This window comes from Drosophila obscura, unplaced genomic scaffold (genome assembly GCF_018151105.1).
Source record: "Drosophila obscura isolate BZ-5 IFL unplaced genomic scaffold, ASM1815110v1 contig_186, whole genome shotgun sequence".
Taxonomy (NCBI): domain Eukaryota; kingdom Metazoa; phylum Arthropoda; class Insecta; order Diptera; family Drosophilidae; genus Drosophila; species Drosophila obscura.
The window spans coordinates 3,498,616-3,766,460 of NW_024542774.1; the positions used below are offsets into that span (position 1 = coordinate 3,498,616).

The 267,845-nt window shown below is 45.4% G+C and overlaps 49 protein-coding genes and 5 non-coding genes across 95 annotated transcripts in view; 29 read left to right on the plus strand and 25 right to left on the minus strand.

Moving 5' to 3' along the window:
* Positions 1-20,587: 20,587 nt before the first annotated feature.
* Positions 20,588-37,587, plus strand: LOC111078130 (protein apterous). Of its 2 annotated transcripts, none has more exons than XM_022372668.2 (8): positions 20,588-22,012; positions 25,665-25,876; positions 25,950-26,166; positions 26,547-26,686; positions 35,454-35,627; positions 35,698-35,954; positions 36,202-36,398; positions 36,480-37,587. In XM_022372668.2, exons 1-8 carry the CDS (start codon positions 21,974-21,976, stop codon positions 36,651-36,653), a joined length of 1,410 nt encoding a protein of 469 aa, XP_022228360.1. In that variant the 5' UTR covers positions 20,588-21,973; the 3' UTR covers positions 36,654-37,587. The 2 variants fall into 2 exon arrangements, with proteins under 2 accessions (XP_022228360.1, XP_022228361.1); XM_022372669.2 differs by having other exon boundaries at positions 25,668-25,876.
* A 406-nt stretch (positions 37,588-37,993) lies between these two features.
* LOC111078129 lies at positions 37,994-42,067 on the minus strand. 5 transcript variants are annotated; one of them, XM_022372667.2, is made up of 6 exons: positions 40,921-40,987; positions 40,797-40,818; positions 39,468-40,708; positions 39,306-39,402; positions 39,085-39,239; positions 37,994-39,026 (listed from the first exon to the last, which is right to left on the minus strand). In XM_022372667.2, the coding sequence occupies exons 1-6, from the start codon at positions 40,942-40,944 to the stop codon at positions 38,715-38,717; spliced, it is 1,851 nt and encodes a 616-aa protein (XP_022228359.2). In that variant the 5' UTR covers positions 40,945-40,987; the 3' UTR covers positions 37,994-38,714. The 5 variants fall into 5 exon arrangements, with proteins under 5 accessions (XP_022228359.2, XP_041448736.1, XP_041448735.1 ...); XM_041592802.1 differs by lacking the exons at positions 40,797-40,818; positions 40,921-40,987 and adding an exon at positions 41,954-42,067; XM_041592801.1 differs by lacking the exons at positions 40,797-40,818; positions 40,921-40,987 and adding an exon at positions 41,949-42,067.
* Positions 42,068-42,379: 312 nt separating this feature from the next.
* On the minus strand, positions 42,380-44,410 carry LOC111078157 (U3 small nucleolar RNA-interacting protein 2). The gene is made up of 5 exons (XM_022372701.2): positions 44,084-44,410; positions 43,201-44,033; positions 42,948-43,145; positions 42,754-42,890; positions 42,380-42,694 (listed from the first exon to the last, which is right to left on the minus strand). Exons 1-5 carry the CDS (start codon positions 44,135-44,137, stop codon positions 42,456-42,458), a joined length of 1,461 nt encoding a protein of 486 aa, XP_022228393.2. The 5' UTR covers positions 44,138-44,410; the 3' UTR covers positions 42,380-42,455.
* A 68-nt stretch (positions 44,411-44,478) lies between these two features.
* LOC111078155 lies at positions 44,479-55,132 on the minus strand. Of its 3 annotated transcripts, none has more exons than XM_041593261.1 (12): positions 54,986-55,132; positions 54,219-54,490; positions 52,935-53,060; positions 52,636-52,851; positions 52,278-52,574; positions 51,487-52,213; positions 49,087-49,678; positions 48,889-49,009; positions 48,732-48,825; positions 46,291-48,648; positions 45,748-46,221; positions 44,479-45,687 (listed from the first exon to the last, which is right to left on the minus strand). In XM_041593261.1, exons 2-12 carry the CDS (start codon positions 54,399-54,401, stop codon positions 44,906-44,908), a joined length of 5,970 nt encoding a protein of 1,989 aa, XP_041449195.1. In that variant the 5' UTR covers positions 54,402-54,490; positions 54,986-55,132; the 3' UTR covers positions 44,479-44,905. The 3 variants fall into 3 exon arrangements, with proteins under 3 accessions (XP_041449195.1, XP_041449197.1, XP_041449196.1); XM_041593263.1 differs by having other exon boundaries at positions 44,480-45,687; positions 49,087-49,330; XM_041593262.1 differs by having other exon boundaries at positions 44,480-45,687; positions 49,087-49,345.
* Positions 55,133-55,737: 605 nt separating this feature from the next.
* Positions 55,738-57,382, plus strand: LOC111078156 (WASH complex subunit 1). The gene has a single exon (XM_022372700.2). The coding sequence runs from the start codon at positions 55,766-55,768 to the stop codon at positions 57,230-57,232; it is 1,467 nt and encodes a 488-aa protein (XP_022228392.2). The 5' UTR covers positions 55,738-55,765; the 3' UTR covers positions 57,233-57,382.
* Positions 57,383-57,533: 151 nt separating this feature from the next.
* On the plus strand, positions 57,534-58,100 carry LOC111078148 (protein LTO1 homolog). The gene has a single exon (XM_022372692.2). It carries the CDS (start codon positions 57,684-57,686, stop codon positions 58,098-58,100), a length of 417 nt encoding a protein of 138 aa, XP_022228384.2. The 5' UTR covers positions 57,534-57,683.
* A 4-nt stretch (positions 58,101-58,104) lies between these two features.
* Positions 58,105-60,386, plus strand: LOC111078146 (methyltransferase-like protein 25). Its single transcript, XM_022372690.2, has 3 exons — positions 58,105-58,482; positions 58,559-58,756; positions 59,424-60,386. The coding sequence occupies exons 1-3, from the start codon at positions 58,105-58,107 to the stop codon at positions 60,330-60,332; spliced, it is 1,485 nt and encodes a 494-aa protein (XP_022228382.2). The 3' UTR covers positions 60,333-60,386.
* On the minus strand, positions 58,764-59,238 carry LOC111078149 (small nuclear ribonucleoprotein F). Its single transcript, XM_022372693.2, has one exon. It carries the CDS (start codon positions 59,122-59,124, stop codon positions 58,858-58,860), a length of 267 nt encoding a protein of 88 aa, XP_022228385.1. The 5' UTR covers positions 59,125-59,238; the 3' UTR covers positions 58,764-58,857.
* Positions 60,387-60,613: 227 nt separating the features above from the next.
* LOC111078147 (cytochrome P450 6g1) lies at positions 60,614-63,327 on the plus strand. Its single transcript, XM_022372691.2, has 4 exons — positions 60,614-60,951; positions 61,354-61,825; positions 61,883-62,683; positions 62,741-63,327. The coding sequence occupies exons 2-4, from the start codon at positions 61,361-61,363 to the stop codon at positions 63,047-63,049; spliced, it is 1,575 nt and encodes a 524-aa protein (XP_022228383.2). The 5' UTR covers positions 60,614-60,951; positions 61,354-61,360; the 3' UTR covers positions 63,050-63,327.
* Positions 63,328-63,445: 118 nt separating this feature from the next.
* On the minus strand, positions 63,446-65,637 carry LOC111078144 (probable cytochrome P450 6g2). The gene is given in 3 exon segments (XM_022372687.2): positions 63,446-64,020; positions 64,022-64,069; positions 64,132-65,637. Coding segments are annotated over 3 exon segments (1,560 nt in total). The 5' UTR covers positions 65,404-65,637; the 3' UTR covers positions 63,446-63,780.
* On the plus strand, positions 63,446-67,575 carry LOC111078145 (probable cytochrome P450 6t3). Of its 2 annotated transcripts, none has more exons than XM_041593032.1 (3): positions 63,446-65,554; positions 65,711-66,953; positions 67,020-67,575. In XM_041593032.1, exons 2-3 carry the CDS (start codon positions 65,727-65,729, stop codon positions 67,299-67,301), a joined length of 1,509 nt encoding a protein of 502 aa, XP_041448966.1. In that variant the 5' UTR covers positions 63,446-65,554; positions 65,711-65,726; the 3' UTR covers positions 67,302-67,575. The 2 variants fall into 2 exon arrangements, with proteins under 2 accessions (XP_041448966.1, XP_022228381.2); XM_022372689.2 differs by having other exon boundaries at positions 63,446-63,758.
* Positions 67,370-74,254, minus strand: LOC111078143 (proteasome-associated protein ECM29 homolog). The gene is made up of 9 exons (XM_022372686.2): positions 74,163-74,254; positions 73,899-74,029; positions 72,897-73,777; positions 72,336-72,824; positions 71,807-72,273; positions 71,383-71,745; positions 70,683-71,324; positions 69,266-70,512; positions 67,370-69,192 (listed from the first exon to the last, which is right to left on the minus strand). The coding sequence occupies exons 1-9, from the start codon at positions 74,188-74,190 to the stop codon at positions 67,750-67,752; spliced, it is 5,691 nt and encodes a 1,896-aa protein (XP_022228378.2). The 5' UTR covers positions 74,191-74,254; the 3' UTR covers positions 67,370-67,749.
* A 993-nt stretch (positions 74,255-75,247) lies between these two features.
* On the minus strand, positions 75,248-76,586 carry LOC111078133 (40S ribosomal protein S11). 3 transcript variants are annotated; one of them, XM_022372674.1, is made up of 5 exons: positions 76,542-76,586; positions 76,198-76,320; positions 75,944-76,069; positions 75,672-75,877; positions 75,248-75,448 (listed from the first exon to the last, which is right to left on the minus strand). In XM_022372674.1, exons 1-5 carry the CDS (start codon positions 76,551-76,553, stop codon positions 75,325-75,327), a joined length of 591 nt encoding a protein of 196 aa, XP_022228366.1. In that variant the 5' UTR covers positions 76,554-76,586; the 3' UTR covers positions 75,248-75,324. The 3 variants fall into 3 exon arrangements, with proteins under 3 accessions (XP_022228366.1, XP_041448839.1, XP_022228365.1); XM_041592905.1 differs by lacking the exon at positions 75,944-76,069; XM_022372673.2 differs by lacking the exon at positions 76,198-76,320 and having other exon boundaries at positions 76,542-76,568.
* A 21,218-nt stretch (positions 76,587-97,804) lies between these two features.
* Positions 97,805-104,129, minus strand: LOC111078135. 2 transcript variants are annotated; one of them, XM_022372678.2, is made up of 3 exons: positions 104,111-104,129; positions 98,600-99,198; positions 97,805-98,530 (listed from the first exon to the last, which is right to left on the minus strand). In XM_022372678.2, exons 2-3 carry the CDS (start codon positions 99,195-99,197, stop codon positions 97,998-98,000), a joined length of 1,131 nt encoding a protein of 376 aa, XP_022228370.2. In that variant the 5' UTR covers position 99,198; positions 104,111-104,129; the 3' UTR covers positions 97,805-97,997. The 2 variants fall into 2 exon arrangements, with proteins under 2 accessions (XP_022228370.2, XP_022228369.2); XM_022372677.2 differs by lacking the exon at positions 104,111-104,129 and adding an exon at positions 102,112-102,320.
* Positions 104,130-113,640: 9,511 nt separating this feature from the next.
* On the plus strand, positions 113,641-114,084 carry LOC111082161. The gene has a single exon (XM_022372694.2). It carries the CDS (start codon positions 113,686-113,688, stop codon positions 114,052-114,054), a length of 369 nt encoding a protein of 122 aa, XP_022228386.2. The 5' UTR covers positions 113,641-113,685; the 3' UTR covers positions 114,055-114,084.
* A 230-nt stretch (positions 114,085-114,314) lies between these two features.
* On the plus strand, positions 114,315-114,915 carry LOC111082160. Its single transcript, XM_022378343.2, has 3 exons — positions 114,315-114,422; positions 114,477-114,625; positions 114,680-114,915. The coding sequence occupies exons 1-3, from the start codon at positions 114,334-114,336 to the stop codon at positions 114,913-114,915; spliced, it is 474 nt and encodes a 157-aa protein (XP_022234035.2). The 5' UTR covers positions 114,315-114,333.
* A 789-nt stretch (positions 114,916-115,704) lies between these two features.
* On the plus strand, positions 115,705-116,494 carry LOC111078142 (uncharacterized protein DDB_G0271670). Its single transcript, XM_022372685.2, has 2 exons — positions 115,705-116,141; positions 116,197-116,494. Exons 1-2 carry the CDS (start codon positions 115,712-115,714, stop codon positions 116,397-116,399), a joined length of 633 nt encoding a protein of 210 aa, XP_022228377.2. The 5' UTR covers positions 115,705-115,711; the 3' UTR covers positions 116,400-116,494.
* A 302-nt stretch (positions 116,495-116,796) lies between these two features.
* LOC111078139 lies at positions 116,797-126,069 on the minus strand. The gene is made up of 4 exons (XM_022372681.2): positions 125,929-126,069; positions 124,581-124,727; positions 117,515-118,189; positions 116,797-117,409 (listed from the first exon to the last, which is right to left on the minus strand). Exons 3-4 carry the CDS (start codon positions 117,762-117,764, stop codon positions 117,327-117,329), a joined length of 333 nt encoding a protein of 110 aa, XP_022228373.1. The 5' UTR covers positions 117,765-118,189; positions 124,581-124,727; positions 125,929-126,069; the 3' UTR covers positions 116,797-117,326.
* Positions 126,070-127,427: 1,358 nt separating this feature from the next.
* LOC111078151 lies at positions 127,428-128,912 on the plus strand. Its single transcript, XM_022372695.2, has 4 exons — positions 127,428-127,536; positions 127,598-128,195; positions 128,274-128,423; positions 128,493-128,912. The coding sequence occupies exons 1-4, from the start codon at positions 127,533-127,535 to the stop codon at positions 128,824-128,826; spliced, it is 1,086 nt and encodes a 361-aa protein (XP_022228387.1). The 5' UTR covers positions 127,428-127,532; the 3' UTR covers positions 128,827-128,912.
* Positions 128,913-129,893: 981 nt separating this feature from the next.
* Positions 129,894-131,040, plus strand: LOC111078153 (V-type proton ATPase subunit D 1). Its single transcript, XM_041592923.1, has one exon. The coding sequence runs from the start codon at positions 129,976-129,978 to the stop codon at positions 131,017-131,019; it is 1,044 nt and encodes a 347-aa protein (XP_041448857.1). The 5' UTR covers positions 129,894-129,975; the 3' UTR covers positions 131,020-131,040.
* A 1,005-nt stretch (positions 131,041-132,045) lies between these two features.
* LOC111078131 (calmodulin) lies at positions 132,046-146,798 on the plus strand. Of its 2 annotated transcripts, XM_022372670.2 has the most exons (5): positions 132,046-132,144; positions 132,752-132,917; positions 137,220-137,394; positions 141,440-141,682; positions 146,012-146,798. In XM_022372670.2, the coding sequence occupies exons 2-5, from the start codon at positions 132,915-132,917 to the stop codon at positions 146,038-146,040; spliced, it is 450 nt and encodes a 149-aa protein (XP_022228362.2). In that variant the 5' UTR covers positions 132,046-132,144; positions 132,752-132,914; the 3' UTR covers positions 146,041-146,798. The 2 variants fall into 2 exon arrangements, with proteins under 2 accessions (XP_022228362.2, XP_022228364.2); XM_022372672.2 differs by lacking the exons at positions 132,046-132,144; positions 132,752-132,917 and adding an exon at positions 137,051-137,139.
* Positions 146,799-152,057: 5,259 nt separating this feature from the next.
* On the plus strand, positions 152,058-170,022 carry LOC111078872. Of its 9 annotated transcripts, none has more exons than XM_022373796.2 (9): positions 152,839-152,958; positions 165,523-165,694; positions 166,897-167,244; positions 168,007-168,134; positions 168,190-168,433; positions 168,504-168,618; positions 168,684-168,825; positions 168,915-168,988; positions 169,052-170,022. In XM_022373796.2, exons 1-9 carry the CDS (start codon positions 152,941-152,943, stop codon positions 169,248-169,250), a joined length of 1,440 nt encoding a protein of 479 aa, XP_022229488.2. In that variant the 5' UTR covers positions 152,839-152,940; the 3' UTR covers positions 169,251-170,022. The 9 variants fall into 9 exon arrangements, with proteins under 9 accessions (XP_022229486.2, XP_022229492.2, XP_022229494.2 ...); XM_022373798.2 differs by lacking the exon at positions 152,839-152,958 and adding an exon at positions 162,898-163,085; XM_022373794.2 differs by lacking the exon at positions 165,523-165,694 and having other exon boundaries at positions 152,058-152,958.
* A 479-nt stretch (positions 170,023-170,501) lies between these two features.
* Positions 170,502-174,171, minus strand: LOC111078869 (sodium-dependent nutrient amino acid transporter 1). 3 transcript variants are annotated; one of them, XM_041593021.1, is made up of 7 exons: positions 174,073-174,171; positions 172,930-173,009; positions 172,541-172,871; positions 172,267-172,489; positions 171,826-172,203; positions 171,018-171,756; positions 170,502-170,949 (listed from the first exon to the last, which is right to left on the minus strand). In XM_041593021.1, the coding sequence occupies exons 2-7, from the start codon at positions 172,984-172,986 to the stop codon at positions 170,806-170,808; spliced, it is 1,872 nt and encodes a 623-aa protein (XP_041448955.1). In that variant the 5' UTR covers positions 172,987-173,009; positions 174,073-174,171; the 3' UTR covers positions 170,502-170,805. The 3 variants fall into 3 exon arrangements, with proteins under 3 accessions (XP_041448955.1, XP_041448954.1, XP_022229482.2); XM_041593020.1 differs by having other exon boundaries at positions 172,930-173,080; XM_022373790.2 differs by lacking the exon at positions 174,073-174,171 and adding an exon at positions 173,191-173,343 and having other exon boundaries at positions 172,930-173,122.
* A 453-nt stretch (positions 174,172-174,624) lies between these two features.
* LOC111078870 (synaptonemal complex protein 1) lies at positions 174,625-177,140 on the minus strand. 2 transcript variants are annotated; one of them, XM_022373792.2, is made up of 9 exons: positions 177,014-177,140; positions 176,772-176,964; positions 176,538-176,709; positions 176,314-176,474; positions 175,851-176,239; positions 175,486-175,776; positions 175,199-175,424; positions 174,959-175,140; positions 174,625-174,895 (listed from the first exon to the last, which is right to left on the minus strand). In XM_022373792.2, exons 3-9 carry the CDS (start codon positions 176,599-176,601, stop codon positions 174,841-174,843), a joined length of 1,368 nt encoding a protein of 455 aa, XP_022229484.2. In that variant the 5' UTR covers positions 176,602-176,709; positions 176,772-176,964; positions 177,014-177,140; the 3' UTR covers positions 174,625-174,840. The 2 variants fall into 2 exon arrangements, with proteins under 2 accessions (XP_022229484.2, XP_022229485.2); XM_022373793.2 differs by having other exon boundaries at positions 174,625-175,140; positions 177,014-177,139.
* A 320-nt stretch (positions 177,141-177,460) lies between these two features.
* LOC111078885 (spondin-1) lies at positions 177,461-181,382 on the plus strand. The gene is made up of 7 exons (XM_022373819.2): positions 177,461-177,660; positions 178,332-178,521; positions 178,599-178,987; positions 179,053-179,514; positions 179,578-179,749; positions 179,813-179,934; positions 179,997-181,382. Exons 2-7 carry the CDS (start codon positions 178,341-178,343, stop codon positions 181,272-181,274), a joined length of 2,604 nt encoding a protein of 867 aa, XP_022229511.2. The 5' UTR covers positions 177,461-177,660; positions 178,332-178,340; the 3' UTR covers positions 181,275-181,382.
* A 690-nt stretch (positions 181,383-182,072) lies between these two features.
* LOC111078882 (spondin-1) lies at positions 182,073-185,582 on the plus strand. The gene is made up of 6 exons (XM_022373815.2): positions 182,073-182,263; positions 182,323-182,714; positions 182,787-182,999; positions 183,059-183,316; positions 183,384-183,549; positions 184,132-185,582. The coding sequence occupies exons 1-6, from the start codon at positions 182,074-182,076 to the stop codon at positions 185,475-185,477; spliced, it is 2,565 nt and encodes an 854-aa protein (XP_022229507.2). The 5' UTR covers position 182,073; the 3' UTR covers positions 185,478-185,582.
* A 228-nt stretch (positions 185,583-185,810) lies between these two features.
* LOC111078880 (spondin-1) lies at positions 185,811-188,963 on the plus strand. Its single transcript, XM_022373814.2, has 6 exons — positions 185,811-186,034; positions 186,300-186,697; positions 186,761-186,973; positions 187,034-187,288; positions 187,353-187,524; positions 187,584-188,963. The coding sequence occupies exons 1-6, from the start codon at positions 185,845-185,847 to the stop codon at positions 188,924-188,926; spliced, it is 2,571 nt and encodes an 856-aa protein (XP_022229506.2). The 5' UTR covers positions 185,811-185,844; the 3' UTR covers positions 188,927-188,963.
* Positions 188,964-189,110: 147 nt separating this feature from the next.
* LOC111078883 lies at positions 189,111-190,625 on the plus strand. Its single transcript, XM_022373816.2, has 2 exons — positions 189,111-189,530; positions 189,591-190,625. Exons 1-2 carry the CDS (start codon positions 189,205-189,207, stop codon positions 189,964-189,966), a joined length of 702 nt encoding a protein of 233 aa, XP_022229508.1. The 5' UTR covers positions 189,111-189,204; the 3' UTR covers positions 189,967-190,625.
* A 343-nt stretch (positions 190,626-190,968) lies between these two features.
* On the minus strand, positions 190,969-194,071 carry LOC111078854 (protein HID1). Its single transcript, XM_022373759.2, has 3 exons — positions 194,023-194,071; positions 192,613-193,948; positions 190,969-192,549 (listed from the first exon to the last, which is right to left on the minus strand). Exons 2-3 carry the CDS (start codon positions 193,853-193,855, stop codon positions 191,276-191,278), a joined length of 2,517 nt encoding a protein of 838 aa, XP_022229451.2. The 5' UTR covers positions 193,856-193,948; positions 194,023-194,071; the 3' UTR covers positions 190,969-191,275.
* Positions 194,024-201,712, plus strand: LOC111078853 (Golgi-specific brefeldin A-resistance guanine nucleotide exchange factor 1). 2 transcript variants are annotated; one of them, XM_022373756.2, is made up of 10 exons: positions 194,028-194,537; positions 194,607-194,805; positions 194,870-195,867; positions 195,940-196,920; positions 196,986-197,194; positions 197,260-197,486; positions 197,553-198,783; positions 198,849-199,915; positions 200,325-200,602; positions 200,670-201,712. In XM_022373756.2, exons 1-10 carry the CDS (start codon positions 194,436-194,438, stop codon positions 201,321-201,323), a joined length of 5,946 nt encoding a protein of 1,981 aa, XP_022229448.2. In that variant the 5' UTR covers positions 194,028-194,435; the 3' UTR covers positions 201,324-201,712. The 2 variants fall into 2 exon arrangements, with proteins under 2 accessions (XP_022229450.2, XP_022229448.2); XM_022373758.2 differs by lacking the exons at positions 200,325-200,602; positions 200,670-201,712 and adding an exon at positions 199,968-200,309 and having other exon boundaries at positions 194,024-194,537.
* A 122-nt stretch (positions 201,713-201,834) lies between these two features.
* Positions 201,835-201,906, minus strand: Trnah-gug. The gene has a single exon. It is a non-coding gene; the product is annotated as a tRNA-His (tRNA).
* A 291-nt stretch (positions 201,907-202,197) lies between these two features.
* Positions 202,198-202,269, minus strand: Trnah-gug. Its single transcript has one exon. It is a non-coding gene; the product is annotated as a tRNA-His (tRNA).
* Positions 202,270-203,324: 1,055 nt separating this feature from the next.
* Positions 203,325-203,396, minus strand: Trnah-gug. Its single transcript has one exon. It is a non-coding gene; the product is annotated as a tRNA-His (tRNA).
* A 784-nt stretch (positions 203,397-204,180) lies between these two features.
* Trnah-gug lies at positions 204,181-204,252 on the plus strand. The gene has a single exon. It is a non-coding gene; the product is annotated as a tRNA-His (tRNA).
* Positions 204,253-204,349: 97 nt separating this feature from the next.
* On the plus strand, positions 204,350-205,029 carry LOC111078857. The gene is made up of 2 exons (XM_022373765.2): positions 204,350-204,714; positions 204,783-205,029. The coding sequence occupies exons 1-2, from the start codon at positions 204,436-204,438 to the stop codon at positions 204,999-205,001; spliced, it is 498 nt and encodes a 165-aa protein (XP_022229457.1). The 5' UTR covers positions 204,350-204,435; the 3' UTR covers positions 205,002-205,029.
* A 58-nt stretch (positions 205,030-205,087) lies between these two features.
* On the plus strand, positions 205,088-206,818 carry LOC111078856 (sentrin-specific protease 8). 2 transcript variants are annotated; one of them, XM_022373764.2, is made up of 2 exons: positions 205,088-205,310; positions 205,923-206,818. In XM_022373764.2, exon 2 carries the CDS (start codon positions 206,014-206,016, stop codon positions 206,659-206,661), a length of 648 nt encoding a protein of 215 aa, XP_022229456.1. In that variant the 5' UTR covers positions 205,088-205,310; positions 205,923-206,013; the 3' UTR covers positions 206,662-206,818. The 2 variants fall into 2 exon arrangements, with proteins under 2 accessions (XP_022229456.1, XP_022229455.1); XM_022373763.2 differs by lacking the exon at positions 205,088-205,310 and adding an exon at positions 205,695-205,858.
* A 271-nt stretch (positions 206,819-207,089) lies between these two features.
* On the minus strand, positions 207,090-211,464 carry LOC111078855 (fatty-acid amide hydrolase 2-A). Of its 3 annotated transcripts, none has more exons than XM_022373760.2 (5): positions 211,302-211,464; positions 208,996-209,245; positions 208,712-208,931; positions 208,071-208,645; positions 207,090-208,007 (listed from the first exon to the last, which is right to left on the minus strand). In XM_022373760.2, the coding sequence occupies exons 2-5, from the start codon at positions 209,176-209,178 to the stop codon at positions 207,396-207,398; spliced, it is 1,590 nt and encodes a 529-aa protein (XP_022229452.2). In that variant the 5' UTR covers positions 209,179-209,245; positions 211,302-211,464; the 3' UTR covers positions 207,090-207,395. The 3 variants fall into 3 exon arrangements, with proteins under 3 accessions (XP_022229452.2, XP_022229454.2, XP_022229453.2); XM_022373762.2 differs by having other exon boundaries at positions 208,996-209,276; XM_022373761.2 differs by lacking the exon at positions 211,302-211,464 and adding an exon at positions 209,303-209,497.
* A 948-nt stretch (positions 211,465-212,412) lies between these two features.
* On the plus strand, positions 212,413-213,708 carry LOC111078878. The gene is made up of 4 exons (XM_022373812.2): positions 212,413-212,703; positions 212,770-212,935; positions 213,183-213,357; positions 213,417-213,708. The coding sequence occupies exons 1-4, from the start codon at positions 212,520-212,522 to the stop codon at positions 213,639-213,641; spliced, it is 750 nt and encodes a 249-aa protein (XP_022229504.2). The 5' UTR covers positions 212,413-212,519; the 3' UTR covers positions 213,642-213,708.
* Positions 213,709-213,726: 18 nt separating this feature from the next.
* Positions 213,727-215,254, minus strand: LOC111078877 (putative nuclease HARBI1). The gene is made up of 4 exons (XM_022373811.2): positions 214,969-215,254; positions 214,746-214,909; positions 214,420-214,690; positions 213,727-214,360 (listed from the first exon to the last, which is right to left on the minus strand). Exons 1-4 carry the CDS (start codon positions 215,116-215,118, stop codon positions 213,734-213,736), a joined length of 1,212 nt encoding a protein of 403 aa, XP_022229503.2. The 5' UTR covers positions 215,119-215,254; the 3' UTR covers positions 213,727-213,733.
* A 1,071-nt stretch (positions 215,255-216,325) lies between these two features.
* LOC111078876 (cytochrome b5 reductase 4) lies at positions 216,326-218,826 on the plus strand. The gene is made up of 2 exons (XM_022373810.2): positions 216,326-217,730; positions 217,788-218,826. Exons 1-2 carry the CDS (start codon positions 216,418-216,420, stop codon positions 218,083-218,085), a joined length of 1,611 nt encoding a protein of 536 aa, XP_022229502.2. The 5' UTR covers positions 216,326-216,417; the 3' UTR covers positions 218,086-218,826.
* Positions 218,327-222,237, minus strand: LOC111078874 (succinate dehydrogenase [ubiquinone] flavoprotein subunit, mitochondrial). Of its 3 annotated transcripts, none has more exons than XM_022373809.2 (5): positions 222,133-222,237; positions 221,940-222,038; positions 219,160-220,754; positions 218,941-219,091; positions 218,327-218,879 (listed from the first exon to the last, which is right to left on the minus strand). In XM_022373809.2, exons 2-5 carry the CDS (start codon positions 221,994-221,996, stop codon positions 218,700-218,702), a joined length of 1,983 nt encoding a protein of 660 aa, XP_022229501.2. In that variant the 5' UTR covers positions 221,997-222,038; positions 222,133-222,237; the 3' UTR covers positions 218,327-218,699. The 3 variants fall into 3 exon arrangements, with proteins under 3 accessions (XP_022229501.2, XP_022229499.2, XP_022229500.2); XM_022373807.2 differs by having other exon boundaries at positions 219,160-220,757; XM_022373808.2 differs by lacking the exon at positions 222,133-222,237 and having other exon boundaries at positions 219,160-220,757; positions 221,940-222,113.
* A 196-nt stretch (positions 222,238-222,433) lies between these two features.
* LOC111078879 (protein CTLA-2-alpha) lies at positions 222,434-223,032 on the minus strand. The gene is made up of 2 exons (XM_022373813.2): positions 222,844-223,032; positions 222,434-222,763 (listed from the first exon to the last, which is right to left on the minus strand). The coding sequence occupies exons 1-2, from the start codon at positions 222,880-222,882 to the stop codon at positions 222,563-222,565; spliced, it is 240 nt and encodes a 79-aa protein (XP_022229505.1). The 5' UTR covers positions 222,883-223,032; the 3' UTR covers positions 222,434-222,562.
* A 1,176-nt stretch (positions 223,033-224,208) lies between these two features.
* LOC111078873 (protein hu-li tai shao) lies at positions 224,209-251,716 on the minus strand. Of its 10 annotated transcripts, none has more exons than XM_041593004.1 (13): positions 250,592-250,917; positions 245,878-245,921; positions 239,003-239,140; positions 238,460-238,940; positions 237,674-238,397; positions 237,490-237,613; positions 236,176-236,286; positions 235,791-236,085; positions 235,617-235,715; positions 235,471-235,542; positions 233,054-233,122; positions 225,189-225,256; positions 224,209-225,058 (listed from the first exon to the last, which is right to left on the minus strand). In XM_041593004.1, the coding sequence occupies exons 3-13, from the start codon at positions 239,093-239,095 to the stop codon at positions 224,951-224,953; spliced, it is 2,244 nt and encodes a 747-aa protein (XP_041448938.1). In that variant the 5' UTR covers positions 239,096-239,140; positions 245,878-245,921; positions 250,592-250,917; the 3' UTR covers positions 224,209-224,950. The 10 variants fall into 10 exon arrangements, with proteins under 10 accessions (XP_041448938.1, XP_041448937.1, XP_041448940.1 ...); XM_041593003.1 differs by having other exon boundaries at positions 224,209-225,064; positions 250,592-250,916; XM_041593006.1 differs by lacking the exon at positions 233,054-233,122 and having other exon boundaries at positions 250,592-250,916.
* Positions 242,029-242,110, plus strand: Trnas-cga. The gene has a single exon. It is a non-coding gene; the product is annotated as a tRNA-Ser (tRNA).
* Positions 251,717-252,586: 870 nt separating the features above from the next.
* On the plus strand, positions 252,587-253,802 carry LOC111078866 (transmembrane protein 177). 2 transcript variants are annotated; one of them, XM_022373787.2, is made up of 4 exons: positions 252,587-252,838; positions 252,893-253,349; positions 253,411-253,682; positions 253,719-253,802. In XM_022373787.2, exons 1-4 carry the CDS (start codon positions 252,666-252,668, stop codon positions 253,753-253,755), a joined length of 939 nt encoding a protein of 312 aa, XP_022229479.1. In that variant the 5' UTR covers positions 252,587-252,665; the 3' UTR covers positions 253,756-253,802. The 2 variants fall into 2 exon arrangements, with proteins under 2 accessions (XP_022229479.1, XP_022229478.1); XM_022373786.2 differs by having other exon boundaries at positions 252,588-252,838; positions 253,411-253,779.
* On the minus strand, positions 253,787-255,863 carry LOC111078860. The gene has a single exon (XM_022373778.2). It carries the CDS (start codon positions 255,758-255,760, stop codon positions 253,955-253,957), a length of 1,806 nt encoding a protein of 601 aa, XP_022229470.2. The 5' UTR covers positions 255,761-255,863; the 3' UTR covers positions 253,787-253,954.
* A 3-nt stretch (positions 255,864-255,866) lies between these two features.
* LOC111078865 (probable cytosolic iron-sulfur protein assembly protein Ciao1) lies at positions 255,867-257,112 on the plus strand. Its single transcript, XM_022373785.2, has one exon. The coding sequence runs from the start codon at positions 256,011-256,013 to the stop codon at positions 257,016-257,018; it is 1,008 nt and encodes a 335-aa protein (XP_022229477.2). The 5' UTR covers positions 255,867-256,010; the 3' UTR covers positions 257,019-257,112.
* Positions 257,074-258,488, minus strand: LOC111078867 (DNA excision repair protein ERCC-1). 2 transcript variants are annotated; one of them, XM_041592928.1, is made up of 3 exons: positions 258,216-258,488; positions 257,436-258,139; positions 257,074-257,375 (listed from the first exon to the last, which is right to left on the minus strand). In XM_041592928.1, exons 2-3 carry the CDS (start codon positions 257,994-257,996, stop codon positions 257,187-257,189), a joined length of 750 nt encoding a protein of 249 aa, XP_041448862.1. In that variant the 5' UTR covers positions 257,997-258,139; positions 258,216-258,488; the 3' UTR covers positions 257,074-257,186. The 2 variants fall into 2 exon arrangements, with proteins under 2 accessions (XP_041448862.1, XP_022229480.2); XM_022373788.2 differs by lacking the exon at positions 258,216-258,488 and having other exon boundaries at positions 257,436-258,150.
* Positions 258,299-259,904, plus strand: LOC111078864 (eukaryotic translation initiation factor 3 subunit M). Its single transcript, XM_022373783.2, has 3 exons — positions 258,299-258,452; positions 258,583-258,762; positions 258,822-259,904. The coding sequence occupies exons 1-3, from the start codon at positions 258,408-258,410 to the stop codon at positions 259,758-259,760; spliced, it is 1,164 nt and encodes a 387-aa protein (XP_022229475.1). The 5' UTR covers positions 258,299-258,407; the 3' UTR covers positions 259,761-259,904.
* On the minus strand, positions 259,802-261,357 carry LOC111078863 (GDP-fucose protein O-fucosyltransferase 1). The gene is made up of 2 exons (XM_022373782.2): positions 261,200-261,357; positions 259,802-261,113 (listed from the first exon to the last, which is right to left on the minus strand). Exons 1-2 carry the CDS (start codon positions 261,315-261,317, stop codon positions 260,023-260,025), a joined length of 1,209 nt encoding a protein of 402 aa, XP_022229474.2. The 5' UTR covers positions 261,318-261,357; the 3' UTR covers positions 259,802-260,022.
* Positions 261,358-261,397: 40 nt separating this feature from the next.
* On the plus strand, positions 261,398-263,321 carry LOC111078861 (cysteine--tRNA ligase, mitochondrial). 2 transcript variants are annotated; one of them, XM_022373779.2, is made up of 2 exons: positions 261,398-261,507; positions 261,579-263,321. In XM_022373779.2, exons 1-2 carry the CDS (start codon positions 261,497-261,499, stop codon positions 263,245-263,247), a joined length of 1,680 nt encoding a protein of 559 aa, XP_022229471.2. In that variant the 5' UTR covers positions 261,398-261,496; the 3' UTR covers positions 263,248-263,321. The 2 variants fall into 2 exon arrangements, with proteins under 2 accessions (XP_022229471.2, XP_022229472.2); XM_022373780.2 differs by having other exon boundaries at positions 261,403-261,511.
* On the minus strand, positions 263,250-264,945 carry LOC111078862 (transmembrane protein 39A). Its single transcript, XM_022373781.2, has 4 exons — positions 264,558-264,945; positions 264,252-264,484; positions 263,634-264,195; positions 263,250-263,568 (listed from the first exon to the last, which is right to left on the minus strand). The coding sequence occupies exons 1-4, from the start codon at positions 264,825-264,827 to the stop codon at positions 263,302-263,304; spliced, it is 1,332 nt and encodes a 443-aa protein (XP_022229473.2). The 5' UTR covers positions 264,828-264,945; the 3' UTR covers positions 263,250-263,301.
* A 53-nt stretch (positions 264,946-264,998) lies between these two features.
* Positions 264,999-265,477, plus strand: LOC111078868 (cytochrome c oxidase assembly factor 5). Its single transcript, XM_022373789.2, has 2 exons — positions 264,999-265,304; positions 265,366-265,477. Exons 1-2 carry the CDS (start codon positions 265,104-265,106, stop codon positions 265,405-265,407), a joined length of 243 nt encoding a protein of 80 aa, XP_022229481.1. The 5' UTR covers positions 264,999-265,103; the 3' UTR covers positions 265,408-265,477.
* LOC111078858 (ATP-dependent RNA helicase DHX8) overlaps positions 265,406-267,845 on the minus strand; it is a 4,070-nt gene continuing 1,630 nt past the window's right edge. The window contains exons 1-2 of the mRNA XM_022373767.2: positions 266,120-267,845; positions 265,406-266,041 (exon numbers count right to left, since the gene is read on the minus strand). The exon at positions 266,120-267,845 is cut by the window's right edge and continues 1,630 nt beyond it. Of these exons, the coding sequence (XP_022229459.2) occupies positions 265,494-266,041; positions 266,120-267,845 (2,274 nt within the window). The 3' untranslated portion in view covers positions 265,406-265,493. The remainder of the gene's footprint in view (positions 266,042-266,119) is intronic.

Genomic DNA, 267,845 nt, shown 5'->3' on the forward strand with positions numbered 1-267,845 from the left:
GCCAGTGCCAATGCCCAAGGTTCCTGGCTTATCAATACATTTGATATCTTTGCTGTAGGCACTGCGAACGTCGTCGCGACGTTCGTGGCATCCAATTGGTACGCTGCATCGAAGCCGCAGCATCCAACCGTTCTCGTCCTCGTTCTCGCCCTCGCCCCATCCGCAGTCTCCCATCGCCACGGCCTGTTGGTATTTCTTTTGCCTTTGAAGATTGGTTGCGTTTGCGTAGGATTCATGTTGTTACTTTGATGTGGACTGCAAGTCAACGCCATTGTTGTAGTTGTAGCTGCCGTAGCTGCTGCTGGAGGAGCTGCTTGGACGTCAGTTAACATTTCGAATGCCATACAAATCGACTATCGGACAGTGGCAATGGGGACGGGGTCGGGGACGGAGACGGGGACGGTGGACGGCTGTCGGGGTTTTGTTTTTTGCTCAGTGGCATTGTTGTATTGAATTGTAGCTGGTAGTTCTGTTCTGTTCTGTTCTGTACAATGTTTCAATTTCCTTTTCAGTAAACATCGACAAACAAACAAAAGAAGTGGGTTTTTGGGGCCTTTTTCCCTCCCCCTTTTTTTTTTTTTTTTTTTTTTTTTTTTTTTTTTTTTTTTTTTTTTTTTTTCTTTTTTTTTTTTTTTTTTTTTTTTTTTTTTTTTTTTTTTTTTTTTTTTTTTTTCCCCCCCCCCCCCCCCCCCCCCCCCCCCCCCCCCCCCCGGCCCCCCAGACCAAAAAAACCACCCCCCCCCCCCCCCCCCGCGGGGGGGGGGGCCAACCCCCTTTTTTTTTTTTTTTTTTTTTTTTTTTTTTTTTTTTTTTTCTCTCTCCCTCCCCCCTTTTTTTTTTTTTTTTTTTTTTTTTTTTTTTTTTTTTTTTTTTTTTTTTTTTTTTTTTTTTTTCTTTTTCTTCCCCTTTTTTTTGGGGGGGGGGGGGGGGGGGGGGCCCTTCTTCTCCTTTTTTTTTTTTTTTTTTCTTTTCTTTTTTTTTTTTTTTCCTCCCTTTTCTTCCCCCTTTCCCCCTCCCCCCCCCCCCCCCCCCACCCCCCCCCCCCCCCCACCCCCCCCCCCCCCCCCCCCTCCCCCCCCCCCCCCCTCCCCTTTTTTTTTCTTTTTTTTTTTTTTTTTTCCTTTTTTTTTTTTCCTCTCTTCCTTTCCCCCCCCCCCCCCCCCCCTCTTTTTTCCCAAAAACCAATTACTAAACTGGCAAAATCGAAAATTTTCTCATTTTCAATGGGCACCATAGGTAACTCTGCATTTCGGTCAGTGCATTTATTTGTGAGCTTGTTCGGGCCAGGGATATGTTAGGACCAAAACTGTGATGATGGAAATAGAAATAAGCATAACGAGACTATAAATGAAACGCAAATTGGTAGACGCGTATTGTTTTTGCGGAGAACAATGGTGCAGATTCAACAGAATGAAGCATTTTCGAAGCATTCTGTATTTATGCACGAAGATAAGGAATTATAACGAATTTATAATATAATATATTATAATTTATTTATAAGGAATTAATGAAAATATTTCAAACCAGCATCAATAGAAAATTGAATGGAAATTGAAATCGAATACGAGCATGCACCATGTCCATTTTCATGTCTGTCTATTTTAATATTCTAAAGACTTGGAAATTCTAGTTTATTGAAATTCCCTTCACTATATCATCATTTATACAAAAAAGATTGCCCTGGCAATATCCTTGTTCTGTTCATAGCTCAGGGGAATCGAATGTGCTACTGAAATGTAAGGCTGTACGATGAGGTTTTGTGTTCAGTGTAGAATAGATATGTGCCCGCGCTGGCAGCCGCAGGGCGTCGCTTACCAAAGCTGGACACATGTCCGCACATTTCAGTGCTTAGTGCCTGCTGGCAGGATGGCATGGGATGTACAAGTGAACTGTGCAGCAGAACCTGCAGACCACCGACCACCGACCGCCAACCGCCAACCACCGACCTCCGACCACTGAGAGCGAGCGAGCAGCCAGCAGCCAGCGTCTGTGGATTGGCGTTGGTCCATGTCCATGTCTACGTGCATGTCCAAGTCGAGATCCGAGCTGCAGTCAGTCCCAGAATTCTATTTATTTATTTATGTGGGTTTTTTCTAGTTGTTGGCAGGATTTCAGCATTTGGTGCGTTTGACAGCAGCCAGGCTCGCTGCTTGTCTCCCGAATGTCATGAGTTATGTGTTGGCTCCAATAGAAATGGAGCCAAACAACACACAATAAAAAGAAGAAATAAAATGAAAAACGCATCCAAAAGACACGGGTCAGGAGACGGAGATGGAGATGGAGCCGGAGACGCGACCAGACCGAGCCGCCATTTCTTTTGCATTGCGCCTGTGCGCACAAAAGTGTGTCGTTGTGTGTGTCGCTGTGTGTGTGTTGAGAGTGTTGGTAGGGGGAGTTAGGGAAACGCCATGGAAGCACAAGAGTTAACCATGTATAGGTTGTCGTTACTGCCGCTGGGCACAAGCCCAACCACTGTCAGCATCAACAGCATCAGTAACCATTGTTTGCCCCACCACGCAACCCACAGCGCCAGGAGTGCGGATGCGAGGCAGGAACAGATACAGATACTCAGCTTGAGCCTCAGCCGACCATCCCTCATCCCCCATTCCCATTCCCATCCCCATTCCCTGTCGCTGTCCCTGTCCCATTCCCATTTCATCTCATGATGAAACGAATTCGCAGCCCATATTCGAATGCGATTGCGTTAAAGTTGAGTGTACGTATGTACATACATATGTACATATGTATGTATGTATGTAGTATGTATGTACATTGTTGCAGTTGCAGTTGCAACTTTTGTCGCTGTCGTTGTCGTTGTGAGATCCATTTACAATTCCTTTGTATTTTTGCCCTGACTTTGTTGTTTGTTTGTTTGGATGCTGATGCCGATGCTGATGCTGAATTTATTTTGCCCATTTGCGAATGTTTTATTCATAACTTGCAATATTTGGCATACAATGTGGAGTCTGGTTTATTTAAATTTGTATTTCTTTTATTTATTTATTTGTACTCACGGCCATTACAAACAAGATGCCAAACAGTTTGGCATCTGTATTTAATGTAATTTTTCCATTGCATTTCCATTTTGATTTGCCATAAATAAATAAATATTATATAGCAGCCATTTTAACTGTCCACACACAAACGCACACACAAACACACAGGCACACTGGAAATGACATACGATATATGTACATACATATCGATCTGGGTAAGTTCGTTGAACTACAAACAGCTTTTGTTGTTGGCGGTGTGGACAGGGACCGCCATCCAATCTCCACCTCCACCTCCACCACTTGCTGGTATTTCAATTGAATTTTGCATTTCAAGTGCAGCCACAGCCCATAGCCATAGCCACAGCCACTCAGACGCACAGAGACAGGCAGAGAAGGGAGCAGAGTGAGTGAGAGATACATAGAGAGAGAGAGACAGAGAGAGAGAGAGAGTGAATCGGAAGAGAGCGTTGACTAATGCTCTTGAAAATTCACAAGTGTTAATTACTAGCCTCTGCTGCACACACACAGATGGCGGCTCTGCCATATATACATACGTACATTTGTATATATGTAGCACTCGTATGTAGGTATATGGCACAACCATCGGATATGCCAGACGGGACGGGGACCGACGAGCCTAATTGCTCAAGGTCACAGGCATGCGCATTTCTTCGTTAAATGTATTCAAAATTAATTAAACACAACAACAACAGGCAACAGAAAGCCGGCAACGGCAACGGCAATGGCAGCGACCGGTGGAACAAACCGAACAAAACATTACGCCGAAATGGAGCACAGAAGTAAGGACGATATCAGTTTGAACAGTAGCCAAAGCTGGTCACCGCCGACAATCGCAATTGCAGCAACAGCAACAGCAACAAGAACATCATAAGTGGGGGAGGCTGGGCGGAGACAACGCCAGAAAATTTCACTTTCCACATAATTGCTGCCATTTCGGAAAGCGCGAAAGTGTCCCAGTGATGTGATGGTAGCGTAAAAAGCTAACAGAAGCCGAACTTCAATGAGTGGAAGATACCACAGACAGGAGGGACTGGAACTCCAGCGTCCCCCACTTGACCAGTGGACTCGGCTTGCGGCTGCGGCTGCGGCTGCGGCTTGGCCAAAGAATCAGGTCAGACGAGGCGGCTTAATCGGGGGCAATTTAGGCAAACATGTGTTTTGTAATTAAGCCGAAACACTTGCTACGACGCAGAGCCAGACATTTGAAGCATCCAACAGGGGGGAGGGGGACTGTTCGTGCTGGAGAGGCCTCACTGTAGCCCGGGAGCGTATGCGTGCAGCCCTTCTCGCTGCAATTTGTCGCAATTGCATTTCGTTTAGTTATCACGTAGCGTTGACACCTGTGTAAAACGCAATGAATTTGTTTGCCGATGGCTCCGACTTCGACTCCACCTGGCCGGGCCGGCCGGCCGGCTGCTCATTCATGGTATTATGAACGGGCTGGGCTGGGCTTGGCTTCCCCTCCCTTTTCCCAGCCTCTCTGTTGCGCCACTGTTGCCGTTGCCATTGCCGTTGCCTGGCGTGGCACTGCACTCGGAAATCAATGCTCACTGAGTTTCGGCTCCGCTCCCGCTCCTAGTCGGCCACTCCACCACCACCACCACCTCCACCTCATACACCTCGTTCAACCCCAGCACATGCGCAGCGAAGTTTTTCATTTACATTGCAAATTACTTTTCATTCGCCGTTCGCCGCTCCTCGTATTAATCGCGTGCGTTGCTCCGATTGTGCGCTCCCAAATTTGATTAAAGCCAGCAAACACGTCTAGTAATCGTGATAATTGAAAAGAGCGACATTTGTAGATCGTTTTACGGGCATAGCATCCGTAATCTCAGATTCATAAAAGGTGAATTTCCCTTGCACAGGATGCTTTACTTTACTTAGTTGATGGCTAAATTATTTATTTTCGTTATGAAATTTCATCATTTTACTGGGACTTAAAACAAGTTAAAGTTTCCCAATACAGGCTGATTAAAGGTTTCTTATTTCTGTATACTTATATATATTATTATTCGAAATCAGACAAAATTAACTATGTATCTGATATTGGCTTGGCTTTCTATTAATCTAAGAATTTTCTATTAACTTTAAATTATGTTTATTATTGTATTGGTTTGATTATTTAAAAATGTTTTAAGAATGTCTTATGTTCGATGGGTGTAGACGCTTGAGTCTACGTGGCATTCGAGGGTGTAGTTGTCTTCCTGCTGCTTGATTGAAGGCAAAGAGAAAGAGACTTATCTAGTGTGGAAAAACAAGTGCCAAATTAGTTGAAACTATTACATCAAACATTGTACAAATAGCTTCTCGAAATAACCAATTACAGATCTTTACAGAATACGAGAGCTTTTCAACGTATCCCATTCGAACTTAGTGGCTTAGTTTCCCGTAGCAGAATGTAGCAATAATTGGGACGAACTCACTCAGTTTTGCATGGATTGGTTTTCCAATATTTCATTTTCATAATCAATGAAACACCATCAGTATCGGTATCGGCATCGGCATGGGCATGGGCATCGGCCCCAACCCAGTGCAGTGGCTCTTGAATAAATGTAAATACTTCAGATTTCATGGAACTGAAGTGCAGGTAGCCAACAAATAAATAAAATTCCTGGTAAGGCACACGGACATAAGAACAATGGGCGCACATGAATCGGAGCTTGCCACAATAAGGGACGCTGGGGCAGGAGAAGGAGTAGGAGCTGCTGCCACTTGCACAATTGTGTCGCTCTCGAAGGCTCCTTGCGGTGCCGCAGGCCGCCATTTTAATCGATGCGCAGGGCCAGGCCAGCTTCGCCTTTTGCCATTAGTTACTTTTTGTAGCTCAAGCGCCGCTTTGGGGTCTTCCTTTACTCCCCTTCCGTTTTGAGTTGTATTTTTTACACTCGTTGCACAGCACACGAGTGGCACACCCACACCCACACCCCATACGCGCTCTGACCCTCGGTAATGGGGCGAAACTTTTGCCATTCGCACGAATACTTCACACGTCGCCCTCATACCCCATACCCCATATCGCACTTCCCATTTCCCACTTGCCATTCCCCCTGCCCGAGCCAGCCTGCTGCCTGCTGCCTTCGCTTCGTCCCGGCCGGCAAACGTGTCGCATGCTCGCTCTCATATTCCGATCATTTTTTCACACGCAAATTCTTATGCTTATTCTTTTCCACACGCCGCAAGGACCAATCGCATAATGGGGGCGTGGTGACGACGACAGTCACGGCGCTCGCTCTCCATTTGATGTTGCTGTTTATGTTTCGCTATTGCGCAGCGACAAAACCAGGAGCAACTGTAGCAGGGTGCGGGGGCGTCGGCGTCGGTCAGAAGGCGGCGGAATTTTTCTTAAGCAAAGCATAGTTTTCCCCGTGCCAGTGCCCGTGCCCGTGCCCAGCCCCGTTCGTTCGTCGTCAATGTGCTCGGGGGAAGAACGTTTTTCTTTTTTTGTTGTTTGGCCTCGTCTTCGTCTTGGCTTTCGTTTTAGCCGCCATTTTTCCGTTTGTCTGGCCGCCTCCTGGGTTCGGCTCTGGTTTCGTCTCAACCGCCGCCATCTGCTTCGCTACCTCCAAGGCGCGATGTCAGTGGGAGGCGGGCGGAAATATGTGTGTAACAAAGTAGCGTGTGGAAAAATCAATGAAGTATCCGAGTGAAGCATTCATCGCGTATACGCATCGAGGACCACGCACAAAGGCTACGTCGCTTTGGCGCAGAAAAATCCAGACAATAGCCTTACGATTTTTAAGCTCCTGTTTTCCGTTTTTTCCTGTAATCTTGCATTTTTTTCTCTCCAGCTGTAAATACCTAATACCGGCATACCTAAGCCTGCTCAAAGGGAAAGCGTTGGCAACAAGGCAGTTACACATTATGCATTAGAATCATTTTGAAAGGTTGTGCAGTACCCTGCAATATTGATATGTGGATATGTCTGCATGTTAATATGTATTTGGACATTCTGGCTAGCTATCTTCATACCAATCGATATGCATGTGAGCACTTGATGCCTGCTTAACTCGAAACAAACCAGAGAAAGCAATCCATTTAATCTGTACATTGTTGCATTGGAACATTAACGTATATTTCCATGCAAAATTCGTCTTGGAGCTTACTCGTAAATTTTAGCTACCAATTCGACAGTTCAGCTAGAGTTTACATAAGCATGTATACACCCACAGAAAATATAGCTGAGAATCGAATAGTTACACTTATATTTGTAAATGTGTACCAATTATATTTTCACTTATATTTAAACTGAATATTTTTCTTTGTACTAACTAGAATTTAAATCAAAGTAAATTCTATTTAACTTAACTCTATGTTTGAACTCAATAGCCGCATTTTTCTCTGCGTGTATGTATGTTTTGTGTTCATTGGAGTGGCCTGGAACTCGTATCTAGGGGAGGCTGGTAAAAGCTACGCCTATTGCCCGGCTTACCCCACAAAGGATGGGCGCATTATTTGCCATGGCTTCGGCATTTTCTCGCTCGCCTGTCTGGACGTTGTGCACAATTGGCTACAATGCAACTAAATCCTCCGAATCACACGCACAAATAAACAGTCAGTGCTCGAACGTCCCCCTCGCCTTTCGACCTTTCATAGCGGCCATTTTTGATAATCGCATCGATTGAAGTGCGACAGCAATGGCATGGGTGGGGAGGCATGGGACATGCCTGACCAGGGAGCGCTTTTATTTGTCCATTGGATTATCCCTTTTGCCGTCAGCTGAGGTCGCTCGCCGCTCAGATACACATATTTGCGAGTCGCACTTGTTGGCAATGCGCATAATCATTAACCAAGGATGGGCATGGATGTCGCCCGTGTATGGCCCGTGTTTGGCCTGGCCTGGCTTGGTCTGGGATCGCGCGTTCGTTTGTGTTCGCGGATGCTTGGACCCGTTGAGGGGTTCGGCCTGCCTGCAACGTGCACGGATGACTTATCCTGCACCTGTCAGGACGTTGGCGTCGATACGGGGGCAACTCCATCGGTAAGAGCACAGACGCCTTTTTAAATGATTTATTTTAATTTAATCAGCTGCCAAACAGAGCAATGATAAGCACCAAGCAACCAAAGGCGCGCTCCTCCAATTATAGCGTGCAAATCGGCAGCAAGAGCCATGAAGCAAATACAGACATATGTTGCACTCGTTTACAAAGCCGATGCCGATGCGGCAGCCACAGCCACAGCCGAAGCAATGGAAGCGGCAGAAGCTGGAGTGCTAAAGGCGTGTGGGCCTGTGCCTGGGCCGGGCCTGGGCCGGGGCAAAGGTGGGGCTGCGGCGGAAATGGCCACATAATTGAGGGTTCAAGTAGCGTGGCTCAATTTGTGGGAGCGTTTCGCTTTATTACACACTTTCGACACGGCGACACAGCACTGCCAGCGAACTCGCAGTACTCACTGCGAGGCTGTGAGCAAGCCAACCGTACACCATACGCCGTACAGCGATCCACTCGCAGTCGCAGTGGCAGTCGCAGCTCTGCTCTCGGGGACTGCCTGCTCCTTCTGCTCTAATGACTGCCTAATAGAAAAATTCGCTCGCTGGCAAACCAAGTCTTTGTGGAGGGATGTCGATGGGGTATCCCCATCCCCCGATGGGCAGGCGGAGGGACTTTCTTTGACTTGACGTGCGCACGTTTCTTACAGCGGATTGTCGTAATAAACTTGTGTAATAGAATAAACGCCACACGGCACAAACAAACTCCCCCGTTGAGTTTGAGTTCGGTTAATGGTCGTGTCGCTGGGTGGGTGGGAGTATGGGTGTGTGTGGGTTCGGGTTCGTTCAGCTGCTGCGGTGGGCCTTGCCACGTACGATGCATACGTCAGGCCTGTGTACACGTGCGGCTTGTTCTCATCGGAAAAATCTTTGCTTTGAGCACGTGCACGGGATTTTACATAATCAAGAGCCGAGAACTTGGGCTGCATGGAATATTTGTGAGGATGTGTGTTTGTATACGGGTGAAACAACATCGACGTCAGTCGGGGCTATCATGTTTTGAGCAAGCAGCTTACACTCCACTCCACTACACTCCCACCCACCCACTGAGCACCCCACTGAGCAACCCGCTGGGCCCGCTCAACCCACCTGAGCGCGACCTCTGGCCAGGGGCAGGGCCAGGGCCGGAGCTTCTGTTTGCTCAAAAGATGGATTTTGACTTTTACAAATTTTCGCACAAGTCGAGCAGAGCAGAGTCCACGAACCATCCAGGGGCACTGCCACGCCACCCTTGGGTCCCAGCATGTGACCGGCTATAATAGCCCTGGGTGGGGTGGTTGGGTTGGGTTGGTTGGGTTGGGTTCGTTGCCAATACCGCCGCAGGTATTTCCACGGATTAAAGCACGCAAGCCGTGTCATTTGACACCACTTGGTAATCCGAAATGCCGCAGCAGTCATCGGAGACCTCACTCCAGGCTCAGTCCCACGCCCACTTGCTCTCCAAATCGCAAACATATTTATTTTTAATGACGCAAATCTCAGTAGCAATAAGTTTGAATTTTGTTTAAATACAAGCTGCTCTCCGCATCATAAAAATTAATGTAACACATACACAAACATACATATGTATGTCTGATATCTGAAATCTGATACATTATTAATTTTCTTCTATCTGATCTGGTGGCCCGTATCTGCTGTATTTTTGTTTTAGCCTCCCAGGAGATAAACCTTTAGTTTAAACTAGTTAAGGAAACATCTTGTGGCCTTTTTGTTGCCAATAGTCCTGGATTATGCAGCTCATTCCAGCGAAAGTCCGCAATTTGTTGTACGTTTCAAACTGAACAGCTAACAGCTAATAGATGGCATGCAACATTTGTCAGGCCGGCCGACTGGCCGGCCCCCATTTTGTCCTCGGCGCAATCCACAGTGCTTTCCGTTATGCGAATCCCCCGCCGTTTGTGCCAAATAAGGCTGGCAATTTTTCTACGACTGGCCATAAAATGATGCATGCAAGCAACGACCATTACTGGACAAGTAAATGCCCCTTGAAACGAATTCACGAATAAGGCCCATCTTCTGGCCCATCTTGGCCATCGTGGCCTATCGTTTCAGTGGCCTTTCTTTTTTTTCTTCTTTTTTTTTTTAAATAATTTGATCCCCTGGGTCCTAATTTGTGACTACTCTCTGCTATGTTGTAGCACACGATGTCCAATGCTCGCTGGCAGCAGATTGACTTTGTGTCCTGTCCACATGGCACGGGATCCGTGTACGCAGCGACAACACAGAAACAACTGATTTTATGTGTCCCCAAGGCTTGCTCATATTTCTTGTGCTGCTGTCATCAAAAATTATTGCTGCACACGTCGAACGTCGAGCGTCGAGGGCGAGTGTCCAGAGCGTACCAGAATATATTCGCAGTTTTGGCCAAGTTTTTTTATTTTCGGCAGACATATGCTCACCTACTTGATTACTTGATTTAACCCACTCCCCCCACACACACCCAGCTCATCGCCAAGTCAACGAGTTGCTTTGTTCACAATTTTCCATAGCATAATGAAGTGGTCAACACTTGATTTGCTTCATTACGGGTTCGGGGTGCGACCCGTCCCATGTACATGATGTCCTCTGGGATCCCAGCATCACATCAAATAGAGTTATGACGGCGATAATGCGCTCTAAAGCGTGCCGCGACCGCCCATGCGATGAATGCGGGGAATCAGAGTTCAGCAGAGATTGAGAATGAGAGACCGAAGGAGGCGAACAACCCTAATTGAAATTATGCGGTGTGTCTCTGCGAGCGATTGCTCGTTTAGGCTGGTAAAATGGTATTCCGAAGGGAGTACTGCAGCATTTCATCGGGCAAAAGCGAACCTTTTGCGGCGGAACTGATTAGCAGACAATATGTCAAAGCTCGTCCTGGGGGAGGGTGGAGGGTGGATTGTGGAATCGTGGCAGCATAGCTTCAGCCCTTGGCTCCGATGGGACCGGCTACGAGGGTCGGTCGGTCGATAAGGGAAAAGTCATGACAAATAAACGGATACATGTGTCGGCAATAGTTTTGCTCATTGCCGCGATAATAATCGACATGAACAACAATGGCCTTTGTCCCGGTCTTGCTCCCTGCTCCTGCTTGGGGTGCCCATAAAGGACATTCGCGAGCGCGCGCGCCCAACAAAATTACAGGATCGCTTTTGCGGCGCGGGCAGCCATGGGCAGCCGTTCACGTACATGCACAGGTCTCCTGGTAGCAACAGCAACAGCAACAGCCCGGAAACAACCCTAAGGCGATTATCTCAAGTGCTTGCCAGGCGTACGGGTACTACGGGGTACGTACACGGGGTAAGTACGGGAGGAAGTATGTTGCCACAGTACACACTTCTGTTGCTGTTGCTGTTGTTGTTGCTGTTGCTGCTGGTGTTGTTTTTGTTTGCCTGTAGATGCTTATCGATTACACGGCGCGCGATGAAATCATTACTCCGAATTAAATAAACGTCATACTCGCTTTTCGTCAAGCCTTCTTTGACATCTCAATACACTCGTAGGTGGCGCGGGGCGGGTGAGGTAGTGAGGTGGGGTTGCATTTGCATTTGGGATTTGTTTGGTGCAAACAAGCTGTAATTAGTTGGCTTAAACGAGTGCCACCACAAGGCCTCCCCGTCCGTCATACATCTTACTGGATGTCTGTTCTCCACAGTGCCAGTTCCAGTTCCCCGATGACGTCACGCGTCGTAGGTACTTTCTAGCTAGCTGAATGGATGGATGGATGGATGGATGGGTGCTGGGAGACAGCAGCTGCCTGCAAAGTCCAACTCTCGCTTATCATTGTCCCCGACCCATGCTCGTATTTGTATTTGTATTTGTAGTGCGACTTTGTTGTGATTACGGGGCGATAAAGCGCTCCAAAGAAAAGTACGAGTAAATCACAATAAACTGAGGCCCGGCCGAGTCGGACGGAAAGGTCCGAAAGAAAGTGTGAATAAAGTCGCGGACAATGCCCAACAACAATGGGTGACAATGATGCATGTATGTATGTATGTACGTACCCACATACCTATGTACATACATATTTACACATCATGGCATGGAGCATGCGAGTACTCGCCATAAAAAAGTTATAAGCCATAGAAACAATAATTGTGCCCGCGTCATGGGCACGTCAGGCGCAACCAAGCAACAATTGAATGACACTTTCTTGGGTGTCGCCCCACGCTTCGACTGCCGGTGTAAATTAAGTTACTTTGTAGCTGAGGTGGAGTGGTGCTGGGAGAAGGGAGTAGCTGACGGTACGGGGCCTTCTTCCGTTTGCTACTGGTCTTAGGCCCTGAAACCAGTTTCAGCTCCAGTTTGTGGCCTTTGTCCACCATCGGGGCTGTGTGGCTGGGGCTTTGCATGCGTCAGCGTTAAATTAAATCGTCAACATATCATTGATTGTTCGAACTTGGAATACAAATTCTGCACGATCACTGCCGGCTTTTGGATCCGTGCACCATTTCCTATTCTCAAATTCGTGGGATTTAGTTGGTAGCCCCAGCCCCAGCCCCCGCCCCAGTCCCAGCAACCCCCCTCCGACGGACCCAGCACTCGGAGATGCCATCACGTATGGGGTTCATTCCCTTGCGTTCATCAAATTATGGGAGTGAGAGAGCAGTGGGGCTCCAACAAAATCCCTTTCAACGTAATGACACATCGGCGTAAGTCAAATTGCCTCCTGGCAAATTATAGGAAACATGAAATCGATTTACCTGTCGTCGGGGGCAGGAAATGCGAAATTCGGTAGCCCGTTTATTAAATACAAAAATATTTCACTCACTCGAATCGAATATGTCCTGCCAGCATGGACATTGGGCAACGAGACACTCCAAGACACTCTGGGATCGGGTCCGTCCGCCTGCTACCTGTGCCCGGGGATGGGCTCCGAGATCACACGAAATAGGCGTAGCCATAAATTAGATGCTTATCGCATTGCTTGAGCCGGAGCTGGAGGAATACGAAAATACAAAAACAAAAACGAAAACCTAACGTGTGTCTCAAGCTCTGGGTGGCTGTGTTGTGTTGTGGTTGTGGTTGTCCCATTTGGGGGCGATCCAATTAAGTGGTAATTTTTAACATTTTGGCGTCGCTTGGCCGGCCTGAACCTGGGACCTGGGACCAGCTACGGAATACTGCGGAATATTGGCTGACAAACGGAAGCGATATGTTGACATTGTTCTGCGTAAAAATTCCTGGGTCTTCTAACTGGGCCTGGGAGTGAAGTTCGGAGTGAGACCACTCGGTTGGCGAACACTCACCGACTTTGAGGAACATTTCTGTATCCTCTTTGCTGTTCGGAGGCTTCCCATGTGTTGGGTTGACTCTTTTTGTTTTTACTTGACGGTGAGTTCATAAAAAGTATTTAAGACTGGGCTGCTAATCAATATGGCACATAAATCGAGCCGGTTTGTTTGCATTGATTATATGCATACTACGGCAGAATCATGGTGTAGGCCGTGTAGGAGTCTTCGTGGCGTAGGTGAGAGTTTTGTTCATTGCAACTCACATTGTTTGCCAATGGCGTCTGCCCCGTCTCTTTGTTCGTGGCTGGGTGTGGGCGAAACGCCAACGCAGCGTGAAAATGCGGCAAGACTGGCAACCTGGCGGTCCGGTCCGGCGCAGCCGATTCAATGGCCTCATCATTTGGAGGCGTACTTTTGGGAATGCTCGAGCTTTGCCCAAGGCATTAGCAGCCCTGGAATCGGTATTAGGTGTGAAATACTTTGATCATCTTCTTTAGGGTAAGTACACAGTCGCAGACAGCAACCACCCCATAAGTCGGTAGCACTCGATGATTGAAAGAACAACAATATCTTGAATATATTTTGTATTGGTTTTTTTACACTGCAGTGCATTGATCAGGCAACTCAAATCGCACTCCTCAGAGGATTATTGTTCTTAAATAAACCCTATAAAAAATATATAAACACTAAGAGAGAAATATGAAATTAGTTTGTGTTACCCTTAAGAACAAAAAAGGTTTTTCCCACATTGACATGTGTTTTGACTGATTCCAACAAGGTCATTTGTTGATTACTTGAAAAGTATATTCAAGTGCAATATTTTGTTGAAATTATTGCAATTTAAAAGATTTTTTTGCATTGAAACACCCATCATAACAACATGCTGATCGAGAAAATACATATTTACATGCCGGAAAGGCTTCCTAAAATCGTTGGTTCCAATGTTAGCTATAAAATACATGCAATCGACTCCGTTGTGACTGCACATAAGGACATTTAGAACCACTTTAAATACTTTAAATTCGTGTACACATAATGCTTGTATTTGCAACGTACTTACAGTAGTAAGCCGAGTCGATGGTTGCAACTTAGCACAGACACAGAAGTACGTCTCCTTGGACGTTTTGCTACCGTTTCAGAGAATATAATAATAAGCCTGCCTACCTAGAGCTTTGCATCGATTTCAAAGTCCTCGTGCCACCAGCATTACATTACACAACATTACAAAAGGAATATTTTGCACAATGCATTCTCGTATATTTCATTGTATTAACTTACTCAAACACTCGACGATGCTTTCCACAGCGTGCTATAATTGATAATCTTCAGAGAGGCGATGGCTTGCAGCAAAGTGGTGGAACGGGTGGGTGCTCGGGACTCGGGGGCATGTCAAACGTTAAAGCAACAAACAACGATACCACTCGACTTCAATTTTGCACCACCCATGACGGCGGGTCACTGATTGCGCAACTGATAATTACAATACGCTTATGAGCGTTAAATCAGTGCCAGGATCAGGATGAAAGCGAACCATTCATCGGCTACATGGCAATGCTCTCCTCTCCTCTCCTCCTCTCCTCTGCTCACCACTCCACTCAACTCACCTAACCTCACCACACACCGCAAAGCTCGTTGCGCCACAGAGCTGCATTGTAGTCGGTTGGTATCGGGCGGAGGTGCACGCGCATCCCCACCATCGACCACATCCACACGGTAGCCGCCGAGGGAGTGGAGGAAGTTTAACGAGACTGACACGTGCACGCCTTTAATTTGTTTACAAATCACTTCAGATGCGTTACACGCACGAGTACGCAGCGGGGCAGTGGCAAAAGGGGCGGAGGGGGTGTTCTTCCAGCCTTTTTCTACCTCGGGCTCGGTTCACACGCACACCGCGGCCATAGATGTAATTTTTTGACCATTTACAGAAGTTCAACCCAGAATGGAATACTGGGCACACGCTCGTTAAGCTTTGCATTCATGTAACCGTATCTAGGGCGGAGATGCCGCCGCTCACCGCTGTCAGCATCGGCTTCTGTTTTGTGGAAACTAAGGGCTACGTATCGGGTTTACCGATCTTCCTTGTTATGATCTATGAGCAGCTTACGTGCATTACAAAAGCTGCCTGGATATTATGTGCTCATTAAGCCAGCCAAAAAATATATGAAACATGCACACAAGTAAATATTTATGACCCTTTTATGCGTAAAAATAAATTCGACATGCAGAAGTGGGCATTCATTTATTCTTCAATTTAAGCTTATTCGTATGAATATACTCTCAGGCTCCACGGTATAAACACCTGGATAACGTAGTACTTAGAGTACTAATTAGTCTTTAATCTTTGCTATGCATATGCTTGATCATCAAGACCTTAACCTTTATCCGCAAGTCTATGCAGCACAACTAAAGACACCAAAACTGACAATTGAAAACAAATAAAATTTGTTAGAATCATATTTTAAGTTAATCTAAAAATAAGTTGAACAGTTTTAATTGCTAAGACAATATCGGTTTACTTTTACAAATAGCTGACGAATATTTTGTATTTCTTAATATATTTCTAGACCTCAAAAATTGTATAGATCGATTTTAAATTACATGCCTAAAAGTGCTTAGCATAGAAGAAAATAATTTTAGCTAAAAAATCATACAAAGAACATTGCAGATTAATAAAAAATCGCGATTATAGCTTGTATGCATAATATTGTGTATACGACGTGTATAAAATATAAATACTCTTGCACAACTTCAAAACTTCAAAAAAACCACCCAGAAAAACTGTACTGCATTCTCATTCATTTTTGTTTTGTTTTTGAATTTGTTACCCTTTTTTAATTATTTTTCAAAGGTCTTAATAAGTTCAGTTTTGATTCCCAGTATTTTATTTTGTTTATGATGTAATAGGGATGACAGCCTGGGGAAAATTAAGCACCGAATTCTGTTCGCGCCTCCCCAATTCAGCTTGGATCCATCCACCACCGAATATTACATTATTATGGGGTCCAAAGAACCCTCAGCATCCGCCTGTGTCTGCCACTTTTCGATGATTTTGAGCCGAGCACTTGGGACCGGGCCTGGGACCAGGACCGATGGATGGCCTCGCCTTTCATCGCACACTCGTGCGGGCTCAAAAACACACGCTCTTTGCCTTTCAGTTGCTCAGTCAATGATGCTAGGCAACGAATTGAAAAATCCGGGCTCAGAAAATTGTACACAATTTTCTGTCTATTTAACTTTTATGGCTCTGCAAGCAGTTGGAGGTGGTGAAAAAGAGTCGAGATGCAGCCGGGGGGAAATCCTTTTGCCAGCGCCCACATAAAGAAACATAAAAACCTTTTCGCTTTGAAACTCGGCAAAAACACAACGTAAGCGCAATGCTTCCTCTTCCCTTCTCTAGTCTTTCTGTGTGCCGTGCCTGTCTCTGTCTCCCCCACAAACGGTGGCACCCAACCAGCCACGACGATGCACACCGCTGTGTAGGATGGCCTTCGGGCTGGCTGGAAGACGGAGATTGGGCGAGGACCTGCTCCACCCGCCTGCCGCCATCGGCATCGGCATGGTTGTCAAAGTTTACGTTTCACTTCGAGTGCGGTGTGCTGTTTTATTTGTTGTTGCTGCAGCAGCAGCAGCAGCAGCAGCTGCTTTGTGTGCGTAACGGTGAGGGGAAAGCGGGCAGTGGCAGGGGCAGCGGCAGCAGGAGTAGGGTGGAGTGGAGTGGGGCAAAAGGATCACAGGGCAGGACTACCAGAGTACGAGCTTGTGTGTATGGGTGCGGGTGCGGGTGTGCCCCACAAAGCAACCTTTTGGCATTTCAAAGTACACAGAAGAGCAACAAAAACTACTGCGACGGCAATGGCGACTTGTCGGCTGGGTGTGAGGTGGAACCACAGTTGCGTAAATACGAAAATCCGATATTACGTTTCCATTCGTCGGGCTGTATGTATTTTTTTTGTATTTGTGTGTGTGTGTGTGTGTCTGTGCATGTGTATGTTGTGTGGGTGTGTTTGCTTGTTACACAAGTGCTGCGCTTTGGCACTGCACTCAAAATACGACAGCAGCAATGGCAGCAGTAGCAGCGGCAGCTGCGGGGCAGCAAGAGAAGCGGCAACAGAGACTCTTTGCACGGAAAACTAGAGCCGGAGCCCTCGCTCCTCGGAGCCTTTTTAAAACAGTACAACCCGAAAACCCCAACGAGAGGAGCGCTACTAAACAAAAAGTTGAAATGGCAAATTCAACGCAAAAGACAAGTAAACTCAAGTCTCGGCCTCGATGTATGTTTGTACGTATGTACGTCGTGTGTGTGTGTGGGAGGATGGCTGTGCAGGGGGGCAGGATGGTTGGTGGGTTCATCCAGCTGCCACACCCAATACAAAACGGGCCAGGAAGCTGCTGCTACTGAATGCCAGAATGCCAGAAGCTCGTTCGCCAGAAAGAAATGAAAGCTGTGCATGAAAAGTCGACTGCTTGATACCCGGTATCCTACATAAAAAAAAAACCCCATACCTATACAAAATTACCCCCTTCCACCAACATCGATGAACTTATAAGAAAAATACCAAAATTCGATTTCAAATTATTGGATTTATCCAATGGGCAGCGGATATTTACTCCGAATACCCTGTAGTGCAGGGGGTATGGGCAATAAAAAATGCAGACTTCATGTACAGCAGCAGCGCGGCACAGAAAATATTGAAGAGCGTGTCCCGGGGCCAGCCAGCCCAGTCAGCAATGGCGACGGCGGTGGAGAGGATGAATGCCATGCCGGAATGGATGTGGATGGGGATGTGGATGGGGATGTGCATGGCGAAGGGCCGGACGGTGCAACGTCGCCGACAACACCACCTTTGTATCTTTCCGCAGACATTCAACACTTTTAAGCTGCAAGAAAAATGTAAAAAGCAACTGCGAGTACGAGTACTAGTACGAGTATCTGAAAGAAAAGGAAACCAGGGAGAGGGGGGAGGAGCATGAACAGCTTGCAAAGGATTTCAGCACATTGTTTTTGTAGGATGTGTGTGTGTGTGTTGTTGTTGTACTCGACAATTGCCGGATTGGATGTACCTGAAACATAGCGCGGCAGGGGACGATCTGAAAGTTCTCCAAATCTCCCTTCTCATATATCTACCTTAATGGGAAATTGATAATATTGAGTGCATCCACAATATCACCCTCCAATTACATTTTATATAAGGTATATTAATTTAAAGATTTTCCATTGCGAGAGTAATTTTTATTCACTCTCAGAGTTCGTTTTAAAGCTTAAATTTTAACAGTAACTATTGTATTTTATTTTAATTAAATATATGACTATTATATTAACACTGTATAACGTTACCCAAAAAGCTAAAATAAACATAAATACATATGTACGTTATTATTTAATATGTTCAGAAGTTTTGACTGAAAAATACAATTACCGAGCTCCCGAGCTTACAGTTTCCATTTGTGGCTTTCCGTTTTGACATATAGAAACTTTTATTTACAACAGCATCAGTTAGCTAGAATAGAATTACAATATATGTATGTATATATGCATGTACATATATGTAGTTGCATTGCATTTTTCCCCTGAATATATGCATACAATGAGGTGGCAGGTGCTCCCATCCCTTCGCCCCACTCATTCCAGCATGCTGTGAGGCATCTTCAGCACATATCCGCAACACAGCAGCACTTTACTTTTGAATTTTTATTCTGAAATGCGAAACTCAATGAGAGCCATCGAGAATGATGCCAGAAGCAGACGAGGCACAGCCTCCATATCCCCATCCCATCCCATCCCCCCAGCGACAACTCAAGTTTTCGATCCGGCGGTGCCATTGTGGCATAAAAATCACATTGTCAACTTGAAAGCATCTATCAACTCGTTTAATTGATCCTTCTTCCTTTTGTTGCTGCTTCGATAAGACAACGGGGAAGGGTACGGGGACACTGAAGTGCCCAGACCAGATGGAACTATTCCAAATGGAAATATAAAATATGAAGAAACACACTCGTCAGCATACACACAATTAATTTATAATTTAAACATTTTCACCTTATTTGTGATGGGAAAGTTTCGCCTTTCCCTGCATCTCAACCATTGACAATATACAAAAAATCGGACATAGTGAAGCGGTGAAGTGAACCTACAGCCAAAACATACAAAAAATTAAAAGAGCCAATGCACATGCTTACGCTCCCACCCAACCCAACCCATCCCCCATCGACCCACGACTCTGGCGCGCTGTTTTTTTCGTTAGCCTTTAAAGCAACGACAATGAAGAAGAGTCAGCCAAGAAACGACTTTAAGGCCAAAAAGAAAAAGAAAAAGAAATACATAAGTACAAACAAACAATAAAAAAGCAAAAGCGCTCAGAAAAAAAATCTAAATAAATAAGACCTGCTCGATTTTCTTAAAAACTTTTTGCCGTTTACAGCGGTGGCAGCGGGAAGAAATGGGCTGGTGCGGGGGCAACGAGGCAGTCGCCGGGCACCCCAACGCACGTACACACACACACACAGCCCCAACATCAGCAACAACAAAAGAAACAGCAGCTTATACATATATGTTTGTACACATAAATATAATATATTTGTATGTGTGTGTGTGTGTAGAGTATGTTTGGTTGTAGCAGGCGAAGGAACATCTTTTGCGAGCGCAAAATTGCTGTCATGGGTCCTCGATCCAGGTCCAAGTCGAGGTCCAACCAAGTGATGGTGATGCCGATGCCACCGATGCCTTCAGCCTTTAGCATGCCACTGCCACCGAGACACAGTGGGGATTTTTCCCTAGCAAAAACCATAAAACTTAAAGTTGATATATATTTTTTTAAATTTCTTTTACTCCACTTTCATTGACTTCAAGTTAATTTGGGTAAAATGTTACTCGAAATAGCATATAAATATGTATTACCCTAGCGTAAAAATAATGCTGGATAGATTTACAAAATATATTTTCGATTTATTCGAAATACGAATATTCGGGAGAAAAAACCCACTGTGCGACACCGCCACCGCCACCGTTGTTGCTTCTGCTTCAGCTTCTGCTGACTGCTGTTGCATTATTCATGTTTGGCAGCCAGCCATCGTGCCCCAAACACCGTCGCTGGCCCACTGCGCAGAGTGTGGGGGGCACAGTGACAACACACCACGCCCTCTCAGGCAGCGGCAAATCACAAATCAGCTGAGAGCGCCGCCATTTGCTGCAGAGAGAGCCGTTTCCGGCGCACAACGAGTGCAAGCGAGCAGGCACTACTCGCACACAGGGCCACCACACACGCACACATCGCTCGCAGGCACACAGATACACATACACACACACACACACACACACAGTCATGGGGAGGTTTTTTGAAAAGCAGTTTTCCTGCTGTTTGAGTTCTGAACAAACATTCCCAGTTACGCAGCTCCGTTGACTGGTTGTATTTTTGGTATTCGCGCGAGTTAGCTGAGCGGTTCGGGTTCAGTGTTCAGTGTTCGAGTCGAGTTTTATTTCGTCGCTCCGCGTAGCGGCACCAACGGACGCGATTTTGTTTTTGATTTGAATTTGCTGCACAGCTGCACAAGAGAAGACCCATCGGAATCGAGCCGCCGGGGCCGTTAAGTCAACTGCCAGCTTCTTGTTTCCTTATCAATCTACAACAACAGCAGCAGCAGCAGCAGCAACAGAAACAGAAACAACAACAAAAAAGAAAAAACAAAAAGGAAAAAGAAGCTAACAAAAAAAAATAACATTCGATCGGGGATTGCCCGGCAGTAAAGAGCAAAGCAGAGAAGCCGAACGATCGCATCCGCCTCTCTAATGCCTTATCAGTAGCACGGATCTAGAACTGCCGTAGGAACACACACAGGAGAAGGTCCGACTCCGACTCCGACCCCGACCCAGGCCCAAAGCAAGACCCCAGACCCAGGCAAAAAAAAACCGACCACTACCACTCAATTTGGATTTGGAGTGCCATTCTCGCGCTGTCTCGTAAATTAATGTCATAAATTAATTTGGAACTCTGCCCCGTCGTTGACATTGCAACCGGTGTGTCGCAGACGCAGTCGCAGCCGCAGCCGTCGTACCCCCGGCCCGTTGTCGGCATCTCGTTGTCACTGTCCGAACATCTACATTTCGGTTACGCCTGTGCGGTCAGGAACGCGTCCGATCCGTTTGGAAGCCATCGTCTGTCTCCCAAATCATCCTACCTGCCGCAAAGTCAAGTGTGAGTGTGTTGTGCGTGCGTGCTCGTGTGTGACCCTAATGTTCCTTAAATTACCTTGATGCTGAAAGAAAAATAGATAAATTAAATAATACAAAATAATAAAAAAAAAAAAGAAACGTTATAAATGTTATAAATTCGTCATAGTATATGCATACTCCTTGCGCTGACGACGACACGCCAACGGCTTGGCTTGCCTCACAGATCTGAAGAATATGCTGAAAAGGTGTTCGTAAAATATTCAACCTTTGCGGGAACAGCGCTCAAAGTGTTGTCTGTCGACTGCCAAAACCAAAACCAAAACCGATCGTAAATCAAGTTTATATTTTTGTGGCAATAACAATCGCCTGCGCATATGCGACAAGTGTCCAGTGTTTTAACAAGTTCATATCAATAAATACACACAGAGGATTACCCAGGACCAACATAGCACCGAAACTTCCACCGCCGGATAGCCATCGCCTCGACAGAGGGCAGAAGCCAGCGGAATACGAATATACAGTAGCAGCAACATACCACGCCAGACAGAAATCATCCTTGGAAATAGACCTCGTGTCATTCCAAAAGACGCACATGGGCGTCTGCACCGAGGAGCGCCCTGTGATGCATTGGGTAAGTTCTCAGCTCGGACCAGACCACAGAACGGATTGCACGCACTGCACTGCAGGTTCATTGCGGGTCAACGATAAGCCTGACAAATTTACGAAGCATTCTGCCTCAACTCATCCTCAGTTGGTCTGAAGTATTTACTTCAGTCAGGGCTTGGGAGCGCTGATTAATTTTTGATTTATCTCGATTCGATCCCGGGTTACTAGGAGTTATCAATGCCAGACCGAAAGCTAGCCGCTCAGACGGCTTCGGAGACACGGGAAAACAGACAACAGCAAAGGCCAAAGCCATAGCCATAGCCATAGCCACAGCCACAGCCGTTCTATGGCGATAAGAAACCCCATGTGCATTTCGCTTTAAAATATATGTATATATACGAGCATGTACATATATTTCACAGAATTCTCGATCTGTGGGTAGTTTTGTTTGTTGTTGTTTGTGCAGCCGTTGTGATAGCGATATGGGAGATCAGATTCGATGAGCTTTTATACCCTCCGACTAGGGTTACACTTGGTTCGTACAGCGATTGTTGCGAGGCACTTTTCATGGTAGCGAAGGGTCCATCCTTTTTGGACTTATTGAGGACCTAAATATGTACATAAATACAGATGCACATATGTTAAGTCTTGATTAGAAAATTATTAAAAGTTATTTTGTTAATATCTTAATACAGGACATGCAAAAGAAAGAAAAGAACAGGCACAATCCGTATGTCAGTTTCCCTCGATTTTATTACTGTGTCCAATCTCTGTTTTAGAACTGATCCGAATTCGAATTTGTATGAACACTGCAACTGCAGTAATATTAAGGAGAACTCTCGAAATTGTTCACACAAGGAGTTATAAGGATAATATATTGAAGTGTTATAGCTTTGTGTGATATGAGCTTGCAATGTTTTTAACCAGAGGAAGTAGCAACACATTGGCAGAGATCGATCTATCAACTAGATTGTGGATTATGGATGCTGATTAAAATAATATACATATACTTTATGCGGTCGGAAATTCTTCCATGTTGCATGCATCTTGTCAAAATCATAATACCCTCCATAATGCTCAAAAAATAAGAGAATACAAATTGAGATGGTATCTCTAGGATTCTGGATCTATTTTTAGAAGTTATAACGGTTTTATTCGTTGTTTTGTGACTCATACGGGGTGCCAGACCAGTTTTAATTTTACTAGCGTCTTGCCACTAGCACGAAACTTTTAAAATGTAATTTCATCTTTGGATTATTTGTGTTAACTCTAACATTTTTATGTTTAATATCAGTTTTTTTATTACGAGTATATGCAAAATACCTGCACAACATTCAATCACTATCAAATCCTCAAAACTTTAGAGATTTATATCGGTGTTGCCCAACTAGTTTTTTGGATCCAACCAATTTCAATTATTATTTTGAAAAACGGTAAGAATTTTTGAATTGTCGAAATGCAGGCTTTCTAAACTTTATCACTTATATCATTTTATGTGAAACCATAGAAATACATGTTATTACATGTATATATGTATGTAACACCAATTAGAAAAAAGGTTTTGATTCTTATAAGAATAACAAATTTTACCTTAGACACTTTTCTTGTACAATAATACATATATCTCAGGCAAATTAAAATAGAATTAAATCACTATTTTATATTCCTGCTATGCACTATAAAAGTTGTTGACGCCATAGATCAATTACTGAAACTGAGATTAGCAATGCCATTTTTGGGAATTAAAATAGATACATACGAGCATTCCTAGCCATTCCCCTGCAAGCATTATTCTATGATGTGGCTGCCGAGGTTAGCTTTCATTAATTGTTGTAAACTTCTGCTGTAGGAACAAATATTTAGTTCCATAAAATTCAAGAGATACTTTTCGGAAAGCCAATTTTAGATATTTCACCATTGTTCATATTTATATTATAATTATTTATACGGTACATAATGTGTTATATATGTATGTACATAGTCAGCATGCTCTCCAGATTAGGTTTCGTTTGCTTGGAATAATTTGCAAATAAAGTACCCTTCCGCGGCCCAAAAAAAACTTTGATAAATTCTGAACTACTCATAATATTAAATATAAAAAACTCTGATTTGGAATATTAGCAGTGTAATATCCCCCTATCTATATTCTGCACATTGGAAAATGTCTTTAGCCGCAATGAAGACAACAAATCGAATAGCAAAGATCTCCGTCGGTCCATAGGATCAACTTGATTTCGAACAACAAAACCTATTTTGCTTTTCAGTGTCGTATGCTTAATATAGATAGCTACAGTGAGTATGTTAGGAAAGATCGGGCCTAAGTCTGCATTTCTGGGGGTTCCGACAAAGCGTCCAAATCTCCGAAGAATCGGTTGGAACTAAAAATGTTCATAGACACCCAAAAGCGGATGCAAGTAAGGAATTATGTACTTTCTTTATAATTTGTGCACAAGCTTCAAAATTCTGCCCTCAAAGGTAAATCAAGGGTAAAATTTATATAAAATATGGATCACGGTTTGTGCTGAGTAATAAAACATATAAAAATTGTTTGCCCAGAAGAAAACAATTGTTAATAGGAAATTGGAATGCTGTTAAAATATCCAATTGGCAAACGCATCTTGCCAAAGGATCATTCGATTTCTGTTACGTGTAAGGGAGTATTGCACATCCATAAAACAGCACAATAAGACCATACCAGATATATTTTGTTGTTGCTGTTACGTAATGAGTTGTCCCAAACATTCGAACCCGATTGGCAAAAAAAATCGAGCCAAAATGGCAATACGAAATGAGCACAACGCATGTGAGTTTTGGCATGGGCAATGTGTTCCCCCAAAGGTAACAACGTGTTCCCAAGCAACACACAACAAAATGTTTGTAAATTTTAAAAGTAGAAAAAAAAAACATCCCTCTTGATGCGAGTCTTATGAGCTGCAGGGAAACCTGTCATCCTTCTAACTCGCACAGAGCGGTGACACCAACATGGACAGGGAAGCGGGGGGGACAGTGAAATAGGGGCGTACGGTCGCATCTATTTTCAACTAATTAATCAAAAATAAGTAAACTGGAGCATCGATGAGTCGTGGCGGGGCCAGGCGAGGCGAGGCGATAAGAGGTGCGATGGGGCGGGACGTGAGCAGAACAGAGGCAACTCTGTATGAAATCTTTTACTTGCCAGAGTGCGACATGATGTCTGATGTCTGGCCTCCGTTCGCGCTCGCTACTTGAGAAACTTTGTATGTTTTTCAATGAAAACACTGCCATCTCACTTCATCGTCCTCAGCGTTAGCTCAGGGACGGGGTGGTAGGAGTCGGCATGGGATGGGATGGGATGGGACGGGTGCTGCTTTGTGACTTGGGTTTCCCTCACATGTTAGGGACTCCCAAATGTGCCGCAACGTTTTCTGCGAATAAAGCGGGGAGGAGAGTCGAGTCGAGTCGCGTCTTTCGTTTTAATTGAAACGATCTTTGGCTTTGGCTTTGGCTTTGCCGCTATTCCCATTGAAAATTAAATGCTTCATTTATAAGCCAGCACATCCTTTAATAATTATTTAGTATTTTATGGTGGGCTGTGAGCCCCATACCCTGTGCCCCGCTCTGAATCCTTTTTTCATCCACTGTGTAGCAAACCCATTAACATGTGCATAAATGTGCGTTTATTTTCCTGCAAATTACAGCAGCAGAGCGCAAGATTTCTTGGGCCCGGCGCAAGGGAGAAAAGTCCAACACCACCTGTAGCACATCAGGGGAGCAATCAGTGTGGCAGTGCTGCAGGTGCAAATAACAATCACCCATTGTTTCGCACATGCTCCTCATCCTCGTGTCCAGATATTTGTGATCACAGTACAAAGCCGTTTGGCAATGCATACGGCACTGAGTCATTTAGAAGGTAAGTTTCATTCAGCCATATCCAAAATCCGTTCAAATCCTTGAATTAATAATCCTCTTTTTATTATTGGCAGCTATGAAACCGCCGATCGCGCTACCTTCGAGGACTCTGCGGCCAAATTCTCGATTAGTCGCAGTCGCACGGACTGCACTGAGGTCAGCGATGAGACGACATCGGGCATTTCATTCAAAACGGAACCTTTCGGGCCACCCAGCAGTCCAGAGTCCACCAACGATAGCAAAAACACGCGCCATCTCGATGATTGTGCAGGCTGTGGGCGGCAAATACAGGTAAGATGATGCACCAGCTATCCACTAGGCGATACTTAGCCTCCCCACTAGCGGTACACTCTCATCCGTACCCATCAGTACAAAAATCAAGCCTGTGGTATCATTAAAATATTACAAGAACCTACAACTTGGAGACTATAAACGTATTAAAGGCGAAAAATCTATTTGCATATGCCAATCTTTAATTTTGCTTCAAATTGGAAAGCAAAACGCTTTTATAGTTATGGATCATATCAGACAAACTGCAGGCAACACTTGAGCATAAATTTGTATGTGTATTCATAATTTATACCCTCGCATAAAATCGCAACAAGAATGCATCATTTTATTTGCAATATGTCATTTATGGAATTTACCCTGACCTCTCTCTCTCTCCGCAGGATCGTTTCTACCTCTCCGCTGTGGAAAAACGCTGGCACGCCAGCTGCTTGCAGTGCTACGCCTGTCGGCAGCCGCTGGAACGGGAATCCTCATGTTACTCACGTGATGGCAACATTTATTGCAAAAACGATTATTATAGGTAAGTCGCTGGGCCAAAGCCCCAACCCATCCAACTCCACAGTCAGTGGAGAGTATTGCTGGCTGGGCACAATTACTACGGGAGCAGCAGCAGCAGCAGAAGCAGAAGCTCCTGGGAATCGAATCGCGGGCTGGCACTGGCACTGGCACTGGGTCTGGGTCTGGGCTAGGGCATGGGTCTGATGAATCAGATAAAGCCCCGACTGCATGCCAAGACATTGACTAGAAAATGATTTCCAAACACGCGAATCAAGTATTTATGCATGCAGCTTTTCCAAAAGCCGCCAAGCCCCGTCATTGTTGTTTGCTCCACTGTGCGAAGGCTGAGCGAGTGCCAACGCGAACGCGAATTCGAATGCGAATGCGAATGGGAGAAGAAGCAGACCGCATCGAAGATCCGATACCAGCGGACCGGGCGGCTCCGCTCCTCCGCCTGACCTGGCTGGATGGGCCTGCGTGTGTTCTGCTGCTTGCATTCCGCCGCATTCTCAAGAACGCTCGCTCACCTCGCTGCAGCGCACGCTAGCCTAAGACCCACACCACAATGAAGACGAAGAAAAAGACGACGACGACGACGTGGACGTGGACCGAGGATCGAGGCTGGTTGGGGTCTCTCTACACGGGTTGACAATCTTCGCTTGGGTGGGTTCCGGTGTCCCACCCCCCCTCTTCCATCGCACTGGGTAAAAAAAGGAAGCTGCAGTTGTGCGATTTCACGCGCCGCAACCATCACGCGAGAACGGTGCATGTGCATCAACAAAATGAAACAGAAACAGGTTATAATTATTCCAAAATTCAACCAATGTGCACTTGCATACGTACGAATAAACAAAGATTCTTCAATTGTGACTGAGAGAGAGAGAGAGGAGAGCTGGGAAGAGAGAGGTAAAGAGGATGCAACACCTGCTTGCCACAGCGTAAATCATAAAGTTTATCATGCACGCCGCGCGGAGATGAGCAGTGAAAATGTTCAACTTTGCCTTGTTGCAAGGCGCACCAAGGCGCACCATAAATCGAATGCAAGTCACGCTCGTCACTCGTATTTCCTCTCAAATGATTCTTGTGACATTTATTACCGCTCCATATTTCAAAATACCCAGCATGGTAGTCGGATTGGGAGTCGCAGGCGGAGTCAGTGTCAGTGTTTGCAAGTGCGGCTGCTCCCTACGGCAACGGCGGTTCTGGATCTGGGGTCGGGTCTGTTGTAGCTCTCTGCTCATGTCCGGGTATTCGGATCTGTGTCGGTATCGGTATCAGTGTCTGTGTTTCTTCTCTGTCTCTGTGTCTGTGTCTGCGGCTGATCCCCCCATTGCAATCAGCGCAACCAAAACGCCTCGCTCCGCTGGCACGCACACAGGCACGGCAGCCTGGCACCCTGGCACACACAGACCGATGCGGGTCGGATCTGTCAGCTTGTGTTTCGTGAAGTGAATGCCGGGAGTGGGAGGATGGGGATGCGCTTGGCGGTCGCCATGTCATGTCGTACACAATCCATTCCGCCGTAATGTTTCATTTCGTTTCATTCCGGCGGCTTTTGCCGCCACTGTCGCTGCCATCGCTTCTGCTGCTGCTGCTGCTGCTAGTCATTATCAATCAAATCGAATACCGCTCTCGTAGCCCCTCCTCAGCAATCTACGAGTGCACACACTCGCTCTTGATTTATACTGCAGATGTCAAATATGACAACGGCGAAGGGGAGAGAGTGGAGTGGAGCAGAAGGGCGACAGAAGCGAATTTATGCCCTATGCACCGTTAACTCTACGTAAATCTTGTGGGTGCTTGTGCCGCCGGTCGAACTGTGTATCGGAACTCCAACGAAAAACAGATCCGGCGCATCCAATGAAATAAATTCACGTTTTGTCAAATTGAAAAGCAAATATTTTCCACCAAAAACACGACGGCTGGAGGGTAGCAAATAAAATATCCGGTACAAGTGGACAAGTGTGTGCTTCCAACCTTTCATAAAGATATATGTACACTTCATTTAAATTACATCTAAGGAACATCAATTGCCTTATAACAAGTTGTTTACCTCATCGATGTGCTTGCTCAGGCGCCTCTGAGTGTTTTTTAATTAGAGTTGATGAGATTTGGGCCTTTGAAAAGGACTTACAATTCACTGCCATACGGTTTATTTCCCTATATATAAAATACACGCACACGTTCGCACATGGGCCAAACGTTTCCATCCATCAATTTTTTGTTCATTTTTGTTATCCTCAAGAAAATATATTTTCCTTTGAATTTATTGGCTTATGTTTGTCAGTACTTGTGGGCAGTACAGGTCGATATGCGGACATGAAGAATAATTTATAGATTTAATGACTACAATTATTCAGTAAAGCTACAGTTTGAGTCTCGAAGATTGCATATCCATATTCCAGTTGGAGGACAAATACTATTAATAATAATAATATATTTTCACATATTTTCATGCACTTGCATGGAGCCGGGTCCCTGCTCTGCTCATTAAATGAAACCTTTTTGTTGTAACAATCCAATTCCCATCCAGACGTGCAACAATATTATTGATTTCGGACACACAGAGCCGGATACATATGCAAGTACATATACATATGTATATATATTTATATTCTTTATTTATCTGTATGAACATATGGGTTTCCTTTGCATATTTTCGTTCACTTAATCCGGGCACGGACTTACAAAAACAATTGTATATTGTTATGGAAATTACTTCTCACTTACATATGTACATACATACATACTGGTAATTCAATATAAATTAATTATTCGGCCAAGAACTTGGTCATTAAGGAATTCTCAACTTTCCACAGCATATGTATGTATGTATATTTATGATAATCTTTCGACAACTAAGGACTATCAGAATGTATTAGTATCCAGATCTGACTGAACATTTCTCTAAGCGGGGCATTAAATATTTATTCATTGAGTGCAAACTTTAGTAATAGTTTACAAATTCCATCATTCATATTGCAAATTTTCGAATCAAATTCACGCCCCTCATCCACAGGCTGTTGCTTTTGACGCCAATTTTCGGAAAGCTCCTGGTGTGGACTTACCAAAATATCCGATAAGCTGGCAACATATGTTAACCTAGCTACTGGTTGCTTAGAGTCATTCAACAACTGCGCTGGATCATAGCATGGGAGACTCGTGCATAGAAAAGATATACATACATACAAGGAGCTAATGTTTTTGTATCTCACTAATCTCGTCATCAAAACACATGTTTGCCACTGGTACGGTACCGCCCCCTCGGCCAGCACTGCGACTGCCTCGGCCCGTGGATGGGTTGGATACTGGGAGACCTGGGAGACTGGGCCTGAGAGCCGTTCATAATTCTGTTGCTTATATTTTAAGCTCTCGAGCAAAGCAAATAATTGGATTGTTGTGGATTATACGACACCGTTGGCTTCCGATGCCGATGCTGTTGCAGTTTCAACATTGCCTTTGCCGCTGCTGTTGCCTTGTAACTGGTGGCCCTGGTGTGGCTCCACCATTGTCCCCGGCGAGAGATCCCCTCGCAGGGGTGACATTTTACAATCGGGCAATGTACCTGTTTCGCTTTGCAATTCTTGTTTTTCCGCCAGTCAGGAGAAGCGAGACGAAGAAGGAGCGCAAAGTGTATGCTGTCACCTCGTTTCTGCATATTTGGCTTGGCTGTGCCTTGACTGTGCCTTGATTGTGCCTTGACTGTTCCCTGGCTGCTGCTGCTTCTGCTCCGACTGTCTATCGTGATAATGTTGTGCTGATGGTACAACGGATAAGATCCAGCGAGCGGGTCGCTTAGTACGGGCAGACCAGGAGTGGAGGCTTCTTGGGCAGTATTTCGGACCGGGTGTACAGTGTCATAATTTTCATTTTATGTGGCCCGTCGCGGCAGGGGACGCAGTCAAGGGGAAGACGGAAAAACACTGGAATTGGCTTCGTTATCACTGAAAGTGTGTGTCAAAAGGCTTTGCTTCAGTGCAATCTCAGTGGCAAGGGAAATGTCTTAATCAGCGACAAGGGATGCGCCCTGCTCCGTCCAACCCACTGGTGCCTGTGGATGGACTTGACGGCGATGGTGACGGTGTCAGTGACGGTGACCACAAAAGTAGGCAAGTGGAAGAAAAAGTTTGGCATAAAATGTTTACAGTTTTAAAAGTCAGCGGTGCGCGACCATTTAATTGTGGCCAGCGAGCAAGAGACTCGGGCACCGAATTTATGGCCCCTCTGAAATCGCGGGTTATGCAATAAAATAATTTCTTCTCCCCAGCTCTAGCTGCCAGCCAGCCAGCCAGCCAGCCAGCCAGCCAGGCAGCTGGAGCTTCAAGCTAGAATCATAGAAAGTATAACGAATACGTACAAGGGGAAGCCTCAGAAAACAAAAGCATCTGCGTGATGGAAACTAAAATCTAAAAAATAAAACACAAAAACTCCAGACCAGAACCGGCCTGAACAAAACCAGCATTCAAGGGATTGGATTCAATCTCACGTTGGGTTTTTATGTTCTAGTCGCCGCCCCCAACGGTAGGCATCGCAACGGCCCTGCCCCAGTGTCTGTCTGTGTCTGTGGCTGTGTCTGTGGCCTCATCAAAGAGTTGAGCAAAAGTTTAATTTGATGATGGTGGAAATAGCATGCACCCAGTTCAGACCCAAAGAAAAGGCTGAGAAAAAGCGCAGTATTTATTTTTTATGAGCACTTGTCAGCGACCTCATGTAGCGCCACTCTGCCGTTCGGCAAACCACAAAATAAGTAGTCACAATGGGCAAACATGTGAAACTGTCCAAGCAGATACGTATGTTGCAACTGAAGAATATCTTAACTTAGCTTGACAGAGAGTTTTATATTTTTAAGATATTTATTATATATATTATATTTTAAATTAAATATATTTTAGTTTGTCTCATTTGTTGCCATTTATCATTTGCTTATTTAGCCTTTTAAAGCGAAAACTATAATTTCAAACCCACTGTGCTGTCGACTGGTTCTGGAAGGTGCCTCTGCACTCCTCCACGTCTGCTCGGAGCTCGCTCGCTCTGCTGCACAATGCTCCAAGTTTCAGTTACCGCCTGGACACTCGGTCGACAAGGTGTAAGAGGGTTTAGAAGAAGAGCAGATACAAACACAGGGGCAGAGCGATAATTAAAATGTTTAATGGGCATCTTAAAAAATCATTTTACGCCGAATTTATGCGACGGAGAGCCAAACCCCACGACAGACAAACCTCTGGTCAGTGTGGTGAGGAGGACGGCTGGGGAAGGGGGGACCAGCGGTGCGTTCCAGCGTCAGCCAACTAACAATGGGGCGCTAATCTAATCTGCTTGCCTATAAAATTATAGACAGAATTCCATTGGGCATGGGCATGCGTTTCTTGGAAGCCGGAAAAGTCCTATTAAAGAACGCTTAGAAATGCAAATGTAAATGTAAATCTAAATGTTAATGAAACTATTAAGTTGAGAGACTTTGGCCTGGGCAAGGGGTTGGTTGGTTGGTTGTTTGGTTTGTTTGCTGGTACTTAATCGGTAGTGCCAACGGCATCGCCATGTGGCTTAAGCGGCAGCCTACCGTACGCACAGTCCAATAGACAGCAATCCAAACTAATTTTCCAGCGCATTTAACACGTAAAAAACACAAATCTCTGACAGAAATCTAGTCGATCGGCTCATATCGAGTGGTGTAGTTGTAGTCACAACAAAAACAAAACCCAAAATACAAAATAAAAAAAATAAAAATGCAAATACAAATACTCGGTAATTATTGTATACGTTTAGGCAGACGCCGGTCGAGGGCCTAGAATCGAATTATCACCATGGGACGTCATCGGCAGCAAAGCACTGAGGGCCACTGAGGGTGGGGCAGGAGCATATGCAGCAGGAGCAGCTCGATGCGCTCTCACGAAACCCGGCAGCGAAAAATTTTAGCAAATTCCGTGAGCGTGGAACGGGGAACGGGGAACGGGAAAGGTTGGATTTTGGGTTTGGGTTTGATGTTGCTTCTGAAGCTGGTGGTGGCGTCTGGGAAATCCGCTGCGGCCCAGTTATTTCTTTTGTTGTTGTCATTGTTGTTGTTTCGGTGTATACGTACTCGTACACACGAACATACACACTCGTACACGTGTAATCGGAAGAGCCAGACCCAGCGGGTGGCACTTGAGACTTCATCGCGCAATCCCGATCCCTCTGCGCGTTACAAATGCTCTCACGTTACAAAACGTGGCTGTCCCCGTTTCCGACCGTATCCCGCCCGGCCTTCGCTCAGCGTCCAGTCGGACCACACGTCGGTTTACACTTCGGTGTGCACAGCGCTCCTCTGTATGGATTTCCGCCCTCCAAACAGAGTCCGCCCGATCCGTCTCTTTAGGGTTTCAGCCCAGCCCAGCCCCTCCCATCCCATCCATCGCTATCATGGGGTCGAGTCGTCAGGGCATCGAGTGGCCGCGAGTGGCCCGAGTGCAACCAACGCTGCGCCACTTGGCCACGATTCCATTCAGCTGTTATCATGGCAGCCTCCAGTAGCCCATCTCCACCCTGCTTGATTTAATCTATTTGCGTAATCAAAGGAAAGACTTGACTTTTTACTGTTTGTCGTGAAACAACATTAAATATGAGCCCCAGTCAGCCAGCCAGTCAGCCAGCCAGCCAGAGCTCGGTACGTGGCTATCGTGTTGTATCAGCGTTGATGATCTGCAGTTCCCTCTCACGCACACATGTCCCATACGAGTACGAGTACGAGTACGAGAGGCAACGCAAGTGGGGCTACGCCTTCTTTACACTGTTCTCGGGGCGGCGTAGGGCAGAGCAAAGCAGAGCGAGACAAGTGCAGCAGTGTCGCCAGGATACTGAACGATGCGATGCGATAACCGCATCGGTTATCTTACAGAGGTAGGGACAGATGCAGGTGTAGATGCAGATGCAGATGCATGGCCTGGTCGGGAGGGGAGGGGATGGATTGATGGGCGCCGTGTGGTGGGATACAGTAGTAGCAGAGACAACGACACATCCGCATCACAAAGCTTTCAATGCGGTTGGCTTGGCTTGGGGTTGGGTTTGTTGTGGTGGGTCTGGCAGGCTGGTAGGTGGCATAGCCCTAGCTAGTTTGAATGCTTGGAATTGGGAGCGGGACTAAAACTGGAACTGAGAACGATAGCGGGACAGAGAGCGGCAGCGACCGTAGTGTTGTGGCTGTGCTGTGTCCGCAGCCAGAATGTGTGTGAGAGTATCAGATTTCGAGCCCTCGAAAACATAATCATATATTAGGCGTTGTCACTTTGACATTTCGCCTGCTCTTTTACATGGCAATAATCATAATTCATTTTTCTCTCGCTGCCGCTCCCGCTCCCCCAGCCAGCCAGCCGGCCGTACGGTCCGCTGGTCTCGGCTTTAGGGCGCAGGAGGGCGTGTCAGGACGGTGGTGGAGCCCATGAAATAAAGTGCTGTGGAATGAACTCAGCTGAAGCTGAAGCTGTACGAGTAGTCTGAAACAGTTTTATGAGTTGGTAGCAGGGACTCCGCCGTCCCCGTCCCCGTCCCCGTCTCCGGCCGTAGCTGCCTGCATCCATGTTTAATATTATTTATGGGGCTCGCGTCTCCCGCAGCAGCACAAGGTACATGCATATATGTATGTATGCATGTACATATGCTGCCTCGCCTGAAGAACGAACCCGAGTGAAAGATCTCGGGTGAGAGTCGCCGTAGTTGCCGTCGTCGCGACTCGTGTAGCGACAAGATGTGCGACAAAGCGAAATGACAAAAATCTCGGCGTCACATCCCAAATAATATTCAAGAAAATGAAGGAGGAGAGTGAGAACTGGAACGGGAACTGGAACGGGAACGGTAGGCGAGGGGCCTGGTCTTGAAGTACGCTCTACGAGTATATATGAATATGATAAATTTATATGGAATTGTTTATGGTGTCTACCCTGGCCTGGCCTGGCCTGGCCTGGCCCGGCCTGGCTGTTTATTTTTGCCAGGAGCCCATCTAGCACTCCAAAATGTGAGAATGAGTATGTTGAGCGAAGTTGAAACTGAAGTGAAATGCGCCAATTATTTTGATTAATGTCAAAGAAATCGCGTGTCTTGCGCATTTGATGTTGCATTTCCTTTCCCCTTTCCCCATTCCTTGACTCTCCTCTCCTTTCCTTTGCCGTCTGCTCCCAGGAAAACGCTGGCACCATGGCACACAGTCGTCATCCGCAATGCGGGCTCCACTCGTCAATTTTGGCACGAAAGCAGCAACTCCCCAATGATTATGGTGTTGCTGGTAATCTTTGATCTGTCATTTGCGAAAGTGAAAACAGTAGCCGCCAGGCAGGCCACAGATCGAAGCTCAAAACGAAAACGAAGACGAAGACGCAGGCGTACACGATGACGATGACGATGTTGGGATGGCGATGTCGATGCTGATGCTGATGATGAGTAGGCGTTTGAATTTGAGGGCCACTCATTGTTGGGGACCTGGTCTGATTCGTCTGGGTGCCCGTGTCCGTGATTACTGGCATAGCAGACAGCAGACAGTAGCCGCCAGCTTCCTGCCAAACATATTATTAGTTATGAAATTATAATTCTGTTGGGGGAAGCCGACACAAATATACATACAGACACACATATGTATGCACTATGTATATATTTAATATTTTTATAAATATCATGCCGAATAATTGTTTCGAGTTGCGGGGGTGCAGAGAGGAGTATACCATACAATACTTGCCTGGCTTTGTCAATACCTATAGAATATCCATACATAGAGGATTTATTTTAACAAATATAAACATATTTATTTATTTTTTTTCTTACAGTTTTTTCGGTACTCGCCGTTGCTCCCGCTGTCTGGCTTCCATCAGCTCCAATGAGCTAGTGATGCGCGCACGGAACCTGGTCTTTCATGTGAATTGCTTCTGCTGCACGGTCTGCCACACGCCCCTGACCAAGGGCGACCAGTACGGCATCATCGATGCACTCATATACTGCAGGTAAGCCTCGCCCGACAGCCGCGAATCGCTCTATACGCCAATAGCACTCACTTTGTCCATTGTCCAACAGAACGCACTACAGTATAGCGAGGGAGGGAGACGCCGCCTCGTCCAGCATGAGTGCCACGTATCCATACAGCTCGCAGTTCGGGTCGCCGCACAATGACTCGTCGAGCCCACACTCGGATCCAAGTCGGAGTATTGTTCCTACGGGCATCTTTGTGCCCACATCACATGTCATCACCGGGTTGCCGCAGCCGGCGCGGCAGAAGGGCAGACCGCGCAAGCGCAAGCCCAAGGACATCGAGGCGTTCACCGCGAATATAGGTATGTTTGGCTATGGTGGGCCATAGGTTGTAAATTCCGAACAGTTTCGAGGTACGAGTGAGGGGGCCATAAAAGCAGCAGCATGCAGCGTGCAACATGCCCCGGCCGCGGTCTTTATGGCCACTGGAGCTGGGATATTGGCGCCATTGAGGCATTAGCAATGGCAGAAGCAGCTTTTATGGGTCTTCGTCATAAAACTCGGAAGGAGCTGTAAAAGATTCTACAAGAGTTTCTGGATTGATTGCAGATCTCAACACAGAATACGTGGACTTTGGCCGAGGATCGCACATGGGCTCCTCGTCGCGCACCAAGCGCATGCGCACCTCATTCAAGCACCACCAGCTGCGCACCATGAAGTCCTACTTTGCCATCAATCACAATCCAGATGCCAAGGATCTGAAGCAGTTGTCGCAGAAAACGGGTTTACCAAAGAGAGTCCTACAGGTGAGTTTTTTTTTGCCCAGCCCCCCTCCCACCTGATGACAGTTTCACATTTGCAACGCTTCCCATTCCTATTCCCCATAGGTCTGGTTTCAAAATGCTCGGGCCAAATGGCGCCGCATGATGATGAAGCAGGATGGCAGTGGCATGCTCGAGAAGGGAGACGGCACTCTGGACCTGGACAGCATCTCGGTTCATAGTCCGACATCGTTTATAATGGGCGGACCCAATAGCACGCCGCCCCACAACATGGACTAACATCTGCTCAGCGAAAACGGGAACGATGCTGCCTACCACATGGAGCTTGTGCGCCTCCGCCAAAGCTTCCCCTGTCCCTGTGCTGGTTCCGTCCGGAACCAAAGCCTATTGGTGGATCTGTTGAGTGGCAGTGACAATTAGATCGTGTGGGACCCGAGTCGGGCATACCACATTCAAAACAAACGCATATACTACCCCTAGAGAATGTTGTTAGACAAGCTAGCTAGCTGCCTGCCTAGCCTAGCCCAGCCTAGCCTAGCCTAGCCTAGCTGTTGAAAAGCGCATAACTTATGTATTTTTATAGTCGCTTCTAGCTCGTTGCCAGCACTAAATATAACTGACTGGGTTTCAGACGACAGCTCAGCTCCATTGACTGCTCCATGGCTTTCGGTAGTAGGTATTTTTGCGCTGCAGGAGGGCATCCCTCATCCCCGATCCCCGATCCCCGTGTTGTTTCTATTTCTATCGTTCATTTGTAAATATGTACTGAAACCTTATAGCATATATGTACTGGCTTAGACACCGGATATTATTGTTAATATATTAATATTATTTATAGCGTACACGTACACTTCATCACACATACATATGTATATAAAATGCATATATCTATATAAATGTGACCACAAATATATTTATATGTATTTAATATTTATTGCCCAAATTTAATAGTTAGAGATGAATTTAGTTTAGCGAGAAGCGGTCTATAAATTATAGTGCATATATCGTACGAGCAGAATAACTGTACTCCTCCACTTGCTTCAAACACGGCCGACAGATGGAGATTGAAACGCGATGAAAACGATACTGACATCAAGTTATGAGCAATGACATATGTATAACCGAAGCAAAGTGAGCAACAAGAGATTTGTACTTACGAAATAGTTTAACCATAAGTCGTACCATAGAAGCCAAATAAAAATTATTAAAACAATCGAAGATGTACACTCGTTTAATCATCACTTAATCGTATTCAAGAGAAGCTTTAATTAGGTTCGCGCAAATCGAAATTTTCAAGCCCAATACAACAGAGCCACAGAAAATGATCCCCCTTCCGTCTGGACAAGGTGGTAGGCAATCTCCTACATAAATGTACTTTATGTCGCTGAATCTGAATCCGAGGTTGGTTATTTCCAAATGAATGCACAGTTTGACTTTTGGACAAGTTTTATATATAGCGATCGAAGCTCCAGCTACCGGGAGTTGCAGTCCATTCTTTTATGGCCCCCCACGCCAAATCGGCGTCCCATAATTACCCAACAAAATCATAAATTGATAATAAATATGCGTCCTAAATCTAGACACAATTTCAAAACAAGAAAGAATTACATCACCGTATGTACCACATGTGAAAAATAATTTATTACAAAATATTAAAAATTAATTGAGAGTGAGATTGAGAGTGCTGTATTTTTGCAGCTTCACAACTTCACAACTAGAATAATCAATCTCAGTACATGCAGCTGTTAATATGCCAAAAAAATATATATATTTATCCGTGCATTATTTAGATTCGTAACTTTCAAAAACTGAATATAAAAAATGGATTTCTCTAATACAAGGGGTTTGTTAGCGTTTTTTGTTTGCTTTTGTACCTATTTCTTGTGTAAAAACACAAGAATAAATGTCTTTTATAACTGTCATGAACAATATCAAGTAGCTTAGAGTGCGTACAGCTAAGTTGCTTAACGAGCGCAGATAAGGCAAATTTTATAAACAATTCAAGGCGCTATCAAGCCCATCAATGTCGGTATTGATGTATGTTGCGCTCGCTCAATCGACCCACTAGAAAATTAGTCGGGCCGCTGGTGATCTCTAAATTTGTGACACCTTGTAACACACAGCTGCAACAGCTCTATAATTATGCAGTTCAGCTCCACCATGTGCATTTTAGTTGGGACTAGTTAAGGATTAATTCAACTAGGAATTTCTAAGCATATGTAGTATGTTCTTGCTATGTTTGAGTGTACGAGTATGAGTGTGGTTTACATTTGTGAGTGCGTTAAATTTAAATACATTTATACCTAGAGAGCATGTATTGCCGGTGGCAATGAGCACTACTTAGCTGCTGTTCTTGACGCCCAAAAAGGCAGAACTCTCCCCGATTCCTTCCCCCTGCTGCTCTGTGGCGTCATCACAGCCAGTTGGACTCTTTGTCACAGCGGCCATGGCCTCACGGCGCTGACGCTTCATCTCCAGCAATTGCTTCCTCTGGGCTTCACGTCGCAGTGCTGCCAGCGAATTCGCTGTAGCTGATTTCGATCCATTTGCTTTGTTAGTCGATCCGGCAGTTTTCGCTTTCAAATTTCCCGTCTTTGCAGATTTTATCGTTTTGGTGGACACCGTCTCTACCGTGGGCGGTTCAGCTGTGTCCTGAAAATACCAACACAAACGATTATTACAAATGCCATGCTCACGTATCAGTACTTACCTTCCAATCGTTCATTTTAAGCTGATCAATATCGGCGAATATGGAATCAACCTGCTCCACTTGTAAATACACCATGTCCCAGAATCCTTGCAAATCATCCACTGTTGTGGGAAACGTGTCCTCTGGTGAGGGATTCAAATTGTTGTGACATAAGCCTGTAAACCAGAAACAAGCGAAATAAATGGCATCCTATTGGGAAAAAAAATCTGCTAGCCACGCACCTTCAAATTGTTTCATTTTCTTCGAGGCCAAAAGACGGGCCTTTCCAGAGGCCGACCGTAGCAATCCAAAGGTGTCCTCTGTGATAGCGGGATTATTCTGCGGAAATTGAAGTTGCAAATAATTAATAAACGAACAACTCAAATAAACATCATGTCTCTCACAGCCAAGGCGTCTGTGTACTTTTCAGCAAGGGCGGCCAGCGCAAGCAGACGATCCTGTTCGCCTTTAAGTATTTTAAGAAAATGATTGCCATCCTTTTCCATTTGGGGGGCTGTAATAATTGTTGTGTTGCCAACATACTGCTCTGAATCCAATTGGGGAAATTTTACGGGCTCGTGGTCAACAACATCTACAGCAGCTGGTGCCGACAGTGGTTCCCCAGTAGCCAGATTCACCTCTAAAGAGGCTGTGGATCGCGGCACATTTCGCTTCGGCGATACCGTGGGTAACTGGGCACGGAACTCATGACTTAGGTGCCTGAAAACAGGCAAGTCCACGTCACCGTTTTTGTCTGTTGAAGGCTCCTCTATCTGTCGCATCGTTGCTGTCTGGGAGCAGTTATTGTGCAGCTTTTTCCGAAATTCTCCGTAGTCTTTGCTGGGAGAGAGCTGTTTAAATTTGCGCGCCAATTCAGAGTTTTGCGGGCACTCCACTTCAAGCTGATGCTTTGACGCCCACGATGAGGATGGTGAATTGTCCCGGACATGCTTCTTGGGGCTGTAGAAGCCCTGAGTCAAAGCACTTGCCCCATACAGGCGCTCCACACGCTGCTTTATGAAGCTGCTAGTTGAGCCATTTTTGCCGCTGCCGCTGCCGTGTCCATTGGCACTGCCATTACATTGGCCGATACCAGAATCTGCTCCATTCTCCGGACTGTGCCCCTCGACCAGGCTGTACTTGCTGGGCGTACAGGTCTGTTTGATGACAGGCATGCTATTGAGGATTGGGGCCGCCAGGGAATTGTTGCGCTTGCAATACTGCAGACTACTGGTGGAGGGGCGGATCGGTGAGACCTCGCGCGACTTGTTGATGTCTTGGCGGATCTTCGAGTCGTAGGTGGTTAGATTCGAGTATCCGTTAACGCTGCAGGCCAAGTTCAAGTAGCTAGGCTTCTTCTCAGCTGCAGCGGTGGCGGTGGCGTTGATGACAATGGAAGAGGCTTCAGCGCAAGCATCGATGTCAACATCGACGCCTGCAGCGTTCGGCTCATTGGCGGATTCTACGGCAACAGGTGACAGCACCATACGCACCAAGCCCGTCTCGGGATCTACAAAGGCGGTTGCGGTGTGCTGTAACTGCTGCGGCGATCGCAGAATGCAGCGCTCACGTAAGTTTGCGGTGAACTCGCGTGTTATGTCCTTCACAGAGAGCGGCGTTGGGAAGTTCAGGCTGCCACTGGTATCTGCAATGTGCCAGAGAACGGAGATTCAGAGTTAGTTTCGTTGGCCGATCAAGTCGCGAATTAACGCAAGCAAAGAAACAATAAGTACAGCAAAGAGCAGGCAGAAGAAGCTGAAACGCAAAACAAAACGAAAACCAATAAATAAACTTGAGGCAGCATTCAGATTGAGGTTAGGTTCGGCAGCAACCCATATACCATCATATACCATATACCTGATATATCGGAAGAGTCCGCATCTACATCGAGTGAACAGCTGCCAATGGAGGAGTCCAAGCTGCGATCCATGGGAACTTTGGCTTTGCGTTATGGAATCTGGGTTCTGGGAGCTTTCACAATTCTAAAATTTGTGGGGAATAATATAACAGATTGTTGACTTCCGGAAGCCCAGGCGAAACGCTCGCTATCTTTTGCTCACAACCAAATGAACGCCCATTCCAAATTTCTGTTTTACTGTGCACTCGGAACGGCGCTGCGCTCCGAAGAGAAATGGAATTATTTGTGTATTCGTTAAAACAAAGCACCAAGCACTTGGTTGGTGGTTGGCGGAGGCACAGGCAACTCGCGAACGAGGGCGGTGGCAATTATTTGCCATTTATGCAAAGCGGAAACTCGACTGACTGCTGATCGTTGCGATCGCTCTTTTTGGGCACCAGACTGCTGCGACAAATGACCAATCTGTGAATTGTGACTGTGTTGGGGTCTCGAGGGCAACAATATCGAGCTGAAGATCAATAGAAACGACTTGGCTTAGCTGCTCTCCAGTTTCATGCCGTGCATGTGTATACGTCTGAATGTATGCATGCACATATTGTTGCTACCGCGATCGACAGCTCAGAAGATGGGAGCAGCTCTAACGGCACTGTCATCTACATTTCCAGTTCCGCTTTGGTAACTTTTTGCCGTTGCTTAGACACTCCGTTCCTTAGTCTCGTTGTTGGAACTAATAATTGGCACCAAAAATCAACTCGGCCACAAACCGACACAGACGCAAACGGAGTAAAATATGTACATACATACAGCAGGCAAGACATACTCACACAACTATTTATAATCCGGCACAACGGAAAAGACGGGAAAGGCGAACGCAACAGAAAACATGACGATGATGATGTCGCCTGGTATTTAGAGTTGAGTTTGCAAACCAACCCAAGACGACAGAAACACAAAATGAAACAGACGGAGCACTCACACGCAATATGTTCTATTTTAGTCTCTAGTATGTACTATTTATTATAATGACCTTACAAAGAAACACAGTGCAAGCTCCTGGTGTAGAAGGGCCCAAGTCGATTGCCTCCAGTTTAATTTATTGGAAAAATATGAAAAATTGCGAATGAAAACACTTGGCAAGTAGAAAAACTATCGCTATCGGCTTAATTTATAGCGGTGGCAAGTGTTCGATGGCTGCTAACTATCGGTGTGTTTTTTCAACTATCGACTGGTTGGAACTGCGAACTATCGGTGTATAAATAAGATTCAATTTAGATTGATTAATATAAAATATAATCTACTGCAGTTTCGTGAATGATCCAGCTATCAAATCAATCAATCTAGTCTCATACGGCAATAATACAAATTTCATTGAAACCCCGATACTATTGATGGTATCGAGACATCGCCAGCATCGATAGTTTCCCCGCTCAGCTCTAATAACTGGTAGAGTTATGCTCTTTAAAGGCCGAACATTAATTTATTTTCAGACCGACTTCTGATATCTATACAACTTTACTTAAACATAAAAAGTAACCTACTTGCCGGCCGCACTTTGTAACACTATATCAACTACAACTACATTATTCTTGGCCTCTTTGTGCCGCCACCAACGACCCAGTCGATGCTCCTGTCCGACGCCCACGTAAAGTTTAGTGCCTTCGGCATTAAAAGTAAGGCCATTAACGAAGCCAATTATGGGTATGCTTTGAATCTGTTGCAACTTGCGGGCATTGGGATTCGTTTGCCAGAGTTTCACAAAGCCATCACAGGAGCCTGCATAGGATAGAGAATGTAAGACAAGGTGGAAATATAAATGGAAGAATCCAGCCAACCTGTTGCCACTAAATCCGTATTGACCACTACAGCAATGGCTGTTATCCAGTTGGCGACGCCGTTTTCTCCCACACCATGGGCCAGTTGTGTCGTGCAAATTGGTTTCTTCTTTAGGGCGCTCCACAAGCTGATTGCACTGCAAAAGTTTAGAAATGTTAGCAGTCTGCCATGGGCGATATTTAATCTTGTATACCCATCCACACCACCGGACACAAAGTGCTCATCGTTCATTAGTTTGACACACTCAATGCTGTCCCTGTGTCCATTGTAGATCAGCTGCGATTCCTCTGTAATCTTCCAAATTCGCAAGGAACAATCCGAACCGCCTGCGGTAATGGCCCGCTCTCGACTCAGGGCATCTATGCTGGTGACTCCAGTTTGATGACCAAATCTGGGGATCAAATGGTTTAAAATCTGCTTATTTGTTTACACTGTCCGTCACCTACAAACTCTCCACATAGGCCATCTCGTCCAGGGACCAAATCTTCACAGAACGATCCTTAGCTGCCGAGTACAAGTCGTGCGTGCCCTTGCGAAAGACCAGGCCTGCAACACTATCTCTGTGACCCTTCAGTGTCTTTACGTGCTTCATCGTTTGTGGACACCAGATTTGAATGTGAGGACCGCCTTCGGCCAACGCCATATACTTCATGTCCGTGGACAGACAGATGGCGATGACATGGGAGCGTCTCTTCTTGCCAGTTTCGGGCTCTTCTCGGTGTCCCAAAACATCACATTTGTCCAAGACCTTTCCACTCTGCGTGCACCATTTCAGGACAAACTGAGATTTGGCTCCCGCATAGAGGAATTTGCCGTCTGGACTGAGCGCCAGTGCACAGATTGGCGTGTGGTGGAGTTTGTGTTTGAGGACACTTGTCGCTTCATTGGTTTTCAGGCTGCCGGCGATGTTCCGTCGCAGTTTCCCCACACTATCCAAGTAGTCAGTCTGCAGACGCTGCTCGACACTCTGGCCCAGCTCCTTATCTTCGGCGCGTTCCGACTCTTGCTTCTCAATCTCCGACAGATACTGCTTGGCCAGGCGCAGACGTTTGTCCTGAGCCGTCTCCTCCTCGCCCTCGTCGGAAGAGAAGGCCAAAGCGTTGTGGCCTCCGTCGCCCAGGTCACTGTTGTACTCCTCATCATCGCTTGCGATCTCCTCATCCTTTTCTTTAGGACGCCGTTGCTTCTTTGGCACTGGCCCTTCTGCTCGGGCATTCTGGAAGCCTTTCCCCGATTTTGCTGCTGTTTTGACGCCTTTACCTTTTGTAGCTGCGGGATTCTTTTTCAAACATTAAAGGAACGTTTCTTCATAATCGGTTTTTAGCTTACCTTCCGTTTTTTGTTGGCTTTGGCGCCGGCTTTTAAAAAAAAGGACGATGACATCTTGATAATATACCAGTGCTTGGGCTTTAATTCAATATATTTATAATAAAAAACTTTGTTTTAAACGCCGCACCACCACGTGCATACTATAAAGCGTTAGGGATTTTCTGGTACATAGCAACAGCTGTTTCGAAGGTGGCCATTTCTGTGGTCTGGCAGCTCTGTTTTGGGCGCGTATTCAAACATGAGTAGCGCCAAGTATGTATTCTCTCGAGTATTTTTAGCTGCATTAAATTGTAAAAAAATTAAAAATAACATTTTTATATGATACTAATATACTTTATTCAGAATATTTATGAATATAATTTAAATACGGATAACAATAAATATACGATTAAAAAGTAATCAAGTAATTTGGTTAATTCAGTTTTTTTATTTATTCTTTTCTATCAAATTAGCATATACAAAAAAATAAGCAGTCCTAGGAAAGCATGTGTATGTGACTCTTGTAGGGTATTCTAGTTCGTTTTCCTGTGTTGAAAAATGACCATAAAGTATGTTATTCAGTTTTTAGATTGCAATTGTTTTTTTTTTTTTTTTTTATTAAATTTTGCCATTGTTTTCTTTTTGTAAAAAATTATGAAGACGAATGTGTATGGGCTAGAGACTCCTTGGTGGGGAGGAGAGCTCGGCCCCTAGTGCGTAATGGGTACCTACAAAGAACAAATAACGCTCCGCGATGGAGAACGTTTGCATAATTTTTTAGAACTAATTAACGTGTAAAAATAATTGTAAAAAAATTAAATAGGAATATCTGTGTTCGCGCGTTTACATGATCGAGCAGAGACCCGAAGTTTCGATGCCATTCTGGACCTTTTTCGTTCGTTTGAGCGTCAAATTTCGCAACGCTGGCTTCAGTTCAACCACCGGCTCCGGATCTGCCTCGACAGCAGGCGGGGGTGTGACTGCTTTCTGGACAACAGCGGTAGATGATCCCGCTACAGCCCCCGCCGAAGTTGGTGCAGATGTGGTCACTATTGAGTTGGTGTTGCGGCTGTTGTTGCTGCTGCTGCCGTAGCTGCTGCCAATGACCGAGATGGAGCTGATATTGGCTGGAGCACTGGTTGCAATCTTGGGCACAAATGTGTTGCCGCCGCAAAGAACTGGAATGGTGGAAATTGTTTGAATTGCGTTCACCTGCTGCGAGGTATCCGCAGAAATGCAGTTTCCGGATCCGCCGATGACACTGATCGCCGAGACTTGCGTATCCGCTCCCGATCCCATCGCTGCTGTTGCTGCTGCTGCCGGTGTCGATGTGGCGTTGGAGGCACTATTATGACTATTACTACTTGTATTCTTAGTGATATTTATTTTTATTCTATTAACTAGGCTAGCCAAAGGTAACGCCGGTGCCGGTCCCGCTGCGCTCAGATTATGCATCGACTCCTGCGGCTCTCCATTCAGTTCTGTTTCCGCGCTGGCCACCGTCGCCACCGTATCCGCGGCCTCCAGCTCATCGTCGTTGGCAGGAAGAGAGAGCGAGGCCACCGAGGCTGGTCGCTCTATGGCAGCCGGCGAGGGGGAGGACCCAATCGTTTGGGTTTGTGTTTCTGTCATGATGCCAAAAGTTTGAGGAACCCCTTCAATAGCTGTTTGCTGGACACACTTACCGCTGCTGTTGATGGATATCTCATCCTCGGGCAACGGCAGCAGTGGCACCACCGTGCCCACATCTTCGAAGCCATCGTCTTCGTCCTCCTCGTACTCGTCCTTGGGCTCCTCTTTGATCTTTACGTTCAGCAGGGCCAATCGCGTCTCATCATCCATCTCCTTCTCCACATACGTGTCCAGATCGGTGAAGGGAATGTTCGGCTCTTGGATCTCCACATCTGATTCGTTGGCCGATTCATTCTGTGGCTGCTGGTTGCTCTTCTGCTTCTCCCCATCCTCCTCGCAGCCAGAGCTGGGTTCCACCTTCTCCTTGTCCTCCGTCTCGATGCCCATTTCTGCCCGCGTCACATTGGCCGGGACATACTCATCATCATCGTCGTCAACGATCTCAGTGACGCTGGGCTCCTCGTTTGGCAACACAATGACATCGTCGTCGTCATCATCGAACAGGTTACGCGACGGCTTGACGGTGTCTATTCACCAAAGAGAGAAATGCCATGAGCTCAAGAAACCAAGAGAAAATCATTGCTAATGCAACTTACCATCTGCCCTATCGCCATCCTCCAGCTTAAGTATCGTGTCCATTGCATTGTCGTCGGTGTTGTTCATGTCGACATCTTTGTCGTCTGTCTGCTCTGCGGCAGCAGGGGGATTCAACGAAGCCTTGTAGTCCTCGTAGCACAATGGATGGTAGATCTTGTCCTCGACGCGAATGGCACTGCGTAAGTGCCATTCCTCCAGTTCCTCGTTGTAGAACTGCTCGAACTTCTCGTGGCACATGTCGCAGGAGCGGTCCACATCATCGTTACCGGCTGCACAGGTGGGCATTGGCGAGTCCAGCGATCGTTGCTGAGAGAGATCATCGATTGCATCGGGTCCGCCTGGCTGGCCCTGTCCTGCGTCCAGGAAGTTCCTCTCCCGCTCTTCCGCATCCTCGATCTCTTCGTACTGCCGCCAGTCATTCAGGTCATAGTACCAGCGCCTGGAGGTCGCCTTGCGGGTCGAGTCGCGCTCTCGTCGGTTCTGACGGAAGTGCCAGTCGAGATGCTGACTGTACTTGATGGTCTGCTCGGGCGGGAAACGCACACCGCAGCTGCTGCACTGCATGCCCAGGTAGAGCGTGGCCACCACGGCCGACTGGCGGGTCTTGATCGTCTCTGTCCTCTTGAGATTGATGCGTTTAATGGGCTCTGTGGGCGGCGAAGCGTATACGGGTGCGGCGGCTGTGGTTTTGGCAACAGCTGAAGCGGCAGCTGCAGGAGCTTCTTTGGTTGCGGTTGAGTCGACACCCGATATGGCCGGAATGGAGGCGGTTCCACCAATTATTCCCGACGAGACTAGCTTTTGGAACAAGTCATTGATATTCAGATTGCCAAGAGCAGCGGATGCCGCTGGCAGGGAGGCGCCTGGTGCTGCTGCCGCCGGCTGCTCCACCACGGGCAGGGGCTGGACAATCATCGGTGGCGGCTGCGGTGGCTCTGCCGGAGCTTCTGTCTTAATGTAGACCATATCAGCCACGTGCGTCTTGCCTGCCACAACGCCCTTTGGCAGCGTTCCGAATCGGATGAAGCAGCTGCGTCCGCCATTCAGCTTCATGCCCTTGGGCAGGCCGCCATATTCGATCTTTTGCAGCTGGCCATCGAGGAGAGCGTACTGGAAGCTGTCCACAAACTGTATGGAATGCTGTTCGGCTCCCATCTGGAAGGTCTGCTGTCTGGCATCCAGGAAGAGAGGAACAATTGTGTGGGCGTCCACAATCATGTTTATTTTGCCAACCACCAGGTCACGACGCACTCTGCCAATGTCCACATTGGGCGGAGGACCCTCCGCCTTGAGGACGTGCAGGCTGTTGCCAATGGGCAGGGAGACTGGTGGTCCGCCAAAGTAGATCTCATACCAATGCTCGTCGATATAGAGCTCGCGGGAGGGGAAGCCGAAACGGATGCGATGCAGGGCACCATCCAGCTGGAACGGCTTGTAGTCGTCGTTGAAGCTCAGCGGCAGCGGCTCGTTGTGATCGATCAGGATGACGCGCTGGCCATGCTGGAAGCCAATCTCGTGCGGCTCGTCGCCATCCATAAAGATTATGGCCACCTGGTTGTAGAAACGAATCTCTTTCGACCCGCCATCAATGGTAATGCTGCGCACCACATCCGCCATGGGGTTGTCCAGCGAGTTGATGGCCTTGGTCATGGTTACGGGCGGAACTGGTGGCAGACCCATCATCGAGGGTGGCTGTGGGGGTGGCGGGACGATCGTTTGGGGCATCACAATCGCAGGCGGCTGTTGCCAGGGCATTCCACGGAACCCGGACGGGACAACAGGAATCGAGCCCCCAGCTCCTCCAACTCCTCTCTTGTTGTTGTTGTTGTTGTTGTTATTATTAACATTGGCCAACTGCCAGGCGGCCCTCTGAGCAACCGCCGGATCCACCTGTTCACCCCATTTGCTGGGTTTTCGTCTCTTGTTCTCCCGCTTGGACTTATCGCGTTTATTTTGCGTTGGCTTCTCGGGTGATGTAGATCCCTGGGTGACCTGATCCTCGTATCTGGGGGAGCCATCGCTGCGTGGCGAGCCAGAGGAATGGTTCTCGTTGCTCTTGAGCTTCGGTATCCGCTTGCGCAGAACAGCATCTCGGGCTGCATTGCGCTCCACTTCAGCGCCATCGGTACGGCGCCGGGACTCCTTGCTGTGCATCTTGCTGTTCTCGTTAATGGCCACAACCTTCTGGACCAGGTCCTTGTACTGGTCTTGGTTCATATTGTGGTTCTCGTACATCTCCTGTGCCTGGCTGAGGATCGTGCGCATCTTCTCGTCGTGCGCCTCCTGCGAATCATCGTTGGCCTTCAGCTCGGCCAGCTGCTTGATGCGCTGCACCACAGACTGATCTCTGCCTTTGTCTAGCGGAATGAGAGATGCTTCATTAGTTTCCTGCTGTTGCTCTCAGAGTGCAGGGGTGTCTGCAGGGGTGATGTCTACTTACCAGACTTAGCGGAGAGCTTGTTGTGTAGACGCGCAGATTTGGCCAGTTTGGCGCGCAGCTCTTCGAGTGATGGCTTCTTCGCTTTGGATTGTGGCTATAAAATGTTAAATAGTTGTACAAAACTGAATGTGGCTCCGCCTCCGACTTGGAAACCTACCTTTTCCACATCACAATTGTCCATTGAATCATCTTCCACGACGATGACTGCGTGGGCACTTCCAGGCTTTACCACAGCGGGAATCTCGCGACGCAGATCAACATCCTCGCTGCCAAAGAGACTAAGGGAAATATGCGAGTTATTTATGAGCTGCCATCGAGTAGCCTAGCACTCCATATGTATGATCAGATCACTCACGCGTCCAGTTTAGTTGACTTGCTGCGTTTCTGCTGCGGCGGCTGCTCCTCCTCGTCCAACTCTGGGGGTAGCGAATCGGCGGGACGCTTCTCCCCAGTGACGCCTTGTACCTGCATCAGCTTGCTGATGGATTGCTGCAGTGCCTCCGATACATTACCCTGCTGCGATGGGGCTGACGAGCTCTGATTGATTAGAGGAGCGGATGCGGCGGCTGATGCTGATGTCGATGGACTTAGCAGTAATGCTGTTGATAGATTCGCTGTAGATTTATCTAATTTATTAAACTGTTTTTGTATTTTGAACGACACTTTTGCGGGCAATTTTGAAGAAGACGTAGTACTAGTAGATGATGGCGATGATGCGTTGGAGGCGCTACTAGCAATTTTTGTTGTGCTGCTGATGCTGTTGCTGTTGGATTTGGATGTGAATGGGGTAGTCGTGTTGGTGTTGCTGGCGCTGCTGCTCTGGTCGATTGGTTTGATTTTGGTCATGTCGAATGCTGGCGGAGGCGGCGTCTGGGGCCGCCTCAAGTCAATGTCCATACTGGATGCCACCAAAATCAGTGGACTTGGAGCTGCAGGAGCTGGAGGGCCTGGTTCGAGTATTTGAAATGTATCTAGAAAATTGATTTTGCTTTTGGGCACACATTTTGTTCTTACGGAGAGGGGGGAAAATGAGATGGAAGCAAGAGAACGACCAAAGTAAAAGGAGTAATAAAAGCAGAAGATGTGCTAAGCAAATTAAATTTGGGGGAGCACCAAATGTGAGCAAAAATCATAATGAAATCATACAGAGAATAGAGGACAGGCACAGGCCATGAATCATCATCATCATCAGGCACAACAGCCAGGCTAGTGTTGAATTAGTGAGAAATTAAATTAAATAATACAAAAAAAAAACAAAAAAAAAATGAATGTGATAAATCATAACTGAAGAGTTCCACGGTGGTGGGGCTCCGTTTGTGGAATCAATGAGGCGAAATGAGGGGTTAGACTAGAATAATCATAGGGCAAAATAAAAGGCAGGGAAAGGATTTAAAAATGGTATAAATTCTAAGGGTAAAAGTGCCGTTCTACAAATACAAAAATAAGATAGATGTACATACAAATAGAAATACAAAATACAACTAGCTGGCTGGCTGGCTGGCTCGTATATACAATACATAGATATGTATAGGGAAGCCAGCTCAACCACAAAATTAAATTACGCATCAAACAATTATATAAAATAAATATGTAGGTAAATCTTGCTTGTCTTGTCGATATTCCAATATTTATAAATTAGTATTTTATGTTCGCTTTGGATTTACACGGGGTGGTGTTGACAAAAAATTAAAACTGCAGTCTTTATTTTATTTTAGTTTCTCTTTCATCTCTAATCAATCAATGTTTTATCAATAGGCGGTTTAAGTACAAAAATTACTTGACAGTTATCATTTATATTGTTTTTTTTTGTTCTCTTTTTTAGGTTTTTGTATTCTTGTTTTTTTTTTGCTCGTTTCAATTTAGTTTTGTGCTTTGTTTGATTTTGGCATTTACAAATCACACCAAAGGCGGCACCCTGGCTACATTTTGCATCAATTAAAACAACTGGGAATGCAAAAGGTTTTTAAACACATTTTATTTACACTTTAGATTACGATTTGATTTGAATTTCAAAAGGTTTTGGTTTGGTTTTGCTAGGGTTCTTTTTTGATAGCACTCTTAATTATTAAAAACAAAAATTTCATAAATATTAAGTGATCATATGGTTGGTGGGCAGGCTGCGTTCTTTCGTTCTTTAAACGAATCTATTCCCACAAAAAAAGGGCCAGAAAACAACGAAGGAACCGAACCACCTCGGGTTTGCTCGTAAAGTGGAAGTTTTGTAGATAATAATGAATGTATGGGTTCTAACGATCCTCTATTGAGAATGAAGAGCAGACGAAGACATGACCAAAGAAAGTTTATCGCGTTTAACCATTGCCATTTGTTTGCCAATAAATTAATTTAATTTCGTTTAACTTTTTCCATTTCGTTGGAAGACTATTTTTTTTACTTTAAATTACTTTACTCCAATATGAATAAATATTATTATTATATTTCCAATGAATGACTAGCTAAAACCTTGATAAACTTTCCGTCTTAGGGGATCGTCTTTGGGATGAATATCACAAATTTATCACAGCGTTCAATAGGGAAGGGGAGGGAGGTAGGTAGGTAGAGCAAAGAGACCTTACGATGGGTCAACCACACACGCCCACTAGAGCCCGCCATTCCACCTGCCTAAGCCAGAGAGTGCCGCCGATTTGGTTTGTAATTTCAGCTTTCTCAACTACTTTGCCTGTACGGCCATGAGCATCGAGGTCGACTTGGTTGTTGGCTAACAAATGTGAGATTAGAATTAAAAGTTGTTTCTTACGTTTCTCTAAATCATTCGTAATGATTGTCACTTTTGCCGCTGCTAATGCTGATGATGATTGTGCTGATGCCACTTGAGGTACAGATGCTGGAGCGGCAGATTTCTGTTCAGGAGATTTTCGACCACCGCTGCGCAGGTCCACGTCCATGAAGATGGGCGAGCGACTGCGTGATCGAGTCGAAGATGACTTTCCTCGCACGGACGAAGACGATGACGATTTGTGTGTAGCATTGCGCTTTGACTTTGATGGCGAGGTGGTTGGAGATGTGCTTTTACGCTTCGCATTTGAAGGTGAGCCACTGCGTTCATATCGCTCCGAATGCTCCTTTGCGGATGGCTTAGATGAGCGTTTGGCAGGCGAAAGTGTGGAGCTGCTGCCACCACCACCACTTTTGTGTCGTACATCGGAGCCCGAAGAGGATGTTGAGCTTTTGGACTCGCTGCGCTTGCGATTTGATGAGCTGTTCGTATGGGAGCTGCTTCCATTGCTACTCTTGGTGGAGCGACTGCTGCTGTTGCGGGCAGGTGACTTGCTGCGCGATCGACTAGATTTATGTGATGATGAGGAGGATTTTCCCTCCAGGCGGGGATCGGAGGAGCGTGAGGAAGCCGCCTCCAGCTGAGATGACTGTGATTGCATTTGTCGCGCCAAACGGGGATCCCGATGTCGCACAGAGTTCAGTAGAGCCGAATTGACTGGATTAACTCTTGGCTTTGCGGCAAAGGGCTGCGTGGTGAAAAAAATCATTTTAGTTTTGATCGATGTTAGTGCTCTAGGCCTTGTGGGTTACCTGTTGTACAGGTATCGCAGGATTTCTAGGATTTCGCATGACTGGATCCATAGTAGGTGGACGATGAGGAGCAACAGCAGCAGGTGGTGCCGGCATAGCGACAATGGGTGCGACAGCAATAGCATCCGTTGCCTGGTTTAGCTGACGCTCTTGCTCCTCTAAATGCTTTTTAGTTTGCTCCAGCTCAAGCTCCAGTTTGCGTTTCTTCAGCTCCAGAAGCTCGCGGGTCTTAGCCTGTAGGATCTCCTCCATGTCGCTGGGCAGTGTGGAGTTAGCCGGCATCCCAGGAACCATACCCTGAACGAACATCGTTAGCCAATCGATTTCTGTGATGACAGACAATTATCAGACTGCTTACCGTTTTGAGAAAGTCCGGATTAACATGAATGGCGGGATTGACATGTATCTTGTTGGTGGGATTCTTGGCCGTAATTGGCCAGTTATTGTCTAGACGCTTCACCTTCACGTCTAGGGCATACATCTTGGATGGGGGGAATACCTCGTTCCAGGTCTGTCGCAGGGCATACATCCGTTCGCGCACCTTCTCCAGCAACTGCGACTGGGAATGCTGCACCTACAAGGGATGGGAGGGATGATGAATGTGGTTAATTTCGAGGAAAATGAAAACACTTGATAGCGAGCGATTTGACGACTTACCGATTCAAACGCGTTGAGGAATATGTTGACTATACATTGCGCAAACAACTGTACGTAGCTGCTTTTCACATTCTTAATTATCGAATCAATTAAATATAGTATGGGCAATTTAAACTCGGGCGGCACCTGTTTGAAGTTTGGTAAAATAGGTAAGAATATAGAACAATAAGTTTCTACAGAACGTCGCTAGCAGTCAGACAGAGGGGCAGAAACAGAGAGAGAGAGAGTGAAATAGGGGGACAGACAGACAACCATCAAATACATATCTTCCATCGGCGACATCATCAGCGGCAGCACAAATATTATTTCTGATATCTCCAAGATAAAACTGCACCACGCTAGACAAAGCGACGGATCATTAAAATCCTTTATGATACTCGCAGAACAGGGGACTGAAGTATCTCCCTCTAGGGATCCGAGCAGCTAATGAATTTTTGATGAATCTTCTGTGTAATTTATATACCAATGAGATGAACATGTGAGGGGGGTTCGAGATAATTAATTTGTTAGACTGTTTGTCCTTTTCCACTGAGGTGTTTTGGGTGAGAAATATGGAAAATGTTCTTTTTCTACACGTTTATGATTCATAAGGAGAATTTTCTTTCAGATTAGATACAAACATAAGCAGAGGTACTACTGGGGCTTTACTTTTACCAAAAGGTGCGTTTTCTTCATTTCGCAATAACAAAAATTGCTGCATTTTTCTTTCATGGTTATTTTTAAAAGCAGTCAACGATTTGTATAAAATAAAAGACAACTTGATGACGATTGTTTAAGTATTTTCTGTTTTTATTGCATTTTTCAGTTTACTTGTGTTTTTTCTTTTTTTTTGTTCTTTTTTTAGCTTTAAACTCTGCGTTCAAAAGTTGAAAGAAAGTAAAATAGAAGAGGAAATCAAACTTCTTACCTTTGTAGAGGATAAATTCAGTCTCGGCTTAAAACCCAAATTATGTGATAAATATTTAGATATTAAGAACCTAACTAGCATTATAAGGGATCTGATATGACTATTTCCAAACGAAACCAACGAAAGGCCACAGAAAAACGATCAAATTTCGAAGAAAATAAAGGGACACTGACGTCTTTCGCTGGTGTCTTTTGGCAATAGACAAACAGATCAAGAGGGTTTATAAAGAGTAACCAAAGTTCCTATCACATATCGAAATGGAGATTCACTGCTCTCATCACAGCCAGCTGCTGAGGACGCGACGACGGGGGCTTACTAGTCACTGTTTTGTGTGAGTTGGGTGTCTTGGTTGAAAAAAATATGCGTGTTATGTTAACCTGGCTGATGTAGTATTCCACCACGCGGACTATGACATGGGCATAGTTGATGTTCTCCTCCGCCAGCATTGTGAGCATGTTGATGAGCGGTTTGCTATTGCAGTTCAAATCCTGTAGACTCGACAGATACTCCTCACCAATACGTCGCTCATCATCCCGGTAGGATTGAAATAATTGATCCATCTGTGCTATTTGTTTCTATGTGGCAATCCTTGATCGGTTTATTGATCCAATTAATGCTTAGAAGAAACACGCAGTTGTTAAGGATAACGCTACAAGGGAGAGAGACAAATTTTATTTAGTACCTGCTGGGCAACAGTATTCAATTTGCTAAGCAACCGTATTTAATGTATTTTAACAAATGTGAAAATTCTTTCAAAACGATAAAGGGTGGGAGGGGAGTCGCTTGGTGCAGATGCAAGGTAAACAATCACGCGCGCCTGAAAACAAACCACAAATACACCCACACACATGCCAACAAAATTCAATATGGCGTCCATCAGACACATTGCTTCGAAGGCTGCAATTTGCAAATTGCATCCTGCACACGCAGGCTGAATATTTTAGAATACAAACTTCTTTTCACTTTGTTATCTGCATGTTCAGCAGAATAGTTTTCCATAGTTTTGTACGCAGCGTTAATGTTTATGTATCTTTTGGAACATTTTTCGCAGACAAAGCCACGTTTATATTACCAACACATGCACACGCGTTTTTCACAGTTTTCAAACCAATTTTCAGTGCTTATAGCGATTTCATACACATACCTTTTGTTATTAATACATTTTTACAATCAGTTGAAGAGACTTTCATGAATGGAAAATATAATTAAATCACTTTAAAATAACAAAAATTAACGTTGAAAACTCTCACGTAACAAACTGCGATGTTGGTGTTAGTGTGACAGCGGTATTATCAACAAAATATACCCGTTTGACCCTGAGAAAAATACCGAAATATACCGTAAATATACCAATACAAAAACCAACTTAGCACACCTAACCCCCCTCTATTTAAACAGGTGTTCACCATGAACTCAAGACCAAGTACAGTTTGTAATTCTACCTTCTTTTCTCTTTGATTAAATAAAACTATTACATCGATATCTTTCACCTGAACTCACCTGAAACGACAAATCTTTCTGTCGAATTTTACGTGAATATGTAGCTAATTTGCAGCAAATGTCTAGTTAGTGTGTAGTTACCATGTAAAACATTACATTTTCCATCAGAAGACCATTTTTCTATTTGATTAAACCTTGTTTAAAAATAATTCAAGTGAAAAATGAGTACTTCTTATTGCAGATCTTTTAGCAAATTGATTTATTAATGGTAAACCAATATTTTTTCAGCGCTGAGACCCTTATCTTGTTAGTAAGATTAAGCCGAATATTAAAATCGCGGAATAGCAATGCATCACAGCTTGTCGTGTCCGTCAGTATATTTACGGTATATAACGAAAATGAGAAGGTATATTTGGGTATATTTTTGATACCACTAATTATTTATAAGTTTATAAAAGTTATAAAAGTTTATAATTTGCTTAAAATGGACGGCAACGCCTACCTACAAAGCGCCTACCACGTTGCAATAGTGCCGACAGATCTGCATCATGAGGCGACCATAATCAAAGCAGCCCAGTCTCTGGACTGTCTACACAAAACAATAAATTCTATTTTCGAGCGGATTGATGCCCGCCTCGAGAGAAATGGTGCCAAGGTCCAGGACATAAACAGGCGTGTGAAGCGGGCCCAGGGGAAAATAGATGCACTGGTCGGGTCCAAACGAGCCATCAAAATCTTCGCTCCGGCCCGATTTCCAGCCGGGGACGTTTTGGTCCACATACCTTCCACCTTTCCACAGGTGGCCGGCCAACTAATGGCGGAGAATCAAGAAAGTCCAAACGGTCGACAGGAACAGACGGTATTAGTGGCAGATGAAGATCCGACTTCCTTTCATGTGCGAGGCGAGCAGGAACATGAAGCGCCGTTGGTCGCGGAAAGGAAGATGACTAATCGGACTTCTGGTTTGGGTGGTCTTCCCTCAAATGGCGTCAGATCGGTCCCTTCGTTGATGCGCTTCAACACCAACGAGTTTGCCTACGGCGATGATTTAAACGCCTGGAAGCGTTCTCTTCCCCCGCAGAGGACACGACGGGCAGCCAGCCAAAGTAAGATCACTACGGAGAACCTACTAGCTCCGGCTCCACATTCACTGGCACATGGCACCACCAAGTTGGCGACTCCCGCCGGTGACTTGCGGTACAATCCAGCTGCTTTGGCGGCCCCAGCCATCGATGTGCCCTTGGACTTGCCCGACCTTCCTGGCATAGCCAGCGACCTGCAATATGAGCCCGTGGAAGAGAAGACGCCCATTGCTCCGTCCCAGCAGTTTGGAGAGCTGCCAGAGTTGCCTGGATTGGAGGTTGAACAGGAGATCACAGTGCAGGCTCTGGCAGCTCGCACGCACATTCCAGCGCCAGTGAAGAAGACATTACGTGGATCAATTGGATCAGTTCCCGTATCGACCCCACCACCACCACCACCTCCACCACCCCCGCCTCCGCCGACTCCACTGCCTCCCAAAAGAGCGGCACCGCCTCCAACCTTGCCCACTCGAGGCCCCATCAAACCCCTCTCTCCTTCTCGTGAAACGCCTCTTATCATGCCACCGCCTCCACCACCGACGGCTGATCCACGATCAGAGCTTATGGCTGCCATACGGAATGCTGGAGGAGCACTGGGCGGACGACTCCATTCAGCTGCGGCTGCACCACTCGATGTGGTGGACACGACGAGATCCAAAGCAGGAACCACAGCCACGGGTGATCTTATGGCGGATCTCCACAACAAGCTCCTACTCAGACGCAAAGGCATCTCGGGCAGTCAGAATCCCGCAGATCCAACCGCTGGAAATCCGCTCATGCAGCAGCTGTCCAAGGTGATACCGCAGAGAAAGTCCCCTCAGTCCAGCGATGAAGAGCCGTCTGAAGAGGACGTGGATGCGTGGACGTAATTAAATTAGACGGACATTCTTTTGCATCAGGTTCACGTGCCTACCACGGCTTTAAACACTAGCATCAAATTTACCTCTTTTTGGAAAGCAAGCAAGCATGCAAAAATTAGCAAAGTTTACAAATTTCAATAAAATAAAAAAATAGTATCCTTCTATGGTATAAAAAGGAAAGCGTTTTGATTCAGTTCGGCGTTACCACCAGCTTTTCTTGTGTTGAAATTTAATCCATCATTTTGATCAAAAAAGGCGCGAATACCCTTGCTACGCTTCGAGCTATCCGAGTGTTGTTCAACACTAAAATTTTCACATGTTTCGATAAAAATAACAACAAACATATAATTTTTAAATAATAATACATAATGCTACGTAGCATTAGCAACTTCCGGACCATTTCTTAGCTGTGCTACCAACCGTGAAAGTGGACCGACATTATCACATTTCGTCTTTTATAATGTCCGCTCCGTCGCGAGATATTAACGATTTGTTTGATGATATAGTGCTAACCGAGGAGAAACACGCTCGTCTTGGCTACGACGAAGGCTTGCTGGAAGGTAATTCGCAGGGGAACGAGGAGGGCTATAAATTGGGCTACTCCCAAGGCGTTCAATTGGGCGAGGAACTTGGCAAAATACTGGGAGAGGTTGTGGCCCAGCAACAATTGCCGCATACTGCGAGAGTGCGACGAACCCTTGAGCAGCTGCGGACGCTCATTGAAGTATTTCCACGCAAGAACGAGCCGGAAGCGGACATTATTGGAGCCGTAGAAACTATCCGCAATACACATCGTCGCCTGCGTGCCCTATTGGGTACTAAGGGAACAGCTTCTCCTGAGCCGTCCCCTGCTAATCGCAAGGATTATAGTTTCTAGCGTTATGGCCAAGGGTGTGACTCAGCTGGAAAAGCGCCTCGATGCGCTGCTGTTATACCTTCAGCCACATTGGGATTTCCTCAATTGTCACATGGTTAACTACCTAACCGATCAGCACTGGAGCAGGTTTCTGCCAGAGGCAATGCGAAAGGAGATCAATAGCAAGAAAGACCTAGACCTGGCCATAGAGAACCTCTTCTGGCACAAGAAGCGTTCCAACACTGAATTTCCTGAATGGGAACGTTTCTTAACGAACGGAGAGCACGAACGTTTGTCTGAACATCCAGAACTATTGACAACAGTGGACCAACTGATAGAGGAGCAGGAAAAGGCGACCCAGCTCAACATCAGGGAATTCATGAGTGCCAAAAAGTGTCATGAGGTATGAACAAGCAAACATAGACATTGTTGAATCTTGTCCCTCAAGTCCCTCCGTTTCTTTCAAACTCCATACACAGGTTGAGCTTACAGCCGCTCTGGTCGACAATTTGATACTGAGCACTGGACATCAGCATGATTTCTGCATTGTGGATGCGGGAGATGGCAAAGGGTATCTGTCCTCTCGGATGGCGCTCCAGTATGGGCATCGTGTGCTTGGCATCGACGCCAATGCTGCCAATACCGAAAATGCCTTAAACCGCAATCGGAAACTTCAGGTACCACTCGACTACAAAATAAATATTTCTTTATTTCATTAGTTTTATACACTTAATATAAGTAGAGTTTCCAAGTTGCATTCCTCGACGCCCGCAGCGTCCTAGTCTCGCATTTCACCCTCCTCGTCGTCATCCTCCATGCCCTTTATGTAGAGCACATTGTTGCAACGTATCAGCACCTCTCCCAGATTGCCGGTGACGGAACCCTCGATGACTTCCTCTGTGTTGGCCAATTGCATGTTCATGTAGCCGTCCACGGAGACCAAGAAGCCTTTGTATTCCTGTCCCCATTTGAGTTTCACCAGCACGGGTTTTCCGGTAAGACCATTAAGAAATGGCTTGGGGTTGATTGGCATACCAGCAGACATTATGTTTGTTTTATTATTGTACGCTTTTGGAAAGAAAACAAGAAAATCTTGTATAAAATGCCGGGTTTTCGCGTGGAAAAAGTGTGCAGTGTGACCGCGAACTTATCGTTAAAATATACCCTCAGGACCCTCAAAAAGATACCGAAAGTGTGCAAACCAAAAGCGATTGACTTTGAAATGATATATTAATATATCGATACATATTTTTTGTAGGTGATAGCAGTGTTGTTTCACGCGTTAAGCAGTGTTGTAAAATTAGAAAATTTGAATTCAAATTGGGTATTATTATTTTATTTTAGCGCGCTTGGAATGGACTAACAGAACGGGCGGAGCTTCAGAGCCAAGGAATCACACCCAAACGGCGCGGGAAAAAGTCGCCAACGAGAAAAACAGCAAAGAGTACGCCCGTTCTGGAAAACTACAAGACGACTGCAAGATTCATAAACACCGAACTTGATTTCGGTAATTTGCTCGCCGAGCACTTTCCGACAGTTCCTTCGGCGGGTAATTTAAGCATATGCCTGACGGGTCTGCACACCTGTGGAAATCTGGCTGCCACCTGCCTGCAGGTATTCCACGCTCAGCCCGACTGCCAGATACTGTGCAACATTGGCTGCTGCTACCACCTGCTAAAGGAGAGGTACTCGCAGCAGGAGTTCTTCGGGAATAAGGCGTTGATGGACATGCAAACAGACTTTGGATTTCCGCTAAGTCAATATCTCCAGAAGCGTGAGATCAGAGTGGGTCGCAACGCCAGGATGCTGGCGGCCCAGTCCATTGAACGAACTTTGGATGCCAAGGAACTTCCCAATATAACGCTCTATTATCGCGCCCTGCTGGAGGTGCTAGTTTGCCGGCACGCCCCGCACTTAAAGAACGAACTGCAGGTGGGCAAAGTGCGTAAGTTTGAGAACTTCCAGGATTACATACAGAAATGTGCCAAGAAATTGGACGCTCCTTGGCTGGCAGCCATCGATGTAGCGGAGCTGCAATCTGTACTTGAGGAACACGCCGTGGATAAGCACTTTTTGGACATGTTCTACCTCATACGCATGTCATTTGCTCCGGTGTTGGAGAGCCTTATTCTGCTCGACCGCCTGCTTTACCTGCGGGAGCTGGGATACCATCGCAGCCATCTGATTGATCTGTTCGATCCTGTTATATCGCCCAGGCACTTTGCAATTGTGGCTCTCAAGTCACTGACATAACACTGGCATAGGCAAACACTGACATTGATGGATGCATCAAAGTCGAAAACCGGCTCTCAGTTGAATTTAATTAAACCGAAGCATGCAATAATATAAATATGCTGTTAGACACCTACATATGCCACTAAGCACTTCTCAACGCGGCTATACTACGACTATATGTTATATGAATTATCAGATCTTTTTCTAGTATTGTGTCCCATTTTTTTTGGGCTTTAAAACTGCAACATATTTTGATTCGACATCCACTTGGTGAGTTTCTTAAAAACTTCTTGATCGGTTAGCGGTTCGGTCCTCTCCAGACTTGGCTGATAACTATTGTTATTCAATTACAACAAGGGAAACTAACGCTATCTATTAAGTACTAGTAGCTTATACGCGTGTCTGTGTTTGTTTTTCAGCAATATATTTAAAGCCAGTCTGTCATATGTATACATGTACGTATGTGCCTACATGAACTGTAATCGCTATCTCGCAATCATCTATAAATATGGCAGCACACTCCAATTCGCGTTGAGTATTGTGCGAAAAGCCTTAATTGTCGGTCGTTTGCTTAAACTCACAAAAACATTGTACATAAATTACTTGGCTGAAAAACAAAAACTAGTTGCTACATTAGGTGAGTTTTAAATGGGCAACGGGCATACAATGATACCAGTTGATTTTTAATTTACAATAAAGTTTAAAATTTTCCCACAAAAATTAATTAAAAGCTGTTTAAAAATTCGAGTGCCGGTGCAAATTATTATAGAAAAGAAAATAAAATAGGAGCGGACTTAAATGTTAGAGATGTCTATTGTGGGACAATTACTGCTAAAAGATAAGATTGAAAATGATTAATTAAAAAAAAAAGTTCGCTATAAACAAGCATAGCAAAATACTTGACGGGTGGAGCTCAGCTGCCGCTTGGTATCGGCTGCGATAAGATTGTCAAGAGTACTGACCTACTGGTATCATTGACACTGGTACTTAAGAGCAGCATTATAAACGATTGACATTTGCGTATCATTAAAATTTTCAGCAATAAGATGGCTTTGACCGAGGCGCTCTTCCTTATCGTGGGCGCTTTGAGTGCCGTTTACATATGGTTCCAGCGCAGCCACAGCTACTGGCAGCGGAAGGGCATTCCCTACATCCCGCCCACACCCATTATCGGCAACACAAAGGTCGCATTCAAGCTGGAGAACTCGTTCGGGCTGCATCTGTCGGAGATTTACAATGATCCCAAGATGCAGGACGAGGCGGTGGTGGGCGTGTATGCAATCAACAAGCCCGGTCTGGTTATACGCGACCCGGAATTGGTCAAGTCCGTGCTGGTCAAGGACTTCAATCGGTTCCACAATCGATACGGCCGCTGTGATCCCCACCGCGATCCTCTGGGCTCCAACAATCTATTCTTTGTGCGGGACACGCACTGGAAGGACATCCGAACCAAGCTGACGCCGGTTTTCACCAGTGGAAAGGTCAAGCAAATGTATACCTTGATGCTGGAGGTAAGTAGCTCATTTGGGAGTATATTAAAGTAAGATTCAGTAGAAGTTTCCTTGCAGATAGCTCACGATCTAGAGGAGCATCTGAAGAGACATGGCCAGAGCAATCCCGGCAAGTACATCACGGAGATCAAGGAAGTCTGTGCGCTGTTCTCGACGGACAGCATAGCCACGATTGCCTATGGCGTTCGGGCCAACAGTCTGCAGAATCCAAATGCGGAGTTCCGCAACCATGGACGCCAACTGTTCACCTTCACCATCTCCCGTGCGAAGGACTTCTTTGTGGCCTTCTTCCTGCCAAAGTTGGTGTCGCTGCTGCGCGTTCAGTTCTTCAGCAAGGAATTCTCTCACTTCTTGAGGAGCACCATTGGACATGTGATGGAGGAGCGGGAGCGCACCGGCGCCATTCGTAACGATCTAATCGATGTACTGGTGAGCCTGCGCAAGGAAGCGGCCGAGGAGCCCTCCAAGCCACACTATGCCCGCAATTTTGACTTCCTGGTAGCCCAGGCCGGTGTATTCTTTACGGCCGGCTTCGAAACCTCTTCGTCCACCATGTCCTTTGCCCTCTATGAGCTGGCCAAGAATCCCCACTTGCAGGCCCGCTTGCGGCAGGAGATCAACGAGTCTCTGGTGGAGGGCGGCGGCAATCTCTCCTACGAGAAGATCCAGTCCCTCGAGTACCTGACCATGGTGGTGGATGAGGTGCTGCGCATGTATCCAGTGCTACCGTTCCTCGACCGCGAGTACAACAGCATCGAGGGCCAGCCGGACCTGTCCCTCAAACCCCACTACGACTTCACGTACGAGCATGGCACCCCAGTCTTCATACCCGTATACGCACTGCAGCACGATCCGAAGGTAACTTGAAATATGAAGATCAGAAAGCAGATCAGTCAATCTTTTCGCCCCGTGCAGTACTGGCCCAATCCCGAACAGTTCGATCCGGAGCGCTTTTCGCCGGAGAACCGCAAATCCATTGTGGCCATGGCCTATCAACCCTTTGGCTCGGGTCCCCACAACTGCATTGGCAGTCGCATCGGGCTGCTGCAAACGAAACTGGGACTGGTTCACATACTCAAAAATCATTCGGTTAAAGTGTGTGCAGACACCATAAAGGAAATGAAATTCGATCCCAAGGGATTCGTGCTGCAGTCCCTGACAGGCATACACCTGGAGATAGTCAACGATCGCCTGTACGAGGAGAGTGCAGCTCAGGCTCAATGAATCGCGGCTATCAAGCACGAGATATATATAGATAGAGAGTGCGACTAAATTGTATTGATTATCGGCTTATATTGTTCAATTGATTATGCAATAATCCAAAACAGAATTGACAGGCGCGTGATAAAAGCGATCTTTAGTTGTCTGCCAGTAGAAAAACAAAATTAAAATTATTATAATATAGTTATCAAATTGCATTTAATCTCTCACTTAGTATGGTTGTGCGTTGAACTAGAAATCAAAAGCAAAACTGCGCCACCAATAAATAAATATAATCTTAATTTAGTTGAATGCACTTTCAAACGTTTCCCAAACGCTATAACGCTCATGGGACTAGCCGAGTATTAGGATGTACGAAAATAGCTGCGATTGAGGCTGAGTCTGAGTCTGAGTCAAATAAGTGATTGAAAAATGCCTATAGAGTGGGAGGGATAGATGGATTTATCTAGAGGCGAGAGTATAGAATGTCGCGAGTGTAAAGAGTGTAGAGAGCATTATGTGTAGTCTCATCGGATTTATCCAGTAAGCCGCATGCGTTTCTTATTGCTTTGCTCCGATAGACACGCAATTTTCCAATCAAAATCCACTCCAAGATGTGACAGTCTCGGCCGTCTACCCAGTTCAATTTTAAATGGCAGAACACGCGAATCTCGGACTTAGTTCACATTCAGTTGCTGTTGGCTGCATTGCTCCGAACGAGTCCCAAAGCTAGGTGAGTCATCTATGTGCATATATCAGATACCCAAAGGATTGCGCACAAGCCTCAAGTGTATGCCGCCCTGGGCCTGCAGTATTATGGCCTTGGGATCAAGCCTCATGCGCCGCGGAGTGCGCTCCGATGTGGTCACCTGATGATTGCGCAGAAGATTCACCAGCCCCACCTTTGCCTGCAGCAGTCCAAATCGCTCGCCGATGCAGCCATGCGGACCCAGGCCAAAGGGCATGTACGTGTAGGGCGTCTGCAGTTTTCGATTGGCGGGGGGAGAAGCGCTCCGGCTGGAACTTCCGTGGCTGTGGAAAGTACTAGAAGCAAAGAAAAAGATTAGCTACAGCCCAGAGATTGATTCGGTGCTACCGCAGCCCACCTGGGGATCCATGTGCAGGGCATAGCAGGGTATGTAGATGGGCATTCCCTTGGGCACACGAAACTCGTGGAACGGCGACAGGGAGTAGCCCTCGTCCTCGGCCGTGCACTCTCGGTCCAGGAACGGCAGCGGGGGATACATGCGCAGCACCTCCAGCAGTATCATATGCATATACTCAAGGGAATCGATTAGCTGAAGGGTCACCTGTCCCCCGCTGGCCAGCAGAGCCTCCTTGATCTCATGCCTCAGACGCTGCTGGATGTCGGCATCCTTGGCCAGCTCGTACATGGCAAAGGCCATCGTGGAGGAGGAGGACTCGAAGCCGGCGGTAAAGAAGAGCACCGCCTGTGCCACTAGGATGTCGCCCTCGAACACAAACTGGCCGTGATCCCCAGACGCCTTGGCCTGTTGTGTGCTGCGCCGGAACTCGATGAGGATGTCGATGAGATCGTTGCGCGTCTGCTGGGTCCGTTCGCGCTCCGCCATCACATAGTTGATGGTGTTGCGCAGGAACCGCGTGGCCCCGGCCGGCACCACCTTGAAGCCAAAGAGCGGCACCAGATGCGGCAGGAAGAAGACCAGCGTAAACTCCGCCGCCCGCTTCAGGCTAAACTCGAAGACCGATCGGCCGTGCCGGCGGAACTCACCATTCGGCTGAGTGAAGCTATTGGCCTGGACCCCGTAGGCCACCGTGGCAATCACGTCCGTGGTGAAGAGGGCACACAGCTCCTTGGCTTCCAGGTCGAAGCAGCGGGTCCGCTCGTTGTGCAGCGGCTGCTCCCGGAGATGGGCGTCCAGATTGGAGCCCACCTCTGCGATGAGGGGAAACATGTTCTTCAGCTTGTTGCTGGTAAAGAAGGGCGACAGCTTGAAGCGCACCTCCTTCCAGGCCGGATTCTTCAGGAAGAATATGTTTTGCGATCCCAACGGATCGCCCTTGTAGTCAGAGTTCGAGTATCTGTTGGAGAACTTGCCAAAGTCCTTGATCATGATCCGCTTGATCAGATCGGGATCGCGCACCAGCAGCGCCGGCCGGTGGAAGACGTGTATGCCCACAAAGGGCTCGTTCACAGCATCCGGATGATTGTAGAGCTGTCCCATAAAGTCCGCCGGACTGTCCCTCATGCTCAGCAGTCCCGCCAGGTTGCCCACTATCCAGTGGGGTCGCAGCTCGCGCACTCCTCGACGCCGCCAGTAGGCATAGTGCTGCTGCAGCAGGAAGCAGAGGGTGGCCAACACGATGACCACCAACAGAAGCAGTCCAAGTACCATGTTTGCTCTGAGAGATTCCTCGGGCTACTGACGCCTTCCCAGCGAACTCATCGCGGGTTTAAGCAGCTTCGGAAGCTGCTGGGGCAGCGCCGGTTCATCAAGATCCCCGTCAAGGTGCCCTGTTCCATGAATGAATTTAGTTTGTGAATGGGTGAGTGGGCTTTTGTGAGGCGGATTCCATTCTCTTATTTGTTAATGTTATGTTAAGTTTCTTTGTTGGGGAAAAGTGCAAGGTCTATGTCTCTAGTCTCTAATTGTTACTGGGAAATTCTGTGGATGAATAATGATTACATCTTTCCATTGGTAGTTTCATCAGTTTCATCATGGTTCCATTGTGGCTGCTGATGTGCGCCATCCTCTCCATCTACCTCTGGCTGAGGCAAAGGTACAGCTACTTTGAGCGCCACAATATCGTCCACCTGCCCGTGTCGGCCTGGACACCACTGGGACATCTCAGGAAGCTGCTGCTGCTGCGCATCTCCTTTGGCGATCTCTTCCACAACATCTATGCAGATCCGCGCGGCCATCAGGCCAAGGTAGTGGGTTTCTTCCTGTTCCAGACCCCAGCTTTGATGGTGCGCGATCCGGCGCTGATACGCCTTGTGCTGATCAAGCATTTCAACAGCTTTCTGAATCGATATGAGGCCGCAGACGCTGCTGGCGATCCGATGGGTTCGCTGACGCTGCCGCTGGCCAAGTACCACAACTGGAGGGAGAGTCGTCAGTCCATGGCGCAGCTGTTCACCAGCGGCCGCATGCGGGAGTCAATGTACCCGCTGATGCTGGGAGTGGTGACCGATCTGGAGCAATATCTTCACAGGAAGCTGGGGGACCGGTCCGAGCGGATGCTACCCCTCAGTAAAATGTGTCAGCTGTACACCACCGATGTGACGGGAAACCTCTTCTACAGCATGGACGTGGGCGGACTGCGTCGAGGCAAATCCCAGCTGCTGAAGAAGACCAAGGAGCTGTTTGACCCCGATCCCCGGAAGGTCTTGGACTTCATGAGCATCTTCTTCTTGCCCCAGTGGACGAAGCTGCTGCGGGCAAAGGTATTCAGCAAGGAGTACGCACAGTTCATGCGAAGCTTAGTGGGGCATCCGCGGGAGCGGAGCAAGGGCGATCTGATCGATCAGCTGCTGCACCTGCAGAGCAGTCGACCCTCCAGCCACTACGCCCAGCATCCGGACTTCATCGCCTCCCAGGCGAGCATCATTCTGCTCGCTGGCTTCGAGACTTCCTCGGCTCTGCTCGGCTTCACCCTGTACGAGCTGGCCAAGCAGCCCGATCTGCAGCAGCGTCTGCGGGAGGAGCTGGCAGAGGCTTTTGCACTGGCTCCCACGCTCACCTATGAGACGCTGGTCACGCTGCCCTTCCTTCGGATGGTCTGCCTGGAGGCACTGCGGCTATATCCAGCCGCTGCCTTCATCAACAGGGAGTGCACCAGCTCGGATCCGAAGGGATTCGCCCTGCAGCCACACGTGGACTTTGTGATTCCAAACGGGATGCCTGCCTACATCTCCATCCTGGGACTGCATCGCGATGAAAAGGTAAGACTGGAGACCTGAGGGAAGCGCTGCCGCTGGCTCACCGCTCACTCCACACTTCTATTCCAGTACTGGCCCGATCCCAACCGCTTTGATCCCGAACGATTTGGTCCGGATCGGAGCAACGACATCGTGCCGATGACTTATATACCATTTGGAGCTGGCCCCCATGGCTGCATCGGCAGTCGTCTGGGCTCTTTGCAGCTGAAACTGGGCCTGGCCCACATATTGAGGCTGTGCCGGGTGGAGGTCTGCGAGCAAACGGTGCCCAAGATACGATTCAATCCGAAAACGTTCATGCTGGAATCCAAGGATGAGATCTACTTGCGATTCTACAGGGACAAGCTATAAATTAACGGCTGCTTTTCACCGCCTGGCTGTGATACTTGGGTATGGGGAAATGGGAAAGTATTATTTTGATATCGAAAGAAAATGTTTTATTTGAATTGAATTTGTTTTTACTTCGGATGAAACACCTTTCTTTGTTTTTTTCTTGGGTTATTTATGTGGCGACCGTGGTTGGGGGTCAACAGACACACACACACAGACACGCAATATGGGTTAACATTCACTCGAAAGCGAATTATATTTCCTTAACATTTTGAATACTTTATACACAGACACATATAGTATATAGATAAATATTCCTCCAAAAGGAGAATCTCTTTTAAATTCAGCCAAGGTTTTTTTTTTTTTTTTTTCCGTTTTTCCAGACTTGATCCCAAGCTACGCGGAGCTGGCATCTTTCTCTTTCACTTTCACTTCCACCCACACCTATACCCACATCTTCCTTAGATTTCTAATTGACACCGTCCAACTGGCTGAGCTTATCCTCAATATCTTTGATACGGCAACGGATCTCGGGTGCCGAGTCGCGCTGGAACTTGGTCAGATTCAATTCGAAGCTTTGCTTTATGAGGGCCAACGGCCGCTGATCCTTTGCCAGGCTGAGGCGTTTGATCAGCATGAGAACAATGTTGAGGGCCTCCTTCTTGAGGCCCGTGTGCGGTACACCAGCGGCCAGAGAGACTGCGGCCAGCACATCGCCGCAAATCTTTTCAACGATGGCCTCACGGGTCTGCAGCATTGGCGTCTCTGTCTTCAGCTTCTTCTCTTGATTGATCTGCGACAAATCGGGCAGTTTGGCCGACTCATCAAAGATGTACAGCCGTTCGATGTACTTGGTGAGGGCGGCCAGCAGACTCACCTGGACCGGACGCGTGCTCTCGCTTAGGATGCTGGTGCAGTTGGCGGCGAAGAACAGCTGATATCTGTGCTGGGTCTCGATGGAGTGGCGCGGCCACGACTTGCCCAGGGTCTCCCAGACAACCTCCTTCAGTTTGTTCAGCGTCTGCGCTCGCTTGTTGCGCTCATCGGCCGTTAGATCCCTGCTTGGGCTTGGCACATCCTCATCATCCGAATGGGGGTCGCGCAGCTCCTTCTTCTCCAGCAGATTCCAGATCATGTCGTAGACCTCCTCAAAGCGATCGGCCTCCAACTGATCCAAGATGTCGCCCAGGGCAGCCAGGGCCAATGTGCGATAAACTGGCTCCCGCTTGCGGGCCTCGCGCATTGCCGCCTCAATAATGCTCAAGCAGATCTCGTTCTTCCGGTCCAGGCCCTTGCAGAGAGCAGCCAAGGCCTGCAGTAGTCGCTCCTTGCCCTCGAACGTGCGTCCCTGTAGACCGCTCAGCAGCAGTCGGATGAGACGGACTCGCTCCGGCTCCTCGAGGGTGTTGCACAGGCGTGTGGCAATCGTCTGGATGGCATTGGCCGCCTGCGCCTTGCGTGACCAGCTGGCATCGGTTAGCGAGGATTCCAGCTTGGGAATGATCACGTTCAAATTGAGACGAATTCCCGCATCGCCGGGGCTGGTGTCGTTCCATAGATCCTTCCACAGCTCCACATTTGCCTTCGACTCCTCCGTGGCCTCCTCGTGCATGGCAAAGAAGATCAGCGGCAGCATGCTGTCCATGTAGTCCTTGAGCAGCTCGTGGTGACGCTTGTTGATGGACTGTATGGTCAGGGCAATGGAGCGGTTGCTCGGCTGCTCCAAGTACAGCTCATCCAATTTGGCAAAAAAGTTCTTGATCGACTGCTCCTTAGCCAGCCCCAGCAGATGTCCAATCGCGCTGGCGTTATACTTGCGCACAGTAACATTGCGATCCTTGATGCCCACAAAGCAGGCCCGCAGGTACTTGCCCACCACCGGCGTCATTTCCTTGCCCAAGCGGATGCTGATCTGGAAACGAGAGAATGCAATCGAGGTACTCGGGGGTAACAATCAATCAAGCCTTCGGGCTTGTCTGACTCACCAGACAGACAAAGTGGGCACATCCAATCTTGGTGCCCAGATTCACGCTGGACTTCATCAGCTCGAGCACTTCGGGTGTCATCCGCTCCAGCACTGGATAATCGATATAGCGCACGCACTTGCTGATCGTCTCCATGGTGTGGTGAGACTTGGCTGCCTCGGCGCGCAACGTGTCGACCACCTCCTGGGCCTCGTTATCGGCGCCCAGGCGTGTGGACACATAGGATAGCTTTGTGTTTTCAAGCTCCCCCGTGGCGCGCAGCAGGCAGGGAATCAGGGTGACCAGGTGCGGGGCGATGAGGGCGCCGGAGGAGTCGATCATGTCTGATATGGTTTTGATGCTCACTTTGCGTATCTCGACTACTTTGTGGCCGACTCCCGTCTCGAGGAGGTAGGGCAGAATGGAGGCAGCGACTGCTGTGCCCGACTTGCCATGGTCTGAGGAGGCTGCGATCACACAGAGCTTGCCCAGGAACGAAGCCGTGCCATGGGCAGTGACCCGGGTGCCCTCGTGTATGTCATCCATGACACGGAAGAGCTGAAACCAGAGCTCTTTTAGCTCCGGTTCGGGGGCCTCGTCCACCTGCATGGCGTCGGGCGTGACCCGGCTTGGACTGCCAACGGGCCGAGCCAGCTCCTCCGACCGAAGTTTTAGCCCGTTGGGACGCTTCAATAGATCCCTGACGGCCAGACAACAGGCGATGCGCACTCTCCACTCCTTGCTGGTGAGATTGTCCAGCAGCTCGCGCAGGATATCCCAGTAATACTTCTCGGTAACCTCCTTGGAGTCGCTGACAATGGTGTCCCATATGGAAATCATCGAGTTCTGTATCTTGGGCGTGGGGTCGTACTTGTAGCGATATAGACGGGGTATAATTTTCCCCAAATACGGCTGCATCTTCTGCCTGGATTCGGCGGAGAGCGTCTTCAGTCCGAAAGCAGCGCCCAGCTTACTGGTCCACGCTGCATTGTGGTTTGCCAGCTGCATGAACTGATAGATCATGTCCGGCTGGTTGAGATCCGAGGCCAGGGAACACAGCTCCTTATAGGTGGTTATGTTTCCACCGGTCGGTGTCTTACCCAGCATACCTTCGGCAAAGAGTTCGGTGTCGGCAGTGACCTGATTCACCTTCCGCTTGCCGCCAATCAGCTGATCCAGCAGCGAGTTGGCCAAGTCGGTCTGACTGCCCGCATCGGAGAGGGTGTACACGAGTCCCAGGCCACGGGAGGCAACATCCTGCACAAATTCTGGAACAACAAGCAATAATTAGTTCAAGTGGAGAACAAGGATGCGAATCTCGGCTACTCATCTACTTAATTATGAGGACTAAACTGAGGAGTAGTTTCCATCTAAAGAAAATGACGGACGGACATGGCTCGGAGATGTTTCCGAGGGTGCAAAATGTTGTTTTACATACCACTATCGTCGGACAGGAGCTCGGTGAATGCGAATTGTAGGAGCTCTTTCTTGCGGAGCACAGCGGGCCGTTTGCTGCAGTGCTTGACCACGGCCAGCAGCCACACCGAAATGGCCTGTCGAGAGTGTGGATTGGGTTCAGTGACCAGACGAATCAGGGAGTTGAGGAACTCCTCAAAGATAGCGTCGTTGCAATGGACATTGACAAAGTCCTCGGCTGGCTGGCCCTTGTTCACATCATAGCCGCAAAGGGTGTTCACAATCGCCTCCGATATGGCTATATTGAGTGCTGCATCCTTTTGTATCTTGGCCAGGGTGAGGAACTTTTCTAGGTTGCGCTTGGTGAAGTGCTCGCCATCGCCAATTGCCAGATAGCCCAGACACTTGGCCGCCTCCTCGCGATTCTTTTGGCGGGCTGACGAGCTGCGCAGCAGTTGGAAAACTACACCAAAGATGAGTAGCTTCGTAGAGGCCTCAATGTTCTGGAGCTCGGTCATTTCCTCATCGTCGTCGCCACCATTGCTGCTGACGGCCGCTTGTATCTCGACTTTGACATTTGGTATCTGGACTGCCTTGCCGATCATGGACAAGCACTTTACGGCGGCCGAAACCAGCAGCCATTGCGACTCGCACAGGTTTTTGGCTGAAGGAATAAATCGCATTAATAAAATATCATTCCATGTATCAAACGATATACTTACAAATAATCTTCACTGCCTCGATGAACTGCGGCCATGTGGCATAATCCTTTGGCGTGTTGGCCTGCTTGAGCATAGCAATCTTTCGATTGAACGCGTGCCCCAGCACCAGAAGCCAGCCATGCTTGTGCTCCAGAGTTTTCTGCGTGAGGCTGACCATGCATTCAGCGACCTCTTCATCGAATTGATCATCATCCAGGCCAGAGGCCCACAGAATGGCGTACACCTGGGACACATGGATGCGCATTGTTTCGGACACATCTTTCAGGGAGTTGCTCAGAGGCTCCAGTAGATGCAAGTTCTTGGCCGCGAACAGATCTGGGGCGGCAGTCAACAGGTCGTACAGACAGATAAGATTCGATTCACCTGGACACAAATTGAGAGAAATTTTAGCTGAATATCAAAATGATTTCATTCGATTACTCACTCCTTTTGGCCTCCACGCCACGCTGCACAAACTGCACATATTGATTCACGGCATTGCCCTCCTCGTCTTTGTAGTTGATGTTGATGTATTCTCGCAATTCCGGGGTGTACTTCTCATCGCCCGGAGCAGCCACCACCCCAGCCGAGTACCACAAACACAGACGCAGATAGTCGAGCAGCTCTTCGTAAACCTCCAGGCTATAGGGGAGCTTGGTACGTCCCACCACCACACACGAGCTGCTCTTCTTCAGTCGCTTATTGGCCATTTCATGCACATGCGACATCATGACCTGGAAACTAGGCAACACCACACGCCGTTGTTCCAGCGAGAGATGGTTAAAGTCGCTGATAGTTTCGCTCTTGCTGTGATTTCCCGCCTGCTCAATGGAGGAGATCAGGCTGTAGTTGACATGATCCTTCTTCGACGTGCCGTACAGATACGTGGTCACATTCTCGCGCAGAGAATTGCTGAGCGTTGAAAGAGAAATGCTTCAATAATAATACATAAATCGGTAAAAGCATGCAGTTACCGTTCGCCAGCGATGAGCAGCAGCAGATATCTGGCAGGCGCAAAATACTCCGGATAGCAGCTGGTTAGGAAGACGCTCGTCACATTCTGTACGATCTGTACCTTCGACTCGGCGTTGTCCAGCAGCATGGCCAGAAGAAGATGATGCTGTCCATCCAGCTTCACCTCGGATGGATCCAAGGTAGGATCATCCACATCCATGGCCTCGGAGGTCTCCTTCGTTTTCCAGGCGAATGCCGGAGCCATGGAGACTAAAGCCTCGCGTATTGAGGAATGTAAGTCTGGGGAACTGTTTGCCAGGTTATTGAAGTAGCCCAGCACCAGCTTTAGGTCCTGATTGACGTCGTTAGGGAAACTGCGTGCATGTTGGGCCAGCGCTGAATAGGCAGCATTCTGCACATCACTGGGCTCGGCTGTGTCGCGTCCAATGACTTTGGTGATTCCGGTCAAGATCACCCTGGAAACCTTGGAGACCAAATCACGTGGTCCGCTGTGGAACAAAAGGGAAACATGAATATAAGATAATACAAGCAGGGAATACATCTAGAAATCGATTGCTTACTCCTTAAGAACCAGCTCCACGAACTGCAGGGCCAAACCCTTGCATTTCTGATTGGTGTTTGTGCCAAACAGTCCCTCGAAGATGACCTGCAGACCCTTGGTGACATTGATGCTCTTGCCACGGCACCTGATCAGATACTGCAGCAGCTTCTGACGGACACGGGCGCAGCAGGGACGCGTCTGGCGGTCTGGCAACTTGCTCTGATTACCAATGAAGAGTGTGTAGAGTGGAGACGTGACGGCTGGATTGCTAAAGTCCAGCATGGTGCAGAGTTTGCTCAGCTCAGCTATGGCCGGAGTGGCCACACTGAAGCGAGTGTCTGCCGACGCCACCACGAGCGGCACAAAGACCTGGAGATCGGTGAACACGCCGGCGCATAGGAACCGAACGATGCCCTTCTTAACCTTCTCCAGCTCCTCGGCCCGCCAGTTGTTGGAAATAACCCGCTTAAAGTTGTAAACACTGAGACCTGGAGGGTCATCGTGCTCCTGGGTGATGCCATAGGGCAGTAGCAGTACGTCCTGAAGGAGTGAAAGGAAATTCGTGCTTATCGAATGCTTTCCCTGCAGATTCAGCAGCGACGCTCGCTGTGCGGGATCATCCGGTATCTTCATCTCGCTCAGTATGGGCAACAGCAGTGTGAAGAGTTTGTCCTGGTAGGTTTCCAGCTTGTCCTCGCTACCAACTACTTTGGCGGCCAATGCGGTTTGCTGCTCCAGCGAGAGGCGTGGGAATCCCATCGCGATGAATATGATGCCAAAGTTCTTGAGAAATGTGGTGCTATTATGGGCTGCATACTGGTCCAAAAGGGCCTCAACGGGGATCTGCACTTGTGCCCGAGAGGCGAGCCGGCGCTTGATGTGAGTGAGCACCTCCACAACCTGCGCGGGGGGAAGTGCAATGTATTAGTCGAAAATGACTCTTTAATTTTTGCAGCGTCATGGTACTAGACGACGATGACGGCCGGCACTATTGGGGGCTCTGTTTTGGCCATTCACTTGCCTTTGTGCGGACTTCATTGTGGGGCGAGTTGATCTTAAGTATAACTGGAGTCAGAAACTTTCCCACCGTAGCCTCCAACTTCTCATCGCTGTCTGTATTGCCGAGACGCAACAATACGCGCTCTAGGAGCTCTGAAAAATTGAATACAAGTTGTATTTTCAATAGGCAAAAAGCCCCGTTTCCAGCCGGCAAATGCCTCGATTCATGCCGGTCTGAACCGGCCGTCTTATAGTTATCTAGCTACGTTTCTGAAATTAGTTTTACCAATTTCCGCACTAGGTCCGGTTTCCATTTTCTTGTTTTTCTTTTTGTATTAGAGGTGTCAAACCATCGAGGGCACTATCGATAGTATCGATGTTTTGCTGCTAGCCGCTATTATCGATGGTTTTGCGACTATCATGACAGTATCGAGCTACAGTTGATGCGCTTTTGATACTATCATGATAGTATCGATTGTTTTTTTCAAAACATGGCTCAACTATCAATCGTTTGACAGCTCTAGTGACCGCGGATTAGCGATACAATTAATGGTCTGACCCTCTGAAATATGCGTTTTCATTTTCAATAAATACCGTAAATATATACTGTTTTGAACTGAAGTTCACTGAGCAGTGTTGCCTAACTCACGGCGGACAGCTGCACATATATCGAAATTAACTCGATATTAAGTGTTAATTAATGCGCGCTAAGCTCCAGTCTATTTGAAAATTATGCAAAATAAAGGTTCAATTGTTTTCCAAGTTTCGTTTGGCATCCTGGTAATCTGTATAAATTTCCATAACAAATTGGATTACTTTTCATTGTTTTTCAATTTTATGAATATTTAAATACATAAAGCAGCCCCAGTCAGCCCTAAGGGTAACATTCTGTAGCACAATGCCAATGTTATTTCCTTACTAAAATCATTAAAGCTTCAATTTAAATTCATTATTCTCATCCCCTCAAGGGAACAGAAGGTTTAACAACACCAAATTCGGTCTTTAAGATATTTTTATTGAAACAAATCTGACACAGTTTGAAGTTAATTAATTAATTAATTCATCGGTCATGGGTGATCATCTTGAATTCTGGAAAAGATTAACATTGCATTAGTAAGGAATTGGTATGATTTCTAAAGAATGCAACATTTAATTATAAATTTTCAGTATTTTTACATTTTGTAAAAAGAGTCAAGGTTCTTCAGCAATTTGTTTTATGAAGACCGTCATGATTTTATCATCAGAATATCAATTAAATATACATTTATATCTTGTATGGTAGTTGTATACACACCTTGGAGTTAAATGGTTGCCCGCAACGTCTGAAAATGCTGTGGAAACTAAGTGGACTGGACTGTGGAATAATAGCGATTAAAGTTAAATTTTTGTTTTATTCAAAAAGAATAATTTCTACAAATATTATCTTTTCCGCTGGTGTTTGTCCTCATTTAAAACTTCTTGAAGCTCTTCTTGGCGCCCTGACCCTTGTTGACTTTCAGAACATTGAAACGCACAGTCTTTGAGAGAGGACGGCACTCGCCAATGGTGACAATGTCGCCGGACTCAACATCTCTGCAATGAGACAAATTACCAATTTCCATTAGAAGCTATTTCCACCACTATTTCGCTGTACATAATCTCGGGTTAGTTTCGGGGGTTCGTTCAGTATTTTTACATTTAGTAAAAAGAGTCAAGTTTCTTCAGCAATTTGTTTTATGAAGACCGTCATGATTTTATCATCAGAGAGTTGAGACTGTAAATTCATTGCGAGTGAGTCGAAGGTGTTCAATATTACCTGAAAGCGGGCGAGCAGTGGACGCTCATGTTGCGGTGACGCTTCTCGAAACGACTGTATTTGCGCACAAAGTGCAAATAGTCACGACGAATAACAATGGTACGCTGCATTTTCGCCTTGCGGACAACACCAATCAGGATGCGACCACGGATACGCACATCACCAGTCCAGGGGCACTTCTTGTCAATGTAGGTACCATCGATGGCCTGCGATGGAGAGAATAAACATATTAGTTGTGGAATACGTTAGCATCGAGTGTGGGGACTCTTCACCTCACGAGGGGTCTTGAAACCCAGACCGACATCACGATAACGGCGGAGGCTCTTCTTCTTGGTGACGCCAGGCTTCACCTTGCGGTTCAGGTTGACACCAAATTGTTTTTGGAAGGCGCGCTCGTTCTGGTTAGTGGAGGTGGGAGCGTATCGTGGGCGGGTGGCAGGCAGGAACGTTCAGCGTGCGGGATTGAAACGGAAACAAAACGAGGGGGGGCGCAACATTAGTCAAAGTTTGTCTCTGAACCTCTTACCTCGGCTGGAGCCTTAAAGCCCAAGCCAATTTGGCGGTAGAAGCGTGGCTTCTTCTTGAGATTGATGCTCTTGCGGCGCATTGTGGCCACCGCATGTTGTTTGCGGAATGCACGTTCAGTTTGCTGGAATACAGTTCGTGTACATTTTGTCAGATACCATGCGCTAAAGTAGGGTTAGGTTGAACTCTGTCCACTCTTTCCTCCTGCACATCACTTTATATCCTTCCATTTAAGGTCCATTCAAGACAACTCACTTACTCTCCCGATTGCACCACATACTTATCATACAGCCGACTCTAAACCGCTATAAATGATCAAATTTTAACACATTTCGCGAGTCTTACCTGGTCAGCCATGTTTTCGAAAAGAAAGGAAGTCAGCGATGTGACCGTGGATTTACCCTCTAAAATATACCGAAATATACTTTGTCATGTTTTAAAAATACCGTAAATATACCGAAGAAACAAGAAAAACTTAACCCACTTAACCCCCATTATTTACACAGTGAAAAACCTTCAATTAGACTCGAAAAATAGTACTGTTTTGAATACTCTTCGTGTAGATGCATCTTTTTCTTTACTTAAAAAAAGTATTACCACTATATCTTACACCTGAAGTGTGTAAAAATTGTTTCAAGTTTCATTATATTCGTGGAAATATTTAGAACCCCCGTGGTCGACCATGGGCTAATCGTTCTCTGTCCCTGATCGGAAATCATACATTTCGAAGTTCGGTTTCATATTGCTAGCCAGCTAAGACCCTCAGCACTGAACAAATAATTTAATCCGATTCATGAATCAAATTTCTCCAAGATTGGCTCTTATTAAGACCTTCTTTTTATTGGATTACTTCTATAATAAGGTTTAAGCAAATTCGGCAAACAAAAATGTCCCGGTTTTACGTGGTAACTACACGATAACTACATGTTTGTTACATATCAGTATATATAATATATCATGACCGCAGACTTACAGATAAAATATACCGCCTGACCTCCAAAAACATACCAAAATATACCATGCCATTATCAAAATAAATCGTAAATATACTGACGGATGCATTGATATTCCTTAATTTTGATATTCGGTTTAATATTACTGGCTAAGTGGCCCTCTCAGTGCAAAAAAAATAATTTTATCCAATTCCTCAATAAATTTTATTTAGGGTTGGCTAGTTTTTAGAATTTTTTTCATTGGATTGTTTACATAATAAGGTTCAAACAAAAACGGCCAAAGGATAAAACGTAAGTGTATACGTAATGTCACGTCATACGCGTTCCCGTTAGGAACATGCGGCTCACACCACTAAAAAGAAGGGAAAGTCACCACGAAAGCGCTCTCTTAAATTTCACCACGATTTGGAGGAGTTTGGCGGTCGTTTTGAAAAACACTTTATAGCTTAAAAATATATGGTCTGGGTGGCGGGTTCCTAAACGTCACGAGCATCTAGATAAGGATCAGTGCCGGAATCCCATTCGACACTGTGCGACGTAGGGAGTCGAACTCCTGGATAAGGGGCACGGGCTTGGGTCGCTTCTCAATGTTTGCCACTAGCTTGGACCAGGCACGGACATCTGCAAGCGCTCCTTCTATTCCAGTTTCATTTCCCCGCGCAGGCGATGAAGGCGCGCCTCCTGCTGCTCCTGCTAGTCCTGGTGATAGAAGACCCTCTAGCTGAGAAGCATGTCCTAGGTTTATGTTGCCATTCATTATGGTTTCATCGTCGTCTATCAAACCATCAACGCTTAGCTCTGCCAACGGATCACTGGCGTCCTCATCCTCCAGCTCATGGCAGAAGCTCATATTGGCATCGGGATCATTGTCCAGAAACCCAGGAACGTCATCTTCGCCGGCCACAAGGGAATGGGATGTGGGATGATGAGTTCGTTTTTGTGGCTTCATCAGTATTCTCGACTCCTGCGCAGTGGGTGCAACAAGAGTGCGATTTCTAAAGCCCGCTCAAGCTGGGCAATTCTTGAAGATCCACCACTTTGCCTTTCTCATTCTGGCGCGCATGAAAAGCCATTCCAATAGCTTTTAGTACAATTAGTAAAGATCAATAACAGGACTAGAGAATTGTAGACATTTTACCCAGACACATACAATATATTTTTGTTTTCTAGATGATGAAAAAATTGATTTCCTTTTTTTGGGAGCCATCGAACACTTTAGCTGAGAGCGGAGCTATTTAGCTACTCTGGCAGATAATATTAATCTTAAGTGCAATCAATTTGTCCCTTAAACTGAGATTTTTCTGCCAAGTCTTAGAATATTGCTTTACCACCTTCAGCGATTCAAATCTGGCGGGCAAAGTCGATGTAAGCCCGAACCGTGGTAAAATGTCAAATGTAAATGTAATTTACATAAATTCTTTCTATATTCTACACGAGTCCATGTAGAGGGCGCTTTTAGGCAAATGCAGGGTTGCTTTGGTGGGGCGTTAACTATTTGAATAATTTATTTCTCCCGGTTTTTAGATACACTTCACTTGAATTAGCATATTGCTGATTCGACTGTGCGCTTAGAAACTTTGTCTCTGCCATTGACCTTCATGTTAGCTGACGTCGCTAAAGCCAAGCCAGATATTTCTCTAGCGTCACTTGAGATGCTTTCTCGAAATATCCTTTGTGCCAGCGTTTGGTAGTTTTATTTTTTGTCAAGCACATCGTAGCTTGTGCTTCTCCCTACGCACGTACTTAAGAGGCAATCTCTCGTATAAAAAATGACAGCATACTACATAGCTTTTAAAGGAAATGCCTGTGCGCTAATTCTCTACATAGCTGAGGGGCCTGCAGAAAAATATGTCGGATTAAAAATAATGACAACATAAACGAGTGCAAGTGCACGTCCTTGAAATGCCTGCCAGTACCTCCCCTCCCTCTCCCTCACTCGATCAATCTCTCTCGTTTTGTTCTTTCTCTCTCTATCTCTCTGTCCTGACCAACCAAGGCGAAAGCTGCTGCAGCTGCTGTAAATCCGTTTAGGGATAAAACGTCACGAATGGAGGCTACCTGCAGCCTGCTGCCTGCATTTTCATTGCCATTGTTAAATGTCTGCAGCATAAAATAACGGCAAACGCTGCCTTGGGCTCTGACGTTGGGGCTGGCGGGGTCGTTAGGCGTGGCATGCGTGTGCAGGTGAAGGTTTTCTCCATCGTCCTTCTGCCATTCCTTGGCAAGGTGAAATCGCCGCGCTGAGCCGAGCGCAATGATGGCAATGAAATCCTTTTACTGTCCCCGCCCAAGGTCTCCTCTCCTCTCTTCGCCCGTATTTTACCGCACATCACATGCCCCTCGGGTAACGGAAACGGTAAGAATGTTGTGCATGGATGAGGCGCGGGGAGGGTCGGGATCCGTGGCTCAGTAACTTTGAGGTTAGTTTATCCGTATTCCATTCCTCATTTCGACTCACAGAACACAGCAGAACATCATTTGGTATTTATTGATTAAATAAGCCCCGGGACATCATAAACGGCAGTAACAAAGTTGATAACTTTCTCCTCTGTTATTATGATTTCATGCTTATTGCCATTATTGGTGTTGTTTTGTGCTGCGGAAAATGAAAAAAGTTTTATGGCCACCAAAGTTTCCCTTCCCTTGCAACCATCGCAACCATTTAAATGCAATGCTTTAATATTGTACAACACTTTAAAGTCAGAAGCTATTCAATTTCGCCCTCAAATTAAGAAAATAATTTCCATGTTGCTGAAAGCCAAGCAACAAACAAAGAGCTCGCTCTCTCTCTCACTCTCTTCTAGTAGCTGGTGACATCAAGTGCGCAGCTTAACGGTACATTAAACAGTTCTGTCAGCACTGGCAAGGAGAAACAAAAGTGTGTGCGAGTATGTGTGTATGTATACTTGAATCTTGAAAGTGGGTTGAAAGCCATTAAAGGAGCAGAGAGCAGGACGGACACCGACTCCATCGAGGTGGGACTGTGTGGGCCCTGTGGGTCTGTGTGTCTGTGGTGTGTGGTGGACAGAGCGTGTATTTGAAAAGTGACCGAGATAATTTTTGGCATGCTTTGTTTGTTTTTACTTTCTGCCACCGTGCCGTCCCTGCATCCCTGCACCCCATGCAGCTTTGATGAGCAGCAGCTGGGCTGTGGTTGTGCCCAGGTCTTCCGGCCCCACCCCAATCCCTGCCTGTTGTTTAACAAGTAAATTTATGCGCTGCGCGTGTGGGTGTGGCGGGGACAGAAGTTTACCTACCCTACCCCAAGCTCTCATTCGCCTCGTAAAAGGGCCAACTGGAAAGAAATTATTACGATGCTGTATTTTTTTGGGTACCATTTCTACCCCCACACACCTGCCAACCAGCTGTGCGCCCGAAGAGAAGGGTTGAAAGCCTTAATTATGTTAACGTAACATTCTCAAAATATTTGCAAATAAATTCCGGAGCCAAAGGACCAGCCAGATCACAGCGCCCCAACAATGCTCTGACGCTTGCCGGATAATTATTGGGAAAGCTGACAGATTGAACGGAAATTAGCTCAGGAAACGTAAAGTCAATTTCCGCCTTGTCAATTATACAACAGCCTGGATGGGGGATGAACATAAATGCTAATGCTGTAAAATCCTGGCAAGCTCTGGGGAATCAGAGATAATCCATAAGACACACACACACACACACACACAGAAGAGCAACCACTTCTCCTATTGACTCAATCTATCCTAAAGTTACCCCCGGATTTCTTGTTAATTAGACGTGAACAGCAACACAACGGCACTTGACTACTGACTACCTCTAATCGGAGCACCCTCCACGTTGAAATCTCCAAAATCACACAACAAACAACTCTAATGAAGCCCGCCCTGGGTCTGGTTTCTGGCCACCTTACCACTACGGCACACTAATTGAAAAACTTTCGTGCTATCCACCAACTTAGATTTAGACACGTGCCACCTACTGATTCTGCCGTGGGAGGCACTGCATCAGGCCAGGCCCGGCCCATGTCTGGGTCGCTTGGTCTGTTTAATGTATCACCATGCTCTCTCGCTATCTCAGGTTCCCCCTCAAGCAACACAGCTCCCGCTCCTGTTCGTGCTCCATGGTCCGCATAAAAGGACGTAAAAACCTTGCCTGAGCCACCGCCACCATCGACGTTCCAAATTAAAGAGCAACAAGGAATGCTTGTTCCAGGGCAACACAGAAGTTGGGACTTTCAAGAGCATTTCACCAGCAGTTTGTCAGCAATTGTGTTATCGGTCTGGGAAGGAAATACATATCAATTGATGTGTAATTGTTTAGTCGACAATGCTGGAAATATATAGATAAATACCGTCGGAATTCCGCCAAAGGTTGTGGTTCAGAGGTACTACACATGACTGGGTAGAGCATTAAATACTCCGACTTGGTGTTCCATTAAATTTTTGTATACGTTTTTTTTTGGGTTGGTTTTGTGCTTGGTACTCGTTACCGTTGCCATTGGGCCTGGGCTGTGTCCTGGGCGCCTAAGTGGCCTGGAGCTTCTGTTCTGGTCTATCTCCATCTCCCTGTCATCCTGCACCTCGCCGCGGGGATTGTGAGGCGTGGATTTATTGGCCATGCCCGCTGGCAAACCGTAAAAACGAAATTCGCATTAATTTCTTAAATTGAAGCGCCGCCCAGACAGACAAACGACGCCGGGCCCAGGCAGCAGAGGCCAGGCAGTGGCAGTGGCAGAGGCAGAGGGAAGTAGTAGAAGACTAAGATTGTATTTTCTTTCATTGTTGGGCGCCGTCTTCTATAGGCACAGTAGGAGGCGGAAAAGGTAAAGAAACCAGGCCAATCGAATCAAAAGAAATAGGCCCGAAACCGAAGCTTAACTTGATTAAATATACATATACATATATATCCCAGATAATCTATGTAGAATAGTAGGAGTATGTATTGCATGGACTGTGTGCTGCGTGTCCGTTAATTAGAGCGATTTTATTTGTCCTGCTCTGGTATGTATATCTCTCTCTTGGTCGTGCCTTTTAGACAGATTCCGCATTGTCCCATTGTTCATCGCAAATTTATGCCAGACATTGTCATGATTTATACGCAAATTTTGGGTGAAAATTAGTATTAAGTGGATTCTGCCATGCATCCCACATACAGTGACTGCAAATAGTAATTAAAAGAGCTTATTTTCATCATCAATCTGAAAATTATATAAGTATTAAATAAAATTTCAATGCGATATGGATGATCCATAAATCCATTCTTTAGTCATGTCATACGCATGCTATTTGAAAGCACTGTGCACCATGAAACTGGGCCAACAAAGATTTGTGCCTCTGCATCCGCCACATTCACATCCACATCCGCATCCACATCTATGGCCATAGCCATAGCCAGAACCAGAGCAGCCAGAACCACATTCATGGGACAATGGTGGCCTCATGTTTATGGTTTTCGCTGTTGCTGAATTCATCGATTGTTCCCTAAAAGAAATAGATAGATAAAGAATAGAGCAAGAGAGGAGAGAAGAGGAGAGGAGTGGAGTGGAGAGGAGAGAAACTATTGTAATCATCGAAAAGGATTTACGAGTGGCATTTATGGGGAAACTTTTGGCCGGGGACTGAGTCGTCTGTGGCAGTGGTGGAGCTGCATGAGTAATTGTCCGATTTGTAATTGCCGCCATACATCAATTGTTAGCTGCCAATTTGGCAATCGGTATAAAAGAGCGCGTGCGATGACCATTAACACATAATCATCACCAAGAAATGGACTGGACACGGGAGACCATCATCATTCGAGGCAGTCGAGGCAGTCGAGGCAGTCTGGTCGTCACCTTCATTAAATCTGCGGCAAAGCAAAACCAGTCATGTGTATGCCCCAGCCATGTGTGTGTGTCCTTCGCATCAAGGATGTGCCCGCATACGCATACGCATTCACATACACATTCACATACGTATGAGTTTACGTATACGTATCCATAGCCATGTCCGGGCTTTGCTGGCATCGTGCAATCGCAAATAATCATCCACTTAACGTCGTCCCACTTTATGCCGGAGATGGCCCCAGCATCTACTCCACTTGGAGTCAGCTTAGAGGGCCCTGGACACGGGCATGGTCATAGTCATAATAATGTTTATTATGGTTGTTGGCGATCGAGCACATGCTAACGGTTTGTTTGCTCTCAAAGGATACAAATGTACCTCCATCCTTATACATGCCCATGGACAGACACACACACACACACGCACACACACACAATGCCCCAGTGGAGAAGGGCCTCTCTGGTCGTGACAAGTGAAATGGGTAGAACATGAGATTCCGAGTGCTTCTGGGCCAGTTATTTTGTTGGGCATGTATTTTTAGAGTCGAGTCGCTCGTTTCTACTGTTTCAACCACATCAAAAGTGACTCCACCACAGAAAACTTGTGTGTTCTCCTCTCTGCTGTTCAACCTTTAAAGACAGCCCTAAAGGCCCTAAATATCACAGTGGACACACAGCGGGGCAGAGCAAAGGAAGTGCAGTCATTTCTAGCGCATCCTGGTGGGTCCAATAGCGCACATCCTGCCATTCTGCCATCCTGCTTTACCAGCCGGCCAGAAATTGTATATTTCGCTCGCTGCCCGACCTCGACCAATAAATGCGCACCAAAATGCATAGCCGTAGTGGGAATCAGAACCAGAGCACTATCCAAATTCTATTTGCTCTATCTATTTCGATAAATTTAATTTTGTATGGGAGTTTTGTAACTATTGCGTTTACTGGCGTAGCGGGGCCAATGCTTTTAACTGGTTCGGTTTGGGCTCAATAGATTTTTGTCCTGGAAGCTGGGAAAACTGCAAAACCGAATGACCAACAAATCAAATAGCGGAAAACTTTTATTTTGCGAAAGTTTTTCCTCATGCATCCGGACCCGGTCCGCCTTCGCGGACCATCTTTTGCCATTTTGGCTGTCTTGGTTCGACCCCATAAATAAGCTGGCAAATTGCACACTTCGCTGCCTCATCCGAATCCGAATGCCCCAAAGGCGGCTGGGGACAGGACGCGGGATGTGCCAGCATCAATTGATGGCTTTGTAGCAGTTGCGGGAAATTTGCAGGCCCTTTGGCCCTTGTGGTTTGCTGCTCGCTGGCTGCTTTCTTGAACTCTGACCAGAAAATCGTATTTGTGCGTTAATTATTTCACTAACGCCCCATTGGGCACGCCTTCTTTGGCCATCCCAATCCCATCCCCTTCGAATCATTCCAGCCTATTGCATTCAAGTGATTTTGACTCATGGCCATTATGAAGGCCAGGCAGGCGTATCTCAATCCCCCCGTCAGCTCTGCTCCCGCTGTGCAATCGCTTAGAAATGGAATTTGAGGATCTTCGAATGGGTCTCATTAGGGGACTGATGGGACCATCGTTCTGTCCAAATGTGCTTTAATTAAATGCCCGACAATCACCAATCAAATTGGTTTGGGATCCAATCGGGAATTCAAATATGTAATGCAAAGGTAAATTAATTAAAAATCGGTATGGCTGGTGTGGGTAAATTGCTGAAATGCGTTTCAAAATTTCAATGTGAAAATGTGTAGGAAAATTATTCATTGATATCCGGGCAGAATTAAAGCACTGTGTTGATCACAGCACTAGAAAACCGAATTGTTCCGGCACGTTAAAGCTTTTCAATTGTTGAGGACCGCACTTTTATCCCTGTGGCAACGTAGCGTACAATTTCAGTCATTAAAAAGCTGAGTGTAGGGGGGACGTGGGTTGCAGCAGAGTAGGTAAAAATAAGCTGAACATCAGGTGGGTAAGAGTAAATGAAACCCAAACAATGTGGGGGGAACGAGCGGCACCGACATGAGAAGCTCATAAAGACTCAACAAGGCGAAATGTTTAGGTTAAAGTGAAAGCGCCCAAAGGCGGGTGGGTGTTGTTGGTGGGGGGGGGGGGAATGGGAATGAGCTGCTTGCATGCCGTGGCATACCCGCCTGCATTTAGCTAATCCACAAGTTTAGCACAACAAAGCCAAAAGGCACAGGAGGCTGAGAAAGCTCAAGGTCCTTGCGACGGTGTCCCTACGACTACACCGGAACAAAAATCATCAAAATCATCTTGGCATCCACAATAAGTTCAGCTTTCAATTAGCACATGTCTAATATGATGTTAAATTTCAACTGAAAATATTAACAACTGAAGTTATATTACTCGATGGATGGTATCAGCATTTTTTCAGTGTACGATAATGGTCGGAGTGGGTAGTAGTGGGCAGGAGTGGATGTAAGTGTAAGTGTGTAAGGCAGCCTCTGTAAGTGGATGTGGGAGGACTCTGCGACTACTTGACAGTCATGGCTGGGCTTTGTTTCTATGGGTCCCAACGCAGACCATCCCACCACCAGCCCACGCTCAGCCGTTGCATACTATGTACTTGCGGGTATTCTTGGGCGTCTGTCGTGGGGCGCATCTTAAATTTTGTTTCATGAATTTATACTCATAGTTTTGGTGGTGAGGGGTGAGGGGTGAGGAGTGAGGCTGAGCTCTGACCTGCTCGCATATGTAAATTGATGGCTTTGTTTGTCTTTCGGGCTGAGCTCCCAATTCGTAAATCCGTTGAAAATCCTTTTTAACTTTTAATGATGGGGCTGTCGACGTCCTCTCTTTTGCTCTGCTCCAGCTGCTCTTGGCTTCTGCGGCAGAGCTGCTTTACAGCTCAAAGTGGGCCAATGTTTTCCCATGGGATTTGCGTAAAGTATCTGCTAAAAGCTTTCTCCATTTTGTTTGCCTGTCGCTGTTATTTGGCCAAAAAGGCAGCGCTAACCGCATCGACATCGACATCGCCATAGCCATCAACCTTGTCTTGGTCTCCGGTCCCTGGTCCCTGGTCCCTGTCCCTTCCATTCCCAGGAGTCAACTCCAATTTTGGTTTCATCAATTTAGTCCGGACGAAAAGGCGGATGAAAATGGCAGCTTTGGTGGGGCGTACGCTTTGATTCCGGCTTGTCTTAAGAAGCAAGGCGGAAAACAAGCTGAAAATGGGAGAGAGAGAGGCAAAAACGGATTGCGAGGAAATCCTTGTAAACTTTGCAAATTTCAACTAAGTTTCCAATTATTTGCTCTCTTGATAAGTTGAGTGTGACAACAACTCTTGACATGGCTGGCAGGATAACAGAATAAATACTAATTTCAGCAGATCACTGCCAGTATGACTAATTCCCCGGGCTCATAATCGATAGCAAAGCGGCAGTAATTTCTGAGAGTCATGTGTGTGCGTAATAACATTCTGCCATAAATAGTAGCCATTAAATTTAATGTACATATATGTACGTACATACTCCCATGCTGTGCTCAGCAGATATTATTTATTTAACATGCCCACACTTGGAGACAGTTGGGAAATGTTATTACACCTTTTTGTCATTTGAAAACATAAATTTTTAATTCAAATCGCTGCTGGGCGCCAGTTGAAAGTTCGAGACAGACACCAATTTTGTTCACATTTGAACACCATTCGACAAAGACAAATGCTCGTAATTATCTAAGGAATCTATGAATAAGTGGAGCACACGTTGGATACATAGCCTGCCATTTGGGGTGGTGTAGTGCCACAGGCTCAAGGACACGCACATAAACAGGGGATTCTGAAGCACGTGTGCAAATTATCTGCAAGGCGAACGCCTGGATAAAATAACAGCTGCAAACACAGGCATAAACAAATGACGATGATGGCAGCACTTTCCAGCCTCAGCTTCTCAGGCCACATCGGATACGGATTGAGCCTAAACTAATTAATTATACAGAAGGTCCTTGGAGGATGGGGCTGTGGATGTACAGGAACGGGTGTAGGATAGTGCTTGCCCGGCCATGAATACTGCAATGTGTTCGTAATCAACTTTGCCAATGAGCGGCCATCAACATTAAATATGCGTTCGTTGTGCCTCTCGATTGCTGGGGGGCTGAATGATGATCGAACTTAGCACAAATGATTGCCATTAATAGATCTTTGATTATAGATTCGGGGAAATGCCATTTGGGGCACGGAGTTGGCTGCTTAATTCCTGTAATTTCGCGCCACTGTTTCTCAACGACTTTTATGAGATGGACACATGGATAATTATACAAAGAGCCGTAGTTTCACCTCACTCCTGATTTCTTTGTCTTAACTTTTATTCGAGAATGTCAAATCACATTGTTTTTTTTGGCAAACGCTTAACTCATTTGTTTGACTGGTGCCTGGCGGAGCATTAATCAAAATCAATATATGAGACTGGGACTGGGTACTGGAGGAACGTGCCAGACGACATGCGTCAGTCAGTGCCGGCTGACTTGTTCCTGGGGAAAAAAGTCTGTGTAAAGCACGTAATAAAAGCGAACGAATTGGCAACTGAAGCTAAAGCAATTTGCACCCAGTGCCACGACAGCTGCTGCTACTGCTGCTACAGACGTACCCTGCCCCAAGGACGTCACTTGTTTAACGGAAATTAAAGCGTTGCCAGTCCCAGTCCCAGTCTCAGCCGTTGCCTGGGATCCATCGCCCACAGCTTCGTTAGCTGCTGTCTGATGTTTGACTCAAAGGCATTTTAATGATTTTAATTAACTGCATGTTTGCCTGTAATTACAACGGCAACAATGCAATTATGGCCCACACACACACACACACACAAGTACAGAGACAGGCACAGACTCGTAAACAACCAGGACCAAGCCAGAGTACAAGGCCAGCTGCCCAATTGGCCATCCTTGCCACTGGCAGGCCTCGGATGACAGAATAATTACATGCACAGCCACCACTGGCCTCCCACCTGGCCATCCTCACTCAGTGGGAGATTTCTGCTCCTGCAGAGAGAGAGAGGGAGAGAGCAATGCCAGATGCATCATCGTCATCTCAGAATGAGCAGTGGCATCCAAAAAGGGGCGCTAGAAATAATCAGAGATCCCAAATTTTAATAGATATTCACATATATAATATTTAGAGCAAGGGGATGGGGCCCTGGGCATTTGCCTGAGATAAGTTAATTGACTATTCGAAGTACACTAAAGTCCCTGAGCTTTCCCTAATTTTGGGTCCTGCATTCCTTTTCCGAGTACGCCCCTGCATCGAGAACTTATTACTAATACGACATGTGACCCGCTTCAAGGTAAATGTGCAATTATAGCTAGTAAATGTCCTGTCACCGGCCTTGAGTGGCATAGATGCCAGACAATACTTGTTGCATGTCTCCGTCTCCCAGCAGGTAGCCGAGGACAGCTGTTGTTGCTTCCCCGTCTCTGTCTCTCTGTCTCTCTCTGTTTCATTGTTGCTGCCTCTGTCTCTGCCATAGTGTGCTCAGTGACCGTAAATATCAAGTAATTTTCTGCAATTTTTCTACGTTGCCAATTGATTTATGGCCTGCTGCTGCTGGCTTGCCCCCACACCCTGCCGGCAACCATGCTTTGTTTGCTAAACAAAAGATGAGGCAAGTGAGCGGCGTCCTGCCACAAAGCAGAGAAGGGAAGGGGGCGCAGGGTAGAATGAATACGAGCATTTGTATGCATGTTGAGCCTGCGGCTATGGCCTGGACCTGTCAAGTGGTCGCCAGTCGCCATTCACCAGCCATTCACCGCCATTCCCCGCTTATATGCAAAAATGTGTCGCCCCCCTCAGGATTCTCGCTCTGGGGGTTGCATTAGGGCTTGTCAGAACAGTCACGGGCCCCTACACATCCCGCCCAACGCAGCAGTGCACTCGGCCAGCTCGGCATGAGGCATGTGGCGACCATTTTTGCCGTTAAACAAGAAAATTCGTTTAAGGCATTTCATTAACATTTCTTTCTAAAAGCTTTTGGATCAGAGATCGATGGTGTTGTTGGATTGTTTGGATTTTCATTTGCCTAAGAAATATCTGCAAGATCTGTAGGCTGATTCCTTAGGATCTTATGGGGCTATGGAAATTATGATACAGGGCATCAGACATCGTACAGTTAAGTGGAAAACAATGTGCCTGCGTAAGTAATATTTTGTATGCATATTTAGAAGGTCAGAAACACAAACTCCCTTTCCATATTGTGCTCCCTCTTTCCGGGGCCACTTTGGCTTAATAATAAGGCGTTGCATTACCCATACGCCATGGTGCGCCACGTGGCTTCCCCCCGTGTAATATGATCTGCCAGGGAGAGAGGGGCTGGGACAAAATATTTTATGCATGTATATACTTTGCTCTAACACGATTTTTCGCCTCCGCACTCCGCCTCCCCCTTTGTGCGCACTTTCCGCATGCAAATAAAGTAATTTGATTGCAAGTTGATCCCAGGCAGGGCCACGGGGGAATTAACTCTCGGACATCGACGTTGAGGAAGTTGACTGGGCGCATGGATCGATGGAAAATGGGTTGTCGAGTGCAACACGTTGTTAACAAGCACCCAAAGAATAATAATGTATCATATGTAAATAGCAACAAAGTACGGGAAACTATCGATTTTGTTCGTAAATGTTGCAGCAGCTACAGGTACACTCCTATCTTACAAATCAGGCACAGGCAAACCGCATCAGTTCGTAGAATCCTCATTAGTTCTCCCGTCAGTCAGTCGCTTGACAACCCTGCCCTGGCCGGAATTGCATTCCTCTCTTTGCTGTAACATGTTCATTACCCATCCAGTCGTATTTTCATCTCATTTCAGCTGTTCGTTCAGCCTTGAAGCCATTCGATACACTATCCAGCTGCTGTGTAACCAGGCCGTTCCATGCTGCTCTGTGGGGTTCGTAATTTCAAACGGCTGCACAAACCGCAGAGGCACATGCACGGACAGGAGCAAATGCACAAGGGAGGACTGCAGACCAGCCGCAAATAAAACGCGTCATGGTGACCTTTAGCCAGGCCCGTTCCTGGAAAAGGCACAGAGCCTAAGCGGGCGGAGGGTACGGGTACTCATATGCAGATGGAGGGAGCTGCAGGCGGCGTGGGATGAGCAGGAGGAAGATCCAATTGCGTTGTTGCATAGCATTTTCCCTTTTTCATGTGCAGATTTTCTTGTCCCTTTTGCCTGGTTTAATTTATGACCTCCACACATACACATACACAGTTTATATGTATTAACCACACACACACACACACAGAGCCAGGCACACATAGTTGCATATACGTTTATGCAACTTTACCTTGGAGATTTATGGCTGGAGTCTTGTTAAGAATAAATTAGCGCAGACGACCCCGTCCACCTCCCTGAATATCCATCCATCCCACTTATTGTGGCAATTTCCTTTTCATTTTAAATGGAATCCAATTAAGTCACTTTGAAGTCACTCTGAACGTAATCGCATTTACAGCAAACAAATGTACGCCACGCCCATCAACAAATCTACGATGACATCCAGGGTTAATCACAGATCGGAGCGATTTGATGCCATCTGTGGCAGTAACCCTCTAGGCAATATCAAGGAATGAGTGGAGTTTTCACGCTTCACCAAGAATTCTAAGTATAGCGAAAACTGGGTAAGGATCAAGCCACGTCCTCTTATTATCCTCTCAATTTTCTCACCCTGGCTACCCCTCCCACTCCTGGTGTCCTGTGTTTGGAAACCCAATATGGCGCTCCAAAAGTTGACACGTGGCTTTCATTGCGATTGATGGGTAGACATGTACATTGTACATATGTACAATGTATGTATGTGTATGCATGACTGATTGACAGACTGACTGAACGATTAATGTTTCCCCTGTAATTTCATTTAGCTGAGCCAGCCCCAAAGTTGTCACTTAGCTGCGGCCAGGCGGGAGGTGCCAGAGTTCAGAAGCAAAAGTCAATCGAATTTGGGGTCGCGCACTCTTAACATTTACTCCTAGGACTTAACTCCTCAAACTCTCAAATCAGAGCACGTCTAGGCTGCTTTGACATATTGCTGAAAGTTGTGGGAATTTCTTTTATGGGTGAGAAATAAATTTTGTGCTGGCCTGTCAGAAAACTCAACTTTTATGGTGGAAAGGATTGACTCTGATTCGGAAATATACTTTATCGGTTTGATTGGTTTGATTTGGTTTGATTGGTAAAAATATATTTGTTAATACCTGTATGTATGTATGTATAAATACCAAGAGCAGCGAAACGTTCCTTGGTAGACAAATCCTTTGTTACATAGTGGGGCAAGTGGGGCAATCTGGACTCGAGAGCTTTCTACCACTTCGTCCAGACTTGTATAAATTAAAATAAACTTATGCCTGAAGCTTCAGCAATTCAATGTTATTTCGATTTTTAATCTAAATAATCAAAGCAGACTGATTTAATCAAATGAATATTGCTGTAAAGAATTTTCATTGCTCATTAGTTTTTATTTGGCTCGTGGCTGTTGGTATGCAAATTGATTTTTGCCAGTTTTGGTTCCCATTTCTTTTGTGTTTATTTCTGACACTGAAAAGAAAGATATTTAATTTCAAAGACGAAGAGGATTCAAATCGAATTCGATTCCACTAATTTGAATAGATTCCTTTCACATTTATTTGCCTTAATTTAGTTTTGGGAACCTGTCAATCCCACTGATCCCACCCGGCATTATCATCCATCAGAGGTCTTTCAGTTATACTCGTATTAGGCTTGAGTCGGAAGCGATTTAATGTATGTATGCAGGGGCAAGTGAAACCAATTTCCCTGCTTACTTATGCATGTTGTATAAGAGCGGGGTGGGGGGTTCTGTGACAGGGAGTCGAGCCAACAAATATCCTACGTGTCTGGCAGGTAGAGCACAGCCCAGCACAGCATCATCCACAACAAAGGAGCGTCAAATAAACTCTATCCTGTTGCCTCTGATGATGATATACGACGAGGGGCAGTGGGCTGGTGGGCTGGTGAGAACGAGAAGGAGATATCCCATATCCCATATCCCGTATCACGCATTTGTATCTGTATCTCTATCTGTGTCAGGCGGCTCCTGCCCCATCCTGCACGTGGCGTTTCTGCTGCGCAAAATCCAAACTAATAATGACATTTTGCAAATTATTCCACATCGCAGCCTGCTTGACACACTGACACTGAAGCGACGAGCCACAATAGCAGTCGGAAAGGAGACGCAGCAAAGGCAGCGGTAGGTGGCAGGCGCAGGAGAGGACGAAGCTGCAGCACCAGGAACCGTAGCCGGAGCAGAAGCACCCAGTGTCCTGGCTGGTGGTGGCACTAGTGTGAAATTTATTCGCTGCCAGGACTCGTCACGTTCGGGTCGTATGTGTGTGGGCCATAAAGTTATTCAGCCAAGGCCAGGGAACCCAAAGGGTAAACAAGGCCAGGGAAACGTTGCCAATGATTAGGTATACAGAAATGCATATATGATCGAAATTAGCCAAGCACTCCCAAGAGTAGGACTTCTTCTGTTATATAAACTAAAAGTGGATTATATTACTTATCAAGAATATTCGCCCCAAGCCTTCCTATACCATGTCCTTGCGCTCTTCAAGAGTATCCCTCAGTCGTATCAAAGTCGTTATACAAAGTCGTCGCTGTGTAAATGAAAACGTTTACTCCGCTTCGTCGTTGAATTTATTATCCTGCTGATTGCGTAACATTTATTCATGTCAATTAGCCTTGGCAAGAAAATGCAATGGTGCTGTTGATTTAGCTTTGTCCCTTTGCCCCTTTGCCCATCCCTTTCGCTATAGTTAATAATTCTTGGAGATGCTGATTCCTGCCCGCTATTAATTTATGCCATATTTTTAGCTTGCATAAAATGCCATCTTGTCCGCTAACTGCCAACGTCGCTGAAGCATACTTCAGGAATATTTTCAGCGATGAACCAAACAACAACTTATTTTCTCTTATACTTTTTTTTGACTCGTATAAAATGAATTTAAGTGTGTGGTTTGTGCTGTGGCTGGTTCAGCCTGGCTTGACGTTTCAACATGAAAATGGAATCCTTAATGCTTATGTTGCCCACCTGAAACTGCAAATTTGCAATGGCTGGAAAATGTGATTTGTAAATGTATTGTGGCGAGAAATTTATATTGAAACTAAATATATGTATGTATGAAGATATTATTTTCTTTCACCAACTTAGATAAATACTTTTATAACTGTCATTAACTTTCTTTGTTAATCTCTTTTTATAGCATTATTTTGTGAGAGCTGCAGTGAGACAGAGAGCAGCATATTCCCAGCGATGCAGATGCATGAGACATGACCGGACACTTGTTGAAAACTATTCGGACACCTTCCTTTTTTGCTCGGGTCAGGCCACCCTTTCCTCTTCCTTTTCCCCCACTGGACCCGAGGCAGCCTTCTATTTTAATTTAGCTGCTTCAACTAATGGATTGGGGCTTACGTAACTTCAACACTTTGGCCATAATGGGACACCGAGCCAACCCGCCCTGTTTCCCATGCAGTGCACCGCACCCTTGGTGCGATATTGTTGCTGCAAAATTAAGACTTAATTTGCATTTACAGCAACAGCAACAGCAACCGTTTTGCACGTACCAAACTATATATAGGATGTGTTATATAAGGTTGTATTAGATACATATACATACAGTCAAGCATAGTGTTCTCGCACTTTTTGCTTTGGGCCAACTATTGTTGTTGGAAGCACGGAAGGGTAGAGGGGGAATAGCGTGGCGTTGACTATATATAAATTAAGTATACGCAGTGCAGCCCCTCTGTTGTGTCTCATTTCTCTCTCTATCTCTGCTCGCCCGTGTTGGCTGGAACTACCAACTGAGCCAACGTCTCTAATGACCACTTTGAGGGTTTTAAAATGGGCGACAGTCAGGCAGCGGCCACATAAATAACAGGACGAGCGTCAGCCCCGTCTACTGTTCACCATTTCCCCATTTCCCTGCTGCGGACAGAATGAAATTAACTTATTCATTAGCAAATGGCAGCCAGGGGAAAAGCCTAAACATACAAACACATGTACTCGTGTCTATGTATAAAGAATATATACTACATATCTATAGCCACATTCGTACAGAGGAAGTTGGCGGCATTTTCAAAAGGCGCTAAATGTCAGACACTTTCTACACCCTTTGGGCGCCTAACTTTCTTGTAGTCGTCTTCTCCACCCATGCTGGTACACTCTGGATAGAGTAGACGGGTATATTGGGGAGGTTCTTTGAGCTGGCGGGATTGTAAAACAGCTGGCTTTATTCGCATGTTGAAAGGGGGGGATTGGGATTTGTATCAGAAATAATTGTAGATTTTAGATAATTAACTTCGCTGTATCAATTTGTTTTATTAATTTAGCAATATTGTATAATTTGGGAAATTTTTATTATTATTCCCGATTCTTTCTGCTGTAAATTATTAAGTTTCGAATTTTGTAATTAATTCATTCATTGAATATTCAATCTTTCAACTCTTTACGTACCAAGCCAGGGGTATTTCCCATGGCTTCACTCTCCACTTGCCAGCAACCCGCAACATTCGGTAAAGTTTTCTTTCTTGTTTTTAATTAAAAAACATTTTCAGTGCAGGTGCAAAATGGCTGGCAAATTGCATAGAGAAAACAAGGCGGGACACGACCCGACCCGACCAGCGGACAGGACCTGGGGCAGGACTTCGGGCGCCATTTTGAGTTGCTTTACTAACGAGGCACTTACACACACACAAACACCCGCAATACCCTCACCCTCTGACTGAATAAGTGCCTGCGTTTTGCAGTTAGTTTGGCATTCCCACAAAACACACCACCCCCACTCCACTCCACCCCACCCTACTGCGTTCTGCCCCATTGTTCTGTTGTTGCAGAACAACACCAAAAAAACAATGCAAAGAAGAAAGTTTAATTAAGTTTTGAGGTTTATTTTTAGCTGGAATTTCTCGGATTTTGCATGCGTAGCAACAACAATGAAGCGACTTTTGACAGCTGCCTGGCTGCCTGCCTGTAATTTATAACGCCATTTAGTTGCAGATTTTTCTGACGTAAATGTATACTTGCGACCAACTGCGTTTAGAGATTATGTGTGTCATGTGTGGGTTGTGCTCAGGGGAAGCCCAACCGTCACATATGATGGAGAGCTCAAAATTAAGGGAGATTTTCTGTTGGCTTGAACTACCCGTACATTTTCTTTTAGGTTTGATAAGCCCAAGCTGAGGATTTAATTAAATTTTAGACTTATGAATTTCTGGGAACTGCACTTTAAGCCGGCTAAGCTTTTGAATATAAAAAACAGATACGAGCATATGGCTGGGAAAACTTTGAATAAACCTGATAAACCAATTTGATGAGTGCATTGAGATCCTCTTCCATATGCATCTGACCATCTGCTGTCTAAGCCCTCTTCTTGCTCCTCTATCGCCTACTTCTCATTGTTATTGGATTATTATGCCATCTGTTCGACAGCTCTTGACAGAGATAATACTCCAGTGATTGCCCACTCTACCGGACCCTCTTCAAGTTCATTTGCACTTTTCATACCCATTTAAATGCAACTTTTTCATCTTCTTCGCGTTTTTATTTTCGTGTGGCTGCATCACCAAATGGTGCGACATAACCAGTGGCAAAGGATCCATTTAACTTGCAATTTGTGCAAAGGACTTACAATTGTCGCCGACAAATTCTCCGCTTTTTTTTTTGCCAACATTCAACCGAGAATGGAACGTAAATTCAAAAATTCTTACACCTCTCTGCTCTTGGCAGCTTAGTCCGCCCATAAAAAAGAAAGCGAGAAAGAGGACAAGGACGAGTACGAGGGAAGGGTGGAATCCGCTTATAATGTGTCAAGTTAGGCAGCTCACTCTGTTCTGACAAACGATTTCTTCGCAGTTTCTCCGGTTTTTAAAGGATTTTCTCGCAATGCATTTTTACATCGAACTTCATGAAACCTTTTAAATGTTTGGTTCAATCGAATAGAATTGAATTCGGATTGGGAAACAGCCCCCCAATCAAGACTTTACATCTTCGTCTGCTCTGCTGCAGGTGGACAGGCAAATTGAGAGCACATTACCCGGCCAAACTCAGACTCAAGCACACTGTCGGGGGGGAGATAGGGATCTAAGGGCAGAGGCCTCTCCGTAAACTCCATTCCGTGCAAGTGCGAAATATTTTCGCTGAGATTCATGGGCTTGGTGGGTGGGGTAGGCAAGAGGCGAGGACGCTTCATTTGGCGCCGCACATAAATGCAAATGCAAAAGTTGCCTGGGGTGGGCTTTGGGTGGTGAATGCGACGTGATGGCGGCGGAACCGTGGGGCGCAAAGTGTGTGGCACATATTTAGGCGTCGCCGTCGCCGCATGCAAATGTTTGACGTTATACAATAATAAAAGAAAATCCGAAGCAAAGAAAGCAAAGGGAAAACATATTATTTTTTTTTTTGCTTTTTTTTTTGCGACGATTTTATTTGCATTTCTTCTACTTCTTTGCATATTTTTCTTACTCGATTTTTATCGTCGTCGTCGTCGAAAATGTTGCGCAAATATTTGCGCTTTTATGTGCAAAGCCAATGCTTCTTCTCCCTATCACTACCCTTAGCTGGCCACCCTTCCCTTGCGCTGTTCTCTGCTGCCCAGTTTTTCTCTCATTTCCTTTTATGCATTCAGATTTACTTACCCTGTTAGAGGGTATAAGGATTTAGAGCAATCGGTTAGAACTATCAGATCAGCAACAAAAGTTCGTCCGTCCTGCAAAATAGTGATATCTGCTACAAAACAATTTATAAAGCTTTAAAAAATATTTCCTAAAAATCTATTGTAAATGTGAAAAGGGCATCTAAAGCCTTGGACTTTCTATCTGTTTTGTTTTCTTCCGTTTTTTGTGATTTACTTGTGCTCCGTGTTTGTACTCTCTCGTTCGTATTCGTTTTTGTGTTTGAATTCGAGCGGGCATTGGTGTGTGTACACTGTTGCAAAGGTAAATTGGATTGAGAAATTGAAATCGCATTCAGCAGCAACAGCGTGAGAGGGCGAAAGGGGGCCAAGAGGGTGGGTGCAGAGATAGTGGAAAATATACTTCATTTTATTCACCTTATTGATTTTCTCTTTGGCTGTATGTTTACTGCTGTGTAGCCAGGGAAATGATAATCCAGCTGCAGTCTCCCTTTTAGTGGAGAAACTTTAATGGATTTTGTTCTGACTTGTATGTATTATGCTTCACTTACTATATATCCTCCTCCAGCTACATACATACATATGTACATATGTCATCCCATCTTCCTTGCTGAATTTGCTGACAAATTTGCCGCCTGACAATCCCCGGGACATTCATCAACGTCAGTCGCTAAAACCATTTCCGTGTTGATGTCGCCCAAAAAAACAAATTGTCAAACTAAAATTATGTTTCCCATGAGCTAAGCTGTGGCCCTGACGTCATATTTAATTAGAGTAAAATTCTGGAAAAGCGTTCGCCCCCACCACACAAACTATGCAAATGCACACCCAAATTAGTTGATTAAACCATGTTTGGCCACATGTTTGGTCATTTGTGAAAAGAGCAATTCGTGGCTGCCACTGACCAATTAATTAGGTGAGGCAGGCCCAGGAAAGGCAATTGGGAATTGGATAGCTCCGAGGCTACATTTTTCATAAGTATTAAGTTGAAGCTATAAAAATGGATTTTTTTTAGCGCATCTGAGAGTGTTCCCCTTGAGTAATGTCTAAGCAAAGTCGCAGCTGTTTTGCTCTAATAAAATGGGCAGAATGATCCTACGGATTGGAAAAAGATCTCTCCACTATTCAAATGTAGAGTAAATTGTTATAGAAACTCTCACTCTTCTCGAGAAGGCTTCCAACTCTGCTGAGGCCATGGCTAACCTTTTATAAGTTTATTCAATCAATTTCAATGTTGAAACACTAATTGCTACGACAAATATGTTCAGTTATTTGGTATTGTGTGTGTGTCTGTGTGTGTGTGAGTATATAAGATGATGACTTAAGGACATAATGTTGTTCCAAACCCAAGCAACCAAGCAGTAAGCACCCAGGGGGAGAGTGCTACTGCTCCTCCTCGCTTAAAACTGGCGCTGCATGACCCGATCTAAGTCGTTCCAGCTGCAGGAGTAGTCGATCTGGAGCAGACCCTTCTTGCTCAGTCCGAATTTACGTGCGTAAATTCCCGAGTAGAGCGAGGAGTCGCCTCCAGCGGAGTGCGGCGATTCGCACTGAGTGCGTGCCCCTGATCCGACACCTCCCAGAGTTCCGTAGAGGGTGGAGGGTGCCGCGTAGATGAGGGACTTGGTGTGCTGCTGACACTCACTGCAATCCGGAATGCTGCAGTACGGCAGTGTAGCATAGGGATTGCAGTAGTCATAGGCTGGCGAAATCGGGGGCGGGGCGGGGAATTCGATCTGCGGTGGTGCGGTCAGTGGCGGGGCAGACTTGCCGCTGCGCTTGCGTCTCGGATGCGGTGCAGTTCCATAATTGTTGTTGTTGGCAACTTGACTGGGGGCGGAGCGGCGCTGAAGGGTGGCCGCTCGCCGTTGGGGAATGGGCAGTTCGTCACCAATGGAGGAGGGGTGCTCGGTGGAGCTGGTACTGGAGAAGCCTGTGGAGATGAACAATTGAAGGATTTTAATGATGACATTTCAAGGACGAAAGAAGCTTATCCGCTCACCTCCGTAGCCATTGTAAAGCTGTCGCTGCTCTGCGTAGAGCTCTGCCCGCAGCTCCTCCTCCTCTCCGTCGTCGTTCTCATCGTTGTCCAGATGCAGCTGCCTGGTCATTGTGGCCATGTAGTCATCGTAGCGACTGGGAACTCCGTAGATGTCACTCCTGGCTGTATACAGGGGCTCCTTGCGGCTGCTTCTGCTCCTCCGCCGGCTTCTTTGCGGCACACAGCACTCGAGCTGACATTGGGAGCGCGACACGCGACGCGTCTGTGTGTGGGGGCGTGGCATGGTAGCAGCCATGCCCATGCCCATGCCCATTCCATAGCTGGGACTTGGGGTTTGGGAATTTCCATAGTGGATTTCATCCACCTGCTGGCCGGTACCATCATCGATCTTCTTGCGCACATAGTCGTAGTTCTCCAGGTCCCAGGGATCCACGTAGCAGCGCTGCGAGGGCAGCAAGGTGGTTCCATAGATGTCCTCCGTGTTGTCGATGGTGTAGTAGGGCGACTCCAGGGCACCAACTCCCTCGTGGCTGCCGGGAAGCGCCTGCTTGGGACCAGCTCGACGGCGTCTGGGAGTTGTCTGACTGCGTTCCCTCATGCTGTTAAAGAGAGCGGGGAAAGGGGAGCGTGAGTAAGTGCATCAACTGGTTGCACTTTCAATGGTTCGCTTATGCAATCGGTGGTAACTTTTCCGTCAACCAACCAACCAACCCGTTTCTCCGCATGCTGGCCGCGAATTTTCCCGACTCCGTGCAGGTGTTACACTTTGCTCTGGCTCAACCATTTCATGCCGGTTTATGGATGGATCTGCATAACTTTGCATAGCCAATACAATTGGCATTCCAATGGTTTTCCATTAGCCCAACCAACTGGTTAACATACATCCAATGGTCTTGGTCTGAGTCTCGGTATCGATTTCGTATTCGTTTTTGGGATGGGAATCATCCAAAAGAAATTAGTTTGTTTGGCCGTCATATCCAAATTGGTTTAGTTTTAAAATATCAAAAGTATTCATGTTTTTCAATTAAAGCCACAGCAATCGCACTGATAGGCAAAACCAACTCAACAGAAACTGTATTAAAATATATATGCAACAAAAAAATCATCTGGAAAATGGCCTTTGAAAAATAGATTGATCAGCTGAAATGAAGAAGGGGTGGCAATGGTTGCGGCGCACGCAAATTGGCAGAGAAGGTTTTCCAGAAGTGACGGTCAGAACCAAAATAAATTTATTCTAAAATATTCACTGACATTTTTTTTTTTCCATTTAGACTGCATGTTAATTATGGAAAAAGGAAAAACCTTTAACTGTCACAGTGGACAGGAAATCAGTATGTACGACAGAAACATATATGTACATATGTATACTATATGTATATATAGTATATGTCCGTTTCAGGGATCTTTCTTAAGATCTATAATTTATATTGAAATAATTTATGCGAAATAGACACTTTAAAAATAAAGTTTCTAAAATCTGTTTCCTTAGCTCTTCTCATTTGAATCGACAGTATCCACTAAAACCCAGCCAAACCCTTATATTTTTGGGCATTTCCAAGGTTGCTTAAACTCTTTAAAATTATGATTTTTTTCAGTGGGCATTTGGAGTCTATTTTTTTTTGTTTTTGGGTTTTTTTTCTCAGTTATTGCATGAATACGCCCAGCCCATTCGACAATGTTTTACGCAATCCTTTCGAGGCATTTGTAGTTTCTGCATTTGCATAAAATTTCTGTCTTGTTTTGTCTTTTTTGTTGTTGTTGTTTTGGGTGTTTTGTTTTAATCGCTTCGGTTATCAATTAACATTTGTATGGCTTAAACAAGCAGCAAAAGCGCTTTCGTATTGGTAAAATAATTTATAAAATACACAAAAAAGAAACAACAAAAAAGCAACGTGACTTGGCTGTGGCACGCAAATGAAATCGCCTGCTTGCGGGTCTGTCATGGAGCATATTTATATATGGCATATATTCAAGCATTAAAGGAGGGTTAGGGGGCACTGACACGTATGTACAAATGCATTTTGAGAAATTTGCACGCAAACGAAAATAGCTTAGGACTTGTTTTGGGCTTTAGCTATGTACCTTGTGAGCTGTCTGTCTATTATTCCAAACGAGACAAGAATGCAATGCTGCAAAACAGGCCATTGATACAGGGATAATATTACCTTCAATACGGATATTACATTGCTAGTTTATTCATTTAGATTCGCTTTTAATTAAATAAAATATGAACCAATTTCAGCGTGCTCAAAGTAAATAACATTTTGATTATTGTACATGTCAAACAGAACCGCTCTCATGTTACGCATACGCCACTTGTACTTCAATTGCATAAGAGACCCGTAATTAAACCGGTTTCGAGGACCAATTATCGCTTGAAGCAGCGTCCACTCTGGGAAATGAATTCCCTGCCAAAGATGGCAATTAATAACCAAATTAATTGGCATCTTTGCCGGAAATTTCCCCTGCTTTGCGGTCAAATAAAAGCCGTGGTCAGCCTCAGCTTCAATGTCAGGTGCAACGTCAATTGCCACTATGGCTTTGGCTTTGTGCCATTTGCATATCAAATGTGTCAAGCTCAAGGGAGATTACATTTTTGTATGCAGCTGAGTTGGCGAAGAGCTAATGAGGGGGTGGTGGATGTCCATGGCCCGGCGTGTCTCTCCTTTGAAATATAAATTAATATTCCAATCAGATGCTGTCAGGAAAGGTATCGTCGAATAGTTTGTTCAATCTCCGGAAAAATAATTACATTTCATAATTAAAAATGGTTGAATGTGGGAGGTCATCTGCATGGACAGGCTTCCTTTAATTTTGAGATCTTTCAATGCTAATAACATATTCAAACTGATGTTTTTTTTTGGCAAACAATTTTTCGGATTTTTTCATTTGAAACGAAGCGAATATTTACAGTCAAATCAATTTGGTCAATAATTAGCGGACTGGACGGCTTCTGCCTCGGATTATGCATAAAAGAAACCTAAAAATAAATACAAATATTTCAATATCGAATCTTAATGCAAAATAACTGGAAACTAGTTTGCCAAATGCTAGGCGACCTTGTTAAGCCTTCGATTTTGAATATTTGATCGTATGATATCATGCCCACAGACGTATTTACATGAAATCCACATCGAATAATTCACAGTGTATTCACAGAGTGCTGCTGCCGCACCCCCAGACGAAAGACGAAGAAATGAAAGAGTATTGTGAGTGATTCACCGGCAGAAGAACCATTCTACCGCATGCCTGGGCGTACTGCCTCCGACTGTGCCTGCCGTTGTGAGTGCTCCCAAAAATGGTCATCATTACATTGGTATTGCAAGAGGCCCACGCTGAAGATATCTCAAACTTGACAGGCCCACCAATCCCCACAACAAAGCAGATGTAGCTGCAGATACCCCGTACGCGTTCGCCTCAAAAGATCTTGGGACTCTGCCCACATACTGCATAATAACTTTGGCAGGGACAACTTTCTTTGCTTTTGACACAGTTTCCTCCGTTTCATTCACCTTATTTGGTTTGGGGGTTTATTTATTTGTTGGATTGGTTTTCTTCACTTGTCACTTGCTGGGTAGAACTATTTTTGTGGGGACAGTTCTTTCGGCGTATATTTCATTTGCGAATTTCAGACACGTTTCAGTCGCGGCCCACGGATACCGTTGATGGGCTTCGCTGGCATGATCTTTAGTCCGCGCATGCGCTTCGCGTACCGTTCGCTTTTGCGTTCAAAAAAGTTTTGGCATTAAGCTGCAAATGTTGATATCAAGCCATCGTCTACGACGTGCTCGACAGCTTCAACTTCAAGCTTGTGCGTGTGTGCCAACTGCAACAGGCTGCTGGGTGTGAGAGAAGAGCAAAGCAATAGCAGCATACCGCAGACAGTTGTCTTCGGCGCAGAATCGTGTCTTGTCTTGTTCGATCTTGTCTGTCTGGTTTGGTTGGAGCAATGTTCGAGGCGGTTTGATCATCGTCATGTTTCGGTCGCAAGAGGTTCGTTCGTTTGCGGTTGGATCGTTTTGATTTAGGCCAATTTCTATTAAAAGTTAAATATGCATTGGGTTTTCACTGCTTTGTTTCAAGTGTAATTGCTGGCGCTCTGCTAATTAATTAGCAGCTAATTAATGTGACAGCCAGTGATTATGCCACAGTCAGAGTGCTCTTCAAAGTCACATTGACATGCAAATTCGGGAATCGTTGAAATGCGGCTGCTGCTGCGGCAAACGGTAAAGAAATGCCACGGAAAAAGGCAGCACAAAAAAGGAGAATAACAAACCCCGAAGCGTAATTACTCTTCCTCCCATGACAAGTGAATGGGTAAAACCCATATACATCCCATTTATCTTAGCTGTAATCATTTACTAACTAAATATTAGACAACCATTATATTAATGCGTACAGTCGCGCATACTTCTTCAAAAAGAAGGAATATATTTAGGTAGGGTATTCTGCAAGGTGCCAAAAGCTTCCAGCTGCTGCCAAGTTCAACTCGGGTCTGGCGATGAGAGACCAAGAGAAATTACATCACTTTCAACTTCAACTTGAACCGGCACCTTTTGTGCGGTGGGCTAAACCTCGGAGCATTGTCTGAGCGTTTCGAATCCGTCAAAGAAAACAGGTGATGGGCAGCATTTCTCATTCAAAATAGTTCCCACTCTCAACTTTTCTTTTCTTGACTCTCAAATATTTTCAATTTATCTGCATAAAAAACACGTAAAATTTATTTTTGAAAACAAATAATAGAAAAAAAGCTTTCACTTTCAATGCGGTGGCGGTTTATTTTTTTTGCTGTCCAGAAAACGTGTGGATTATAATAGCTTTTATGCAGTAAGGTAGGTTTTCATTTTTCCACCATTTTTGTGGTTCGATTCGAGTGCAAACAATCTATTGATGGCCAATAGCCCAAAGCCAAAACCAAAAACATTTCAATTAAGCCAGCTGAAGTGGCCCATAGATTGCGGTTAGCGCCCCCCCAGCCCCAGTACGGAATCGTTTGTCGCTGAAGTCGCCATTTCAAATCTTCTTCTGTGTGCATCAGTCTTTTCATAGGGGGTTCTCATAGCAATTTGCCAGTATTTATGGCTGCAAGCATTTTTGGATTTGCAGCACACGTTGCACACAACGCACAGGAAACCGGCTGCACCTGGCCACCATGCGGGAAGGGGACCAGATGTTTGCCTTTGACTGGCGGCAGTCTCGTTGATCTCTGCTCCAATTCCAATATGTGTGTACGGTATTTTCTACTGGCTGTATCTGTCTTGTGCTCGCACCATCGACATTGTGCAACATGCTCTTCGATATGGCAAAAAACCTGCCCCTCCTCCTGTTTGGCGGCAGCTGCAGCAACCATTAGAGATGCTGAGTCGCAGATTGTGCTGCACCCAAAACCGAACCGTACCGAACCGAGCCGTAGCGACGGCGGCGCAAGAGACCAGGCCGTTTGGTCTCCTCTTGTCACTCGAGTTGCCACTTTCGATTTTTCATACCTCGCTTTATCTTTGTGCTACTCACTACTTCTGCTACGTCCCCACAAACACTCCGCCTCCCCGTTGGCAGTGCTCCGCTGTGGCAATAATTGTGAGTGGACCTGGGCATTTATGGCGTTTACCTCTTTGGCCCCATTTGCTTGTACTTTTGCACGTGTTCAGCCCACAAAAGGGAAACAATTGAGTGCGAGAGAGAGAGAGAGAGAGATACAGACACAGGTAAATGGGGAGGGAGAACGGACAAAGAGCGAGAAAGCAACAGGGAAATACGGAAAAAATGCTTCGTAATTGTGTGCTTCCCATTTTGTATGTCATCAGAAATGGTTTTGTTCGTTCCCTTTCCGGCTGGACACGACTATTGCTAGCTCGGAAAATTAATTTTTCCCCAAAATGATTTTCCGCTCCTCTTCAATGACAAACATAAACATAAATTAATCATCCATTTGCTGGTGGGGTAAACAGAAAGGTACATTAATATTCAGGTTCCCTGATAGTGGGGTTTCTGTCGTTCTGTTCCTTTTTTTTAGGCTTTGGACTTGAGGGATATAACTTACATTAACACACTTAATGTTCATAAAATATAGATACATATGTATGTATCTTTAAGGAAAAAAATCAGTTCAAGTGATAGGAGCCATAGATAGTTTCCTTCTAATAGTTAAATATTCCTATTAATCGAATATTGAATACTTGATTCGGCAATTTTTGATTTGCTTAATTTATTTATTTAGATATTCAGCTAATAAATGAACTGCAACCATAAATAAACGAAATGTAAATCTTTAACAGATCTCATATCGATAATCCCTTGTGGGGCTTAGTTGAACGACCGGGCACAATGGGCCATAACTGAAACCATTAAATGTGTATTTAAATCCACTCATTGCTCAATCTGTTTGATGATGCAATAATACCTAGTACTACAGACAGACAGCATCAGCAGCAAAAACCAAGAAAATCAACATCAACAGCAACAGCCACCATCGCCATCGCCATCATCGACATCTGACATGCTGAGGGCCGAGCAACATCCAAGCATCCAAGTCTCCATCTTCATCTCCGGCATCTCCCTCAATCATTGTCTGAGGCTCAGTATGACGCATAGTTCAAGTGGCACTGGCACAAATCATCTTTTTTGCAGAAACAAAAATACACGTCCACTCGTCTGTGGAAAAACAACAAAAATAACGACACCACTTGGAGCTAGACAACATCAGAGGCAACTTTGACATGATTTGGTCAAAATATGATTTCTTGATGATTATTATACCCATACTCAGAAAGAGTTAGGGGGTATATTCGATTTGTGGTAAAAGTGGATGTGTGTAACGCAGAGATGGAAATATTTCCGACCCCATAAAGTATATATGTACATATATTCTTGAGATGTTATCAGAGACTATAAGAGCTAGTCAACGCATATAATTTCACACTGCTACGAAAGTATTTCAAAATTTCGTAGATGTACATAGCAGATGTAGCAAAGAAGCGACTCACACGTTCCTTCTCGTTGTTTACTCGTTCTGGCTCACTTTGGCACTTTGGCTGCGTATACTTATTGAAAAACTGAAATGAATTTATTATGACTGTGTTTATTGCAGGTTTATTGTTTATTCTGCTGCCTTTCTGGTATTTTCATTACACAATTATTTAAAATCGGAAAAATACGTTAGCATCATGGCGATGATGCTGATTGTGGCCAGCACGCTTAAGCCATTAAATGAAAGCTTTATCCCGTAAATGCTTACCGTGGGACAGTTGCATCAGCGTCATCTGACCTTTTCCAGTGCGGCTGGTAGGAGTCAATACGTAGGATACTATACTGTAAAAGGATTTTTTTGTGTTGGCTTTTGGTTAACATAGCTTTGAGGAAATTCGTAGGAAATTCAATCAAGCTGTACTTATGATGTAATCCATACGGGTATATCTTCGCCATCTTTGGGAGCATAGAAATTTAACAATTGTGGTTAGAATTATTTGTTATTCAGTGCTGGCTAACAAATGATTTCATGGCCATTTGTTTCAGTTGGCTGAAGCACTCGCCCAAACACCCCTGCAGCAGACAGCACCCACACGGCAACAGATACAAATGTACGTATGCCCGATGATGCCTCAAGTTCAAGATACAAAACTTTTGAGGCGGACAAAACAATCTGGCGTGTGAGTGAGTGTGTGGCTGGTACATTGTGCATTGTTTTGGGCCGGGCAGCTAAACATTTTTTTCCCGAACTTCCGCGTCTCTGAACAACATACTCTGCACTCTCTGCACGGCACAAAGATACATCGCTGCCAACCTTCACACCGCTGCGGCAGCAACATGTGCAGGTGCAAGTGCCAGAGACAGCGCCTGAAGGGGAGGGGGAGGAGGAGGTGGCATTGTCTTGGAGCTGGGATTGCGTTTCTTCTCTTAGTTTTTGCTCTCAGCGCGTATCACACACTTCATTAATTTTGTTTCGCTTTTCATTGCTGTCGGTAATTATGGTTACAGTTATGCTTGTGTATCTCCCAGATACAGATACACACACTAGCACACACACACTCTCGCTGAGTTTCACTTTTTTGTAAAGTCTTCTTTTCGATATTGCAAAATTGCATGCTGCACTTGAAAAAACGTTGCCACGCGTGAAGAGCTTGGCATCTGAGCCTGGGTCCGATGTATCTGCCAGATACGATATTTGTTCAACAGCCGCCAACAGTTTGTTGCCACTTAATGCTGCCGCTGCTTCTGTGTTGCGATTTGTAACGCTCCGTTAACATAATACTAGTATAAATGTTGTTAGCTTCAAGCCAACGAAAACATTAAATCAATTAATGTTCCACGAAACCAACAAAAAAACTGCAAATTAGAAACCAAAAACTCAAAAAATTTAAACTTAAACTAGATTGAACGGATGGCATTAGCTTGATAATGATTCAAATTTTTATTTGGAAAACATTTTCGGTTCCAACTAAAGAATGACCTTGAAAGGTAAAATCTCTGAACCAAACAATTGAAAAAAGATTCTAGAAAAGATTCGGCGAGCTCCAGGTTAAATGTAGAATCAAATACAAGCAGAATCTATGATCAAGCTGAGCTTAAAACAAACAGAGCGTTAGAATAAGAGAATTTCCAGAATTATTTATTCTATTATAACGTGGATTAGACACCTGTAATTGAGATAACGTCTCAGGTAATTAAAAAATGCTGGGACTAAATTCGGGGAAGGGAAACATCCAATTAGAGCTGTCGGAACAGTAAATCCGTACAGCCAATTCGTACAGCATTTGGTAAAACATATCCTTGAACGTGCGTTAGTTCATTATTAGTATGCGACTTCTTACTCCCGGGAAGCTATCAAAATGTTGCACTTACTTACAGTACACGTAATTAATGCACAAGCTACAAGCTTTTCCTAATACGGAAACATCATGATTTTCGGTGTGCAGCAATTTTAGCGGGTTTCTCCAACGGCAGCACTGTAATAATAATAATTCCCTATGATAATATGATAATAATTATCGAACCCCATGGCAGGATGGCGTGTGTTGAAAGATGCCCAAGCTGCTGGTGGCGACAAGTTCAATGGCATGGCGTATGAGCACCTTGCATTGTTTGCATTCAGCATTGGAACGGAGCTCTCATTTTAATTAGCCCCTGCAATTACAGTTACACATACGACATGGTGTACGCTGAGCTTGAATCTGCATAATTTCAATTTGAATTGCATGGAAAGTTTGCCAATTAAAACTGAATGAAGACTGCTGATTATAATGAAATGAAAACAAAACAAATTGAATGGTTTCTTACTTACTAATTCAAATCAAGCTAAGAGAAAGGTGAAGTGTGAAAAGCATGGAAAGGTGAAACTAAATCGATTTTAATGCCAATCTAATCAACACTTATATTCGAATGTATACAGATCCTGTACACCGATTGGTTATAGTCGTGCATTATGAAATGATTTGAGTAATATTAAATATTTACATAAATTCACAGCGAGCTAAATTTCCACAGGCTTTCATCTCTTCTTATCTCTCCTATTATTTGCATAATATTTTCGTTACAGCTTAATTAAATCTCTACGCTTCTGTTCCTTGCTGTGTCCACAAATTTTTTCTACTTTTAGTTGCCAAGTTTTACTGTTTGATTTCCAAAGTGTTATAATTTGGTTTCTAGGTTTTAAATTTGGCGATGTAATTAACGGGCTGACGGCCAATTGTCCAAGACGCAGACAACGGCAGCGGCTCAAATTCGCTCAAGGCTGTTGGCATTTGGCAAGCAATAATATTTAATCATGATGTTTATTATTTGTTATTAACCCATTATGATCATTTCCTTTGCGTTGACAGCAGGGAAAGGAAAACAGAGATTTTATTTTTAAGCTTTTGATATTTCGGAAGCCAGATTTTCTATGGAGTAGAGTACTGGGTACACATATGGCGACAGCTTCCACTAATGCGATATTATTTGCTTCGCCTCGAAAATAAATACATACATAAATAAATAAACAACAATATAAAATCTTTTGATTTTTTTGTGTGGTTTGTGTGATCGTCACCATTCATGATGATCAGCATCATCATAATCATGGTATTGATCTTGACAGAATCGCGAAAGTCTTAACACCTTCCGATGGAGTCATAGTTTCGGTCTCTAGAACTTAAAACGAGGAAATCACTTCAGCTTATGCAAATTCCCATTTGCTTTGATTAGCACTTAAGAGCGGAATTTTAAATACTTGGCTCTGGGCAAATATGTATAAAAGTGTTAATGGGAATATTTAAATAGTTGGACATCGTTTTTATTATATGAAGTTGAACACAGAATACATTGAGTTGTGGTTGTGAGTTGGGAGGACTTCTTTATAGTTTTCAACTAAAACAAATCTTATAGTTGTATTTTCTCTTATCACGTGATGCCGAATACTTTTAATACGTACTTTTAATACGAATACTTTCTATCCTTTTCCGTTGAATTTTAAATACCATACAGCAAATATATGTACATATGTATGTATTAGGAGGCAAGCAAAAATTTAAATCGCAATCATAAGAATCGGTCGAGCCGTGTGGAAGAAGCTCAACCACAAACACCGTGCCACGAGATTTTTATATATGTATAAAGATAGATTTTATTATACATACATATATTTATTAATATTCCATTGTGGCCTCCTCCCCCCTTGTGCAGATTTCGCAATCACAAGTTGTGGCCTACAAAATACAAAATCGATAAAAAGAGTATGTATGATTTTGAGGCAATTAAAAAACTGGCCACGTCCATACATTGGGTTCTTGTGGCATTTGGAGGCTATCCACCTATGGCTGGCTTGGATATGGATTGGTGGCCACTCGCACAGACATCGGGCTCAGACACCGTTAAACGCACAAATTTGGCCGCCAGCCGCGTCTTATGGGGGGTGGGGAGGAGAAACGGGAAAAAACAGAATATCAAAAGCAACAAGAAAACTGCAGTCGAACATTCGCTCGATTTGCATGCAAGACAACAGTCATGGAGATGGAGTGAGTGAGCGAACATGTTGGAGAGCGAACATGTTGCGATGAGAAGGAGAAGAACTGCGCACTTCACTCAGGTGTGCCTTTCCAAGGTGTATTCATATAAGGTGAGGCTTTGTCAGAGACCGATCTTCCAATAGTTGCCATTTTTGTGGCAGGTTCGTTTGTGGTTCGTGGTAGAGCCAATGTGCTGGGGTGTGTAAAAGAGCCATAAGTTTAATTAGCGTCGAACCGAAATCGCATTAATTAACGACCAACTTGGACGACGAATTTTCTGTCGTCGTCTCTATCGCAATGAGTTGTATAAATTAGACAGGCCGGCAATAATCTGTCTTGCTTATGGTCATTCTTCTTGCCACAGCCGCAGACAGCACCAGCCGCAGCAATTGCGACAAGCCTCGCAAGTCGACTTGCGAGCCGACTTGTCCCGATCGAATTGACCAATATTTGACTTGGTTTGGGGCGTACGGAGCTGCTCTTGCTGGCGGCGGGTCGGTGGGTCTCATTAGAGCACTGAACCGTTTGACATTTAAGTGCGACGACCTCACGCATGCGCGCCTCGCATTGGTTTTTGGTGGACCCATGTCCACCGGGCATAAACGTACGTACCGTATTTATTTTTGCCACTAGACCTTAGACCTTCCATCCATCGCCTTTGGCCAACAGTGAATGCTCGTGCGCACACACGATGATCTTGTATTGTGTACGCCCCAAGTCACCCCGACCCGACTCTCAGCCGGGCGCTGCACACCCCAAAAAAAAACAATAAATAATTACCCGAATTGTGTGTGTTCAAATCTGTGGCTTAAGTATTACCCTCGGCCAAAGCGCTCAAAACACTTTCGTTTAAGACGAAAAACAAAGTGAGCAGCAAGAAAATTGTATAATCAACATTAGGCAGCGGCAATTGGCAATCATTTCTGGGTACAAATTAAAATTATATTACACCATTCTCTTAGACAACAACAAAAGCCCAATGATTAGTGGAGACCAAATCGAAACTGCACTCAACCATGGCAGTCGGTTCCAGCCCCAGCCCCAGCCCCGAGGTCCACATCCAGCACCAAGTCCAGCACCAGCACCAGCTCCAACTGCAACTGCAACTCCAACGCTGTGCTATAACTGACCTGCCCAACAAAAAGAAGGCGTACAAGAAAAAGACAGCAAAATGAAACGAAACGAAACGAGACGAGACGAAGTGAACGCGGTCGAAAGTGAAAGTTTGTTGTTGCTCTTTCTTTCCGTTAGCTGATAAACGGGGGCGCAGTCGCGTCTCTGATTGCCGCATTGGCAGCATCACGCGAATTGCAGACCGCGAATTCATTTGCCGCAACTAAATTAAATAATTTTGATTGCAGCGCCAGCCATCAATTGCAGATCTGTATAAGGATGCTGCGTGCCTGCAGCGAAGAACCGACTGGTTGATGCCAACTAAGAGGGATACATAAGCAGCGATGATGTATTTTACTTATGGGGCTGTTCTGCAGCTGTTCAATCTTCTTATTGAAAGTATAAAAAAATAACATTTCCTTTGACTTTCCTATCCATATGTGAAATGTTCCTTCATTCAGGCAGGTGCAACACAAGTCGTACATACCCTGCCAAAACAACGTCATCAATGACATGCCATAGATAGCTATGGCCAAATGCGGCCAACCCGTACCCGAACCCGTTGACAACTTGCAACTTCCTGCAATGCGACAGAGCACAGACCAAACCCGTTGGCCGCAACTTCAAGTGGCATCTTCAGGCCGCATCTCTGTCTGCATCCCCCCTTTTTCTCTTTATTCTCTTGTGTTTGCTTTTTACTGGCTTTTGTTTTCATCGCACATTTCTGCGGTCTCTTTTAGTGCTCATCCATTTTCACTGCCAATGGCTGATTAATCGGCACCCATTTGGGGCTTGCCTGCCTGCCACTGGTTCGGGTTATATAATCGATCTTTTGTTTAGAGTGGATGTATCTGCAGCTTAATTGAGTCTGACAAATTGATTAATGCTGACTGGCAATGTGCAGCAGCTTCATTAAAAATGACCCACAAAGCAAGCGGAAATGCACTCAACTATTTATGGGATTTTCATCAGATTTGCAGTGTTCGATGGATCAATTTGCGATATGAACCTAATTAAAGTATTATCCATTAGCTATTGCTAGTAAATCCATAATTTTGATGAGTTTTCAAACCAATAAACCCGAAAAGCAATCCAACCAGAAATCATTAGTGGAGGGAGGTAACCCTAATTAAATGATGAAATGTTATTTTAACGAATAAAATTTGGTCACAGCAAAGAGCGATAGAAGATATTCTAGGGAGGGGATGACTGCCACAAAATGAAATCAATAATTTAGTATAGAAAACTCTCAAGAAAGTGAATTTATATTCAACTATTTATCTAACTTACTTTTACTGAATGAAAATATCTTGCGATTGCTGCCCATTGAAGACACAATTCATCGGTTGAACTCACCTTGAGTCAACAGAAAGTGGTGCTCTGATTTCACTAGCAAACACACAAGACTCTTGTCCCCTTTGGTGACACAGTTGGGCAGGCAAGCAGAATGGTGTGATATGATGTCTAAGACGTTATCGATTCAATGGGCAACTAAATGACTGGCTGGCCTAAATGGATGCTTGACTTGGCTCAATTATTTCGCCGCAAGCCAAACTTCAAACTGCACCAGACACGCACATAAAATTTTCGTCAAATAAATGCAAATTTGTGGGCTAGCCTGGCAAAAATTGGCCAGAAATAAACGTTCGTTTTTGCATAAATATTTTTTTGATTGGTCCCAGAAGCAACCCACTAGAAAATGCAGCTCTCAACAAGAGGGAGCGCTGGCAAGAGCTCATTCAAGTACGCTCCATCTAAAGCCAATTATCGAAACTGATTTCCAGCCTTGACCGGCAGTCAGTCACTCAACAATGCCGTCAACAGCATTTTATTAAAGTGCGTTTTTCGAATTGATTAACAAACAAAAACGACAAAAAAACAACTACTAAACGCACTCAGTTGAGTACAACAAAAAGTAATAATAATGTTGAACATGAGATAGTTGATTTTTGTTCGCTTTTGGTGTTTGTATTTTACTTTATGCGTTTGTTTTGCTGCCACAAGCATTCCATTTGGTAGGTGGTGCTAGTTTAGAGCTATGAGTTGGGTGTGGGTGGCAGCTGGAAGGGATTATCCGCTCAATTTTTCTACTCGTAATGTTGGTAGTTGGGAATGAATTTTGTTGTATGCAAGAGATTGAAGAGATGGAGCTGCAAGAAAAGTCGATTATAGCCACAAAAGCAAGATAACCTCAGTTTGGCTTTCTTTACAGTTTGACGCAACAAAATGGACAAAGTTTTTGGGTTTATAACAGAATTTTTGAGCAGGAGAGGAAGTATCAAACCACTGCGAATATTGAGTGGTTACATTCTCTAATAGTTGAAAAATTTTCAATATTCCCAATAAGTCCAGGATATTCGTTTAATTTCAAAAAGGCGTGCCACTCCCCCGATTATCAGACATAGAAACGAGACTCAACATTTAACAAGCTTGCCCTTGGATACACATTCAATGCACAGAAGGAGTATATACCTATTCTTATAGGCCGTGACACGCCCACAAAATGCCAATTCTACACTCTTTTGGTAGGATTATTCACAGTATCCGAAAGTATGCTATGCTTCACTTTTTTGTAATATTCATGTCCAATACGAGTATTTCCGAAGTAGATGGTAGACGCTTTGGAGCACATGTACACGACATTCAAAAATTGTTAGAGTTAAAATAGGGTTCAGTTTAAGCAGCTAGTTTAATGAACAGAGGTAAGTGTGCTTTAAATTCAAGGTTTTAAATTAGAGGCTTCTAGATGATACCAGGTCGGATTGCCTGATTCGCGTAGGCCTTAACAATGGGCATTATTCGCACCCAAGGTGCCCAATGTTATCATCTTGCATTGTCACCCAATGTCACTCTTTATTTGGACAGGTGTATCTCTCCACACTGCGGATGGCAATGTGCTGCTTTCGATTCTTTCAGAAATGTTCTAGCACTATAAATAGTCCAGACAGTCGAGCCAAATGGCATCAAAGAACTTTGAAATCAGCAACTAGCAGAATGAAAGCCGCTCTAGCCCTGTCCACACTCCTGGCGATCCTGGCCCTGGCCTGCGGCTTCCTCACTGGCAGCACCAGCAACAGCAACACTGGGGCCAAGGTCTGTGTGCTGAGGAATTGCAGCTGGAACTCCACGACAAATGCTTGTGGCCGCTACGGTAGCTCCAATCTGTGCAACCGTTTCAAGAACAGCTGCGTCCTGCGCTACCAGTCGTGTGTCAGCTCCACCGCTTACACGGCCGTCAGCCTGTCCAGGTGCTCGGGAATCAGTCTGAATAGTCGGGGAATCTGCAGCAGCTCATCCTCCTCCTTCTCATCCTCCTCCAGCTCGACTTCAAATGTTATTCCCATCATCATACGCCGAGGTTGAATCTTGTTTAGTGAATAAACTTTTTAAAATCCACAGAGAAACAAAACTGAACTCATTATGCAGAACAAGGTTGAAATCTTTTAACTTCTTTCCGGAGATAGAGAGAGAGAGAGATCTGTTAGCTCAGCTGAGAGTCAATTGAAATTGAAGTGGTTACGGTTACTAGAGCAAAGTGTTTTCATAATTTTTTGCAAAGCAAATACAGATGAAATTGTATAAAAGCCAAGAAAGCTATTCTTTTAATTGTCATTCAGTTTTGTTTGAAACAAATTCGCCGCCATGAAAGCCACTTGCTGCTTGTGTACCATCCTGGCCCTTAGCCTCCTCCACCTGGTCATGTCCAGCAACAGCGGCAGCACAACCGAACGGTTTGACCAATCAGTAAGCAATTTCTTGACCCGCGCTAACCAAAGTGCCCGCAGAGCTCAGACCTGTCTGAAGAACGTCCAGAGTAGGTGCACATCCACGACCAAATCATGTGGGCGACTTGGAAGGGCCAACATCTGTCAGGCCTTCAAGAACGACTGCCAACGCAGGTTATTAAACTGCAACAACAAGGGAGTGACCGATTGTGAGTGGAGTCTACGCATTTTTGCTGACTTTTATCTGTTTACCTCCATTTCAGTCCATCGCAAAGTCAGCCAGAGTCTCTGCAGGGGCATGCCATACGATCAGAAGCTGCCCTGCGGTAGTGGCACCAACGCAATAAAGGTCAACGCTAGTGGCACCAACAACAACAACAAAACGGCGACAGTAAAGGCGACCAAATCAAAGCTGGCGGAACAAAAATCATTAAAGAATCTGGCTAATCGGGACAGATGTCCGCTAATACGAGCACTATACAAATCTGACAATAAGTAAGAAAGTGAAGATTTGAAGAAGTGAAGAAGGGACTGCTGTGACAGGGTATAAAAAACAAAATCATATTCCATCCCAAATCAAATCCATTAATATATTTACACTTGAAAATACATTTAAAAGTTATATTTTAATATCAGCAGCAAATAAACTAACAAAACGTGATCCAACTCAATTCCAATGCTCCACTCAATTGTTCATTTGTGGACTATAGTTTTAGTATATCGTATCGAATATTTGGCATGGCTATGTGAATCCATTAAAAGGAATGAGAACTAATCGACAATTTAAAAATCCCTAACTAAGGAGAAAATCTTCCACGAATTTGAAACGAACACTAAACAGTTTGAAACAGTTTCCATACCTATAGGTACAGCTAGCAGCGAGTAAATCCCAACGACAACCACCTTTAAAATTCAAATTTCCCTTTTTTGCAACTGCCTAAAAGTATGATTAATATTATGAACGATTAGTCAAATGACTTATTTGCTCTTGCCGTATTTAAACAGCGAGCTTCCTAAAATATCTACTCCACACACGTGAAGCAGTTCCAGTCCCCCCTCATCTCTTTCTTTTTGGCTCTAAAGTATTTACACAATTGGGTAGGTAGATAATAACATAAATGAATAGAACAAAGTCCAGGCAAAGAAATTTCGAATGCTAATATGTGTTCAGAGAATGGAGGAAGAAATATTATAATACACATCTTCCAAGGCCAGGCAGAGAGACGTTCGTTTGGGGGGTATAAAACCGAAGAGCTCCTCTAAAGATAGAACCAAAAGCTAAAATAAATTGAAGAATGCGTCTCGCGTTGTCTCTTCTGGTTCTGATCGCACTGATCGTGGTGGCTTCTCAGGCTCAAAACAGGCAACGACGCCAAGCAAAGGCCAAGGCTTTTAGCAGTGCAACACCTCGCCAGGTGCGTGCTCAGGCAAATCGCAATGCCAGGGCCAGCACAAGCAATGCGCGGCGGCGTTCGGTAAGCGCACGTCGCACCACAGTAGCTAAAACCACGGGCAACTCCCGAAGTAAATCGGTTATAATCATTAACGGCTCCGGCAGCAGCAGTAGCAGCAGTAGCTCTACGCCCTCATCCCGCTGTGTGACCACCACCAGCAGCTGCAGTGTTAACTCTAACGTCTGCGGACGCTGGAGCAGGACACGCCGTTGCCACCGATTCAGGAATCGTTGCCTGATGGAGCGAGCCAATTGTCGGGCAACTGTCTCAAGTGAGTGCGGAATACACGATTATGCATTTCTGGTACTTATCAATTTATCCTATAGGCTGGAATGTAGTCAATCTGGGCAATTGTTCGAGCATTACGGTAAATCAGACAGGAACCTGCCGCAGCACTTTCTCCACATCTTCGTCATCGTCCACAACCTCGAGCTCATCCTCTACTGGTGGCTGGTCCAGCATTCTGTCCTCTATATTGGGCTCATCTTCCTCGTCGAACATAACGCCCATAATTATAAGAACGGGTTAAGCTGCATATATGTACATATGTATATACAAAATTCCTAGGGAAGAAAAAACATACAACTCTTAAATAGTTAATTCAGGTACGTTGTAAATAAAATATCGAAAAAAGTAATTGATGGATACACAACTTAGATTTTAATTTTAATCAATTGTATGGGGATTTGATTTGTCTGTTAATTTTAAAATTTGATTTTACTGCAGGGTAATGTCGTTTATCCTCTCTGTCACCCTCTGTTTCCAGCCCCCTTTCGAAGCGAACATTTTTGCTAAAATTATGAACATTTTTCGAACTTTAAACGCTTAAATTGTCGGAAATGACCCAATTCTCAGCCGAGGGCGATGTACATACATATGTGCGTGTATATATATGATACATACAGATATACATATTGTGTGGGGCATGTGCATGGATTTCTTTTCTGGCATTCTAATTGCATCCGCAGGCGTTCGCCACTCACGTCCGCTTGCTTTGTCCAACAACGAAAAATGGCGAAAAAAATGGCAAACTAAAAAGCAAAAGCTCTATAAATTTACATTGTCTGCGTGACCATAACCATAATTCCCTGCTCGTTTTCCCCCTACACACACAAAAAGTGCAATTTATGCGATTGCAATTAAAAAAGGACGAAGGGAACCACTTGATAGCATACATCATGGCGATAGGACGAGCTCTACGTGCGAGTGTGTGTGTTTGGAGGAGGGTCATAAAATGCCAAAAGAGTTGCAAACTATTTAAATAAACGATTTCCAAGCTCTGCTTAGGGGCAGGATTGAATGACAAAAACCAGGACGCTTTCGATGTGTCTGCCACAATCATAAAATGAATAAATGTCCCTTTTTGACCCTTTAGTAGAGACAATAAATATGAAATTTATAATCGTTATAGCTTAGGATAATTATCTATACATAGTTGATGGAATGAATATCTTCTCTAGCAAGCGCTGGTTCCTCCCAGAGGGGTAGTCCCCAAACAGGTTGCCCCAGTAGTATCTACGACTCCACTTTGGCCATACGCTGAAAGAAAAATGAACGAAATTATAAAAACATTCTGGGTGGGGACTAAAGGGATATTAAAATATTAAACGCTTAAATCTAAGCTTCAAAACGTGTTGTACTTACCCGTTTTTCCCAAACAAGAATCGATGCTGTACTGGCACTCGCTGCGATAGTATTTACAGGTGGTGGTGATAACGCCATTAGATGCGGTTAATTGCAAAACGACACACACGGGCGTGGTCTTGGAGCAGGATCTCTTTGCGGTCCACACACAGAAGATGCCGCTGCGATTGGTAAGAAAGAGGCGTCCCTCCATCGGAGAGCTAAAGCTGAGGACCAGCAGGCAACAGACGAGCAGAGCGAAGAACTTCATTATGCTGCTTGTGCATTGACAGATTGATGTCTCGGGAACTGACTGCCCTGGACCCAACTGGTCCACTCGATTTTATAGTAGTTACCTCTTCTGTCTCTTTGCGCAAGACAAATACGAGTATTTGCCCCGAATGAAAGTGAAATTCGAGATTGTAAGCTGGACTATCACGCGACTAAACCAAACTCTATTTTCGCTCTGACTGTGTTTGCCAAAATCTTTCGTCGGAAAAAGCCAGAGTAAATGTTTGCACGAACAAACAGAAGGTGACAATGCTCCACAGTCATTTGGTTAATGAGCTAATGAATAAATAAGAATTGATTGTGCTAGGTGCGGATATACGTAGTGTGCATGGTTTGGTCAGGTGGGTTCCGGTTCAGTTGGCCTGGAGTTTGGCGAGATGCCACTATTGCAGTTGGATGACGCTTCTGAAAAATAGTACGGATTTTTTTGTGGAATTAAAATGATGCTGGAAATTAACACTTTTCTAAAACTATTGGTTAGATTTGGGAAACACTCAGCACTCCCTATATTCTACTGATTATCTGGGATAGAGTTTTGGGATTTCATTGGTAATATTCATTGAACATTTGTTAATGTTAAGGTGCTACTTTATACACATTTCTTGGGCATGGCATTACAGCAATGTTGAGCGGTGCAAAAAGTGAAGTAAAATCATCTCTGGTCGGAGGAGTTGTTTTGGGTGGAAGTGGGAATGTAAGAACATTTGTGAGTATTCCAAAGTGGAATCGCTCTCTCTTTTTCTCTCTTTCTCTCTCTCTCTCTCTTGCACTACGTCAGGGCCATCAGTCGCCGTCCTCCGTCTGTCCATCATGTGTGGGGCCAGTCCCATGGATACCGTATTCCCATATTCCCCCACCTGCAGTCGAGTATGTCTCGGCACATTTCCATGTCAGTTCTGAGTTGGTATGTCATGTCAAGGGCTCATTTCGCTGCATTTGCATGTAAAACTGTAAATGTTCCGCCCCTGTGTGTGCGAGTGCTATTTCTTCGAAAGAAATCAACGAAAAGAGTACATTTCCTGCTAAATTCGGTTGGTCCGTGACAATAAAAACACCTGTGATTCTCCTACAGGAATAGGAATAGTGGTAAGCCAGCAATAAAATATCGTCATGTTATGGCAGCTTTAAGCACCTGGCAGTTCGCCTTTACTAGGGTATTAAGCAGTCGTTTTCTACCATTGCTCTCTTTCACTTACATATGTATGTATGTATGTATTTCTCGTTCATTGCTGTTTGTTGTTGTTTCCTGGCTGCTTGCTTTCGCTTGTTTTACTTTTTTATCGCACCTTAGCAACCTCTGGTCGACCCCGCCCCTCTCTACCTCTTTCGTTCCCCCTCACCCGCAACACTGACAAGGATGAAGGCGATAAAGTGCGGGGCGTTTCAGCTACGCTTGCGTTTTGTGTTGTTGTTCTTAGAGTATATTTTCCAATTGCATTTTGCATGCCATGGCATGTTCGCCTTTTCATTTCGCTTGCTCGCACAAAAGTATGTAACGGTATATGTAGTATGTATGTTTGTATGTAGCAGCAGCAGAAAACGGTACTGGCGAAACAAGATTTACACTCAAAATTTCACCTTAAATTTAGTATAAATTGCAAACCAAGTAAATATTTGCCATTTAAAAAGGGTAATCTACGGTCGGGACTTGGAGCCAAATTCACAACTCTCTCTGAAATGCCATAATTGAGTTTTGGTGTAACTCGTTTGCCCAGTACTTAACTCTCAGAAGAGATTATCAAAGAGTACGGCAGAGGGAGCAAGAAGCAGTGGTGCACTTTTGTGCGCTTTGTGGAATTCGAAGCTTAAGCACCTGTAAGAAAAAGCATGAAGAGAGAAAGAGAGAGTGAGCAATGGTCGTTCCGTTAATTAGTGGGACATTTTGATCGGATTGCATGTCATACGACATGCTTATCGCGGGTTGCTGTTGCCGTTACAGTTGCACCTTGTACACATGGATTACAAAGTTATATTTCATTTCTGTCGCTAGTTACTACTTACAGCTATAGCTAAAGGAGTATTGAGATTATTTTATATACCTATACTACAGATATACTCGTATTCATAGATCGGGCCTTTTATTATTATATTCATGATTGTAAAGGTATCCGCGACTCATGTTACTCGACATTTTTCTGTCACTTCGTTTTGGACAAGGTCAGACTGCCTGGTTGCGCCATTATAATAAAGCTGCAAAATGAAATATCATAAAATAATAAAAATTGTAATATAATTATCGTAATCTCTGCCCCAAGGCACGACCTCGCTCTTTCGCATTTCCCCGCGTTCTCTCTGTTTTTCCGAGCTGCCTTTTCACTGCAGTTGTTTGCTAATTATTTTTCATTTTCATTTAACTTGGGTCTGCCTTGTTTTCCAAGCATTTTCCCCCCTTCTGGTTCACTTTCTTCTTTTGCTTCTGCTGCTGCTTTCTTGTTTAATGCGCTTTCTGACATGGCGCTGACATTTTGCGCTGTTTTCTTCTTACTGTTTGCTTCTTCTTCTTTGTTTTCTATTAATAAGCTTAACACTGCAGTTGTATTTGTTGTTGCATGTCTTGGTTGGCCTTTCCCCCACTTGGACGCACACTTTTCCTAGTGCTGCATTATGCATGGGACTTGTTTGTCACGCTAATTGAATAATAATTCTATAATTTATGAGTATTTGAGTGCATGGTGATGGTGTCGTTTTTCTTGGATGAGATTTTAATGGGAGAGAACAAATTTAATTTTTCATAGCATACTTCTGTGGGCAACATTAATGCCCGCAAAATCTGAGTAGAATTACCCAAGAAAACAGCACCAGTAGAAATGTACGAGTATGTCCGCTGAATGTACATATGTCTGATAAATACCATATACGTATGTACATATGTACCTCCTCCGGGCAATATGCCTTTTGACTGTACCTTCAACCCATTCGTAACCTTCTAATGTCAATCGGGCCGTCATCGGTGGAGTCAAAGAACTGTCCTGTCTCGGAAAAAACAAATAAATCAAATTTGTAGACATACTTATTCCATAGGTAGATTCTGTTTTGTCATTTACAGCAATAAATTTCATATTATTTTTAGCTTAACTACTGGGCGACTATTTGGGGGCCCATGTCCCAGTACATATATACGCCTACATTTAGTACCAGCACGAGCCCTTCATGCCATCAGGCCCCCAAACCAGCAAACGAAACATCGACAGTCAACAAAAGTCTTTACGACAGTGGCAGAGGCCGATCATAGTCATCCACGTCTGGGCACCGGTTCCAATTTCCTGTCAATACATTCCAAATGGATTCCACCTAGAGCCACACATATACATATACAATACAAATGTATGTATGTATATACAACGATATCCTGTGTTCTGTGAAGTTCCGTGTCAGCTGCGCGTCCGCAAAAACCGATTTTCGGATAAAAAAAAAACAAAGAGAAATAATAATAATAACACTAAAAGGGAAAAGCTGGGAAAATAAGAAAAACCGGCGCCTGACACATACAAAACATTTGTTTGTTATACAGACTAAATGTATGAGAGTGGGATGAACGGGTCGATGGAGTGGGTGGAGGTGTAGGGCCGGGTATCCACTCCAGCTCCCCACCCTCCCCGCAGAGTGTTTTTCTTGCGTCGCACTCACGAATTATCGATAAAACATGCTCGATGATGGTATAGGGTGGTGTGATGGGTAGAAGCAGGAAGCAAGTACCAGGGAGTGGGGCTGGTAGGGAAACTCTGTCTCATTACGCCCCCAACGAGCATGTAAGTGAATAAAAGAAAGCGAGTTGGCTGACTGAAAATTGAAAATGGAAACGAAAACGAAAACTAAAGCGAAAGCGAGTTGTCTCCACTTCTTTTGCATTTTTTTAAACAATTTTTTCCGAATTCCTTTGCCGTTCTTGCAGCTTCTTCTTAAATCTTCTTCAATTTGTGTCATACTTCTTCAGCTTCTTTATTTAGTATTATTTTAAGCCATTCATTGTTTATATTCTTTATATTTTTGCCACTCGCTTAGCTCATTCCTCTGCCACTACGTCTTCTTTTTCTACTATTTTGCTTTCAACTTCTATCGCCAATTTTTTGTTCAATTTATTACCATCTTGCCCGCGACATTTGCGAGCAAAATCAAATTATTGCATGTGTCACAAACTTTCAGTTGATTGTTGGGGTGCCGAAAACAACACAAAATATCTAACCGAAAAATATACGAGCATGTATCGACCATATAACAAGATTTATTACAAGACATTTTTGCCTTTAAGCCCCACCCACGATTTGGTCATAAATAAAAGTTTTTCGTTCGTCTTTGTTGAAGTTTCCTTTTCAGTTTCGGGTTAAACGGTTTGTCGAAAGTTCCCAATTTTCTCGATTTTTTGTGTTGTTGTACATGATTTGCATGCAATGGTAAGGTCTGTAAAAATGAAACTTTGATGAGCTACTACTCATATTGACAGGAACGCCCATTTGTCTGGGTGTTTAGAGAATAGATGATGGGATTCGGCCTCGCCCCGCATAGCGTATACGCAATGTGGCTGCTGTCAGACTGAGTTGAGTGGAAAAGTTTGTGGTTGATGCCTTTTTGGTGGCTCATTTTGAAACTCACATCACATAATGGAAAGGCACTTCACTTAACAAATATATTGCAAATTAAAAGAACTGGAAATTTTTAGAATAATTATTAAATTTCTCTTATTCGCAGCGGGTAAATCTAGAGCATAGAAATGGTTAAACATTTAATAATAGTTATTTTCTAATTAATATATCAGTGTATCTCATCCCATCGACTGCTGGGTGTCTGTTCTGTTCGCCCTCCAGGCAAAGCCTGTACAGTGTATCTTCCACAATGCTTGGCTGATGTAGATGCTTGTTCAATCTGCTACAACAAATGTTCACACAAACATCTTAATCTAACATAAGACCAAAGTGCCTGGCTTGGCAGCCTTGCCACTTAAGCACTTAAGTTCTAACTGCTGCGCCAGCCCTCTGATTACTCTGCCTCTGAACAACTTCCTTGCTTTGGGCCGAATTCCTCCTCTTTGTGTTTGTGTTTGGTTCAATCAATCGCATTGCGGATGAGCACTAAGTTGTCAAGTGATCTGATTTTGGGAGAAATATTTGGTTTTCCATAGAACGTTTTATTTGTTTCTTCACATTTCAACGGAAGTATCTATTAAAAAATTCAATAATTGTTGCATACAAACAATTGATAAGCTATGTCCCAGACTTATTTTCTTATGCACACCCCCATTTAAATATGAATATCAAAAATAAAGTAGCAAAGGAAAAGTCAATTCAAAATTGAATGGAGGGAACAATGTGTGAACTTAATGGGGGGAGGGTTGTGGGATGTAGCACATGTGACACATCAACATTCAATTTTCTAATGAAATTTTCATTGTAATAAAGCACGAGACGGAGCAGATCCAACGAGAGGCGCGGGCTTAGGCGTAGGCATGGGTGGGTGGTAGGAGTCTGGGGCAACGCCCATGCTTAAGTATTCATGGGTAGCACAGTGTTGCTCCCCCAATTCACTGCCTTCCGCTCCCTCTCCCACCTACCCACTCACCCACTTTCTCTGTGTATCTCTTACTTCTTCTCTTTCTCTTCCAGCCAGATCCAGCCCGGACAGCAACCAAAATTTCTGTGCATGTATAACGATGGCTGGCAGTGTATGTGTATGTTTCGCTGCCTCTCCATATCTCTTTCTCTCTCTTCCACTTGCACTCGCATTCCCACTCCGCTCTCTGCTGACGAATTGCCTCCCCAATACAGAGTCCAACATGACCTACATTTTCGGGTCCTGGGGCCTCTGTAGCTAAGCAACTGCTGGGCCTGGGAAAGGGATTGGGACTGGGACTGGTCCTGCGAAGCAGCAGCTCCGTTCCAAAACACGAAGTAGCAAAGGCAAAGGGAAGCCAAGGGGGAAAAAAGCAGTACAGAAGGCACGCAGCACGCATAGGCAAGTGGCATGCCCCGCCTACCCATCTGCCACCATCACTTCTTCTTCACACACCCCATTCGGTCCGTATAAAAATTGTTTTCGGTTGCTTATTGGCAACAAATTTGCGTGCCTTGCATACAGAGCATTGAGATAGAGAAAAAGAGACTAAGCAAACACCGGGAGGGTACAATGCAGAGAAACCTGATAAAGGTTTCTCCCACAGCGACTTCATTAGAAAGTTTCCCAAAAGCAAAAATTTACAAAAGAAAAGAGAACAAAAAGAAAAGGAACGGAACGGAATTCTCTAGGCGTTAAATGCAGCACACAAAAAGAATTTATTAACTTGTCGGAGAGATTTTCGGTAAGATTTTCAGGTGGGGGAGATGGTGGGGAAAATGAGGATAAGCGACGGTTGGTTTACCACTAACAACTGAATTTTTTCGCAGTCTCATCAATCATTCGGTCAGGACATTTTGTGTTTGGCCTAAAATAAATAGCAGAAGTACGGAGACGGCCAGTAGGAAGCATTAGGTGGTAAGAGTTGGATGACAAGAAGAGGGAAAGTAGAACTAGTAAAGCGGAGATCGAGGAGAATGAGGGGCCAGGAAGTAACATTGAACACGACCCCGGTGCACGTGCCGGCATTTTGCCATTTATTGTTGACTTTGGTCAAACAGAAACGTATACAAAATATAGCAAAAATAAATATAGAAAAATAATATTTGAAGATGATCCAAGCTGACTGATAGCCAGCACGTGCTTGGGGTCATGTGAAACAAAATATTTTCCCTCCATCACAATTAATGGAGCGGAGGATGTGGTTAGCTGGGAGTATACCATTATTAACATTTGATTCGAAATTACTTACATTTAATTTCCTTCACCATGGATCCTCATGACTGATAAATGTAGTCTGGCATGACAACTTAGAAAAACTTTCAAAGGAGTGCCCTGAATTATTATTATGCATATTTTTTCCATTTTTAAAAGTTAATAAATTATCCACCTGGCATACCTTGGCAAAGAAAAGAGAAAACTTTTTAAATATCATAAAAATTGTAAGCAGACAGGCCACGCTCTACAAGCGTGGAGGTAGGCACACTTTATTAGCCAAGTTAACTCTTCCTGGAGCCTCCATACGCCCCCCCCCCACCCAGCGACTAATGTCGTTTGCTGTGTCGCTCACTTTACAGTTCAGAAAATTCAAATTAGAGAGAAGGTTGGGTGTCAAACCAAACGGAAGAAAAGCTGAGCAGAAGCCAAAAGTTTCTGAGACAACTTGAGCGTGGCACAGTGGCAGGCTCCTCCATAAAAGAACCAAACGTTACCGACTCAAAAGCAGCATGCTAGACTGCTCCGAAGCCACACACACACACACACACAAACTAAAGCCAGAACAGGGACTTTTACGTGTAACTGCCAAACGGAAACGGGCCGGGAAACAAAACGGAGAGGAAAAAAAATCATGAAAAATTCAGCAGAAACTTGTCCAGGAATCGGCCGAGCTAGTTTCGTTTGAGTTTTTGGGTGTGACTTCATTATCAACTGAGAACATTTCCTCAGGTCGTTTCTTGGACACGGACCGAGGACAAGACTAATGGATCCTGGCAGCAACTAAACTCAATTGTCGGAAGTAAGCCAGAATGATCAGATCCCACTAGCAGCACTTTAATTCCATAAAGTTTCCCCAGCTGTTCTCAAAAGAATAGGAACTAGCCCACCTTTATCCATATACAATACATATGTACATATGTATGCACATATTTACTACAACTATCAGAAAAATCTTTTGCCTGCTGGCTCAAGGGAGCCCCATGGGGGGATATCTTAAGTTTCCGTTGGCAATAACCAGAGTGACCTTCCTATTGCCAGACCAAGCATTATAATAACACTTTCAAAAAGGTTCTTTATGGGGTTTCATGCGGACCATCCTCTCGCCCACCCCATTAAAACAGTCGGCAAGCACCGTTAGCCTGCCGTTTCTCGTTTCTTGTTTCTCGTTTCCCTTTCCTTATGCCCATTGTTCCATGACATTCCCGTTCTCCCTTTCTCTGCCTCTGTCTCTCTCTCTCTATCACTATCTCGCCCGCTCGCCACTGGGGTTTTCGGATACGTATAATCTTCCAAGGCAAAAGTAAACCACAAACAAATTTATAGCTGCAATGCGGCCAGGCCAAGCATAACGGGGAAACATTTCTGTGAAATTTTGCACTCACTGTCGTAGATAGTCATGAAAGAACCCAACCATCAAAAAAAGAAGAAGCAAAAGTCAAGTAAGGACTATGAAAATATATAACAATAAGCAGCAAGAGCTGGGTAATGCTGCCAAGGCAACGGCAACGTCGTGTCCTCGTCGCTGGGGCTTAATGAGCCAGCCAGCAGACAGCTCGAAACGGTACAATGTGGGACACCAGTACACTGAGAGAGCGCCTAAGAGAGAGCTACGGTTTTTGGTTGTCGCTTTTGGGCTGCACGTTCTTTGCCTTTGCAGTACCGTTAGAGGTTGGCGTTGTTCTGCTGTGGCGCTTTACATGGCCATTTGTTACGTATGTGGGAGCAACAGAAGCAGCAACAGAAGCAGCAGCAGCACCACCGCCGCCACCACCAAATCTGCTGCACACTCTCTGCTGCGCTGCTTTTCTCTTTCGCTTCACTCTCTCCCTGAGCTGTTTATGCGTCATTTTTTTACGTTTTCTGCTTTGACTGTATATCTCTCTTTTTGTCTCTCTCTCTCTCTCTCTGTCCCGTGTGTGGTTCATCTATCGCTCAACGCTTTTCTTACCATCTTTATCACGCATCAACATGGCCAGAGCCAAGAGCCAGCCAGCCAGCCAGCAGCAGCAACAAAAAATATTATTTCTTGCTCAATTTTATTTCTGTCCTTTTCTTGCATTTCATTTTTTTCCTTTTTTTTTTTGTATTCCTTGTACTTGTGTATTCCTGCTGGTTCGTCAGCATTGCAGCATTTTACTCAGACAAGCACATTTCATTTGTTCTGTTGCTGTTGCTGTTGCCGAACCTTTACTGGGGGCTGGCAACGCTTTCAGCAAATGTTCGCCATTCATTTTTGTCGTCGCCTGGAAGCTTTTGGACTGCTGCGGTTGGTTGCCAGCGTTGTTGTTGTGTGTTCTTTTGGCCTCTCCAGATGCCGTCTCATACTTGTTGCGCGGTCGCTTGACGCAGCAGCTGTGTCATTGCGGTGGCTCCTCGCCCTGGGAAATGGTTTTGGTGGAATGATTTGGGGGTGGCCATGGAAATGGAAATGGCAATGGGAATGGGGCATGGGAAGTGGGATAAGGAAATGGAAATGAAATGTGTTTAGGACGGGGGCGCCGTGGAAGTTCTCTGGCCCATGAATTGGTGGGGTTGAATGAGAGCTGAAGAATTGCCTTCTCATTTTAGAGCATGCAATTTGCAGATAGTAGTGTACACTACATCGATTGGTTAGTACACATTACATAGTATTTTTTATATATGTACATATATCCCCCATAAATGCCGCACTCCCTTACCACCTTTGTGTTCGTTTAATGGTCTTATAGTTGACACAACAGCAACATACCTTTGGGAACTTTGGACAAGTTCTCGCAGTCTTCCCAGGAAAATCCGTTCTTCAATCATACCCTCCCTTTGCAGCAATGACAAAGTCAATGCCAGCGCTGCAGCTGTAACCAGGCAACCATTTAAACAAAGTAAACAGGCGTGTTGTAATCATCAGAATATTACCAGCTTGGCTCAGAGCTGTAAGGGCTATGAACAGAGACATACAAACCGACAGATTACACCAAAGAAAAGATCAAGTTTCCCGAAAACAGACAAAATGGGTGAGTTGTAATGAAAGTTTTTCAAAGGCAATGGAGCATACGAACCCCTACCTATCCTTAGACGGAATCTCTCTGCGTGCCGTGAGAATTGAGTGCGTGCTGCGAGTCCTCGAGCAGGCTATAGAGATAATTAAGATATCGTTGATCCTGCCCAAGTTGCTGGAGGAGCCCCAAACACTGCGCCGGGTGCTCGAGGGCACATCTTACGAGGAGATCCTGAAGCCGGTTGAGGATCTGTTGGAGAGCCATATGAACCGCATGGGGGCAGAGCTCACGCTGCCCATCGACCACAAAACGATCAAGATACTCGATTACTTTCAGAAGAACTACCAGATCTACAAGTTCTTCCCCCAATTAATGCGCAACCTGAGCGACAGGGACCGCACAATTATAGTCTCGTTCCAAGTCCTCTTGGACACTGCCAAAGAGCATTTGTACCGTTCATCCAAGAGCGAAATAAGCAAGGAGCGGATGCTGCACGAGATGTACCACAAGAACGAGGACATCCGGAAGAAGATCGCAAATGTGCGAAAGGACCTGGCTAGTCGCCGCATTATGGAGAAATGGAAGCTGACGGCCAAGGGAATCTTGCTGTTGAAGGTCGAGGACGATCTGGCCTACAAGAAGTGGCAGAACAATGTCCGAATTCAGAACGAGATGTGAGTGAAAGGAAGCCTGCAGCCTGATTTTCGATTCTAACATTTTCTTTTTCCCTTTCCCTTATTTATTCTCGTTAGCGAGAAATGCAGCCGCGCCATGCGCATTAACCACAGGAGCAGCTTGGATAAGCAAAAGGAGCTGGAGGAGCAGCTGCAGATTTCCAGGGATGCCTACGCAAAGCTCACTTATCAGCATCTGATGGAAGAGCAGGAGGCCCGCAATGAAAAGTAAAAGATTTCTTTCCTATTTAATAACATTCCCCCCCACCGACGCGACACTGTCTGCCACTCTTACAGGAACAAGCTCCTGTTGCAGCTGCAGAGTCTGGTTAAGAAGTACGACGCGAACATGGGGGATGTGATCCGGGAGAATTTGGTGCTCCAAGACCAATATATGGTGGCTAAGAAGGCGCTTGATAGCTTCATGGTCGTGTACCGGCGCGAGGAGGCCGTTTACAATGACATCGTTGTGCAGCGGGAAGAGGAGGAGCGCCGACGCCAACAGCAGCGCCTTGTCGTCTTCATGATGAATCGGGCAGCCTCCAAGATACAAAAGTATTGGCGAAAGTGGCGCAAGGATCAGCGCAAGAAGAACAAGCGTCTAAAGAAGGCAAAAAAGGGAAAGGGCTAGGGAATTATATTTATTTGCTCATTAGTTTCGTTAGTTGTACAATTCATACGAGCTAATATACGAGAAATAGTTTTGGCCACCACGAAGGATCTGTTTGTTTAAGAAGAATTATTTCCAATTTTTCCATAGCACACATTTTTGGGTTGATACTCGTATCAAGACCTCTGGCCAAATCTTATCCAATTGGATTAAAGAAATCCGAAATGCATTTCATGTCTCATCGAATTCCGATATGTTTTGGAAGGGACAGGGAATGGTGTACCCCCACATCGGTTGAGAGGCTTCTGCTTCGACAGCGACAATCCAGAAGATAGAAAACGCCTGTCCAAATGTTTACCCAACACGCATACACACGCGATGTTCCAGAGCAAGGGTGGTGGGTGGCGGGGGGAACAGACAGCGTACGAGCCGCAGCCGAATTTCATGTCTTACGGGGCAAACGAAAAATGGCGCAATGCTGTCGTCGCGTCGACATCGTCGCCCTTTGACCCTGCCCCATGTTTGCTGCATTGTTACTTCATTTTCGTTTTCGTTACCCACCCATTCGTCTACACCTTCTCCCTCTCCTCGTCCGTTTGGCATGTCTAATTTTCGCAGAGGTTAACATACTTAACTTGTTGGCATGCGTTGCAAGGCTGCTGCTGTCGCCGTCGCCGTCGCTCTTGCGATTGCACCGAACGGCGCAACATTGCGACACTTTGCTGCGGCAAAAGAATATGTACCGCAGCTGGAAAATGCGCAAAATCGTTGGTCCCATCCCAGTGGAATTTTGGCTTCTGTGTGTGCATGTGTGCTCCTCTGTTCATGTGTGTGCCTGTGTGTGTTCTTCATTCCACATTGTAATTGCAGATATTTTCGGCTTCTTCTGCCTCTTCTGGCCATCGCTGTCGCTGTCCATCGCTGACCACGGATTAGTTGGGTTGGCCAATCTAAGGGTGTTTTCAGGGCATATGAGCAGAATGAGATTGGTCACGTGTAGATATTTTTGTCTCTCCAAGAGTCCAAGAGTTTTTATCATGTAACTAGCAGAATTTGAAGTTTACTTTTAATTTCATGTGTCAAGTAGGCTCTTGATTCCATTCAAATTAAACAATTCAGACTGACTTACTTTCTTGACTTGAAACGAGCAGAGGATCCAGGAGCATCACCATGTCCAACAAAGACATCTTGCCCATATTCCCCTCGCGGGCGAACTCCGTGCTGATGAAGCTGCGTGTCCAGTCCGGGCAGCGAGGCATCAGTCTGCTAAAGCGGAAGCGGGACGCCATTGACCTGAAACTGCGCGAGCTGCGCCGCAGCATGCACGAGAAGGAGAACAACGTGGACGAGCGAATGCGGGCGGCCATCTTCTCGCTGGCCAAGGCCAATCTACTGGGCACGGACTTCAAGCCAGTGATTGTAGCTGACAACAAGACCGCCACGGCCATTTTGCGCAAGACGCAGCAAAAGATCGTGGGCGTGCCGCTCAACTCCTTCGAGCTGGAGGCTGAGGAGCGAGGTGCCTTTCCGCTGGCAGGCCTCTCCTGCGGCGGAGTTCAGGTGCAGAAGGTGCGGACGCATTATATCAGTGCCCTCAAGGATCTGGTGGCATATTGCTCCCTGGAGTACATGGTGCGGATGCTGGGGGCAGCCTCGCGACAAACAAACATGCGGGTGAACGCTCTGGAGCACGTGGTGATCCCACAGCTGGTCCGTACCTACAACTACATTTGCGCCGAATTGGAGGAGTTCGAGCGGGAGGACTTTTACCGCCTGAAGCGCTCCCAGGCCAAGCAGCTGGAGGCCAAAATCGCCTTCACAGAGCTGATCAAGACCAAGAACATGACGCCCGACGAGCTGGACCTATATCTGAAGAAAGGCGTCTTTGTCCACCCCGTGGCCGACACGCACTTTGACCTGGACGACTTTGACGCGGAAGCGGTCAGAGACAGGCAGCGCCAGGCGCGTCTAGAGAGGCACGAGAAACGGGAGAGGGAACGCCAGGAAGCCGAAAGCCGTGGCGAGACGCTGATTCCCACTCTCAGCTCCTTCATCACAACCTACAGCATTGTGAACTTCCTGCAGAGGATGTCTCACCAGCAGGATTCGATTACCAACACCACGTCGCAGGACAAAACCGAGCGAATCATTCGATCAAGTGTACACAGTGCCCACAGTGCTCACAGTGCTCACAGCGCTAACAAGTCAGAATAATAAATTCCCAGTTTAACCCAATCCATGGTGCATTTTTAAAAGCATAGAAGCTGTCGTTAGAAGTACTGTTGGATTGTATGTATATATTACATATGGTTATTATAAGCTAATATGCCCCATTGTACGCCTTCTGTTGCGCCGGCGCAACCGTTACAGGGGAAAAATTAAATATATTTCTTTGTCTGCTTGCCTTCAGTTTACGAAGAGACGGCAAAGCAAGAGCCAGAAAAGTCAAAAATTTGCAGATAAGAGAGAAAGAGCGCAAGAACAGAACCGGTTCACTCTCTGGCGTTTTTGTTGTCTGCATTATATTTTTGCTCTCTCAGCTGCGTTCTCTCTCGCTTCGAATCGGTATAACTGTTACATATTGGCATATGTATATTGCTATATGTGCGTATATCTTATCGGTAACTGCTTTTACTAAATATAATTGTTATTAAATTGTTTAATTTGGGACATAAGTATAGGTAATTTTGAAGAAAATATTGAGGATCAATCAATCAGTTGATTAAGTCTATAAATGATAAATACAAAGCCCTAAATGCGAAATAGTTTATGGCACGAGGACTGTTAAAGTTAAAACTGGTTGAGATGTATTTTGAAATAAAACCACAGTCAAAGCTGCAGAGCAGTCTTTAAATTTAACCAATCTTGTAGAAAACTAATTCCTCCATCTGATAAAAGTATATGTCAATTGCTGATTGTCCCAACTAGGTAGTAATATCAATAGGAATATCAAAATCGAGGAATGTAATTTCGCATGAAGATTAACCCATTGTCGACAAGCGGGTGTTTGAATACACTCACGAATATCATGAAACTTGCAGAACTTCCTCAAGCAATTCAGGTGATAGCTATCGTGGTAATAAGTAAGGAGGATGTTTGGATCTACAAGAATCATTCACACACAGCATTATTCTCCGCGGTTGAACTCATTTTGTTCACCTGCTTAAAAAGAGGGGGCTTGAGTGGGTTAAAGCTCATGAGCGAAGCGCAAAAATGAGCTCGTTTGAAAAGTGGATTTATATTTATCACATATTTTACCGAATTCGAGAGAGTCATTCTATTTTCTGGTTTTGTCGTGAACAAGTCGCCTGGCGCCCTGCGGAACTTCTGATTAGGATCGTGAGTTGCCCCAGAGTCCAAATATTTCACCCAAGCACACACTTTGAAGGGGCTGCGAGGAGCCGAAAGAAAGAAATAAAAGTTCCATCTGCTCTTCTGTCCCCCCACGAATTCCGCGAAAAACAGCCACTAAAACCGAGCAAATCAACGCCAAAGAATATATGAAAACGAGAAAATGAAACAAATATCTGTATAAAAGCCGAGTCCGAGCAATGCCTATATGTGCCAGCACTCACCAGATACTATATAAACGAAAATCTTGCCGTGTGCGCGCGTGTGTTTGGCATATTTCGCACAAAAGCAAAAAGAGAAAAAATTAAAATAAGAAAAAACCAAAACCCGAATGAAAAGCAACAAAAAATAATGCCAGGGCAAATTTTGTATTAAATTCGGCAACGCAGCAGTGGCAGCAACAACAAACACATCAGAAGCAGCAGCAGCACAGCAGCGTGGAAAACATATCACAAAAGTCTCCGCGTCTCTAACTTTAGTTCTTTCGCTTGCCAATTGTTGTTTTTCTGGAAGAAGTTGTTACTGCCGCTGCCGCTGTGCCGTTAATCAACCTGCGTGTTTCCTCACACATCCCTCTTCTTCTTGATCTTTGCAGTGTGTTTAGCGCAAATAAAATTCTAGTTAAACGTTAGAGCGCGCGTTCCAATCCCCCCCAACAACGTAATTCCACTCACACACATACCAACAAGCAGCAGCAGAAGCAGCCGCAGCGGATTAACATTTAGTTACTCTTTCCACCAACAAAACCAACAATAAAAATGGTAAGTGTATGAATTCCCAAAAACATGTGCATCTATCTCCCGCATTTGTTTATAGAAACACAAAATTCACATTTTCCATTGAAATTTCACAAATATTTTGGCGAGAAATCAAAGTCAGACAACGGCCTCCCATGTGGTGTGATGTGTGGCGGCGGGGTGGAGAGATGGGATAGATGGCTGGACGCAGAGGCATCCTCCCATCCAATTAGATGTTGTTTATATGGTTTTAACGGCTTTCAACACATATAACACACACAACCCCTAAAAAGCAGCTGTCCCCGAAAATTTCGTTTACATTTCGCACCCCAAAAAAACTGGTTTTTATTCCTGTTCTATAAAAAATATATATGCACATACATATGTATTTGCCATGTTACCCCTCAAACGTAATTCTTGAGAATTTACTCCAATTATAAAAAAAAGGCAGAAAAACTGCAACAACGGCAATTCAAAACGTTTGAAAACCAGGTTCTAATGTCAATTTTCTGTCACTTGCACGTGGACTCACTGGACGTATCAAATTCTTTTATTAAACGGGAACAAACTGAAAAATACCAAAGATGTAATATGTAAAAATGGAATATATCTTTCTAGATATTCCGGTTTTACTTGGGTATTGATCACAATTTTCCAGGCCGCAGCACACATATCCACCATCTCGATCAGGTCTCAATTTAATTCCATGACGCTTTCGGCACGGGCCCACCCTTCCAACGGGCAGGCACTTCTTATCAGCATCTCCACAACACCTTTGCAACGGTTCTGCACTCCCCCTGACTCTCCGTTAAGGCATGGCCCCAGCAACACCTTTATCAGAAAATTATAGAAAAGCCCAATTCCTGCTCTTATCATATTTGAAGTGGTGACGGGATCAACAATAATGCCGCCGGACCCGGCATATTGTTGGTCTTTCCGTCCTCTTTGCTTTTTGCTCGCTCTGCTTTGTGCTTGTATTTTGCTTGCGTTTTTATTTACCGCATATTTGGCCGCTAAATTGAGGTTGGAAACGAAATGGTGAAAAAATTCGTTTGGCTTGTGGAATTTCTTTCTCGTCTGCTTTGCGCACGCTCTCATTGTAACCGATTCGGAGAAGAGAGCAATTTGCTGCGCTGGTTCTCTCTTATAACCGTTTCACACAGTTTCTCTGTCCTCTTGGTGTGAGTATTCTGTGTGAATGGTGTGAGCTTCCTCTCTCTCGCACTCTATTCTGCACATTTTGTTATCAGCTCCTTTTTGTGCTGCGTCGCTCTCTCTCGTGCCTCTCTGCCTCTTCTTTCCCGTTTCTTTCGGATGTTGAGTATTTTTCTGTTGTTGCTTTCTGCGTTTTGCACTTTTATCTGCGTGCGCTTTCTTCACATTCGGATTCATGTCGTTTCGTTTCGTGCCGACCGACTCGTTGTCGCGGCGCCTACCTTTTGTTGTTTTCTTCCATAACCGTTTCATTTGCCGCATTGCGGTTATTTTGCTGTTTCGCTTTGTGCTTGGCCTCCTTGGTTGTCGTCTCTTTTCGTTTATTCGTTCGGTTCGCTGTACTGCCTCTGCTGCCTGTTCCACTTTGCCTTTTCTTTTCGCAAAAGAATTTTATTGTAACGTGGATGGAGGGGGGTGGTAGGGACAAACCGACGGTTCTTCTGAAAATGAAGAAAAATTCCTGCTAGACGCCGACTAACCACATAATCCAATTTTCCCGTCGCCTTATTCTTCTCCTTCTTTTACTTGTGTGTTACTTGTATTTGGCTTTTCCGCTTGTCTTCTGATAAGCAGCCACCCGCCGTCTTCCCCCCCATAGGCGACGGACGCCTAATTTAATTAGCAATTTTTACAGCTCACGCAGAATACAAAAAACATTTAATTAAAACAAATCGTTTTGCGTGCTCCATTTGCCCCTCCTCTCCCTTCTAGCTCTATTTTCGACTGCCGTGATTCATGTACTGACAGTTACAGTTAGAATCTATGCCTGATCTCAAAGTCTGTGGATCTGAAAGCTAAAAACTGTCCTCTCATAGCACAGTTTGTTTAACAATTCATTTTACAATAAATTCATTTGTGTATTTCTTGAAATCAGAATTTCTTTTTAGTATCCGGCTGTACATTCCGCCCGATATCATAATTTTTCCATGAGTCAGTTTTTTTGACTGACTTCATCGATCATTCGAATGGCCATGATGTGTATATGATGATGTGAGATGTGGCATCCATAAAGAAACCAAGTTACAGCTAAAAAGTCTACTGAAAACGTGAACCATACCATACCATTCATAAAGTAAAACTTGAACCCACCGGAACCGGTTGGGACAGCCGGCAAAGCGGTACAAACTGCTGTAGTCTGGCAAACTTTTCGCCCAAACAAGTTGAAACTTGTTGGAGTTGAACTCTTATCTTGGTCAACACTCTGTTCCCAGAAGCATGACTAATTAGGGAGTTGCACAGCTTGAGTTCTGCGCAAAAAGTAGAATGATTTCAAGCAGTAATAAGGGATGTGTCATCCCCTGTACCGCTGAGCTGTGGGCGTGTGATTGTGCATACAAATGGGTTACCAATTAGGTATCCATACCCCACCCCTCTCCTGCCACTGCCACGGATTGCCATTAATGGAACTGGTGGGTGGGTGGGGTCTGTTGTTGTTTGCTACCATTTAGAGAGAGGAGAAAAGGCCCCAATGCTGTGGCTTTAATCTGCACTGTGCTGGAGGATTGAGATTGGGATTGGACTGGGTGGCTTAGTCATGCCTGGCAATGACATAACGCTGCTGAAACATTTTTTATCTGCAAGAGTGCCGAGAGCGATAAGCCAAACAAAATTCAATTGAACGCGCGACGCCAACGCGACAAACTTTGGGCCAAAGCAGGTGCAACGCCAAAGGCAGCACTTAATTTCTTGATTTTCCACGATTAGATAAAGTCAACGATCATGGGCCGCTATACTAATTCCAATGCCAATTGGATTTTCCTTTTTTTTTTTTTAGTGGTGAGTACGGACTGCCCCTCCCTTCCCTCAAGAGGTTTCTTATGACCAGAATCAGCCGGAAGTTGTCCATAAAAATATTTGGCCCAACCGACTTTTGAGATATGTATGGTAGTAGTACATAGACATTTGTCGTCGTTGTCGCTTGTTATACAAGATACAAGTGGGCGCGTTGCGACGGGGCGTGGTCAGGCCCGATTGTACCTTGAAATGTAGTACATATGAGGGCAAAAAAAAGTTTACAAATCTGATTAGATATGGTGAGGAGGGAGTTTTTTCAAGTGCATGGTATGGTGCTATACAGAGAATTTTGGGTTTTAAAGATCTATGATTTCCAACAATATGGTTCGTTATGGAATACGTTTAAACCTAGAATGGATCGGTTCAGTTAATCCCTTATGCCGACTGCTTTACGATCGTCGTATAGCCATGAAACGCCCCGTTTATAAACGACTGATCCGTGCCTTTGCACTTGTCAGCTTAAATAAATACGTATACGTCATCCTCTGACGCAAAGTCAAAGTTTGTTTTTGCATTTTTGCTTCATGAATAATGATAATATATTAATGCATATGTGTATAATTTCTTGAGCCTATCGCCTGAGCCCGCAACTGTTTGCTTATATTTATATGATGTATTGAAATTATATACGGACAAACAATAATTTCATCCTCCCGAGCATGAGACATGGAAGATCGAACGTTTCCTGCCTCTTTCCTTTGGCGCCTATTGAAACCCTGACAACCGGCACGTCTCTTGTCACTCATCGTTCGCATGACAATAAAAAAAAAATGGAAAGAGGGAAGGAAATAAAAAACAAAACGGTTTTGGGTGTCGGCCCGGCTGTCTCTGCAGTCGCCCCAAAATGGTTTTCGTTTCGTTTATTCATTGGCTGACGTCAAGTTTTGTGGATTCAGCGGATACTTAACACCTTTTTGGAGATACCATTGCATAGATACAGATACAGATTGTATCTCGATTCGACTTGCAAACAAGCAGACGACAATACGCAAATTTATTCAAACAAAGTACAATTGTTCTCCTTTTTCGTCTTTTGTTATTCCTCATTGTGTACTATGTACTCGCTGAGACATTTCGCATATGACATTGAAATCCATCCCCAAACCTCAGCTCCAGCCCCATCCCCATCGTAGCTATCGTTGAAAATTCATTCGTTAACCCGTGTCGAGCCTTTAAACATCAAAAACCAAAAGTTCTACAATCGTTCGACAACATATAAAAATACTAAATAAAAATGGTTCGTTTAGATAAGCTTTCATTAGATAAATTATTAAACATTTATTTAACCGATTCGTGTGTTTCGTTGCATCTTTTCAGGCCGATCAGCTGACAGAGGAACAAATCGCCGAGTTCAAAGAGGCATTCTCGCTATTCGACAAAGATGGCGATGGCACCATCACAACAAAGGAATTGGGAACAGTCATGCGCTCCCTGGGACAGAATCCCACAGAGGCCGAGCTGCAGGACATGATAAACGAGGTCGATGCCGATGGTAAGTTTGAGAAATGGGGATTACAAAGATATATTTAGTTGCACTATGGATAGACTTGCAAGTCTGCAAACTCCACATTGGCTGATGTCTCCATTGAAAACGACGAGCCAGTCGAAGCCCCTTTAACCCGTTTCTGGCCGTCTAATTTTGTTTGCCCAAAATCTATTGCTGTTCTCTGGCCTAATCCCAGACACATATCAGACCCAAAACACGACAAACAATGAGGAGGAACAACAGCAAAAAGGAAAAATCAGTTTTTTTTTTTGTCTAAAAATATGCAACAAAAACACGTCATAGGCATTAAAAATAGATTACTAAAATATTTTGGCTCTTGTCTTGTCTTTGGCAGCGAGTACTGTCAGAATTTTGTTTTGTTTTTCCTTTTTTGTTTTTGACAGAAGGTGGTTGTTCCGTTAGACAGGCTTTTGGGTGTAACCGAAACACATTCTTCTGCCGAAGAGGAAGATCAACTTTTATTTTGGTACATTTCTGTATACTGAACAGATTCGTGAGGAAATCGAGCGACAGGCGCCTCGCGCCAAATATTGAAAATGTGTCGCCAGTTTTTATTGCGAGGTTTTTCACCTTTTCACCGAACACTAGAAAGCAGCGTTGAATCAACACAGAGAGAGAAAAAGAGAGGAGAGATAGATGGTGTGTGTGAATTATTAACTCGTGAAATTTTCATAAAGTGGGTGCAAAAAATATAATTACATGATTTGATTTCTCATCTTCTCATGAGGACTATTTTTAAAGCTTTAATGCAGTTCCAGTAGCAGTCGTTGATTCTGATGATCTTAGATCAGGCAATATTTTGATATCTTGGTTAAAGTTCATTTGGATTGTCTATTTTCGAGCGGTAAAATAATACATTTTTTCATTAATGAATCTTAAAAATTAAAGCAAAATTTAAATAACTTTCACTACTCTAAACTCTGTTTGGCGTTGCGTTTAAATTGCCATTAAATAGTTAGTTGAATATATAAAACTAGGCCATATTCCTGCTCCTCCCCACTGAATTCGCTTACCTTGTCTCTCACTCTCTCTATCTCTCTCTCTCTTTCTAATCATAAATAACTCTGCTGTTGCACAAGAAGAATAAGAGAGGAAAGCGTAACAAGTAAATCAGAATTAAGGCAACAAAAAAAACAAAAAATTGTATTTGCCTGCAGCAGGAGTCTGCCTCTAACCCCCCATTCTCACTCTCTATCTGTTCATTTCTGTCTCCGTCCTTTTTCTATTGTAACTGTTTTTGTTGTCCCCACCCAAGCTTTCTCTCTCTCTCTCTCTGTCTCTGGTTTTGTGTGTGTCTGTTCTTCTGTTGCTGCTCTTGCACGTGTAAATTCTGTGCGCATGTGGATGAAAATATCCAGGACAAAATCTGCAAAATTTCTGCACAGCCTTCGAGAATTCTCAACAGCAGACATCAGCAGCAGCAGCAGCGCAGGCGCTTCAAGGATGTGGCAGTAGGGAAAGAGAGAGAAGGAAAAGGGGTAGAGACACTTGACTAACTGTTTATCAGAGCTATAAATAGTTTGCTTTGGGATGGGGTGGATGTGTAGTTGTCTGTCATTTGGGAGTCAACTTGTTTGCAACTTTATTTGGGAACAAAATTGAACTCATATGTAAAAAAAATTTTTGTTGTTGCGAAAGTACAGTGGAAGCTATTTTAGCGGACACTCGATCTGCAGTCTGGGTACCGGGTGCATAGAATTTTCCCCCTCATGTTTTCTCCATAGTTGTAGGAGATCGTATAGAAATGGACGAACCACAAAAGTCAAGCACCAAATCACCCCACCCACACGTATGCCCCACTAACGTAGCCACCCAAAAAGAGCAACGAGAAGTAAGACAACAACAAAAACTGACGGAAACATTAAACATTCATTACTTAACATTTTGCTGGTGTCGTCTCCCAGCCTGTTGACGATGGCCAGCACCAGCCCCAGACGCAGTCGCAAGTCCCAGTCCCGTGTTGCATACAAACGACCGCATTAGATTCCAGAGGCTATGAGGAGCAGGGTGTGAGGTATTGCTTTATTTTCTGGGGAGTTTTGCATGCAAATGGAATTGTCCAGCAATATAAAAATAAAATTGAGAGAGACAAAATGGCAAGACCCGTGGAGACGGGGTACAGATGACAGACCAACGGAATCACCATGTGTTATTTATAGAGTGTGGCAAGAGGCGGTGGACTGGGGCTGGGTATCGGAAGATGCCCCAAACTAAATTTAGCGATGCCACTGCAAAGAGCAGTAGCAGAGGGAAGCGCAAATCTTATTAAAATTTTAAATTGTCTGCAAAATTTTTTGCGCAACGTTGCGAATCGCCCGAGTGAGAGGATGGGTGTGTAGGAGAAAGAACTGAAACGTAATGGAAACCGAAAACCTCAGCAGACATGGCCCATCGTCATCATCATTGTGTTGGGGATCATCATAATTGGTTATGGGGCTCTTCTGGCGGCCCCAGTCTAAGAAGCGTCTAACAAAAATGGCAACAAATTTCTCAATGATTTGTGTCTGTCTCAATTTGTGGTTGGTGTCTGTGTGTGGCCGGGGGTTCTTCTGGTATTTGGTTTGGCTTTTTATTTTTTGGGAATTCCTATCGACAAAGCCAAAAGCAACAGAAATCGCGTCAAATGTTTTAAATAGAATCATAAACAGAGAAATAGGCAGGCGAACAAGCGCTCGCCCACCCCACACAATCCGAAATCGAAACAGAAGTGAACCGAAATCGAAGACCCGATGGCCGTCCACCCGTCGATATTATATTAAAAGAATATTTTTGGATTTCGATGTTGCCGAATTGAATAATAATAATACTTAAATTAGCCCCAAATGCAATTGCTTTTTCCTTTTTGTATTTTGTATTTTCGTTGTATTATTTTGTATTTATGAGTCGTTCATTGGCCAATCCGCAAATTGAATTCGAATTAAATCGCACACATTTCTTTTACTTGCTTGTTAATTTTCTATTTTTTCGTTTGAACTTGGGCAAACATTATTTATTTTTTTTAGAGCAATTAAATCGATTTGAGTTCATTTCCTTATATGTTTTTCCATAGTATCTTTTTTGTGGACGTTGCCTTAGTTTTAGGAGGAGGTTGAAGAACAGTTTATGTTGTTGAATACATTTACCCTATGATATAATCATTGAAAGGGTAAAATAACATTCATTCAGATTCTAAGAGTCCTGTGGTAGCTCGCTCTGACACTAATCCTCCTTGGTTACTTCTCCGTCATATCATTGCCATTAGATCTAAATTCCACTTGAGAAAACAAGTTCAGATTGAGTTCAAAGGAACTTGAACCTCCATTTTGTATTCAGCCATCATATCTGAAAAGTTTTGCCCCGAAGAGAAGTCATTTACGGGAAAGTACAAGTCATAAAAAACACATTCAATCCGCAAACACACAAAATTTTGCTCCATTTGACTTGGAAACATTCTCTCATGTATTTTGTTGCAGCATTTTATAGACGAAAAATAAAGATAGAAAAGTCAGGGCCTGGCCTGGCCTGGTCGAGAGTCAGTCAATAACAATTAAGGCCAAAAAGTTGCTCCTTCTGTATTATCCCTCTCCAAAACTATTTTCCAACTTTAAACAGAAACTTTTTCAATTAGTATAACAAGATTCCGGGGTTCAACCACTTCATTTGTGTTTTTATATTTTTTTTCGTGCTTTAGTAACCCCTCACGAAAATGTTTGGTAAATTCTTTAGCAAAAGAGGGAGAGAGCGAGTGATTTAACAGAAAGAGTCTTAGCCAGGCTTATCTTCCCAACGGCACACGTGTGCCCAGGCCAGATATAAGTTGGGGGAATAAATTTCTTTGGGGTTTAGGCAAACTTGAAAATATGCCAGAGATTTGTCGAGAAGGTGCGCAAACCAGAAAATGCTCACAAAAAAGAGTAAGAGACTTTGCCATAATAAAGATGACGGTTCCTTATCCTGTTTGGGGGTTTGCATAATTATAACGTTGGCTCCATCTGCACCAAAGAATATGCAACGAAATTAATTCGATAATCTTTTTGTTATCCCCACACAGGCAACGGTACCATTGATTTCCCAGAATTCCTTACCATGATGGCACGCAAAATGAAGGACACCGATAGCGAAGAGGAGATCCGAGAAGCTTTCAGAGTGTTCGACAAGGATGGCAACGGCTTCATCTCAGCGGCCGAGTTGCGTCACGTGATGACAAATTTGGGCGAGAAGTTAACAGACGAGGAGGTCGATGAGATGATCCGTGAGGCTGATATCGATGGTGATGGTCAGGTCAATTACGAAGGTGAGTACAGAGAGTGCCCACACACTCAAGATATGATGCGAATCGAACCCCATAACGAACACGAGATGGATATCGTTCGCCAATGAGAGCTTTCACTGTGTGACACCATTTTTGTATGGGTTGCGTGCTGCTTTTGGCCACTAATTTTATTGTGTCGGTGTGCTATTGTTACACCTGGGGCAAACAGAAATATAAACAGCACCAAAGATTAATCTGTGACATATCCCATTTGAGTCACGACTGTGTTGTGCGGCACATGATCTGTCGCCTTGTCCCTCTCTGACTCACCGTAGCAATACGCTTGCTGATTTCTATAAGTATATAGAAAACAAATGGGTATCTCTCAGTACTTTATACGAGATTTTCGTGTTTTGTGTTCTTCGTAATTTTTTAATTGCTCGAAAATTGAATTTTCAATTGAGCAAACGAATGAACGAGAGTGTGAAAGGCGGTGGAGGGAGGGAAGGGAAAACAACAACACAAAGCGATCATTGTGATCATCAAAAAGGAAAAGCAATAAAAATAAAAAAAGAAAATCGAACAAATTTGAGAACCGAAACTGGGTACAGAATCTTATGAGCATTGGCATATCCCCCACCCACTCCCGGTCTTTTCCGCTGAAATTTCCTTTTGTTGTGAGCACACAACCAACCCGCCAAAGTATCCATTAAAATCGCACAATCAACTGATCTATATCTACATATATGTATAAGTATATATATATATATATATATATGGAGGTATCCGTGTACCTATGTACATACATATGTATATCTATATTCTCAAGTTCAAATAGAAATCGTCTTTGCTGCGTCTGCAAGCATTTTTTCGGATCAAATAGATTAATCACAAGTAATTTATGAACAAAATACATAAAAATAGCAAATAGTTTGAAACAATCCCAAGAAACGAGAGTGGGAAATGCCAACAAAAATAATGATCTGACGATCAATGATCGTGATGAGGTTCAGGGGAATGATTTAGTAGACTCCCGAGCAAAGTGTAATCAGGTCAGATTTAACTTCTTCCTATTCAAAGTTTTGTAGATAGCGACAAGAAAACTGAAATCTGGCTTATGAATCTCAAGTGGTTTGAAGGCCAGCGATAATAAAAGGTGTTTCGGTTGTTTATTTAAATTAGAATATAATAATAATAATCATTTTGGATTATTTCTATATACTCGTAAAGATTTAGATTTAAAGAAATTGTCAATCAATAAACTGATTGAGAATTTGTGAGCGCCCAAAAGACTGACTGCCATGGCACTTTCCACTTTTAAAACATTTTTCCTCACCCGTTGCCATTCCCCGGCAGCTTCTTTTTTTTTGTTGCATGGCTTTTGTCGAAAATTGAAATGTTTTTAAAAGCAAAAAATAAATGTCGCGCGTAAATTCCACACTTAAATGATTAGCCTGTTGAGCAGACGGTGGCGGGGAAACAACAAATAAAATAAAATATACTTTAATACAAATTTTGCAATTCTGAGGATCGTTCTCTCAGCCAGCAGCGCCTTGTGGCCATTTCGCTTATTGCCAATTAACCAAAGTCTTTATTGTTGTCTTGCCAGCCAACAGTACAGAGGCCGGCCCCCATCTCCATTTCCTCCGACACCGACGGCGACACCTCACCTCCCCTCTCTTTGGACATTTTGCAAGGGGGGAAAAATATATGGTGGAAACAATGAAAATGTTATGTGTGTAGGAGAACATCTGAATATTGGGGAATGGGGATTCTGAATCGGAATGGGAATGGGATGAGACTTACTTGGCCACTTGCCAAATATAAAAATGTTGTCAGAAAAGCAAAAAAGGGAGCTGAACTGAACCATACATATAGCCGGCAATACCAGCAGCAGCAGCAGTGGCAGCAGCAAAAAATGAACAACAGCAATGGCAGCCGCAAGTCAGAAATCAAATAAAATGTTAAACAAAATACAGTGAAGAAACAAATTAAACATTTGCCCAGCAACGTGGCCAGGAGTGCAATAGTGGGCGTATTCTAAAAACAAAAAAAAAAAAATGCCGCAGCTCAGATACCCTCTCAAAACAGACCAATCAGTTATGTCAGTCAGATTTTCCAGATTCAGATTTTTATAAGATTTCGTGTACAAACTAAAGATTTTTCATCTCGCAAAGACCCATCATAGTGGCGATGGCAGATTTCTTTTGAAGTAATAACATTTATTGGTATATTTAAAGAGAATTGGGGGGATATTTGCGAGACTAGCTTGCTTGCATATGGATGGCGTAGGCACTGCTTCTTTCTCTGTGTGGTATGGCTCTGACCAAAACTGTGATATACTCTCTCTCACCTGCAAGAGTATACAAGGCAATGCATAGCAGATGGATGGTGACAGGGGAGGGGGTACGGAGAGCGGACAGACTAAATTGCTGAATGTAAACAAAACGACGAAAGATAAACACCAGAACCACAAAATCGCCAAAACAGCGCAATGCGAGCGGGGAAGGTGAGCTTGAGGGATTGCCAAAAGTCTGAAAGAAAATTCATGAACATTTTCTAAGCATATTACTTGGCGGCCAGCAGAGGCCAAAGGCCAGCATTGGGCGCGGCAGATGGAATAGGTTGGAACGCGATCGAGTCTAATTTCATTTTAATTGCTCTCCAACGACAACCCCCCTCAGAATTCCTAATAATCACACCCTCCCAAATGATGAGGTTCGCTTCAAGTAAAGTTTTGCTAGGTGGATGATGTTTTGTTTTTTTTTTGGAACGAGATGTTATCAAAAGGGCGCAAACGTCCGTGGCAAATGTCAAGGTCTATCCGAAGAGGGCGTGGTGGTGTCTCGTGTATTTTGCATTCTGGGTAAGCCCATTTCCGGGCGGGCCTGAACTTTGGCCCATAAACATTCTTTGGTTGCGTTCTTCATTCCAATAACGTTTTATTTTTAAACCTTTTATAACCCACGAAAATGGATTTCCTTTATTAGATGGGTGTGTTCCACAATATTGGGGGGGTTACGAAGATAGGAATATCATTCATGGGGGTACTCCGTTCCGGACATTGAAAGTCCTTGAACCCTGGCCAGAAGCAATCTTGCTAATTACACGTCCAACGCCCCCTTTCGTGTAGTGCCTTCGTTTAAATATCTGAAGAATGCAGTCACCCTAGTAGAAAACAAGAAGAATGGGAGGAAGAAGTGCAATCAGCGAGAACAGTTGGCAGCGCTTGCGACAGCAGCAGCAGCAGTAGTAGAGAATAGAGAATAGCTACAATTTCTCTTGTTAAAAATAGAAAAACGCAAACACCTGATAAATTGGGGACACACACACACACTACACACTCGCTAACAAGGAAGCAAGCACACCAGTGCCATAGGGAAGAGATTGGCAGCACCACCACTCCCACTTCGTCATCTTCCTTCCCCATTATTAGACATTGATTGAGTTGATGCTGATGCTTTTTTTATCGACTGTTGTCCATCTGCTGCAACAGAGTCTGTCTATATTGCACTGATATTTATCCTGTTTTGGTCACTTTGGTCACGTTTTGTACTCAAGGTGCATTTGAGGCACCAGTCTTCGATTTGCCTATTTCTTTTGCACATGAAAAACATAATAGAACAAATTCAAGCCACATGCGTGAGAGCACACTCTGTGGACTGCTTCACCTTGCATAAATACACCACGGCACGGCTCTGCTCCTGTCTCTGCCAGTCTGATTTCTATTTTTGGAAAAGCGAAAGAGAGTCTATAATCTCTGGCGATTGACTGACCGACCGAGTCAGTCTGAGTCTTTGCACCTATGAAGTAAATCTGCCTTGGCGACGCTTTTGTGTGCCAGTGTTCATGTGTGTGGTGTGGGGGTGTGCTGAGAAGTGGTCTCATCGGTCGTCTCGTGACTCGTTTGTCTCGTTTGTCTTATTGATTGGCTGCGTCGCGTCCCGTCTGTCCCCGTCCACACCAATGGGTGTTGTTGCTGCACTATTTGTTTGTGTTGTTGGTTGTGCACTGCTTGTTGTGCGATTGATTAATTGCCGTCTTAATTTAGTAGAAGGTTAATGACAGCACTAAGCTCTGGTCGATATGTGATTTGCTGTGTCAAGTTCTGTACTTGCTGCCACCTCATGTGTTGACAACGCAAAAAAATAATATTTCTCTTCAATTAAATACTATCCCAATGACAAACTTAACTTGTACTCGTAAATAGTGTACATATAGACACGTGTTTTTGTGCTGCCTCAGCGAGTGCTTTTTCTACTTAACTTATGAGCTCAGTTGGTTGGTAATCGAGATCCATTATATTATTGTAATACAATTACTTTTATTTCAATACTAATCAATGCACTTTTGTCCTTACTTTCGTTGCAGAGTTCGTGACCATGATGACATCGAAGTGAAGCGTTAAATTATTTCTTTTTAAGCCTTTCTATTTGTTTAAGATGTTGACGAAGACTGTAGCTGTGCGCAATAACATCGCGCCACGCTGTTGCTATGGACCCCAGTAAAAGATCTTAAAAACAAAACATAATATAAAACAACAAAGAGTTAAGCAAAAAAACAACAACAAGCAACATGAAGAGGAGGAAGAAGAAGCAAAAAAACATTTAAGAAACTTTAATACAAATGAAACTTACACTTAAAGAAACGCAAAAGCAAATGCAAAAATTAAACACCTCATGAACGAACATCAACCAAGCCCTCAAATAATTACATCCAACAACAAAAATTTGTAATGCAACCAAACAACAACAAGAACAAGATATAATTGAATGAAGTCACCGTTTAAAAGAACAACAACAACAACTACAATTCAAACAAGTAAAAATCGCATCTTATTAAGAAATACTAAACGAGAAGAACCAGCACAAGCACTCAGTATCGGGAGAAGAAACAAAAGCAGTAGCCGCAGGAGGACCCATACTTCCGGTTGGGCGTCAGCGCCATCTGGCGATGACAACGAAAGCGGCTGCATTTTGTTTTGTCAGTTTTCGTTTTAAGAAGAACAAGAAGAAGACTCGAATCTGTAGCTAATGGATAAAAAACCAACTGTGTTTAGGTATTAACAAAATTTGTCGATTTCGTTGCAAGAGAAAATAAAAATAAAATAAACGCTAAACAAACAGCAAATAAAAAATACAAATAAAAACTAAAAACTGTTAAAGAAAGAATATTTGAAAATTTTTGCAAACTGGCAAAGTTTATATAGACACACTACCCACATCCGAAACCACAACTACACCCTCACACTTACACACCACACCAATACCAACACACATACACACAGACATGTCAGAACAACAAGAAGTAAAATATATTATAAATACAACATATATATATTATAAATAATGTAAAATCCAACAACAACAAATTCTTCTTATTAAATTATATTTAAATTTAAAATTAATAAATATAAAGAAAATAAAACCAAATAAAAATTAAAAAAAAAAACAAAAAGAAAAACCAACTACAAATACATTTTCGATATAAAATTAAAAATAAAACCAAAATAATGATATATATATATATATATACGATCCATATATATATGTATATATATACGACTTATATGCATACATATGTCTGGCGCGCAGCAGAACAGGCATATTTTTGGGGGCTGTACGAGGGCCAGCAGGATCACAGTCCGAAGGTCCTTGATAGACAGCTGATTTGTCGGCGATATTTGTAGCAGACTTAAGCAAACATATATCCATATATGGGCAGATTTAACATTTAGCAAAGCAAACTCTCCCAAAAGTAAATAAGCATCTAAAATACACATTTCTCTAGTATTTAAGGCAGCAACAACAAGCAACCAAAAATATTTACTATTATATACATATATAAATACAAAGGAAAATCTATATATACATACAAATACAATACTAATAAAGGTAATATAATTTTATTATAAAGAAATATAAATTAAATATTTATATGCGAGACGAAGCAGAGGAAGAGCTAGACGAAGAGCAGGAAGAAGACGATTTCATCAAACACACACATATATAAGGAAGGAAGGAAGAAGAATTGAGGAGAAAACCAAAAAGGGAGCAGCAATAACAGCGGCAGCTCCCAAATAAGACAACTTTTAAGAACAACCAAAGACGATGGCGAAGAAGCAGCATCAAAGCAGAGATTAAGAAGCAGCTATATATACTATATATATATATATATTTATAAATAAATTATACATATGAACAAAACTAGAAAAATGCAAAGACAATTGTCTTAAATGTAACAAAATGCAAACGGTAGAAGCACGATCACCAAATCAAACTTAGACAAAGGACACGGAGCCAACAACTAAGCTTAGCATATATTCTAATATATAAACATAAAGGTTTAAGATTAAGGGAAATCCAACCAATCAGCAACAACCAATTAACTACAACAAGAACCCCTTGGGCACCCACAGCAAACAGCAAGCTTTAACCTACCCGCTCTGTCTCCACCCAACCTTAAAAACTATCAATCTATCTGTCTATCTATCTGCCTATCTTTCTCTCTTTGTGTACTGCTGCCTAATTAACGAATGAACAAGAAGAAAGTCTGCGCGACCAAAGCAAACTGTAATTTGTACACAACTGTACTTGGTTTTAATTTAATTTCATATCGAAAACCTTGTTTCCTTTTCTGAACTAAACCGAACTCGTCGTAATGTCTTTTCACCGATAAATCCATACATCACCACACACCCATCCAGCCACCCACCATCCTACTTTGATCAAAGCATCTCTTTCTAATGCTAAATCTAACTCTTCTCCACTGCATAAATAAACTGTGAGTATAACTTAAACGTTATAAAAAGAACACAAAACTCTTGCGTGTTTTTATAATATAATATTTAAGTGAAATTTGATCTTTTTTGTTTGCTTGACTTTGGACAGGAAGCTGAAGGGCAACAACAAAAAAAATACTAAAACAAAAACACCATTTGCGCTAAAGATATGAAAGAAACAAAAAAACGAAAAACTTTTCTATAACTTTTTTTAACAAACAAAAATGAAAACATTTTGTAGCGAAAATTTGTGCGTTTTAAAACAATGAAATTATAACACAAAATCTAAAAAAAAATTGAAAGCAAATGGCAAACACAAATTTTTTCCAACTCTAAAAATTGTTAAATTTGGAATGAAAACGTAATTGTTCTAACAAAAGCTACGGCCAAAGCCAGTGCAGTCAGATGCAGCGAGCTGAGTCTTTGCATTCGAGGAGGTGGTCCATTCCCTTGAAAGTATGCAGCAGATTTATCTTGCAGCAAAAGTGCTGGCTTTTCCGATTTCACAATTTCCAGTTCTAAACGTGCATCAATTTTTATTTTCGTTTGCAAAGCAAAAGGCATTAAACTAAATGAAATACTATTAAAAAACCAAACCGAAAATTGTTAAAATATGCAAACAACAAAAAATATGTTTTTAGCAACTTACAATATTTTAAAGGGTATAGAAACAAAAATAACAACTTGCGCCTATATCTATAAACATAAATATATATGAAAAATGCTATATATACATATATAAATATATTTATGAATATTGTAAAAATTGCAACAGAACATGAAAAAAATGGAATGCATCAGCAAACAAACAAATAAACAAGAACAAACAGAAATTTCTTTGAAAAAAAATACACAAACATTTTAAAAACCTCGAAACAAAAAACCAATTGTTTTATTTTTTCGACCAAAAAAAATTATATTATTTTCTTTTTTATTTTGTTGGGAACTTTTCTGGTTTCTAGATTGGCTTACAAGAATTTCTACAGACACACAGCTTCATCATTCCCTCTCATTGATACGAATTGACTCAAAGGATGCTATTCCCACTTGTGTGTTTGCCTTTGCTGTAGTTGATGATTATCACTGAGCTCCAAAGTCAAGTTAATTAAGTTGTAGCCAGAGTCCATACATACTCGTATAAAGGGATGGATAGTCAAGGATCTGCGGCCAGCCCCCAAACTGGAACTGGAGAAACCCCCAGGCCCAGGCACGACATTTGCGCACACAACTTTAATGCGATAAGAATTTAAGAAGTAATACATGTAATGTATACCCAATAAACCACCAAACAAGAGATTTCATCATGAAGAAATTCGTCTATATAAATATGTTATATATAACGAAATATGAATGTTATTCTTGATGTCCAATATACCATAACCGTATGTACCTATAACCCAGGCAAGTAGTTGGCCCCCACACTTTTCCTTAATTCGGAACTGCACTAAATGTCTACGAGAATAATCGAATCCTGTATAACCCCGTATTGATACCGACGTTGAACGATTCCTTCAGCTATTTGAACAATTAATTGTCAGGCGTGTTATTAATCCGATATCTGAATATGTGTGGAAAGCAATTGTAGGCACTGAACGAATTCAATTTTAAACGATATATGTATGTATTTGGATATTATAGGACATGCAAAAAGAGATATACATATAGATACTAAAGCATTTTGAATAAATATAAAGTATGTATACAATTTAGTGATAAATACTGCTGACAAGAATGGTTTTATGACTTGATTTTAATATTATTTTTAATTATCATGATATTTGTAGCGTTCTGAAAACCCAAAGGACTATATTTGCTGTATCTTAATTTCAGTATTAATATTAAGTGTTTATTTAATTTTAATCTTGGTCGGCAAACACATACACTGAAAATATTCCGGTATTTCCGAACTGAAGCGACAAATTGAAATGTTTTAGACCTAAGTGAGCATAATTGTTAAACATTATATAACGAGTATCGACGATATATTGAAATACCTAAAGCTTTACCTACCACAATGTGCAGTGCAACAGTACAGCTGCAGTCATAACTATATAGTCACATCAAAACACCTAAATCAAAACTATAATTTCATCCCATGGGAAAAACTCAACTGAAACTTATATATGAACTGTAACTTCTAAGCCCTAAATTGTAATTCAACTGATTGAATATTAATATCCAACTGGAACTGAAGCTGTTTGTATCAACGAACTTCTCAAGAGACATTATTAAATAGAACAATGCAGTGAGAACAAGCGAAAAGTATTAGGGTGGTACTGCTACCCCTAATCAGATCACTGTAAGCAACAAACAGAGAATCAAATGCCACAACTAATTCCATACTCGATCCGTGTGATCTGAGAACACAAGCAGAAACCGATATGAACCTAAAATAACAATTTTAATAATAATTCTATTCACTTAACAGGCAAGAACTAAAAACAATAAAAACAAAAACAGAATATACAAACTAAATGAGAAATGTAATTTTTTTATTTGCCAATCCTCTTCGGCGATGTGGGAATATTTTGGAAGGGTGTAGTTTAATAGTGAACTTAAACCAGTATTGCAAGTCGACTGCAACAGAGTATCCTGGCGGAAACAGGGCTTTTGTAGCTTAAAATATTTTCCTTATTGGGCTCAAAATAGAATACAAAATATTTTGTATTCAGCCTTTTATACAACTAAACAAATCCTGATTGCAAAAGGGGAAAAAAAAATCGATGACTTAATGATGCATTGACATGAATTGAACACCATCACCAGTGCAATTGAGCTTGTGCCCTTTTTATAATTTTTTATAATTTTTATTTAAACCAACCTCAAAATTAGATCTGAGAAAATTGGTCAGGTCAAAAAAAGTGAATTCATCTTAACAGCTGTGGCAGCCCGATTTGACTCGGTAAATCTCTGTTAAACATAACAGAGTCCTTTTTGTAGGAGCTGGCACTAATGCGTGGTTATAACAGGAGTCTGCGTATACGTGATATAAACGGCGAAAAACAAAACATTATGTACATTATATATACATTACATTACATGCTACATGCCATTACATTTCATGTAAAGCACTAATATTTCTATCCTGTTGTAGCACCATTGGAGAAGTGTAGACTGATTTTTTTAATTTACCACCATAAATAGGCTATTTATTTATAAATCTGCACATGCAGCCGAAAAGCTACTGCCGAAAGCTTTTTTCGCGCTTTTTACTTACATATGTAGTTGACGTAGTAGTTTTAAATACATACTACATGTCGAGAAAGAGAACGAAAATAAAATTTACAGAAATCGTGCATTTAATAATATTAATAAATTAATTTAAACGTGTTTAAAAAAATAGAAAAAATTATAAATTTAAAATATTGCGAGTAAAATAAATAATCAGCTGGATTCTAAGCGTGAGAGAGACGGACACATGGGCGAAGTGTGATGGGGATGGGTTGGTGGGTTGTTGTACGAGTATTTTGTTTGTTTTGCTTTGCTTCGGCCTTTGTCGTTGTTATTGGTGTCATCGTCGTCGTCGGCATTTGGCATCGTGTTATTTTTATGCCCTCACGAGAAGCTGTCGTCTTCCGCTGCCTCTTCGTCGTCTTCTTGTTCCCACTGTACGCCCGAGTCTGTGACTGCGGCTGCACTTTCCGCCTTCGTCTCAGTCGTCAACAGGACATCGAGCAGTGCAAGTCGACTGTGTCGCACGTGGATGTGGCAGATGTTGTTGGTGTAGCCGTAGCCGTAGCCCCGTGTTGCCATTGCCATTGCCGTTGCCGTTGCATTGACAGTGAGTGAAGCAGAGTGCAGTTTTGGATTTTGTAAAGTTTCGATTTGTTGCCGTTGCCGTTACTGTTGCCGCTGCTTCTGGCTGTATACCCGTGTCCTTGTCCTTGCGCCGCGTGTTTTATCCTTAGCCTTGCTCACGGTCAGGTACCACATCCCCACACCGCATACCCTTAAACCAGCTCATTCGGTAGCCATTCACGAGTGCACTCAGGTCGCAGTCCTCACCCAGCCTCCGCCAATTGAATGCAAAAGTTCAGGCTATTCCGAGCGCTAAAAGCCACCTTTCCCACCCCGAAGATATTTGGAATCCGTGCATTAGCATTAACATAAACTGCCTGGGATCGACATCGAGACAACACACAAGAAAAGAGCCGGATGCGGGCTGCCATGCCACACCACCACCACCACTGCCACATGTCATAAGTCAACCACAAGGCTGCTGCTTTAGCTGCTCCTCTTGTCCCCTCCCAGCTCTGGGGCAGAGCTCACGGATGCCGCTGCAATATGCATTTATCCGCTCAGTAAAAGCGTGAGTGCAGGGGAGAGATGAGCGAACGCGGCAGCGGAGGCACCGTCACCGGTGGCCGTCATGCCCGGGTCAGTCCCACGCCCGGACGTGGCAGCAAGATTGCGTACACGCCATGTCCGCGCTCCGAGCCGCCACAGGATCTGGACCTGACGGTGCCGCCACCAGGGCGCAATTGCCTGGCCATACCAATGTCTTCGCTGCAGACGGCCAATGGACCCAGCAACAAAGGTAAGTCGTGATCGAGGTCAGGGTCAATCAAATAAAGAAGAAGAAGAGATAAAATCTGGTAAATCTGTGAAATGTGTCTCACCTGACACTAAACGGGCTAATGAACACATGGGACACGGTTTTGGCATGTAATTGTTATGGTTGTTCTCTTTGGGTTTTGATCTGTTCTGGGTCTAGGTCTAGGCATCCAATCGAACCATTTGTTCCCGGCAATCAAAACGAATAGTTGCGAAAATATATTTTTACCTTAGCTTCTGTGGGCTTTATGCGTCTCGTCTCGTTCCGTTCCGTTCTTTTTCTTTCCCATATTTTCCCCCGCTTTTATTTCATTCTTCCCGTCGAACAAATTTGCATGCAACTTTTTGCAGCTGGCAATGGGTGGCACGTGACTTTGATTGCCATTTCATTGTCTTCGGCAATCATCAAAACGCAAACAAAACTTTGTTTTTCTTTCCACACATAGATATAGAGCGTAGAGAGCGGCAGAGAGGAAAAACTGATAGTCACAAAGACCGACGCTGTCTGGCATTTCAAAATCGATTGGCAATTTGTCAGCGCTGATACACCGAAAGCCCCAAAAACCGGCAAAGCTTATATTAAAGATCACAGAACTAGATTTGAATGCCACCAAAATAGATTTCAATGAAATTGTTGGTACGAGTATTCTCGTAGTAAGATTACAGCAAGGGTTTTATCTATGGGATTAGAAAAAGTTCCTTCAAGCCTTGCAGCAGGTCGGACAGGTTGGACCACTTTGTCATTCATGGCATTCTCTCAGATTAAATTATTTATGCTATGCTATCGTACCAATTTTAGGTTCCACATTTTACATTCTGAAATATCAGCTTGCAATATTTATCAATTTTTTTTATCTGTTCTCACAGATGCCTCGTCAATAGTTTATAATTCCCAGATGATTGTTAACCAATTTAATGAACACACAAATGAGAGCACCGTCTAGGACAGAAACGGAAAAGAGTTTCAGGCTGGAACGGGCAGGCTCGTAATTGTGACAGAGCACTGGACCGTGTGATACTAATTAATCTGGCCCCAATCTCTTTGTTTTTTTCCGTCTCTGGTTAATTAAATTTTTTGCCCAAGGCGCACAGAAAAGTCAATAAATGGGGTAATAAACAACCCCCTAGATCCTTCCTGCAGCGACCCCCTGAAGTAGGCAACGGAAACGTTCGCTCAGCGTGCAACGCTGCGTATGATTTATGCAACGTTTCAGAAGCTGTTGCATATGCATAGCAGCATTTTTGCAGGTGAGCAAGCAGAGCAGGAGAAGCGGGAAAACGTGAAACAGAAGCAGCAATTGCACCGCAATGCAACAATGGGAAATTCCATAGAAAAACGCAAACAAACAGTAAATTGAAAAGCCAACTAGAAGGAAAGCCAACGGCATCCATGCCACTCACGAAACAACAGCAACACAATTTGGATGCACTTCAGAGGCTTAAAGACCTTTTGGCTATGGAAAAGGGTATCCCAGCAGCAGCAACAATCATTGAGTGGGTGTTTGTTTCTTGGATCTCTGCCAAACATGCAGCGAACAGGAAGGACGGACGGATGGACTGACTTACTCAGCTCGGACAATGGTTACATTGATAACTAGCTGGCGACATGGCATCCCACTTCATTTATCAAAATTTATGACTCTGCCAACGGCCGCAAAGCAATTGCATCCGCAACAAAGATGCAGATTGCAACTGCCATTGCCGCTGCCACTGCAGGTGTTCAATTCTTTGGCAAGAACTTTGACAGAACTTTGGCTCCACCAATTGATACATTCATTTAGTTTTTTTTCTCGCCGCTTTCGTCTCATCCTTGGACTCTGTCCATTGGAGGTCCGATTGCCATGCAGTTGGCAGTGACAGGCAAAGGGCAAGACCGCAGTAAGGTCAACCTCATTATAGCTGACTCACACAGACTGTTGTTGCAGTTGTAGCAGGTCAGCCAGAACAGACCTTAGCTTGTGTCAGCTTTAGAAAAATCCAATTCTGGATTCATTCAATTCATCGCAGACTAAGTTGGGGATAATTGCACTCTGATGCATTTGAGTTTGAGCCCGTCAAAGTATTTCGGGCCAAATATTTATAGCAGACTTTTCGCCTCATTTGCCAGATACTCTTTAGATCCATTCCCATAAAAACTTTGTTTGTCAATTAAACTATAAATATTTCTTTGCTCACTTTGGGTATGGGTTAATCTTGGGGGCTTCTCCTTCGATTTCATGCTCTATTTAGTGCCCAAGTGCCCAGACATGCTCTGGGCTGGTTCCTCCCTTTATAGCTTCTCTCCCCTGCTTCATATTTAATCCACTTGGCAGCCTCTTCACGCTCAGATTTATTTATGCAGCGACCAAAAATGCTATAAAGAAATGTGCTTTCCATTTATATACTTTATATGTACATATGCATATTGTTTGTGTGGGGAGGACTCAAATAATTCAAGGGAAATCTAACAATAAAAATCTGTAATGCATATGCCTGGTTAAGGACTCCATAAAACCCTCCTTGAGCCACAAAATGTATCCATTTACGATGGTGGAGCTGAAGCCTCCACATACACGTGGAATTGATGGTCTGGCCGCGCTCACAGTCGCGGTAGTCCCAACTTTTTTCCTGGCCTCCCTCACAATCTTCTCTTGTCGTCGAACGAATGATGAAGAAATGCGCAAATAAAGTGAATGCCAAAGCATGAATCCTGATGCTGCAGCACCCATTTCCGACTTACTTACCACCCAACAACGCCATCCCTACTTCCCTGCTGAGAATGCATTCAATGGAGGGTCACGTAAATGAAAGACTGACTTTGGGGTGGTATAAATTGTAGGTAACGCGAATATATCCACAAAAAGTAAAAAAATATATTAATAAATAGCTATGTAATGGGTCACTTCTCTATAGATCTTCATATATACTTAAATTTAGTATTCATTTAGGATTCAGTAGGTATCCGCTGCTTCGCATAAGTTCCGAGATTTTTGGGAATGGCTTGTCTTGGGAATGCCAATGTTTTGGGTGATTCATGAGAGATAGGTATGTTCTGTATTGAAGATTTAAAGAGCGGGGAGTGACTACATTTATTAGGTGTTACGATTTGGAAGTCTGGTACTAAAGTTCAGTGTGGAGAGATATCGATTAAATTATAATGGTCTCTTATAATCCTCTTTAAAAACTTTCGACGCAGTTGGCTCTCCCAGTATGAACCAAAAAGAGCTCAAATAGGTCTCAGTAAAACCGGAAAATTACCTCAAATCGCGCTCACAAGTTATGCTAAAGAAAATTGGTTGGAAAAGTTTTACTCTTCTTAATCCCAGCAAGATTTTCCCTCCGCACTGCCTCTCATTTGTTTAATTTTGTATGATTTTATGCCATTTTCTTGGGGAAACTTTGTTCAGCATGCAAATGCAATAAGGGAAAGGCAAGCAAGGCAAGCCCAAAAAGAAACCAAATTGAGTTTTCATGCTGCACAGACACACAAAAAAAGACGCCATTATATGTACATACAGGCACGCTCTCAATGCCGCTTATTAAAGATGAATGCAAAGCTGTTAAAGTGAAAAATCGCTGACACCGGCAAGAGGGAGCTGCTCTTAACAGCTCTTCACGCTCGCTTTCCCTCTGTCGCTAGGCGCCCTCTCTGCCCACTTTGCCTCTCACAATTTGTTGGTTTTTGCGACAAAGTTTCGACGCTCATCACTTGAGCGATGGTGATAAGCTGTTCTGATGAGCCGGGGCCAAGCCCAGGGACGCCCAAAATTAGTTGAAGCCAGAGTCAGGGGATGAATCTTTGTGTTTGTGGATAATTGATTTGTTGCAATCGTTCGGGATGATTAATGCTTTTGGGTAAATCTCACAAAAAATACTTCACAAACTAAAAATTCTTGCGAATTCGCATGGCTCCGCTTCCCATAAAACGGATTAAAGAGCGAACAAATTGACCAAGGCCATTGGAATATGGTCCCAATAATGTATCGCAAGACTGTGGGCGTGGATGAAACTAGATAAAGGAAAAAAACTAAAAGAAATTAAGAAATATTGGAAAATTTCAAGAATGTGAGCTCTCGTTGTAACATTCTTGGGAGGATATAACTGATTTTCTGAAATAAATTTTATTCTCGTTTATTTTAAAATAAGCTTTATAAGTGTTTCGATTGATTATGCTCGAGATGTGGATCCGCGTAAAATAATTCGCTTCATTGCACCCCAAACGAAATACACTTTATGATACCATTGCCATACAATTTTATACAAATAAATTCCAGAATTTTACGATTTCCATTGTTGTGGATTTTTGTGAATTATTACTTGCCAGAGCCATAAATATCAGGGCCTGCTTTTGTCTGAGCCTTGATTTCAGCGCTTATTATGAATAATGACAGCAGAAATTAGTTTGGGATTTTGTCTGCCTGCTCAACGAATAAAAAAAAGAAGGAAAATATGAAAAGAAGTTCACATTTGATTGACATGTAACTTGGTCTTTGTTATCGGCGGTTGAGCCAAATTTATGGCTGCCTGCGCGAGGCCCAGTTATCAATCAGAACACCTTTGCGAGGTATTCCTTTTTCGTCAGTTTGCTGACACCTGTTGAGAGCTGCACCACGTACAATGTATCGCAACGCCGTGCAGAAGTTCTGGGACAGTGGCCAATTCAATCCCGGCTTCGAGTGTGACTCTGAGGCGGTCCTGAATTGCGAGCGGACCCACACGAAGCGCAACAAATTGGCAACGCTGATGAGCTGGCTCAGGCAGTTCAACGAGCCCCCACCCGAGCCCCTCAAATGCGACTATATGAGTGAGTCTACAAAACATACACATATAGAGTACGTTCATATATACCTAAGTGCATGGGGTCGGTTCGAGGGGCGGCTGCCTGCCTTTAAGTGCAAACCAATTTCATGTAAATTGTGCAAATGCTCTCCTTTTCTCTGTCCAACATTGTGTGCGTGCTTATGGCAATTTCCTGTGGGATAGAGGCGGATGCGGGGGGCACAGCACTGACTGTTTGTTATGTGAGGTTACGGCCACTTGTGTCAGCATACCCATAATGGTCCGGAATTATTTATATATCAGCATTTTGGCTCTTGCCAATGGCTAACAAGTTTTTATGCCGCAATTTCTGCCTCTATTTGGTAATTGGATATTTGTTATGCTATGCAAATATCATGTGAAATATCGTAACGCATTATGCGGTGTGAAAGGCAAATAATAGAAACAATTACCCTAGGAAGTGACACTTATGGGAAAACTAGAATAAATTATAGCAATCTATGCAGGTTTTTTTCTGCAGGACAAATGCAAGTGAATCTTTCCAAAAGTAGTTGTGGAGTCCTTTCTGATCGTTTAGTGACTTCGTGTAACTATTTCTACGTACAATTTGAGCCCTTGAACTCTGCATCTAATCTGTAGACATTCGTAAAAACTACAGTTAAAGTTGTAGTTATTTTTAAAGCTTAAAAAAGTTTTATCACCGGGTATAAAAAAAATGTAAAAACGTTGTTTACCATAAAAGTTTTCTGCACGTTTTATCAGCCTCTGTCGCCATAAACCTCAATGCAGTTGCCACATTTTCCTTCTGTTACAACAGACATATGTACACTCACACACACTCACTCTTACATGACACAAATACACAACACACATTCACATAAAGAAACCGTTTCCGGCCGCAACATTTACGCGGTGTTTCATTGCGATTTCGGTGCTGGGTCTTTGGGTCTGTTTTTGGTATTTACACGTAATTTGCACAACATTTTTCAATTTTATGTTCGCGGAAACGGAATGATGCCGTTATTTATGCTCTCCCTTTGTGCGGCGGCCATCTTGTCAGCCCTCTGGCAACCCACTGCGTCTCCCTCATCCATAGGCGTGGGGCAAGCAGTTGGCGAGAATTGAAACTGATGCAGCCAGAGCTAAAGTGCTGACACAGATTTACTTGCAATTTGCACTGCCATTTAATGGTCTCTCTTTCTTCGTTTCCCCATCATAATTCCGGTTCCCATCTCTCTCTAATATTTTTAGTTAATGGTAGAGCTAATGGAATTCGGAATTCCATACGCGTATCAGGGGGTTCCCTGCTTGCAGGGAGCCACAAAAGGGTGAATAAGCCCCGCTGGGTGACGTCGGGGATGCCCTCGTTCTAACCAACTGATAGATACGAACTACCTTTCGCACCCTCTAGCACATTCCCTCGTAGGTTCCCTGTCCATCAACCGCCTATCTTTGACATCCGCTTATCAGAATCAAAACACAGGGGCAAAAGTCTGTTCTTTTTAACTCTTTTCTGGATTGACATGCATCACATGCAACGGGGCTGGACAGCGGGTGGAAGGGCAGTGAGGGTCTACAATGAGAGCGTCATGTGAGCGTTAGTCATGGAGCTGAAAAACTGATTTTTAAACATAAAGATGGGTCGACTATAGGATACCTATTACCAGAATTTAGGGGAACTTAGGGAAATGAATAGAAAACAAAGAACTAAATGAAATTGATCATGATATGCAGTTTTGACTCTCTTATACTATGTATGTATATATGTACATACATATGTATTACATTAAACTACCAGATGAACCAATATACCACTTGATTCTCTCTCCGCATGAAATGCAAAGCTGATGAACGCATTTTCCGACTGCCTGTAACCGCAAATATAATGAACAAACTCAAATAAACAAACTGTGTGGCATAAATTAGGCAGAACATTCTGATTATAGCCTGGCGGAGGACTCAATAACTAACAATCAAAATGACATTTGCCATGACAGCCTAACCAAAGGCCTCAGTACAATTTAAGAAACCGTAATGCCAGAGAAGAAAGAGCTGGTGGGAGCAAGAGAGAGGGAAAAAGAGAGAGAGAGAGCAAAATCACGTGCCTAGCACCAACTTCGAAAAGAATAAAAAAAAAAGCAAAAGAGCAACAAGAGACGGTAAAAGTTACGACCTGCTTAAACGTGCACAATGTCAGAAGCAAAAGCAGTGGCACGGGACGGAAGAGCAGCAGACAGAAGGCAGAGAGAGAGAGAGAGAGAATAGAAAAATTTATGCACACGTTAAGCAGCACATAACGGAAATCTGAAAAGCCAACTTAAGATTTAGTGGGCAGTGCATAACGGATGGAAAACGGCGACACTTCCAACACTTTTCCCAGTGCTCCACAAGTAAAGCAGCACCACCTCCACCAGCAGCACTTGAGAAGGCCATGAAAGCGGAATTCATTTGAATTTATAAAGCATGGATTTTCATTTAGATCGTGTCCCTAAGGGTGGTGTGAGGAGGAAGCATAAGTACTAGTACTTGGAAAAGCAAGGCTTTTGCGTCGATAAGCTAATAAACCAAATCCCCGAGCCACAATCAACGAAGCAATCAAGTGAGGAGGAACATTAAATTATACGGATAGAGCATAAAAAGTAATCCCAAGTTTGTGGTTTTTTATAGGGTATTTCCACAGCTGATTAACTTCGCTGCAGCAGTCACTTAGTGGCAGGACAGTGGAATTGTTGCGTGTTGTTTGCCGCAGTTAGTCCGCATGCAACCCAAAAGTGAAGCAGACTGGGAAGAGCAGGTCCTGGGGCAGGGTCATCTCGCACAGCACTAATCCCAGCCCTGCTGCATGGCAATTGCTGTCGGGGAAAGAGGCAGGGAAAGCGCCTCAACTTAGACACATGTAAATCACATCTGGCCTCTAGGGCTCCGGGCCAGTTCAAGTCGAAAACGGACAGGACAGTCTAAAGCCCCAAAACCTCACAGATGCGGCTCGCTCTTGTTGCACTTGAGTTGGAGCTTAGCCAAACTGTAGAGAAATTATTTCTAAATATGTACATTATTTCTTGCTGGGTCATGAATAAACCCGAAATACCCGTATCTGGAAATCATTTCACTGTGACATATTAATCGCTTTTCGGCCGTGTCCGTGTGTCCTGCCACAAAATGGTTGGGAATTTCCTCTTGAATTACGAATATTGATTAGCTGGCATAATGAATGCCAAATCTGTTTGCTTAACAAATGGGGCAATGAATGGATTTTCCTTTTAATTTAAGAATTAATGCCATTTTGCGGGTAGTCTGTTCGTAAATAAGCTAGCAATAGCCGACTGGCAAATCTGAAATTGGGAAGTTTTATCTTCGATTTGAAATAAAGCGGAAACTGAGCCTGAAACGTTTCACAGAGAGAATACCCTAGCACTCTCCAACTGGCAAAAATGAGGCTCATTTATTGCAGTCCACCAATTAGTGGACAAATAAAAAACTAACAAAAAAAAAATGGAATGACTTCCGGTTGGCAGAGTCAAACTTTTGGCAATGGGGTACGAACGTTGGGGCTAGGAAATAAAAGTGGCTGGGAGTGGGCGCACTTTGAACAGGGAATGGTTACCACATAGACAGGATATAATCAATAAAAACCCCCATCGGAGAGCAAGGGTTAGCTGTGAAACACAGTAGAGTACGAAGCAATAAAAGCTACGAAAGGAAAGGAAGAGAATGCCACAGGGCGATATTAATCAGATTTACCCTCAACAGAAAGAAAATACCTTCCTCTATAGCTCTGCCAAGTGCCCTTTTCCACTCACGTCGCCTGGCCTACTTATGCTCCGATTTTACTCAAATTACTGCGCCTTTGGCTTGGGACGTTTTAGATTCGATTTCAATTTCATTTGGCGATAATTAATGGCGTTTCGTTTCCCACAAATGTATGTATATAAAATATATGCCTATAAATCCATTAATACTTAATAAACTTGACAAAAAACAGTCACAGTTGCGGTCCGTCACAAGCGGCGAATGCGCAACAAGTGACGAACACAACAAGAGGCCAGAGCTTTCAGTCTGCCGTTCGTACGCTTGTTTTTGGTTCTGTTCTGTCATTTTTCATATATTTAAGTTATAGAGTCGCATACAAAGTTAATGAAAAACGCTCGCCGTGCGAACGATGAGAGATCTGACAGCGCCGTCGCCAGACGTCATGGCCGCCTGTCAGCGGAAAAGCTCTCCAAGTGCCAGTTGTATATCTGCCGCGTCGCGACGCGGGCAAAGCGGTTTTCATGTTCGTACAACATTCATAATTCCTTGAGCTGTTGCGTCGGCAGGAGCGCGTGGGATAAAGCGTGTGAATATTGGAAAAACCTTAAAGGGGTCCACGTTCCCCGTTACGGTCTCCCGATTTCTCCATTGATTGCCACCTGCCCTCGCACCCGGTGACGCATAGCTAGACTACATATCTGGATAGTGCTCGTTTATGTGTCGTGACTCGGGTCTGCACACGTATTTGGAATTAACCCAATTAGCGGGCCGAACAGTCCTAGTCTGAATATTACGCACAAACGAAACAGCCGTAACCTAAAGCGAACCACGGTCGGTCTGTGCCTCTGCGTCCTTGTGTCCTGTGCATTTGTGCGGCTAAAACTGGTTGAAACCAATTTGGCAATCGGCAAATACCACGAAGTTTCGCACTTGACATATAAATATGTGAATTAATTAGATTATAATGCGAATTAAATTAAAACCCCATTGAGCGTAGTGTTGTCGATTCTATTGTGGTCCAATAAACGCATAATTTGGCAGATTTATGTATTTGTGAAAGCATACCAATACAAAAATAAAAAATGACAACAAAGAATGGAATATATTCCAAGTGAAAATTCAAAGAGTGTCAAAGTTACGGATATACCCCCCAATAAAGGGTAGCACTGGTGGCGTAGTTTTTTGTTTATTTGCTCAATTGTATCCAGTCTATATTCAAATACAGATATTCAGCTGAAGCATTATGGGTGTGGTGATCAAATCAAGTCAAGGCAAATCATTCGGTCATGGTTTGGCCGATTGAGAAAGGTGAAACAAGTGCATCTAATTTTGTTAGTTGCCCAAGTGCTTTGGATTTCGTACTGTTTGGGATCCCCAAGAGCGTTGGATTTCGTACTGTTTGGGATCCAGTGCACGCATGGAATTTTGAATACTTTACAGATGTTTAAGGGGCTCAAAATATCCATCATCGAATGAGTTGACTAACAAAATATCAAAATAGAAAACAAAAACAGACAGCGGAATAAATGAATTGACTCTTTTAGCAATCAGATTTCAGATTTCAGATTGCCAATCGCCAGAGCCAGGCACATGTATCTATATGTAGGTATCGGCCATATTCAGATGTGGTATAGCACCCAAATCACATACACTTTACACACACACACACACACACACCCACTAATGCACGTGATATGTATGTATGTAGCTTACGATGTACACAAGGCAAGGTCAAGGGCCGTCCGATCCGTCTACCTTCCCTGTCTAGGTCATGCTCAGAACAGCACCCTCTCCACCCCACGCTCTCTCACTCTCTCACTCTTTCGCTCTTTGTTGGGAAAATTCTAATTTTATAATTTTTGTGACTCTTCTTCTTGCTCGTTTTGGTTTATTTTGGCAGAGAAGAAAACGCAAAATTGTATTTCATTAGCTTGTTTATTTTTGGCCAGAAAACGAAACGAAATGCGGCTTCCCAAATTGTTTTCCTTTTTATTCTTTGGTTATTATCTCTCTCGCCTCGCTCTTGCCCCGCTGATCTCTTGGACACTTGATTGTGTGACTTATATGTGCATATGTGTGCATGCACTATTATTGCTGTAACTGGGGTCGTAAAAACAATTAATTGTAGTGGGGCTCAGCCACTTGAAAATGCTGTAAAAATGTTTACGATCCATTTTGGCGTGGTTCTGTTTGATTCCTGGTTTGCTTGATGGCCTGCGTGATTGAGGGAGTGCTGAAAACAGAGCTTAAGTGGGTGCCAAAATTAATTCTGCTGATGGAAATGCAGTTGGGGCATTTGGCAATTTGCGTTATGGTGCGTATGAGTAATAAACTGACGGAAACCCACTTGGTACAAAGAAATTTGCACATAATGGAAGTGAAAATTATGCTTTCCTAATGGCTTAATCATACTCTTAGTTATTATGTGAAAACTTTATCAGATTCCTTACGGATTCCTCGTTACACATCAAGTTTAATGAGATTAGCCGGAATTGCCTTAAGTTCGTTAAGAAAAGCCAAGAGTTCCCTCTTCCCTCTGGTTCCTTTCCTTCACACGCTTTCTTTAATTTTCAATTGAGTTACCCTGGCAACGTGGAAACACCCTTTTCATGCTTCATTTGAGCCTGCCAGCAAGCTGTTTATAAATGGCCCCAGCACTTGGCTAAGCACTTTTAAATTTGTACTCAAAGTGGGCTCCCCCCGTTCCGTTCTGCGCTCGGAAGCAGCTGTCTAAATTTATCGCGCCAGGCAATCAATAAGCGACCATAAAACTAATTGCGCCGTGTCTTGAACTAATTACACTCACACAAACGTGTCTCAGGATACCCCACTGACGCCTAACAGCCAAGAGTACCTTTACACTTAGCTTGAAGGCATTTGTAATTGCCAGGCATTTGGAATTCCACTTTTCCCGCTTTTTCTCGCTTCTTCCGGTTTTCCCTCTTCCCCTTTCACTTTTCCATTTTTTTGTGTGTTGCCCTTTGCTTCTTACGTATCCTGCAAGTTCGGTTCAGTTTGGTTCAGTTAAATAATTTTGAGACGGAAACCGGCAATTTCCGTAAGCCGTAAGCCGTTGGCTTCTCACACGCACTCAGACTTGGCACATACACGTCTGTACATACCAACACCAACACTTACACAAACAAACACCCCAAAAGCCATTTGGGCCACGACCAAGTCAACGAACCGGAAGGCGATGAAAAGTTTGCGTGCATAAGAAGCTCCACACTCGCCCTCGCAGAGCAGGGTGTGTAGTCGTCGACACTTTTCTGTGGGTACAAGTGGGTAGTTATAAATTAATTGGTATTCATTCCATGCCATCATATACACATAAATATGTACATTCATAGTATTACTATAGTAATGAAAATGAACTGTGAGAACTAAACAAAATCTGCGCGTATGATATGAAAGACAATCTTGGATTGGTTGTGCTCATATTGAAACTATTCTTCCCAATAATTAATTTAATGCTAATGTTGATAGGGTATCCACAAGTCGACCCTTTCCCCCTTAAGTTAACCAAAGAACAAGGAGATAACTTTTCTCCGCCTGCGATCATTCCGTATCATTATTTTATGTCCTTGGGTAAGGGCAAATAAATGGCAAGTTCTTTAAAAGAAAAATTAATACGAATTCCACCTAATAACAAAGTTAACAAAACAAAGCGAAAGCGCAACAAAGGAAACGCAAATAACGGAAAGTAATTTAAATGAAATCCACAGCCACACACCACAACAAATGAGATAACAAACAAAAAAGAGCCGGGAAAACGAGAGAGGCACACAGCCACATAAACGAAAAAAGAAACAAACCAACAAACATACATACACACCAATACTCACCCACACACACACACACACAACTGGCGGGAACACAAACGCCCACAAGATACTGTGGTCAATAGTATCGGAGGGACACGAACAACAGCACCACCACCCACACCACAACGACAAGTCTCGTCTCTCACACTGAGTAGCGTAGCCGTACCACATACTCGTACCACACGATACTCACGATGAATTTAATGTTCCGCAAGAATTTCCGCGAGGGGGCAAGCAAGGCTGGCGGCGGTGGCGGGAAGCTACAGTCGAAGGCGAACCGGACGAAGCGGTCGCGGGACATGGGCCTCGTGCAGCAGCCGGAGGAGATCCACTACCGAACACACCTGTTCTTCTCACCCAATCGTCCTGGCTATGACGTGGGCGAAGGTAAATTGACGTTCGCCTTGCGGCACTAACAACAGCAGCAACAGCAGCAGCCAGCAGCAACAACAGCACAAGCAAATGTTCCGTTTCTCCTAGCGCCCATTTCAATCATCCACAAACATGGCTCACCTTCGCCCACTCCGACTCCCCTTTCCATTCTCATTCTCATTCACTTTTTCCTATCCGTCTCTCTATTTATTTTTATTCCGTTTTGCATTCGCTTGAGCGTGGCCCTCCGTCACTTGTGCTCCATTAACCCCGCATTTACATTTCATCCATTTGCAGTGCATTCAATTGAAATGTATCCATCAGTTCCACAAACAGCTAACGGGTAGGGCAGATGCTCACAGGTGGGAAGGTAATGGAGGAGTAAATATGTATGAGCGATATAATCGGAGATAAATAATTGCAAGTTTAATCGATTGGCTGACAGTTTTATTGTAGCGTTCAAATTGTCGTTAATTTTAATAATATTTCAATGAAAATAATTATACAGGCATTCGAATACCATTACCCCACCGTTTGAGCATTCAAAAATGAGAATAGAAGATTCCAAAAGTATTCCAAGTAGAATAACCTATGCCTAGATGCCTCCTGAATTCCTGCATTCCATTCACCTGTCATCTTCAATGCATGTGCCAGTGCCTGTGCCTGAGCCTGTGTAGGTCTTCCTACTAGAAGGGGTGTGAGTGGAAGCATAAGCTAATCTTTTGATTTCCAGTTGGCTTGGCTTCAGGGGCACAGGGCACACACTCGTACAGAAAAAGCTAGAGCACAGCCGAATGTAAGTTCTTTTTTTTTTTGTGTTTCCCCCTAACTTTTGCACTTCCTGCTCCCCCTGGCAATGGCCTTGAATCTCAGTTTGGTGGAAGGAGAAGAGGGGTTGGTGTGGCTAAGAGTTGGAATAAATCCAACAAAAGGCCAGAGCTTCCACTTACCTACCCCAAAGCTGATGAAACTGATGAATGTGTCTGTCTTGTCTTGTCCCCTGTGAATAATAGCAGCTAGGGAGAGGGAATCGAATCCCTGGAGCCAACTCTCCCGAACATCATCCAGCTCCATGGAAAGCCAACCTAATTGTTATTTATTATTTTCCCCTCCACACACACACTCGCACACACACACACACACTCATTTCGTATGTTGTTTGTTGTTTGACTGCTGCGTGTTTGTGTCCTTATAAATATCGAGAGAATCCATTGCAGAACGATGTAGCGCATTCTCAGGCATACCAAGCACCCCGATATCGAGCACAGCCACGTCATTCGCCCTGCCCGGCAACTTGCCCTATGAGTTGGACGCTCCACAGCCGCTGGTCGACCGCCGGCCATCCTTTTCCCTGATGCGTTGGAATAGCAGTAGCAGCGGACCGGGTACTGTCAGCAGCAGTGCGAATAACAGTTTGCTACGCCTGCAGCAGCAGCATCAGCAGCAGCAGCAGCAGCAGCATCATCACTTGGCAACAGCAACAACAACCTTGGGATACGGTGATGCAACAGTGGCCAATGCAACAACCACGTTGCTAACGGCCGCGGCTGCAGCCACGCGGCAAGGTTTGAATATCCTCAACTATCCCCCACCATAGACTCGATCCGACTGGATATGATCTCAACTAGTTGTTGTTGTTGCTGCCCAATCGATCAGCCACTAACGTCATTGCCACGCACCCACACACACCCACACACTCACACACACTCACACACACACACACACAAAGCAAAGCTCCTCTAGTTTCCACCCACAACATGCAACTCACAAATACCAAAACTTATACAAATTTCCAAAACTAAATTCTGCTTTTTGTCGCACGTTGTAGCTAATCTACCGATAACGATGCCGATGCCGATTACGATTTCTTTTGTTCGGAATATCGGTTGTTCGACTCTTGTTTTACTTACTTACCTTTTGACCCTGTTTTTTTTACTAAAAGCTAGACATTTACTCGGAGTGGCGAGAATGCTTCTTCGCAGCCAAAGCTTTCAGCATTTTGGTTGGCAACTGTTTTGGGAACCCAACTAACTTGCACACAAACACCACACCACACCACACCACAGAAAGAGCATTGGGTGGAGCCAATAAAATATAATGATCGTTGTCCTATAACTTTACTAATCTCTATGCTAACAGAGGCTTTTCGATGCTTCACTAGCGCCCTGGATCAAATCAATGAGAGGCTTTCGTCATTAGAGTGTTGTAATTTTCATCGAAAGCTTGCCAGCTGTTCCGTTGGTTAAACTATTCAACTAAATTGCTAACTGTACTCGTGCTAGGCTTATTAAACTCGCTCGCTAATGTACTGTTACGGCGTTTTTCAGTGAACTTTGGCGGTGGTGGCCTCACTGGAGTCACGCGAGCCGAGCCGATCTCCCTGGCCACATTGGATCGGGACTGCTTCATCATTCCGGTGCATAGTGTGGACCGCTTCCTGCCGGCTGGTATACCTGTAAGTCAGACCATCACCGCTAACAGCACTGCGAGACCACAGCTCTCTCTTGTAGATACCCGCTCTGAGTGCCGATGGCAAGACAGCCAGTCCGCTGAGCGTTCTGGAAGTCTCCGATCCGAAATTATGCATCCTGGTGCATTTGATGAGTCCGTTGGAGGCCATCGATCCCGTCATGGAGTCACCCTTGGCGCACCCGCTGCTCAAGCAGCGTTCGATTGCCTCCGAGCTGGTGACGGAGGTGCAGCAGGCCAACACAGCTGTGGGCGGCATGCTCCTGGCCAACATGGAGAAGAGCTGTAAGTGCGACTCTTTTCTCTCTTGGAAGTAGAGGGACTACTCGATTAATTGCCTTTTTATATTTCGCAGCCGAGTTCCCATTCATCTCGTACTATCTCATCAATACGATGCAAACGGATCCTTCCAGCTTCTATGCCAGCCTACGCGTCTCATCGCTGTCCAAGTTCGAGCCCAAGGCCCTCAAGTCAGTTGAATGTACATGAATGTTTCCCCAGATATTTTCAATCTTCAATTTGAAACCCATTTCAGATACACTGCCGCCCACACTTTGGATCTCTACAGCGAGGTGGCGTCCATTTGCCGGCCGCCGCTGGTTCTGCCTTCAAACGAGGCGGGGAGCTTCAAGAAATCGCAGACCGCGGCCACCGGCTACATTATAACAGTGTTCAAGGCAGGTGGTTAGGGGTGGGGGGGGCGCTGACGCCAGCCCGGTCGAATGATTCCACGGATTTCATGAAAAATTCAATTTTAATTCCGCAGGTGTTCGAGGGCGACGATGGCGAGCGGTTTGAAAAGAATTGGCTGTACTGGACAGGCGCCCGGATGCTGTACAGGTAAGAGGGCGATGGCCTGGAATTTTATTGTTGATTCCTTCACTCGTGCATGCAACATTTCAGATACTTGCCACGTGCGGCGGGTCTGCGGCGCATCACCCTACACAAGAGCACCTCACAGAAGGGCGACAAGATGTACCTCCTGGTCTGTGAGTGTGCGGACTTGCTCAAGGATATCTCGTTGGCCGCCTTCCTCATCCCGGCCATGCGGGCCAGGCTCTGCGGCTACACGGGACTCTATCGACCAATACAGGCCTTCTAGATGGGATCTAGATGGCCCAATATTTTTCTATCAGCTATAAATAGTTTAGTTTAGTTTAGTTCCGACTAAAATGAAACTAAAATGAAACAAACACTGCAATACGAATGCGATGGACTCTGCACCCGTTACGTGATTCTGATTCGATATTTACTAGGCCTAAGCCAATTTTAAAACTCTCTCAACTCTCAGATACGGATCTGCATCTGCCAATTAAGAACACACACTCGATAGGCGTATCATAAGTAGGTGACAATATACTCAAGGTAACTCATATCGTCTGTTTGTCTGATTTTGCTATCAAATGTCGGGGGGGAGACAGACCAGACCCAATTAATAGGACCATATCTAGTGTGAGTTGCAACTTGCAAGCGAAGAACTTCCATTTTAGCCACAATAAATAGCGAATCAATCAGAACTATATGTATACGTATTCGAACCTAGATATATCAAGAGAGTTTATCACAACTTCGTATGTATTGTACTTACTATGTAGTAAACACAAAAACAACAAACAAACAAAAATATAAACGCTGAATTTTTCGCGCTGAAAAGTAGGCTAACAAAAACCGCAAACCAAGAGTCAATTCTTAGCATAAAACGTAGAAAATTTTGTCAAACTGTCAAACTGGGGGGAAGGTTTCAGAGCAGAAAAGCCGCAATTGAGGTCGGGGGAAAACTTTGCCCAAATCTAACAGAAATCTGCCAAAAATAAGCAAAAAAAAAAAAAACAAACAAAAACCAAAAATCTACTCCGTTCGAGGTTCAACAAAAATTATATAAAATTTCACTTTTATATACTCGTATGTAGGCTAAGACGAAGATGCTGGCCAAAACCAAAGTTTTTCAATAATTAATTAGCAAATTATTGCTTGGCTAAAGCTTGCCACTAAGCATACCTATTAAGAGACATACTAAATAGCTTAATGATATATAAATATATACATACAACTATAGAGAGAAAGAGAGAGTATACGTGCTGGTGAACTTGCTAGGAAGACTAGGCTCATGGATTCTGTTGTAGGGACATATAATTTTGCACAATGAAAACAATATCAAAAAGTGCTGTGATAATTAAACTAAAGCAGAGAGGAGCAACACAACAAAAAGATAAACCAAATGTATCTTTCGTTCGTATTCCTTACACGACCGAATGGAATGGGATAGTGAAAGAATGCAACATAATTTCATATAATTTGTGGGGGGACTAATGCGATTCAAACCAGTCAAAGACAATTATTCCATCTAAGTAGCTGCCATTTAAATGCTTCAGAGGTCTCTGGCTTATATTTTCCAAATATTATTTTAAATAATTACCGACCGAGTACTTACAAATCCTAAAACCCTCACTTTTAATGCTTAAGCTAAGCCTAAGCCATAAAGGAAATTAATTAAAAACTGTTCGAAATTAGTTCTTAAAAAGGAAAAAAAAACAAAACAACTTTTTTGTCATAACTAAAGCTTGCAGCAAACAAAAGTTTTGCGCGTTTTGGCATTAATAATAAAGCGTAAAATTAAATGATAACCGAATTCTATATATATATATCTAAATACAATTTTAGCCGAAAATATTGTCACAGAGGTAGCCACCGCGTCGGGGCTTGAGCTCCACCTGGCGATTCCTGTGCAGAAGGTAGGCCTCCAGTTGCTGTGGCTGGCGGGGACCCCAGTCCGTCGTGGGCTGCAGGGACATCTTCAACTTCTGTGGGGCAGAGAAAGGAGAGTTCTCAGCCGGATTATGGGGAGAGTATGTAGTCATCGTCTACTTACGCTGCTGAAAGTCTTTCCCGGCTGCTGGTAGATCGTATAGATGGCCCAGATGGGCACCTGGAGCACTCCCAGGCCCCAGATGGCCCAGCCCGCCATATAGGCAGTCTGTGGATACTCCACACCTCGATAGGTGAGGGGCTCATAGTTGGACAGCATGTAGACAAAGACGAGGAACATCAGGCCGGGGGCCACAATGGCCCAGCAGATGCGCCAGTAGAAGCTTGTCTTTACGTTCAGCATAAATTCGATGTCGCTGCAGATGCGCTTCACACCGTAGATCCAGCCCACGGCCAGCAGCTCGGCAATGGCCAGCACAATGGCGATGAAGGTGCAGCCATAAAAGTCCACCAGATTGAGAACAAATTGTCCGCCCGGCGTCATATACACCAGACCGCAAAGGAAGCCAATTAGCGAGAAGGCAGCGGCCAGTAGCCAGTCGGGCAGATGGCTGAAGCGATCCTTGACCACGTTGATCACGGCACTGGCCATGCCCACATTCGATCCAATTCCCAGCACCAGCAGCATGAAGAAGAAGAGCACGGCAAACAGCTGCGGAAGATACTTGAACTTGGCAATGGCCTCCGGATAGGAGATGAAGGCCAGTCCAGCTCCACCCTGTACCACCTGAGCGATGTCCTCGGTGTTGGTTTCATGTGCCAGATTGCCCAGGATGCCAAAGATGATGCAGCCAGCGAGAATCGAGGTGAACGAATCAATGCTGGTGATGATGATCACATCTCTGGGCAGGGGGAGGAGTCATTAGATAGACGGAAGGGAGAAAGGGAAATAATACCCACAACCCACTTACTTGTGAACATTCTTGTGGAAGTCGTTGAAGGAGGCGTACATGACCAGCGTGCCGAAGCAGATAGCCAGCGAGAAGAACATCTGGGTGATGGCCGCATACCAGACATGCGGATTCAGCAGCTCGGACCACTTCGGCTCGAGGAAGTAGACGATGCCGCGCCAGGCGCCGGGCAGGGTCAACGCCCTCGCCAACAGGATCAGCATGATCAGATACGGAAACAGGGCGAGGAAGTAGGAGGCCTTGCCCGAGCTGCGTATGCCCTTGAAGAGGATGGCGCCAATGATCAGCCAGGTGGCGAACAGGCAGAGCACCAAGTCCCAACTGGGAGTTCCCAGCCCATTCTCCTGCAGGTTCTCAGGCTCCCTGAGCACAGTATGCCTGCCATAGGGGAAGCTACTAGAGCGACTTGGGTGGGAAATATTGTTTTTGGGTCAAACTCACGTGAAGTAGAGCTCCGCGGAAGAAACGCCCTGGCCTAGGGCAGTGCCATTCGGTGCGATGGTGGCTCCTGTGGCCACGCAAGCGCTGCCCCACTCCACCAGACAGTAGGTCCACGGCAGGACATCGTCAAAGCTGGCCACCAGATAGCGTATGGTCAGGGCCATAATGCAGGCGTAGTAGGTGGTGGCCAGCGCAGTGGAGTACACCTGACCGTAGCCGATGCCTGGAGAGGAAAATTCAGCATTGAGAGAGCAATGTCTGAGGACTCACTCACCCTTCATAATGGGCACCATGTCGAAGGCCTTGATACAGCCCCGGCTCGAGAACTGTCCAATGACTACCTCCAGATAGTAGATTGGTCGCCCGATCAGGATGAGCACTATAACATAGGGAACCACGAAGGCTCCACCGCCATTCTCCAAGGCGATGAACGGAAAGCGCCAGACATTTCCCAGGCCCACCGACAGGGCAATACAGGAGAAGAGGAACTCCAGTCCGCGACTCCATTGATCGCGCTGTCCAGGGGAATTCACGCCCCTCTCCACCGCCTCTGTCTGAGCCTGAGCCTGTCCCTCGACTTTGTCCAGGCAGCAGTTAATGGTAAGCTGAAAAGATTGAGTTAGTCCTAAGGATATTCCAAGCTACAAGAAGCCGGCTACCCACCTCATCGCTGGATGTGGTGTAGAGAACGGAGCTCCTTTCTGGCTGCTCGTTGTCCATCCTTTGGCTCAGTCTCTGGTACTCTGCAGCAGCAGCAGCATCCATAGTTATTGGATAAAGGCTGGTTTAATTCTTGGGACAGTAAACAAAAAAGCTGGCAACGCACGACACAAAAGCTCAAATTAATCTATATAATCTATGGGGGATGCCAGGATAAATTTAACTGTAAACAAAAATCGCCACCAAGGTCAGTGCTACTTATACACAGGTAATTAGCATTGGCGCCACTTGACCACATATCAGATGATGAGGTGACAAAGCAGTCAAGTGGATGGCACGCTTAGGGGCTCAAGTTTTGGTTTTCAAAAATATTTAATAGGCCAGCATCACGCTATACGCATAAATTTAGATAGTTTATGAATTTGTTTACTGCTATTTTCTTGTTTTTATTATTGATATTTGATCGAATAAAAGTGTAGATCGAGTTTATAATCGCCGCCAGTAACTGGGTGCGACTCTATTCTTTCTCCCAAATTTGCCTATAAATAGATGGATTAAATTTAACGCCAAGTGCGCAACTGGTTAGAAATTAATGGCAATACAAATTTGAATTTTGATTTTTGATTTTTGCCGTCACGGTTTCGGGCAATTAATAATTATACGTACGAAAATGTAGAATTTATGGGACGTGCGACGCTTTGCTGATAGTACCAAAATGCACCCCGAAATCACTAGACAGTGGGTTCAATGCGACCATTAATCACATCCATGGCAATCTCTGCCTGAATCCGCACTTCTTGCACCACGGTGTGTGTCAAAATATGCACGGAACCTTTTGGATTCCTTTAAAGAATATCTAATCTGGACGCATTTCTGTCTAACACAGAGAGAGTGTTGGCCGCATATAATTTGGGTGTATCCAGACTGTTTGCCCAGCCAAGTGAAAGATTTAGATAGTGGAGTTATTTGAGCAGATACTCGTACAGATATGCTGTAAACTCTTGGCATTATCTTAATGCTAGCCGAGACATTTGGTGGCAACTTCTCTGCTTATCTTTTGGACACACAAAGACAAAGATCAAGCACCAACAGCCAAAACTAAACAATCACACGACAGATAAAATGTAGTTTTATTCTTACACCTACACTTTCACTTGGAACTTCTTAATCTCAAACACAATAGATGTTACAGCCCACCCGAAAGTTTTCCCAAGTTTACAATTGGCACCGTCAACCGTCTATGGCAAGCGGTTCACTGCGACTAACTGAAGCATAACTGATAATAGACTAGGAAACCTCCGGACACAAGGCAGCAGCAGCAGCATCATCTCAAATTCGAGATGTCGAGATGAGCGCTCGAGTTGATGCTCTCGCGATGCTCGTTGCGCTGGGAATTTCAGCCAAACAGGAAAGCATTAGGGGAGCTCAAGCTCCAGATATCGGCTCAGCTGACGAGGAGTTATTCACATTGTTCAGCCCTTGGGATTAAGTATCTCAAACTCATCAAACGAACAGTACTCGTATTTACAGCGACCCTGCCCTCAAAATGCAAATCATTTCAATTAACTGTGCCAGATTCAGCCGGGCGGCATCTCTACTGATCATCCACATTCCCCATGCCACCCGAACAAACTCGGGGAAATATATATGAACCTACGTACTCGTACAGTACATACACATAAAGCCGACTCAAATTGTAGTAGTAATTGCAATATTTAATAAAACGAACAATAAATTTTGCTAATTGAACCTAGGTTGGGGTAGGACATTGGAATCTCTATTGGCCGTGGTCGGGTTACCTACCGTTGTGGCTGCTGCTGGGAAAGTTGGCTATAAAGTGGTCTAAAGTAATTTCCATGCATTCCATGAATATTCCCCTGAATCGGCTGATTTATAAAGTAGGCCCCATTCAGTTCATTTGGTTGTTCTGTTTGTCTGCTGATGCTTAAAATAATCTTGAAACAAATTTCTGAAAAATGCAATGCGCTTGAAATTTTGAACGGGTTATGATTAATTGGGCTTTGACACCGACATGCAGTCCTTAGGTTGGGAAATCTGTCGTTCCATCAAGAGATCTTTCTCGCGCTGACCATCCCAGAGCTGGCTGAGCATATGGTTGTGTTGGTTGGTCAATGCTACTGACTCCTCCATGCAGCTAAGCGTCCGCTGCATCTTACTTAGCTGCTCCTCCTTCGCCTGCAGCTGGATGCGCATCTGCAGCGAGATGAAATAGTTAGCAAAGCCCGGCCAGCCCGAGACCTGGACACTGTACCTGAGTTATCTGCGGGTCCGCTGAAGATTCGATGCACATTTGGTCATTTTTTCTTTGGATGTCAGTCTCGCGGATCGCGTTCAACTGCTCTTGCAACTGGACCACCAGCTGCTCGGACCTGAACAGCTCCGACTTCACCTGCTTCAGATGCGAGTGGAGCTGCTGCTCCCTTTGGCAACTGGAGGCAAGCTGGACTTCTGCGCTCTTTAACTTCTCGTGCAGCTCACTGCAGATGTCGAATTGCGAAAATTTATTTGCTTAACTGTGCACTTTAGTGAGGGCCTCACCTGATCTCGGCCCTTGACTGTTTGATCGTTGCTTCCAGCCTTTTGTTCCCCGCCTCCAGCTTCCGAGTATTCTTCGATTGTTTGTGGTACAAGTCCTTGAACTGCTTGAGAGACAGCACCTTCAGATTCAAATCGTCAATGATCTGATCTTTCTGTTCTATTACATCCTGTCGCTCCTCCTTCAGCTTCTCCTCCAGACAGACCATAGACTTTGTTTTGCTTTCGACCTCTTCCTGTGCCTGGACCACCATAGCCTCCGACTCCTCTACCAGCTGCTCCAGCTCCATATTGCTGTTCAAGGATAGATAACTAAGTAACAGGGACAGTACTGGTAGCAGTTTGCCCCATCTGGCTGCTCCACTCACCGAGACATTAGACTGTCCATCTCTGCCCTCTGCGAGGCGATGGTGTTGTCCTTAGCCACCAAAGAGTCATTCTGTTCGGCCAGCTCTTTTAAGTCTTTTATGTTTTGTGCCTCGCAGAGCTGTAGCATTTCCTTCACCTCGCGCAGCGACTTCTGATATTTTGCCTCAGTCGCCAGCAGCTGCACCTCGAGGTCCGCCTTGATTCTGTTTACCTTGGCGTTGTGTGCCTGTACGTTTTGTGAGAGCTGCTCCTGCACGTCCTGCTTGTGATCACGCAGCTCGTTTATGTAGCGGATCAGATGCTTGTTGGGCGACTTCTGACGGCTGACAGGTTGACAGCTGACACTCAGCTGCTCGATGTTCTCGACGATGCTCTCTACTTGGCGGTGCTATGGTTAGATGGGAGAGGGCCAAGCTGAGTCATGCACCAGAGTAGAGAGCGAAGTGTCTCAATCGAGCCTACCAGAAGATCCTTCAGCTTGAGGGTGAGCTTCTCCTTCTGATTGCGCGCCTCTAGCTCGTCCTTGGCCAGCTGGATGTATTCCAAGTGGTCATAGAACATTATAAAGCCCGAATCGAGGGCCGCCTGGCAACAACTCTTCAGCTCTTGAACGCAATCGCTGGCTGCAAAAAGAAAGCCGCTGATGAGTTTCCAACAGGAGTCGAATGGAATCGATAGAAACTCACACAACTTCTGTGGCATGCTGTCCTCGTTCGGCACAATGGAAACCAACTTGTACGAGCCCAGCATTTTGGGACTCCGCCGGTTCTAACCACCTCAGCTTCTCCAAAAAGGACGATTGACGCCATTGCAGCATCTGGTACTCTGTCTCGAGGCCACGCACACGGTGGTATTTGCCTTGGATTGGACGAGGATTGAATCAATTACCCGAAGGAAATTAGATGGGAGGCTAAACCTACGTGGGATAATCGCGCGAGATAGGGTTTTCTTCACTGGCAGAGGAATCCTGGATTGTCGCTTCTCTGGCAGCGACATAAGCTCGTCGACGGACCCCTTCCAGCGCTTTAATTTAATCGAACAGAGGCTCACACTACTCCCCCCAGTGTCGCGCACTGTATCAATACTGCGGCTGACTGAGCTTTCCCTCGAAACCTGAAGAATTTTCCATTTTAGATAGCTAAGGGATTGCGTAGGAACTTACCTTCGAGTGGTTAGCTTTTGTTATCATTGTTGGATTTGCAAAAAAAATAAATTTTAAAATTAAGTGAATTGGATTCAACAATGATATGTAGTGTTTTTACAAATTGTAATGTACTTTTAACTCTATAGACTTTGCTGGATGTTATGCTGTTAAACAGCCTACTCTGACAGCTAGTGCCTCTACATGTGAGTGCCTATATCTGGGGGGTTTTCGTTTGGTTTTATTTCATTTATTTCCACAGTACCCTTCGTTTGTTTAGGATGGGCTAGTGAAAACAGAACCCCATCAACAAATGCGAAGCCGCGCACAAAGCGGAAGCCATGCTGAACGAAAGGCGAAAGTAGAGCGGCGATTCTCTCTCGCCCACTCTCTAATCCACGAGTCATATGATGCACATCGTCTGGCCAATAATCGACGGGCGGCAGTCGGTTTCAATGCTCGTGCTAAATTTGCATTCAGTTGCCGTTCGAGTGCCTCCAGGGAACGTTCCGTTCTGAATTTATTTTTTCAACATATTCAACGTCTTGCGCGAAATGTACTCTGAGCTCGTATCCAACAAGATCCATCAATACTGAGCTGAAAAAGTGTCCAAAACATCCTGAAATTTTACCAAAGGATTCACTAAATATTGACAAATTAAATATCCAGTAAGTTGCAGTGTGCCAGGGGTCAGCAGCCTGCGATATGCTTGGACTTACTTCAGTTTTTCCACTGTCAGGGCGAAGCCTCAAAAGTGTTTTTGATGGGTGATGGAAATCTATGGGAATGTTGTTGTTTTTGTGGACGTCTGGGTGCTGTTATTTTGCTCTGGACATTTCCTATGGACAGTCGGCGCGTTTTTCAATTGAATTTAATCAGTGACGTAGTCGTACATAGTATCCGTATACTATACTACATATATACTATATATTGTACGTATGTGTACGTATGATTAAATATGGGCTTGCAGTGCGATGCGATTGTCAAGGGGGAAAACAACGCAGACGCCGCTCGGTTCAAGTTCCGCATGGCAATGATGAAAGGAAATAGAAAGTGTCTGTAAAAATAGAAATGAACATTCAAACTGGGTAAAGTAAATGCTTCAATTGGAAGGTATACTCGTACATACTCGTCTCGTATGTCGCCTGTGTACTAGATGCATATAGCAACTAATTCAAGTTCAATTCAGAACTACAAACTGGGCGCCCGCCATTGACATTCGGTACGAGTGCTGATAATTGCTGATAATTAAGGGAATTCCAGTTGGGTGCCAGGCAAACAGTATCCACTCGGCGAATGCAGTCCAATTCAGACATAGAAGTTCCTTTTCCGATTGCAGCGATCCGCAATGAAAGCCCGAGAGTGGTGCCTCATCTTATTGCTGGCTGTGGCGCGGACTTGGCCGCGCATCGAGGCATGCAACCGGATACCGCTGGGGGCCACTGCAGCCAAGTCTCCGGTGGACGATAACTATGTGCTGTCCGTGGCTAACAATGCCCAGAGCTATGTGCCGGGCCAGCGGTACAACGGTGAGTGATCGACCACAGCCAAGGAATTAATCTGCAGGAATGAATCTGCATCCATCACACTTTTGCCGCTCTTCCAGTGACCCTGAGTGCATTTTCGGGGCTATCCTTCGTGAGCTTTTTGTTGGCCTTGGACCTGGAGACGGGTGACGGCGAGGATGATCCGAATGCCGTGGGCACCTTTGAGCTACAGGATCTGGCCGAGACGCGCTTCAGTCCGCGCTGCGCCAATCTCGTCGAGAACACCAACACAAATGTGAAGACTCACGTGGATGTGGTCTGGGTGGCGCCGTCTAGTCCCGGACAGGGCTGCATTCTGCTGCGGGCGACCGTGATGCAGCATCGCGATGTTTGGTTCATGGACGATGGCTTCCTCACCAAGCGCATGTGCGAGGAGGAGGTGGACGACATCGACACGCAGCCCAGCATTATGGATCCATGCTGTGCCTGTGATGAGGCCAAGTACGAGGTGGGTACCGTCGCTGCAATATGTAATGACTGCAAAGCTTCACCTCCAGCTACTCCCATTTTCAGCTCACCTTCGAGGGCAAATGGTCGCGGCACACGCATCCCAAGGACTTCCCGGCCAACAGCTGGCGCACCCGATTCAGCGACATCATCGGCGCCTCCCACACCATCGACTACCGATTTTGGCAGTACGGGGAGATGGCCAGTGAGGGGCTGCGGGAGGTGGCCGAGCACGGCTCCACGCGCACCCTGGAGAGCGAGCTGAAGGACCAGAGCGAGCACATCCGCACGATCATCAAGGCACGCGGCATCGCCTATCCGAATGTGACGGGCAAGACTTTCGCCGTCTTTCGGGTGGACTCGAATCATCATCTGATTTCGCTGGTCTCCATGGTGGATCCCTCGCCCGACTGGATTGTCGGCGTCTCCGGGCTGGAGCTGTGCCTGCCCAACTGCTCGTGGGTGGAGAACAAGGTCCACAATCTGTATCCCTGGGATGCGGGCACTGACAGCGGTCCATCTTATATGGTAAGCCATCTCCTCTCCAACTGGTCTCTCTGCGATGAATTCTCAATCCGCTTGTCGTTGCAGTCCGCCGACCAGCCGCAGGTGCCGCCCGATGTGGTGCGCCGCATCAAGTCCAACTACCCCAACGACCCGCGTTCGCCCTTCTACGATCCCAGCGGCGCTCAGATGAAGCCCCTGGCCACATTGCACATCAATCGAAGACGCCTCTACGAGAAGAACTGCGAGTCGACTGACTGTAAGGCACAATAACATAATGTTAATATACTCACTCTGAGCACTCACCTGAATGCCTTTGCAGCGGAGCAGCTGCCCGCGGAGTGCGCCACCGAGGCATGGAGCAGATGGGACGAGTGCAGCACCAAATGCGGACCCGGCAAGCAGTACAGGACGCGCGAGTTCAAGAATCCCGTGCTGGCATCGGTGAGTCCATTTTGCAGATGGACCTCTGGACCTCGTTTAACCCCTGATTAATCGCCTTCCAGCGTCATCGCTGCAACAATGCCCTGCGGGAGGAGAAGAACTGCGTGGGACGCAATTGCGCCAGCTTCAATGAGGAAACAGCCGATGGGGCGGTGCAGCCCGAGGTTGGATATCCAACGGCCGGCTCCGACGATCCGCAGTGTGGGCTGTCCGAGTGGAGCGAATGGTCCTCGTGTACTGTGACATGTGGCACGGGCGAGCAGACGCGGTCGCGACACTACCTCAACAAGAAGGCCAAGAAGAAGTGCCAGAAGGCGAGCAGGGCCCGCCTGCAGGAGACCAAAGTGTGCGAGGCCATGGAGTGCGGGGGCGACATAGTGCCCGAGGATGCAGGCGCAGGAGACGCAGGGGATGGGGCCGAGAAGCGGTCGATCTTTCGCAACTTCGAGAGCTACAGCCAGCACAAGGAGGACTATATACCGCCAGTGTGCGGGATAACGCCCTGGTCGGACTTCTCGCCCTGCCAGGGCCCGTGCGGAGGCCACGGGAAGCGTCAGCGCATCCGCAAGGTGTGGAACAACAATCAGGTGTACGGCGTGCACGACCCCAGCGACGACGGCAGTGATCCGTGCCGCCACATCAAGCTCCACGAGGAGGTGAACTGCACGAATCCCAGCTGTGACACCATCGTGCCCCATCTTTGCTACGAGGACCTGATGGACAGTCCCTGTCGGGACAGCGACGTGACCAACTACTGGTACTACGATCATGTGAGCGACCAGTGCGCCATCTACTGGTCGGACCGCTGCGACACCAACCGCAACAAGTTCAAGTCGAAGGAGGAGTGCGAGGACACGTGCCGCCAACCTCGCCACAAGCAAGAGCTAAAGTACGACCGCCTCCAAGCCATCGACTGTCTCGTCTCCGAGTGGCTCACCCACATCTGCAACGCCACCTGCGGCGACGGCTACCAGCTGCGCACCCGTCGCGTCCTCCGCACACCCAAGTACGGCGGCAAGCCATGCCCCAAGCATCTGGTGCGCCTCGATCGCTGCTATCAGCGCTGCGACGACATTTACTCGATCAGCGGCGGCGGATTCGGTGAGCGACGGCATGTGGCCAAGACGCCACCGCCGGATCCGCGCGATGCGTGCCGCTATTCGGAGTGGTCCGCCTGGACGCCCTGCACTGCCACGTGTGGCGACAATGCCGTGCGACAGCGTACCCGCACGCTGCTCAACACGGATCTGAGCTCCATGTGCAAGGATCGTGTCCGCATGGAGAAGTGTATGATGATGCCGTGCCTCCTGATCAGCAACGATGATGCCGAGAAGTGGTAAGGCAACAGGAACAACGATGGATCGATCGATTCCAACAAGTATTAGTCGTACACCAATTATGTAATCGCAAGCGAATGAATGACAAAATATATAAGAATCCACCAGCTATCCTTAGGTCATGGAACTTAAGTATATGTGGCGGGGCAGGAGGTTCTACTTGTGGACAGTTCCCAGCTAAACTGAAACTTCTGCTTAAAGTATTTGCGCTTCATGCCACATTCGTCATTGACCCAAATCTCTTGTGCGACTGTTGCCCGGCCCTTGCCTCCTTCAATGCCCTGGTCCAAGTTCAAAGAACCCCATAACCAAACCCGTTGATTAAAGAGCGTGCCACACACACAAACACAACAAGAAGGAACGTTGTGAGTTGCTGCTGTGGCCGCGACTCTACTTTTATACCCGTACTCAGTCAGTATATATGTATGTCAGCTTATGATTTATGTGGAATTTCTAGATATTTTATCAGTTTAGATCTACATCTACAATGTAGATTCTACATGTCCTCCGCCAGAGGTCGGAGAGAATGGGTAACGGCTGCAGCACTGGAGGGGGTTGGGGTTAGCAGCTGAAAATTAATTTCTTCATTCACACATCCACTTTAACCACAAATCGAATATACTCTCGGAGCACGGGTATAAAACACACAAAACAAGCGAAACAAATTCTATTCCAATTGACCAATCGGCAACTCAATCAAGATGAGATAATTGAAATGCTCATCGATTAATAGACCAATTTCGGCACTAGAGGCAGCCGCCGATCAGTCAGTCAGTCAGTTGACGCTGTGCTGTAGACAGCTATGGATCGAGACGCAATGTGGCCACTTGTGCGGGTTATTCTGCTCCAAATGTTGTTGATTCAGGGTGTGCGGGGGGCATGCAATCGGATACCACAAGGAGCCAGCGGAGAACGGTCTGCTGTGGATGAAAACTTTCGCCTTTTGATCGACGGAAATCCAGAGACCTATGTACCCGAGCATCAGTACAACGGTGAGGGGGCTAATCCCATGCACATCAAAGGGAAGTATCTCTATAATTAATTTCCACAGTGTCGCTCTCCTGCCCCATTAACTTAAAGTTTGTGAGCTTCACGCTGGTGATCGAGAGCGAGGATCAGGCGGCGGCCTTCAATGGACTGGACATGACCGGCCACTTTGAGCTTCTGGGCTCACCCGACACCAGATTCAGCGTCGGCTGTGAGAACTTGGTCGAGAGCACCAACACGAATGCCAAGACCCATATCGAAGTCTCCTGGGTGGCCCCAAAGTCGCCCGAAAGCGGCTGTGTCCTCATCAAGGCGGGAGTGGTGCAGCAGCGCGATGTTTGGTTCATTGACGAGGGGTTCCTCACCAAACGCATCTGCCCCGAGGAAATTGACGAGCTGAACAGCCTGACGCCGCCACTCCAGAACTGTTGTGCCTGCGATGAGGCCAAGTACGAGGTGGGGAGGCGACGCCCAACAGTGGGCCCTGAAGGTTGCGCTTTTACAGTTGCGTTCCATTTGTTTTCGTAGATCGTCCTGGAGCGCAAGTGGACCAGGAATACCCATTCCAAGGACTTCCCGGTCGAGGCGTGGCGCACGCGTTTGGGCGAGCTGATTGGCGCCTCGCACAGCTATGACTACCGCTACTGGGCGTATGGGGGACGAGCCAGTCTGGGCATGCGCGAGATGGCCGAGCATGGCGCTACCCGTACCCTGGAGCAGGAGATCCGAGACAACACACAAGTTTGGTTCCTAATCCCATTGCTTGCATAAGGACTGTTCCATCCGGTGATCTCTTACAGAATGGCGCAGTGCGCACCATCGTCAAGGCCCCTGGCATACCCCATCGCTTGAATGCCTTCGGCTCGACGCTGGCCAATGCTCGTGTGGATTCGGCACATCATCAGATCTCGCTGGCTGCCAAAATCGATCCCTCGCCCGACTGGATACTGGGTGTGGCTGGGCTGGAGCTGTGCCTCAGCAACTGCACGTGGCTGCAGCGAAAGGTACTGAATTTGTACCCCTGGGACATTGGCACCGATTCAGGACCCTCTTATATGGTGGGTAAAGATCACAAATCAACCGTGTCCTGTCCTGTCTAGTTTGAAGCACGGTTTTCTCCTTCAGTCACCCGACCAGCCGCAGGTTCCACCAGATGTTATACGACGGATAACTTCTTCGTATCCCAGCGATTATCGTTCGCCCTTCTTCGATGATACCGGCGCCTCGATGAAGCCATTGGCCACGCTCCACTTGACCAGGAAGAAGCTCTACATCCGCGAGTGCGAGGAGGGTAAGTAACACTACTCAACAAAATTTAACTTTTTCTTTCGGCTGTGGACCAAAAAGGAATTTTTTTAATAGATTTCGGGATTTAAAAATTTTTGTAGTACTTTTTTTTATGGTTAATTTTTTTTTAAGTCAATCTGGTTATATCTGTTTGCATAGAACTTTGCAGTTCTGAAAAGCTGACAAATGCAGCTATACCGCAAAAATACCGAAAAAAAATGATGAAATTTGAATTTGAAAGCTTAATATCTTCCAGCCGTTAAGCTGCAGATACAAAGTGTCTGGGTCGGATTTATAGCTGAATAATATAAGCTGACAAAGCTTTTCAGAACTGCAAAATATGCAACCAGATATAATAAAAATAAAAGTACTACCTTTGAAAAAAAAACATTAAACAAAAAATAGCAGATTTTAAAAAATTCTTAAAAAAAAACTAAAGCAGAAAAAAAACCATAATTCGCTAAAAAAAAATGTAAGCCCCGATATCTATAAGAAAAAGTCATTTTGGGCCACAGCCTAAATGTCGTGTTGACTAGAGTAATCAGAAATATAATGATTCAATCACATTCTCTGACCCATGGTTTAGTATCGCAGAGTGGACGAGGACCTCTGGAATGCGCTGTACATCCTTGGAACGATTGGAGCAACTGCAGCACCCGCTGTGGCCAGGGCTACACCCAGCGCATGCGCAGCTACAAGAATCCCAATCTGGCGGCCAATTACAACTGCGCTATTAAACTGGAGGAGATTCGCCAGTGCCAGGGCACTCAGTGCGGCCCGGGGGAGGAAGAGTATGCCATTGGCAGCCCCGGCGAGGATGTGGGTTTGGGTGTGGCTATGGGTGGGGAGACGGCAACAGGTACTGGCTCCATGGCCGAGTGTCAGCTGAGCAGCTGGAGTGAGTGGTCGCCGTGCTCAAAAACCTGTGGCCGCGGCGTCTCCACACGGACACGCGACTATACCAATCCCCAGGCGAGGCAGCGATGTCTGACGGTCATGCGGCTTCCCATGGAGGAGACCAGACAGTGTCTGGGATCGGACTGTGGCGGCACCATACCTGACAACGGGGAGCTCGATGGTTTGCCGGAGCCAGAGCTGTTCGGCGAACCCAATCAGACGCCCAGCTGGAGCACAAATAGTTACAATAACAGAATGGACAATCCCTATGGGGGCGGATCAGCAAATCAGGGCTGGAACAGAAAGAGTTTCAGCACCGCTGAGAATGAGAATGCCTTTGACAGATCACCGTACGGCTCTGTGGATAGATCGCAGGACACCAATGCGCCCTTTGGCCAGACAGACAGCCAGCAACGTTCACCGTTTGATTCAATCGACAATCGACGGGGACAGCCTCTCGATTCGGAGCATGAGCGTCCCAGCTATAACATCTACGGCAGTGAGAAGATGGTGGGTAACCCGCGACCCGGAAACAGCTACAATGATTACAGTCCGGGCTATAACAGCAAGGATTACAGCACTCCGAACCTGAGGACGGGCTTGGGCTTCACCACTAGATCCCCGTACGCAGGACGCTTTCCCAGTCGCCAGCAGGAGATGGCTGAGCCGGGCAGCAACTACAATGTGGTCCAGGACTACTGCTTCGAGAAGCCCATTGCCTCCACTCGTCCCTGCCTGGCCAATCCGGTGATTGTGAGCAACTACTGGTTCTACGATCACGATGACCACGAGTGCAAGATCTTCACCACGGACAACTGCGATGAGAACAAGAATCGCTTCCGTTCGCTGATGGCCTGCGAGGGCACATGCCTGCAGCCCCAGATGAACGTGGAGCGCAGCGACAATGAAGCCATGGATCTATATGGCCAGACCGGCGGAGCTTATGGCGACGCAGTGGGTGATATAGCTGAACCGATGTCCCACACAAGGAACACATATACAGGCACATTCAGACCGGGGCGTTACGGCAGCTGAATATATCCCCATCCTAATAAAGATAAACTACGATTGAGTCCAGGGTATTTTGTGCTTCCACAGTTGAAAGAGAATACTTTTTAGCTGGGTTTCGGTTTCCCTGTTTCTCTGTCGCAGTGTTAAAGAGAGTCAAAAGCTTGCGTTGTTTTTCCGGCACTGATAAGGCCCCCCCAGTCGCCGTCTATTGGTATCAGTGGGTCAGAAATATAACACTCTACAAATGTGGGGCTTATCGGGGAACAGTCAGAGCCAAGCCAAGTCTCTCTCTTTCTCTCTTTCCTTCTCTGATTCACTTTTCGCAAAAGGGAAAAGCTTTGCTCAGTTTGCAACAGACGCTCAAGTCGAATGGACTAGATGAATCTCCAGAATGTGGCGGACCAACTCTTTTTCCCTATTTCCACTGATTCTGGCGGCGCTGACGATCGGCACAGCCCACAGTCTGATCTGTACACGCCGCCCGGCGAACACGGCCACGCCCAAGTCGCCAGTGGACGAGAACTATGTGATAAGCGTGACAGGCAATCCGGAAACATATATTCTCGGACAGGAGTACAACGGTGAGTACAGTTCATTGGCCGCTTGCGCTTGAACTTCATGGGCAGATTGCCTTGGGGCCTCTCGCTCTCTGGGGCTCTGAGGCTTCCAAGATTTCGCAATGTTTATTGTTTAGTAAACAAAGTACGCACATGTGTGCCTTGGGTAGCTCTGGCTTATCGCGGCGTTCCCCTTGCGAATTCGAAATTCGAATTGGAATTCAAGGTTAACGATAAGAGCTAAGAAATGAGAATGATCTTCCCACTCTCGCCACACCACACCACACAGTTTCGCTGAATGCATTCAACGGACATCGCTACATCAGCTTCATTCTGGCGCTGGAGAACGAGAACGGGGACTTCAACTATGCGGATGATCTCGGCCGCTTTGAGCTGAGCGACATGACCGAGTCGCGCTTCAGCCCCAACTGCATTAATATGGTGGAGAACACCAACACCAATCCAAAGACACACATGCACCTGACCTGGGTGGCGCCCAGCGAGCCCGGCAGCGGCTGCATCCTGATGCGGGCCACGGTCCTGCAGCATCGCGACGTTTGGCACATGGATGACGGTGGACTGACTCGACGCATTTGCGAGGAGGTCGTCGACGATGTGGAGAGCCAGCCAACGGCTCCATTGCTGGATGTACCCTCCTGCTGTGCCTGCGATGAGGCGCGCTATGAGGTGGGTGTGGCAGCAACAGCCGAGGCAGTGCGTCAGTAACCTCTTCGTTGTCCATCCTTACAGCTGACATTTGAGGGCGTCTGGTCGCGCAACTTGCACCCACGGGACTTCCCGGCTCGAGGCTGGGAAACGCGTTTCTGTGAGCTTTTGGGCGCTGCCCACAGCGCCGATTATCGCTTCTGGGAGTCCGGATCGCTGGCGAGCGAGGGACTCAAGCAATATGCGGAGCACTGCAGCTCGCGGCTGCTTGAGCGGGAATTCAGCATCAACTTTCGGGTGAATTGATATCTCACTGGATCAGCTGGGAGTCCTGGAAGTAATTTCAAGTCTTTGCAGGATCAAAAGATCCGCACCATTATCAAGGCACGCGGCCCGGCGTTCCCCAACATGAGCAGCAAGTCCATGGCCTCGGTGCGAGTGGATCCATTGCACCACATGGTGTCGTTTGCCTCCAAGATAGAGCCATCGCCCGACTGGATTGTGGGCGTCAGTGGACTGGAGCTGTGTCTGCGGAACTGCACGTGGCTGGAGGGGAAAGTCATCAATTTGTATCCCTGGGACGTCGGCACGGATGCGGGGCCCAGCTACACGGTAGGTAGAATCAGAAGGATTACTCTCTAAATGTGCAATAATTGTGTGTCTCTCCACTTGATAGTCTCCGGACCAGCCGCAAGTACCGCCAGATGTCATCAGGCGGATGCGTTCCGACTTCCCAAACGATCCGCGCTCGCCCTTCTACGACGATTCGGGGGCGCCCATGAAGCCCATGGCAGTCCTGACGGTGCGACGCCAACGTATCTACGAGCGACGGTGTGCGGATGAAGACTGTGAGTGTATCTCCCGTCTCCCATTTGCTCGGAGAATCAACTAATCCGCCAATCCGCAGCCAACAATGCAGCAGAAGTACCCCGCGAGTGCCTCACACATCCCTGGTCAAGCTGGAGCGACTGCTCATCCAAATGCGGCGATGGCATGCAGTACAGGCGACGCGTCTACAAGCAGCCTGAGCTGGCGAGGATCTACAACTGCAACGTGCCGCAGTATGATGAACGCGAGTGCCAGGGCCAGATATGCGGTGCACACACTCTCATGGGCAATGTGGGAGACTTTGGTGATCTAGACCCTGGAATGGGAATGGGCTTTGGCATGGGCGGAAACACGCGTCAATCGCCTGAGCAACGTGGTGCCGAGTGTCAACTGAGCCGCTGGAGCAGCTGGAGTCCATGCAGCGTAACCTGCGGAGAGGGCTACGAAATGAGGCAGCGGCAGTACCTCAATCCGGGAGCCGAGCCAAAGTGCCAGGGTGTCCATCGAATGGAGCTGCAGGAGACGCGCAAATGTGAGGGCAGAGCTTGCCTCGGTAATCTGCCAGCATCGATTAGTGGCGACATGGACATGGGTATGTCCCCTTACGGGGAGCCCATGGGTGGCCGTGGCGGCGGAGGCATGTATGGCCCAATTGATGAGGCTCCAATTGATCGGAATAGAGCGGAATTCGGCTTTGCGGTTGGCAACCTCAAGGGCCACAATCCCATCTGGGGCGACAATACACAGAAATCGGATGCTGCGTGGCTGCCAGAACGACAGCCAACTCTGATCCAAGCGCCTCCATCCTACAAGCAGCCAAGGATTCAAAGTAATTACAATGCGGCCGGCGGCTATGAACAGAGAACGGAAGCACCTTCAATCTGGTCACGCCAACGTCCCAGCGACATCTACCAGCCTTCGCGCTTAGAGGATGTAGAGCGGGCGCCATGGCAGCGACTGGACCCCGGAAACACCAACAGCAGAGAGTTTCTTACCTCGGATACGGATATTCCCAGTGGTGGTATAGAGCAGGAAGGATGGCCACGACCCAACAGCTACCAGAACGGCGACACTGATCCCGTCATGTCGACTCGCTGCTTTCAAATGCTGCACACCGTTCAGCCGCGCTGCCAAAATCAAACGATTACGGGACAGTTCTGGTTCTATAACTTCTGTGCCGACGAATGCATGCTGTATGCAACAGATCCATGCGATCGCAATTTGAACAAATTCAGCAGGTGGGAGGAGTGCCAGAGATGCCGCGAGCCCGAGCTGGCTCCTCTGCAGCAGCACCGCTCGAATTCGCCGGAATGCCAGGCCCTGAGAACCGCATGGTATGCTCAGGAGAGGGCGCGGGAAGAGCAACGAGCGTCGAACAGAAGACGCAACTACGGTGGCCATCGGCAACGCGGTAGAAATTAAGTAAATATAATAATTAACATCTAGTTAATACTTACATTATTGCATTATTTCAATAAGTTTCCTAACTTAGTTGGTAATATGTTATGGATAAAACAGACAGACGAGTTATGAAGGGACCACATTCTGCTCTGTTATATTTATTATTATTATTCAAACTAGACTACAACAGCGGGTGAACACACCCGATTTTGAATGTACCTTGGCCAAACAGCTGTTCAAAATTGCACAAGCACAAAGAAAAGCAAAAGTGAAGAGTAAAAATAACGATATAAGCTGAAATGCATTTGCAACGTTTTCAATTTATGATGCGCAGCATGTTGAGGGTGCAACAGGTTGCAGCAATGGCCCCACATCAGCAACAACTCCGCAATTTATCGCTTTATTGGCACTTGGCACAGTCACAAAGGGCGGCTGGAGCTCCAGGAAACAAATCAGGTGGTGACCAGAAGCCAAAGAATCCGCCACAGAAGATTACCCTTGTTCAGCAAAACCAGGCACTTAGCATAACCACCTTGGAGGAAGCGCAGAAGTTGGCCAAGCGGCGAGAGCTGCACCTGCTGCGTTTGGAGCAAACGGACACCAAAACAGGGCGCGCCATGTTTAAGTTGGTACTAAATACGCAGTAATAGCGAAACTCATTATTAATTTGACAACATTCTTTCAGACTAGTCACCTCTGCTGAAATGCTAGCCGATGATGTGGGAACAACGACAACCGCTACCGACAAAATCCACAAAAAGTCTGAGAAATCACTGACCATAGGTGCCCGCATCACTGAGCATGATCTTTCATCGCGTCTCAAGAATATTGTCAAATGGCTGGGCAAGCGGCACGAAGTCCGCATACTCATCCAGGGCAGCGCTAGCGGATCCGACGAAAGCAGCGCTGAGCGCATTGTCAAGGCAATTGAACAAACCATTGCAGAGCCGCAGGTCATTGGCAAAATAGTCCAAAAACGCAGCAAAGGTTCCTACATCAAGTTTAGCATTATGCCTGTGACTCAACCAGCCGCTTCCACGCCCAGCCCCGCCCAGTCGTGACAACTAACGCCATTGCCTCGGATAAATCCCAGTCATTTCACAGCAATGGCGCTGCCTCTGTCTCTCGTCATTAGACGGAGTGCCCATAACTACTCCACCATGCAAAATAATGGCGGACGACGACCCTCTGATCCAACCATACCTGGGATAGTGGCGGCTGCATCGTTTGTTTTTATAATCACCATGAAATATGTCTTCTGGATGCACGCTCTAAAAAAGAAGGATAGCTGAGTACTTTTTTGTCGCTTTAAAAGTTTAGTCTGATTGATGCCCAGCATTTTCGCTAATATAATTTGTATTTGTACTGAAAACTCTTTAAATAAAGTGCGAGAGAACACCAAGATCAAGAAATTTAAACTATTACCTATTCGCTTAGTTTTTTGTCTTTTTATTTCTCATATATGTATTTCGATTTATTTGTATTTGTTTTATATAGGTGCCATTAATTTAATTGGTATTTTCGTTTATATATTTTGTATATGTGTAATTATTTGTATAGATTCTAAGCACACATAAGTTAATGAAATATTACATAATTCTCTTTCTTTATAATATAAAGTCGCTGGTTTAAATGAAATATATTAAGCAAAGCTTACAATTGAACTAAAGCTTACTATTGTTACACGAGCAAGTAAAGCTTTTATTTGGTTTCAACTAAATATAAATAGTGTTTTTGTAATTATATTGGAAACCTGCAAAACGCAACAAATCAGAGAGCAGAGCATAAGTTTGTGGACAGTTGGGACATTCATTTATTTCGTGTTCCAAAACGCATACGACTATAGCAGTGAATTTTTCTTTGTTTGGATACAAATTACAGGCGGCGTACATTAAAGCTGTAAACAATTAAAGCAATTAACTAAAAATACGGCACAAGGAACATTCTTACTTAGATTACAGAAATAAATAAAAGATTAATTTCATAATTTAGTTTATAACCAAAACACACAAATACTTTATGCTTAAGCTGCAAAAATAAATAAATAATTGTAGAGAGAGAGGAAGAACAAAAAGGCAATTAAATAAAAATAACATTTTAAAAAGCCATTAACAAAATGGTATCCTAAAAAAAAAGAACTCACGCTATATCGTTACAACTGATAAGCCTCATAGTGGAGATATTCTTGATGAAATTTGAAACGGATAAGAACACATACCAAATGGTTAAGGGGATTCATTGAACATTGACTTTCTTCACACAAACTATTGGAATGATATATGCACTAAATAATTTAACTACAGTAAATGCCAAAGCGTTTTAGTTACGTTGTTGCTGCTGTGATTGGATTGGTGACTCCCAGATACTGACCTAGACGCGCTGAATCTCAAAGAGCTTCACCTCCGTATCATACCAAATGGCAGGCTCCACATTGCGCAGGTAGATGACACCCCAGATGTAGGTGCGGAACCAGGCAGTGGTGCCCGCGTTTGCCTGATACTTCCGTATCAGTATGGGATGGGGAACAGGCAACAGGCCAACCAGCGTTCCGTGTTGCAGAAATTTAAGGATCTCTGATTCGTCGGTGAGGCCCTTGTCTATGCATATCTTCTCCACCTGCGGAACCAGGACCTGCAGCAAACGCATTATCGTCTGCAGCGGCAACTTTGAGCGCCAGGACACAATCCACTCGGGCGTGGGTGCCCATCGATCCCCTTCGCCGGGAACCATGCGAATGCTGCTCCGATGCGACACCGATAGCCGTAGTTGGTCGGTGGGTGAGGTAGATTTTCGACCACCCGTTGGCGTTGAGACGGGAGACTTGTCATACGGGACGATTTCCGTCGATTCCTCCGTCTGCGTTTTATCGTTTGGATGGGCCTGCTCACGCTCAGTCATCTGACTGATGGCTGGAGTGTCCAGCAAGGATGTTTTCAAAGTGCCCGGCTCGGCTGGTTGAGCAGTCAGTATCTCCGGCTGCGGCTCTTCTATTTGAGACCGTTCATGCGATTCCGTTTCCGATTCCAGATCCTCCTCAGCCTTTGGCTCCTCATTTATCGTGTCCTCCTCCTCATCTTCGTCATCTTCATCATCGTTATACTCTTCCGGCACGTGAGCTGATGGCAGCTCTTGCGCAGCAGCTGCTATCCTCCGCTGCGGTACACGTGGCAAATTGAACTTTCCACCTGCCTTACGCCCACTCATACACTTGGCTATTCCGGCCATGTCTGTGGGGAGATTCGCCATGGCATGGAACACGTGACGCTTTCGTATTATCGTATAGACTAGATTCGAGTTCCCGTCGAACTGGTACTGTATAATGTTGTTGAAGATCTCCAGCAAGAAGAACACCAAATGGTGATTGCTGGGCGCTGACAGCAGAAACCACGGCGTGCTGAACGCCTCGAGCAGATGCAGCATCTTCACACTGGCCACCATCGAGAGGGTCTTCAAGTACGGTGAAACATTCACCAGAATAGTCAGCAGGCAGTCGAACAGCGGCTGTAGACGCTGATGGCCAGTTGCAATGATTTTGTGAAAGACTGTGATCAGTAAATCCGCATGTGTTCCTGTGAAAACCGGAATGTCCATGGGTACAGTGGCGGAGTAGGCCTTATTTAAGCGAACACCAAAGTTTCGCTCCCCTAAAATGAGAGAAATTAAGTCGTTGACCAGAGATCATATTATTTTCTAGAGAAGAGGCTCACCTGACAACAGCAGTAGTATGAATACTCCTATGTGCATCAGGCCCACACGCGATTGATCCGCCCGGGAGTAGTTCAAGTGATATAATATGGGAATGAGTATGTCTAGAACATCCGAACTCTTCAGAACGAAATACAAAAACTTTTTGTTGTAGTCACATATCTTCCAGAACAATATGAGCAGCTCCTGATGACAATGCAGACGCTTCGTGGAATTGGGTAAATAGTTTTGAGCCAAGGGATTATTCAACAGACGAGTTATGCCCTTGAGGACAAAATGGAAATCCTCATCCCGATGGACACGCGACAGATAGTTGATGAACAAATTGTCACCGCAGTTTCCCTCGTCATAGGAGGCCTGCCCAGGTTGGGTGAGTTGTTGCTGCACCACCATGTCATGGTCCAACGTGACAATAAGGAGCTGCAGACAAGCCTCCACCAAGGGCTCCGTGGTGTCCGCAAAGATCAGGTGATTGTAGGGTACGCCATATCCAACTGGATCATATGAGCACACTGTGTTCAAGAATGACGTAAAAAGGGGCAGGGCATGACGATTGTCGGCCGAGGTGAAGTAAGCTATCCACTTGTTGGGCTCCTCGGATTGTTGAGGCGAACGGTACATCGGCTCTGAAAAGCAAGTGAGCAGCAGCTTTAATAGCTCCGTGCGCCGGCGCTCCATGTGGGCGTTGTGTGGTGGCGACTGGGCGAATCCCACTCCTGCCTCCCAGATATATTCGCAGCTATCAATATTGGCGAGTTCCTCGGCCTTCTCCGGGCCCGTGCGACGTGCTGAGGTAACAGTGAAATCCGGACAGAAGAGTAAATCGCAAATGGCATTCAATAACGATTGGGCCAAAGGCATTGTCTTTTCCTGGGACGGCAGACTGCTCCAGAAGAAGTCGCGCCACTTTTCGTCCTCAAAGATGTATGGCAAACATCTGATCAGGAGCCGCACACAGTTCAAAACACACTGTTGCTCGGCCTGAGTGCGGCAACTGCTGTCCACCGCCTGGGCCAACTTCTCGACCGCTTTATAGCAGAGAGTGGCCAAGTTTGCTGGGTTATCATTCCTTATTTGTCGAATTTCATTCGATGTAACCAAAGCGAACACATCCTCCAGCGTCGTTTGATGGCCTTGCCAGAACTGTTCCCAGAATTGCTCATCACTGGGGTCGATTTTCTGATTCTTTTGCGTCAGCTGCACAATTGCCTTGCGAAAGTTCAATTTTGAATCTGTGTTTCCCATATTGTTTGGGTTCTGATGTGCTTTGGTATTGTTGCGTGCTTGATTTCCACCTGCCCCGTGTGCGGTCGCCCCAATTCAAGTGTTTCCAGTTGTCTGAAATGATTTTACATCGAATTTGAATACTTTTCTGTTTGAAATCCGAGAAATTCACAAATTCGCCTACGCACGTAAAGAAAAAGCAGCGCTGCTCTGCTGTTGTTGTCCACTGTTGACAGCTGACAGCACACATTTTCAGTGTTGCAAGGCGACCAGCAGCCCTCTTTGCCGGTGCTGCACAACGATAGAGTCAGGCAAAGAACGTACAAGACACGTAAACGTCACCAAAAAATTAGTTGCAAACAAATTACATTTATTAATAATTAAATACAGTATGTGTTACTAAAAGACGCGTCCAGTTTTGTTCCACGCAAAACAAGACCCGTGGCTGTGTGTATGTGTGCGGTAGAAAGGTCGGGTCGGAAAACATATGCATGAGAACGCAAGGCAAGGAGAGAGGAGCGCTGCCCACGAATTTGAGAATTTTTTTCGGCGGAAGCCAGCTATCTGCTATTGACGAATAATTAAGAAAGGCCTGGGCACAATGTCACTGCCTGGCAATGGCATCTATGTGGTGCGCGGGGAAATGGCCACCTTGATGACGGCCATGCGACGTGGAACGCGATGGAATGCCACAGCCTACGTGGTAACTAATTATTCTAACACTAAAAGATAGTTGTGACATACCCGTACACTCCCCTTCCGTACATTGCAGGACGATGAGAAGGACTCGTTGTTGAAGCTGTTTATTGACCTCAAGCAGGACTTAAATCGGATTGTGGATCTGCGTCTGATTGAACCGAAGGTGTTTCTCTCTCCGTTTTTGGAGGTGATACGCACGGCAGACACTACAGGACCCTTGACTAGTCTGGCTCTCGCCTCGGTCAATAAATTCTTGTCATATGGCCTAATTGGTGAGATAAAATGCTCTCCCCAATCGCTCCTGTGCTCGCTCTCTATTGCAGTTTCATGTTGCAGATCCCACTTCGCCCAATATAGCTGACATTGTGGAGCGCATCGCGGATGCTGTGACCCATGCTCGCTTTATGGGCACGGATCAATCCTCGGACAGTGTCACGTTCATGCGGGTTATTGAAGTGCTGCACACATTAATCCGCAGCCCGGAGGGAGCTGCCGTCAGCAATGAGTCGATGTGCGAGGTCATGCTGAGTTGCTTCAAGATTTGCTTCGAGCCCAGGCTCAGTGAGCTGCTGCGACGCTCCGCAGAGCAATCGCTCAAGGACATGGTGCTACTGTTCTTCATGCGCCTGCCCCAGTTTGCGGAGGAGCCCAGCGATACCGTCTTGCAGAAGCGCTTCACCATTGGCGATGCTGCCAGCGGGGCTGCCCAGGAGAAGCACAAGCGTAAGACTCCAGTGAACGCCGCCGCCCCACCTCCCCCATCGGTGCAGCGCAAGTCTTCGACGGTAGAGGATCCTCCCCAGACCCCACAATCCAGTCTTGCAGCACCAAATCACCTCAAGGCTCCCATACTGGCCACCACGCCTGCCAGCCCAGCGGGCAATATTTTGGACATGCAGGGCAAGATCACGCAGACGCCAACAACAGCAGTCGTGAGTTCGGGAGTCGAGGAGAATGCCGCAGCGGATGTACCTACCATTCAAGTTGAGAGTGCCGCCGAAACGGAGCTCGTAGAGGGGGGAGAGGAAAAGAACACCTTGGCTGGCGCCAACAGCAGCGAGTACATCAACTCGGTGGGTGTTCGCTTCACTCAGCAATCGTCTGACAAGGATGGAGCACTCATCCTATCGCCCTACGGTCTGCCGTTCATCCAAGAGCTTTTCCGATTCCTCATCATCCTGTGCAATCCGCTGGACAAGCAGAACTCGGACAGCATGATGCATACGGGCTTGAGCTTGCTCACTGTGGCCTTCGAAGTGGCTGCCGATAATATTGGCAAATATGAGGGTTTGCTGGAGCTGGTCAAGGATGATTTGTGCAGAAATTTGATATCTGTAAGTCGGTGTTTCGGCGTGTCCCCTCGTTAAATATGTTCTTAATAAATTATTTTTATCTTTCTGTTGCAGCTCCTGACCTCGGAGCGCTTGAGTATCTTCGCTGCCGATCTGCAGCTCTGCTTCCTGCTTTTCGAGTCGTTGCGCGGTCACTTGAAGCTCCAGCTAGAAGGCTACCTAAAGAAGCTGAGCGAGATTATAGCCAGCGACAATCCCAAGACTCCCTACGAGATGCGTGAACTGGCCCTGGACAATCTGCTGCAGTTGTGGCGCATTCCCGGCTTTGTGACCGAGCTGTACGTCAACTACGACTGCGATCTGTACTGCACGGACATGTTCGAGAGTTTGACCAACTTGCTGAGCAAGTACACCCTGTCGGCCACCAATGCGGTATACAGCACTCACATCATCTCCATGGACACACTCATCAGTGTCATCGACAGCATTGAGCGGAACTGTGCGGCAGCCAAGAATAGCCATAGCAGAGAAGCTGTGACAGAGGCCGGTGCGGCAGCCGGTGGAAGTCGCCATTCGCGACACAACAGCGGATTGGAGGGGATTGTCATCGATGGGGGTAGCGGATCTTCAGCCGTGGATGAGCAGGGCCGTGTAGAGAACATTTCCAAATTCATAAACAGCAGCACGCAGAGACTGCGACTGCAGTCGCAGTCTGGCGGAATAACCAGCGAAAAACTGGCCAACGTTAAGCAGAAGAAACGCTTGCTTTCCCAGGGCACCGAGCGGTTCAATCAACGGCCGGACAAGGGTATCCAGTATCTGCAGGAGCACGGCATACTCAATGCTCAACTCGATCCCATGCAAGTGGCGCTATTCCTGCGCGAGAATCCTGGCCTCGACAAGAAGATGATTGGCGAATACATTTCCAAGAAGAAGAATGTCGATTCAAAGATTCTGATCAACTTTGTGGACTCCTTTGACTTCACGGGTCTCCGTGTGGATCAGGCACTGCGTCTGTATCTGGAGACATTCCGTTTGCCTGGCGAGGCTCCATTGATCTTCCTGGTGTTGGAACACTTCTCCGATCACTGGCATGTAAGTGAGATCGGGAGCTACAATGGCACAATTACATATAATGTTTATAATACTCTCTTATGCAGACACAAAATCTGGAGCCGTTTGCAAACACTGATGCCGCATTCCGCTTGGCCTATGCCATCATCATGCTCAACATGGACCAGCATAACTCCAATGCAAAGCGCCTCAATGTTCCAATGACTCTGGAAGATTTCACCAAGAACTTGCGTGGCCTGAATGGTGGCAATGACTTTGATCCGGAGATGCTGGCTCAGGTCTTCAATGCCATTAAGTGAGTATTAATTTCGTGTATGCTCACATAATAGATTGCTTATTTTCGCTTTCCTTGAATTCCAGAAACGAAGAGATCGTAATGCCAGCAGAACAAACCGGCTTGGTGCGTGAGAACTATCAGTGGAAAGTGCTGCTTCGTCGTGGGGACACCCACGATGGCCATTTCCATTATGTTCATGATGCGTCCTACGATGTGGAGATATTCAATATTGTGTGGGGAGCTTCTTTGAGCGCCCTAAGTTTCATGTTTGACAAGAGCACTGAAACTGGCTACCAGAGAACGCTGGCGGGTAAGTGAACAATCAATTTTTAGGAGTTTAAGTATGAGGTTTATTTGGAATTTGAATTCTTTTCAGGCTTTAGCAAGTCGGCAGCTATATCAGCGCATTACAATCTGCATGCAGACTTTGATGCCCTCGTGCTGACGTTGTGCAAGTTCACAACGCTGTTGAGCAGCGTGGAGCAACATGAGCCGGCACCGGCGCTAAATGAGATTCAACAGGCGGTGAACTTTGGATTGAATGCCAAGGCGCAGGCAGCCATGAGGACGGTATTCCTGTTAGTTCATGATTACGGCGATTGTTTGAGGGAGAGCTGGAAGCACATCCTCGACATGTTTCTGCATCTCTTTCGCCTGAAGCTGCTGCCCAAATCCCTGATCGAGGTGGAGGACTTTTGCGAGGCAAACGGCAAGGCTATGCTGATATTGGAGAAGCCGCGGGAGAAGCAGGAATCGGGTCTCTTCTCTAGTCTGTACTCGTTCATCAGCTCAGAGGGTCAGCGGGAGCCCACCTACGAGGAGCAGGACTTTATTAAGCATGGCCGCAAGTGCATCAAGGAATGCCAGCTCGATCAAATGCTGCAGGAGTCGAAATTCGTGCAACTGGAGTCCCTCCAAGAGCTGCTCAAATGTGTGCTGGCTCTGCTGAAGGCTCCCCAGGGACACAAGTCCATTGGACTGCCCTATGCAGAAGATCAAACCGTCTTCTGGATGGAATTTCTCGTCAAGATCGTGGTGCACAATCGCGATCGCATGATTCCCCTGTGGCCAGCGGTGCGGGACCAAATGTATCTGCTGCTAATGGGCAGCGCCTCGTGTGGCTACGACTATCTTCTCAATCGCTGCATTGTGGCAGTCCTCAAGTTGGCCATCTACCTTATGCGCAACGAGGAACTGTGCCCCATTGTTCTGCAATCTCTCAAGATGCTGCTGATGCTGAAGCCAGCCCTCTTGCTACGCATATCCAAGCAGATTTCTATTGGCATTTACGAGCTGCTAAAGACATCTGCCCAGAACATTCACTCTGAGCAGGACTGGCAGATCATCTTCAATCTGCTGGAGTGTGTGGGTGCTGGTGCTGTCCCTCCCAACTACGAGGATACCCAGCTGCCGCTGCCACCCAATGGAGGCGCCAAATCAGATGGCGCCTTGAGTGGGGAGGAGGATGCCTCTGCGCCCCCGGAGCGTGGCTACACATCAGACTCAGAGCTCTCCAAAGTAGCGGCACAGCCCACTGCCCCCAGCCCAAGTGCTGAGAACTGGATATTGGTCAACAACAAAGACAGTGAACTGACCACAGCCTCCAGGTAAGATCTTTTAGAGACACTAGAATTTCAATTGTAATTTTCAACAAACTTAATCTATTTGGCAGACCCCAATCGCCGCCCAGTTCCACCACGGCTGCTTCAGCTTCTTCAAGTAGCCTCGTCTACAATTGCCAGCTTCTGGACCATGCGCCATTTGCCCTGTTCAAGTGTTGGGATTCGCTGGCCTTCATTGTGAGGAGTGTGGCCCACATCACGCCCTATAACTTTGAGGCCTGCGTTCGGTGTATTCGCATCTTTGTGGAGGCCTGTCGGGATGGAGGCATTCGTCAGCGACGCAAGTTGGAGGCAGCTGGAAAGCAAAGGAGTGCTAAAAAGCGAAGCGATCGTAAGCCAGGTGTGGCCTCCTCCGCCTCGAGCAGCAATCTGAGTCTGCTGACAGGCGATGCTGCCGACAATCTGCCCGTGAATACGGCCGAGCAGGAGGACCTGGCCCAGCGCTACGAGCAGTTGTCCATTCAATTGCTGGACCTGATGTACACTCTGTATACGCGAACGGCGCAGATCTTCCGGTGGTGGGCGGAGGAAGGTTGCACGGTTCCACAGTCGGCGGCCTTGTGGACACCCGGATGGTGTCCTCTTCTGCAGGGCATAGCCAGATTGGCCATGGATCGGCGGCGTGAAGTGCGCACCCATGCCATATCGTGTCTTCAGCAAAGAGCTCTGCTAGTGCACGATCTGCAGACTCTGTCTGGAGCGGAGTGGTGCTCCTGCTTCGTTCAGGTATTGTTCCCGCTTCTGAACGAGCTGTTGCCAGAGAGCAGCGCCTCTGGGCAACTGGATGCAGCGCTCCTGGAGGAGTCACGCATTCGCACCGCCACCATTATGTCCAAGGTATTCCTGCAGCATCTCACCACTCTCATTGAGCTAGGGGCCGCTTTCAACGAGCTTTGGCTGGACATACTGGACTACATAGAGCGATTCATGAAGGTCGGATCGGACACCTTGTCGGAGCAGATGCAGGAGATACTGAAGAACATGCTGCTGGTTATGCATTCGGTCCGTGTGTTCCACAACCAAGACGGCAGCCTGCATCAGGCGCTCTGGGAGCTCACCTGGCGACGGATCGGTGAATTTTTGCCCAATCTCAAGGAGGAGCTCTTCCGTGACGAAGGTGCGTGAGGGGTCCATTTTAAAACCCGCTTAACTTTTGACCCTGCCAGCAGATCTGCTTTCACCAGCAATATCTCTGGACTTTACAACAATTTCATATGAATCTCAATTCCTAAGGGGGCAGCAATCGTTGACTTTGCCTCTGTGCAGCCATGGGCTTCGTACCGCTTTTGCGGCCACTGCCAGATATGATACCCTCAAAGAGTCAACCAATACCAAACAGCGGAAGCCCCAGAAGCCCTGGTCTAGTTTGAAATCCAAGCTAAAGATGCTCAAGGGACTGGGCAAGAAAAATTGAACATTAAACTCTTTCCCCCGCTTTGTTTCCGCTTCCTATTGTGTTCCTTGCATTATATTTTGATAGAATTATACAATAGTTATGTCATATGAAAACATCCTCCATCTTTCAGGCAAACGCCCCCACACACTGACTAACACTCCATCTGCTGTTGCACCATCTGGTGATTCCAATACGCAGCACGAGGTGCCTCCATTGGCTCCACCAATCTTGCCCAACCAGCATTTGCAACAACAGCCCACCCAACTCCAGCCACAGCTTCAAGCAGCTGCTGAGATGATTGTCTGCGCGGCCACCGCATCCCCAGTAGAATCGCCCAGGCGGAGCATTATTTTGCAGCCTCCCATGGTCGATGCTCTGCAGCAGGCGCCCAGTTTCGTATTTGCTCAGGTAAGCTCAACCCAGCCCAAATCCTAAAGAATCCTAGCTCAGACATTCTCCAATCTCAATTATACAGCCGCTGATATTGGCTCCCCAGCAGCCGCTTACTGTGGATACTCAGCCCATCCCAATTTTGCCGGATCTTGTGAATGAGGCTGCTGCTGCAGCGGCGCACAACCCCCAGGAGCCGATCGAGCCAACCCACGCCGCTCCAATGCCGATTGTGCAGCAGTTAAACATCACCTCCAACAATACGTATAATAGTTATGCCATTGAGTTGCCCGCAACTCCATCGGAAGCACTTGCAGATCAGTCCAAGCAACAGGAGTTGCTCTACCAGCAATACTATCAGCAATATCAGGCGCATCAGCCAGCTCAGTCCAGCGATCCCGCCATTAATGTGCCAATCAGTCACCTGCTGGCCGGCAACGCGTATCCCTCGCTACCTAAGATGCCGCAGTCGTCGATTGTTCATAGCTTTGCCCCTGTTTACGAGGCTCCGCCATTAGCTGGCGGCAGCGGTGGTGGTCCGGCTGCGGATATTTATCAGGAATATGTGCAGAATCCCTATAACCTAACGCTTCAGCAGAATTCCCAACAGCAGCAACAGCCCGGCCAAGGCATGGCCGTTCCCTTTCCCGCTGTGGCGTCACCAGCCAACTATTTTAACGCCAGCGTTGATCCCAGCAGCATACCGCCAGGATCGGAGCTGCTCTATGGCCAGCAGTAAACTGAGTTTGAAATCCGATTGCAAGGCCCTTAGGCACTATTTTTGTTTGTCTTGTGTTGTAGTGGAAAGAAAACTTCCGAGTAATACTAAAAGATTGTGTCAATTTGTTTATTGTTATGCCTCCACCCTCCCCCCCAACTATAGTGAGAACACATTCCGCCTGGGCGCGTGTTTATTATGCTATCTAAAAACTATATATACTATACTAAATCACATCCAGAAAATCGACAATTGTTTAGCCGCAATTTTTAAAAGAAATCCCTAAAAAGCTTTAGTAATGCAATTAGTTTAATTTATCAATATTTAACTAATTATATCTTCTGTACGAGTACGTTATGCAAAGAGGCAACTGTAAATAATCAAAATTTAAATATACAACAAATTATGCATATGCGAGTTATCAATTATCAGATTAAACCTGAGTGGGAAGGAAGCCTTTGAAGGCAAATATCTATGTGGAAAAAAGAGCAAAAGAAAAGCCCGACTCCGTGACAATGCGTAATTGCAGCATTGCCGTGACCAGGATTCGAACCTGGGTTACCACGGCCACAACGTGGGGTCCTAACCACTAGACGATCACGGCTACGTCGGGTTGTTGAAAGGCAGTGGCCAAAAACGCAACCTTTTCTGTTACAATGAAAGAGAATGCAAATTCATTAATAATTTGCAATTAAGTTGATATTCATTCCATCCAGAGTCCAAACTAAGCAACCTTTGTAGAAAAAACGTACTGCATTCAAATAGTGATTCTACATTTATAGGGTCAAAATAATACGATAAGGTTTCAATACACCAAAATATAATTATTAATTATTTATAAATAATTAATTTTTAAAAAATTAACCCAACTCCGTGACAATGCGATTTGCAGCATTGCCGTGACCAGGATTCGAACCTGGGTTACCACGGCCACAACGTGGGGTCCTAACCACTAGACGATCACGGCTATGTTAGGTTATTAATTTTTGCCAGCCAAAACACCTACTTTAACATAATGCTTAAAACCAGTTGTGCATTCTTTCAGTACTTGCTTGATTTAATCAGAGTAACGAGTCATAGATGGCGACTGTAACAATTTTAGATTGCCTTTTAATACTCCAACTGTACAGTAAAAAAGAGAAGGGGAGGGTGGGGGGGTTTGGGGGGGCACTTATACCCGCCAGTCAGATATACATTTTTGCTTAGATTAAATTTTAGAAAAAAAAAATTTACATTTTACATTTTTTGCTACATATGATATACATATACAATGTATATTAACATCAACATGAGTTTACATGTCAATTGTCCACTCCCCGCGGGTCCCGCACTGACGCGGCAGATGTGCGAGCGAGAAGGAAAGATGCGTTGTCGTCGGCGGGGGGGGGGGGAGCAACTGAAAATTAATTTCTTCATTCTGGCTATAATTATGATCCGATCTGTTCAGATTCGGCAATCTGGTAGATATTGGCATTTTCTACGTATCTTTAAACTGTGCCCCACAGATTTTCGTCCTTTGTGTGGGCGGGGGGGCGGGGCGAAATTTGAATACACTTGTAGCAGGTGATATCACATGGTCTGGAAACCAAATTTGGTTTCTCTAGCCTATAGTCTCTAGATCCAGGCGCTCATCAAGCGGACAGCGGCAGCGGACGGACAGCGGCATGGTATATAGCTCGCTTTGATGCTGATCAAGATATATATACTTTATGGGGTCGGAAACGTTTCCTTCTCTGCGTTGCACACATCCACTTTTACCACAAATCTAATATGCCCCTTAACTCTTTTTTGAGTACGGGTATAATAATTCAGACTTTCCTGCTCTGAAAACATAAACCTTTCACTTTTCATGGTCGAGTGCCTTTCATTTATTTATTTTTGAGAAAAAGAAAGAGTACATACACGTTTTGGCCAGGCCTTCATTATCAAATATTTGTGGAAAGATTTCATCAAAACTTCAGTTTTTGGTAAATAAAAGAGAAAAAAATGAACTCGACTCCGTGACAATGCGATTTGCAGCATTGCCGTGACCAGGATTCGAACCTGGGTTACCACGGCCACAACGTGGGGTCCTAACCACTAGACGATCACGGCTACGTCGGGTGTTGGAAGACGACGGCCAAAACGCTGTTTTCACAAGCGTGACCTGAAATCAAAACAAAATCACAGAAGCCAAAGCGCTAAAACTTAATTTACAATGTGATGACTGAAACACGGGGCGAATTTTAAGATTATCTGAATGTATTTTATTGACATTCAATTTTACCAACAAGTAACAATTGTATAAAGCTACGACTGAGGCTGTCTGATTCTTAAGATTCCGCCTGATGGCGGGCGGAGTCTCAGAACATTTTGTATCCTCGGAATTTGTCTCTTCATCAGAATCTGTTATTTCAATTGAATTGTACATTAAATTAAAAATGTTTGGCAAAACAAGTTTATCTTTCCGCGCAGGACGAACAAATTTAAAGATTCAGGCCGCCACTAACACAAAACGCCGTCTTTTCAGCGAAACAGCTGAGAGTGTTGAACAGTGGCGGGATGAGTGCTGGGAAACGATGACACCTGAACAGGTTTTTGGAGGCATCGGAATCCAAAAAGAAAAGTCTTTATCAAGGGTTTCTATATGAGTTTAATTTGTATACCCCAATATTTGTAAAGCAGTGCTGTCTTATAATTAACTGGACAATTTGTTGTTTCTTTCCATTGTATACATGTGTGTGTATGTATGTATCCCACCTCAAACGTTCTTAGCTTTTAATCATACTTGTTTAATATTAATACAATCAAATGCACTTGAACTTTATATGCACAAATCAATAACATGCTAGTCGATAACGTTTCGTTTTTGGCCGCTGCCTTCCAACAACCCGACGTAGCCGTGATCGTCTAGTGGTTAGGACCCCACGTTGTGGCCGTGGTAACCCAGGTTCGAATCCTGGTCACGGCAATGCTGCAATTACGCATTGTCACGGAGTCGGGTTTTCTTTTTTTCTCGAATTTAATTTTCCTGTGTATTCCATTTGTTAAATAAGAACACCGAGCACTTTATTTCATTTGGAATATAATTTTCATACTAAATTAGTTACTTGCTGTACACCATTTTTTGTAACTTTTTCGGCAAAAGTTAATCATGGACTCGGGCTTTACGAATAGTCATAGCGAATCCGATGTATATGACAAGGAAAAATTTTCCAAAGATGAAGAGAATATGGCAAAATTTTATGCAACTATAGGGAACATATCCAGAAACATGCGAAAAGGGGACTGGACATATTTACAACGACATCCGGAAATCCGAGCTATAATACGTACCATAATAACGGAGGCCATTGAGAAGAAACCCTCAAATCTATTTCAATTTGCAGCCAATCTATTTCATTGCAGCAATGAATTAGTATTGGTGCCAAAGGTTGGTCGTATATTTTTTTTTGTTTTTAAATTATATTGGAATAACGGTGAACTACTACCTTTTACCAGATTAACAAGCAACTGAGATTGGTTAACAAGCAGTTGAGGGGGGGACACTGGTCTCCAGCAGATGGGGAAATTTTATTTTCCGAGTCCAGTGATGCTTTGACAGAAGTGAAACCCGAATGCAAGCTCATCACCTTAAAGCAAACAGTTGATGTGCAGCCAAGCGGTCCCGTGGGTCCAGAAAACTTTAAGCCCAGTTGTCCCGAAATGCCCCAATGTTAACATTTAGAAAATAAATTTAAAATTTTAACATTTGTATTCCCTCCTTTACCAATACTGGACGTGCGCCAACGTTGCCAGTCTGGCCACGGCCCCCCAATCAAGCCCCAAAGCAGATTGATAAAAGTGAACCTTGGAAAATTTTTTTGCACAATATTGAGTATTTTAAAATCTGAGAGTGCACTGCAAGTGATAATAAGTCCAGGAGTGTTGTCGCCGTCGTACCCAAATAAATGATAATACACAAGGGAACTATAATTAAAGCAACTTGTAAAGTTAAAGTTCGCAGGGGGGACGCAGCCATTTTTTCTGGTGAGTGTGACGTGACGCAATGAATGCCAAGCAATACCGCTATGTTCGCCCTTTGTTGTGCTACGCATATTCGCCCCCGTACACTAGTTTTAACACTAATCGACAAAATCAGTAATGGTTTTTTTTCAATGGCAAGGATTTTTTAACAACACTAAAAAAAACGGTATTAAGTATCATACATCTGGTTTAGTTGAACTGTGCAATTCTCAAAAGCTGATTTTAAATGCTCAAACATTTTTAAAGCCCCAAATCTATAAGAAAAGTTGTTTTGGTGGAAGCAGAAAAATGGTGTTGACTAGTGCAATTAAGCAACATGGCGCTTGCAACAAAAGGCACAAAAACAAAATCAGCCTGCCTGAGCGTGCGAATACGAAACCAAAAGAAAATCAGGAAAAACATTTGAACGCCGACTTTGAAACGCCAAAGTTGTGTGTGGTGTGGTTTGTGGGGATTGTTCGTTTCGTGGATTAGACAAATTTGACTTATCGAGGCAGATTTCATTTAAAATAGTGTAGAAACATGCTGCCACAAGATAGAAAAATTTTGAGGTGACAGATTGGCCCGAAAATGTGAACGTAAGGCATATAATATCAGAAATACCATTTCTTGCAGGCAACACACACGCCAGAACCAGAGTTCGAATCAGACAGCGGCCTCGAGACGCATCGGTGGAAACAGATACAACAACAACCATCACTCGAAGATGAGCACCAACTCGAAGGCGGATCCCATCTCGCTGAGCTTCCACGACTCGTGTCTGCGAATGTCCGACGTGCAGTTGCTGCACGGGCCGCGCTGGCTAAACGACCAGATTTTGAGCTTCTACTACGAGTACCTGACGCACGTGAAGTATAAGACAAACAACGATATCGTGTTCATAGCCCCCGAGGTGACCCAGTGCATGAAGTACATGGATGACCAGGAGCTGGAGCAACTCATGGAGCAGAACAACGCCACCAAGAAGCCGTTTATATTCTTCGCCATGAACGACAACAGAAGTTTCGAAGCCGGTGGCACCCACTGGTCACTGCTGGTCTTCTCGCGCCCGGAAAAGACCTTCTATCACTTTGACTCGTATGGAAACAACAATACAAGCAACTCTGTGGAGCTGATGAACAAGGTGAAGGAAACTATGGACGTGCGTTCGGCCAAGTTCCGACCAATGCGCTGCCTGCAACAGGCCAATGGCTATGATTGCGGCATACACGTCATTTGCATGACCGACCATATTGCCGATTACCTGAATAGGTATGAGGTGATGGATGGTCTACCGCCACTGCAGGTGGACACTGTTAAAGCCAAACGCACGGAGCTACTGAAGCTGATCCTGTCGCTGGGCGGCAAGGGCTAGATCTCGTTCCATTCCTCAATTTTCTAGTTTTAAATAACGAAATCAATGTTGTAAATGTAACATTTACGCATTACCCCTCCAAACAAACATACATACTCTCAAACACACACACTTAACATACACACATACATCCTGAAAAGGGCGGGAGAGATAGAGATACGCAAACATGTGAACCATGAATTAATTTTAATTATTTTGATTTAATTCCACGAAGACATTTTGAAAATGTTTATGTGGAAAGCAGTGCCAGGCACGGTAGTGAAATATCACACTGCACAGAACGAGGTGCACCCGATATGTGTGAAAAGGATTAACTTACAAATAAATATTTGTTTACGCGCAAGCGATATCGGATCAATTTTGTTTCTATTTGGCTTAGAAGCGGAACGGGAAAATAAAACGCAATATCGTCTTATGTTGCAAATATTTATTATACATAAATGCATCATAGAAACATATGGAGAATGCACAGCCTTTCAGGCCGTGCACGAGACCACAGAATACACAATAATTATTAATGATTAAAAATATCTATTAAATAGGTAAAACCACATCAAAAACTGATATTATAAGGAGGCACTGGAGTACACCATACAACTAATAAAAATCTGAGGTTCAACATACTGCCGATACCGCCAGGCGGGAGGGGTTTGTGTGTTAAAGAGGGGTGGTGAGGATTGGATTATCCCCCATCTACTAGCTAGGCTTCTGCTCTAGGTGGGAGGATGGTGACTTTACACACTAATTTGGGGTCGCGCCCAGCCACCAAAGGCTCGCTCCAGCTCCTCCGCCACAGCCAGGCAGAGGCGATCCTCGTTAAAGTTGGCAATGACCTGAACACCAAGGGGCAAACCCTCACTGCCCAGCTTTCCCAACGGAACAGCCGTGGCTGGGAAGCCCAGAACATTCACAATGCCCGTGTAGGCAAAGTTAATGGGCCGCATTATGGGCTCATTATGATACGGCGCTACAGTGGGGTGTGTAGGATAGATCAGCACTCCATTGTCGCCAAGGCGACGCTGCAGCTCGGCCCGCAAATCGTTTCGCTTTCGTACCATGTGATCATATTTTGGCGAGCCGTGCTTGCACTGTGCACTGTCCATGATGGCCGTTGTCAGGCCAATAAACGTGTGCTTGGAGGCTCCAAACAGCCATTTGAAGAGCTCCCAATACGTGTTGATGTCATGCTCCAAATTGCCCAACTGGTAGGCGAACCCGTGGCCGCTGTTGTCCCGCATGTTGGCAAACCAAATGGCCGCCGATTGGCGAAATTCTGGCAGCTGGATGCGCTCAACCTGCTTGCTGCCAAACTTCTCGTTCAGGTGCTGCACAACTCGTTGCATGGCCTGCAGTAAGAAAAAATTGTTAGACGTATAATCAGTATATTGAAAGATTATTATAAACTATACCTGTCGTAGATCGGCGTCCACGGAGGACACTAGGCGACCACCGCCATCTGATTCCTGATAGAAAAACTTCATCTTGCTCAGGTCCACTTCCTTGTCGAGATTCAACAGATCGGCCTTTTCGCCAGACATGATTTTAAGCATGGGGCGCAGGTCCTCCGCAAAGCGTGACATTGGCCCCAGCCCCAGGAAAGAGTTCTGCTCGTCACTGAAGGGCGCTGGGAACTGGCCCACATTGGACACCACCAGCTTGCTTGGCTTATGACCGAAGATGCCATTGAAAAAGGCCGGCATGCGAATAGAGCCACCAATGTCAGAGCCAAGGCCAAAGGCCGAGGCAGCTGCAGACTGTATGCAGCCCTCACCGCCGCTGGATCCGCCGACAATGCGATTTGTATCGTACGCATTTCGCGTCCGTCCATGCACCGTGTTGTTGCTCTCCCACCACATGCACACTTCGGAGACGTTGGTCAGGGCAAACGGAATGGCACCAGCCTTGCGCATCAAGGCCATGGCATCGGCATCCTTTGAGCCGCGCACGTCTCGTCTGTCATACAAGCCAGCCGTATGGAGCATGCCTAGAAGACAGGTAAATCTTCCTTTAGAAAAGTTTTAGTGCAGTTTTAGTTTAGTTTAATTCTCACCCTTGACTGATATGCAGTCTTTTGTTGTGATGGGTACACCCAGAAAGGGTTTCTGCTTCGCCAATTCTTCCGCAGTGTACTGGCCGGACTTGATCAGCTTATCGGCATCGGCTGCCTCCTGGAGAGCCTGGTCGTATCGCTCGTCCACCACACAATTCAGTATGGGATTCACCTCCTTGATGCGGCGTATGAACGACTCCATTACCTGAACGCTGCTGAGCTTTGAGATGACATGTGAAGTTGTTATACTGATGAGTCGTGAAGGAATATCAAGGTCTACTCACTTCCTGGCTGCGTATCTTTCTTGCAAGCGACGAGGCCGATTCGAGCAGAATGGGATCCGTTATGGGTGGCATGCTCTCGCCCTTGGCACCATAGATCAGGCGAAAAACGAATCGAAGGCATGCTTGCAGTAGACCAAAGAGATAGGAGCCTATGACGCGTGACAAAGGCACGTGCTGCGCCATCTTGCCTTGGGTGGAAAGTAGACCTAAAGCTATTTCTTTTCTTTTTTTACTGGGAATGGCTGATGATCTGCAAGATTTCGACAAGTGAAAATAATGTTCTGGAAATACATACATACATATGTACATTTTTATGTGGATCAACGTATTTCATAACATTGCAGTCTTCATAGTGAACAAATTGTGGAGTTAATGTCAAGATTCTTGGATTTACGAGTGTGATGGCTGGTAAATCAGTAATTACGGGAAAAAACCATATAATGGTTCCCAATTATTGGCCATTGGCGGGTCACCTCCATATTACATTTCGGAGGAGAACATACTAACAAAGATACTCTATTTTTAATCATTTCAATATAGTTTATTGAGCTGTTTGACTTGGCTCTAAGTAATACAGTGCTCCGAAGGCTGTTGGCAATCGATTTGGGTGCCGTGCGTGTCTAAACAACATGGTTATAATTTGATAGCTTTGGCCGGGCCACGTCTCCACAGTTGGGGCTCGCTGACTCACATCCACCATACGATGTCGTATCGTCGTATGGACCTTTGCACTCCAGAATACAATAAACACATACATACATATGTACGTGGATATTTACACACGCATCAAGCGAACGAACAGAAAACGAAATTTTCTACATTATTAATTGCTTATGTTTACAAACAATTTAATAAAAATTAAAAACAAAAACAAGAGGGGAAATGTGTTTCTCTGTTTCCCAGGGATATCGAAAATCCACTGTTGCCGGGAAACAGACAACATCCATCCCATGATAATGATGATGAACGTCAATTGGTTATTCCCATATGTTTCGACAGACGTGATTTAATTTCTTATCACAAGTATACAGTCGAATTAGCTTGGGACTGCATTTACGTTGGCTCAAGTATCGGCAGATAAGAGCCCCCCAGAGGCTTCAGTGGAGTAGAGAAACCGCAATGGCCCATATACCGACACCCATAAAGTTGAACTATTTTGCTTAAAAGCTGAGGCAATAAACTTATCAGCACGGTATCAGCTCACGGTCTGAGAACAGGAAACATGTATACCCAAATGAGTCATAGAGCAGGTCAAAGCCGCCTGCCCAGACGCGACAAAAGTAATATATAGCAATACAGCAACTAGTGTGTACACTGTACAGCAACAGTCTGTGATTACCACGAATTCAAAGTTGCTACTGCTTATCGCATTTGTTTGTGGATGTAGAGAGCAGATCCATTCAGTGGGGTATCGGCTATCAGCTCGAAGGGCCGCTAATTGAATTTCCAGACATTCGAATGGCCACAGTACTGTGATAAATTGTTCCACTTGGAGGGCTGGGAGTCGGGCGACGCGGGATCAATCACGCATGCATTCGATCAAAGTTTCATTTTTTGGTGTGCAGTGATGCATAACGATAATCGCACAATAGCATGCCTTTAAGTGGACAATCTGGATAAGATAAGCAATAAACGATTTCACAAATAGCAGGCGACAAAGCTCGAGTGGCTCTTGGCACAGCAGCAGCCCCACAAACCGTCTATTCTGATTTACGAAAACGAGCACGACCTGTTGCTGTCCGCGCTTAACTCAACAGGCCCAAGTGAGGAAGGGTATGGATAGGAAAACTATCGATTTGCAAGTACATATGACCACTTTTCCAAACATATGTATGTATGTATAGTATACAGATATGGGACTCTGGGGTATGTAAGTTAGTACGATTGGGGGTGGAGGAAAAACCCGCATTCATATGCAGCAGGACGGCCTCTGAAAATGACATCATTTCTCTGGCTATATCTTTTGTTTGGATTATGAATTCATTAAGTGTCATTTTCCGAGTGTTCTTTTCTTGGGCGCGGGCAAAAACAACACAATCGAAACCTGGGAGTAGGGGTTGACGTCACAAGAACAAAAAACTATACAGACAGATTCCAATTAAAATCTATAAATGTTGAGATGCACAAAGCACAATTGACTTTCGTTTAATGTTACATTGGAACCGGTTCACAGCAAAAGCTGTTAGCAATGAATGCCGTGCAATGAATGTGCAAACACAATTAACTTCGCACTAAAAAGATAAAGTACACACAGATACACACTGCGCTCTATTGCGCGTCGATTAATAGCAAGCACCATAAATTACCGCAAAGAAAAAGCAATGTGCCTCTACGTAGTATTTTAGTGGTCTGGTTAAACTACTGGAGAGGAAGACTGTTTTGTTTCGTTCAGTTGCACGGTTAAAATTTATTTTAAATGCAGCGAAGTTTAAAGTTCCGTCCCTCACTCGTGACAAAAACAAACAACAATCGATGTTCTGCTAGTGCTGATAGCCCAGTGGCGAATATAGAATCTATTTGTTTGTGGCACACTATCGATAACACAGACTGACCAGTATACACTGATCTTAATGCTGTTATGACATTAGACTTAGCTAAATTTGCTGCGAAGAGAGAGAGATAGCAATGAGAGACAAAATGCGAAGTAGCCCCTGACCATTAACCATACAGTATACAAAAGCTGACTGGAAGAAACGAAAAATTATATATGCTCGCTGACAAAAGCTGACTGATATGAAACGGACAAAAATTATAGCTGCTCGCTGACAAAAGCTGACAGATAGAAATGGAACAAATTGTAAATGATCTCTGACAAAAGCTGACTGTAATGAAACGAAAATTTATAATTGCTCGCTGACAAAAGCTGACTGCTATTATAGGAAAAATTTGTATTGCTCGCTGACAAAAGCTGACTGTTATGAAACGAAAAATTTTTAAATGCTTGCTGACAAAAACTGACTATTATGAAACGAAAAATTATAATTGCTCGCTGACAAATGCTGACTGATATGAAATGAAAAAATTTAATTGCATGAACTGGCACATCTATATACTTCATGGTTAGTGGCCTTACTGCAGGCATATCCCATAAGGCTCTACACTTGCAGATTGTCAGCTAGCAAAGTAGAATGTCATAACAGCATTAGCCAAGACACCAACCTGTAGTATTTGGTATCGGTAGTCTTGTACGATAAACGGAACCTATCGGCGTTCTATTTAAAAATGTCAATTAAAACCATGGTCAAAATAACATTTTTCGTGTCTGATCTTTTTCTTATCTTGTCTCGTTCATCGGGAACGCCAACTCAGCTTAAGCATACATACTGGATACTACAGCACCGCGGAAATTCTGTCAAACTCCATAAAAAAAATTTCCCAGGAATTTTTTGTTTACGTTTTGCTGGCGTGTGTATCTAGCAACGATAGTTGCCTATCGGAACCGTGGACTGCGAGAACAGCTGATACACAGCTCAGGAATATATACTTTACAATTATTCCTGGAGCGAAAAGAGATTGACGCAAAAATGGTAAATAAAAGTGCGCGAAAAACTAAAAAGAGGGATGAAAATTTTCATCAAGAGGAGAAGGTTGCGCTTATTAAAGCAGTTGAAGCAAGACCGTGTCTTTGGGAAATCACTAAAAAGCGCCAAGGCAACATTTCGGTGAAAAGTGCTTGGGAAAGTGTTGCTGTAGAAATAAACAAAGATGGTAAGATAAGATAATGATAATGTGTTCAAAGCTATTAAAATAATCAATGATGATTCTTCTTTGTAGCGAATGAGTGTAAGATTGCATGGACAGCTTTGCGGGACAGTCTGCGATATCATCGCAGCAAGCAGGCCAAATGTGGTAGCGCGGCTCAAACCCGAGTCAACGAAAATATGGACTGGCAATTTGCTGAGCATATGGCGTTTCTGCCTGTTATGTCGTTGGAGAGACAGTAAGTTATGATCCGACCAGTGATGCCAATTCAGTGTTTTCTAGGACAGATCTCGAACATACCCTATCCTGTTGCATGTTCGTTTTATGTGCCATCTATACCCATTTTTTCTTTCCCGTTTTTCTTTCCTTTTTTTAATAATTTCATCCTTTTAGTTCCGCTTTTTTTTGTCAGTTTGTCCTGTTTTTAAAAATTATAATTGTCATTAAATTGTCATTCTATATGCATTAAAAACTTGTTGTTGTAGTACCAAATCAAGCACCAGTCTGTTTGAGGACAGCCCAGCATGCAGCCCAGATGCATGCTCCAGTCCCCTCCCATACAAAATCGAGGAGAGTTCCATAGCCGCTGGCTCCGATGAGCCGAATTGGGTCCGAACAGACGATGACGTAGAGGCAAGCACTTCGTCGGCTTATTCGTATGTAAGTACTTTTTACCTTTTTATTATAACAGTAATAAATGAAAACTCCCTTTTCTGCAGTCAAAGACTTCAAAAAAGCGTAAGGTGGAGGAACCGTCGGGAGATGGTGGAATCGCTGTTTTACTGTGCGACTATCTAAAAAATAAGCCCAAAACTAGAACGATCTTCCCGTTTTGGGATGAGTTGCTGAGCAAGCTACCACCAGATGAAGTAACAGCAACTGAAGTGGAGATCACAAATCTACTATTTTGGAAGGTGCAGAACCAGGGAAAGCAGTCCCAATAAAACGCAACCCGTCAATTCTTCGCCCTTCCATTCCCATGCCTTTAATAAAAATCAAATATATATTTATAGTAATTAATAATAGAGATTCTTTATTATTGACGCACACCAGCAGATTCATTTTGGCAAGGTATTGACCCGGCTGCAGAGTTGACGAAATCCTTTATATTATTTCTAATAAATTTGGGGTAATCCTGTAGCCGACCACGAAAGGCTTCAGCATCAGTGTCTGCTGGGCTTTCAATTAATAGGCCTTCAGGCATGGCGCCATATTCTGTTGGGCCTACTCGCATCATATAATTATGCAGATAACAGCATGCCGCAGTTACATTTTGCGCTCTGTTTGGGCCACACCGCAAAGTGTCTTGAACAGCCATCCACCTATTACTGAGAATCTGGAATGCATTCTCAATGCAACGACGAGCTCGACTCAGCCGGTAGTTGAAAATCCTTTCTGCTGTGGATTGGTTTCTAGACCCATATGGTTTCATTATGCGCTTGTGCAACGGGAATGCATCATCCGCAACAATATAGTATGGGGTATGTACTCCCTGCAGCATGCTATCCTCCGGAAATGTCACATTTCCCGATAAAATTGCTTTTCCAAGCGAACAATGTGAAAAGGCATTCATATCCCCTTCACTCCCGTAAGCACCAACGTCAATGTACGTGAACCTATATGAAGCGTCACAAACCGCCATGAGCACAATTGAGTGAAAGCCCTAGAAAATCCAGGAAAGGGTTATTTATATATGTACGTTCCCGCAGGTAATTGACTTACTTTATAATTGTAAAAAGCACTGCCGCTTTCGGGTGGTGCCTTGATCGCAACGTGCTTTCCATCGATAGCACCAATGCAGTTTGGAAAGTTCCATTGTTCCATAAAATCTGTTGCCCACTTGAGCATGTTATTAGAGTTCCACTTTGGAAACTCTCCGTGCAGCGCAGTGCAGATAGCATGAGACACCAGATCAATAGTTCTGCCCAAGTGTTGCTTGCTTATCCGGTAGGTCGAGCCAACGTGACATTGTAGGTCTCCAGTCGCAAAGCACCTGAAACAAGTGATTTAATGAGTATTTTACATGTGTCCTCTTGCAGTGGACTTACTCGAGAACAATGGCTAATTTAGCTTTTAATGGAATGGCGTCTGGGCGTGAGTTGCGCTTTGGTATTAAAAAGGGTTCTACCAATGAAAATAGCTGGTTGAACTGGCGTTCGTCCATACGAAAGTTCTGGTAAAACATTGTCGGGTTCTGGACCATATTCTGAAACTATTTAATGTATAAGAGATGTTGCCATATATGAAAATATTATTTATAAGAATACTCACATCATTTTGAAACCTTCCCTTTTCCTTCCTCAGCTGCAAATAAGGGTTCACCCAAAATTTGTGACGTCTCCGTGTGCGCTGTACTTGCTCCTTTTGTTTTGCAACAACATATGCCGCCACCAACACAATCACTTCATCGTCAGAGCTCATTTTTTTCTTTTTTGATGTTGTTTTGAATTTTCACACTGTTTACGAAATACAGCTGATTTATCAGAGGGACCATGCTCTTTTTATGTTTTTTAGGTCACACTGTTTTTTAATTTTTTACTTTTATTTTACGGAATTTCGTTCTTTTTTGTGCGCTAAATGGAGTTTGGCGGTCGTTTTGAAAAACACTTTATAGCTTAAAAAATATTTGATCTGGGTGGCGGGTTCCTAAACGTCACGATCATCTAGATAAGGATCAGTGCTGGAATCTTATTCGACACTGTGCGACGTAGGGAGTCGAACTCCTGGTTAAGGGGCACGGCTTGGGCAATGTATGCCACTAGCTTGGTCAGGCTCACGCTCCCTAGACTCTTGTAGCTAGTGGAGATGTTGCTACGTCCCACTGATGCCTGATAAGTAACTCCAGCTGCAGATGGACCGCGTCGCCTGGTTGTAGGTAAGACTGGTCATCAGCTCGCGATCTGCACTGATTTCAAGAAGTTTCATGTCCTCTAGTGTTTCATTGCTTGCTTCATGTAGGTCCGCCACTGCTGCAGCCGTCAACGCTTAGCTCGGCCAACGGATCTCTGGCGTCCTCATCCTCCAGCTCATGGCAGAAGCTCATAATGGCATCGGGATCATTGTCCAGAAACCCAGGAACGTCATCTTCGCCAGCCACAAGGGGAGGGATGTGGGATGATGAGTTCGTGTTTGTATCTTCGTCAGTATTCGGACTCTTGCGCAGTGGGTGCAACAAGAGTGAGATTTCTAAAGCCCGCTCAAGCTGAGCAATTCTTGAAGATCCACCACTTTGCCTTTCTGATTCTGGCACGCATGAAAAGCCATTCCAATAGCTTTAGTACAATTAGGTTAAATCAAAAACAGGACGAGAGACTTGTAGACAGTTTACCCAGACACATACAAATATAATATATTTTTCTGTTTTCTATATGATGAAAAAAAGTATATCCTTTTTAGGTGCCATCGATTGGCAGGACTCCCTATTTTGTGGTCTCTCTTTAGCAGAGACCGGTCCAAAAACGGAGCTGAACTAAAGTTTTCAAGAAAGTTAGGAATAGTTTTGACTGTTATTTTGAAATAAAACGGCGATAAGTTCCATTTATCACACAAAAGTACCGATTCACCGATGACGAACAAAATTATGCCGGGAAATTAGTTCACGTGACTATCGACAGATGGAACTTTGTTTTGATTCCGAGATACATATTTATGTACACATGCAACAGCTGTTTATACCAGAAATTTGTTGTGACGATTCCTATCCATTTCATTTAGCTGAATATGTCGGATTTACCGCTTAAATCAACTACCAGCAGCGCGCTGCTTGGGCCGCCACAGAGAGTGCCTTTACCGAAAGCCTCTGCCGGCCTACAACTGCCCACCACGACGCCCCAAAAGCTGAAATCCAATTCCGATTGCTCGGGCTCAGCGACAGGGAATCCGCGGAACAAATGTGCTTTAAAGCCAGGCTACTCGCTGATGAGCTGGATACGTCTGTGCAATTCTGGAGCAGATCTATCGGGTACCAGGGGACGGGTGGTTCCAGTTACAAGAAGCGAGTTAGCTCTCCACAACAAGGCTTCTGATGCGTGGATGGCAATTCGCGGCAGAGTGTTCAACGTAACTCGATACATGGACTTTCATCCGGGCGGAGTGGATGAGCTAATGCGTGGCGTCGGCCGAGATGCTACCAAATTGTTTGACGAAGTTCATGCCTGGGTCAATTATCCACAGCTGCTCGGAAAATGCTACATAGGACCATTAAAAGAGAATGTCCCTGGGCCATTGACGGCGACTGATCCTCTTACGATAGACACACGGGACTCAAAGCCGGTGGATATTGTTCCACGCTTCGATTGGATACAGCAAAGAAGCGAGCTTACGCTATTCTTTTACACCCGAAGCTTCTCCAATCCCGGACTGTTTGTGAGAAGAAAAGATCCGCAGCAGCTGGTGGCGCGTGTTTTGCTGGACAACAGCGGGCACTCGTTTGACTTGCAGCTAGCGGGTAAGGTGGAGTGGCCACCGAAGGCCGTGCGAGTCGGGACTGAGACTGGAAAGATTGAGCTGGTCTTGGCCAAAGAAGAGCCAGCTCCTTGGATTTCTTACGGTACGCACACGACGAGCAAACTGGATTCCCTTGACACACAACAGGAAACGTATGAATATGAAGTGTTAGACTGTAATGATTTCAATCACGACTCTTTTGAGCTGAGTCTTCAGAGCGTTCAGAAGGAGATACTGATGGTCCTACCAGTGGGACATCATGTAAACATACAAGTCCCTTTAAACGGGGATGTCATCCAGCGAAGCTATACGCCAGTCGATCACACATATTTGCCCTCCGAAACGAACTCCCTGGCGAGTTGTTCGTGCCTGCATTTTCTGATCAAGCGATATACAAACGGGCCTGTCTCTGGTCACTTGCATCAACTGAAAGCAGGCTCTCGGGTCCATTTAAGCTCGCCTCGTGGCGGTTTAGTGCTCTCAGACCTATCCGCAAATCGGAACATCCTTCTACTGGCAGCTGGCAGCGGTCTGACACCCATTTTAAGTCTAATACCTCATCTACTAAAGCGCAACACAAATCGCATGTGAGTTTGCAAGGATCTTCAGCCCAATCCGTACAGTAAACATTATTTGATCCACAGCGAATCCCTGCACCTGTTCTACTTTAACAAAACTGAAGCGGACATCTGGCTGAGGGACAAACTGCAGAATCTACAAACTGAGGACGAGCGCTTCATCTGCACCCACATACAGTCCCAGGCGGAGGAGCAGCCGCAACGAATATCGTCCGAGCTTTTGGCTCCTCTGTTCAAGGAAAAGCAGCCGGATATGTGTACTTATGCAGCGATTTGTGGACCCAGCCCCTTCAACAATGCCGCCGTCGATGTATTGAAGAGTCTGAATGTAAAGCCGAATCAGATGCATGTTTTCCGCGGCTAAAAAGATCTACCTAGTCATTTTCATTCATTTTATTTGCTATCCAGCAAATAGTTCTGATTTTGTTTTTTTTTGGGATTTTTACATGTTTTTGTTTCAATAATTTAATAAGTTTAACAAATACTAGAAAATGTTTGTTGGATTTGTTTTCTTTCGCTTGTTGCCAGGCCAAGCACGGCAAAGGAAAGCATCGTTCTGTTCGGTTCTTGTTGTCGCAATCGTCTCTCAGTTATGCCATCACACACATTTTGCTAATGTAATATTGTAAATTGTATATAAAGAACAATCGAAAAAAAGTAATCATCAGGTGGAGGGCATACAGGGCTTACAGAAAATAAATAGAAACAGGAGCAACATAGGATATATAGAGAATGTACTATATAGGATGTAATGGGATAACACTGGCTTTACATTTCATCGCAAGACGTTGGGGAGCAGAGTTCCCTTCCCTCGTGGATAGCACATCGTAGTACATCATTTGCGACTCGACTCTGAATCACTTTCCTCAGCTTGTGATCCCTTAAGTAGACATCCGTGTGTATGTTTGTGGTGTAGCGTGTATTTACTGTGGTGTTTATGTGTATGCGGGCAGCCTCCCTCCATCTCATCATCTTAGTTTAGTAGGAGCGGATCGCTGGCGGCACCGTTGACACCTCGTTGTCCAGCGTGGTATCGATTACGCTCCTGTAATCCAACTGAACATCGCCATTGTCGTTGCACACCCAGGCGAGTGTGTGCTTGCGCCAGTGCTTCTCAAATGGCACCTTCTCCTGTCCCTCGACGGGTTTGCTGTAATCCTGCAAGAAGGAACATCCGATAAGACCCAGTGCCGGCTTACTTGTGGCCGAATCCACTTACATATTCGTCCAGTCTGATCTTGAAGTCTTCACGGGCGTGAGCACCACGCGACTCCTTGCGCGCCTCGGCACCCACAATAGTCATTTGAGCATTGGCCAACAGATTCTGCAGCTCCAGCGTCTCGACCAGATCCGAGTTCCAGATGAGGGACCTGAAAATGAGTTCAGATTGAATTAATCTCCTCGAACCGAAACACAATCAAAATATTCTTGCACTCACTTGTCCACAACCTTGACGTCCTTGAATTGCTTGTAAATTTCCTGCATTTTGCTCACACCCTCCTTGAGGATGGGGCCGTCACGGAACACAGCGGCATGATTCTGCATGGTCTTCTGCATCTTCAGGCGCAGATCGGCAGTGGTGATCTGGCCATTGGCAAAGCGCAGCTTGTCCAGGTTAGCCACAGAGGCCTCGCCAGCAGTATCCTTGAGGGTGGGAGCCGGTGCGCCGGGCTTATTCTCCTCGGCAATGGTCTTGGCGCAGGCACGTCCGAAAACAACCAGATCCAGCAGAGAGTTGGCACCCAGACGATTAGCACCGTGAACGGAGCTGGAGGCTGCCTCACCGGCAGCGTACAGGCCGGGGACAACAATATCCTTGCCGTCCTTGTCAACGGTGATTACCTGGCCCCGATAGTTGGTTGGCACACCACCCATGTTGTAGTGCACCGTGGGTAAGACGGGGATTGGCTCGCGGGTTACATCAACGCCGGCGAAAATCATGGCCGTCTCCGAGATGCCGGGCAGTCGCTCGGCCAGCTGCTTGGGTGGCAAATGGTGCAGCTGCAGATACACGTGATCCTTGTCGGGGCCAACACCGCGACCCTCCATGATCTCGATGGTCATTGAACGCGATACGACGTCCCGGGAGGCAAGATCCTTGGCCACAGGAGCATACCGCTCCATGAAACGCTCGCCCTTGGCATTGATCAGGTAGCCACCCTCGCCGCGGCAACCCTCGGTAATGAGGCAGCCGGCTCCATAGATGCCAGTGGGATGGAACTGGACAAACTCCAAGTCCTGGGAGGGGAGGCCCTGTCGAGCGACCATGGCAGTGCCGTCGCCAGTGCAAGTGTGGGCAGAGGTGCAGGAGAAAAAGGCACGTCCATAGCCGCCAGTGGCGATCACAGTGTTCTGTGCACGGAAACGATGCAGAGTACCATCCTCCAGGTTGAGGGCCAACACGCCCCGGCACTCGCCATCCTCAAAGATCAGATCCAGGGCAAAGTACTCCACGAAGTAGTTGCAGTCGTAACTCAGCGACTGGCCATAGAGGGTGTGCAGCAGCGAGTGTCCGGTACGATCCGCCACAGCACAACATCTGTGCGCCTGGCCGCCCTTGCCGAATTTCAAGCTCTGGCCACCGAAGGCGCGCTGGTAGATCTTGCCGTCTTGTGTGCGGGAGAAGGGCATGCCGTAGTTCTCGAGCTCGATGACAGCCTTGGGTGCCTCCCGGGTCATGTAGTGTATAGCATCCTGATCGCCCAGCCAATCGGATCCTTTCACTGTGTCGTACATGTGCCACTTCCAGTCGTCCTCCTCCATATTGCCCAGCGCCGCATTGATGCCGCCCTGGGCGGCAATCGTGTGCGACCGGGTGGGGAACAATTTGGTGATCACCGCCGTCCGGAATCCCTCGGCCACTAGGCCAAAGGCGGCCCGCAGACCAGCACCGCCGGCTCCCACCACAATTGCATCGTAGGCATGATCGACCACAGGGTACTGCTTCGATATCTTATCCGGGTTGGCTGCCGTCGCCTGCTGCCGACCGTGTGTTATGTGATAGCTGCGTTGCCCTGCAATCGTAGCGACGCGCTGCTGAAAGAGAGAGAGAGAGAGAGAGATGGGATCAGAGTTAGTTGATTGCTGTTTACAAGGGGACTGTTTTAATGGCCCGCCCGCCGCGCTTTGGGATGAGACCAGACCGTTGGAGCAAAAGTGTTTAGGCAGCCAATATACTCATGGAGAAATCAGGTTTTTGTCAGTGAGTCAATATTGGCAGTTTTCAAACAACAATATTTCAACGGAATTTGCTAATATGTATAATTACGTAAACGATTTAAACTACAGGCTCTGGCGATTCCATGGAAGAACCCTTTGCTTAGGAGTTATGCATATCTTATCACCATTGTCCGGCTATACGCCCCACGTAGATGCACGGAAAATATGTACATCACATCGATAAGATGCATTAGTTTTGTTTTGGCAAAACGCTCGCTAATTAACGACAACTTGACAGATAAGTCGAGACCGCACACGCCATGGCCCGCGCCATCGCTGAGGAATATTGCCAGGCAGAGACTCTGGTGACGTCGACAGCCTCGAGATTTGGATGCGATGCTCGAGAAGCGAGACTTGATGGTGCTTCCACATAGAATGACTGTGCGACAGTTGCTTATGCAATGGATAAATTAAACAGTTGTATAGACAACAGTAGCAGTGGCCAGCTCCATTGTATAATCAGCTGGGTTGTTAGCCGCGGCCGTGCCTCCCTCTTTCTCTGGACTTTCGTGTGTCGGAATGAAATTTGCTGAGCTTATCATTGCTTGTCCGACAGCAATGAGCCGCTACTCCACAATTGGCAATTTCATTTAATGTCTTGAATGCATTTGTTGCACGCACAGCCATTCGATCCGACCGACAAAACACGGCATCATCGACAGCGGGGGCGGGCGGGGCAGGTAACATAACCTCGTCGCCCGTTGCACACAAAATTTTCCATTGAAATCTTGAAAAATTCGCAATGACGGGGAGAAAATTAGTAGTTTCTCCACTTTTGAATAATTATTTTCCGAGTGGGGCCATCTGGAGCACCTGGCCATTAAAATTGAACGAAATTACATAACTGCGAGGGGGCGCGTTTTTGGTCAACTTCTTAAGATTTTCACTTCACGTCACGCGCAAATAAAATCAGTTTTTCTCGTTGTATAATCGCCATCCAACAAGGTGGACAGGTGGGCGACGGTGTGGAGCCTGGTGCAAGGAGTCTGGGCTACCTACCATGGAGGCGACTGCATTTTTGGCCAAAATCGATGGCACTCGCATGATTCGGGACATGGTTGCGGCTGGGCTTTCAAGGTGGCTAGTGTTGTCTAGATTCTGCAAAAGATTGGCACTTTAGTCAGGATTTTGTAAGTGCGCGTTGATTTGTTGTTTCTTAAAATATTTGTCAAAATTGAAAGGAAAAGTTTACGTTTTAAATTTTATGTGCCGCTCGTCGGCACTGGTCGCTCATGAACGGAACTGGGTGAAGAATGTGAACTGGTTCTCTGATCAGCGGTGATGAACCGAACGAGCTCATTTGTTGGTATGTTTACACTTTACTTTGTATGTACGAATGTACAAGTACGAAAACATATGCCAGAAAAGACAGTATACATATATGCGTATATGCAAAATTAAAAATATCCAGGTAAAATATGGCAATTGTTAATTTCATTCAACCCACTGTAGTTCAATGAACTGTTTACCTTCAATGTGTGTGACCAGATCTATCACTTGTGGAACAGCTGATTTATTGTTTAGTATATGGTTTGTTGGGTAAAAACATACAGATACAAATATTTATAAAAATTGAGATTATTCCGTTTGCAGACATGTTTAAATGCACTTTTCATAGAGATTTACTTAGGAGGTAAACGTTTTCCACACCGCTTAGCAAATTCTTCTGGCGTGTCATCAGAGAGATGATTGATTGCCATTTTCCAAGTTACTTCGCCGCTGTCATATCTGCTATTATGCTCCACCACTTTCGCTTTTGCCTTCTCGTACAGGCCCCGTCGCATAAGATCCTCCTCCGCCTCGTAGCTCTTGTTAAATTTGGCCTGAATCATGGATGGGACGGAAAAAAACGTATTTAGAATATTGCGTCGCAGCGGGCTTCGCTTCCAAAAAATTAAATTACTTTGTATTCGGTCCACTCATCATCTGTTACGAGAGACATGTTGGCACTCTATATTTTACTGGCAGACTAAGTTCTTATTTCGATACTGAGGCTCTATGTTTCAGATGACTAATTGTCGTATAAATTTTATCACGGAATGGAAAAAATTCGTTGAGACAAACAAAGGCTGTCCCTGGAGAGCAGCGACGCCCGAGTCGATAAAACTTTGAGCGTTGCCACCTAGCTGAAATACTAATGGGACAGTACGCGCTCGTTTGAATGCACACTTTCAAGCAGGTTAAACTTGAGTTGAAGTATTCAAGTGAAGTGATTTCGAATTTTGTACAATTTCAAAGTGTTTATTTATTCCGTTCTTGCTTCTTTGTGTGGTGTGTCGTGTGTGTGTGTACATTTTATATAATACGATTTTAAATATAATTATATGCATTTGCTTAAGATCTAAACGAATTGTAAGAAACAGATGTCCAGCTTTTCCGTTTTTTTAAGTTTTTTTTTATTATTTGCACAGAGAGTGAGAATGTTGACAAATTTCTAAGTTTAGTCTAACGAGAGAATAAAACAAACTCTTTTGCTTCTATTACGCAAAAAGTTGCTAGAAATAAGCTTCTGCTGTCGTTGTGCAAACAATCATATCATTACAAGTTTCTCTTTTTATAAGTATGTATATACTCGAAATTATCATAAATATTTATTGTTTTTTTTTGTTTGTTTGTTGTGTCTAAGGCTCAGCAATGCATTCGTTTGTATGTGCTGTCTATATAGAGTGTGTGCTTATTATTTTGGATGTGTGGTGTGTGTGTGGATAAGCGGGCGGGAAAAGCAGAAACATTTGAAAATATTGGCTTTAGGTTAAATGCTAGTTATTATGTACTTGAAATGCGATTAAATTGTTGTTGTGCCTTGAGGCTTTACATGCTATGGCAGTCATATATATTTTGCTGGAGTATATTTATCGATGTAGCACATCTACTTACAGAAGAAATGCTGGAATATCTCTCACGGGACTCCCTTATACTCTGCGATTGGTTTTGTTTCTGCTTTCCTCTGCATTTATCGCTCGGTTTTACATATCAGAGTGGTGTGGCTTTGTGTTTTGTATTTTCTCCATAATTTATTTGTTTTCATAAATATATATGTTGTGTGTGTGTGTGTGTGTGTGTATATTTATGTATAAACAGTTTACGTCAATAAAAATATATAATTATTTATATAAAAACCTAATACAATTTCTGCATGTATACAAATAGTATATATTATATATTCACTTTGTTGAATGAATGAACAAAACTAAAAAACACAAAACATACATACAAATACATATGTAAAGAATATCAAAGTGTTGGTTCATTTGATCAATTTTATTGCGTTTATAAAAAAATATTGCATTTAAGTATTATGTTCGCAAATACCACACTCTCGTCGTCTGCTTCTATGTGTGCACAAAAATTTCAAAAATTCAATTACCAATTCTTCAAAACAAAATCATGTTTGCGGCTTATTTTTTTTTTTAGTTATTTTTGATTACTATGTAATGTGTTTACGTAGATTGTATATTTAAGCGCTAATACATCTAGAAGATTTCCCCGCTTCAAGTACATACATATGTATGTATGTATCGGTCGGGATGGTGTCGTGTCGGGTATTGCATGCGATTTTTTGAGAATTTGAATAAAGTCTCTCTTTATCATACAAAAATTATTGGGGTTTTGCGTTGCAGATTGTGTGTGCTGCGATAATCGTATAAATTAAAAAATAGATTTATTTTATATTAGAAGATATATGTATAGCTGTGAATGCTAATTGAACTGCTGCTGCCTTCGGTTACTTAGTTGCGTCTTGATCAACTTTAGCTGCTCATTTGTTGCTGGTTTATGCCTCTTCTATTTTCTCTCGTCTCGTCTCTCATCTCGTCTCTCGTGCAATGTGCTTGCTTGCTTCGCTCTGGTTATTGTTTATTTTTCGTCGTTTCATCATATCGTTTATATCTCTTAGTGCCCTCGTTAACACATTGTTCTTGTCCCCGCCTTTGCCCGCTGTTGGTGTTGGGTGGGTGTAATGATTGCTATTGCTGTTGCTGCTACGGATGTCGCTCTAGATCGGCATCAGCTTAGGCCTCGGCCTTCTTCTTCTCCTTCTTCTTTTTCAAAAACGATGGTGTGCGCAGGCCCTTCTTCTTCTTTTTGTCTTTCTTCGGCGATCCGTCCGTGGACACATCCTGGAACCGTAATAGAAATTTGCATTGAGAATATCGTTTTCACATTGCCAACCACTAAGCCCAGCACAGCGGGTGTTTGGGCTTGTCTCGGGATACTGAAAGAGCATCTTTAATCATAGCTTAAGCTTACCTCTTTACTGCTCTGGGAGAAGGTGCTCAAGTGTGCCTCCGAGTGGTCGCCATTTTGCACGTTTTCACCTGGGGGAAAGGCAAAGAGTGGTAAACACACATGATTAGTGAGATTTTCAAAGGCCCAGAAGCGGCAGTTCCTACAAATGTAACTCAGTGGACGCACACAAAATATGTTAAGCAATTTCTTTACACTCTCTTCACCGCTATGAAACGCACACATTGTAGTTCAAACACACAAATTTCAATCTAACCAAAAAAATGTAGTGAGTAGTCGTGACAATAATTAGATGTATTGGTGGTGTGATGTGAGGTGTGTTAGTAGATACATTTGTGGATCTTGGGTTAGAGGACATGCAGTATGGATCTACAACTAATATAATACAAGTGCAAGTGCAACAGCAGGCGATGGGCAGGCAACACATAAATAAATGATAAATGCAAAAAGGTTACCTGTTCCTCGTCGATAGTGATTGCGTTTGAGGCAGTTTTGGGCAATTATTTAATTAAAACTTAAAATATTTAAAGGCCAATAATAACAATTTCGATATATTTGAAAATAAAAAAAAAAAACTAAATTTAAACAATAATGAAAACTTAAAAATTCACAAATATTAATTATGATTCAGTAATTATTGAAAGATTTAAATGGGGGATATCTCGCCGGAGGCCAGCCCCTCGGCTAGCTGCGAAAAGCGCGCACGGCAATCCGTAATGAAGGCCTGGTTGTGCAGCATATGGGCTTTAATGACATTATTCAGCAATCGCTGCAACTCATTCTCCAACGAGCTGAGATGACAATTTTGATCTTCCTCCACCGGGGATACCAATGGAGACGAGGAGGCGGAGGCGGCACCGGTACCGGCACCGCCGTCTGAAATAGCTAAAGGCGCCGGCTTTGCAGCCATATCGGACTCGGCCAGGTCCACATAGCTGTAGGCGTGGCACAGGGCCGGAGCCGAATTGCTGCGCTGCAGCAACTGCGACGGTGAGGGCGTGGGCGGGGCCAGCGGAGCACGTGTCGAGGCTGGTTGCGCTTGCAGTATCTGAGCCGTTCGCTGCTGCGTGGCCAGCTGCTGTGAGATGTAGTGGATCTCTTCGTCGATGACCCTCTCCAGCTTGGCCCGGAACTCCTGCTCGTGGGTCTGCACCGTCTGGACGCACTCGGCGTTGCGCAGCGACACATTGATGAGAACCTCAATGGTCGTGGGGGTCGGAGATGAACTGCCAGCCAGGGGCGAGCTGCTCAAGGTCAACCTGACATGTTTGCCCGGCGTACAGGCCTCGGCCTCCTGCGTTGACGAACCATTACTCGTGGTGGCTCGTTCTCGCCGCCCCGACGATTGATGCATACCCAAGCCGCTGTCGTCGCCGTTCTGGTATATGCCCTGCTCTGCCTCGGGCCGGTTGCGATGCCCCACCCCGTTCCCATTCGCGTCCGTGTCCGTGTCCACTGGCAGGGCATGGTCCCTGGGCAAAAAGTTGTAGCTGCGATAGAGACTATAGTCGTGAGACTGCGGCTGCCTTTGGGGGCTGGCCACAGTCATGGAGCCCAACATCGACTCCAGCTCATCCATGGAATCATCGAAGCTCCTGCCACTGCTTGCCGTGGCACTGTAAACCCGCTGCTTCCGCTTGGGCGGCGTTGGCTCCAGCTGAATCTGCTTCTCCGAGACATAGGAGGGTGACGAATTCGCCAATGGCTGCTGCTTGTTGACTGTCGATGTTGTAGTTGATGCTGCTGCTGCTGCTGTCAGGACATTGAGCATCTTCCGCTTCTCCTTGGTCAGGGTTGCCAGATCAATGAAGGAGAAGACCTTCTGCCGCTGCTCAGACACCGTTTGCCAAATGGATTTGTGTTCCGGATGCAGCATAATGCTGGGTGCACTATTCAGTGGACAATTGAAGCCATAGTGGGAGATGGTTCGGAATGGGGCTGTCCCCATCTCGCCGCCATTCGAAGACTCAACGGGGCGACCATTCACCGGTGTACTGCTGGCCAGATCGACCCAAACGCTCGTCGTATTCCTCTCCATGGTCGTATTATGGGGATCGATACTGTTGTTGAGTGGGGGATAGTTGTGCTTGCTGACGGCATCTACCTTGTATATGACATTCACCTGCTGCAGCCGATGGGTGGCGCCGACGCAGGCATCGAGATACTGCCCGGGCTCCCACAGAAATGCATATTTCCGGGTCAAATATGACCTGACCTCTGAAAGTGAGAGAGTGGGGGTGTGGAGGGGAGGAGCATGTGCATGTTGGAGTGGAGATGGAGTATGTGTATGAGTATGAGTATAAATGCATGTGTATGTGGCGGGGGGATAGATATGGCGGGGGGTTACAGCACGAAACAATCACGAAAACGCAGACAAAAACAATTACGATGAGGATTCTAGATTCCACTCAATATGGGACGTGGCTGCCAACGGGACTCTCGACGCAAACACTGGAGGACCTCTGGAGCATTGTTACATTAAACCTTAAGCCATTTAAATAATAATAATTATAGCATAGGCAAAAATATATTACAAAATAAACCTTTATTTTTAATATTTTCTATAAATACAAACCTTGTGCCCATACACACATTATTAATTAATTGTACTTTTGGGTTAGGTTAGCGTAAATGAAGTGATTAGAATACATATGTGTGTGTGTGTGTGTGTGTGTGTGTTAAAAGTGCATAAGTGTTTAAAACTCAAAATTCCTTTCATTGCCAAGCCTTAGCTAAGAACGGTAAGAAGATGGCTCTTCCTTAAAGACCTACAAAAATAGAAAATATCTGACAGATTTGAGAGAGGGGGGGCAGACTGGCAGACAGTTTGGACACAGCAAATGAGTAGAGAAAAACAGTGAATAAAAGTGGATAGGAATGAGTAGAAATATATATTTATGTATTTTGGGGATTTGCTCGGCTCTGTGTTGACTCTAAATCAGTTGGATCCGTTCACTTATCGTTATCTTCATCATCTTTATTTGTCATATCTTCTTTCTTCTCATCCCACACATGGATTTGCATGCCGTGTAAAGTGCAACTCGTTGACAGAACTACTTTCTCATCATCATCCTCATCATCATCCGAGGAGACGGTTACCGCTCCACCAGTCTTGCGTTTCTTGTTTCCCTTTGAGGTCTCTGGTTTTTCGTCATCTTTTCCACATTCAGGGATAACTGCCTCAATGCTGCTGTCGTCCGCGCTGCAGACCGAACTGTGCTTCTGAATCTTCATGCTTTGATGAATCATATGGCTCTCAAAGACTTTCCCCAGTGAATAGCCAGACGAGTTCACCTCAACGGCACTGCTCTGGGGGGTCATCCCTCCCTCCTGCTCCTCGTCGCCCTCCTCGACGACCATTTCGAGGGTATCCTCATAGCCGCCACCGCCGGCCAGTTCGCGGAGTTCCTCTTCGGTGAGCATTGAATTGGATTCTAAGCCACTTGAAGGTATCTCCTCGTCCACACTGCCAGAAATTTCATCCTCATGCGTCGGGGCCCCAGTTTCAGTGGGATAATCCTCCATAGAGCCAGTTTCAATCCGCTGTAGCTCTCCATCGACAACGCTGGATTCTTTTTCCCCGTCATCGGAAGTTGTTTTAGTATCGGGGTCGTTCGTTTCATCTGCCTCGCCATCGGAGCACTCAGACTGATTTGTTATTAGAGTTGTTTCCGAGTCTCCGACTCCACTTTGAGGGGACATTTCGAGGACACTTTTGAATGAAGTGGAGCTACTAACATTCGAGTCGGCGGCCTCCACGGGGGTTTCTTTCATACTCGTTTGACGATATTCGTCCAACGAGGATGAATTCTCTTCAGCAGGATCTTGGCTTGTCTGACAACTTTCCACATGAACCTCCACCTCAATTGATGGCATCCCTTCAGAGCTGTTGCAGGATGTCTCAGTGTCTGCTTCTTTCACTTGGGAGGAGCTCTTCTCCAAATCTGTGTCTCCATTCGCCTGGATATCATTGGTAGTCGTCTCCTCCTCCGTTGCATTATCGCTTGTAAAGGATGTCTCTCCCCCGTTCTCGACAGATCGTACCGATTCCTGATCCTGAGTGTTGTCACTGGCACTGTAGTACATGCTGCTGGTGCTGGCATTCCCATTCTGGCATTCTGCTCGCGTTGCCGCTGAAGATTCATTTTGTGTGGAGACACTCGGATCCTCCAGCTCCTGCTCGTGCGCCTGCGCCTGATCCTGGCTGCAGTCCACCTCGAATGTGGTTGTGGAAACGTTATCCGCCTCGGGGCTCACACAGAACGTGCTGCTCGAGAGGGTGCGGTTCAACGAGTAGCTGAGCGATGTGTCCGAGGAGATCAGATCAAGATTCACGGCCGGATTCATGGCACAGCGACGCACAGGCGTAAGAAAAACCCCCGCCTTGCGTCGCTTGCCCCGTGGCGAGTACGGACTGCGTGGCGATTGTCGCGGAGTGTTTGGACTGGTGGCAAAATGCCGCTTCTGGTTAACGGGTGCACGCGGTGGCGTGGGTAGGGACACCCAAAGACGCGACCCGTTTTCCCTCTGGCCGATCTCAAAGGTGCACACGGACGACAAACTGGCAGTGCTAGTGGGCTGGGCGAGACTCTTCGACTTTTGGATCGAACTGCTTGAGGGCTTTATGGCCGATCGCGTTTTTGCGACATTTCGTATGTTCTCCTGGATGAAATTGCGCTTCCTGTGGGTACTGCGACGGCACACGAAGGTCGTGGAGGAGATGGTACGCTGCAGAGGGGTACTCGATGGGGTGTCCCTCTCGTCCGACTGCTCCTGCTGCTCCTCCTGTCGCTCCTCCTGCTGCTGCTGCTGTTGGGGATGCGACAAGGATTGCGATAGTCGAGGACAGGGTCGCGTCAGCAGGTGCGTATGGGCCGTGGAACTACACGGAGCACTGATGTTGTGCATGGACAGGGAAGAGGTGGTGCTGGGTGAGATCGGACTCGGACGGGTGTAGACGCGCGTACAGGTGCGGAATATCTCCTCGCGGACCAGATGCTGCAGCTTCTTGGGCGTCAGCTTGTTGCGAATGCTGTGATCAATTTTGCCAAAGATTGGCTCGCTCTCGCTGAGTTTGTCCACCTCGATGCGCTCCAGGATTTCCAGCTCCAGCGGTGAGAAGGTTTCGCTGTCCTGTGGCGGTTGGTATCTGACAGGGATCTCCGCCCCATGGAAGTGCTCTGCCTCAGTCGCTTCTGCCGACTGAAAGCTACTGGTGACGCCTTCCATCTCGATCACGCCCTCGCCCTCGCCATCTGTCTCATTTTCATTTTCATCGACATCCTTCTCATCGTTGCGTTCAATCTGGACCTTCTCCTTTTCCGTGGCCTCTTCCGGGTCGTTCAGAACGGGTGTGACCGGCTTCTCATCGTCATGCTTCTCTTCCAAGTTGTTGATGGATTCGTTTGATGAATCGCTCATGTCCAGGTCTAGCTCCACCATCCGTTCCACCAGGCACACCGAGTCGCTCGCATTGGGAATGTTCTCCAAGCTGATCGAACGGAAGAGGGTACCTGTTTCTGGCTCTTCAGCAGCCTCCACCTGCAGGGATTGCAGCTTTTTGGTGGTTGCCACCAGTTTCTGCAGATTTTCGCCGGCCAGGCTGAGGCTCTCCTCGAAATCTTTCAGCATTTGCGGCAGCTCATCGGCCGCATCGGGAGTAGCTCTGTCGATCTGCGCGGCATTGTCGTCGTGCGAAGGGAGAGACACAGCAGACACAGCTTCGGCCATCGGATGTTCAGCTTGATTCTCTTCCGTCGCTGGCTCCCCCTCATGGCCCAGCCAGCCATTGGCCCGCAAAGCCCTAACCTCCTGCTCATCCAGGCTCATTTTCAGGGTGTGCTCTACTTTCGACGGCGGCTCCTGTTGCACCTTCTCCTTGTCCCCAAAGTACTGGACGTGATCCTGCCAGAGCTCTTGGAATTCGGACTTGCGCCGCTGGCGCTCATCGCGTGTCATTAGCTGGCGCTCCTGCTCCTGCTCTTGCTCTTGCTCCTGTTCGTGCTCCTCCCCAGGCGGCTGGAAGTGCTGCGTAATCTCCAGGGTAATACGACGCTCGGTGAGCGGCTGTTGGCGAAACTCCACCACCTTCCCTTCAGCAGCATCCGCTGGATTCTGCTCCGCTGGCTGCTGCCAGTTGCCAAAGTTCCACACCTCGGTTATGTTAGTTTCCGTACCCATACCCGTTCCCGGCTCCTTTGCGGGATAAACTCTGGCCGGCGGTGCACTCGTCGCACTGGCGCCCGGGCTGCCCTCCAAGCCTGGCAAACTAAAGTCACTGGTGATGGCAGCCAGACCTGGCGTGAAGCCCACATTTGTCGACTCATCGGAGAAGTTGAAGCGTTCGATTTCGCTGAGAAAGTGTGTGGACCGAAGCGGCGTCTGCGTGCTAGCATCTTGATGCGGAATGCCGGGTATCTCGGGCAGTGGTGCCAGTCTTCGCTGCTTGGGCGTGACAGAGCTGCTGGGCATGCTGGCCAGCTCCTCCTCGCAGCAGCAACTGTTGGATCCGCGCAGCCGCTGCAACTCCGGCTTGAGGCGCAGCAGCTGGTCGATGCACGGCTGGCAGAGCTGCTCGTAGCGCGGACTGGCGAAGATCTCCTCGTAGCTGATGGCCCGCTGCATGGGCCGATAGCCCAGCGCGGCGAAACCGTAACGCTGGTCGGGCAGATGCTTGTGGGACATGGATGGTATCTGCCGGGGCGACTGGAATCCAAAATGCGAAAGTGTTCGGTACGGCAAGGGATTAAGATTGCCGTTGGGCGGTTCAAGTGGGCGCCGAACTGTGCTGGTGGAGCCTGTGCTCGTGGTCGTGGTCGTGCCCGTGCCCGTACTGGAGGGGCCATTCGAGCAGCGATAAAAGGTGGCCAGATTGAGCAACTGCTCGGCATGAAGGGTCCTCAGCAGGGCCGAGCAAATCTCCGGCTGAGAGCATTGCGCCAAGGAGGCGGCGGCAGATGCTGCATATACATAAGAATAAAGCTGGTCCTGCCCCTGTTGGGCAGTAACCAGGTGCTGTGCCAAGTCGCCAACCCCAACCCCAACCCCAGACCCGGACCCAGACCCAGAGACCGACCCCATATCTAATTCAATCGTAGGAGGATCGCTTTTTGGGGCTGGGAATAGATCGCGGCGACACTTGCTAGTCGAAGAGACGCTTCTATTCGGCAGTTGGTTGTTCTCCTTGTCCACCTCATGCTCGTTGTTGTTCGCATCCGGACTGTGGGGTGTCTCCTCACCCATGGACGACCTCTCATGGACTTGCAAACCTTAACAATGCAAGACGAAAATATGGAGAGAAGAGCCAAAGAGGTGTAGTACAATTAGTATCTATGGAGAAATACTCAAAGAGGAGGAGGAGGAGACCCAGACAGAGCCTGGGACTCGATCAATACATACGAGAGTGGTACATACATACAAACATACATAGATAGATTTCGATACGTATTTGAATATTTGGATGTATAAGAGTGTATGTATATCCAATAACTGCTGTACCTAGGCTGAAACTTGGGTGCAAATAATAGAATATTCCTGGCCAATATTCCATGGGGTGGTAATGATGATTCAAACTAACACCAAACCAAGAATTCTGAATGATATTCTATCATCTAACCGTATGAACAGAATCGCTAGGATGGGAACTACAGCTAGGGTTTAGTTTTGGTGCTTTTTGTTTGGTATATTGGTGGATTATATACGAGTATATAGAAGGGTTATGTATGCATTCAAAAATACACCACTTAAAGAGTACAATTTGCAAATTAGTTTGGATTATATATATGTACATATATGGATGTGCTTTATGGGGCGTTTAGCCTGAGTACATTGAAGTAAAAGTTTTTTTTTTTAGGGTGGAATTTTGTTACCTCGGCCTGTTGGCGGCTTTCGATTTGTTGATGTATGAGAGCGTTCGCCATTTATAAAACTAAGTGTGGCTAAAATAGTATTGAGAAATTAAATAATACAATTAAATTAAATGGCAAGGCACATAGAACGAACGGCGTGTAGAACCTTTAAATAATTTCAAAACAGACGTAAATAAATGCCTTAAAACTAGCAAATACTTAGTGTAGAGTGAGCTGAAAGGTGTTTAGGTTTAGTATTGATTAAGCAAGCATGCTGAATGCTGAATGCTGAATGCTGGATAGATGTGCATTAGTATCGACTAAAAGGCTAAGCTACGCAACTAAGGAAGCAATCAACAGAAAAACAGCTGCGTAATAGGCAGGGCAGGGCAGGGCAACTGCCAAAGAATTCCTCAGAATATGCTGCTGCTCCGCTATGCAAGTTGGAATGTAGAATGATGCTAATTCTAAGATATCCGCCTGAAGAATGATTGGATTGATTGGCTGATTGAAAATGATGATAAAACAGCGCGCTCTGCCAAACACAAAATATAAGCCACACCACACCAAACCAGACAGAACAGAAAGTTCTTTGGCAAGCCCATACGAGTAGGCTGGCAGGCAGGCAGGCAGCAGTTAACATTGTCATATCGAATGTCGAATGGAATTTAGTGTGCAGATGTTTAAATGCAATGTTATGCGAATGTTTGTTTTGTTTTTGTTTTCTAAAAACTACATTTAAAGCTACGAATAAATTTCGTTGCTCGATTTTTCTGTGGGTTTCTACACACTAAACCTTTCGGGGGCTGCACTCACCTCTAGCACAAATATTTTGTTTTATCTGTTTTTTTTTTCTTAAGCTGACTTTGGTTACACTACGAGTATAGAGCGCAGCAGCAGCAGCAGCAGCAGCAGTAGTAGTAGTACGAGTAGTAGTAGAAGTGGTAGTAGAAAAGGTAGTATATGTAGTGGTAGTAGAAGTACAGGTTTTTTTTGCTGTTCTGTTGATAGCTTCGTGGCTGGTGTTGTTCTTGTTGTTGGTATCTGGTTTATACTTTATACTTTATGTTTATATTACATTTTTATGTAATTGGTTTTATTTTTGGAGCCCTGAACACATTTGTGAAATGAATTTGAATTCAACTTTGAGCTACCATTGATTTGTTTTCTATTAGTCGCCAAATTATAAACCGAACTAATACGCAAACGAGGGCATGTTCTGTTCTGTCCAACATGGCTCTGTTCTATATATATCAGCGGTGGGCACGTCGCTCCCACATTGAATGCTCGACTCGAGACGCACAAGCTCAATAATGCCAAAGAGAATGCCCGAGAATGGAAACAACCTACATATGTACAAAGCGTAAGTAGAATTCTCTGATAAGTGGTTGTTGTAGTTGCTGTTGTTGTTGTTGGATTACTAACCACCGCTGATCTGATCTATAGCTTTGCGTTTCTCTTGTTGTATTATATTGGTTGTTGTGGTAGTTGTGCTGTGATTCGTTGTTGATCGTTGAAAATAATAATCATTTAATACACGGCGTACAACAGTTGCTTGTTCCTTGGCATCAAAAAGTATTTAAATAATTACATATAGCATATACATATGTACACACATATAGAAGTAACGCGAGTAGTATGAATAAGTATTATGCAAAAATATGTATGGGCTAAAACGGAAGCAGAATGATCCCATAACTAACTAAAACAGTTTTTGGACCGTTTCTTAGGAGCTTTTAAACTGCAGCATAAAAGGTGTACAGTACAGTAACAATGGTAGTGTAATGAAAGTATGTATTTAAAATTTGGCGTTGATTTTTGGTTACGCTTCTCAAAGAAAGGAGGTCGAGACTGTATCAAGTGCAACGAGTACTTTTTTGTTAACTATTAGTGGTTTTCGTATTATTTGTAAATTCATTTATAGGCGTGTGTGTGTTTGTGTGTTATGCCGATATAAAAAAAATAAATAAAGGGGAAAATAGCATAAGAAAAAACAGTTAGGATCAAATGTTATAAGTCTAATAATTAAAGTTATGCATAGAATTGTAATAAATGCCTTAAATTAGTAGATCCATAAAATAATAACAAAACATAACATAACTACGTTTGATTTATAAATAATATATCATCGATTCCTGACCAATTAAAAGTAATTTATAAACGTAAAAACTAACTGATACAAACATAAAACAAATGCATACAAAGGAATGGAATGGGATAACAAGGGAAAGACATAAAGACATAAGACAAATTTAAAAAAAACATAAAACATCTGAAAATTGAAATTTTGTTCATATAATTGTCTAAGCAAAGACAATAACTCTGTAGGCATGATTTGATTGTGTTTGGTATTGGAGTACATAGTGTAAATCATGGTACGAGCCTCTGAACTAATATCAAAACATAAATGGTAGAGCAGAGAACATGGATGGACTTACCATCGCTTAAAACAACTTCCGCTTGGCTGGGAATGGGCGCCTGTTGCGTTTGAATCTGTATGATTTGGTGTTCTAAAATGGATATCAGATTAAGTTGGTTATTAATGCAAATCTTATATAGAAAAATGGATGATGGTATGGCATACCCGTCTCTGGTTCGCTCTGTGCATGTTTTGCATGAGCTAAAGCTCCTGCTGCCTGCATCGAATTAAGAGCCTCTGATTCCGAAAAATCCGTATCGGTATCTGAAAAATGTCAAAATATTTTAATGAATCATATGATATCGATATTATATGATATAAACTTTGTTGCACACTTACATTCGCCATGAATGCTCTTCTTTTTGCGCTCCACCGTCCGCTTGTACTCATTCAGTTCATCGTCGGTCACATTGTCGAAGGGATTCTTGGCATAGGGCGCCTTGTATACAGTCGCATTATGCTGGAAGCCTCGCTGAATGATGCCCTTGGAGGCGGCACCCATTAGCACCACATGATCACCGGCCTGCGAGACAGTGGCATCTTTGATGCGGTTCGCTTCGTCCCAGGTCACGCCCTCCAGTATGTGAGATTGTGGTCCAGCTGAGATTTTATCCGCACGTCGGTTATCCTTGATCTGGTTTTTTGACACACACACACAATTATATATAATGTATAGTCTACGATCTAAATGGGAATTGAATTAACTGAATGACTTAATACTGACTTGCTGTTGCACGCGCTTAAACTCCTTGGTATTCGTTCCACATGGCACAAACTGCAGCGGATCTTCGATCCTTACGGGCGTCGAATGGGTGGGTGAATCCTCAGCAACCCACTTTGAAGGTTATTGTTTTCAATTTACACACACACACACACACAAATTTGTTTGGTGTGGGGGACAGGGGTAGGTAGGACAATGCAGGTAGAAAAGAAAGAGAAAGAAATTTGTTTAATTTAGGGGCCGATATATATCTAAAATATTTATGTACATATCAAAATGCTGTCTATAGTCGTTAAACAGGTGATTTTGTAATCCAAACATAATGATTGCTGAGGAGGGTATACAGCGTATACATGTTTGGTTTTCAGTCTTAAATATAAATTAAATACACTTTTTTAGGTTTTCAATTGCGAGCAGTTTTTTTTCCAAACTATTTTACTATCGAATAGGTTCTTAAAATAACAAAAATAACAATCGAAAATGATTTTGTGCCTTGGGAACAAATGAAAAAAAAAATGCATACAACATTAAAAAAAAAAAAATAAAAAAAACAAAAAAATAAATTAAATTTTAGCCATAAAACATGCAAAGAAAAATGTTGATTAAATATCAGCATAACAAACAAATTTGTTAATAAATGAAGTGGAAAGTGAATGGAAAATGTTTTTGAAATGAATAAAATGAAACTTTTTGTATTTGAATGATTAAATACTTAATAACAAATTTCTTTCTCTTTCTTTGCATTGTTTTACAGAGCATTCGTTCAATTCGTTATCTTTATCGTTACAGTGGAAGAAAAGCAGAGAGACAGACAGCAGAGGAAACCCCCTTAAGGAGGCGGCACAAAATCATCCATCTATGCAAGAGTTATTTTTGCGGTTTTAAGTTTAATATTTATTTGGGTAATTTAATGCACAAATTACAGAATTCGTTTGCTGGCAAAGCGGGTAAAATATCTTGACTAAAAGAGCACGATTTAAAAATCTATTTTCAAAATATATAAGACTGTGTATATAAATATATATGTGTTCTAATAGTTTAGACGATTACTTTGATTTACTTAGTGGCTAGGCAGAAATATTATGCGTGTATATATTGGCAGTTTAGTTTCAGAGTCGAAACTGAACTGAAGCTAACTAAAGGGGAAATCATAAATGGAGCAGGAGCAAGTGGAATGTCTGGGTAATGTGGGTATTTCGGGTATGGGTTGGCGCTCAACTAATTCCCTTCAATCTCCTTAAGGCTAGCAACATTCCGCTGCTGTGTGGTGGACGTTGTCGTGGTCTGGTTTAAATCTTCAAAAGTTATGATCTCTACCTTTGTGATTTTCTTGGGATCGGGGGTGCCGGTCTCCAGGACTTCGACCTTCTGATACACATTCGGTGAGTTTAGCCAGCGACTGCGGTCGCCTCCTTTGCGCAGATCTCCCTTCTTCCAGATGCTGTAAGAGATATTAGAGGTATAAAAATAGTTCGATTATCGAATTTATAACATTGCTTACCCCTGTCTAAAGAGCTCCTCCTCCTCAAGCAGATAGCCCAGAGATGACACGGCCGGTGGCAGCTCCACGTCGTTCTTGGGCTTGGGGGGATCCGATTTAATCAGGGGATGGCGGTAGATGTAGCCTGTGCGATAGCCAGCATTGTCCAGCATGCGCATAAGGGCCTCGAAGTCGGCTCCCCCAACACGCCACTTGGGCGGACTGCCTATTTTGGGCGTGGGTGCTGCCTGTTCGGCGACAGCGGGCTCCTTGGCAGTGGCTCCTCCATCCTCGGCAGCCGTGACGGCGGCAAACTTCTTCTCCAGGTCCTCTGGGGGCCGGCGCGACTGCTCGTAGATGATCTTGCGCGTCTCCTCCGGAATAAGCACCAGGTTGTCCACACCCACGGGCAGCAGCTTCAGCTGCGTCTCGCACGCCTGCACAATGTGGCAGGCGGCGAAGAAGGCCTCCTCGATGGTCTCGCCGCAACATAGGGCGCCGTGATTGGCCAACAGTATGACCTTGGAGTTGGGCCCCAGGCTGCGGACAAGGCGGTTACGCTCCTCCTCATCGAACAGACCCGTGTACGCGTGCGTGGTGATCTCGCCCAATACACAGGCATCCCTGGTGAGTGGCAGCAGGCCGGTCTTCAGCGAAGAGATGGCAACAACTGAACTGCAGCCAATGTAGATGGCGCAGCGAATGTCGGGGCGTGCTGCATGCACCACCGAGTGGAGGACAAAGTCTGTTGAGCGGAAAGTGGTAGGTTGTAACTGGGAAGTGGTGGGTGGTGATTGTGCGACTTACGGCTCTTGTTCACGCCAAAGTTGGTGGTGCCCTGCTCCACAATCTGACCCTGCATATCCACCTTGTTTAGCGCCGAGGCAGTGACTTCGTGATAGAGCAGGCCGTACGGATTAACCAGGAAATACTCCTGGTCGACCTTTAGGCGTGCGGTGATCTGTGCCCCCAGACCCTGTGTCCAGCCGTACAAATCCAGCAGACGGAATGTGGCAGCCAGCTTGCAGCGGAGAATTTTCTCGCCCTTGGCATAGCCCATGGACTCCACGCCGCGTATGTCATTGATGGGCACCATGCAGCTGCTGCTCTTGAATGCGCTGCCACGGCTCACCGGCACACCCACAATGTCCGACAGCTGCTGCAGTATGCCGCTGGCTCCGCCACCACCCTCACGGGCCGAATCGACGATGCGTTCCAGTTCCTCGCGGAACAGCCTCGAGCCCATGATGGCCTCGACGCGTTTGCGGCGCTCCATTTCGCGCATATCCTGTGGAAGAGTGGCCCAGTGTTAGGTTGAGGGTGAGATGAGGGTTCATCTGCAGCACTTACCTGTTCAATGTCCGCGGGACGCGCTCTGTCCTCGTCGTGATTGCCGGCGGTTGGGTCTATGCCATTTTGTGGCGGTTGCTCGACTTCAGTCATGTTTTCTTCCTTCCGTTTATTTTCCTCTAGTTTTCAGTTTAAATGCTGCAAAGAAAAGGGGCAACGAAAAATTTATATCAGACATTTTTTTCGTTCACAATTCTTTTAAGGCTTACTTTACGCTCAGCTGGAAAATTTTCAACTGACCTTAAAAACGGCAGAGCAACGGTTCCACACTGCTCCCGTTATGTACCCACACACACACACATGCGAAATGGAAAAAAGGGGGTGGCAACGGAGAGAGCGGGCAAACACAACCACCCAAAATTTCAGCGAGAGAGCGAGCTGAGAGAGCATACACTGCTTGCGTTCACTGTGAATGGCACAAACTGTTTTGAGAGAGGGAGAGGAGATGGAGGGGGTTGTGCCGCATATTTCACTTTATTTAATTTCTAATTTTGGGCTAAAAAGAAAAGAAAAGAGAAAAAGAAAATTTACTTCCCAGCCTGACACTTTACACAAACAGGGGGGAAGGAAATCCATTTGAAAACCCACCACACACTTTCTTTCCTTCCTGCCCACGTGCGACGACCAGCGCGACAAGCCAAAGCAGGGGCAACGCAGATAGAAACTCACAGAAAAAACTATTTTAAGATCCATTTTGCTTCTTACAAATTTTAAATAAATGCCTCGGAAATCAAAACTAAGAAAAGCAACAAGCAGAACCGAGCGAAGAGAGAAGAGGCACATCGAAAATAAATAAACACAAGACCGACAAAAAATGCTGTGTGCTCTTTAAATGTTAGGCGTGGTGTTTCGGATCGGATCCTAGATACTACGAGTAGAGTATTAACCTTCAATTTGCACCCTGTTTGCTGGTGTATTGGTGCCGCAAGGGGATATCGACTCGTACTCGTATAAACAAATGCAATAAACAAAAAACCATCTAGAAAATGTCATCATCAGCAGAGAGCGGCTGAGAAAACAAATCGTTAAACAATTATTTGGCTCAGCTGAAGAAAGGGGAACACCCTCCTCTTGTATGACACACTCTGGCACAACAAAGGCAGCCAATAATTACGAGTAATATTAATTATGCTGACCCAATTCCCTCCGATGATCCCGCTCCCTTCACCCACGTTTCTTGGGTACAAATTTCTACTGAAATAAGCTAATTTAGAGAGGCAGGCATAGCTCTGCCTTTGCAAGCACTATTACCATGGGAGGCTGCTTTTGTTCCCTTTTTTTTTTTGATAAATGGAATGGAAATGGAAAACAATTGCAAAAATGACAAGAGAGTTTTGCACATGATGGCAACCAATTCTTATAGAATTAACGTGATGCTAAGGTAATTGAACTTTGCTATTCATTGCCCTAGGGGCAACCCTTTCGCCTTGCATGACAGGGTGCGTGGGTGCTGGGACCATCACGTTGTTTTGGCTGCAATCAAACGGAATAATGCTGAATAAACGCTTTTTAAGTGCACTCTCCCGAGCGAGTGACAGTGTGGGCGTATGGAGTAAGATCCCCAACAAGAATCCACAATTGCTGCGTAGGCTGATCATCATCTCATCCTCCCAACAGAGTAGCCCTAACAAAAAGAGTTATAAATTTGCGTAGGCAGAGACTTGAGTTAACTACGTGAATTGAGGAACGAAGAGAGAGAGAGAGAGAGAGGGAAGAATGCCTTTAAACTTGTTCTCTAATGTTTTTCAAGACATTTCCACTGAGATAAGGCAACACTGGTTGGCCAATATAGTCAACAGTGTCAATGGATCAACCAATTGATTTGGTAAATCCCAATTTGAGCATAAATATCAAAACATTTTAGTTTATTGAACTTTGTCAATGCTGCAGACAAGACACCACATTCTTTTCTCCCCATTCTATTTCTCCTTTTTCCTCTCTTTCTGACCTTTTTGTGCGGAAGAAAACAATTAAATTTAGGAACAGCTAACGCCACAGCGACGCCATCGATGACGCGGCGAACCGCCGTCGCCGGCCTGGCCTGGCCTGCCCTGTCAGCGCCGCGGTTTGTTTGCCGCCGCCTGACTCTTGTTGACATTATGCAATTACATCACACTTGTTTGGCGACGGCGACGACGTCGCGGACACACCCATGTCTTTCAATGGGTAGCTGTAGCGTCGTGTGCCAGTGTGGCCCCAAAACAGACAACACAAGAATGTTGAGAGCGCCAATAGTGAGAGAGGAATAGAAGCAGAAACATGCAGTCAAACATTACAATAGAACATAATATTAAAGCCAAAAAATCAAACCACTTTGCAAACCAAATTGACCCAAAGCACTTCAGTGATCGTACATCATTTTCACACAACAATACATACGTTAATATGTACATATATGTACACACATACACATATTCGTCTACGCTGGCGTTAATTAAATTTCCCAAGTATTCAATTATCGCGCAACCAAAGAAGAAATCTTACGTAATCTCCTCCACTCCATCGAGCACAGTACAGACAGCTGAACAGGGGGGTGCTGTATCTGGAGCTGTTCCATCGTCTCAAGTGTGATATGCCGCCGAGTGGCCATAAGGTCACACAGCAAATGAATTCATTCGGTTTTAATAATGCAACAAGTCGCTCAATCAGTCAGTCTGTCAGTGGGACACCGCCAGAGATGCTGTTGTCTGAAAAATCATTTCATACAGCCAGACATTTGTTAAAAAAAAAAACGCAACCCATATGGCGGCGACAATAAAACTATCACAGAAATATAACGGCGAGAAAAAGGGGCAATAAATCACTACTTTTCATGGCCTTCATTCATTCATCTGCGTTATTTTGTGGAAGTAATAATATTTGCCAAAGCATTCCATTACAATTAGTGGAAGGAAATTAACCTGGATTCTAAATAATTTGACACAAAGCTTCAAACCTTAAAACTAACACTGTGGAGTGCAAGAATTGGAAGAGAACGCTGCTTGCAATCTCTGCTATATTCCGCTTTGGACATGACGCTTCCACAAGCAGTCGTGGCCGAGTGGTTAAGGCGTCTGACTCGAAATCAGATTCCCTCTGGGAGCGTAGGTTCGAATCCTACCGGCTGCGATAGAAATTTAATTTTTTTCTTCTTTTTGATTTTATTGTATGAAACAAATTTGCACATACAGCATGAAAATGTTTTTTCATGTAGCATAAAAATCAATGAAAAGACATTAATTACATGATTATGACAGCATGAATTGCTGCATTTGAGTTTTTGAACAGCAATATTTTTTCACTTTCCTGTATCCAAGATTTACTATTATAGTCGTTATCAAGCAATATAAAAGTATTCTTTTTTATTTTCCAAGATTTCAATTCGACTCTTAAATTATATTTCTGATTTATTTAACTTGAAAATAAAAAAGAAGACAGACAAGGTATTTCATCTGTTTCAGCCTGGGATCGATCCGGCGGCCTTCTGCGTGTTAGGCAGGGGAATTCACGTATTAAAAATGTTTCCGTTTGCCTTACACGCAGAAGGCACCCGGTTCGATCCCAGGCGGAAACAGGTTGAAAAATCTTTTCATTTTTTCGTGACTAAATGGCTTTTTAAGCATTAATTATAACAACTTGACCAATATGAAGTGTGCCAAGCTGTCTGTTTCGTGCTTGTTTGTCTCGAATCTCGGCACTGGCATCGTCAAAATGTCTTCATTTGGGCCTTTAGCTGTTCTCGGGGAATTTCTTGTGCGTGTGAAAGTTCTTAACAAGGTAGCAGCAGCCAGCGACGGTCTTGTCTTGGTTTGGTTTGGTTTGGTCTATCCGTAGCCGTGAGGCTTTTCCGTCTGGCCTTCCCTCCCCTACCACCTGCTAATTTTGTTTGTTTTGCTAACAAGCTGCCACTCTGTCTGGTCTGGTCTCTTCGCGCGCCACTCTTCACTCTTTTGGACAACCCGTTGTTGTTGCTTCTGGTATCTGGCGGCAACGAAAGTCGCCTGTGAGTCGCGTGGCTTGAATTACAAAATCTGCACATAAATCTTAATGCCGGCAGAAAAGTTGGCGCCAAGCAAACGCCCTCTTTATGAAGAGAGGTGCAACAAAATTGCATAAATACAGACTGCCAGCCAGCGTAGAAGCAAGAGTCCGAGAGAAAAATGAATGGAAGGCGACAGACACAGAAGAAAGTGAATCGCCAAAACGTACGAAAGAAAAGCTTTTGCGCTCGATTTGTATGCCCTTTAAAAGCAAAAAGAATAAACCCCAATCTTAATAATGCTCCCCAAACTAAAAAAAACATTATACATTCGATGGCTACATTTTTTCTGGCATAGGAAAAATACGACAAGAAAGAGTATTTAATACTTCGTCTGTATATTTTTATACCCGACTAAAAAAGATAAGGGGGTATTTTTTTTTGTGAAAAAGGGGGGTGGTTTAACCAAAAAAAGAAAATTTTCCCCCCCCCAAAAAATTTATTTTTTTTTTTCTCCCCCCCCCCCCCCCCCCCCCCCCTCCCCTTCTCCCCCCCCCCCCCCCCCCCTTTTTTTTTCTCCCCCCTCCCCCACCTTTTAAAACCTAAAAATGCCTTTTTTTTTTTTTTTTCTTTCTCTTCTCCCCCCCCCCCCCTCTTTTTTTTTCCTTCCCCCCCCCCCCCCCCCCCCCCCCCCCCCCCCCCCACCCCCAACCCCAACAAACAAAAAAAAAAACCAAAACCACCAACCCACCCCCAACCCCCCCCCCCCCCCCCCCCCCCCACCCCTCTCCCACCCCACCCCTTAAAACCCCCCAAATCTTAAAACTTTTTTTCCCCTTTTCCCCCCCCCCCCCCCCCCCCCCCCCCCCCCCCCCCCCCCCCTTCCCTCCCCCCCCCCCCCCCCCCCCCCCCGCCCCCCCCCCCCCGGCCCGGAAAAAAAAAATAATAAAATTTTTTTTTTTTTTTTTTTAAAAAAATTTAAATTAAAATAAAAAATTTAAAATTTTTTTTTTTTTTTTTTTTTTAAAAATTTTAAAAATTTTTTTTTTTTTCTTTTTTTTTTTCCCTCTTTTCTTCCTTTCTTTTTTGTTAAGTTTGCCCTTGATTAAAGCCTTTTGTTGAATGGGATACGATGGGCTGCGACGGGTGTGGCTTTGACTCACTTGGAAGTTGGCCAAAACTGTTGCCCAATTTTTTGTATTACACATAAATTTGGTTTGGTACAGCTGTTTAGATTCGCCGACGTCCGGCGGAGAAGGGGATCAGGAAAATCACTCAATATCCATTTGTGAAAGATTTGCGAAAAGATTTTCAAGAGTGTATCCTTTCTTTCCCTGTCTCTTGTTTGCTTTGTAATCTAGTCGGACGTGAAGTAATCATAATTGTACTATGACAATGACATCATCCAGGACATTGTGGCACCCACACCCACTTTCCCTCCCTGTGGTACTTAAAGACAGGCCAAATAAAGTTTCATCCCCTCTGAACGACACATGACGTCATTTCCTGTCATTAACTCAAAACGCAGACAGAAGCACCACACAACAGACCCAGCAACAGCAGCAACCCCAACACACCGAACCACCCAATCCCAATTCCAGGATATTTTTACGAGGCGCGTGGTAACAAACACAGCCCGCCCCACTCATTGGTGGCGCCACAGTTCCGTCATTTAGCCGGCGCCACTCATTCAAAAATTGCATGGAAACGGCAAGGAGAGAGTGAAATTGCCGGCGAAAAAAATAATAAACTAACAATGCTATAAGGAAAATCTAATAAAATGATAGGCGTGTCGTGTCCCGCACAGGTATTTCCAGACGCCGCCAGAAACCGTTGCGCTCCATTGCCCAAAAGGGTGAGTTAAGCGCTTTCGGTTGGTGTCCTTTTTCTTGTGGCCAATCTGGGGGGTTGGGGGGTGGGAGGTTGTGGGTCGTTGACCCGAACACGCGAGCAAAACAAGCAGGAAATGTGGCAATGGAAATTTCAGAGCTTGATGCGTGTTTACAATAGTTTTGAGTGGCATATACGATACCCGAGTACAATCAATAGAAAGCCACCGCATGTCCTTAACGACAGTAACTCAATCTTGATACAAGCACATATTTGCAGCATTTAATGGGATTTTAATTGAGCTGCAGGTACAGTCGAGTTCAGGTAAACTACTTAACGGGTTGTAGCACAGGTGGAGTACAACAAAAACGAAACAAAATTCAAAAATCGACAAAGAACCCGTGCAACAACTCAAGACACAAGTTTACTTAAAAAATACAACGAGGAGAAATGAGAGTTTGCCTTTGTTTGAAAGTTTGGTTCAATGACCCATTTATAAGTGCCAACAAAATTTCGAGCGTAAAGAACATTATTGCTATCCCCCCACTTAGCTCTTGATTTCTCCCTATAAAGATGTAAATATGTGAAAAAACCCAGTGTACCATGCCCGAAGGCATTGAGGGGTAATTTTTAAATTTTTGCACTATTTAAAGAGATTTATGCATGTACATAGAGACACACATATGTATATGTGTATGTATGTACATTGTATGACATATCGACATCGGAATAAAAAGCAGACTCAACGCTCAAGTGGCTTTTAATTTAATTTCAACTGAAGCAGAGCGCACACTCGGAGGCAGACGTAGGGACAGAGAGATCAGACTAGTCCGAAAAAATGTAAAATGTACATAGAAAGTAACAAAAAGAAGAACAAAAACAAAGGTCAGTCTTAATTGAATTAGAGGTGAAGTTTTATGCGTGTCGTCATGTAAAATAGATTCAAGGAGAAGAGAGCAGAGCCGTAAAAGAGAATAATTTATATCATTATTCAGGCCAATTTTTTCGCCAAACAAACAGTGAGAATGCTTCAACCAGATACCCTCCAAGCTGTGGAGTTGAGTAATATGAAATAGCCAAAACTCACCTTAAAATTTAATTTGTTGCTCTCTTTCTTATCAATAGATGTGCCTGCAAGAGAAAATAAGAAAATAATTTGATTAGTTGAAGCTTGGAGGGAAGCGTTTAATGTTCTCTGAGGCCTGCGAACAGGAAAATTTATGTCCCTTTTTTTTATTTAATTATTACAATTTTTCTAGCCAAAAATAGAGAGAAACATATAGACACTGCTCATTGCTCAGCGCCAACCAAAAACTGAGATTCATTGAGAGATGCTGCTGCGCCGACGTCGCTGTTCGATGATGTCATGCCAATATTTTTAGTTAGCGCGGGTTAAAATATTTCTATACTACTCGTTATTTTATACTGCTATTTACCTCCACACACAAACACACACGCGCAGGGAGAGAAAGAGAGCGAGAGACAGAGAGACGCCTCTCCCAGTATACAACAAAATAATTGAATTATTGAGGGAGAGGTTGTATGATCGCAATGGAGTAAACATCAGATCAGCACCGTAATTTTTCGCATTCCCAGTGCGTACACACACACACACATACACATATATTCGTTCTACAAGGTACGTTTATCAGCTGGAACGATTTGCATGTTTTCGATAACTTTGTACACTTTCCATCAGTAAAACTTGCAACATTATTTGTTTTATGTAAAAGCCAACCCCAATTCGAATACAGTCAGTTAATATTACAAAATTGTTTAAGAATAACATAATTTATGTGGATTTTTGGGGCTCGTTCAATTACATTATATTATAGTTCCTACTGGTTGGAGAATGCAAGCAATACTTTAATATCCCCAACAAGACTATCAAAATTATAATTACTCACGAGTGTTTCGTATTTTCACTTTTTACGCACAACTTAATAACTGCATTTTGCTCAATAGAGCACAAAGAAACACGAAATGGGCACTAAAATGTTTATGCGTGAAGACGCAGACACGAAAGATTGCCAGTCCCACCTTCTATGGTGTGTTAATCAACAATTTAATTTGAAGCCTGGCTAAATGCTGTTGCGGTCGAGGCATTCCCCAATCCCCCCAGCAATCGCCCAACTTGAAATGGTATGGGAGAGCTGATCAAGTAGAAGATATAAAAGATTATGTAAGCCGTCATTCGTGTGCTTCACAATACACTTTTTCTCCTCTGTATCTCTTCATTTTTCGTTTTTGCATTATGAATTCATTTATGCAGCAACACGTTTGCCTTTATTGTTGCCCACTGACGGAGTACTTTGGCTTGCTGCCTCCCCGGCTTTTGTTATATGAGGATGATGATGATGACGGGTCTTTTTAATGCCATTTGTTCGCGGCTGTTTTTGTTGCTTTCTTGTTGGGCCAATCAAAGGCGAGATTTTTATTGGCATTTTTATCGAAAAAGTGGGTTATGCATAGAGCAGGAGAAGATTCTTGTAAAGAGGAAGGAAAAGGCCAATCTTCCATTGAAAAATGGAAGAGGATAATGCGTCCTTGGCAGCACTTAAAGCTTTAACTAAATTTAATCTCGTAGTATTTACTATCGAATTAAAATTGATTACAACAAATTGTGGCAATTTTACAAGGTAAGCACAAACCAAAACATCATTTCCCACGCCTCCACAAACAGAAACACAAACAGGAGAAGAGAGAATAACCTAAATTCCCATTTGAATACAGTTCATCAGCCACATAATAACAGGCTTTCCAATCACTTTCCAGCGGGAAGAGACAGACACCAGACAAAGATACACAGAGCAAGCGAGAGAGGAGAGAGAGAGATAGAGAGAGAGAGAGAGAGAGAACCAATTGAAGTTCAAGCGCAGCAGCAGCAGCAGCAGCGGCAGCGGCGGCGGCGGCGGCGCAGCAGAAAGAAATTCCAGCAACATGTAAAAGGCAAGAAATGCAGACACACAGCTTCATCATCTCATCTCATCCGTCTCTTCTCCCACTCCTGCTTCTCTTCCCAGCTTTTTAGGTACATCCATACTATGTTCATATATGTAATTATCTACATTGTCGCTCATTCTGCCACTCTGGAGCCCGGGCTTAAAGTACTTCATGAACTAGACTGTAGACAAAATCACGGATGATGCAAAGCAGCGGCTGCCTTGTTTAACGAGTGCTTAAAAAAGCGACTATATACAAGGAATAAAAAACACAAAAATACTGCTCTCTAATTGACATACTTTGTCTCTCTCGCCCCCTGTCGCTGCTAGATACTCTTCTTCGACTCCAAAAGCTAATATCTTTGCTTGGTTAGAGTTGTAGGGTATAGGAAAATCGACTTTCTTTGGACCCAAGTCTCTTTTTCTTCATTGTTGTCGCTGTTAATGCGGCTGGCTGCTTCTGCAACTGTACATTTGTTATTGCACGTCTCTCTCTTCCTTTTAGTGTCTCCTCTCTACCGACTTGATATTTGTTGTTGCTGTTTATTGATGATCGGCAGTTGTTTAGCCAGCAGCAAAGAAACATATTTTTTTATTTTTTTTTAAGCTTGGCACGTACGCCTCTTTTATTTATGTCTGTATATTTTTCTATCCACCAGCTTTAGTCCTCCCTTTTTCTCCAATGGTTTCACCAATTTTCACCGTTTGGTGAAGGCAAAGAAAGAAGCACAAGCGACTGGCAGGGTTTCCATTCTGTCCTCGTCAATATTCCCCCTACTAGACCTACTAGTGGATGGACTCCATTAATCACAGTAAATGTCACAATTATGCAGTTCAATCCCAATGATTTCCAAATCAATTAATCACTAAGTGACGTCAGTGGGAAATTAGATAAGCGGCAGCCTCAGCCTCATATCACGCTTGAGTAATCAATTTCCAATCAAAAATAAATTTCTGTTTTTTCCTGCTTTCCATTGCTTTCCATTTCCATACCCTTCTACACAAGAGTCCATCAAATGCATTTGCATTGTTGGATGGGATGAGGGCAAGGGGCACGCCTATCTCGTTAGAAAGTCTTTGAATCGATGGTCTTTTTATAAAATATCTCTTTACTGGGATTGCATTCGAGGGAAACCTTTTTGTCTCTTATTTTTACATACATATGTATGTATACGAACGCAACCGTTCTCAATTTTGTATTTCCGCCATTTATTGGAACACATTTCTAGGTTAGGTTTTGGTTCCTCCCGCCATTGTTTCCAGTTTTAACTATGCACTTCCTCCCACCCACACCGACACACACAAACAAACACAACCGTCTCACTCACACCTTGGCACTCTCAGTGTACGGTAATTTGTCACTTGTGTGTAGAGAGGAAACAAGAATAAACAGCGGTTTTTTTTACTTTCCCCAGTTATTTCGCACTCGACTTAACGGCACAAAAGATAAATAACGGTGGGCAATCATTTCGTTGTCCCTTTTTATTTTAATTTGGTAATCCACGCGGAATATAAGGAATAATGCTCAATGATTTTAAACAAACACTTGGCTGAATGCAGTTTGGGTCACGAATAAATATGACCCCAGGCAACAAGTCACGTAAATTTTTAAATTTAAAAAGACACATGACAACTGAACAAATGATAAGAGCAGAAGAGCATGGTGGAATTGATAAATAGACTCGCAGACACATAGGGAAACCGTATTAAAAACAAAAACATCATTGTCTCCGCTTGCGTATGTATGTATGTGTGAAAAAATTAGAATTAGAAACAAAAAAGTAGCCAAACAATAAAGAGAACATTTTCATTTGGTTGTCTTTTGTGTACGAAATGACGTCATGTGACATAAAAGGTAGCTAAAATTTATCAGCAAACTCAAAGCTCGATGCAGAGATATGCGAGTGTATAGCCAGGCCATGCAGGAAGCGAGATAGAGCAGGTGGAGTGACGTCATAAACTTCGTCGATTTTCCTATCTCTACTCCGGCTATGGAAATACATTCAAGAAAAACTTCTTTGCTCTTTTAAAATGTATCTAACCAGAAAACGTAAGGGAGATTTTCGATTAGATTGCAAGGCAACTGGATAAACGTTACAGACGGGCTGCCTCACATGAAAACATCTGTTAGGAGGAAATACTTGCACTTGCAACCTACTGTGCAGCGTATCGTTCTTCAATAAATACGTTTTCAAAATTTACAAATCTGTTTATCACTTGTTGCAGGTCGCAGTTTTTTTTTCGCCGAAGCGAAAGAGAAAATGTGGGTCACAGTCGCGGGGCGGCAGCAAAAGCACACTGCATTAGACACACACAAACACATATGCACTCGGAGCATGAAGATTTTGCAACAAAGATGGCGTGTGTGTGTGTGTGTCGATAACAAATTAGTTATAAAAGCAACAGCTAAAATCCGAAGTCCGTACGACATGCAACTGTATTTTCATAATCCGACAGGGGCATAGAAAGTGGGAAGAAAGAAAGCATGAATCATGTGAAAAGGAAAAGGCACTCACTCGCACCCACCCAAAAGACGAAAGAGGGAGAGACAGAGAAAAAGCCGCGTCAGAAATTTTCAGAACATCAAACCCAAAGCATAACATCAAAACACACACACACAAATGCACGCATACAATTAGAAATGTTGCGTGTGCTTGACCAAACCCAAAAAACAAAAACAACACTTATTAGGGAAGTACAAAAGATGGCGTCACCAGGCATAACCTCTGCTCATCACAGCAGTAGCAGCATAACAGTAACAGTTGGCTTTTATTGCATTTAGTTTTCGAAAAAGTAATCCAACGAACAGCTCACATTGCACATTTTCCCCAATGGAAATTCTAATTTATAGAAACTCACCGAGTCTGCTTTTCCAATGTCGGTCGGCCGATCCTCCAGTTGTTTCTCTCACACACACAAGTACAAGTCAATACAATCACTATGGGAGCACACGCGTTTTTTTATACACTCGCTCGCTCTCGCAATGCACAAAACATAGACTAATATGAAAAGGAGAAGAGAAAATTTTAAAAATTTATTTCATTTGATCAAATGGACATTTAGGTATTTCTCTTGCTTTTGCGCTTCTCCTACGGCACTTGACACTGCACGATCACATTAAAGGTTGCTTATTTAGTTATTTAAGCTAAAAAGAGGCACGCCACGCACACGTCCGTACAACTCGAAGAACAAGACGCAAAAACGAGAGGCGAGCTGAAAGGCGGTCCGGCGTCAGTGTTAGTAAACGTCAAATGGGAGCAGGGTTTCCAAATATTAAAATTTGTGGGCTAGTCAGAAGGGAGGGGGGTGTAGTTGTAATTGAGAGCCAATTGTTAATAAAATAAAAAAACTAACTTAGAATGAATATTATTCAGAATTTTTTGGGACGATAGGTAAAAAGGAGACAGAGCTAGAAAGAGAGAGCCGTCTCTCTGGAAAGCAACCGCACAGCGACTGGAAGTGTATCATCCTGCTACGCCCAAATACATGTGTGTGTGTGTGTGTGTATGAGAGAGCGTTGTGTCCGCATATGTGTTGGGACGAATATGTGAAACAACAACGAAGCGAGTCCTGTTTCCCAACTTCGACCACAAGAGCTGCTTCGTTTTTGCTTCTATTTCCGCACTTTTAGGTATTCTTCACTCATCAACTGTGTCAATTAAGCCGCCCACGTCGATTATGTCATATTATTGATACAAATACAAGTACACTTATTAACGGCGACGCCTCACCGGCAATGCCGTGAAAAAATCAATGAGTTGAGTGTGCCTGCTGCGTCTCTCTCCTTTTACACCCCACACATCACACATTTGCTAATATATCGCACCAAACCGAACAGAAAAAGCGCTCCGCCAGCACAGTAGTATTTGTTAAATTTATAAACTAAAGTAATTACAATTTTTAAATTTTTATCTGCGCGACAACCGATACGATACGACCAAAAAACAGGGTAGTCCGGCGATAAAACGAGACTTAACCCACTTAACACCCCTCTATTTAAAAAGTTGAACAACCTTTTGTTAAACCACGGAAAATAATACTGTTTGTAAAGGCTCCTTGTAGCTCCATCCTTCTCTTTACTTACAAAACAAAAATGACCCCCGAAATCTTTCACCTGTAATGCGTAAAATATGTTAAAGTTACATACATTTGGTGGAAATATTAAATACCCCCCTGGTCGACAATGGGTTAACGTTCTATTTTATTGATTGAAATCGTATTCCATGATTTTGATATTCAGTTTAATATTACTAGATAGTTAGCTCTCTTAGCCCCAAACAAATAATTTTATCCGAGAGATACATCTATTTTCTACAAGATTGGCTAGTTTTCAGAAGTCTTTTTTATTGCATTGTTTACATAAAAAGGTTCCAACAAAAACTGCCAAAGCATAAAACGTAAGTGTTTACGAAATGTGACGTCATTGTTGCTGGTCAACGAAGATTCTTCTATGCGTATGGACATTTGTATACCCTATTACACCTTTCAACTAATGTTACATATTTTTTTCAAGCTGCTTTGAAACATTAATATTGCATATTTCTTACATTGAGATATTTTACCTATTAATGCATCGTTAATATCTTTAAAACAGAGACTGAGCAGTTCCTGCATTAATTGGAGCCTGAAATTACAAACAATATCTCAAGTCCAAGTCCATAATATTTCGTCACGCGTTTGAATTGATTTTTTCACAACAATTACCAATTTATTAACAATGTTGCCAGAAGTTATATAGTGACGTCACGGCTGCAAAACTTGTGGCAACCCTCCTTTCGGAATGATGAGCTTTCCCCATGCTGCTAAAAGTTTTCCCATACAAATCAAAACATATCGATATATCGATATAAAAATGTATACAACCCTTTAATTACACAACTTTCTGATTCAAAACAAGAAAAATATCAAGATTTATAAATAAGTAAAACCAAATATGCATATAGCTCCGAAAGCCGGTGGTGGCTTTTTTGCCTTCTTTAAGACTGAACCTGGACGTAAACTAGTCTTTTACACAGCGGGCGCCACCACTATAGGCCTATTTGTTGGAAACTTTGTACCACACACATTTGGACTGAATTATTACCGCGACTTCGTGCAATGCTACCAGTGGGTGAGCAAGTGGCTGGCGTGAAGAAACCACTCTAAAACGCTTTATTTCAGACATGGCGTAGGAAGGCCCGTGCCTGAAGTAGTGCAGCAACGCCTGGAGCAAGCGCTAGACAAACTGCAGGTGGAACCATTTGAGCGCAAGTTCGTCAAACCCTTCACCGTGTTCGGCTTCGATCTGTTTCAAGCTGGGACCACCAAGTTCCGATTCGGGAGCGCTCTAGGCATACCAGTGAACTACGGCTACGACAGTCCAGCAGAAATCAAGCGGCCCGATATACGCTTTAGGGACAAGCAAATTGATTGGAGCTCGCCCAGCGGAAAGCTGCTGGAACAAGCTATCGTCTTGACCGAAGATGAGCAGGTGTTTGGCCTGAGCAAGGCCATCCTCCAGCTGCAAACGTATCGTGTGCTGCTCAACTCGATATTCCCCACCGTGAGCTTTCTCATGGTCTACACCATCGGACATTATCTGAACCTGCGCCTCAATCTTTTTCACCGCCATGGCAGCGTAAGTAACATATGTTTGTGTGGACGAGGGGTTTTTTAATCACTGGCTTCTTCCGCCTCAGGTCCGCTTTGTTCTGTACTCCATATTGGGTCTCTTCGGCGTCGGCAGTTGGACGTTCATGAAGGACTTTAATCAGGTGGCTACCGATGCGGAGATTGACAAGAAGCTGGCCACCCTGGGGCCGCAATTTGTGGCCGCAGGTGCCAGCTTCTATGATAAGCACTTGAAGAAGAACATTGCGTTGAGGGAACTCATTGGTGATAACACCTACACGGCCTTGGGCAATGAGAACTACATGTTGCGTCAGAAATCCATGCCTTTGACGGCACGCAAGTCCTTCTTCCTGGAAAAGCTGCAAGAGCTGCAAAGGTCGCAAACACAGCAGTCTCCGACCGAGTCGCAATAAACCAATTTTTTGTTACACATTAAACGATTTATAATTTATATATTTAACATTGAAATGGAGCAATTTATAACAGTGAAGAGCTGTCCTTAAAACGTTTCATATTGCATATGTCCCATAAATTGACTAGATTCATGCGCCCGGCCGCTGGAATGGATATATGGAATATTAGGCTTACTAACGATATAATATATATGTATATTTAAAATGTCTCGTCGCCCACCACATCGCTGATGGTGGCCACCAAACGTCGGGCATGCTCTACAGCGCAGGTAGTTGTGACCAGTCCAAGATGGATGCAGAACAACTCGTATACGCGAACCTTGCCGGGCGCCAGCTTTGGGAAGCAGAGCTCAGCCAGATCAAAGTAATAGTCCACGGAGAGGGCTCCAGGCTCGGTTGGCACCTTTATGGCACTGCCACTGGACGCAGCTGTTGCAAGAAAATGGTGCTGCAGGTCCAGAGTTGGGCTGAGAATGCCGCCCGACTGATCCTCGAACCAGAGGAAGTAGGAGTAGTGAAAGACTTTGTCCTTCCACATGACTGTTGTCTGCCCCTTCTTGAGATACCTTCGGGCAAACTCGATCATATTCCATAGTTTTGTCTTCGTCACCAGCTGATTGGGGCGGAGATCGGGCCCCAACATTTGTCCACTGCTGCGATTCACATACATAAAGTGAACCAGGCCGGGAAAGTCCTCCAAGTAAGCATCAATGGAGATATTCCGTGTAGCCTTTACAGCCAGGAACTCTGCGAATTCCAGCAGCTTGGCCTCGACAATCGACGCGGACTCGTACAGCTGGTCCAGGTGTGCGCTTGAGCTATCGCACGCGGCCAAGGTGAAGAGCTGCTTCAGCTCCTCTATAAACGAGGGCACGTTCGACTCAATCCTCACAAGCAGCTCCCGCTCAAAGTTTTTAAAGTACTCCATGTACATTTTGCGCAGATTTTCCCATTTGGCTGTAAACTTTTTAATGCAACTCTCCAGGTCGTCCAAGTCGCCACACGTCTGTTTCAAGTGCCGCTTCAAGGCAGCCAAAGTTTGCACGATAAAGGGCTCCAAGTTTTCAAAGGCTGGCTTCAAAGCGTCCGAGTCACCCTGGTGATGCACTGTACTGATTTTCTGCACCACAAAGAAGCAGTCGTAGATGCAACTGGTTAGCTGCATATTCGCGTACTCGATGACCTGGAGTAGCACCTGGTTGCCATGCAAGCGAGAGATGTGCACAATGGTGGGCACACATCCGGAGTTCTCGTCGTAGGACGCGCCTTGCAGAAAGACCGGCACAGCACTTTGCGATGGAGAATTCTGAGACGACTGAAGGGCCCGTGCCAGAATGCTCAGGAAAAGAAGATCAGCAGCAGACAACGGCACGGCGTGCTTGGTGCTATTGGCGGCCACCAGCTTGTGGGAGACCATCAGCAGGACATGGGCTCGGGGTAGTCCGTCCTGGCGCAGCTGCTCCAGCGTAAAATCGAGTGTCAGGTGAATGGTTCTCTTTAGTTCCTTGTTGATCACCAGCTTGGGTATGGCCTCGATCAGATATGTCTGGTCCTCCTGGCCCAGCAATGTTTCGTAGCACTCGAGGCACTGCGTCAAGAGCTCCTGTTGCATGGCCCCGGCCTGCCCGCCAAAGATGTTCGCTCCATAGCAATACCGCGATATTGCAATGCTCGCTCCCATCTGTCGCGTCAGCTGGTCCACCGGGACATGTCCAATCTTCAGGAAGGTAAATCCCAAAAGATCACCAAAAACCAAATTGAATCCCTTTTCGCACTGGAAGCTGGAGTAGGCGTTGTCAAACTGGCATTGCATTATCTTTTGCGAGCTGATGATGGGGCTGAAAATCTGCACCAAGATGTTGCTGTCCATCGGGCAGCTAGGATCGGGGGCGGCCTCCAGCAGACCTTGGGCGACGGCCACATCGCTAATTTTCTGCGTCAGTGGCGCGTTCAGTTTTTGATAGACAACATCGTTGCCACTGTTAAACACGATTAAGCCGTTCATTTTTTCATCATTTAATATTCAGCAAAATACAGGAAAATTATTCGGATATATACACAAATTTCTTCACTTGTGCTGGGTAACGGAATGCAACCAGTCATTTTTCAACACCCACCCCACCCCACCCCACAAAGAAACCAATGTTGTTGTGCAGCACTAGAAAATCAGCTGTTGCTGCCTGTTGTCTTCTTCTTACCACATGCGCTTTTGTTATCAAAAAAAAAACTGAGGAAAATCTACTTCAACTTAAAACATGGGACGTTTAATTCTGGAGCACACCCTGCAAGGCCACAAGGGTCGGATTTGGGGGGTGGCATGGCATCCGAAGGGGAACGTTTTCGCCTCTTGTGGCGAAGACAAAGCCATACGCGTTTGGTCTCTGTCCGGAAATACTTGGAGCACGAAGACTATTCTCTCGGACGGACACAAGCGCACCATACGCGAGATACGCTGGTCCCCGTGCGGTCAGTATTTGGCCTCGGCCAGTTTTGATGCTACAACAGCGATTTGGTCAAAGTCCTCCGGCGAATTCGAGTGCAATGCTACGCTGGAGGGACACGAGAACGAGGTGAAGAGTGTCAGCTGGTCGAGGTCCGGTGGACTACTGGCCACATGCTCCCGGGACAAGTCCGTCTGGATTTGGGAAGTGGCAGGTGATGATGAATTCGAGTGCGCCGCCGTACTAAATCCCCACACACAGGATGTGAAGCGTGTGGTGTGGCATCCGACGAAGGATGTTTTGGCATCCGCCTCCTATGATAATACCATCAAAATGTTTGCCGAGAGCCAGTTGGATAGCGACTGGGATTGCACAGCCACATTGTCCTCCCACACGAGCACTGTTTGGAGCATTGACTTTGACGCCGACGGCGACCGGTTGGTCTCCTGCAGCGATGACACCACACTGAAGATTTGGAGAGCCTACCATCCGGGCAATGATGCTGGCATAGCCACGCCAGATAAGCAGACCGTTTGGAAGTGTGTCTGCACCTTGTCTGGCCAGCACTCGAGAGCCGTCTATGATGTGTCCTGGTGCAAGCTGACGGGCTTGATTGCCACCGGCTGCGGTGATGATGGCATTCGGATATTCAAGGAGACGAGCGACTCGAAGCGAGATGAACCAACATTCGAACAACTCACCGCTGATGAGAGTGCCCACGATCAGGATGTCAACTCGGTGGAGTGGAACCCTGCTGTGGCCGGACAATTGATCTCCTGCAGCGACGACGGCACCATCAAGATATGGAAGGTGGCTGATTAGTAATCCGATCAATGTGCTGTAGTTTATAAGTGTTTAAACAAAAAGTGTGGTCTAAATTGTATACAAATAAAGTTTCTTCTTCATAAGAAATAAAAGTATTTAAATTACAGATGACGTTGGCCTCTGGCCCCGCCATAACATCTCTCTATAAATAATCTTAAATATGTGCTACTTGCTAAGAAAGGGCTCTTGCAGCGTTTTATACAACCTTTTGGCCTTACGTGGCCCCAGACCCATCACCTGTGACAGTCTCTCCTCACTGGCAGTGATGACATTGCCCAGATTACCAAAAGTCTGAAGGAGCGTAACGGCATCAGTTTTGTTCACGGGCTTGATGTTTGTCAGAGCGGCCACCAGCTAGGAACAATATGCATCATTTATGTAATATTATAAGTACATTTTATAGCAGTGTTGTACCTTTTGATGGGGATTCGATTCCACACGTTCCATGATCAAGTCCGGCGGACGCTTCTCAAACTGCTTGTAGGTTTCAATTATTTTGCCAGCCTCCTCTGCATTCCAGGCCAGCATCATGGTTAGATCTGCTAGCAGAGATATCCGCGTCAGGCTTTTAAGGGCGTTGTGTGGCTCTGGCGTGTCCACTTGCACCAGCAGGACTCTCAGCTCGTACATCTTGCCCAGAGCCTTTAGGCGCTGACAAATATAATCTGGATTCAGATTGTGATATTTGAGCGATAGGAAAAGGACGCAGGAAGTGCGGCCCACCACATAATCGGGCACAATATCGTCTCGAAACTCCAGGGGTACGTTCAATATGGACTTTAGAATCGGATTTCCTCGTTGCTTGCTGTGGACAAGCACGCTATGAGGATTTGACGCCGGCTTGGCGATTGTGATGGCCGTGGCCGCTTGGGCCTGGTTGCTACTGGGCTCCACCTTAGGCTTCTTAGGTGAAGTGGGGGGCATTTCCATGGAGCCCAAGATATCATTAAACGAATCATCGTCGAAATCATCCATCTTATCCTTCTAAAGCCGGCGAATACAAATTGTGTTACGTTTCCAAACACTCTTTGTTGTGACATGGACAAAATCTGGCAGCTATGTTACGTTTCTCAACACCCTTTTGTTGTTACTTTTGTGAAATTACAATTTATTTAAACCTTTAAATACACTTAAAATATATTTACATATGGAACATTCAATTTATGATTGATGCTAAGAAAGGAAATATCTCACCGTTTTGTGCTGTATATTAGCAGACATTAGCTCGCTCTTGCTTGCAGCCCGCAAGTAGATAGAATAACGAAAATTTTGCAACACTCTTTTGGCTCTTTCCTTTTCGACCGAAGTAGTGTGTGCGTGCGTGTTATTTTCAACAGATTTCATTCAATAAATTGAAACACATTTACAGTAACATAAAACATAACTATGACTTCGCATCCGGTTTTTATTGACCTCTCCTTGGACGAGCAGGTAAAGTTGGAGTTGCAGCTATGTGTCCCGTTTTTTGACAGACTAAACCAAGTTTGAGGTTATGTTGTCCCGAATGTGTGCAAAACAAAACTGAACTGAAACTAATATTTCAATAATTTCAACAAAATAGGTGCAAGAGCTGCGCAAGTATTTCAAGAAGTTGGGAGCCGAAATCTCATCGGAGAAGTCCAACAAAGGCGTTGAGGATGATTTGCACAAAATCATTGGCGTCTGCGATGTTTGCTTCAAAGATGGAGAGCCCTCTCAGATCGATGGCATCCTCAATAGCATTGTGTCCATAATGATAACGGTGAGTGGGAATCATAGCATTCTAGATGTTTGGATGTCAAGTACTCTCCTTATTTGCAGATACCCCTGGACCGCGGAGAGAACATTGTGTTGGCCTACTGTGAAAAGATGACCAAAGCGCCGAACGCACCGCTGGGCAAGGTGTGCCTGCAGTCGCTGTGGCGTCTGTTCAACAATCTGGACACGGCCTCTCCCTTGCGCTACCATGTCTACTACCATCTGGTGCAGGTGGCCAAGCAATGCGAGCAAGTTTTGGAGGTCTTCACTGGCGTGGATCAGCTCAAAACTCAGTTCGCCAATTGCCCGCCATCCTCTGAACAAATGCAGAAGTTGTATCGCCTGCTGCATGATGTGACCAAGGATACCAACCTGGAGCTGTCTTCCAAGGTAATGATTGAGCTGCTGGGCACATATACGGCTGACAATGCCTGTGTGGCACGCGAGGATGCCATGAAGTGCATCGTCACCGCCCTGGCCGATCCCAATACATTCCTGCTGGATCCGTTGCTGTCGCTGAAGCCTGTGCGCTTCCTGGAGGGCGATCTCATCCACGATTTGCTTTCCATTTTTGTCTCGGACAAATTGCCATCATACGTTCAGTTCTATGAGGATCACAAGGAGTTCGTCAACTCTCAGGGACTTAACCACGAACAGAACATGAAGAAGATGCGCCTGCTGACGTTCATGCAGCTGGCCGAGAGCAATCCGGAAATGACCTTCGAGACCCTGACCAAGGAGCTGCAAATCACTGAGGATGAGGTCGAACCCTTTGTCATTCAGGTGCTCAAGACGAAGCTGGTGCGTGCCCGCTTGGATCAGACCAACCGCAAGGTACACATTTCATCGACCATGCATCGTACATTCGGTGCACCACAGTGGGAACAGCTGCGGGACTTGCTGCAGGCCTGGAAGGAGAACCTGAGCTCAGTCCGTGAGGGTCTCACAAATGTTTCATCCGCGCAATTGGATCTGGCCCGCACACAAAAGCTGATACACTAGGCAACCCACCCGTCAACCACAATAACGAAACATAACCGAAATGAGTGTCCAGGAAAAACCACATATTTCGGGGCATTTGAATTACAAACTAAATTATTTTCAAGAATGCGCGGATAGCTTGAATAAATTTCTAAGTAAATCGAATGTAAAAACAAATTCTCGTTAAATGCGTGGATTGGAATACTTTTCTAGCTTACAACTACATGCAGTGGGTGCTGCTGGTCTGTCTGGATTGCGTTCTGCTGAGATTTCTGCCGGAGATTTATAGCTCTTCATGCGCCTTGGACTGCTGGCGGTCCTTCTCCTTCGGGAAGGACCAAAAGTAGGATGGAAAACCGTGCGAGTCCCTCTCGCGTTTCACAAATGCACTATACGATGAGATGCAGTTGCCAATGAAATGGTTCGATTGCCCCAAAATGGCCAAATCTAGGTGGGGATCATCTTCGGGCAGCCTGTGCACGCTGATGCCCATGCGGCTGAGCGCCACGTTGAGCTCGCCGATCATGTGATTAGCATCCGAGGCCACAAAAACGGACTTGATCTCATTGTTGGGCTGGGTCTGGCGCACATTCTTGATGGTCCTCTTCAGCTGTCGCACTATGGATTCCTTGGTCTGCATGCAGAGCTCGGGATAGAGTGAGCCACGCTCGTTCTTGTAGCCCAGGCACTGGGGCGAAGCGAACAGATGCTGGCTATCCTTGACGTGCTCACAGGCCCTCACCCAGTCGATGCCATTGCGCAGGTGGATGCCCACGAAGGCTCCACGGGGCAGTACTTTCCGTATAAAGTCCCTGGCAGCGTCCCTATACTTGGCACTCCATTGCATATGCTTCTGCAGCTCACGGTTTTCCAGCTGGACAGGGAAGCTGGCTGGGGCGCCTGTAAACGCGAGCACTGGCCAGGACTCGGCTGAGTATTTGCTTTGCCACTTGGTTGCCATGGAGCTGTGGTGCACATCGAAGTGCAGCGGTCCATAGAACTCCGACTTGACAAAGTCAATGTTGTAGGTGTCCCAGAAGGGGCCAAAGGGATTTCCATCCTTGGCATGGCAGTTGGGCTCGTCCGGATTGTTCTTCTCCTGCTGTAGGCTCTTGCGCTCCATGTAGCAGAAGGACACACGCTCCGATTCCGGCCAGACGTCGTCCGCCAGATGCCACATAAAGTCCGACATCAGTATGACCCGGTGGTAGTCCTTGAGCGGCTCCACATCAAAGTACGTATTGAAGGGCACCTGTCGGGAGCGCATTTCACCCTTGCGGTACTCCACCCATGGCGGCAGAATAAGGGTGCGATTCAGACCCTTGGCAAAGGCCAATGAGCCCAGAAAATGATCAGCTTGGTTGCCAAAGCGCCCTAAGGGGGAGTATCTCGTATTGTATTAAAACTGTACATGGAATGAACACATCCAACAGAGATGATCCCCAATGGCAGCGACTTACCCATGCAGGGACAGTAGGTGAGATAGCCGTTGGGATCCCGCTCCAAATTGGCCCATGCTGCGGCTGTTACTGTGCAAATTAAATAAATAAAAGGGAACTTTAATTGAAGCCACTGCATTCTGCCGGCTTCGTCTGCATCCACTTCTGACTGAGAGGCAGCCCTACGCACTGAGCCGAGCGATTCACAGGGTCTGGCAACCCTCGCCGGGCGAGTCAATTGTTGATTGTTTTTGTTATGTTGTTACAAATTGTTTTAGGCATTTAAAAATTGAAAGAATAAAGTGAAGAATAGAAAAGATGTTGAGTCAGTAAGTAAGATAGTTGCCACTTGGCTTGGCCAATACCAATACCAATACCAATGTCTCACTGTCTGTCTCAGTTACAGCAAAGAGATGCTCCTCAGACCATGGTCCTGGATGAACCTGAAGTCCTGCCGCCGCAAGTTTTCCGAGAGTTCCACAGAGCCGCCGCCGTACCATTGGCACAAGCCCGTGGGCCAGCATACGGGCATAACAGTGTACAACAATGGAATGCGCCGGAAAGTTCCCCTTGTGCTGCATAACCCGAACATGGTCACCTGGTACACCTGCGGCCCAACAGTGTACGACTCGGCGCATCTGGGCCATGCCAGCACCTATGTGAAGGTGGACATCATTCAGCGCATCCTGCGGGACTATTTCAAGATCAATCTCGTCACTGCCATGAATATCACAGATGTGGATGACAAGATCATCCGGAAAGCCCGCGAGTCCGGCTGCGATTGGCTGGGAATGGCGCGTACATATGAGGCAGAGTTCAGACAGGATATGCTGCGACTCAACGTGCAGCCGCCGGACATACGCACCCATGTCACCAGCAACATGCCGGCGATTCTGCAGTTCATCGAGGAGCTAATCAATGAATCGCAGGCATACGTGACGGAGGACAATTCGGTGTACTTTGACGTGTCCATGTACCCGCACTACGGCAAGCTGCAGCGGCTGGGCATGAGCAGCGAGGAGAAGTCGGATCTCCTTAAGCAGAACAGTGCGGACTTTGCCCTGTGGAAGGCCAAGAAGGAGGCGGACGAGCCCAGTTGGGCGGCTCCTTGGGGCGGGGAGGGTCGCCCCGGCTGGCACATTGAGTGCAGTGCCATTGCCGGTTTATTTTTCGGCAGTCAACTGGATTTCCATGCTGGCGGCCTAGACCTGAGGTTCCCCCACCACGAGAATGAGGAGGCGCAATGCTGTGTCCGCTACCAGACCGACCAGTGGGTCAACTACTGGATGCACACGGGCCAGCTGTACATAGCGGGAGATGAGCAAAAAATGTCCAAGTCCCTGGGCAATACCATATCCATTGCCGAGATGCTGCAGACCTACACCGCGGATGAGTTTCGGATGGCCTGTCTGTTGTCCAACTACCGCAACGCCATGCCCTATAGCGAGCAGTTGATGCTGACCGCCCGTCAGACGCTGCAGCGGTTCAAGAACTTCCAGGCGGACCTCAGCGCGTACACGCAGTTCCTCAAGCCGGTTCGGAAGCTGGATGAGGGCGCACTCAGGGCACAAATTGCCCACATGGCGACCGAGTTCGACAGCAGCCTGCGCGATGACTTCGATACGGCGCGTGGCATCAGCGTGCTGATCGATCAGATGACTAGCATAAGTCGCTGCATAAATGAGCAGCAAGCGGATGCAGTGGAGGAGCCGGCCTATTGCCTGGACCTCCTGACGGCGGCCGGCAACTTTATAAACCGAGCCATGCTTACCTTTGGCCTTACCAAACTGGCAGAGACGGAGAGCCTTGCACTGAACACACCCCTCCCGGCTGTGGGGGGTGCTCTGGACCCCGCTCTTTTGATAGCGGACGTCCTGGCCATACGCGCCAAACTGCGTCAAGAGGCAATATCCGGGCATCAGAAGAACATTCAGTTGCTGGTCGCCTGCGATCAGTTGCGCACTCTGCTGGAACAGCATGGCATCCAGATACGTGACCATAAGCAGGGCAGCTCTTGGGTCTACGCTACTCCCGCCGCCGTCGCCAGTGAAAGTAGCAGCAAACAGTGAAATGGCTGTGCCAAAATGAAAGTTTTGTTGTGTCTACGTCATGGTTAGTCATTATTACATAAATTCAGATCTAAGACTCAGTTTGAATGGCCGTTCGGGCGGGGTGCTGCCGTGCTCAGACTTGTACAGATCCTTGGTTATGAGATAGTCTCGGACTAGCTTGAAGAATGCACCCATGCTGGTGAATGCCACAAAGCTGATGGAGAGCACAAAATGCCACTCGATGGTGGCGGCGCTGAGAGAGGCGATCTCCACGAGCAATATGGCTGCCTGCAGTGTGGCAAGTGTCGAGTAGATGACAGTGGGATTGTGGAACAGTTTCTGTGGACAGTAGGAAATTAGTTACTTGGTGGCTAATATTCCATGGCCGCCCCTTCCTCACTTACATAGAAGCGCACATGGCTGGCATTTCCCGGCGTGGCCACCGTCACCAGGCCCAGGCTGCGGTAGAGTCCGCCATTGTGCTTCACCACAATGCCATGGCCGTAGGCCGTAAACTTTGACCAGGTGAACGCACTGGCAGCCACAATTAGCTGCGAGGGCGCCGGATCTCGGTCGATTCGCTGCCAGCAGCCCAAGTGTAAGGTGGCCCGGTGCAAAATGTCGCTGTACTTTGCCGGATACAGGTATGCAGCGCACAGACTGAACGCCCCCAGGCACACAATGATGCAGTGCTGTGCGGCCCGCATCACATTGTAGTTGACGCTCATGGCCAGGCAGCACGGCACCAAGCCGCTGTAGTAAGCATTCAGCATGGAGGTGAATATGAGCTGTTTGAATCGCTTGTTGAAGTCGTGCCGCAGCGTCTCGATCTCTTCGCGAATGCGCACCGCATTGGTGGTGCAGCTGTGAACGGGCATGTCGTTGATGTAGACACCGGGCAGCTCGAAGCGTGTGCGTAGAAATGGCTCCAGTTGGAAGCCAAAGATGAGCAGATAGATGATCACTCTGTGGAGAAGTAGACATCACGGACAGTACTAAATATTGATCTTACGCTTGCTTACGGATAGGTCAGGAAGAGCAGCAATATGTAGCTGTGCTTCTGATACAGTTTCAGTGCACACAGGCCCAAGCCCAGCTGCACCAGGCCACCAAATGTGTACTTTATCGCCGTGCGTATTACATGCTGCGTCTTCTCGTTTGCCTTCACTTTGGCCAGCAGCACACAGTAGACCAGTCTTCGGGTATTCAGTATGAGTATCAGATATCGCAAATACGGATCAATTAGCTCTATGTTCTGGAAGAAAAACCAAATCTATAAGCATCCATCTTCATCCTTAAGAACTTTGCATTGGCACAGCAAAACCCACCACCATGTGCCTTGTGTGGGCCTGAGTGAGCCACCAGTTTGTGCGATAAATGTTTATGAACTGCACAATGGCTGCGCCCATAGTGAAGGCGCACATTATCAGCTCGCTAAGCCACTCCGATGTGGTAGAGTGCTCTGGGAAGGGTACATGTTTGGGCATGGTGCTGCCCGGCGTTTGAGACGGCGGCGTTTTTCCACCCAGCATGTTCGAATAGACGTCCTGGGCTTCGCTGGAGCTGCTGCCGTCACTGCTACGCTCTTCATAAGCCATTTTCAGTCAGCCAATTGTCCTTCGTAGGACTTGCAGCTACATTTAAACAATTTCAAGTATTTAATGTTTTTGTGCGGTCGGAAAACAACAAAAATGTTCCAACAACAGTGCTGTTAAGCGCAAATAGGGTGCCGTGCCAGTCAGCTGATGATTGTCGCTAGCACCGACAGACAGACTGGCGCTTGTCAACACTTGGTCAACACACAGTTATCTCAGCTGGATTTGGTTTTGTAATTGAAAGAATTTAAATAAAAGTACGCCTAGTCAGCCCCCAAAATGATGCGCTACGAGGGCAATGAGAAGCTGGCGGACGAAACAGCCTGTGCCGGGGTGCGTGCCGACCTGAAAATGTGCTTGCTGGACAGCGACTGCTGTCGAGTGGATCGCAAGACGCCGCGCCAGTGTCTCATGGATAACAACGTCCCGCCCGAGTGCCAGGTGCTCCGCAACACCTTCTACGAATGCAAGCGCTCCCTGGTAGGTCCTTCATGTCAGAACTTGGAATCTAATTGAATTTTTTACCGTACCACCATTTTAGCTGGACAACCGACAACGCTTTCGCGGACGCAAAGGCTATTGATCATCAAACTTAATTTGATATATTTCTAAGTGTTTAAAATACATATAATTCTAGAATGGAGTTGCATAAATGGAACACCAGTTGAATTAATTGCGACGCCGCCGCACGCGAGATATGCGCCAGGCATTGGGCTCCTCGTACTTGTTGTAGAGTGGCTCGAGGCGCTGGTTTTTCTTGAATTTGCTGAGCTTGGTGGGGTCCGAGAAGCGGAAGAAGGACGGCGCAAATTCCACCAGCCACTTGGGATCGATGGTGGTCACCTCGCGCATATACTCCTTGGTGGTCTGCACCAGCTCGTGATAGATCACCCACTCTGGCTGGCGATTGAACAGCGCGCTCGATGGATGAATGTAAACCACCTGGGAGTCAACCAGGGTGCGGTATCCCTCCTGTGGATCCTTTTTGGCCGCATTGCGGAAGAAGCCCGAACAGACTGCCTTCTGGATGCGCACCGAGCTCTTGCCGGCCGATACCACGTCCAGCTTGTGCCTGTCCATGATGCCCAGCAGCTGCTTCCGCACATCCTGCGACCGTTTGAGTGTCCGGATCTGGACAAAGTTCTCGTAGCACCAGGCATTCGAGAACTTGTTGTTCTTCCAGCTGTTGTAGACGGCCAGCAGGGTTAGATGATCGCCTGTGGATAGAGATTAGGATGGGTTATGTTGTTATGGCATTTCAATGGGATTCCCAATGGGTTGGGCTGTGGACTCACCTTCGGCCTGGTTGAACTTGGCCTTCTTTTGATCCGCCAGCGCTTGCTTGTCCTTGGGCCTATAGAACACATTCTGCACACTGAGCATCGAGACAATGGTGAGAATCTCATCGGAGCACTGCAGTGCCACCGACATGATGAGCATCTTCGAGAGATTCGGCTCCAGGGGGAACTCGGCCATGCGCCGACCCAGCCTCGTCAGCAAGCCCTCGTCATCCAGCGCGGACAGCGAATGCAACTGCTCCAGGGCCATGACGAGCGACTCCACGGGCGGGGCATCCATGAAGTCAAAGTGCAGCAGATCGTTGATGCCCATCGTCTTCAGCTGGAGCACTGTGGTGGCCAGATTCGTGCGCTGGATCTCTGGCACGGGCGTGGGCAACATCTCATCGCGGTAGGCGCGCTCCGTGTACAGGCGATAGGTCTTGCCCGGACCCGTGCGTCCGGCACGGCCTGCCCTCTGCTTGGCTGCTGCCTGGGAAATGGGCGTGACCACCAGGGAGTCCATGCCCGTCTTGGAGTTGTACACCTTCTGCTTGACAAACCCGGGATCCACCACATAGAAGATCCCATCGATAGTCAGCGAAGTCTCCGCAATGTTGGTGGCTATCACCACCTTGCGGCTGCCGGCGGGTGCCGGATCGAAGATGCGCGTCTGCATCTCGGAGGGAAGCGCCGAGTAGACGGGGAGTATTATCAGTTCGGGCACATCGGGTCCGAGGCTCTTCATGCGCTCGTAGAGGATCTCGCAGGCCGTATCAATCTCCTCCTGGCCGGTAAGGAAGAGCAGAATGTCGCCGGGCGGTTCACGCAGATGGATCTGCATCACGGTGATCAGCGAGGCGTCCAGGTAGTCCGTCTCCGGCTCCTTTGTGTACAGCACCTCGACGGGGAACGTTCGTCCGGGTATCGTAAAGATGGGAGCCTTGAAGAAATACTGCGAGAACTTCACAGCATCCAACGTGGCGGAGGTCACGATCAGCTTCAGTTCGGGCCGCTTCTGCACGGCCGTCTTCAGCAGGCCAAAGAGCACGTCCGTGTGGATGGTGCGCTCGTGGGCCTCGTCCAGCATGATCACCGAGTAGGTCTTGAGCTCCGCCTCCATGAGGCACTCGCGCAGCAACATGCCGTCCGTCATGTACTTGATGATCGTCTCCGGGCTGGTGCAGTCCTCGAAACGGATGGTGTAGCCCACCTCCTGGCCCAGCCGGCAGCCGTACTCCTCGGCCACACGCTTGGCCACCGACATGGCGGCCACACGACGCGGCTGCGTGCAGCCGATCTTGCCGCGTGCCGTGAATCCGCACTCGCCCAGATACTGGGTTATCTGTGTGGTCTTGCCCGAGCCCGTCTCGCCGATCACGATCAGGATTTGGTTGTCGGTGACGGCCTTGATCAGATCATCGCGCAGCTTGTAGATGGGCAGCGACTGGCGCTGTTCGACCAGGGTGAGGTCCGTCTTCTTGCCGAAGGATGACTTCTTGCCGCCAATCACGTGCTTCTTCCACTCGGGCACCTCGGCGGGGGCGGCGCCCATGCCGCGCATATTGGCCGCCAGATTGCGAGAGCTGTCCTCCTCGGGCAGCGGATCGATCCAGTTCTTGTTGAGGTTCGTGGGCAGGGCCTCCATCTCCTGTTCGCGCTGCAGCATTTTCAGCTCGCGCCGCTCCTTGGACAGGGCCGACTGCATCATGGCCGCCTGGGCCAGCGAACCGTCGGGATTCTT

Coding starts and splice junctions, on each gene's coding strand:
- LOC111078130 (XM_022372668.2), top strand. CDS start 21,974: ATGGGCGTCTGCACCGAGGAGCGCCCTGTGATGCATTGG. Junction 22,013..25,664: donor AGCGCCCTGTGATGCATTGG/GTAAGTTCTCAG, acceptor TGCAAATTACAG/CAGCAGAGCGCAAGATTTCT. Junction 35,955..36,201: donor GGCGTTCACCGCGAATATAG/GTATGTTTGGCT, acceptor GATTGATTGCAG/ATCTCAACACAGAATACGTG.
- LOC111078129 (XM_041592800.1), bottom strand. CDS start 40,993: ATGGATCGCAGCTTGGACTCCTCCATTGGCAGCTGTTCACTCGATGTA. Junction 39,403..39,467: donor AGTACACAGACGCCTTGGCT/GTGAGAGACATG, acceptor CAATTTCCGCAG/AATAATCCCGCTATCACAGA. Junction 39,240..39,305: donor GAAAATGAAACAATTTGAAG/GTGCGTGGCTAG, acceptor TCTGGTTTACAG/GCTTATGTCACAACAATTTG.
- LOC111078157 (XM_022372701.2), bottom strand. CDS start 44,137: ATGTCATCGTCCTTTTTTTTAAAAGCCGGCGCCAAAGCCAACAAAAAA. Junction 44,034..44,083: donor AAGCCAACAAAAAACGGAAG/GTAAGCTAAAAA, acceptor TGTTTGAAAAAG/AATCCCGCAGCTACAAAAGG. Junction 42,695..42,753: donor TACGGATTTAGTGGCAACAG/GTTGGCTGGATT, acceptor TATCCTATGCAG/GCTCCTGTGATGGCTTTGTG.
- LOC111078155 (XM_041593261.1), bottom strand. CDS start 54,401: ATGGATCAATTATTTCAATCCTACCGGGATGATGAGCGACGTATTGGT. Junction 49,010..49,086: donor AAGTCAACTAAACTGGACGC/GTGAGTGATCTG, acceptor TATTTCCCTTAG/TCTCTTTGGCAGCGAGGATG. Junction 45,688..45,747: donor GATATCCATCAACAGCAGCG/GTAAGTGTGTCC, acceptor GCATCATGACAG/AAACACAAACCCAAACGATT.
- LOC111078156 (XM_022372700.2), top strand. CDS start 55,766: ATGGACGGCAACGCCTACCTACAAAGCGCCTACCACGTTGCAATAGTG.
- LOC111078148 (XM_022372692.2), top strand. CDS start 57,684: ATGTCCGCTCCGTCGCGAGATATTAACGATTTGTTTGATGATATAGTG.
- LOC111078146 (XM_022372690.2), top strand. CDS start 58,105: ATGGCCAAGGGTGTGACTCAGCTGGAAAAGCGCCTCGATGCGCTGCTG. Junction 58,483..58,558: donor GTGCCAAAAAGTGTCATGAG/GTATGAACAAGC, acceptor CTCCATACACAG/GTTGAGCTTACAGCCGCTCT. Junction 58,757..59,423: donor ACCGCAATCGGAAACTTCAG/GTACCACTCGAC, acceptor ATTTTATTTTAG/CGCGCTTGGAATGGACTAAC.
- LOC111078149 (XM_022372693.2), bottom strand. CDS start 59,124: ATGTCTGCTGGTATGCCAATCAACCCCAAGCCATTTCTTAATGGTCTT.
- LOC111078147 (XM_022372691.2), top strand. CDS start 61,361: ATGGCTTTGACCGAGGCGCTCTTCCTTATCGTGGGCGCTTTGAGTGCC. Junction 61,826..61,882: donor TGTATACCTTGATGCTGGAG/GTAAGTAGCTCA, acceptor GTTTCCTTGCAG/ATAGCTCACGATCTAGAGGA. Junction 62,684..62,740: donor CACTGCAGCACGATCCGAAG/GTAACTTGAAAT, acceptor CGCCCCGTGCAG/TACTGGCCCAATCCCGAACA.
- LOC111078145 (XM_041593032.1), top strand. CDS start 65,727: ATGGTTCCATTGTGGCTGCTGATGTGCGCCATCCTCTCCATCTACCTC. Junction 66,954..67,019: donor GACTGCATCGCGATGAAAAG/GTAAGACTGGAG, acceptor CTTCTATTCCAG/TACTGGCCCGATCCCAACCG.
- LOC111078143 (XM_022372686.2), bottom strand. CDS start 74,190: ATGGAAACCGGACCTAGTGCGGAAATTG. Junction 72,825..72,896: donor GTGGAGCTGGTTCTTAAGGA/GTAAGCAATCGA, acceptor TTTGTTCCACAG/CGGACCACGTGATTTGGTCT. Junction 69,193..69,265: donor GTGCCCACTTTGTCTGTCTG/GTGAGTCAGACA, acceptor TCTCGTTTCCAG/ATCAGCATCCGCTTGGGCAA.
- LOC111078133 (XM_022372674.1), bottom strand. Junction 76,070..76,197: donor GCTTTAAGGCTCCAGCCGAG/GTAAGAGGTTCA, acceptor TCCACTAACCAG/AACGAGCGCGCCTTCCAAAA. Junction 75,449..75,671: donor CACTGCTCGCCCGCTTTCAG/GTAATATTGAAC, acceptor GTCTCATTGCAG/AGATGTTGAGTCCGGCGACA.
- LOC111078135 (XM_022372678.2), bottom strand. CDS start 99,197: ATGAGGGAACGCAGTCAGACAACTCCCAGACGCCGTCGAGCTGGTCCC. Junction 98,531..98,599: donor GCTTTACAATGGCTACGGAG/GTGAGCGGATAA, acceptor TCATCTCCACAG/GCTTCTCCAGTACCAGCTCC.
- LOC111082161 (XM_022372694.2), top strand. CDS start 113,686: ATGAAAGCCGCTCTAGCCCTGTCCACACTCCTGGCGATCCTGGCCCTG.
- LOC111082160 (XM_022378343.2), top strand. CDS start 114,334: ATGAAAGCCACTTGCTGCTTGTGTACCATCCTGGCCCTTAGCCTCCTC. Junction 114,423..114,476: donor AGCGGCAGCACAACCGAACG/GTTTGACCAATC, acceptor AAGTGCCCGCAG/AGCTCAGACCTGTCTGAAGA. Junction 114,626..114,679: donor CAACAAGGGAGTGACCGATT/GTGAGTGGAGTC, acceptor CCTCCATTTCAG/TCCATCGCAAAGTCAGCCAG.
- LOC111078142 (XM_022372685.2), top strand. CDS start 115,712: ATGCGTCTCGCGTTGTCTCTTCTGGTTCTGATCGCACTGATCGTGGTG. Junction 116,142..116,196: donor TTGTCGGGCAACTGTCTCAA/GTGAGTGCGGAA, acceptor TTTATCCTATAG/GCTGGAATGTAGTCAATCTG.
- LOC111078139 (XM_022372681.2), bottom strand. CDS start 117,764: ATGAAGTTCTTCGCTCTGCTCGTCTGTTGCCTGCTGGTCCTCAGCTTT. Junction 117,410..117,514: donor TTCTTGTTTGGGAAAAACGG/GTAAGTACAACA, acceptor TTTTTCTTTCAG/CGTATGGCCAAAGTGGAGTC.
- LOC111078151 (XM_022372695.2), top strand. Junction 128,196..128,273: donor GTCCGAATTCAGAACGAGAT/GTGAGTGAAAGG, acceptor TATTCTCGTTAG/CGAGAAATGCAGCCGCGCCA. Junction 128,424..128,492: donor CAGGAGGCCCGCAATGAAAA/GTAAAAGATTTC, acceptor CCACTCTTACAG/GAACAAGCTCCTGTTGCAGC.
- LOC111078153 (XM_041592923.1), top strand. CDS start 129,976: ATGTCCAACAAAGACATCTTGCCCATATTCCCCTCGCGGGCGAACTCC.
- LOC111078131 (XM_022372670.2), top strand. Junction 137,395..141,439: donor AAACGAGGTCGATGCCGATG/GTAAGTTTGAGA, acceptor ATCCCCACACAG/GCAACGGTACCATTGATTTC. Junction 141,683..146,011: donor TGGTCAGGTCAATTACGAAG/GTGAGTACAGAG, acceptor CTTTCGTTGCAG/AGTTCGTGACCATGATGACA.
- LOC111078872 (XM_022373794.2), top strand. CDS start 152,748: ATGAGCGAACGCGGCAGCGGAGGCACCGTCACCGGTGGCCGTCATGCC. Junction 152,959..166,896: donor CAATGGACCCAGCAACAAAG/GTAAGTCGTGAT, acceptor AATCCATTGCAG/AACGATGTAGCGCATTCTCA. Junction 168,826..168,914: donor ACATTATAACAGTGTTCAAG/GCAGGTGGTTAG, acceptor TTAATTCCGCAG/GTGTTCGAGGGCGACGATGG.
- LOC111078869 (XM_041593020.1), bottom strand. CDS start 173,031: ATGGATGCTGCTGCTGCTGCAGAGTACCAGAGACTGAGCCAAAGGATG. Junction 172,490..172,540: donor CATGGTGCCCATTATGAAGG/GTGAGTGAGTCC, acceptor TTTCCTCTCCAG/GCATCGGCTACGGTCAGGTG. Junction 170,950..171,017: donor CGGGAAAGACTTTCAGCAGC/GTAAGTAGACGA, acceptor TCTGCCCCACAG/AAGTTGAAGATGTCCCTGCA.
- LOC111078870 (XM_022373792.2), bottom strand. CDS start 176,601: ATGCTGGGCTCGTACAAGTTGGTTTCCATTGTGCCGAACGAGGACAGC. Junction 176,240..176,313: donor TCAAGCTGAAGGATCTTCTG/GTAGGCTCGATT, acceptor ATCTAACCATAG/CACCGCCAAGTAGAGAGCAT. Junction 175,425..175,485: donor CAGTCAAGGGCCGAGATCAG/GTGAGGCCCTCA, acceptor CGACATCTGCAG/TGAGCTGCACGAGAAGTTAA.
- LOC111078885 (XM_022373819.2), top strand. CDS start 178,341: ATGAAAGCCCGAGAGTGGTGCCTCATCTTATTGCTGGCTGTGGCGCGG. Junction 178,522..178,598: donor GCCGGGCCAGCGGTACAACG/GTGAGTGATCGA, acceptor CCGCTCTTCCAG/TGACCCTGAGTGCATTTTCG. Junction 179,515..179,577: donor ACAGCGGTCCATCTTATATG/GTAAGCCATCTC, acceptor TTGTCGTTGCAG/TCCGCCGACCAGCCGCAGGT.
- LOC111078882 (XM_022373815.2), top strand. CDS start 182,074: ATGGATCGAGACGCAATGTGGCCACTTGTGCGGGTTATTCTGCTCCAA. Junction 182,264..182,322: donor ACCCGAGCATCAGTACAACG/GTGAGGGGGCTA, acceptor TAATTTCCACAG/TGTCGCTCTCCTGCCCCATT. Junction 182,715..182,786: donor GCGATGAGGCCAAGTACGAG/GTGGGGAGGCGA, acceptor TTGTTTTCGTAG/ATCGTCCTGGAGCGCAAGTG.
- LOC111078880 (XM_022373814.2), top strand. CDS start 185,845: ATGTGGCGGACCAACTCTTTTTCCCTATTTCCACTGATTCTGGCGGCG. Junction 186,035..186,299: donor TCTCGGACAGGAGTACAACG/GTGAGTACAGTT, acceptor CACACCACACAG/TTTCGCTGAATGCATTCAAC. Junction 187,525..187,583: donor ACGGTGTGCGGATGAAGACT/GTGAGTGTATCT, acceptor GCCAATCCGCAG/CCAACAATGCAGCAGAAGTA.
- LOC111078883 (XM_022373816.2), top strand. CDS start 189,205: ATGCATTTGCAACGTTTTCAATTTATGATGCGCAGCATGTTGAGGGTG. Junction 189,531..189,590: donor ACAGGGCGCGCCATGTTTAA/GTTGGTACTAAA, acceptor ACATTCTTTCAG/ACTAGTCACCTCTGCTGAAA.
- LOC111078854 (XM_022373759.2), bottom strand. CDS start 193,855: ATGGGAAACACAGATTCAAAATTGAACTTTCGCAAGGCAATTGTGCAG. Junction 192,550..192,612: donor CATACTACTGCTGTTGTCAG/GTGAGCCTCTTC, acceptor CTCTCATTTTAG/GGGAGCGAAACTTTGGTGTT.
- LOC111078853 (XM_022373756.2), top strand. CDS start 194,436: ATGTCACTGCCTGGCAATGGCATCTATGTGGTGCGCGGGGAAATGGCC. Junction 195,868..195,939: donor TGTGCAGAAATTTGATATCT/GTAAGTCGGTGT, acceptor TTTCTGTTGCAG/CTCCTGACCTCGGAGCGCTT. Junction 200,603..200,669: donor CCAGTTTCGTATTTGCTCAG/GTAAGCTCAACC, acceptor TCAATTATACAG/CCGCTGATATTGGCTCCCCA.
- LOC111078857 (XM_022373765.2), top strand. CDS start 204,436: ATGGACTCGGGCTTTACGAATAGTCATAGCGAATCCGATGTATATGAC. Junction 204,715..204,782: donor AATTAGTATTGGTGCCAAAG/GTTGGTCGTATA, acceptor ACCTTTTACCAG/ATTAACAAGCAACTGAGATT.
- LOC111078856 (XM_022373763.2), top strand. CDS start 205,830: ATGCTGCCACAAGATAGAAAAATTTTGAG. Junction 205,859..205,922: donor CAAGATAGAAAAATTTTGAG/GTGACAGATTGG, acceptor CATTTCTTGCAG/GCAACACACACGCCAGAACC.
- LOC111078855 (XM_022373760.2), bottom strand. CDS start 209,178: ATGGCGCAGCACGTGCCTTTGTCACGCGTCATAGGCTCCTATCTCTTT. Junction 208,932..208,995: donor GAAAGATACGCAGCCAGGAA/GTGAGTAGACCT, acceptor GTCATCTCAAAG/CTCAGCAGCGTTCAGGTAAT. Junction 208,646..208,711: donor AGACTGCATATCAGTCAAGG/GTGAGAATTAAA, acceptor CCTGTCTTCTAG/GCATGCTCCATACGGCTGGC.
- LOC111078878 (XM_022373812.2), top strand. CDS start 212,520: ATGGTAAATAAAAGTGCGCGAAAAACTAAAAAGAGGGATGAAAATTTT. Junction 212,704..212,769: donor TGTAGAAATAAACAAAGATG/GTAAGATAAGAT, acceptor TCTTCTTTGTAG/CGAATGAGTGTAAGATTGCA. Junction 212,936..213,182: donor GTTATGTCGTTGGAGAGACA/GTAAGTTATGAT, acceptor TTGTTGTTGTAG/TACCAAATCAAGCACCAGTC.
- LOC111078877 (XM_022373811.2), bottom strand. CDS start 215,118: ATGAGCTCTGACGATGAAGTGATTGTGTTGGTGGCGGCATATGTTGTT. Junction 214,910..214,968: donor AGGGAAGGTTTCAAAATGAT/GTGAGTATTCTT, acceptor TACATTAAATAG/TTTCAGAATATGGTCCAGAA. Junction 214,691..214,745: donor AAATTAGCCATTGTTCTCGA/GTAAGTCCACTG, acceptor CACTTGTTTCAG/GTGCTTTGCGACTGGAGACC.
- LOC111078876 (XM_022373810.2), top strand. CDS start 216,418: ATGTCGGATTTACCGCTTAAATCAACTACCAGCAGCGCGCTGCTTGGG. Junction 217,731..217,787: donor AAGCGCAACACAAATCGCAT/GTGAGTTTGCAA, acceptor TTTGATCCACAG/CGAATCCCTGCACCTGTTCT.
- LOC111078874 (XM_022373807.2), bottom strand. CDS start 221,996: ATGTCCCGAATCATGCGAGTGCCATCGATTTTGGCCAAAAATGCAGTC. Junction 219,092..219,159: donor GACGTCAAGGTTGTGGACAA/GTGAGTGCAAGA, acceptor ACTCATTTTCAG/GTCCCTCATCTGGAACTCGG. Junction 218,880..218,940: donor AGATCAGACTGGACGAATAT/GTAAGTGGATTC, acceptor TCCTTCTTGCAG/GATTACAGCAAACCCGTCGA.
- LOC111078879 (XM_022373813.2), bottom strand. CDS start 222,882: ATGTCTCTCGTAACAGATGATGAGTGGACCGAATACAAA. Junction 222,764..222,843: donor ATGAGTGGACCGAATACAAA/GTAATTTAATTT, acceptor TCCATGATTCAG/GCCAAATTTAACAAGAGCTA.
- LOC111078873 (XM_041593000.1), bottom strand. CDS start 239,095: ATGACTGAAGTCGAGCAACCGCCACAAAATGGCATAGACCCAACCGCC. Junction 238,398..238,459: donor CTTTGGCGTGAACAAGAGCC/GTAAGTCGCACA, acceptor TCCGCTCAACAG/ACTTTGTCCTCCACTCGGTG. Junction 236,287..237,489: donor ATCCCAAGAAAATCACAAAG/GTAGAGATCATA, acceptor TAACCTTCAAAG/TGGGTTGCTGAGGATTCACC.
- LOC111078866 (XM_022373786.2), top strand. CDS start 252,666: ATGCATATAGCTCCGAAAGCCGGTGGTGGCTTTTTTGCCTTCTTTAAG. Junction 252,839..252,892: donor GACTTCGTGCAATGCTACCA/GTGGGTGAGCAA, acceptor GCTTTATTTCAG/ACATGGCGTAGGAAGGCCCG. Junction 253,350..253,410: donor TTTTTCACCGCCATGGCAGC/GTAAGTAACATA, acceptor CTTCCGCCTCAG/GTCCGCTTTGTTCTGTACTC.
- LOC111078860 (XM_022373778.2), bottom strand. CDS start 255,760: ATGAACGGCTTAATCGTGTTTAACAGTGGCAACGATGTTGTCTATCAA.
- LOC111078865 (XM_022373785.2), top strand. CDS start 256,011: ATGGGACGTTTAATTCTGGAGCACACCCTGCAAGGCCACAAGGGTCGG.
- LOC111078867 (XM_041592928.1), bottom strand. CDS start 257,996: ATGGATGATTTCGACGATGATTCGTTTAATGATATCTTGGGCTCCATG. Junction 257,376..257,435: donor AATCGAATCCCCATCAAAAG/GTACAACACTGC, acceptor TATTGTTCCTAG/CTGGTGGCCGCTCTGACAAA.
- LOC111078864 (XM_022373783.2), top strand. CDS start 258,408: ATGACTTCGCATCCGGTTTTTATTGACCTCTCCTTGGACGAGCAG. Junction 258,453..258,582: donor ACCTCTCCTTGGACGAGCAG/GTAAAGTTGGAG, acceptor TCAACAAAATAG/GTGCAAGAGCTGCGCAAGTA. Junction 258,763..258,821: donor TTGTGTCCATAATGATAACG/GTGAGTGGGAAT, acceptor CCTTATTTGCAG/ATACCCCTGGACCGCGGAGA.
- LOC111078863 (XM_022373782.2), bottom strand. CDS start 261,317: ATGCAGTGGCTTCAATTAAAGTTCCCTTTTATTTATTTAATTTGCACA. Junction 261,114..261,199: donor CACCTACTGTCCCTGCATGG/GTAAGTCGCTGC, acceptor ACTCCCCCTTAG/GGCGCTTTGGCAACCAAGCT.
- LOC111078862 (XM_022373781.2), bottom strand. CDS start 264,827: ATGGCTTATGAAGAGCGTAGCAGTGACGGCAGCAGCTCCAGCGAAGCC. Junction 264,485..264,557: donor CCCACACAAGGCACATGGTG/GTGGGTTTTGCT, acceptor TTTTTCTTCCAG/AACATAGAGCTAATTGATCC. Junction 264,196..264,251: donor CTGCTCTTCCTGACCTATCC/GTAAGCAAGCGT, acceptor ACTTCTCCACAG/AGTGATCATCTATCTGCTCA.
- LOC111078868 (XM_022373789.2), top strand. CDS start 265,104: ATGATGCGCTACGAGGGCAATGAGAAGCTGGCGGACGAAACAGCCTGT. Junction 265,305..265,365: donor ACGAATGCAAGCGCTCCCTG/GTAGGTCCTTCA, acceptor CCACCATTTTAG/CTGGACAACCGACAACGCTT.